The sequence below is a fragment of the Eubalaena glacialis genome, chromosome 8 (genome assembly GCF_028564815.1).
Source record: "Eubalaena glacialis isolate mEubGla1 chromosome 8, mEubGla1.1.hap2.+ XY, whole genome shotgun sequence".
NCBI lineage: Eukaryota > Metazoa > Chordata > Mammalia > Artiodactyla > Balaenidae > Eubalaena > Eubalaena glacialis.
In genome coordinates, this window is record NC_083723.1 from 54,192,435 (window position 1) to 54,480,792 (window position 288,358).

Genomic DNA, 288,358 nt, shown 5'->3' on the forward strand with positions numbered 1-288,358 from the left:
AACATGGCAAAGAATAATGTTCTAGTTCACATCCAGCAAATTACAGTCTGCAGGCCAAATCTAGCCTGCTCCCTGTTTTGGTACAGCCTACAAATTAAGAATGGTTTTTACATTTGTAAATGGTTGAAAAAATCAAAAGAAGAATATATTTCATGACATGTAAAAGTTTGGGAAACTCAAACTTCAGTGTCCATAATTAAATTTTATTGGAATGTAGCCACACCCATTTGTTTATCATTATCTATGGCTTCTTTTGCACTGCAACAGCAAAGTTAAATAGACAGAGACTATATTGCCTGTGTTGAGGAAGAATGTCACCTGCCATATCAGTAAACAAAGGATGTTGCAGCCATCAAGCCCTCAGCCACTGCAGCCACCCCCAACCGTGCACCCTGAGGGGATTCAGGGTAAATAAAAGCAGGATAGTGGTCCTAAATAGTTAAGGTGCATATCAAAGGAAGGATTTCAATGAGCCCAGACTCTTGCATCTTCCCAGGTATAGAAAAATGCTAAATTCACTATCTTGCAGTGTCTGTTTTTCTTCAAATCTTCTTCAAAAGATTAACAGTAATCTTTTGATGTTCTGACTACCTGTTTTGTCTTGTTTTGTTTTGTTTTTGCAAAAACTCCTGTATATCCTGGCTCCTCCCTTACCTCTTCGGAACAGTCCCTCAGAACTAGCTGAGAGGCTGTCTCCCAGGCTTAAGTCCTCAGTATGTCCACTGAATAAAACATAATTCTCAACTTTTAGGTTGCGCATTTTTTTTTCCACTAGATACCTGCAAGCCTAAAATATTTACTATCTGGCCCTTTACAGAAAAAGTTTGATGACCCCTGTTTTAGCTATAGTTCAGTTGTTTACACATGGTCAAAAATAACACCACGGAAGTTTGGCATTAAGATGGAAGGTGACTGTTCCATGTCTTGGCAGCCCAGGCACAAGCTTCAGGCTACCATCCACACCCACAGGACACCACCCATAGGTGGAGTTCAGTGAGATCCTATCAGAAGAGCAAGGGTACACCACAAATGACCAGAACCCTTTAGCAGTAAGTGAAAGTAGAAGGAGAAAAGGAAACAAGGCACAAGTGACCTAAGAGACCATGAGAGGAATCTGTGTTTGCTGTCACCAGCTTTTTTCGCCTCCTTACAATACAGCTGAAGCAACACAACTAGCAACAAAACTCCAACTTTAGCAATTCAACATAGTTATTTACTGTGAGAGGAAATCTAAGTTTACATCAAAAAAAAGCAAGCAACTACGATTTCTAAATATTATAATAAATTATAAATTTATAATAAATAAATACATTTATAAATTATAATTTATAATAAATTATAAACATTCTGCAAGTACAGACATGGTGAAAGAGAGGACAGTGGATTGGAAACAAATGCCTAATGTAACTTTTATGGCCTTACCCTCATTATTTCCATGGTAGTATCTTTGCTTACTCATTTTCCCTCATGTTCTTTTTCCCTGTCTCTTCCTTTTGATTGCCCCAACAAAAGAAAACTGGTAATTGAAACTCATTAAACTTGAGTTTGACCAGCGATGAAGAAACCAGAAAAGTTACCAGTGGGTGCTCTAACTATATCCCTTCATAGCTTCACTGGTCACTGATGATCCACTATTTTATGTATGGAAAACAGAGCCAGAAAGAAAGAACAGGTAGACATAAAATAAGAGAAAGCAAAACAGGAGGGAAATGAGAAAGAAAGGACAAAAACTAAAAAACAAACCCAAGAACCTATTCTGACCTCTTTACATGTGCTAAGAAATCGACATACAAAGGAATTTCAGCTATCAGGAAGACAGGAACATCGTTCTCCACATTCCCTATTTTGGGAACTGCCTCCGATCTACAAGTACAATAGAATGGCTACAAATTAGGACCAAACTCACCAGGGACTTCAAAGCGTATTGGTCACTTAGGTTCCTGACGCGTCCTCTGAGTTGGTACAGAACATCTGAAAAACAAAAAGAGTGGTAAGCTACTGATTGAAATTCCTACAACATTTGCCTTATTTTAAATTAGAGTTTTTGCTTATTTCTAATGACAGACCAAGGTAGGAGGGTGGGAGGAGCAGTCTGCCTGGATGCCTGTAATCAGGAGACACATTCGTAGCAAATTCAAAAACAAAATAAGAGTGAAAAAAAAATCTGCTTTTTATTATCACCTGGCACATAAAATTCTAAATGATTCTAAATAAATGATAAAATATTCCTTCCTACCCAAGCAAACTGTATTCTACTTCTTAGTATACCACTGTTTATTTTACCCAAAACTCTAAAAGGTTTCCACTCTTTTCATAGCCACTGACACTTTAAAGCCAGCCTCACACATACATCCAAAATCGTAAACAAACATAAACACTCCAAAAGCATTGACCAACAACTGAATTTTACTAGAGGTTTTCTGGGGTGGCTGAGAAAGGAGTTACATAATAGATGACACAACAAATCTTTAGAACTCTTTCCCTCCTACCCCTGATCCCTTTTATCTTTCTTTGAAATCCCTCATATTATCCTCCCTTTTCCTATCATCTGAAACTCCTTCCTTTTCCTCCTCAAACTCCAATCCCCCTTCAGTGTCTCTGTTCTTTTCTTATTTAAAGAAATTTATCCAATTTATATATTCACCCATTAGCCCCTCCACAAAACAAATAATAAACATGTTCCTGGGATACTCTTTCCTCCTTAGCCTAAAACAGGACCAGGTAGGAAGAGGTTGTAAATAACTAATACTAATCTAAACCATCTAGTTGATAAAATAACAATGTGGGTGACTACATTTTAAAATATGTATAGGGTAAACTGCAACAGCTGTTTAAATACATTACAGAAAAACACAGAAGTAATAAAGTATGCATGGGAAGTATTTTCTAAGGGCATTTTTTAAATTTATATTACACCTTCTGCTATGAAGATAACATATATTTTACCCAAATTAGTTTGGCATTTGTGGTTTTCAATTTAATAACATCTATAATATCAAGGGAAAATTCCTGATAAATTGAAAGAAGACTTGCATTTTGACATTATATAAGCCATCTAAAGTGCTTGCCACAGAGTGTGTTTTTCTATATTCTCCCTCTTTGTAAAGTTGCTTATAGTGAAATTCTTCAGTAGTGAAGTGGAATAAATGGTCTAAATTGCTTCAGCACAGTTCAGCAAGGTTTCATTACACTTACTGAAGTATACTTTTACCTACAAGTATGTGCCAGTGTTAAGTGATGTACTTGTCATGCACCGCATGGGTGAAAAGTACTTATACTGAAATGCTCCCTTTCTGCTCTCCCAGAGTACAAGAATGGGAAATAAAACTGGGTTCCCTTCCCAAGGGTTAAAATGACCAGAAAACTCTGCTGGATGAAGTTTAGCTTCTCCCTGATAATGCTTCCCTCCCCCCAAACCCCTACCCAGCATCAGGCTAAAAAAAAAGAGAAAAAAAAATAGAATTAAAAAGTCCGTTTTGCCAGCTTTTCATCGTCACTTGGTCTATTTTCAAGATAGAAAACAAAACATCAATTCTAGACTATAGAAGTAGTAGCTGACCGATTTGGAAATGTGTTATCCTTTGTAGTATATGCTAAATAGAATTCTCATAAGGTGCCATATATGCATATCTATGTTATTTTAGAATAGATGCTAAAATTATCAAATCCAAGTGATCTGCCAAAAGATAAATCTAACTCAGAACCCCAGTCTTTTATATATGAAAGGCCTAAAAATATGTTCCTGCTCTGTAGAGTTTTCGTCAACCGACAATCAGAAATACATTATTGGGAGACCTTCAGGATGGCGGAGGAGTAACACGTGGAGATCACCTTCCTCCCCACAAATACATCAGAAATACATCTACATGTGGAACAACTCCTACAGAACACCTACTGAACAGTGGCAGAAGAACTCAGACATCCCAAAACGCAAGAAACTCACCATGTACCTGGGTAGGGCAAAAGAAAAAAGAAAAAGCACAGAAAAATGAATAGGGATGGGACCTGCACCTTGGGGAGGGAGCTGTGAAGGAGGAAAAGTTTCCACACACTAGGAAGCCCCTTCACTGGTGGACATGGGGGGTGGTGGGGAAAAGCTTTGGAGCCACAGAGGAGAGCACAGCAACAGGGGTGCAGAGGGCAAAGCAGAGAGATTCCCGCACAGAGGATCAGTGCCGACCAGCACTCACCAGCCCGAGAGGCTTGTCTGCTCACCCGCCGGGGCGGGCGGGGGCTGGGAGCTGAGGCTCAGGCTTCGGAGGTCGGATCGCAGGGAGAGGACTGGGGTTGGCTGCGTGAACACAGCCTGAAGGGGCTAGTGTGCCACAGCTAGCCGGGAGGGAGTCCAGGAAAAAGTCTGGAACTGCCTAAGAGGCAAGAGACCATTGTTACGGGGTGCACAAGGAGAGGGGAGTCAGAGCACCGCCTAAACAAGCTCCAGAGACAGGCGCGAGCCGTGGCTATCAGCGCGGACCACAGAGACGGGCATGAGATGCTAAGGCTGCAGCTGCAGCCACCAAGAAGCCTGTGTGCAAGCACAAGTCACTATCCACACCTCCCCTCCCGGGAGCCTGTGCAGCCCGCCACCACCAGGGTCCCGTGATCCAGGGACAACTTCCCGGGAGAATACATGGCGCACCTCAGGCTGTTGCAACATCATGCCAGCCTCTGCCGCCTTAGGTTTACCCGGCATTCCGTACCCCTCCCTCCCCCCGGCCTGAGTGAGCCAGAGCCACCTAATCAGCTGCTCCTTTAACCCTGTCCTGTCTGGGGGCAGGGGGGAAGAGACGCCCTCAGGTGACCTACACGCAGAGACAGGGCCAAATCCAAAGCTGAACCCCAGGAGCAGTGCAAACAAAGTAGAGAAAGGGAAAGCTCTCCCAGCAGCCTCAGGAGCAGCAGATTAAATCTTCACAATCAACTTGATGTACCCTGCATATCTGGAATACCTAAATAGACAACGAATCATCCAAAAATTGAGGCGGTGCACTTTGGGAGCAACTGTACACTTGGGGGTTGCTTTCTGCATCTAATTTGTTTCTGGTTTTATGTTTCTCTTAGTTTCGTATTTAGAGTTTATTACCATTGGTAGATTTGTTTATTGATTTGGTTGCTCTCTTCCATTTTTCTTCTTTTAATATACAGATTTTTTTTTTCCTTTTTCTCTATTTGTGAGTGGGTATGCGAATGCTTCTTTGTGTGATTTTGCCTGTATAGCTTCACTTTTACCATTTGTCCTACGGTTCTGTCTGTCTGTTTGGGTTTCTTTTAGTATAGTTTTTAGCGCTTGTTATCATTGGTGAATTTGTTCTTTTTTGGTTTGGTTGCTCTCTTCTTCCTTTCTTTCTTTCTTTTTTTTATTACCTTTTAACTTTTTTAACTTTTTAATAATTTTTTTTTATTTTTTCATTTTAATGACTTTATTTTTTTCTTTCTTTCCTTCTTTTTTTCTCCCTTTTCTTCTGAGCCATCTGGCTGACAGGGTCTTGGTGCTCCGGCAAGGTGTAGGGCCTGTGCCTCTGAACTGGGAGAGCCCAGTTCAGGACATTCGTCCACCAGAGACCTCCCGGCTCCACGTAATATCAAATGCCAAAAGGTCTCCCAGAGATCACCAACTCAACACTAAGATCCAGCTCCACTCAACGACCAACAAGCTACAGTGCTGGACACCCTGTGCCAAACAACTAGCAAGAGAGGAACGCAACCACACCCTTTAGCAGAGAGGCTGCCTAACATCATAATAAGGTCACAGACAGCCCAAAACACAGCACCAGATGCTGTCCTGCCCACCAGAAAGACAAGATCCAGCCTCATCCACCAGAACACAGGCACCAGTCCTCTCCACAAGGAAGCCTACACAACCCATTGAACCAACCTTATCCACTGCGACTAGACACCAAAAACAAAGGAAACTACGAACTTGCAGCCTGCGAAAAGGAGACCCCCAAACACAGTAAGTTAGGCAAAATAAGAAGACAGAGAAACAAACAGCAGACGAAGGAGCAAAGTAAAAATCCACCAGACGAAACAAATGAAGAGGAAATAGGCAATCTACCTGAAAAAGAATTCAGAGTAATGATAGTAAAGATGATCTAAAATCTTGGAAATAGAATGGAGAAAATACAAGAAATGTTTTAAAAGTACCTAGAAGAACTAAAGAGCAAACAAACAATGATGAACAACACAATAAATGATATTACAAATTCTCTAGAAGGAATCAATAGCACAATAACTGTGGCAAAAAAACGGATAAGTGACCTGGAAGATAAAACAGTGGAAATAACTACTGCAGAGCAGAATAAAGAAAAAAGAATGAAAAGAATTGAGGACAGTCTCAGAGACCTCTGGGACAACATTAACCACACGAACATTCGAATTATAGGGGTCCCAGAAGAAGAACAGAGAAAGAAAGGGACTGAGAAAATATCTGAAGAGATTATAGTTGAAAACTTCCCTAATATGGGAAAGGAAATAGTCAATCAAGTCCAGGAAGCGCAGAGAGTCTCATACAGGATAAATGCAAGGAGAAACATGGCAAGACACATATTAATCAAACTATCAAAAATTAAATACAAAGAAAAAATATTAAAAGCAGCAAGGGAAAAACAACAAAAAACATACCAGGGAATCCCCATAAGGTTAACAGCTGATCTTTCAACAGACTTGCAAGCCAGAAGGGAGTGGCAGGACATATTTAAAGTGATAAAAGGGAAAAACCTACAACCAAGATTACTCTAGCCAGCAAGGATCTCATTCAGAGTCATGGAAAAATTAAAATCTTTACAGAAAAGCAAAAGCTAAGAGATTTCAGCACCACCAAACCAGCTTTACAACAAATGCTAAAGGAACTTCTCTAGGTAGGAAACACAAGAGAAGGAAAAGACCTACAATAACAAACCCAAAACAATTAAGAAAATGGTAATAGGAACATACATATCGATAATTACCTTAAATGTAAATGGATTAAATGCTCCAACCAAAAAACATAGACTGGCTGAATGGATACAAAAACAAGCCATGTATATATGCTGTCTACAAGAGACCCACTTCAGACCTAGAGACACATACAGACTGAAAGTAAGGGGATGGAAAAAGATATTCCATGCAAATGGAAATCAAAAGAAAGCTGGAGTAGCAATTCTCATAACAGACTAAATAGACTTTAAAATAAAGACTATTGCAAGAGACAAAGAAGGACACTACATAATGATCAAGGGATTGATCCAAGAAGAAGATATAACAATTGTAAATATTTATGCACCCAACATAGGAGCACCTCAATACATAAGGCAAATACTAACAGCCATAAAAGAGGAAATCGACAGTAACACAATCATAGTAGGGGACTTTAACACCCCACTTTCACCAATGGACAGATCATCCAAAATGAAAATAAATAAGGAAACACAAGCTTTAAATGATACATTAAACAAGATGGACTTAACTGATATTTATAGGACATTCCATCCAAGAACAACAGAATACACTTTCTTCTCAAGTGCTCATGGCACATTCTCCAGGACAGATCATATCTTGGGTCATAAATCAAGCTTTGGTAAATTTAAGAAAACTGAAATCGTATCAAGTATCTTTTCCAACCACAATGCTATGAGACTAGATATCAATTACAGGAAAAAAATCTGTAAAAAATACAAACACATGGAGGCTAAACAATACACTACTAAATAATCAAGAGATCACTGAAGAAATCAAAGAGGAAATCAAAAAATACCTAGAAAGAAATGAAAATGAAAACACGACGACCCAAAACTTATGGGATGCAGCAAAAGCCATTCTAAGAGGGAAATTTATAGCAATACAATCCTACCTCAAGAAACAAGAAATATCTCAAATAAAAAACCTAACCTTACACCTAAAGCAATTAGAGAAAGAAGATCAAAAAACCCCCAAAGTGAGCAGAAGGTAAGAAATCATAAAGATCAAAGCAGAAATAAATGAAAAAGAAATGAAGGAAATGATAGCAAATATCAATAAAACTAAAAGGTGGTTCTTTGAGTAGATAAACGAAATTGATAAACCATTAGCGAGACTCATCAAAAAAAAAAAAAGGGAGAAGGCTCAAGTCAACAGAATTAGACACGAAAAAGGAGAAGTAACAACTGACACTGCAGAAATACAAAGGATCATGAGAGATTACTACAAGCAACTATATGCCAATAAAATGGACAACCTGGAAAAAATGGACAAATTCTTAGGAAAGCACAACCTTCCAAGACTGAACCAGGAAGAAATAGAAAATATAAACAGACCAATCACAAGCACTGGAATTGAAACTGTGATTAAAAATCTTCCAACAAACAAAAGCCCAGGACCAAATGGCTTCACAGGTGAATTCTATCAAATATTTAGAGAAGAGTTAACACCTATCCTTCTCAAACTCTTCCAAAATACAGCAGAGGGAGGAACACTCCAAAACTCATTCTACGAGGCCAACATCACTCTGAAACCAAAACCAGACAAAGATGTCACAAAGAAAGACAACCACAGGCCAATATCACTGATGAACACAGATTCAAAAATCCTCAACAGAGTCCAACAGCACATTAAAAGGAACATACACCATGATCAAGTGGGGTTTATCCCAGGAATGCAAAGATTTTTCAATATATGCAAATCAATCAATGTGATAAACCATATTAACAAAGTGAAGGAGAAAAACCATATGATCATCTCAATAGATGCAGAAATGCTTTTGACAAAATTCAACACCCATTTATGATAAAAACCCTCCAGATAGTAGGCATAGAGGGAACTTACCTCAACATAATAAAGGCCATATATGACAAACCCACAGCCAACATTCTTCTCAATGGTGAAAAAACAAACCATTTCCTCTAAGATCAGGAAGAAGACAAGGTTGTCCACTCTCACCACTATTATTCAACATAGTTTTAGAAGTTTTAGCCAGAATCAGAGAAGAAAAACAAATAAAAGGAATCCAAATCAGAAAACAAGAAGTAAAGCTGTCACTGTTTGCAGATGACATGATACTATACATAGAGAATCCTAAAGATGCTACCAGAAAACTACTAGAGCTAATCAATGAATTTGGTAAAGTAGCAGGATACAAAGTTAATGCACAGAAATCTCTTGCATTCCTATACACTAATGATGAAAAACCTAAAAGAGAAATTAAGAAAACACTCCCATTTACCACTGCAACAAAAAGAATAAAATATCTAGGAATAAACCTACCTAAGGAGACAGAAGACCTGTATGCAGAAAATTATAAGACACTGATGAAAGAAATTAAAGATGATACAATTAGATGGAGACATATACCATGTTCTTGGATTAGAAGAATCAACATTGTGAAAATGACTATACTACCCAAAGCAATCTATAGATTCAATGCAATCCCTACCAAACTACCATTGGCATTTTTCACAGAACTAGAACAAAAAATTTCACAATTTGCATGGAAACACAAAAGACCCCGAATAGTCAAAGCAATCTTGAGAAAGAAAAATGGAGCTGGAGGAATCAGGCTCCCTGACTTCAGAGTATACTACAAAGCTACAGTAATCAACACAGTATGATACTAGCACAAAAACAGAAATATAGATCAATGGAACAGGATAGAAAGCCCAGAGATAAATCCACACACATATGGTCACCTTATCTTTGATAAAGGAGGCAAGACTATACAATGGAGAAAAGACAGCCTCTTCAATAAGTGGTGCTGGGAAAACTGGACAGGTACATGTAAAAGTATGAAATTAGAACACTCCCTAATACCATACACAAAAATAAACTCAAAATGGATTAAAGACCTAAATGTAAGGCCAGACACTATCAAACTCTTAGAGGAAAAAATAGGAAGAACACTCTATGACATAAATCACAGCAAGATCCTTTTTGACCCACCTCCTAGAGAAATGGAAATAAAAACACAAATAAACAAATGGGACCTAATGAAACTTAAAAGCTTTTGCACAGCAAAGGAAACCATAAACAAGATGAAAAGACAACCCTCAGAATGGGAGAAAAGATTTGCAAATGAAGCAACTGACAAAGGATTCATCTCCAAAATTTATAAGCAGCTCATGCAGCTCAATATCAAAAAAAAACAACCCAAACCAAAAATGGGCAGAAGACTTAAATACACATTTCTCCAAAGAAGATATACAGATTGCCAACAAACACATGAAAGGATGCTCAACATCACTAATCATTAGAGAAATGCAAATCAAAACTACAATGAGGTATCACCTCAAACCAGTCAGAATGGCCATCATCAAAAAATCTGCCTACAATAAATGCTGGTGCGAGTGTGGCAAAAAGTCAACCCTCTTGCAGTGTTGGTGGGAATGTAAATTGATACAGCCACTATGGAGAACAGTATGGAAGTTCCTTAAAAAACTAAAGATTGGACTACCATACGACACAGCAATCCCACTACTGGGCATATACCCTGAGAAAACCATAATTCAAAAAGAAAGAGTCATGTCCCACAATGTTCACTGCAGCTCTATTTACAAGAGCCAAGACAAGGAAGCAACCTAAGTGTCCATCCAAAGATGAATGGATAAAGAAAATGTGGCACATATATACAATGGAATATTACTCAGCCATAAAAAGAAACGAAATTGAGTTATTTGTAGTGAGGTAGATGGACCTAGAGCCTGTCATACAGAGTGAAGTAAGTCAGAAAGAGAAAAACAAATACCGTATGCTAACACATATATATGGAATCTAAAGAAAAAAATAATGGTTCTGAAGAACCTAGGGGCAGGACAGGAATAAAGACGCAGACATAGAGAATGGACTTGAGGACATGGGGAGGGGGAAGGGTAAGCTGGGACGAAGTGAGAGAGTGGCATGGACATATATACACTACCAAATGTAAAATAGATTGCTAGTGGGAAGCAGCCACATAGTACAGGGAGATCAGCTCGGTGCTCTGTGACCACCTAGAGGGGTGGAATAGGGAGGGTGGGAGGGAGACGCAAGTGGGAGGAGATATGGGGATATATGTATATGTATAGCTGATTCACTTTGTTATAAAGCAGAAACTAACACACCATTGTAAAGCAATTATACTCTAATAAAGGTGTTAAAAAAAAAAAGAAATACATTATTTTCCACACAATAATATGCATGGAAGATACTACAGACTATCCTTGAGGTTCTAGAATGTTGGTTCTCAAACTATTTGGATAGCACAGTTCAACAGTAAAAAATGTTCAAGCATGAACCTCAAATAGTCAATATTTACTTATTTTTAAATTATATGCATGTACTATATTATCTAAATAATATACATCTAAAACACAAAAATTGAAAAATTTTTGGAATAAGACAATGAAGCACACAATATTTTAAAGTATTTTATTGGTCATTTGTATTTTTATAAAATATGATTCTCACTAAAAACATAATATTAATTGAGTTATTAATATAATAATACACTTCAACTGTTTCACAAATTTTAGTTTAACACCTGATGACAGGATTTTAAAGCCTGCTTATAAGTTATTTCTTTTATTTATTTATTTTTAATTCTTATATTTATTATAGATAACACTGTTAACATTTGATGCACTTCCTTCCGATCTTTTCTCTCTGTAATTTGTTTTTTTTTAACATCTTTATTGGAGTATAATTGCTTTACAATGGTGTGTTAGTTTCTGCTTTATAACAAAGTGAATCAGTTCTACATATACATATGTCCCCATATCTCTTCCCTCTTGCGTCTCACTCCCTCCCACCCTCCCCATCCCACCCCTCTAGGTGGTCAGAAAGCACCCAGCTGATCTCCCTGTGCTATGCGGCTGCTTCCCACTAGCTATCTATTTTACATTTGGTAGTGTATATATGTCCATGCCACTCTCTCACTTTGTCACAGCTTACCCTTCCTCCTCCCCATATCCTCAAGTCCATTCTCTAGTAGGTCTGTGTCTTTATTCCCATCTTACCCCTAGGTTCTTCATGACCATTTTTTTTTTCTTAGATTCCATATACGTGTTAGTATACGGTATTTGTTTTTCTCTTTCTGACTTACTGCACTCTGTATGACAGGCTCTAGGTCCATCTACCTCACTACAAATAACTCAATTTCGTTTCCTTTTATGGCTGAGTAATATTCCATTATATATATGTGCCACATCTTCTTTATCTATTCATCTGTTGATGGATACTTAGGTTGCTTCCATGTCCTGGCTATTGTAAATAGAGCTGCAATGAACATTTGTGGTACATGACTCTTTTTGAATTATGGTTTTCTCAGGGTATATGCCCAGTAGTGAGATTGCTGGGTCGTATGGTAGTTCTATTTTTAATTTTTTAAGGAACCTCCATACTGTTCTCCATAGGGGCTGTATCAATTTACATTCCCATCATAGTGCAAGAGGGTTCCCTTTTCCCCACACCCTCTCCAACATTTATTGTTTCTAGATTTTTTGATGATGGCCATTCTGACCGGTGTGAGATGATATCTCATTGTAGTTTTGATTTGCATTTCTCTAATGATTAATGATGTTGAGCATTCTTTCAAGTGTTTGTTGGCAATCTGTACATCTTCTTTGGAGAAATGTCTATTCAGGTCTTCTGCCCATTTTTAGATTGGGTTGTTTGTTTTTTTGATATTGAGCTGCATGAGCTGCTTATAAATTTTGGAGATGAATCCTTTGTCAGTTGCTTCATTTGCAAATCTTTTCTCCCATTCTGAGGGTTGTCTTTTCATCTTGTTTATGGTTTCCTTTGCTGTGCAAAAGCTTTTAAGTTTCATTAGGTCCCATTTGTTTATTTGTGTTTTTATTTCCATTTCTCTAGGAGGTGGGTCAAAAAGGATCTTGCTGTGATTTATGTCATAGAGTGTTCTTCCTATTTTTTCCTCTAAGAGTTTGATAGTGTCTGACCTTACATTTAGGTCTTTAATCCATTTTGAGTTTATTTTTGTGTATGGTATTAGGGAGTGTTCTAATTTCATACTTTTACATGTACCTGTCCAGTTTTCCCAGCACCATTTATTGAAGAGGTTGTCTTTTCTCCACTGTATATTCTTGTCTCCTTTATCAAAGATAAGGTGACCATATGTGCGTGGGTTTATCTCTGGGCTTTCTATCCTGTTCCATTGATTTATATTTCTGTTTTTGTGCTAGTATCATACTGTGTTGATTACTGTAGCTTTGTAGTATACTCTGAAGTCAGGGAGCCTGATTCCTCCAGCTCCGTTTTTCTTTCTCAAGATTGCTTTGGCTGTTCAGGGTCTTTTGTGTTTCCATACAAATTGTGAAATTTTTTGTTCTAGTTCTGTGAAAAATGCCAGTGGTAGTTTGATAGGGATTGCATTGAATCTATAGATTGCTTTGGGTAGTAGAGTCATTTTCACAGTGTTGATTCTTCCAATCCAAGAACATGGTATATCTCTCCATCTATTTGTATCATCTTTAATTTCTTTCATTAGTGTCTTATAATTTTCTGCATACAGGTCTTTTGTCTCCTTAGGTAGGTTTATAAGCTGTTTTTTTTAATACGTGGTTTTTATAAGTGAAAAAGATTTCTCATAAACATATATACTTCCCAAATGGAACAAGTGCCATCATTTGTTTGCTCTTACTAAATCATGATGCTCGTTTTTCAATGCCACCCAAAAATTTTACGGTTTTTGGTGAAATTCACCTAATACATTTCCAGTTGTTGCAAACTAATCACAAATGTATTCAAACACACAGAAACTAAGTTGGAAGATTTTTAAATGGATTTTTTAAAATTTTCACAGTTCTTACATGCCGAAATAAGCATTTCTTAGGTAACAAACACATCATTTTATGCAATACCATATGACAGTAGAAACATTCCCCACTATTTGTTTTTAAAATACTCCTTTTTGAGGCCTTCCCTGGCAGTCCGGTGGTTAAGGCTCCGCACTTCCACTGCAGGGGGTTCGGGTTCAATCCCTGGTCAGGGAACTAAGATCCCACATGCCTCACAGCATGGCCAAAAAACAAGAACAAAAAAACTCCTTTTTAAAAAAAGAAAGGAATTTTGTCACTAATTATGAAAACTGTCTCTGTTTTGTTGGTACAGAGTAAATGAGTTAAGTGTGTATATGTTAATTTTCTACTAGGTAACAGTCTACTTATAGTTACTTATCACAGAAAGGTTAGCGAACTTGGAACCTTGTATTTTGTAAAAGAAATATGCACTATTCATCTTTAAATTTGACAGCTCCTCCAAATGTTTTATGTCAGAATAACCACTGAACTTCTGTAAGGCATAAGAGACACCCATGGTCACTTCCCATCTCAGTACTAAACATTATGAGGATTCTATTATTTAGGATAGTACACTATAATCCATAAATCTGCTTAGGAGGGACATACAAACGGCAATACTCTGAAAAAAATGAAAGACAACGGCAACTTCTCCCTGCATTAGAAGGTCCCCAGTATTCGAAGAAAAGCTTGCGCTATGAATCACGACTACCTAATATACAGGGTATAGTTAAGCTTAATTTCTTTATAATTTTGTAGACTAGGGAAATATATAAATAAAATTTCTGAAATTTTCTGCATACTTAGAAATAAATAACTTTCTGGAGCAACCCCTGGGTGTTCTTCAGAGTAATGGTTCCAAGCAGTGACTCTGAAAGTACTACCTGCCATTTGAATTATTCCAGGATCTTGTCAAAATAGCAAATCTCTGGGCCTCATCCAAACCTACTAGGTCAGAAACTCTGTGGAAGATGCCAAGTTATATATTAGCATTAGTAACAAGCAGGCTGTTTTAGTTACTTGTTGCTGTATAAACAGTCATCCCAAAACATAGTAGCTTAAAATAATTATTTTTTTCTTACAATTCTGTGGATTAGCAGGACTTGTGATCCACATGGTATCAGAAGATTTCATTTATACAACTGCATTCATCTGGGGACTGTACCAGCCTGAATTATCCTCAGAGGTCTCATGCAGTCTGGTGCTGACCATGGATGGGGCACCCCAGTCCTCCTCCCTGTGGTATCTCTCTTTCCCATGATCCCTCATCATTCAATAGGCTAGCCTGAGCTTCCTGACATGGTAGCTGGTTTCTAAGACCATGGAAGTAGAAATCTCTTAAGGGCTTGCTCCAGAACTTACTTAGACTCTTCTGCTGCATTCTATTGGTCAATGCAAGTCACATGGCCTGCCCAGATTCAGGTGGAAGGGCAACAAGACTCCACCTTTTGATGGAAGGAGCAGTATGCATGTACAGAGATAGGAAGAACGGTTGGTGGCCACCACTGGAGACAAGCTCTTACACAGATGATCTCACAGTTAAAATTTGAGAGCAGCTCTTATAAGGTGATAAATCTAGCCGAGACTGTTAGATTTAACGTAAGAGCAGTTTTCAGCATTCATAATAAGTTGTTACATAACTTTTGCATCAAACTAGCCGTTACTGATAAGAGTAAAAACCCTATATCAAAAAATATATACACACGTAATATAAAATATTCTTCTTTTTCATGACGCTAAATTATATGGTAATAATTAGTTTTTCAACCATTCTTTCCTAAGACATTGGTCTTATCCTTGCAAACAAATAAATTGTAAATAAATAGACTAAAATTGATTAATGAAAGAAAAAACAAACTATTTCAATGCCATTGTTTTACTTTAACCAAACCAGCCATATGTATTGGTAAATTTGTCAGTAGCTGTCCTCAGTGCAAAACCCTACCACTTATGGCCAAATAGAAGCTGAAATTCTACCATGAGAGGGTTAAACTCATTGGTTGTTTTTTCAGAGGGAGGCCATGCTGGCACTGGATAAGAACAGAAAGGAACAGAGATGGTCCTCCAAATCACCAAGGGTTAACCCAGTTTTCAAGTACAGGAGATACTTGGTTTCAAAGATTTCATTCAAAGTTTCCATTAGAGATCTTGAGACCCATGGCTTGTAGAGATGTGTCGTTTTCCTAAATCATGAATTTGAATCACATAATTATATAAAGGAGTGTTAAAGTTTGAGCCTGTATTATCAAAAAGACAAGAAACAACAAGAATTGGAGAGAATGTGGAGAAAAAGGGAACCGTCATACCCTGTTGGTAGAAAGGTAAATTGGTACAACTACGATGGAAAACAGTATGGAGATTCCTCAAAAAATTAAGAATAGAACTACCATACGATCCAGCTATTCCACTTCTGTGTATTTATCCGAAGAATATAAAAACACTAATTAAAAAAGATTTATGCACCCTTATGTTCACTGCAGCATTATTTACAATAGCCAAGATATGGAAACAACCTAAGTGCAGACATGATATATAATACAATGGAATATTACTCAGCCATAAAAAGATGAAATATTGCCATTTGCAATGATATGGACAGACCTTGAGGGTACTATGCTAAGTGAAATAAGTCAGAGAAAGAAAGACAAATACCCATGATTTCACTCATATATGGCATGTTTAAAAATAATAAATGAACAAACAAAACAAAATAAAAACAAACACAAATATACAGAGAACAGATTGGTAGTCATCAAAGGGAAAGAGGGGCTGAGGGAGGGCGAAATAGATAAAGGAGGTCAACTGTAGTGACGGATGGAAACTAGACTTTGGTGGTGAGCATGCTGTAGTACATACAGAAGTTGAACTATAATGTTGTATACATAAAACTTATAAACCAACGTTACCTCAACTTAAAAAAAAAAAGACTGAGCCTGGCTGATTGTCCAGCATCTGCTCTCAATTAGGATTTGTTGCCCTCTACTTGTCATGAATAAATTTTCTAGGAAGAAATTATATGCTTCAGATCAGATGTCAAAAACTAAAGACCCATAGGCCAGATACAACGACATGGATTTAGTTTGGTCTGAACTTTTTTTTTAGAACTAGAATTAGTTGCAACTTTACCTTAAAAAATAAAAACATAGCACTTCAAATTCTTTTTAAAAAAATCATGGGAACTTGCAATACTGGACTCACATTTCCACATGGCAACACAAGACTGGAGCTGATTATAGACCACCCCCTACAGACAGGGCATGTGCATTCCAGCTTGCCGTTGTCCCTACTGCTCCCAATGAACTTACTCTAGAATGCTTCCTTCATTTATATTATCTACCTGACCTTTGGAAGTAATTTAGTTTTTTACCCCCATAGTGGTTTTTTAAAATTCAGGGATTTTAAAGTGACTAGAAGATGTCATTTGTAAAGATTTATAAATATAAAAGATCTACTCTATTTAAGACCAGACTTTTCTGATATACATCCTAGTACATGTTTAATATACAATACATGTAGTACAAATTGAAACTTTTTCTTTGTTCTTGTCACACAAAAAAATAGCTAATTTCACTTATTTAGAGTAATAGACTTTTTAGGAAAAAAATTAAGCTAATAGACCTTTTTTATGTAGTATCATTTTTTTCTAGTTGAAGAGATGAAAGGGGAAAAAAATACCCTGAAATTATGCAAAGGGCAAAAAGATAGAAATGCAACATATGTGGAGTTTTTTCTATAAAACAACCAACCTACTTAGAGGTCATTATCATTATAAAATCTAAAAACATAACCCAGGAATTTGTCCACTTCTGTGATGGTTAATTTAAATATCTGGGTGCCCAAATATTTGGTTAAACATTATTTGGAGGTGTCTGTGAGAGCGTTTTTTGATGAGATTAGCATTTAATTTGGTAGACTGAGTAAAGCAGATTGCCCTTCCCAATCCAATCCATTTAAGTCCTGACCAGAACAAAAGGTGGATTAAGAGAGAATTTGCTCTCTCTGCCTGATTATCTTCAAACTGGGACACTGGAGTTTTCTCCCCCTGCCTTCAGACTCAGACTTGGACTAGAACATACACCACTGGCTCTCCTGGTTCTCAGGCCTTTGGACTCAGACTGGAACTACACCATCCGCTCTTCTGGGCCTCCAGCTTGCTGACTGCAGATCCTGGGGCAGATCCTGGAACTTCTCAGCCGCCATAACTGTGTGAGCCAATTCCTTATAATTTTAGATGTGTGTGTGTATATACATACATATATATACATACAAACATATATGCATATGATCTCCTTTGGTTCTCTCTCTCTGGAAAACCCTAATATAACTTCTTAATATTTAATATCACTCCTACTGGCATTAATATGACTTCTGTGCTTACCAGAATTGTCTTTCTAACATAAAATTAACTTTTTAATCTAAAGGATAGTAATAGCAGAAAAAGCACTCAAATTGGAGTAATCAGAAGACCCGGATTCAAATCTCAGCTCTACTAGTTACTGTCTGCAAGACCTGGCAAATCAATTTACCTCCATAGATCTTCTTTATTAGTGGCAGGGCACAGCTAGGGACTCAATATTTAATGTTCAACTAATTCTTATGTTTTAAGATTTTATAATTTATTATTCTAAATAGAAACTTTCTCCCAGTCTGACTTGTGTGTGAATCTCCAAACCACAGGTTTCACTGACACCTTTGAGGAACTGAATGCAGTTACTGATCTCTTCTGATGTCCTCAAAGAGAGCTCTCTCTGTAAGTTAGTGTTTGTATTAGAAAGAGGCATTGTATTTTAAAGATACAGCACAAAGCACTGGCATTAGCATAGAATAACATTAAACTCTAGTATAACATTTGAAAAGCCTAGTCTGGGTAGAGGTTCCAGTGACTCTTAGCTAGAATAACCAGCTTGATAGGACTGAAGAGTCATTTGGCTACACGTGATTTTTACACATCTGTCAACTAAATCAGAGCTCCAAATGAAAAATCTGGCACCTAGAAACATTATGAGGATTTGTGAGTCCTCCTGGAGAATTCTGGGTCCATAAACCAATGAATAGATTACTATGACACATAGAGTATTTTCATCTGTGACAGACATAATCTTGCTCTGGTATTCTCTGTGTCATGTTGTAGAAAACTATACTCACTGTCCTCAAACCAGCTTTAGAAAATGTTGAAAGATGAGCGACAACATTAAACATGGAAGCCCATTTGTGAAGACCTAAATCCCCAATCTCTTTTAATACCACTAACTTCGATCTTTGAGTTACTCCACTGACTCCAGCCCTAACGTAAGTACTTTACATTTCAAATCATTTCAACAGTTAAGATCTCATTCATCCTTCCGAAAAATCTGTGACATAGTAAGTGTTACTAGGAAGAAAACCAAGACTCACTGATTTTGTGACTTACCTAAAGTCCCACAGATGATAAAGATGCTTCTATCCAAATCCAGGTATTCTTTCACTATGTAATAAAATGTTTTTAATCCATAAAATGAGAATATAGCAACTCAAGTTTTGGATTTCATTTATCCATTCAGAAAATGTTATTTATAAGTTGGATGGACCAAAACATGGGTATATAAAAAGAGGATTTATGTGTCTCTAGAAGACAAAGATTACAAGGGAAATATGTAATGTTCTTTGGAAATTACATTAGTATCACGTGCTGCAGAAGCACCCCTAAATGTGGTAGTACCAGCAAAACATGCACCCGGGCTTTGGGAACACTTCTTAGGGAATTTTTTGAGGTCTCTCTAAAAATTGTCAAGGAATTACTTACAAGATAACAATAACATATACAAGTGCCTGAAATGCTATCACATATTTTCTTATCTATTTTTGGACACAGATCTATATGGATATATTATGTTAGCCTTTTGGAAAGCACGGTGTATAAGTCTAAGGTTTAATGAAAACAGACTTATGTCTCTCCTTTTTATCGATATTTGAATTAACAAGGTGTTTGAAATGTTGTCTACCTTCTACCGTGTCCAAACCCTGGGTCAGTGACCTGCCTTGAAAGCCAAGCTCCCTGGTTCTGTGACCAAAGAGAGAAACCTGTCTCCCTCGATGAGATCAAATTGCCACCAGATACAGCCTCTCTCAAACCCCACACTGCTCAGTAGGTATATCTACCACTCCTGTGTTCTCTTCACAGCATTTTGTAGCTGTGGTTTTGATCATCATAGAGAAATATTAGAGCTGGCAACTACAACAGCCATGACCTAGGAGAAGGTTAGAGCTGGGTGGAGAGAGTTAGCTTCTCAGTGTCTAGAGAACCCTGATTTCATTGTGCAGGGGAGTGCTTAACTGAACGGTGACATCTTTTTAGAAAGTCTCTGGAAGTGTGCTCAGTGCTCCTTGAAGATGGGTGAAAACTCTGTAAAAGTTTGAATATTCTGTAGGAGCAAACTACTAGCATTTTAGAGTAGAAAATTTACATTTGTCAAGAGGAATTTTCTATGGATTTTATATTCTTTCTTGGAAATGCTTCCACAAAGAGATAATGTATGGAAGACCCATTTTTTCAAGTTTAAGTTTTTAAGTTAAATAACAATTGAAAATAAAATCTTCCCATTGGGAATATTGGGATCTTGATTTTAGTCCTTTTGCCAACTTAACAATTATTGATACAGCTTAGCAATGACATACAGCTAATAGCAAAGTGCTTACGGTGTTACCCTCATCTCTGCGTCTCCCTCCCCCTAAAGAGCAAGACAACATGTTTCCCAAGCTAATGGTCCCAACATGGGACTGATTTTTTTTTTACTTTTTATTTTTCAATAATTATAGAACCACAGGAAGTTACAAACATAATATAGCCAGGTTCCATGTACTGTTCACCCATTTTCCCTCAAAGGTAACATCCTACATAACTATGATAAATATCAAAACCAGAAAACTGACACTGGTACAGTAAACAACCTTGTTCAGATTTTACCAGTTTTGACAGGCAGTCTCATGTGTGTGAGATTCTATACCATTGTACCACATGCAGATTTACATAACTACCACACAGTCAAGGTACAGAACTGTTTCATCACCACAAGGATCCCAAGTGGTACCTTTTATAATCACACCCACGTTTCTCCCTCCCAGGCACTGTCCCTAACCCCTAACAACCACTAAATCTATTTTCCATCTCTATAATTTTGTTATTTTGATAATATTATATAAATTAATTAATTCAGTACATAATCTTTCGTTTGCAAATTTTTTCATTCAGCATAATTATCATGAGGCCCACCCAAGTTATGCATGTATTTCAATAGTTGACTTCTTTTTGTTACTGAGTAATTTTCCATGGTATGGCTGCAACACAGTTTTGTTTTGTTTTGTTTAACATCTTTACTGGAGTATAATTGCTTTACACTGTTGTGTTAGTTTCGGTTACATAACAAAGTGAATCAACTATATGTGTATATATATCCCCATACCCCCTCCCTCTTGTGTCCCCCTCCCACCCTCCCTATCCCACCCCTCACAGTTTGTTTAATCAGTCATTCATCCATAGAAAGATATATGGGTCATTTCCAGTTTTTGGCTATTACTGTTGCTAGGAACAGTCACATAGATATTTTAATATGGACACAAGTTTTCTTTTCTCTGGGATAAATGCCCAGGAGTGCCATTTCTGGGTTGCATGGTAAGAGAATGTTTACATTTTTAAGGAACTGCCAAAATATATCCCAGAGTGACTGAACCGCTTTTCATTCCCACTGGCAATGCATGAGTGATTCAGTTTATCTGCATCCTTCCCAGTATTTGGTGTTATCAATTTTTTTTTTATTTTAGCCATTATGATTCCGACTGGATTGTTTGCTTTTTTCTTTTTTACTGTTGAGTTTTGAGAGTTCTTTATGAGATATATGGTTTACAAATGTTTCCTTTCAGTCTGTAGCTTGCCTGTTCATCCTCTTAAAAGGATCATTCATTGAGCAAAAGATTTTGAGGAAGCCCAATTTATTAATTTTTTTCTTATATGAATTGTGCTTTTGCTGCCATGTCTAAGAACACTTCATCTAGTGCTAGGTCCTGAAGATTTTCTCCTATGTTTTCTTCTAAATGCTTACACATATACCATACCCTACGTACTAACACTTTTATCCAAATTCATATCCCATGTACTTAGGGTCTCAGCAGAAACAAATGACACACTTGAACAGATAATTGGAAAAAAGCTTAATAAAGTGATCATTTATGGGTATAGGAGGAGAAAAGAAAAATCGACAAGGGTGAAACACCCAGAAAGTAGCAACAGTGGCACACTGTTACCACCCCTAGTCCTCATGAGGCAAGAGGGAAAGCAGGTACTAGGAGCCAGAAGGAGCAGCTGTAGCTCAGAAAGTCCCCACAGCAGGAGCTGTGGCCTGCCTGTCAACCCAGCAGGGCGGGAGCTAGGAGAATACATACCTTAACTTCACTTTCTTCCCTGCTACCTGCTGTCACTAGAGGCCAAAGAAGCTAGTTCATGTAGTCCATAAAGGGCATGGTATCAAGACAAGCTGGACTTTAGGAAAGGTATCAGAATTCCTACATTTAGATTCTTAAGGTACAAACATAAATAAAAGCAAGCAAGAGGCAGAAAGGAGAAATCAGAAATTCCAATCAATTTGTTAGACCCTTCGGATCACATCAATGCTGCATGTATTCACTGCATTTAAAATAAACTATAAGTGACATAAATGCTTACTCCAAAAGCAAAGCAAGAACTTCAAGCTTCACTGAAGCTATTTACCATCAACTGTTTTTCTTTTCTCCAAAGGCAAGCAACTCTCAGCAAGGTTGAGTAATGGCATTGCTTTCCCCAGCCTACAGGCACTTTCTGGACTGTCAGGCAGTAATTAACTTGGGTGGGGGTGGGGGAATAGGCAGAGGTTGCTAGGAAGGAAAGTGAGCCAGTGGATGGCAGATGGTTGTCATCTAGGCATTTTGTCCATGTGGAGGGGGATCCTTGCCAAGAGACAAGGGGGTGTTAGAAAACAAGCAGCAGGATAGTCCTGAAAACTACAACCAATGGAGGAGGGCGTAAATGTGACCACTGCAGGGTCTCACGGTCATTTGGGGACACAGAGTTCCAGATCTAAGAGCAGCCTACAAGACTCTCTGTCCTGATCAGGAGAGGGGTCTGCAGAACCCTGTGCTGGGCTGGTGACCACTGCACCACCAACACCGCACACCCGCACCCCAGACCCCGCCTTGATCTGAAGGGGGATCTGAGGCTGTTTACTTTATACCTGTTTTAGTTTAGATTGGTCTGGAAAATGGAGAGCTTGAGCATATAAGATCAAATGTGACAGCTGAGAAAAGCAAGAATGGGGCACTGGATAAGAATTTGTTTTATTCATTTATTAAATACTTATTTATCAGGTTCCTACTAAGTGCCATGTACTGTTTCGGGTGCTAGGGATACAGTGTTAAGTAAGTAAGGTCCAGCTTCCATGGAGCTTACTTTCTAGTAGGGAATGCCATCAAAGAAAAAGAAAAAAAGATAACAGAGAAAATTTCCAGAGTGACAAATGCTACGAAGAAAATAAAACAGAGTAACTTGATCGTAACTGGGGGTGAGAGATGGGAGGACTGCCATGCAAAAGACCTTTCTGAGAAGATGATTCCGAGTTGAGATGGGATGAGCTACTGATGGGATGAGTTACTGATGGGATGGAGTGAGTTCCACACGGGAATATCTGGGAGAAATGCAAACAGCTGATGCCAAGTAGCTGCAGCAGGCACAATCTTGCTCCATTTAAGAAATAGAAAGAAGGTGGTCAGGCTGGAGCAGAGTGAGCCGGGAAGAAATCATACAAGATGAAATGAGAAAGGTAGGAGGCTGATACCAGATCTTACCATCAGAAGGGCTGGAAGTGCTCCTAGTTCCATCTCAAACCTCAGCGGCAACACTCAGCCTAGTTGCTGATCAAGTGCAACCCACTGATAATAATGTCCTGTAGCTTCTGACAATTATCACAACCAAGTTGATTAATTTGTAGTCAAGAGCCACCTGAACCAAGACCATCATGCCCTATTACCCTTAAGCTACTCAGTATAAAAAGATAGTGCAGACCATTGAGGATGAGTTGACACAGGTTTGCTACAAGACCGCTCAAGATTTGCCAGGCACTGGTGTCGATCATGTTCCCTCCATGTTCACCCACTGGAGCCTGTCCCATTTCATAATTACAGGGGCTCTACTTCAAAATTTGCCTCCATCCTAACCATCTACCCAGAACCGGGATTCAATATGAATACACTCTGAATGCTGCTCTTAAGAAACTTTACCTTAAGACTTAGCTTTTGCTGGGAACTTCTCCCACTGTGGTTGAAGGGTATGAAACTCACCAGCTGTGGACAGCAGATGTGCTGGCATCATGTTGCCACGTTAATCCCCTCTCAAGGTATTCATTCCAGGGAGACACAGGGACACAGAACTACCCGATGCACTACTTCTAGGGTTCTCTGGTGGTAGTTTTTTCACCAGGCTTCCCGAGGAGAGCACAAAAGCAGACTAGAAAGGAAGAACTATGTCTTCCTTGACTGCCTTCACTGCTTAATGTAGTCACAAGACTATCACAACCATAGAGGTGTTTCTCAAATACCTACTCTTCTAATTGGCTAAAAAATCTCAGAGAGTTCTGGTTCCACATAAAAGGAATTTGGAAGTTACCCCTTGGTGCTAACAACATGTAAAAAGCTGAACTGACTGAAAATTCAACAATTCTTCTTGGATCCATAAGAGAGAGGAGGACACAGGTCAAACTGCCACCCCCAAGATTGGAGACACAGACTGGCAAATGCAGACAGTCATGGCTTCCTGGAGCGGAGACTCACAAGCAGAAACCGCGGTGGGAAGCAGTGCTGGGGGAGGAAAGCCTGAACTGTTAATTGATGAACTGCTGGAGGCTCCGTATGGAAAAGTCTGAGATTTTAAAACTTCAGGGGGTACTCAGTCAGAAGCAGAATTCCTACAACATTGCGACTTACCTTCACGAGCTCCAACAGGTTTCCAAAGTAAATAGCGGAGAAAAGTCCCCTCAGGCTTCTGACAGGAGAAGGGGAAAAGGAACCATTTTTAAATACGTGACAGCACTCTGTTCTTCTTAACAAGGCCTGCACTCAGGGAAAACTAGTTAACCAGCCCCTAAACTGTTGGAGTATTATCAGAGCCTTACTGACCTGGGGGAAGAAAAATACCCAACTCCAGCCCACTCTAGCTATACTGTCCCACTTAAGGGGACAGAAAAAAAAAAAAAAAACTGAGAAACTCTTGTAAAGTTCACAGTACAGAGGCACAAGCTCACTAAAAGACTAAGACCTAAAAAAAAAGACTAAGACCTAATCACAGGATTATAGAATCCTTCCTCTCCCCCAATACCTCATCACCACATTACTAAATACCTATTTATAGCAGTTCCTTTTACCCGATACATATGTCTGGCTATCAAGAAAAAATTACATGGCATACCAGAAGGCAAAAAACACAATTTGAAGAGACAGAGCAAGCACCCTAACCAGATATGGCAGGGATGTCAGACTGGGAATTTAAAACAACTGTGATTAATAAACTAAGGACTAATGGATAAAGAAGACAGCATGCAAGAACAGACAGGCAAAGGAAGCAGAAAAAGGGAAATCTTAAGAAAGACCCTATCTTGCTAGAGATAAAAAAACAAAAAACAAACCAAAAAAACAGTGTAACAGAAGTGAAGAATACCTTTGATGGGTTTATTAGTAGACTGGATATGGCTGAATGGCTGAGGAAGAAATCTCTGACCTAGAGGATATATCAATAGAGTCCTCAAAAACTGAAGCAAAGAGAACAAAAACCGAAAGAAAAAAAGAACAGAATATCCAAGGACTGTGGGACAACTACAAAAGGTGTAACGTATGTGAAATGGGATTATCAGAAGAGAGAAAAAGAACAAAGAAATATTTGAGAATATAACTGAGAATTTCCCCAAATTAATGTCAGATACCATACCACAGCTCCAAGAAGCTCAGAGAACACCAAGCAGGGTAAGTTCCCAAAAAAACTACACCTAGTCATATCATTTTCAAACTACAGAAAATCAAAGATAAAGTCATGAAAGAAGCCAGACTCTTATCAGTAGAGGAACAAAGATAAGAATTACATCCAACTTCTCCTCAGAAACCATGTAAGAAAGAAGAAAGTGGAGTGAAATACTTGAAGTGTTAAGAGAAAAAAATCACCAACCCAGAATTCTGTACCCTGTAAAATTACCTTCAAAAGTGAAAAGACATAAAGACTTTCTCAGACAAACAAAAATTGAAGCAATTTGTTGCCAATAGACCTGCCTTTCAAGAAATGCTAAAAGAAGTTCTTTAGAGAGAAGGAAAAAAATATGTCAAAAACTTGCATCTACATAAAGAAAGGGAGAGCATCAAAGAAAGAACAAGTAAAGGTAAAATTAAAACTCTTATTTTTCTTATTCTTTATTGATCTAACAGATAACAATATGTTCACAAAAACAATACCAACAACATACTTGATTACGTGTGCTTATGTATATATCCACATGCAAAAAATTTAATCTGGACAGACCTTACACCCTTCACAATAATTAACTCAAAATGGATCACAGACCTAAAAATATAAACTCCTATACTACATATAGATATAAAACTATAAAACTCCTAGAAGATAACACAGGAGAAAACTTAGATGGGTGTGGTGATGACTTTTTAGATACAATACCAAAAGCATGATCCATGAAAGAAACAATAAGCTGCCCTCATTAAAATTAAAAACTTCTCCTGTGGAAGTTAATGTCAAGAGAATGAAAAGATAAGTCAGAGACTGGGAGAAAACTTTTGCAAAAAACAACTGATAAAGGACAGTTACCCAAATATATATAGAACTTTTAAAACTCCACAATAAGAAAACAAACAACCCAGTTAAAAAATGGCCAAAGACCTTGGCAAACACCTAACCAAAGAAGACATACAGGTGGCAAATAAGCATATGAAAAAATGTTCCACATGATATGTCATCAGGGAAATACAAATTAAAACAACATTAAGATACTACTACATTCTTATTAAAATGGCCAAAATCCAGAAAACTAACAACACCAAATGTTGGTGAGAATGTGGAGCAACAGGAACTCTCATTCATTGCTGGTGGAAATACAAAATGGTATAGCTACTTTGGAAGATAGTTTGGTACTTGTTTATAAGACTAGACATACTCTTATGATACAATCCAGCAATTGTGCTCCTTGGTATTTACCCAAATAAATTGAAAACTCATGTCCTCACAAAAACCTGCACATGAATGCTTATAACATCTTTGTTCATAATTGCCAAAACTTGGAAGCAACCAAGATATCCTTCAGTAGGTGAATGGATGCATAAACTATGGTACATCCAGATAATGGAATAATATTCAGCACTGAAAAGAAATGCGCTATCAAGCCATGAAAAGTCATGGAGAAATCTTAAATGCATATTACGAAGTGAAAGAAACCAGTCTGAAAAGGCTACATACTGTCTGATTCCAACTATATGACATTCTTGAAAAGGCGAAACTATGGAGACAGTAAAAAGTTCAGTGATTTCCAGGAGTTGGAAGGGAGAGAGAGATGAATAGGTGGAACACAGAGGATTTTTAGGCAGTGAAAATATTCCATATGATACCATAATGATGGATACATATCATTAAAATTTGTCCAAACCCATAGATTGTACAATGCCAACAGTGGATTGTAACATCAACTATGGACTTTGGGTGATTACAATGTGTTAGTGTAAGTTCATCAGTTGTAACAAACATGCCACTTTGGTGGGGGATATTGATAATGAAGGAGGCTATGAATGTGGTGGGCAGGAGGTATACAAGAAGTCTCTGTACCTTCCTCTCAATTTTGCTGTGAACCTTTAAAAAAAGTTCTAAAAAATAAAGTCTTAATTCTTTAAAAAATCTAGGAAAAACAGTAATGTTATATAGACACACATGTCCATTGGTATTATGGTCCCAAATAAAGAAATTTTCTGTGGATTCCTACAGTTGTCAGCTATTAGTGGAATTCCTCCCATCTCTGCCCCAAAGCTCCACTGTTACTGAAGGATTGTGTTTAACAGTTACCTCTTTGCTGCTGTCTCAATGCTTTTGTAGGACAATAAAATATCATAAGTATTTATGAATTGGCTTCCATTAAAGTATTTGGCACTATTCTTTAAGCAAATTCTAAGCAAATTTCTCCCATTGTTTAAAAAAAAAATAGCATTCTCACCTCTACAATCAGCAATTATACATATTTATAATTTTGAATATTTCTGCCAATCTGCTATCTAGATTATAAGCACTAGAAATAGGCTCATGAGAGAAAATTATGTGATTAGTAACGAGTCTAATAATATTTTTTAAAATTCAAAACTACAGTAATCTCTAGCACTGAATATTTGCTACATGTTCATGAAAAAAAAAAAAGACCTATACAATCTAATATAATCAAAATACACTTCAAGATTAAAATCTTCATTTAAATGACCCATGTTGCCTGACCTTCCTTCACGAAAGTTCAAGGCTTTTTGTGGAAAAGCCTTTCTTAGAACGCCCCAAATTGAATAGCCACAATTGAATGGCAATTTTCTACCTTCCACTAGGAGTTATGTTGGCCTGCCTTTTTCAGATGTCATCAGTTTATCTGGCTAAAACTCATGCCTCTCCTGATTGCCCCTTCCTACACCATGAAAATGTCAAATCAAAGCCACTTTTCAAGGAAATGTCCTTCTTGGGAGAGGTTGGCCCGGTCCCTTCCCTCCTGATGTGCAGGACCATCACTTCTCAGGAAGAAAGATAGAAAGGGATATGAGAGGGAAAAAGAAATTCCTTGACCAAGGCCTATAAGTAGACAGGAAAATTTTCTTTTTTCTTAGCAATTCAGAGATCCTGACTGGCATCACCTCCCAGGACTCCAAATGCTTCCTTTCTTGTTATAATCCTCTTAAGTTCTTTTTTTCCATTCCCCCTGTTATTCTGTCAGTGTTTCTCACTCATTCTCTGCTGGGCTTGGTGCCCCTCCTCCACCCTGCAAGCCTCACCCAGGGACAGGGAAAGAGGCCTGGGAGGCTTTCAAGTTTATGACCCATTATAGGTGAATGCTGGGAGATGTTGGCAGGGCTGCGGAACTAATCAGTTTTCTTAACACTAAGGACAGTACGGGTAGGGTTTGTAGATGGCTAAATGTCACTGCTTATTTTAATTGTAAGAAATAAAGAAAATCAGTTTTATGAATCACTGATCGGTGCTTTGAACGACAACAAAAACAAATCCCCAAAATCACCCACCAGAGCAGACCAATTAAGAAACGGGAAAAAAAAAACTCAAAAGAAAATTCTTCGCTTAGTGAACAAAACTAAAGGTAAGGTAAATCAGTGCTACTGCAGAAATTTTAAATGAAACAAAGAGACGTGCTCCATGTTCAGATGAGCCTCATGAAACCTACACCAAGATTCCATATTCAGAGTTAATCACAAAACCACAGAATTTGGATTAAGCTACTGTGAAAGGTAAAATACAAAGAAACAGGATAGAGAAATTTTAATCAGGAACAAAGATTACCATAATAATCCCCAAATGGGCTTACTTTTGAAAGAAGAGACATTTGTAGAGGACAAACATTCTTAAAACAATAGGAGTGGTGTATAAAATTAACCCAAGTAAGATCTAGGCTCCTGTTTCCATGACTAAGGAGAGGTACTTTCTAAAAGCAACACATTTTTCCATGAGGGGCAAAACTAACTTTATCTACTCATCTGTTCAGCTTGGTCCAATTTTTCTAAGATTAGAATGTGAGTTTTTGGAAGCAAGCGTTTCTTCATGCTTCAAGTCTTCTAATATGCAGGGATTACCTAATTAACAAAAACTTAAGTTATTCACTCTCTTAATACTCTCTTATATTCTTGAGCACTCTAAAGGTATGATTATTACTGTAAAGTTCCTCTTCCATTCGTTTTCCTGGAGATTGAGAGAAAATTCCACATAAAGAGTGCAAAATGAAAATCATAGGCAATTATAAGAAGTAATTATTGTTTGACAACAATCACATCATTCAACAATGATAACAGAGTATACTATAAGAAAAAAATGAATTGGTTATTTTAAAAATAAATGGCTTTTTTTTCCTTTTCCCAAGAAGAGGCAAAATGTTTACAGGTTTCTTCTCACTCACTAGAACAGGCACACAGCCACAGGACAAACAAGCTCCTTTTGTTGGGAGATGTCTCTATGGAACTGTTTCTTCTCCAAAGGGTTTCTTCTCCAAAGAACATTCTAAACAATTATGAGAATCTTGGATGAAAAAGCCAGTATCACAGTAAACAAAAGTAAATTTTAAAGAAGATTTTTCTGAAAGAGTAAGACCAAACTGTAAGAAATAAACATAATTTTGGTAAACTAGTGTATTAACAATATAGGAAATTTTATGAGTTCAGTACGAGAAGGTAAAACTGCATAAATATATAGATTATGATAATGAATACAAAGGGTTTAGCTATATTATTCATTTCTGTGACAAAGTCTGTTATATTAATCATCATATTTTAGTCACCTTTGCAGAGCACATGGAACTCTCCAGGATGGACTGGAAAAGTGAACTGGAAAGGCCAAGAACAAAATGTCCGTATACGGAGCTCAACTCTTTGTTAAGCCAATTCATATAATATCCTATAAAGAATAGAACACTTTCACTTGTGTGATAATAATACTATAATAATAACCGTCTTGCATTTGTACAAGGCTTTACACTTTCCAAAGTGCTTTTACATTCATTATAGTTTCTTGATATCCCCAAGTAGTAAGTATTTATCTTTGGCCCCTGAGGAAAATGTATTCTTGATCCAAAAGATTCCTGGGCTATCTGGCTTTGTTCGAGAAAACTCAGGCCAAATCAGTGAGTACTTTACTCCCAAGCATGAGTTTTGTTCTCCACATACCAACGGACTATGAAAGCAGGTTTGAGTTGCTATGAATGAGTGAAAGAAAAAGTTTATTGAAATAACAAATTATTTATCTTGGAGATATAATTCTGCAAGTCAACAAAATAATATATTTGGGGAAACTGCTAGCAATCTACCAAAATCTATTTTCCTTCTATTTCTGGGCATATGACTATGGAGCTAGACATTTCCCAGCATCCCTTGTGGTTAGGTGTAGCCTCACAACGTGAGGAGAATGATAAATGCCACTTGGCCTGAGCCTTAGGACACTGGGCATGTTTCCTCATGTCTTCTTTTCCCTTTCCAGTTGAAGGGAACTGGTTAGGAGGCAATCCCACTTTGATCAAGCAGATGGCAATAACGCCCTAAGGGATGCTTGTGCAAGCTGAAGGAAGGTACTTGGGTCCCTGAATGATCTTATGGAGCCAAGCTGCCCTGAACTGTTCTCCTAGTTATATACAAGAGAGAAAAATAAACCTCTATGTTCTTTAAGCCATTGTATTTAGCATCTGTTTGTTATAACAGCTTGACTTTAGCTAATATATTTCCCTTGAAGACTCAGATTTTTCTCATGATAATGAATGTCATATATTTGTGAGGACATAGGTAATGGATAGAGGATACAGGCCGTAACTGTTAAATGGGGCAAAGTTCACACATCCACACTGGTATCCAATTATGATTAATGCTAACCTATTAAGTTAACCGTCCATGAATCCTTATAAATATTAGTAATATTAATAAATGAATTTTGGTCTTAAGCAATTAAACACACAGTTTATTAAAGGAAACTAGGAAGCAAAGGGAATAAAATGCCATCAGTGTTTCACACACAAAAAGATTTGGACCTTGTCTGAAACTTAACATCTGATAAGTGTTGCCAGAGTTCAATATTCAATCTTGGGATGTTTACAATGAGCTCCTTGTTTATCCAGAAAGTAGCCTGGGAAAATGTAAAGCATACTTTATATCTTACGTCTGACATTCATGTACTTATTGAGGTAATTTTCAGCCTCATTCATTTGTTGCTGGCTCTGCAACCCTGCAAATGACAACCCTGATTTTGTGACATAGCAAGTCTTTGAGACCACTCATCCCCTAGAAATGTTTACATTTACTCGTGAAATGTTTACTTGCTTGTGAAATCTGCTTCTAGTTACTGGGGAAAGGGAAATACTGTGAATTTTTTAAGCAGAGAGGGGTTTTTGCATTAAAAAAATTAATAGAAATTTAAAAGCGAAAGATTCTACCATGTCAGTCTACCTCATAAATAATAACTAATATTTACTGAGTGCTAATTATGTGTGAGGCACTATTCTAAATATTTTACATGTATTAACTCATTTTTCCTCACAACAACCTTGCAAGTAAGTGGCAGAGCTAAGACCCAGCCGAGACAGTCTGGCCCCTCTGAATACAACCCTCCTCTGTCTCATCGGGACTAGAAGACTGAAAAGAACAGTAATTAGTAACATGTTGTTATATGTTACAGAATGTATATTATTAAACTGAATCCTCACAGCTCCATGAGGGAGAAAATATTATGTCTGCTTCACAGATTAGGAAACATTAAAGAATTCCATCACTTGCCCAACATTACAGAACAAGAAATTGGCAGACTAAGGGCATAGGATTTGAACCGAAATTTTCCAATCCTAGCCCATCCTCTTTCATTTCAACAAGTTATCAGAATTTTATTTGTCCAAAATATAAATAAGGTCTGATAATAACTTTGGTTTTGTTGTTTCCTATTGCATTCCCAGCACACAGCACAGTTCCTGGCACATAGTAGGGATTAAATAAATATTGAATGCATAAATGCATGACGTAGGCCTTGAAGGTTGAGTAAATTTTGGCTTACCCTGTCAGGTTTGGAGTCAGGGGCTCAGGGGTCATATTTAAACAAAACCAAACCACCACCACCCTTACAGAAGGGCCTTGGCTGTATGTGTGGAGGCTCTTTGCCTTCTGAGCTTCGGGAAAAAAGGCCTAGGGATATACCCAAAAGAAATGAAAACATATGTCCTCACAAAAACTTGTACTTGAATGTTGAGAGCAGCATTATTCACCTTAGCCAAAAGGTGGGAACAACCCAAATGTCCACCAACTGATGTGTTGACAAACAAAATGTCATATATCCATACAATGGAATATTATTCATTCATAAAGATGAATGAAGTACTGGTACATGCTAGAATATAGATAAACCTTGGAAACATTATGCTAAGTGAAAGAAGCCAGTCACAAAGGCTACATGTCATATGATTCCATTAATATAAAATGTCCAAAACAGGCAAATCTATAGAGACAGAAAGTAGTAACTGTGATGGGCTAGGGGTGAGGAAGAGATGGGAAGTTTGGGAAGTGACAGCTAAAGGGCATGGGTTTTCTTTTGGGGGTAATAAAAATGTTCTAAAATTTACTGTGGTGATGGTTGCACAACCCTATGAATATACTAAAAAACATTGAATTGTACACTTTAAATGGATGAATATTATGGTATGTGAGCTACAGCTCAGTAAAGCTGTTATATACATTTAAAAAAAGAGTTGATTAGGAAAGTCCTGGACAACAGTAGTAGAAACAATCCATTTCTCCCTTCCTTTCTTCCTTCCTTCCATCCTTCCTTCCTTTCTTGCTTGCTTGCTTTTCTACCGTCCTGTAAGAGAGCTCTTTTCTGAAGAAATGTCTGATTTTTTTTCCTTTATTTTACAAACTCTTGTAAATCTGGTTTTCTCTGACCTCTCTCTGACAGCTTCTAGATCCCAGGGAGTTAGTTTCCTTGGTGGAATGATTTTTAATTGCAAGTTCTCTGTTGACTTTCAGTGGGTTCTTTGGTATTTGACAGTGGAGTCTGATGGTTTTGGCACTGACCAATTCTTTCTCCCAGGTATCAACCAAACAAGTCTATGTATATCACAAAAGAATATAGTTCATATTTACATGCAACTTTTTAGGAAAAAACTTACTGCAATCCAGTCCTTTCTGTTTTCTCTGGAGTCATTTAAACAGCTATTTTGAGTATCAATTCACTATAAGAACATTGATCATGTATAGATTATATGTCACCCACTGTGTTATGCTCTAAGATTATAAACATAAGGTCTCTTCCATAAAGATATCTCAATTTAGAAAAGAAAGTAATCATGAACTAACTCTACATGCCATAAGAGAAATTCAGTGCAAGAACCCAGGAGATAGGGCTGGCAGTCTTCAGACAATGAAGGGGCAGGATGGGAGAAGGAAGAAGCAAGGTGAGGAGGGTGTCAACAAGTAGGGCCTTAAGGGATGCTCAGAATTCCACTAAGCAAGAGAGGAAGTGAGGCATTCCAACAAGTGAAGAGCATAGGCCAGGGCTTGGGGTTGTTGGCATGTTCCAATACAAGGCAACATAGGTTACCAATGGTCCAGTGACCTCAACCACCCTCTTCTGTGGGTATTTGCCCTGTCCATATTCTACCCCTCTCAGTCTCCTCCAGGTTGCCAAGGCCTTTCCTTCTACCCCATATCCAACAATTCAAAAAGAGAACTCAATAAGTGCATCCATGCTCTGCTTCATATGCTCCTCATTTTCATGTACCCATAATTCCATTTAAAAGGAATTCCATTTCTGCCATCTGTCTAGCTCCAGAGTAGGGGAATCAGAGGTGGCAAAACTTAACTCCAATACTTTGCCATTCAGATCATAGGCTTTATAAGGGTCCCATAAAAGCTCATTACCAGAGAGATATTTGGCATGGGGCACAAATTGGCATAGAAAGGATGCTGGAAACCTATAAAGGCGAGCTGAGGCAGCTCTAATATCATGCTGGAGCAGTGGTCTAGGATCACAGCCTCTGCTTACACCCCATTGTACTGTTCAGACAGTGATGGCATACACTGACCTCAATTCTGCAGCAGCCATGTTTTCCAAGAACGTTCTTCAACATCATCAGGGCAATGAAATTGAGTTACCTAAGGCTCCGAGGCCTGCATCTTTGATTCTTTAGTAAACTTGTTGATACTAATTCCACTTGCACTCCCCAAAAGATCCTTACCCTCACTTAAGCAAAACCACTTCCCTATTTACTTTGGTAAAGTTGGGGATGCCTAGTTTAGACCCTATATGTGAGCACCTTCTTAGCAGCTACACCACTGGATCAGGTGGTAGATGTTTAACCAATAATTAACCTCATATAGTTTAGATTCTTAAGATGTAACAGTGATTGAATATTAATACAAAACCAATAATTATAAGTATTAATATTAAACGGACAATCTTGGAAGATTCTTTAATTCAATTCATTAATTTTTCTTATACTCTGTAAAAATGAACTTAATTCAAAAATGCAAAATAATTATTTTTCCAGTCATACCCCAATCACATTATTTATCATTCCTTCTATAAAAATCATCATGTATTGAAGTCAAAGATTTACGGAATCTCTTTAAAAAATAAATAATTCATTGAATGCAGGAGCTGAAGTACTGTAAACTTTATGAAAATCACCTGTACCGATCTTTCTTCTTGCTCATACTAGTTGAGATAATTTTAGTCCTTTACCAGTTTTATGGAATCATGCTGCATCAGTGGGGGGATAAAGAGTCAAAAATGGAAGATACAAAAATGCATGTAAGAGGAGAGAAATGATTTATAAGATCATGCTAAATTGGTAGTGAGAGTGATAGATAAATGATATTTATTCAAAGATTAAATAACTAATAAATGGACTATTTTAAATTTAAAAATTAAAAATTGCAGAATAAATTGTGCTCAGTTTTTTGTGTCCTGATTTGTTTTTTAAAGATATTTCAAGTTCAGTGATAAAAGCATGACACAAAATATGTAAGTCAAAGTCAACAGCCATTTAACTGACCACAGAAACTGGCTTCCTGCTGCCTTGCAGACATAAAAGGGTTAAGAGGGACTGTGACGAACTAGTACATTACATTTGAAATGACAATATTGTGGTTAATGTGAAACCACCATGTCCACTGACTTCTATAGGTCACTTTATAAATTCAAAATATTGGTCTCTCAGCAAGAGATAGATGGTATAGTGAAAATAGATCAACACTCCCTCTGTGTCACTGGATGAGGCAGGAAGCTGCGATATTCTCCTCCAAAGGTCTTATGAATTATTTGGCTGGGATTGCAAAATCATAGCCAGGGATCTGGCTGTAATTCAAAATAGCTTTAAGAAGGATTATACAGTGGGACCAGGCTGAATTTTTTGCAAGATTGTTTTTTGATCCTGAGATATGCTCAGTCACTTTAATTTAGTATCTATGTCTTGGAATTTGATTGTTGTGGTTGTTGTCACTTCATTATAAATGAGAAAGGTATTCAGTCATGCTGAATGAGGATATTTATATGTAAATAGAAGATGTTTTGCTTTGGCAATATCACTGTTTCTGGGACTGAAGTGTATATGATTTTCCAAGTGCTACGGTAGCCATTAAAAAAAAAAAAAGGAAGAAAAAAAGAAATCAAGATTTTAAAAGAACCAAAGACACTATGTACATTGAATATTAATTTCATTGCATTTTATGTCTAATATTTAGTGTTCCAAAAAAACCAGAATTAGAAGCAGTCTACCTTACACAAATGATTCCATATGTTCATCCAAACCATTATTTTACAATGATATTTTGAAGAGATATATGTTCATCAAAATATTTCACTGAGCATATCTTGTCCACAAACCCAGTGTTTTATTTGTTTTTTTTTTCCAAAACAACATGATGAACCCTGTCTAATGTTGCAAATTAACTCAAAGCTTGATCTTCTACAACCTAACCAAAAGTGATAGAGGTTAAAAATAATATGAATAAGAATTATTAGACCCAGATAAAAAATTAAATTAGAGTTCATTCCAAAAATTTCAGACCTCAATTTCATCATGTTTGATGTTCACTTAATTCATTTGAGTATTCATTTAGTATTTTCTATGTGCAAGGCAAGATAACGTATGCTGGGAGGGAAATAACGAAGCCTAAGATACTGTCATTGCTCTCAAAGAACTTTCAAACCAATGAGGGAGACATACATACAAAGTTCTAGGAGATGACTAATTTTAGCCTCTTAGTAACCCAGCAAACACCATCTTTGACTCTCGTACTTATATGTGTCATTTAGACCTCAAGTTGATTCCAGATCTACTTTCAAGGGGAACAAGTATTTCAAATTTTGCATCAAATATTCTTTCCTTTAGAGTTGTCTCATGAAGGGACTTCCCTGGTAGTCTAGTGGTTAAGACTCTGTGCGTCCACTGCAGGGGGCATAGGTTCAATCCCTGGTCTGGGAAGTAAGGTCCCGTGTGCTGCAAGGCATGGCCAAAAAAAAAAAGGTCAAAGAGTTGTCCATGAAAAATTCTGTTTTAAAAAATTCTTAAAGCTTAAAACCACAATGAGATATTACCTCATGTCTGTTAGAATGGCCATCATCAAAAAGGCAAGAGATAACAAATGCTGGCATGGATATGCAGAAAAGGAAACCCTTGTGCACTATTGTGGGATTATTAACTTATATATCCACTATGGAAAACAGTATGGAGGTTCCTCAAAAAATTAAAAATAGAACTACCATATGATCCAGCAATTCCACTTCTGGGAATATATCCAAAGGAAATAAAAACACTAACTCAAAAAGATATCTGTGTCCCCATGTTCATAGAAGCATTATTTACAATAACCAAGACATAGAAACAAACTCTGGATTCATCAATGGGTGAATGGATAAAGAAGTTGTGATATTGATATCACTCAGCCATAAAAAACAAGGAAGTTCTACCATTTGCAACAACATAGATGAATCTTGAAGGCATTATGCAAAATGAAATGAGTCAGACAGAGAAAGACAAATACTGTGTGATCTCATTTATATGTGGAACCTATAAAACAAATAAACAAACACCAAACTCATAGGAAAAGAGATTAGATTTATGGGTTACCAAAAGTGGGGGTGGAGGGATGGGGAATTGGAGAAAGGTGGTCAAAAGGTATAAACTTCCACTTAAAAGATAAATAAGTACTAGGGATATAATGTGCAACATGGTGACTGCAGTTAACAAAGGGGTATGATATATGGGAAAGTTGTTAAGAGTAGGTCCTAAGCATTGTCATCACACGGAGAATTTTTTTTTTAATCTATGTGCGATGATGGATGTTAACTAGACCTATTGTGGTAATCATTTCACAATATATGTAAATCAAACCATCATGTTGTACACCTTAAACTTATACAGTGATATACTCAATTATTTCTCAATAAAACTGGAAAAAACACTAAGCAGATATGTAGAAAATTATGCTTGCTGATTAAAGCTTTAAAAAAATTATATAATTAGTAAAAACTAAGTTTAAGAGAAAAAATTCTTAAAGAGATGTAAAATATCTATTATCAAAATATAAGTAAGCAAATGATCATTTTTGTAGCTGAAATTTTAGCATTAAAATGTTGGGATTTTTATGGAATCTATGATTAAGATATACATATGATTCAATAAAAATATTCCACACTATTCTTACTTGCAAAAAAATTACTTTTGTATTTTCAGAGTCACAACAATCCATTACTTTTGTTTATATAATAGAGAAAAAGCAATATTTGTCATACTCTTAATTATTAGGTACTCCATAGTATATAAAATAACATTTAAACACACACTTTTGGGAATGATGTTACTAACCTATTCACAATTTTTGAGGCTCTGTATAAATTTTCGCTTGGTGCTATGATATACTTGTGGATACAAGTTCAAATAAAAATATGAAAGGACTCCTGGGAAATAACCACCAGACAAGTGAAATTCAACGAGTTCCCAATATCCCAATTAATATATCCCCAAGATTTACTTATAAAATCTCACAGTAACTGCAATTTCAGGGACGGAAGGACAATAGGAAAGTCTCCATCTGTAGATCCAGTCTCTGGAAATGAGGCAAATACCAAAGTGAGACATGCTGGAGAAAGGGCACAATCCTCTGATCAACCACAATAGAGGGAAGATACAGAAGAAGTGCTGGCAACCTCTGCCTACTTGTATTCTCTGAAAAAATTCATGCCCAGCAAGGATAGAGCAAACAGTAAAGCCAAACAGTCTGCTTTAGGTACTTAGAATGGTTTATTCTTCACAACTGTATGACATTAATACTACTATATTCTCCTTTCACAGATAAGGAAACTGCACATAGAGAGTTAAGTAATTCACCCAAGATGACCATGAACAAGAGCCAACATTCAAATCACTGTACTCTTAGCCAGTACACTCCACCTTAAATTTTTGGATGATATGTCAGCCATTGTGGTCACACTACACCTATCTGTAACATTCCAATATCAGGAAGTCACAAGGACAATTGACAGACGAGGGCAACACAAACAAGCTAATGCAAGTCATTAGGGGATCATTATGGAAATCCCATATTCCTCCTATTTATAGAGACGTTGAAAATATGGAGTCAGAGGTAGTATAATGTAGTGATGGAGCATAGAATTTGTAGTCATGTTTGTCAAGTGCCTCCATGAGCTGGACCCCAGAAAACTAATCCCAGTCTGCTATTCTCTTGAAAATTGGTATCCAAAGCCAACAAGCCAAGAGCCTTAGCAACTAGAGGCCCATTCATTAAGATTAAGATTGAGATTATAATATCAACCCTCATAGTAGAGGATCCGAGAGAAACTGGGGGGCTTGGGGCGGGGGGGGGCAGGTAGTCAAAAGGGCTATTGCCAGAAAGGAGCGGGAAATGTCATGGGCCTTTCCCTGAGAAAAGTTTTTTTAAAGGGTAATGCCAATGCAATCTGCCTGGGGTCACTTCTCAGAGAGAGGAGGACAAGTTCCAGAGGAGAGGTCCTGTGCTCCCAGAAAGTCTAGGAGGGATTGGCCTAAACCAGGTCTGACTTTCTCTGGATACACCTAGGTGCTAGTATTCTGGGAGCCTTGCTCACATTTGCATTATGTCCTTGACAGCATTGTGCTGCAAATGCATACAGACAGATCTCCCTACTGGACTGCTTGAGGGTAAGAACCATACCTTTTCCACTATGGATGCCCAGCCCCAAGCAGTGTGCCTATCATACAGTGAGCACTCCATAGTTATTGAATGAATAAATGTACAAATAAACCAATCAAAGTAATCAATGGGGAAAAGCCTTACTGACCCTGCAGCAACCAAGGGTAGCCCTACAGCTCTTTAGGATTCAAAAATGTTATCCAATTTGTGGCACAAAGTTATCACTAACTGCATATTCAAGTTTTGAAACATTGCTTTATTAGCTATTCAGCAGCACTTATGATAGTGCTAAAATGATGAAATCAAAATGAATTAAGGCATATAAAGTATTATACTATAACAGAAAAAAGTGCCTTTTTAAAGATATAAACTATATAGCCTATAAAAATTATATACCCTCTTCAAACCTCAGTTTTCTCATCGGTCAAATGGGGATAATAAATTACTCAAAGGTTTAATTGCATTTTATACATATAGCAATTTAAGCTTGACAAATGACAGTCATAGATAATTATAATTAATATTAAATTTACTCCCTCAGAACATCAGAAACTAGTTACCTGTTCTTGCATAACATATAATTAAAACACTTATTAAGAAATTAGTTCAGTTGTACATCATACAATGGTCCATAATTCATGTGCTTATAAAAATAGATGTAGCTAGAGATAAAGAGACAACTATCTAACAGGGCAAGTTAAAAAGCATCTAGTTACCCAGTGGTAGAAGACAATGCATATTAATAGAGCAGTTAGAGAATATTCTGTTTTCGAGGAAGAAAGAAAAATGGAAAGGAAAGGAAGAGTAAAAGCAGTTAGCAGTAAGTAATGCCTGTGATGTTCCAAACACTTAGCTAAGTAATATACTTCCTTTCATTTAATCCTCACAACTGCCCTATGAGATAGATACTCTTACCATCCGATTTTTAGAGAAGACACTGATGCTTAGAGAAGTAAAACTACTAGCCCGAGATCACATAATCAGAAATAGAGCTTGTTCAAACCCAGGAACGTTGACTCCATTGCACTTCACCACTAAGAAATCAAAGAGGTGCAATAAAAACTGCAAGTAAATTATCTCCTTCATTGTTATAGCCTGTTTGTTTTTTTTAATTGTTTGATTAGAACCCTGAGCCCATTGAACTGAGTTTCTGAGGCCTTTAACTTTAGCATTCCCAAAAATAACAACCTGAAAAGAATATTTTGAGTTGGGAAGGCTTAAAAACAAAATCACATATGTACATGTTAACTGCTTTGAAAGTGAAAGATTAGTTTGAGGGTGTTTCTTCAAGCCACATGTTTGATTTTTTTTAAAGGTATTTCTTTAAATTAATTTTAATTTTTCTCTATGTAATACATGTACATGGTGTACAAATCAAATACTATTAAAAAGGCTTCCCTATACCATTCCCATTTCTGTCCACCATCCCCCCAACAAAATGCTACAGCCCAAAGAAACCACTTTTAGTAATTAAGTACATATTTTCAAATTGTAATTATATAAAATTTTTTCATATCACCTATTGATTTTCTAACATGGATGATATGAATGATGATTGAGCTCTCTTATACCACCTCACCTCCCTTCCAAAAAAATACACATTTATCTCCCCCATCCACTCAATATAATTACATCAAAAATTTTATTTAGATCAATAATTGATATTTACTATATTACAACTACATAAATATTGTTTACTATTGAGCCAAGTGGTATATTCTTATTATGTTTCCTCTCTCATTAAGCTTTTTTGTTTTTCCTGTAGGTATTAATTTCATTGATTTCACATTGGTTAGTTTTCTATGTGCTTATGGCTATTTTTTCCCCAAAGGCTATAACATTTGTCAAATGTTCATCAATTTTTCTAAAGGTTTATGCACATCAAATAATCCATTACTTCTGTATTTTTTCTTGAAATCCTCTCTCCCATAGCTTCCTGTTTCAATACGGATTGGTGGCTCTCTCTAAACCTAATTACCCATTTGTCACTCTTTCCTTCACCTATTTTCTTTGGTTGGATTGTTTCCTGGTTTCCATGACTATTTTTTTCTTGGTTTACTTTCTGGTTCTACTTTGCTCTCTCATGTTCTTCCATTATTATTTTGATAGGTTTCTGAAGAGAAGACAAGAAAGAACACATGTTCAATGTGCTATATTTAACTAGAAGTCCCTAAATCTCATTTACTTCAGAAACTATTTACATCGAGGTAGCTTTTGATAATGGAATTAGATTTGTTGTCTTTATTCATTAAAAAGAAACCAACATGATGAGTATAGCTGCAATTTAAAATAATCATCATCACCAGTAGTTAACTGACTAGATTAAGTATATAATTTGATTGTTATGGCTACATGCTATACAGCTGTATAGCTTCCCAGTGGCCTTTAGTTAGCTGAAGGAAGGACAAAAGTATTTCATGCTAGTTTTCAGAGTCTATATGAGGGATTTAAATATATTTGGATAAAGGCAAACTCTAGTCAACTTCATTCTTTTCAGTACAATTTTTCTCCTTCAATACTTAAAGCTTTTGTCGCAATTGATGGCTGTTCCCTCTGCTGAAGAAATATGGCAGAATCAACTTCACCATCATGAAAAGTAGCAAAATCAACCTCATCATGACTAGAAAAGAACTTAGTGCCAAATGCACGCACAAAATAGTTATAATTTTAGATTAGATTTTCAATAAAAATCATTAAGTAGGGATTTAGACAGTAAATAGGAATGTAAAGAGGTAAAAAACTAAACACATCAAGGTAAAGGAATAAATACAGTCCACATTCCTTCTTTGACTCTGGGGTTAGATATATTCCAGAATTTAAAATTTTTCACATTTTAGAAAAGTTAATTTTCTACATACTACATAATAACAGAAACTGATGCAGCAGTCTGTAATCAATATTTCTACATTAAATTGTATAAACAGTGACACAAAGTGGAAACAAAAAACCAAAACAGCCTCACATCCATTCAAGTAAGGTTTTAGTGCCAAACTTACAAACTTTCCACTTTCAAAATGAAATGCAAATAAGCAATTGTAAACTATGATTAAAGGAGAGACAAAATTATGATTACCAGTAGACCACCCAAAAAAACCTCAGAGGATTAACTGGAAAATTATAATAAGAATTTATAAAGGAGTTTATAAGAATTATTATAAAGAATTTATAAGAATTTTTTAAAAAGATAAAGATCAAGAGTACAAGAGTAGGTTTCTACAGATAAAGTTCTGAGAGAGGATTCCTTTCCCTGTAATTATCAATGGAGAAATATTCAACTTACGACTTTTTTCCCTAATACAATAATAACAACATTAGGCTGAGTTTATTGTACATGTGTCAGGGGAGGGGTATGATGAAAGAGAGCTGAAATAACTATTATTTAAATATATCTACAAAGTGCTTCCAGGTACATGGTATTATATAAGGAAAGAACAATGCCTTTTAAGAGTTTAAAATCTAAAACAACACATTAGAACAGATAAAATTAACAGATATATTTAGAACATTACATCTAAAAGGAGCAGAATACACATTCTTTTCAAGTGCACACAGAACATTCTCCAAAATAGATCACACGATAGGCCACAAAACAACTCTCAGTAAATTTAAGAAGACTGAAATCATATCAAGCATCTTTTCTGAACACAACGGTTTGAGACTAGAAATCAACTACAAGAAAAAAACTGCAAAAAACACAACACATGGAGACTAAACAATATGCTTCTAAACAATGAATGGATCACCGAAGAAATCAAAAAAAAAAAACCTGGAGACAAATGAAAATGGGAACACAATAATCCAAAATTTATGGGACAGAGCAAAAGCAGTTCTAAGAGGAAAGTTTATAAGTGATACAAGCTTACCTCTGGAAATAAGAAAAACCTCAAATAAACAACCTAAGCTAATACCTAAGATGATACAAACAAATGGAAAGATACACCATATTCATAGATTAGAAGAACTAATATTGTTCAAATGGCCATACCACCAAAAGTAATCTACAGATTCAATGCAGTCCCTATCAAAATACCAATGGCATTTTTCACAGAACTAGAACAAATTCTAAAATTTGTATGGAAACAAAAAAGACCCTGAATAGCCAAAATAATCTTGAGAAAGAAGAACTTGCTCCCCGATTTCAAACTATAGTACAAAGCTACAGTAATCAAAACTGTATAATACTGGCACAAAAACAGACATAGATTGAGAGAACAGAATAGAGAGCCCAGAAACAAACCCACCCTTCTATGGTCATTTAATCTACAACAAAGGGAGCAAGAATATACAATGGGGAAAAGACAGCCCCTTCAATAAATGGTGCTGGGAAACCTGGACAGCTACACACAAAAGAATCAAACTAAACTACTTTCTCATACCATACAAAAAGAACTCAAAATGGATTAAAGACTTAAATGTAAGACATGAAACCATAAAACTCCTAGAAGAAAACACAGGCAGTATGCTCTTTGACATTAGTCTTAGCAATATTGTTTTTACATCTGTCTCCTCAGGGAAGGAAAACAAATGCAAAAATAAACAAATAGGACTACATCAAACTAAAAAGCTTTGCACAGTGAAGGATACTATCAAGAAAATGAAAAGATGGCCTATTGAATGGTAGACGATCCCTACAAATAATATATTTGATAAGGGGTTGATATCCAAAATATACAAAGAACTCATACAACTCAACATCAAAAAAGAAACGAATTTAAAAAATGGGCAGAGGACCCAAATAGACATTTTTCAAAGAAGACATACAGATAGCCAATACACACATGAAAAGATGCTCAACATCACTAATCATCAGGGAAATGCAAATCAAAACCACAATGAGATATCACACCTGTCAAAATGGCTATCATCAAAAAGATGACAAATAACAAGGGTTGGTGAGATAAGGGAACCCTTGTGCACTGTTGGTGGGATTATAAATTGGTGCAGCTACTATAGAAAAGAGTGTGGAATTTCCTGAAAAAAAATTAAAATAGAACTACCATAGGATCCATAAATTCCACTTCTGGGTATTTTCCCAAAGAAAACAAAAACACTAATACGAAAAGATATGTGCACCCTTATGTTCACTGCAGTATATTTAAAATAGCCAAGATATGGAAGCAACCTAAAGTGTCCATCAATAGGTGAAGGGATGAAGAAGATGTGGTATATTTATACACAATGGAATATTACTCAGCCATAAAAAAGAATGAAATCTTGCCATTTGTGACAATATGAATGGACCTAGAGTGTATCATACTAAGTGAAATAAGACAAAGACAAATACAGTATGATTTCACTTACATGTAGAATCTGAAAAAAACAAATGAACAAACATAAGAAAACAGAAACAGATTCATAGATATAGAGAACAGGTAGTTGCCAGAAGGGAGAGGGATGGGAGATAAGTGAAACAGGTGAAGGAAATTAAGAAGTACAAACTTCCAGTTGAAAACTAAATGAGTTATGGGGATGAACTGTATAGCATGGGGAATATAGTCAATAATATAGTAATAACTTTTTATGGTGATGAACAGTAATTAGACCTATCATGGTGACCATTCTGTAATGTATAGAAATAAAGAACCAACATGTTGTACACCTGCAACTAACATTATTGTAGGCCAGTCACACTTCCGTTTAAAAAAAAAAAAAAAGAGTTTAAAATCTAAGGCAGCAGTTTTAACACAAATGGAGTCATTTAGCGCAGGATATTAAGGTAATTAAATGAGAAAAGTGTCTAAACTACAGGGCTCTGAATCCTGTTTACTTTGGCCCCATTCCGAATTTATGTAACTTACCCTACCTGCTTCTCTCCTGTAGATATTTGGGATTGTCAGCTCTAACTGAAGACCTGCAGGAAAGACCTGGAGAGGAGCTGCCAAACTCCTCAAGTAAGCTCTTGAGCGTACTCCAAACAGTCCACCCTTGAGTCCATGGTTTCCTACCTCAGCTGTAAATTAGAATCATCTGTCAAAACTCTTTGGAGGAGTTTTCAAAATCCCAATCCCCAGGCCACATTCCAGACCAATTAAATCAACCTCTGAGTGTCAGGCCCAGACATCAAGATTTCTGAAACCTTCTCAAGAGAGTATGACAGTACAGCCAAGGTTAAAAACAACTGAGACTCAAGGGAGAACGCAAAGGATGTGATGGCCATGCTTCAAGATTATGCATTCGAGTTCATGGCAATTGAGCAAGGACTATCAGATAGCACCCTCGCAGATGCCTTATTACAATGCTTCCTGGGGATTTGGGTAGAACATAATAGAGTAATTAAGGCAATTTTCTGATTTCTCTGCTGTTGAACATTTAACAGTTTAGAATAGAAACAAAGCTGAAAGAAAAAGAACAGGCAAACCTAAGAGTTACTTGAAGCTGAAGTCCGGATGCAGTCACAGCTAGGTTTAGGTTAAATGACTCCCATCTTGCTAAAATCTACAGTACAGTAGTAATAGCTGCCAGACTAATCTTCCAAATAACAAGAAGTCTTCTCATTTTTTCTCAACAATTAAAAAGAAGTAATAAAGTTCTTTTCTTTTTCTTTTTCTTATTTAGTGTTTTATTTAGTTTTAACTCCAGCTACTCTGCTCAAATCTCTGGGTATGTATTAGTGTGTGTATAAATCTCATATTCTTGGTTATTTATGTCACTAAGTCTCTGGAAGATAAGTAGCTGGGCATGGTATTCTTTGGCAAAATACTCTTAGGTCTAGAAAATAAATTTGAATTTCTAAATGGAAAATATCTTCAGAATTCATGTATTTCTCCCACAATTTGTATTTGGAGTCTTCCTAGGAACTTGGTGTGCTGTTTGCTGGCTCTAAAGTCTGTTTCATTGGAACTGCCCCAAACCCACCTGTAGAGTGATCTGAATTTCTGGGGCAAGAAATTAGAATTACTACTTTTCCATCAAAATTTTTGGGATGATTAAAGACTAATTCAAACACACAACCACACACCAGCCAAGGAAAGAAAGTGCAAATGAACTTTGATTTTGTCTCCACCAATTCCATTCAACTCAAAGTTGCAGAGTTTAGCCAGAACGAGCCCAGTCACCAACCGATAGAAAAATCATTTAATTCTCTATATTCAAGTTCCTCTGAAAATTCCAAGCCATTAATACCAAATCAGTAGAATTTGCTACTTCCAAACACAAAAGACTCTTTGCTTATGTCCACATGTCTTATGTGGGAAGTCAACAGATTAGTCCTTATTTGGAATGAAGCCTAACCTGAAACTTCCAACTGGAGCGTCCTTTCCTCTTCCATTCACTAACTATTCCTGGCTATGCAAATACACGAATGTGCATGGTAGAACATGAATTATGGCTAACAGTTTGACACCATTGTTTTATTAACAAACACAATTCAAAGCAAAATAATTAAATAGGGACACATAGTAAAATAAACATTCCAATGACCTTTTAGACTGAAAAGTTCTGCTCTACAAATAAAGAGGAGAACAATACAATTACAGGATAGTACTTGTACAGAAGTACTGAATATGCGATGAAGCCTTGACCAGCCAGCCAGTCATCTCATCTCTTCCATCACAGAAAAGGTTGAAAAGAACAGGACAGCTGTAGTGTCCTGACTTTGAGACTCACTGGTGAATGGAATAACAGATGTAGAGCAGTGTCCCAAAGTGGGCAGGGCCTCACCCCTGACAAACAAAAGAGAATGACAGTCTCGGAGCCCCATTTACTTCAATGAAAAAAAAAATTTAAGCCAGCTGTCTTTTTTACGTATACAAGATACTGGTACAAGGTAGTATTTACCGATTAAGTCTCAGAACACCATTTTACCCGATAATCCAAGCAAAACACCAACAATTAGTTTTTCCCTAACTCATTATTACCTTTGAATTATATATATATTTATATATATATATATATATATATATATATATATATATATAAATATGCTACAGCTCCATCTATAGCTTTATCACATGTGTCAAATAATAAGGTCAGCTCTAGATCTGTCTTAGGTTTACCCATCAAAAATCTGAAAAATGAAAATTTTAATCTTCAGAATGTTCCACATCTGTTACATGTATCTTCTTATAATCCACCAAAGACCCTTAGGTTTTGTCTTCTTGAAACTCACTACTGACCCAAAGTAATGATTTGTACAACTCATTAAACACATATTCAATTCTCTACCATACGTTGTGCTGGTGACTTCCTGCACTTTTCCTCTCCTACTCAGTGACTGTAAATATCTTGAAATCAGGTATCGATTATTTTTTTTGTTTTGTGAGGTTTTTTTCCCTACAGTAGGTGCTCCGTAAAAAGGGCTATTCAGATACCTTATCTCATTGGAGCCTCAGAGCCATCTTGTGGAGTTGGCAGGGCAAGTAATAGCCCTATTTTAGAAATGACAAAACTGAGGCTCAAGCAGGTTAAGTGATATGTCATCTAACCAAATACAGAGAATCAGTGGGGAAACTGGAAATAGAAACCAGTTTTCCCAATTTATAAGTCAGTATTCATTATACGTATAGCTTCTCCAATGTATGGACAAGTATATCAGTTGTAAAAGTACTTTTATTCTCAATTTCTTTACGTTGACTAGTATTAACAAATTTCCCAGGGACAGAGACAACAACCATTACTAGTTGTCAAAAAACATGTTTTATAATTTAGGTTGTACATTTCTGAAGCTTAAGTTCTGATTAAAATTATTCATAGTGCAGTTCTGTGCTTAATAGGATTAACACAACCATCAGCACTTTTGCTTTGCCTTGACAAATAGCTTCAGAAGATAAAGACTTTATTGAAATATAGTAGAGAGATATGTTTAATAATGTGAACTATTTACATAAGAATAAAAGAAAACATTAAATTACATTTAAATAGTTAAAGTAACAGTGATTCTAACCCAAGGAGGTAATGGTATGTATAAAATTTAAAGTTCCCGCTAATTCTTACATAAAGCTGTATGAACTTCACACCTGAAAAACTGCAAAAATTCATCAACATTTATTTGTAAGGTGGCTTTAAGCTCCAGGAATTTCATGCAGTTAGAAGTTGACTTTCCACAGAAGAGAGAATGACGCTAATGAGTGAATATGAAGTATAAGGCACTAACACTACAGAGGTAAATATGTAATTATATACATTTCCAAAAGTGGGATAAATCACACATTAAGTTATACCATAATTCAAGGACTTGTAAGAGGCAAGAAGATGTACTTGATAGTCTTTGGATAATTACTTTTAATTAACATGCCTATATTATAAAAAATATGAGAATATTTTAAATTAGGAATGTAAAAATATTCAATACAAGAAAAATATGGATCTTTAAAGCTAGGGGAGGGCAACCATTGGAAAGAGGAGTGGGTTTACTTCTTCTGCTTACCCGTAAAGGCCAAGTCTAGACATTCATAATTACACCAATTAATTGGCCATTTTGGCTAAATTATGTAAATTGTCTGCATACACTTCTCAAAGTACATAACTGCCAATGCTATTTTCAGTTTGGTCAAGTCTACACTAGCTAGCAAAATGAAGTGGATAATTAAGACAATTATTCTGATAATTTAGATCAAACATTAATTAAGGTAAAAGCAGATTAAATTTGTGGGGGAGAGGGGCTTGGATTGGAATATAAATGTTCGTCTCGTGTTCCATAGCATGTCAAAAAGGTCTTCTGTTTCTTGAACTGTTTTTGAAATCTGATTTCAAAATACTTAGTATATATTGTTTCTATAATAATTCTTTAATCAGGTTTTTAAATTCCCAAGACACCTAGGTAATACAATAGTATTTTAGATTGTTTATGCCAGCATTGGCTTAAATCTCGTTTCCTAAATTCATAGACAACACTGATAAAATTTATGGACATTCTGAACTCAAAAATAAAGTCAATGGAAAGCTTTTTAAAAATCAACAATAAGAATATATTCTATATAGGCATTATAGGTAGACAAAAGAATGTCCTTTTACCAGAAGTGTGCTGAAGCATTTAAGAGTAAAGTGTAATGATGTTCACAATTTAAATGGGTAGGGACAGAACTATGTGCATGTACATGAATACACAAACAAGAAAACAATTTTATTCTATATCCATATCTACCTATTTAGATACAGTATGTTGACACCTATCTATCTATCTATCTATCTATCTAAAGGGAGAGAGAGAGGGAGAGAGAGAACCTAAGCAATTGTCACAAAATGTTAACAATGTTAACCTAGATGAAAGGAATATGGGTGTTCCCTGAAATGTTTCATTGTACTATTATTTCAACTTTTCTGTAGGTTTGAAATTTTTCAAAATAAAAAGTTTGGGGAAATATACACTTTAAGCTTCACATTAAATAACTAATAAATATTCAGTACCCATCAAACCCCCATGAATATGATACCCTTGAGATCGAAAATTCAGCAGTACCTCATTTCTTAAAACCATACTGTGAAATCTATACTAAAGATTCTTTCCAATAGGCCTTAAGTGAGCACTTTAAAATATTCCCAAGGTTTCCCATGCAGGGTATAGTTAAAGAGCATTCCACTTGAGATCTTTGCCTGAAAGGCCCTATAGAATTGCAAAGTATCATTATTAAGCAAATGTTCCTGGGCCCTTGGGTGGTTCACTTAAAACACATTTCACTGTATTGAATATTCAGTGCCAAAAGCACACTGTTCACTGTTAAGATTTGCAATTTAAACCCAGTTGGGAGAAGTAAAAGGTTCTTGTAATTTGCCTATACTGTATTGCACTGATGTAGTGGCTTTCATTGATAATTAAGTTCCAAAAATATGAGTTAGAGTGTGTGAACAATGGAGGAAAGCTAACCTTTCTATTATAGCCTTAGCTCTTGACTTCTTGTATTTAAGATTACAGATGCTCCATTAAATCGATTTTGTGTTTAATCTCCTCTTTAAAAACAGTGAATGCAAGTCCCCAACTTTCTTCCCTTTGATAGAACCCAAGTATTTGACAATGAAACCTACAAGGCTCAAACCAGATGATTAACACCGCCCACTGGGGATAAGAAAACTTTAGCATGTCTCTTTTTTGGGCGTTTTCCTCAACTAACTCTCACTGGATTAGAATGTCAAAATACATTTCACACTAGATTTTCAAATAAAGTTTTTGGAGGAATCAGATTTGAGAGTGCAGGGGGTGCATTTAAAATGATAAGATTAATTATGTTCCCTTTAAGTACATAGATATGCTTTTAAAAAACAACAGAGAAATTTTCAACAGTAATGTGGCTTTTTAAAAAAGTTTCATTCCAATATCTTTTCTGCTTACCTAGTTCTTGTGCCCTGTTTTAACACTTTTAGGTCCCTCAGTAAAATATAAAACAAAAATATGAAGAATATAGGACGGAAAAAAATAAAAAATTTATAAAGAAAAGCAGACAGGAGATTGTCTTTATACCAAAAGGGAATTACTTGATTCCCTTTTGAATTTGTGCGGGAGCGGCAGGACCCATCTCTCTGGTTCAGGCTTTCAGTGTGGGGAAATGACCAGCTGAACTGTGGCGTTCTCATCTATGCAGCCTCACTTCTCAAGCACCACTGGCGCTAGGATTACACTGCAGCATTCGGTCAGTCTCAAATTTAGAGCTTCTGGCAAGAAAATCCAATTCATACTCGATGTACAGCTTACCTTCAAAAGAGGTAAGACTGCCTTGGCAGTGAGAACACAAGCAGTGCATTTGGGAATCCCTGTGGAAGATCCTCTCCCCACGTTTACAGGAAGAGTGGTGAGGAAGGAATGGTGTAGCAGTGATTCTCAAGTGCGGTACCCGAATCTGCAGCTCAGCATCACGTGGGAACTACTTGGAAATGCAAATTATCCGTCCCCACCCCAGACCTACTTAAGCAGAAGCTCTGGCGATGGGGCCCAGCAATCTGCGTTTAACTAGCCCTTTGGGTGATTCTGATGTATTATCGCTGACAGAGAAACGAGAATATAAATTTTCCAAAGGAGCTTTTACATCCAGTCGGGTCAAAACCTGGAGGGGGAGGCGAGCGGAGCAGGAGGTTCAACTACCGCCCGGGTGGGATGGGTCCCAGGCCCCCTGACCTGTCCGCGACCCCCTCCCGCACCCCTGCGGCCCCAGCGGCGCGGGGTGGGGGGCCACCCTGCCCCGGCCTCACCGCCCACCTCCCTCCGCCCCCAGGCCGCGCCGGCCGCCCAGCAGGAGTCAGGTCGACGGCCAGGGCGCGGCGGGCCCCTCCCGCGGCCGCGCGTGCCGGCCGCAACCCCCTTCCGCCCGGCCTGCCCCTTTGTCCGCCCCGAGGGCGGCACCTTCCCGCCCGCGGGGTGTGCGAACCCTCGGGGGGTGGGAGAGGAGGAGGGACCGGGGAGGGAAGGAGGAGGAGCGGGGCGGGCGGCTGAGTGCCGGGGTAGGGAGCCGCCGCCTGACACCCGACTCCCGTCCCGTCTGGCCCGCGGAAAGAGGCTTCTGTGGCCGGCCCGGGAGTCCCCGCGAAATGACCGCCGCGGGGCGGGATGGTGCCTCCCCCTTGGCGGGAGCCGACGCAGCCTTCCAGGCCGGGGAGCCGCGGCGGCCGGCGGCGTCCGAGCCGGGCCGAGCGCGGAGCCGGCGGCGGCGCTCGGCGGGAGAGCGCGGCTAAGCGGAGGGGAGGGCCGGAGGGTGGGGCGGGGCGGGGCTGGGCCGGGCCGCGGCTGAGCCCTGCGCCCGCGCCTCCGCCTCCCGCTCCGGCTGCCGCCGCAGCCTGAACCCCGCGGGCGGGCGGGGACGCGTGTGCCCCCCGGCGGGCGGCCTGCGCCCGGGGCCAGAAGGTGCGAGGCGGCGCGGGCCTGCGCGCTAGGCCGGCAGTGGCTGGCGCGCGGGTCCCGGGACGGCCGGCAAACGCGGTGGGGGCGGGGGCGAGGGGAGAAAAGAAGGGGGAGCGCAGATTCTGTGACTGCTGGGTGCCGGTCTGTCAGAGATCCCGGCTCCAGGCTCCGGAAGACTGCCGGGAAGCCCGACGACCCCTCGTTTGCAAGGTCTTCCTGACCGCCTCCCAGACAACCGTCGCTCATTTCTTCCCCACTGCGACGTGTGGGGAAAGTTGTCCACTACTCACCTTTTATCCTAGAGTCCCCAAGGACAGGATACTAAGCTGACTTCTTGGGGAGCTTCAGCTCCGGGAAAGCGCTGGGCGGTTGCCACCTTTGCAGGCGGATGTGAGGGGGAGCGTCTCCTCTTCCTTCTAATCCCCCTACCCCACCCCTCGGCTATAGTCTTGGGTTTTTCCTTGCCTGTCTCCCGACCTCTTAGATGGCCACAGCACAGAGAAGGGACCTGAGACCAAAAGTACCCTCTGGAGGACAAAACACCCCGGGGATACGTGCAAGCCGAGAGCGGGAGCACCTCTGCGGTTGCCCGGACAATTAATCGCGGGAACGCAGGGATCTTCGCGGCTTCCTGTGGCTACGGCGGCCTCCGCGAGCCTTGCCCCTGCGCAGAGCGTGGTGGCTGGCGATGCATTACGTGATATCCGCGAGGTTCTCCCCTCCAGCTGAGTTATGAACTTGCACATATCAGGCCTTTTTAAAGTCAACAATTAAAGTTGACTTTAATTTCCTCCCGCAGATTTCTAAACCTACAATTTTCCTACTTATTTCTGACCGTTCTGGAATTTCTGTTCTTAAATCTTAGGTGCCTAAGGGGAAGGAAATTCGAATCACCGAAGCTTACGAGAAAGAACAGTTTTGACTCAGTTGGCCAATCAACAGCAAATCGCCTTATAAAACAAGTTGTGCATATCTGTCTAAGGTTTATTTTGAAACTTTACATATATCAATTACATATATTTTCAGCTAAATCTGCTAAAATCTGTTAAAACACTGAAATTGAGCAAAACACTCTTTTTAATGCCGTAATACCAGTCAGTCAATAAAATCGATAGTGCGGGTGTCTTTCAGCAACAACAAACAATGCTTCTTTTGGTTTGACTTTGGCTTTTATTAGTTTGCTACAAGAGTTCCAATTGATAAGTATGCCAGAATTGCAGAAATCAGTTTTGTCTTCCTTTTGTTCTCTGAAGCTTCTTCTTGAACCAGAGCAGAAAAAGTTTTGAAGTGGATTCCTTAGTTCTTCCAACATTTTTATCCAGAAAGTTTCAAATAAACTGACCTTGGACAGTACTAGTCAAATCGTTTCAATTTGCAGCAACTGTTTTTTCCAGCTTCACGGCGGTGGGGCTGAGGTGAGGCGGGGGTTATGCCTCTGTTAGGATAGGTGTCATCTTGAAAAAATTACTTGAAGTACCACCTACAGAAAAATGAGAACGTTCTGCCGTTAATAGCTGCCCTTTTGAAGGTAATGGCCATTCCATTTCAGGGCTGTAAATGTAGAGTGTAGACTCCAAAGTAGTGGGCTTTGGTCCTTTCCAATGTTTGCTTTCTTCAGTGTTGATCAAAGAGCTATGTGTTTGCCTTATGAGGCCCCTTTGGAAAATGTTTTTAGAGCAATTACAGACATGACAATAATTAGTTCAGCTTATTTATCTCACCTTAAGAAACGTTGCAAAAAATTTTAGAAAGAAACCTTTAAATAAAGACAACGGAGAAGGAAAAAAGGACTATATTGCCTATTGCGGGTTAAGTGCAGACATTTCAAGAGGAAAAAGTTGGAACCTCACTCTCCCACTCTCTAAACCCTGCAGTCCTGGTCTTGTTTTGAATTAAAATGGGGCAGCAGCCTTCCTTGGTGGCCAGCAGGGTCCTTGTTATTTAAGAGGGAGAATCTTCACAGCGACGTTGGGGGAGGGGTGGTGCTAAGTGTTAGGGAGAAACCGAGCTGCAAAATGCAATTCCGTGAGTCGGTTATGTTCCGGTGAGGCGATTGTGGAAAATTGCGTTCTCAGTATCTGAGCAAACTTTATTACTTTTCCAGAATCCACAAGCAAGAATCAGGATTTTATTTCCTCTTGAAAAGTAACCTCTGCTGAGTACAGAAGTCGTTACTTGTCAAGCCTTCAATGAAAACGTGCCCCCTCCTTTAGTCGAGATGGGCGTTTCTGTCTGGATTTGGAAGGGGGACTTCGCGCGGGTAAGGTAGACGCCCTTGAACTCAAGTGTTTAGCGCATCACGTCACGAATTTCCTAGAATTGCTGTAGATATTTTATTTCCAACACCTTCTAGAGTGGGGGCGGTATCTGCTAAGTGGGTCCCCCTCTCTGTAGGCTTGTATCCATCCTTCCCGCTAACCCAGCAGCCCTGAGCTCCTGGAAAGGAGCCTGAGGTGGCTAGCGCCTGTCTGAAGAGGGAGGAGGACTGCATAGACGTGATGCCGTAAGCAGCAGTAACCCGATTTGTAGGCTGCGTTGACGAAATTAATCACTGAGGTTCCTTCCGTTTCCATCTAGAACTCTCCAGTCACAAGCCAAACCGTCTCTGTCTTCTCAGGAGGACACTGGGCATGTGAGGCTGTTCGGGCCAAGACCACTGGGAAGTCCTGCAAAAATTCACTGAAAACAGGCATGAAAGATGCTCACACATGACCTGGGCGATGCGTAGGGATGAGCGGGGTATGGAGGTGTGGCGGCGCTAACCCTAATCCACTAGGGTCTGCGGGGGCGGGACTCACCCCGACGGCTGTGCGGGACCAAGCTACTCCAGGATTCACAAGACACCCTTTGCAGTGACCAATGCAGACGTCCAGTTCGATTACCACGGAAGCTCTCCAGGCCGATTCAACTTGACCCAAACGTGTGCCCCATCTCTTTCACAAGGGAAAGAGGGACCCGTGACTCCCTTCACTTTGGCGGCACTGGAACGGGTAGAGCTGTGAGCAACAGCTTGTGTGTGTGTGTGTGTGTGTGTGTGTGTGTGTGTGTGTGTGTGTGTAGGTGGTGGCGCACATATTCGATTTCCAAACATCTTTTGAATCTGTTTTTTCCTTTGTGATTTACAAACCCAGTAAATTCCAAAGAGCTTGATGGTGTTATCAGACACCTAAATGTACGGTCAGCCTTCCTCCAAAATTGGGTTTTCTGTTTACTCTTTAAAAATCTTTTAGAAATATGTGAACTCACCATATGAATCCCCCTATAGGAATCACTCAGTCAAGAGAAATGAGTTATATATATAAAATGATTGAGGTAGATTTTTAAATAAAAAGTTAAAGTGAGGCACACAAAAAATATTCCAATATACTGTACAACCTCATTCAGGAAAGCAGATATCTTTCACGTCCCCAAAAGCATTCTTTGCCCTAGTGTCCTCAGAGTGACTTCTGATATCCCCACTTCTTAAAAAAAAAAAGTTAGAGAAAGCCTGCACCCAAGTTTTGGGTGGGATTCAATATACTAGGCAAAATATGCTCAACAGATGATAGTAGAGATGAAGCCAGAAAACAACTCCAGCTATTTAAACTGCCAAATGAGACATAAAGCTGCATTGTAAAAATCATCTGGAAAACAGGTTTTCCCATTGAAGTCGCTATGTGTTAATTACTGTGAGCTGGAAGACTGGAGATCGAACGCCTGGAAGCCGACTTTCACCCCGCATACGTAAACGGAAAAAGTGCTGAAGCGCAGCCAGAGGGCTCCTGCTCGGACTCATTGCCATGCATGCCTGGACATTAATATGTGTTCACGGAGGGCTCGTACAGTACGAGGTGTTATTTCCTTATAAAGAAACACCAGGTCTCGCTTTCCATTCTTCTTACAAAATTATTCGCATTATTTATGCTACATTGAGCGATCTAATTTCTTCGTGATAGTCAGCTAATTGCTCTGGCAGGTAATTAGAAGCGGTTTACAACGCAAAGGGCTTTTGCATTGCCCCTCGGATTATTAAGTTGCGCTGTAAATTATACCATATTTGCTGGGGGAAAATTCTTTTGAGCAAGTTCTCTTCCTGCGATCCGAGATGAAATCGGCTCCCCACCCCAGCTCCCCCTCATACACACCCCTCCCTAGCCACCCCCACTGCCACCACACCCCCTGCTTTTCCTGGACTCAGAGTCGAATGATTCTAAAGCACGCGATTTTGTTCGTGTTCACTGGGCCGAAATAACGTGGCCATTATGGCCTGAAATGGGCCAGGTTTGAAGCGAGCTTCCTGCGCGCCTGCAATATCCAGCAGGCATGTGGGAAAAGAACGGCTTAAATGGGGACATCTGTTCAGTGCTGCTCATCTTACTCTTACAGCCAGGTCAGGTTAAGAGAATAACCTGTTCGCCACCTTTTTTTTTTTTTTGTTAATAAGACTATTAGAAAAAAAAAAGCGAGCACACACACAAACAACACTAATTGAGCTGCCGTAGAAGCAAAGAATCAGACACACAAAGGTAGCAGCTGAGTTACAAGAGGAACTGTAAAAAATAACCATTGGGCTATTTCAGTGAAAATCTACAGGGCTGTGAGGGAAAAAAAGAAAGAAAGAAAAGAAAATTGAATCTGTGAGTTCAGAAATGCTCTCTACAAAAATGGTTGTACGTTAAGAGATTTTAAGAACTCAACAAAGACTGGTTTATTTTCAGGTTTTCATTTTAATAAAATTGATCTGAAGGTAAACGTCAATGGAAAAAAATTTTCTTACGCTTTCAAGTACTCTGAGGCCCCAACTTTTTGTTATTGGTGTTTTTTGGTGTGTTATCTCTGAGACAAACCCCAAGTGGGGGCATCCTAGTTTGTCCCCTGATTTTAGAAAAGCGAACTGTATCCCCTTTCACAAATATCACCCATTTGTAAACCTTGTACAATGATGTGAACACATGTGCAGTTAAACCTAGAGACCTGGTGCAGCTCCTAGATTATTTGTAATTAAACACAATTCCCAGAGTAACATTTATCTTCCCGAAACTGCGATTGCAATTGTCACCCGTCTGGTGGAGACGACGGGGTAATCTGGGAGCATTACCTCCTCTAGTAACAGAACAGAATGAAAAGAAATCAATATTGTTGAGGATAAGAATTTAGTAGTTTTTAACTCTGCGTGTTAGCTGTGAGAAAGTGATATATAACACCAAAAGAGAAAACAGCCGAAACAAATCCACTCTAGGAAAAAATCAGGGACAAACTTGTTTGAATGTCTAAGCCTCTCTCTTTCTCCTGCCTTGCACAACAAAAATACACAAACACACACACACCACTCCCAAATGAGCAAACTCTCTTTTCCCTACATGTGTTTCCTTCATTTACGTGATGAAAGAGAAATATGAAGTGCTGTAGAATTAATTATCAATTTCATCTGTGGGCTGTCAGGGAGATGAATACGACGTATGCCATAGAGTACACGTCTGCCTGTAGACCTAGCACACGATCATATTAACATACTATGAGGATATGAACATTATGCATGCATACAACAAATAAGGAATTATGATTTTTCTTCCTTTACTATAGGAAAAAATACCTATTTGGGTAAATATCTTCATATATTTCCTATCTATGAATTTACCAACACATTCATATGATTGATATACTGGAAAACTCTCCCTTGTCTTTCTGAATATAGGCAATTTGAATGCCCTAGCTAAAGGGAATCAAAGGATGTAATATCCTAAGTTAGATGAGTCTCTTTTAATTAAAATGTCCCTAACTTTTGAATGTTTCAAAGCGTGAGAGAAAAAGAATAAATATTAAGCAGTGTGATGGTGGGGGGATCGAGTCAATTATGAAATAATGTGCTTTCTCAAGCAGTCCTATTGATTTAAAAAGAGTCACCAAGGCAAGGCTTTGCATCCAGCCGGAGATCCTATGCAAGTAGATCAGGAGTCACTACTGCTTCGCTGTGGTCAGCAAATGCATCCAATTAAGCAGTACCGGGAAAGTAAGGACTCGGCTGTAAATGTGGCCAGATAGTTTGAAACCGAATAGCCTCACTAACAGGGGCTATTGTTCAGTATGGAAGTTCCCATTTTCCAATCAGGAAAATACAGCCCTCTCTGGGCTCTGGCTGACTGATCCCTTCCCACCTACAGCTCAACAATCTGCCACCAGCGAGGGGATTTTATTACCTCCCTTCCCAGGAAATGTTAGGCAACTTCCTAGTAAAGCTGCCCGAAAGCAGGAATGGACAGCAAAAGGGCACTCCTCAGGAATCCACAGGTCCATGCCTGGCCAGATTTTCTTTTCAGCAGGAAAGAAACTTTGACTAGAGGGCTTCGGGCGAGGAGACACCCCCAACCTGGCCCAGACCGCTCCTCCCCGCAGCCGCCGGCGGCGCTCGGCTCTCTCCCCACCCTTCTTCAGGCTTTATTTAATAGCCAACGAGTCCGCGCACGAGGTCCCCGCACAGTGGCCGGGGATGGGGGGGCTGTCTCCCTATTTGGGGAGAGGCACCCACCAGGGCACCTGGGTCTTCAGCGGGCACTGGCCGGTCAGCTTCCAGAGCTTGCGCGTCCCTGCCAACGCTCAGGAAACCCAGATGCGAAGAGCCCGGTTTAAACGTACCCAGCAGAGACATGCGCCTATATAGTTCATGTGTACTTTTTTTTCCTATTAGGCTTTTTCAGCGCTGTGTATTTACCAGACCACACTTCATACGTTCAAAACCTTATTTGGTGTAGATGTGTGGCCGGACACTTGAAAGCCTGGATAACTTTGATGTTTTCAACTATAAATCCCCACTTGTACTTAATGGTTACAAATGGTTTTATTTACTTGTCGTTCTATCTACACATTTTAATCTGTTTAACCAAACAGCAGAGGCATATTTCATTCCCCACTCCCCGAAAAGGAAAAGCAGGGATCGAGGCCTCTAATTTTTTTTTGGACCTTCCATTTCTTTGGTTGTGAAAGCGTAAGAGCTCCAGATCGCAGCATTGATTAGTCTTCAAACCCGGCTGCAAAAAAGCTCCCCTTCTCCACTCCATCTAAGGAGATGTTGATGTATATTGTAGCTGCAAGGTGTTAGATATACTTGAGCAAGTTGTTCCCAGGATGTAAATTAGGTCCCAAAAGCTGTTGTCCAAATCGAAGAAACAGAGAAATTAATCTGGGAGACTATCCATCATCACCGGTAATAAAGAGAGCGACATGGATGAGACAGATGATATGATTAAGGGGCTGTGGTCGTTTTAATTAACTTTTTGCTGTCCTGTAATGATCAAACTGGTCACCAGACCCGGTCAATAAGCATGTTAATATCAAACAAATAAAACCAGGGATGATTAAAAACCTCCTGGTTTATTAAATTTGAAATTCAAATGAAATTTATGCTGCAGATGCATACAGAATGCTAATAGATTTTAGCTTTATTGAAAGTGGATCTCACAGGTTTGCAAGAAACAGCAGAATATCCATCTACCCCTCTCCCTGCCAGCACTTAAACTTCATATGGGGTGGGGAAACTTTTAATTAATGTTAGAAAGCCTGCACTTCCTGTCTTTCTTCCCCTTCCAAACCTCCATATTATTATGGTATAATACTCAAGAGCAGTGATCAATATCACCAAAGGTAAACTGAACTGGATGTGCCATGAAATGCTTTGCCGGACAGGCTCTATCTACAATGGATTACAGATGTTCCCTCCTGTGGGCGATTCAAAAATAATAGAGTCACGTCTGCAAAGTGGAGAAAGAGATGCTATTAAGACCAGTTTCATTGAAATCAGAAGCAAGATTATTGTTGTTTTAATTTTTGGTCAATTATATAATTCTCTTTGTCTTTCCTTTTAAATTCTGCTGTCTTATGCCTTATGACAAACACTAACCACTTCTTTTGGGGTCGGGGGGTAGGATGAGAAAAGACCTTTGACACTACTACTATAAAATAAACACTTAACTTAAAAATGGGAATAAATGGGATACACATACACATGAAAACATAAATATATTTTTTCATAATGAAGAAAGATGCACGTGCAAACCTTTGTGAAAATCTGCTGCGAGCCAACCTTATGCAAACTGAGAAAACCAGTATGTTCATTAAATCCATACCAACACTGTGACCCATTGTTATAGGCAGAATTACATATGATTCTAAAGTGAATTTATATAAATGAAATCTTAGAAGTAGATACTCAAAATTGTAATCACATGATGCTGAGTTTTTCTAATTCCTAGCATTTTTTAAGGAAACGGTGGTTAATGCCTCTGTTTACTCTCAGAATCAGCATTTAACTTTTCAATAGTCCTGCCTCACTTCCTACCAGAGATAGGAGGATAAAAAGATAAAATAAATAACTATTCATAGGAGACAGTCTTCCCTCAAAGCTTTTTTTCTCCACCTTTGAGGATGATGGTATTGATTAGAATTAAACCCCAAATTTGAACAACTGTATATTAGGTTCTTAAAATGAATATCATTATAGAAGGAGACCAAAGCAATGAAGTTAATTCTCTTTTATTTGTTAAACAGAGTTCCCTCCTTTCCCCCACCCCTTCCTCCTTCTGGGCTGGCCTGTCACGCCTTCTCAACACGCTAAAATCATTCAGAGTGGCTTGCAGGGAGAAGCACGACATTTATGGTAAGCGTCAGCCTTCAGAGAAAGAAAGCAGTTCATTAATTTACTTCACACTTACTTCAAAGTATAAGAGTGTACCTTACCCCCTTAATCAATAGATATATATGATATACAGTCAATATCCCAACACTGTTAAAAAGGGGTCAGAAACACACACTCTCATACCACAAACATCAGCCTCAACTCTGCTCCATGAAACACATGCTACAACCTGACTTTGGAGTTCAGTAAACCCCAGGAGGATTTTTTTTTTTTTTTTTTGACATCTCCAGAAGCTGTGACGTACTTGAGGAAGGTTCAAAAACAATAATAAAATTAACATGTTTCCCCAGTCAAAACAAAACACTTCTCTCAGCTACTATCATTTTAATCAATTCCGACTTAAAATTAGATTTCTGGGAGCATTTGCAACTGCTTAAAAATGTGAATTACTTTTTTTAAACATATGAATATTCAATAGGGCTCCAAGGGCTGTGGACTTTTTGTTACACTGGTATGGTGCTTTCTGTAGTTTATGATGTTCCCTTGTGGTGGCAGTGAAATTGTAATTACATTTCTGAAGGCAACTAATAACACAAATGGCAAGCAAGTTCTAAAACCCACCAAATTTGAACTATTGACATGCATACACACTCAAAGATATCTGGCCCAAACGCCATTAGACACAGACGCCTCCATACATGTGGCCCACGATTTGTCAACAGCTTGTTTCTATTCTCAGATAAATAAAACTCAAAGATTTCAATCAAAATCCTGATTTGTTTTCTCAGAAAGAGGCGGCGGGATTTCCTGCGAAAACTCCTAAATTCCATAAAACGCTCAATTTCTCACCCCCAGAAAAAACAATACTCTCCCACCCCCTTCTCTATCTAATCCTTTTGTATTGAAATTTACTCATCGCCACGGGACAAACACACCCTCTCCCCTAGAGTGAGACTTGCACTTCCAAAGCCGAATCCCACCTCAGAAGAAGAAAAAAAAAAAGCTACCGCAGCAAAGTAACAACTCTTTGACGCAGGCGCACACACGCCCTGACTCTCTGAAAAATACCCCTCAGCCTCCCTAAATTTCTACCCTTCGGCTGTAGAGCCAGGAAAGGAGAGGAAGGTATTAATACGATTTTCTTTTAAAATGTAGTGATAGTATCCATGAAATTAAGAAAAAAAAAAAATCACTCAAGATTTGAGCTCCAGGATACCAGAGGAAGTTGGCAACAGTGATAGCGTTTGTGAATATTTATTTATTCAGCCTCACTCAACTTCGCAGTTTCACTCTTCAAATCGCCATGTCTCTCTTTTACGTATGTGCACTTTACTGCACTGTTCCTGTTCTCCACCCCCAGTTCTGTGGCACAGACACACACAAGCACACACGATTCCCCCCTTCTCTCACACATTCACACAGCCTTCGTCTCTCCCACATTCACACAGCCTTCGTCTCTCCCACATCAAGCGGACACACACTCATCCGCCCTCCCCCCCTTTTCACACAAACACCCATATTCACACTCCTTCCTCTCCCCCCACACCAAACACACTCAGACACCACCTCCCCCGCCCACGCACACTTTACTGCACTGTCCCTCTTCTCTCCTGAGGTTTGTCACTCACAGTTACACTACACTCACACCCTTCTCCTCAACACTTTACTGGTCCGTCCCTCTTACCCCCCTTTGTCACACATGCAGCTAAACTGTCACTCACAACCCCCTCTCCCTCTCTGCACTGTCCCTCCCCTCCCCCCGTCACTGTTACACTGCCATACTCTTGCCCCCAACCTCCCCCCATCCCATCCCTCAGTCTGCACTGTCTTCTTCTCAGCTTGGTCACACTCGTACACAGTTACACTGTTATACACACACACAAAACCGCTTTGCAACACACACGCAGTCACCCGCGCCGCTCCCGCTCCAAACACCAGCCCCCCCACCCCCCCGAGGCGGCTGGCGGCGGCGCCGATGACCTCACGGCGCGCGCGCGGCGCGGCCCGGCGAGGCCGCAGATTGGCTGGCCGCGCCTCCGCGGCACTTCAAAGCCGGAGAGGGAGCTACAATTGTGGTGGAATGGGCGGAACTGATCATTGTATTGCACACCTCTAAAAAAAACACTGCCTCTGATTTATCAATATAAAAAAGATCCTCTGAGAGGAGGAGGGCACTTTTGTGTGATGGCAACTTCACTTCTAGGGGTGAGTCTCAGGATTTTCTCTTGCTGGTTTAATTAGTTTCCTTTTATTGCCGATCGGAGGGGGTTAAAGTCGCCCCGGCCAGGCCACGGGCTATCAGTCTCTATTGAGAGCTTTTTTTCTCCCTTTAAATACAAGTGAGTTTGGTGAAAAGAAAGAGGGGGAGAGGGGGGCAGAGTCACTTTTTTCAGAGCAGGAAAAGGTTCGAAGGGCATTTAGACAAGCCACCTCGCAGCGCCCGGCCTCTCCCCGCCCGGGAGACGTGCGCCCAGCCCATTTTACGTGCGAAGATTTCGGGGGTAAAGAGAGCAAGTTTTTCCTCCTGGGCAAACTGCAGATCTTCCCTCTTCCCCTTAGAAAATTCCGCAGCCCGCCTTGTCTTGCAGGTACGTTGAACCCGGCTCTCCCTCTCTTTCTCTTTTTTACTGTTGTAGACTTTTTTTTTTTTTAAAAGAAAATCAGGAAGAGCGAGCCAGCCCTATAGTTTGACGTCTTTTGGCCTGGGAGAAACAACCCAGGATGGGTTTCTGGGGACCGGAACAGGATTTTCAAAGCTCTTCTGTGGATTACAGGGGTAGCGCTCTTAAAAGCAATCCAATGGTTTTTCCCCAGGCTTCTCCGCAAAGGAATCTTCCTTCCTCCCCAATCTGGACTTTTTGCTTGCTTGTTTGTTTCGAAGTGCCTGGGGCCTTGTGTGCACAAGAGTGTTGTTTTAGCTGAGAATACTTGTCAAACTCTTCTTTAGCATGGCGCTTTGCTCCCGAATCAGACGCCGGCAGCCAAACTTGTCCCCTCCCGTAGAGTAGGAAGCAGCCGGGCGCCGGGGCTGTTGGGGGAGCCAGGTGAGTTGGTGGCGCCGCGCCGCAGCGAGAAATGGGGTGCAGTGGGGCGTTTTGGAGGCTACCGGAGGACTGATGCACATTTCCTTCCTCCCTCCCCCACCGGCCCTTTGCCCACCTCCCCTCCCCCACCCCTTCTCCTCTCCTCCTTCTCTCAGGAAGAACCGAGGTTGGGATCGACTCCTTTGGCCATGCTTGCTGCTACCTGTAATAAGATCGGCAGCCCCAGCCCGTCTCCCTCCTCCCTCTCGGACAGCTCATCTTCCTTCGGCAAAGGCTTCCACCCCTGGAAACGTTCCTCGTCCTCCTCCTCTGGCAGCTGCAACGTAGTGGGCTCCAGTCTCTCGAGCTTCGGCGTGTCGGGCCCCTCCAGGAACGGCGGCTCGTCCTCGGCCGCGGCCGCTGCCGCGGCGGCTGCGGCTGCGGCTGCGGCCCTGGTGACCGACTCGTTCAGCTGCGGCGGCTCGCCGGGCTCTAGCGCCTTCTCCCTAACCTCCAGCAGCGCCGCCGCCGCCGCCGCGGCAGCCGCCGCCGCCGCCTCGAGCTCTCCCTTCGCAAACGACTACTCGGTGTTCCAGGCCCCTGGCGTGTCGGGGGGCGGCGGCGGCGGGGGCGGCGGCGGCGGCGGCTCCTCGGCGCACTCGCAGGACGGCTCCCACCAGCCAGTGTTCATCTCCAAGGTGCACACCTCTGTGGACGGACTGCAGGGCATCTACCCGCGCGTGGGCATGGCGCACCCATACGAGTCGTGGTTCAAGCCCTCGCACCCCGGCCTGGGCGCCGCCGGCGACGTGAGCTCGGCCGGCGCCTCCAGCTGGTGGGACGTGGGCGCGGGCTGGATCGACGTGCAGAACCCGAACGGCGCGGCGGCGCTGCCCGGCTCGCTGCACCCCGCCGCCGGGGGGCTCCAAACCTCGCTGCACTCGCCGCTCGGAGGCTACAACTCGGATTACTCAGGCCTGAGCCACTCAGCCTTCAGCAGCGGCGCCTCTTCACACCTGCTCAGCCCAGCCGGGCAGCACCTCATGGACGGCTTCAAGCCGGTGCTGCCCGGCTCCTACCCGGACTCGGCCCCGTCGCCGCTGGCCGGAGCTGGGGGCTCCATGCTGAGCGCGGGGCCATCTGCGCCGCTGGGGGGCTCCCCGCGCTCTTCCGCCCGCCGCTACTCCGGCCGCGCCACCTGCGACTGCCCCAACTGCCAGGAGGCGGAGCGGCTGGGCCCGGCCGGGGCGAGCCTGCGGCGCAAGGGCCTACACAGCTGCCACATCCCGGGCTGCGGCAAGGTGTACGGGAAGACGTCGCACCTCAAGGCGCACCTGCGCTGGCACACGGGCGAGCGGCCCTTCGTGTGCAACTGGCTCTTCTGCGGCAAGCGCTTCACGCGCTCCGACGAGCTGCAGCGGCACCTGCGGACCCACACCGGCGAGAAGCGCTTCGCCTGTCCGGTCTGCAACAAGCGCTTCATGCGCAGCGACCACCTCAGCAAGCACGTGAAGACGCACAGCGGCGGCGGCGGCGGCGGCTCGGCGGGGTCAGGCAGCGGCGGCAAGAAGGGCAGCGACACCGACAGCGAGCACAGCGCCGCGGGCAGCCCGCCCTGCCACTCCCCGGAGCTGCTGCAGCCCCCCGAGCCCGGGCACCGCAACGGCCTGGAGTGACGCGCACCCCGCCCTTACCCCTCTCGCCTTCCCCCTCCCACCTTGGTCCGCTTGGGCCCTGTGGGTCCTGGCCTCAGTTCCAGCCTCTCTACACTGCACCCTGCTCACTCTCTCTGTCTCTTTCTGTCTGTGTCCCTCTCTCTTTTAACTCCCTCTGTGACAACTTTGTAAGGGGAATGTGGACATGTAAGTAACACGCGTTTGCTCTCCTGGGCCCTGGCTGTCTCTCTCCACCGGGTGACACTGTCGGAGCCCAGTACAGCCCGAGCCAGCGCCTCGCCGGGCCTTTAATTCTGGTCCTCTCCTCCTCGTCCTCCCTCCGCCATCCCCAGCTTTGACGGGCACATCTTTTAGAGGAAAGCGGCCACTGGAGGTAGAGCTGGACCGATCCAGTGCCTGGGAGACCGGGGGCCTCCGCACGGGCGGTAACAACTAGGCTGAGCAAGGTTGAGCGGCGCCGTGGGGAGGGCGAGGCAGTAGGCCCACCCATGGCCGCCCCCCGCCCCCCCGGGCTAGCCGCCGACTTGGTACCAGAACCTTAGTCTCGGGCGTCTAGGCTGCGGAGCGCCCTGCCGCGCCGCTGCCTGTCTTGCGCAGAGCCGTCGGGAACCCAATCTGGCGGCACCGAGACCAGAGTTTCCTAGTTTAGCTCTCCGACGTCAGCTCTGCCTCTTTTTCTTTGTTCCCTGGGGTGGAACCGAAGCAAGTTTCAGCTAAGGGCAGTCTTGGTGAATCGATGCAGCAGCCTTCTTTTATCTTTATAACTTTTTTTTTTTTAACAAACAAACAAAAAACTAAAGAAAAAAAAACAGCCTCCTTCCATTTGGTTTCCCTTCTAGATAGCTTTTCCTCTAGCAGTGAGCAAGTCTTTCTCTCGAAACTTTGCTAATATTGATCCCAAAGTTATTTTGATCGCATTAACTTAACTTATGGCTTGGGGGTGGGGGTGAGGGTAGGTGTCTTTTTCTTATGCAAAAATACCCCTTTCCGGTGAGACCAGATTAACTATCTCCGTGTTTGTCCTTTTCTACCTCGTTTTCACCACTCTCGAGTATAAGCTTTTTTTTTTTTTTTATTGGTAGTCTAGCCGTCAATTTGTATAGTACCCATTTCTGTAAATTTTTGCAATTCGTTGAAGATTCTTAGGGTTAAACTTTTTTTGTGTGTGTGATTCAAACTTATAAAGAAGTGAAGAAGCTGTCGTTTATTTCAGACGAGGCTGTAGTTTAAATGCCAAAAGGGAAAATAGAAAAAAAAATTGTAAGATATATCTGAACCTAATGGTTTGTACAACTGGAGAATCGTTCTAGATTAGGTATCAATTACCTATAACTCCACCAGTGTATGGGTGCGAGGTGCAGTTGTCCAGGAGACGATTTTGTATAGTATTTTTCTTGTACATTACTTCCAGTAAATATTTGAAAATATATTGAAGTAAACTTGATTTTTTTTTTTTTTTTGGTCACAAGAAAATATTAAGAGTTATTCTTGCAGTTCTGATGAGCTGCAGGTTTTTTGAACTCAGTTCTGGAGGTGCAGAGCCACAAACGCACTTTCCGGGCCTAGTTTTGCTCGAGTATGAATTTAGATAGGTATCAAACTGTAACTAAGACAATATTTGATAAATGTGGGATGACACTTAATTTAATGGAGCATGTACTTATTTGCATTTGCTGGCAGTTCAGGCATAGTTAAAGTGAGAGTTCTCCTATATTTCATAATAACTGGGTCTGCCAAAACCCATGTGTTAAATAAATTGTCCAAGTGAATCTCAACTAATTTTGGCCTTTGTGTATTTCCTGAAGGTAATATTGTTAACTGTTAATAAACACTCCTGACACTACATTTAAATGTTTGCAGATTCTGCAAACTAATTGCTCATTGTAATGTTGAAATAATTTGGATATTTCACATTGAAATGAAAAGCCTTTCTCTGGAACATTTTAGACTTGCATTTTAAATGCATGAAATGTAATTGATTTATTTGTAATATTTTAAATGGTATTAATAAACTCAGATAAAAGACTAGGTCAGTTAATTTGTATTTTTTTTCCTTTTTAAACTGGACATTTGCATTTATCTTCAGTTAAATGTCTAATTTAAACAAAATATAATCCTGTTTGTGGTAATATTTAAATAATTGCCTTTAAGATATTACTTAGATGGAATGCTATATTTGGCGAAGCTGTGTTTTCTCTATTTACCAAGATAAAGACTGTAGTGTCTAAGAAATGTAATTAATTATTTACCAGTAGATATAGCTCCAAGCATCAGGATTTACTGACCTCTTAAAATTTGTACAAAGTCACCAAACAATTCAAAGAAATTTCTCTGTTCTGCTTTCTTCTCACTCTCCAGAAGGATTCAGGTTGTTGGCCATTGATTGCATTTGGTATTTAAAACGCCAAGTCTTACACTAGACGATCAATACATCTAAAATAAAAACATGGGTTTGGGGATAACTTTTGTTGTTAGGGGGTGGAGGAGGTCAGGCTAACAAAAGCTGGTTTTTGGCATTCCATGTCTTAGCTAAAGATTATGTAGAGGTAAATATCAGTAGTAGATTCCTGTTGAAATGAGTTATCTGTTCTTTTAAAGTCTCTAAACAGCCACCAAAGAAAAGGAAGGTTAAACCTTAATCTATCTACTAGGCTATTGTTCATAGGTGTCAATGATGCCAATAAAAAAATATTGTCTTGTTATGTCTAAGTGCATTTAAGCAATGGGTGTTCCTTGAGCCATACTTTGAAACATAAAATACTTTAAATGTTGATTGCTGTTTTATCAAACTATTTCACTATTAGATTAATATTATTATTTTGAAACAAACTGAATAAAAAGTTAGAGTGTTCAGATTCTTATAAGTTTAGCTTCTTTCTTTCCGTTTGCATTCCCCCACCCTAAGTTCAGTCTTGGTGTGCATCTTGAACTGAAAATTTTCCAATGAAATTTATATGAAGTCTTTATGATCCATAGAAAAGGAAGTGAAAATAGAATGCTATAAATACTGTAAATTCAGAAGAAAAAAACAATTAGGGATAAAATATTTTAGAATAATGCAGTTTGTGCCCAAGTAGCAGAGTGCCTTAATCCTGTTGCCTATGCTGATGTTTGAGACTTCCAATCCCTATGGTTTTAGGCAAGCAAGTTAGCTCTGATTCTTTGCTATACTATAGCTCTAAATAATGGTTTTAAAAAGTAAAATAGTCTCTTTCGTCACTTTCTTCCTAGGAATCACACACACAACACAATTTAAGTGTTGCTTTTTAATTGAAAGTTGCAGAGCTGAGGGATTCGGAGAAAACAGTTCTGAATGAGTTAAATGTAGTGGCAGGTAAGCAGAAAGCTTGGTACATTTATAATATCAGTTGTATTATACACAGAATCACATTTGATTTACGAAGTGGATGATGACAAGGAGAGAGATTGTCTGGAAGAAGATTTCTTTGGGGTGGATGAACGGGGACAGATTTTTCTGTAGCATAGATGTTCAAACTTTCACTTTCTTCCTTTGGTTCCTCCTCTCTGTTCTACCTTTGGTTTATTTTGTATTGTTGGTTATTGAGCAGTATTTCTAGATTCATTTCCTGCAGGGTGGGCAGGGTTCCCTTTTGGGGATGAACATCTTTTTGGAGGATAGAGGATGAAGTGCAAAATTGTGGTTTCTTCCTGCTTTATCTGTGCTAAAGCACCTCTTAGCAGTGCCTGGCAGGCTCACTCAAATGAAGCCAAAGTCTTGGTCTCACTTTGAACCAAGGGACAAGCTTCCAGTCTTACAGATCAAGGTAGAGTTAAACTAGTTGTTGACCCAGAGGTCAGGCCAGCATATATCAGTCCACCCTCTGGAGACTAGAATAGGGCTGCAGCTCAGTCCTGCTTTTCTGTTAACCTGTCTCATTTCGTCCCCAAACTTGAGTGTTTCTTCCTTATCCTGCTTTTTCCTGTTCTGGTTCAACTTCTTTTTGGATGATGTCTTTTGCTTAGGGACGTGACTGCGATTTGTTAAGGTTGGGCTATCAACAAAAATATTTTAGGCTAAAACTTAATTTAAGCAAATGTGATGAGTTTTCCTCATCCCTCTCCTATAACAACTGATATTAGAAAAAGTTCCTGGATGGGTTTGCCCTCCTTCCACTGTCCTCTTAACTCCAGTCTTGGTATAACTTCTCAACTGGGGTTCCCGTGGGGACAGAATGCTGAAATTAAAAATTAAAGACAAGCACGTGATGAGACTGGACTCCTGGGCGGACAGATCGATAATCCTGCCATCAACATTTTCATCTCCCCGTGGATCTTTTGGTTTGATTATTGAATGGAATGTTACAGAAGACCACTGGAGGAATTTTTTAAACAAATATTTTATTTTAGAGGATTAGCTCAAAGGTCAGATGATCTTTTAGGCTGGTAAGGTAGGAACTTTAGAGAAAAAAAGTGGATTTGATTATTCTCTGGTTGCCTAAAATGGTAGAGATGAATATTATAATGAAAGAAGTTCTACATTTTGCTCAATTTTTCATACAAATAGCCTCAAAGAGGGGTTAATTTGATGCAGGTATTTTGAATAAACTGGGGCTTTTAATTTCCTGCTGCCTTTTGCTGCTTCTGTCCAAACAGGCAGGAATTATTATTTCTCCCTACACCCCTAAGAAAAACTCAGGTATGATCAAGTCTCCTCTCTCTCTCTCTTGAAAATATGGTTTCTATAGTTGTTTGCTCCCCCCCCCCTTTCTTTAAAAAAATGCCCCAGCAGATTAATTCTATCACTGTCTTTAAAGAAAATCGTATTAAGGGATCAACAGGAGTGAAGTGTACTCATTTTTAAGTTAGGACTGTAGTTCTGTGTGGCATCCTTTGAAGACTTTGCTCGATATACAATTGTTGCTGTTGTTTAAAAAGTAAGATTCAGAATTTGCTTTCGCCCTATTTATTCCCTGCTTCCGGATTAAAGGAAAGCCGATAATTCCTCGCTGTCCTGGGCTCCAGCGGCTGAGGTTTAAGGGGATGCGCGTCAGTGGCCATCTCTTTAAGTTCGCTGTATTCCCTCTGCGCAGAAGTGTTGATTTGCTTGGGGGCGGGGGTGGGGTGGTGGAATCTATTTTTTTTCGTCCCTGGGCGCGTGTTTAATTTAATTTTCTGCGGAGTCTCCTGGCGGAAGCAGCCTTATACATTTTACTTTGGTTCCTAATGACAGTCGGGGCTTCTAGAGCGCTAGAGACAGCGAGGAGAGCTGGTGGGGCGTGGGGAGTGACTGAGAACAAGAAATAAAGCGCCCGCTCAAATCTGCCGCTTTTCATGGTGTTCTTTCAAGTCCATCTTATTGGGACTTCTTTTAAGCCCACTCCCTAACTTTACTCCTCGGACAAGCATTTCTTGCTGCGCAGGAGGGAAAGGTGGAGGCGCCCTCTGCATCCCTTGCGGGGTTCGAGACGGAGATCTGGGCTGCCCAAAGTTCCCCTCATTCTCTGTTTCAGTGAGTTCAAGGGTAGGTTTTGAGCCCAGGAGAATTTCCCAGCCTTTCTAAACGCTACCTCCCCTTTCCTCTCCCTTCTCGACGTGCCGGCTGCTCTCAAAATGACCCTCCGAGACCCCCGGGAAGAGTTCGGAGGAGGCGAGGCGCGTCGTCCACCCGAGGGTTGCAGTGAAGGGTGGGGCGGCAGTCGGGTCTACCCGCGAGCCCCGGTCCCCTCCCGCAGTCCCCCTCGCGCTGCTGGCCGAGCCGCCCCGCGCGGTGCCAGCGCACACAAAGGCGTCGCGGCCGCCTCCGCCCGCTGTGCGGACTGCGAGCGCCACCACGTGCCCCGCGCCCGCGCTGCAGCGCGCCCGCCGCAGGCGACACCAGCCCGAGCAGCCCGCGCTTCCCGGAGTCTCTCTGGCTCCACCAAACCCACCGTGGGAATCGCCGCGGTGAGCCTCCCCCGCGCTCACCTCCCAGCTCAAAAGACACTCGGGCCGGATAGGGAGGGGGGGATTCCCTTCCCTTCTTTTTCTCTCCGTATCCCCAAGCATCCTTCCGGGGCCCTTGGCCATCCGAGCGCCTGGATCCTGGGGCCTCTGTCCCACCCTATCCTGGGGTGACAGGCCAAGTGCTGCGTCCTGCCGGTGCCACCGGGCCTGCCGCGGCGTGGACGGGCCGAGGTGGTTCTTCCCGAACTTGTTGGATATTTCTCTCTTGGCTTTAGCAGCGACTGTTCTCTTTTCTTGGCCAAACTACTTTGTACACTCTCACCCGCCTCCTCCCCCTTTCCTCCCCCGTGGCGGTTCAACAAACTGCAGCGTCCTCCGTCGGCAGGAAGTGTTCTTCTTGTCATTTTATTATGGGTTTGCCAGGAACTTGTGCACCTTTTCTCACACTGTTATCTTAAGGGAAGCAAAGTCAAGTCTGATTGGCTGTGATTTTTGATTTCAGGAATCAAAAGAACAGTTTAGCTACTTAAGGGACTAGCTAGGGGAGAATCTTACCGATAGGTAGACATAGACATATAATCACTGTACCTGTTGAACAGAACTCAACTTGTCTTTACCAAGTTGTACCTAAAACCCAACAACCTCTCTTGGGCTTTCTTCCCTTCGCTTCTTGCCCCTCCACCCTTCGGGCAGCTGGGTATTTGGGGAGCGCTAGCCACATTCTCCAGGCCCCGTATTTTGGTGACATCTGAAGGAAGGGGAGGATGGCTCAATCTCTCGGAAAGAGTACCGTACTCCCTTTAAAGATCTTTACTTTGAGAACGTACCTGCCGCTCCCTGGGGGGGCCTGAGGAACAGGCCCCAGGAAACCTCTCCCTGCCCCTGACTCTCTTTGGCGCCTCTAGGACTTGGGCCTTCTGGTCTTGAAAGCTCATCGTGCAGGTTTGGATCTATGGGTTCCACTTTGTACTCTCTAGATATGCCAGGGATTCAGCTTGGCATGTATTTTGGGTTATGCATGCACCATCTATACGCATTTAAGGCACCCTGTGATGTGCTGCAGTATAAGCATCTTCCTCAATACTCAAGAGTCCTCAGAGCTGCACACCTGCGTGTGATATGGCTCCAGCCATTCCCGCTTGTGGTTAAATCCACGGGCTCCACTGACCCCAATCCCAGTAGCAGGGAAGGGAGGGGAATGGCCTATCTGGTCTGCAGTGAGGGCCTTGCGCGCCAAGCCCCTGGAGCCTCCCAGTAGAAGCAGTCTGGCCTCCTGGAGCTGCAGGATATATTTGACACATCCACCTCCGGAGCCTCAATCACCCTCCCCCCTCAAACCAGCCGGTGACGAGACCCCCACCTCCACCCCTCTCTCCAGGGTCCGGAAAGCCGGGAAGCGCTGGAATGTCGCGTTCTCCCACCCTATTGTGCCTAGGTGTTGCAAACCACTGGAGGACAGAGCTTCGGGCTTTGATCTCATGTCCCGGTCATTCTTTAGCACAGAGGGGTGAGTTTAAATTAAATTTCTTTCTCTGCTGATAAGTTCTAATGGGCCCCAGAAGGTGAATAATTATGCAGTAACATTTCATGGGTTGTTGGAGTGGGAATTCCCACTGCGCTGTCACCAGGAACAGCATTTCCCCTGTACCTCAATGCTAAATGAAGCTTCACAAGTAAGCTACAAGCGTCTTTCAAAATCTACGTGTGGATAATCCTTCCCTGCCCTCACCTTTCTTGCCCCTGCAAAGCAGTTTGGTGTCACTTTTTAAATTTAAGTTTTATTCGTGGCTTAAAAATACTTTAAAAATCTCTACTAAAGGATCTTATGTCTGAGGGTAAAAAATTTTTGCTTCGTTGATTAAATATGCATTCCTATCAAGACAAAGTACACATTGATGAAAGCGGAGGCCGCATTTTCCTGGAAAAAGGCAGACAAGCCACCTGGGATTTGCCACCAAATACCTGGACTTAGTCTTGCTATCTCTCTTCACTTATTTTAGTGAATTAGTGCTTTTTTGCTTGCTTCCTGAGAAAAAGGGTCAAGACCTGGAACTGCTGCAATCAGTGTTCTGAACCTACGTGGTTTGCAGTTCAGAAACATACTTTCTGTGGGGGAGGGGGAGGCTAAAAACCATAATGCATTGCTGCTTCATTCAAAATAGCCATCTACCTATTTGAAAATGTGGGCTTCTTTAAGATTTTGGTTTATATTTAGTTTCCCCCTAAGGTAGATAAGAAACAGCATCAATAGTTTGAATATTTAAACGGATCATGACATTTTGACAGACATTTTAAAATCAGACTCTTAGCTTAAATCAAAGAAATCTAAATTTGTAATTTAAAAGCACAGGGGAACTCTTTATAGTTTTCTTCTTTAAAGAAAATCCTTTATACATCAGTGTTTCATTGCTTAGCATTTTCCTTGTTTACTTTTCTTCCCTTTAAATTTCTTCCTTTAAATGAATTGAGCTCCCACAAGTTTTAAGATTTCTAAATCAACACATAGAAACTGGAGCCTGCTTATCAAGTTTTCACTCCTCTCTTGGCAACTAATTTGAAAGGGCCCAAACAATGAGTTGATTTACATTATGCTCATTTCACCCTGTACTCCATGCGAATGTTGGAAAAAAACCTAAATACTTTATCTAGGGTTATCTTTACATCTTTGAGGCGACCGATCCTTCCAGCTTTAAGTTGTTTAGCCACTCCATTTTAAGCACTGAAATAGAAGAAAGAAAGTAGATGTCGTGCCCTCCGCCTCCCCCAGAGTTCAGGTGATTGTCTAGTTCAACTGAAAATAAGGGATTTGTACTGCCCAATTTTGCACCCAATTTAATGTCCCTAATTATTCAGGTACCCTATCATCAGGTTTCCCATCATTTCAGGAAGTTTTGTGCTCATTCTTCAATGCTTGGTTTCTCTCTCACATACCTGTCCCTTATTTTTTTGTTTATTTTTTTGTTTTGTTGTTTTTATAAGCACTTTCCCCTTTCAATTAAACAAACAATGGCCTTTGTAAGGGAGGGGGAACCTAGTAGGTAGAAATGAATTTAAGTTATTTACATTGATTTAGTGAATGAATATTATCAAGTTATACATACTCTAACAGAATTTGACTATAGATATATGAAGTCTCAATTTAAGAGAAAATAATCATTTTTATAACATTAAATTCTATTTCTCCCAAACTTTAAGAAAATAAGGTTCTTGTAGGTGACAATGCAGTAGCCTTTGTACTATGAGGCGAACTAAGTTTTGCTCTTTCTCCCAGTAAATATTTGGTTTAAAACTGTAGTGGTTAAGTAGAGGACTGTACACATACATTTCCTATGCCCTCAATAGTGACATATTTTAGTTTATTATCACAATTGAATGTTGTAATAGTAATGAATAGAAAGCAGTAAAACAGCCTTGTAAATATTTTGGCAACAGAACATTATATATTCTTCAGTTGCATATACTTTGTAGAAAGCATATGATATAATTTATTTAGTATATGGTGTAATGATTAAATGTGAACATACTTTGCTTAGTGACATGTTCATTTGAATGTTTTAATACGTATACCCAGGAAAATCAGAATCAGTGAAGTGTTCCATTCTTAAAATTCACCTGTTGTTTTGCAGAGAAAATTTTAGTTTCAAAAGAGGGGTATAATAGTGATCCCTGTTGTAGAGGAATGGCATTTATGTCTGTGAAGTGGTTTAGAATGACTTATTACTTTATACTCCAAAAGAAGTAGCATTTTTTACTTCATTTTTTTAAAGTAAACTTTTCATTTTGGAATAATTTTAGATTTACAGAAAAGTTGTAAAAATAGTATAGTGAGCTCTAGTAGTTTTCTCTATTATTAACATCTTACATTATGATGGTATATTTGTCAAACCTAGGAAATCAATACTGGTATATAATTTTTTAAAATAAAGAATTAAAGGCAACAAATGTTACACTGCACATCAGTCAGTGGTAGACTGCAGCTTAGGAAGATGCTGACTTCTTTTTGCTCAACTTCTTATAGCCAACTTGCCTATGCAGAGGCTATGTACTACATTAGCAAGTTATGTAGAAAGCTATTCCTCAGGAAGGTTTTTAAAATATAGTGTCTTAGAATAAAAAGTTTTTTATTTCTTTCATAGTTAATTAAAATCTAAGAAAACATATCTAGTTCAGTTTTCATTTTTTATTTTATGTATGGAAGCATCAGATTAAATTTTGAATGGTTGACAGTTTCACTTAAAATTATCAAAAATTTATTCTTAGCAATGTTCTACTTGTAGCCTAGACCTATTTTTTGTTCTACAATTTAAAATGACTTATTTACTCATTATTATTGTACTACAAAATACAAATAATCTAATGATTCTATTTATTTCCTCCATATTTTTCAAGTTAAATTTTAGGATCATTTTTACTAAGGAACTGAGTTTGTCAGAATAGAGAAAGATTTAAAACTTAATGGTTGAGTCTTTTTTTTTTTTTTTTTTTAAGCACAAATAAATGTGTCTCTACACTCCATGGAGCAATACACTTGCATGTGTGTTTGTCTCGTTTAAGTGAGATTATAAGGAGTTTCAGAAAAAAGTAAAGTATTCTTTATTTAAAATGTATTTTCACTCTAAATAGAGTTGTTGGATAAAACACAGGATACACAGTTACATTTGAATTTTAGATAAACAACAAATAATTTTTTTTAGCATGAGTATGCCCCATGCAATATTTGGGATGTAATTATACTAAATGTGATTTGATGATATTTCTTTAAATTCAGATTTAACTGGACGTCCTGATTTTTCTTTTTTTTTCATTTTTTGAATGAAATTCATGTATCTATAAGGACAAATCTAAAAATAAAAGGCAATATACAAACAAAGTAACTCATGCCTGTTCATGAACATGCTAAGGATAGCACGCTGTACTATTTAAAAGGGAAATGCAAGACATAATGAAGTTCAAAGTTACTTGTTACCTGTAGGGTGAAAATATAAAATTGATTTTCCTATCACTCTTTTCTGTTTCTTATTTTTCAGCTTGTTTGGCTTCAATCTGGGCTTTACACTTTTAGAATGCTAGTACTACCCTGCCATACTAAGAAACTACATTTATCTAGCTTTCAAGAAAGTAATATTATACTGATGTGTGCACTCTTCTTTCTCATATTAATGCTATAAAAAAGGAGGTATCTAAAAAATCACCCTAATTTCTATTCATTAGTTTCATGCAGTTAAGACCCTATACTGAAGTTTTGCTCTTGCGTATTCTATTCCCTAGATACTTTACACTACCCCCGGTTTAATTGCTCTTACTTAAACTGCATAAATGTGGATTCCTATATTTCCAGAAGTCATGTAAAAGTTATAGTAGCAGTACTGCATATGAAATTCTGTTGCCAGGTATTCCATCGATTACAACTAAATAACCAGAAGTTAAAGTTCTCTATACCAGGAGAGTTTGTTTTTCCTTCTGTGCAAGTAGTGCTATATAGGACATAAAGGTAATAGCCACTTATTTATTCATGACGTTTTCTTAAGAAGCAATCCATTATCCTAATGTAACAGTTTTCTTTCTTGTGATTCATTTATACTATTAATTTAATTTTTCTAACAATTTCCTACCTTTTGATAATTATTGTTTGTGATTATCCCCAGAAATAATGAGTAAAATTCTGTGTAGCTTAGACACAGTACAGGCTAATAAGAAGTGAGGGGGAGAATGAACCTGGCATCTGAGGTTTATCCATCTTGCTTTCACACAGCTAAGTAAAAACAATATTAACAGGCCTTGTATGCCAATCAGATAAATCATTAGGAACAATACAGGCAGTCTTTTATCCATAAACAGGGAATTTATCAAAAACCCAGGCTTTAAAGGTAGCTGCTTTTACCAGGCAATACACCTCTTACTGTAAGGGTCCAGAAGAAACGGGTAAGTGGGAAGTGTAGGAAAATTTATTTTGGAGGCTGCCTTGATGGTAGCACGCCCTGAAAATTAAATTGTAAACAAGTTTCCACAAACTGCCCTACTTTTTTTCCCCACTTTACTTTGTTTTATAAAACTAATCAGACATTCATTTGGATTAATAAATATTTTTTAAAATGTAATTACCTCTGTGAATTTTAAGGGAGGCCTTCACATACAAATGCAAATTTGTCAACTCATAATACCTCCATCCTCATCCAAAGACTTTCCATTTCAACAGAAGTTTTAAACTTCATTTTTTTGGAGACTATTAGATGCTCACTGAAGATATCCTAGAAAGTACAAGGAATTGTGAAGAAGCAGAGAAAACAGATTACCTTAAAGCCACTTCTGAGATACAACAATTACGTCTTATTATCTTTTTTCCAAGTGACTTTTTTCTTACACGTAGGTACAAGAGTATAACCTACTTTTATTCCATTAATATTAAAATAAATTCCCCCCACTATTAAAAATTATCTGCAAACACAATTTTAAATGGTTATGGACCTCATATATCAAAATTTTACTACTTCCCCAATACTGGGCATATAGCTGTTTCCAAATGATTGAACATCCTTTTGCATGACTTTTTGTTCTAATTTCTGATTATTTCCTTAGGATACTAAAAGAGGAGGGAATTCTTGAGGGATAAGAACATTTTAAAGGCTCTAGATAGGGATGACCAGATTACTGTCCCTTTAGCAGTTTATACTTCAGGAAACAGCAGTTGAAAGAACCAGCCTTAAGTGCCCTGAATTCTTTGTTCACTTAATAAGGAAGAAATGAATCTCATTATTGCTTTAAGTTGTATATTTTAGATTCCTAACCTTTTCTTCCACATCTTTATTTGCTATTTTTATTCCCTCTTTTGTGAATTGTCCTTCCATGGTTATGACCTTTTGAATGAGGGTCCACTTGGTTGCAAAATCAAGCAGATGATCTGGGCCAATGGAGAACATTGCGGGGAAAGAGAGTGCTGGCTCTGGAAGCAGAAACTCCTTTTAAGGCTTTGCACCATACAGTTCCAGTAAACTGAAACCTGCAGATCGGTTTCCATTTGTTAGTACCAGATTAATTACAGTAAGTGGGCAAAATGGAACATAATATGTGCTATCATTTTACAAAGGAATTTTGGGAAACAATCTGTTGTATTTCCCAACTGAGAGTGGACACCACTGTCACATGGTACTAAATATAGATTCACTTGAACATGTTAGCTGTAACTGGTTGAAAAGTTAAAAAAAAAAAAAGATTCAATCAATGAGTCTATAGGATACCCCCCAAAAATGACTTAAGATTTTTATAGTTTACTTTTTTAACTGAATTAGCCAGATGTTTTGGCCTCTGGCTGCATGAAGCCACAGAATTGACCTTTAAAGAGAGTTAATTCATTCATGGCCACCATACATAATGAGTCTGATTTGAATCAGCTGTCTTAGCGGGACGAAAAGATCTGTTTTAAAATGTTGATATTTTATGACCGTTGGAGAAATAACGTCCAAGAGTAAAGTTAGGTCTACTTAATCACTAATTAATTCTAAGTTTTTTAAAAAGTTTTTACATAATTCTACATAATTAAGTTATTCTTTAACAAGCTTGAAGTAATACCTGCGTGACATATTCATTAGCCCTTGAAAGGAATGCTTAAATACAGCCACTAAAGAGGCTCTCACTCTTGAATTGTTGGAAGAGAAGGAAGAAGAGGGTAAGTAGATTGGACATATATCATATCTCTAATATAGCCTCAGCTTGTAGTAGAGTTAACTGTATCTCATAGTGATATTTTAAATGATACATTTGCTGTTGTTCAAAATTTTTTAAAAACAAGTCAACAGCCTACTTTGTGTTCAGTACTTTGGGTTAAAAATAAGCCTTAAGCATGACCATGAATCACAGTCATAATTTGAGAACTTACTTATAATTGTAAAACAGAAGTAAAATATTTCGTGTGTTCTTTCTTTAAGGAAAAAAATGATCATTTGGAAAAAATAAAAATCACCCCATCATTCTGACCTTATGACTCTAAAATTAACTATTTAAAAATTTAATAATATGTAGGCATTATAGCATTATAATTTTAAAACGCTCAAAGTGTGTTAAAATAACTTAAACCTTGGTCTGTGAGTGTCTATGTATTGACTCGGAATTAAGCCCAATCTATTTTGATCTAAAATTGTTACAAGGGGACAGAGGTTAATTTAGTTTGTCCTCCAAATAACGTTACTTGATTATTAAGTAAATTTAAATACTCTATTGTGTATAACAAACTAATAGAGCTCACTGATGTTGCTAAATAGACTTTTGTAAAAGTAACTGCTCTTTCTTCTTTTAACTATATATAGGAAATTCTGAATACACCAAAAAAAACCCCAAAAAAGGTTACAAGAGCCTATGCGTTTTTAAAACTATACTACAGCAAAGAAAATAAGTTAACACTTATTGGACTTCATTAATTATTCTATCCATGCTCAGGTTTACAACTTTTATTTATGAATCCTATATTTAAAGTGGCTGGTTTTGGAGATAGTGTTTTGGTTTTTGTTTTTTAATTCTGGTCTAGAACAATGGTTCTCAATTTTGTTGTTGTTGTTAATAAACCCCTTTGAGAATTTGATGCAGGCTATAGATCTTAATTTAAGAATATGCTAATCTCAAATCAACACCTCTCTGACACCTATAAATAGACTTAAGATTTAGAGCTAGAGGTGTACTGTTGAGTCCTTAGTTTGTATGCTCTACTAAAATGTTACACATTTTAGAAGAATTTTACCTGAGTAAATCAAAGAAAGTGTCTTTTATCTTTGGCTTTGTAATCTACCTTGGTAAAAATGAATGTGGAGAAAGGAGAAAGGTTAACTCTTTTCTGACGAGACTGGAGTTTCTGTGAAGATTCCAATATTCACTTAAGGAGCAACTTGAAATACAACATCAGCGACGAACCACGGGAGTGTTGTCCTTCACATTTCAGAAGTTAAAGATTAAAATTTTGTGATGTTTTGTACTTCTCTTGCTTATTCTGTGTATGCTGGGTTCCGAATGTTTTGTCTAGGTTAATGTCATAGGCCTTCCATCAATATGGAAATAGATGGAATTTTATAGTCCGTCATTAAATATCCCATTTTAAAATAATTTTATTACTGAAGCAGTATTTATTGTACAGTATTTGGAAGGTCGTTCTTATGAACAGGAGACTCAGTATAGTTGAGCAAACCTGAACCACTTTTGATGGCTCCACCTTAGCCAATACATTACCCAATGCATATGTTACTACCTTTTTTTTTTAGTTGCAACATTTGTAAATCTGTCTTAGTTTTTGCATAACATAGCTATCAAGATCTTTTTTATCTTAGGCAAAGAGAGGAATGATGCATCAGCAAGTGGGCTGCAAATGGAACAAAAGAGTTATGATAAACACCCTGAAAATAAGATAGCAGGGGTGATTCAACAGTGAGAGAAACAATCTATGTAGATCTCAGGGTCTAATCTTCCTCTACACTTGTGAGTGTGTGTGTCTGAACGTAGAGAAAATGGAACATTTGTGGGGAAAATGTGCTATTGCCAGAGCAGCTATATTTCTAACCCTTCCAAATTGTAATTGGGCTGTGTACGAGAATTTTTTTCAGAGTGCGGGTGGGCAGAAAAAAAAAATCCAGCTTCACATCAGAATGTTAACCAAAGAGGAACTGTGCACCTTTGTATTTTTGCAGTGTAAGGAGGAGGCACAGTGCAAGTTGTTTTCTATGTAAATAATTCAAAAGTACTACTTTACCATTTCCAGTTCCATCTTAGAGGGCTAATGGGTTAGTTGAGTGTGGGTTATAGAGTCAGATTTTCTGAGCTGAATCCTCATTCTGTCACTTCCTTAGTGTTTGACCTTGGGAAGATTCCTTAATTATTCTGTGCCTCAGTTTCCCCATTTGGTAAAATTTGAATAAAAGAATGAATCTTACTGTCAGTAAGTTAATGCCTATAAGGCTCAATCGTAGTGCCTGATGAGTGCTCAGTGTGAACTTAATTTTATAAGTTCTATATAAAAACTATATATTGGATATAAAAACTAGAACTTATAAATCTAGCTTATTTTATATTATTGATCTTATTATTGCTGCTACTAATCACAGGAACATTTCATTTTATAACAGAAAGCATTCTCTTTGTTACTTTGGAGGTTTTTTTTTTTTTTCCCTTTCTCCATCCTTGGGAGCCCTGTTGACCTTGCTCTTATTTGGTGACCCCCTCTTGCTCCTGCTTTCCTTTGGTGTCCTGTACATACCATCCTGTGAGCCAGGCTTTTCCTTTTTGGCTTATATGTTGCTCTTAGCCTATCTCTCTCAAGGGATTTAGCTCTAGGAAACTGGGGACTAAAGGAATTTATGAAACTAATGTAGGCAAAGGTGTAATTCTGCTTTACCTGGGGCCACGGAAGTAAGAATTTTACATTTAAATTTGTACACCTTTTTTAGGTTTTCTGAGGATTTGATGGTAGAATATTTTTTCCTTCCAATCCTAAGCTGATTGCTTGAGTGTATTTCATTCTTTATTGTTTGAGTATTTTCAAATAGGTTTTTCTTCTTTCTCTAGTTCATTCTTTCTCTTGCTCTCTCTCTTTCTTTTTTGCTTTACAATTGTCCAGAATGTTCTGGTAATTTAACAACTTCGACTCTTTTTCTAGAATCTCTTCTTGACTTTCAACTGGGGAGAAAATATTTTAGCCATGTATTACATTACTGGATTGTAGTAAAGTTGATGATCAAATAAAATACCTCCATTCAATAGCAAATTTTACTTGGCTTATAAAGAATAGCATTCCATCATTTACTACATCTACAAAAACACAGATCAGTTTACAAGACCATTCTTTCCCTCAGTTTAATAATGCAGCAGTGATTGCATTCATTTATAGAATTTCACACCTAATTGTCTAACTTTTGCTTTTCTGAAATCTCAATAAACAGATCCTCAAGCAGTTTAAAAAGTAAAACAGGGCTTCCCTGGTGGCGCAGTGGTTGAGAATCTGCCTGCCAATGCAGGGGACACGGGTTCGAGCCCTGGTCTGGGAAGATCCCACATGCCGCGGAGCAACTGGGCCCGTGAGCCACAACTACTGAGCCTGCGCGTCTGGAGCCTGTGCTCTGCAACAAGAGAGGCCGCGACAGTGAGAGGCCCGCGCACTGCGATGAAGAGTGGCCCCCGCTTGCCGCAACTAGAGAAAGCCCTCGCACAGAAACAAAGACCCAACACAGCCAATAAATAAATAAATAAATAAATAAATTAATTAATTAATTAAAAAAAAAAAAAAAAGTAAAACATTTTAGTAGGATTAAATTGGACCTTGATAATTAAGTATAAATTATTAAGAAAACATGCCTAACAAACACAATTACATTGGTGATGCTTTTCAACATATTTCCATAGACATTATAATCACAGATACTATGCTTTTGTCTAAGAAGTGTGACTCTTTCAAAAATTTTTTAGCTTGGAATTCTCATATTTCTACAATTTTACCTGGGTAAAAAGTGTCCAAATCCACAATACTTATACATGTAAGTAAGCACAAAAGGAAAAACATATCTTGTAACTTGGGCTGAATTCAATCTTGTTTCAGCAGTGTGGTTGTAGAGAATATTTTTAGGGTGTGGCTTGTTAATTTTATTAGACCACGTAACTGCTGCCAAAACTTTACTTTGATTCTCACATTGATATACTCCTGTGAGCAATGACTGTACTCTCAGTTTGGCTAGCCATCTTCCTGAATAACTTGTGGACAGAAGTACTTGGTGCTATGATGGAGACTGTGGGCTCTGGAGTTAGATAACGCTGTGAATCCCAAAGCCCAGGCCTCAACAAATTACTTAATTCCCTTAAGCTTCAGTTTTCTTCTCTTTAAAGAAAGATAATGTTAATATTTGTCATTATAGGGTTGATATACGGACTAAAGAGACAATGTACATAAAGTGCTTATCCCATGCCTTTGTGAAAAATTTCACACAAAAAAATTAGCTCTGATTAGAAGCAGTAGTTTAAAATGGTTTTAGGAAAATTCAAAAGTATACTGAGTCAGAAGTGTGTGAAAGCTCATATATTTACAGTATTAAGGATGCTATTTTTCCTTGCTAATGCATAAAGCATTTTAGTGGAAAGAGAAAAAGGTTAAGAAAGTAGAACTTAGTATAAACTTCTATTTAATAAATCTAGTCTCAGGATAAAAGCGAATACCAGCAACAGCAGAATCCAGTAGCAAAAGTGAAGGGAGAAAGACAAATGCATTCCAAATCTTTGCCTAGCAATGAGGATGGGTAGCATGTTGCAATGGAAATAGCACAGGCCTTGGAGGCAAGATTTGTGAATTTTTGCTCTCTCATCAACATATAACGGTGATGTTCGATTGGATGTTTTCAGGGTTCTTTTTGAGCTTTTATTCAGTGGAAATCTAAGAAAAATTCTTTTCTTTTCAATGGAATAGAAGTTTGAATGCTTTGTAGTAGGCTGGGCCTCCCAAAGATGTCCACATGTCAAAAGGGTCTTTGCAGATGTGATTAAGAATCTTGAGATGGGAAAATTATCCTGGATTCCCTACGTGGCCCCAATGTAATCGCAAGGGTCCTTATAAGAGTAAGAGAGGAAGGACAAAAGCAGAGAGAGATGGAGGTATGATGAAGGAATCAGATATCCTCAGGATGCTTGCTGAGGAACATGGGAAAAGAACAAGGAATAGATTTTTCTCTAGAGCCCTCAGAGACTGATTTTAGACTTTTGTCCTTTAGAACTATAGGATAATAAATGTGTGTTGTTTTAATCCACTAAGTTTGTGGTAATTTGTTATAGCAGCAATAGAAAAGTAATACAGGCTTTATCAGTGTGGTTTTGCTAAAAGGTGGCAAGCTGTGTTACTTGAGGTACTATGTAGACATTTGATGATCCATGCATTTCTTTTTATAATTATGGCTTTTAAATGAGCTTTTTAATTTCTGTTTTATTACTTCCAATTTTCCCAGTTTCTTCCCTTCACGAGTTCTTATGAGTGAACCTTCCAGTCAACCTATGATTCTACTTCAGTAGCCCTCTGGGAATAAGAGCTCAAATTAGAACAATGAATACACAGGTGGACACTAACAGGAAACATTTTCATATAATAGGTCATATGCAAAGCACGCTATACATACGATGAAACTGACACATTGAGTAGGCTAAAAACCAGGTTGTTAGCTATGACCTAAGTTGACTTAACATAAAAACACACCACAGCTTGTTTTAAGGAATGATAAGATATAAGGTAGGTTGGTTGGGTTAGTTATAAAAGAGGTGTGACATAGTGGTTTATTTCTTTTTGTTAATATCTGTGCCTTATCCTTGCTACATTGGTTCAGTTCCACTGGTACCCTCATTGGTGTTTCAATTATTTTAAGACTCAGTGAACAGCCCTCCCTCCCAGGAAGGAAGGGTTGTGCAAAGGACAAGATGTGGGGATGACTGAGAGCTACTATAACATACTAACATTTAAAGGATGACTCTGATGGATCCTGACCTCCCTGGTCCACTGCCTTCACTATATTTAGGACTTTCTAGGCCAGGTATTTAGAGGTTCTCCTGTACCCGCCCCACTGCCCACCTTCCCCTGCCCACACCACCCCCCCCCCCCGCAACCGGTGCTTCATTTTTGTCTCCTGTAACATATCCAAGCCCAAAGGTCAAGTAGAAGCAGAGGGCAAGCGTGCTTGGGCAAGTTTGGATTGAGGTCAGCCTAAATGAGTATTAGGCTATGAATCATGACGGCAGAAGTCAGTGTTTTCCTGAGACCAGGAGGTCCTCAAGACTAGTGAATGCCTAGTAATATAGATAGAAGCCTTGTGGGAAATTAGGCCCACAAGGATCTAAAAGGGATTTGGCAAGGTACACTCAAGTGCCAAATTATTTCAAAATTAAATAAATTAAACCAACTCAATCACTATGATAAAAGACTATAATTAATTAAATTAAAATTAAAGTTAGTTAAAGTAAAATTAAAATTGCGTTGAGTGGAAAGAAAACATTTTTATGGACTTAGGCTAGTCTAGAATAAAAGCTAACCATACAGTGGGTCACCAGTGATGGATAATACCCGTGACAAAGGGATGGCAATATGCGACTGTTGAAGCAAAAACAATTTGCAGCCCACCAGCTCATCTTTTCAGTAAAATATAAGCTTCATTTTTGTATCAATAAAGCGTACCTGCTATGAGAGACGTCCTTCTGAGCTGAGTCACCTAGTATTTATTTAATATCTACAATATCTAAGGCACTATAAGAAGATAATGCTGAACCAGCTAAATGTGCTGATTTGGTGCCCTGAATAATGCAGCATTCATTACTTAACAGCCCTTACTTAAATATCAAGTTGGGAACTATAAACCTAAACATATTTTTTTTTTCTAAACATATTATTATTTAATAATTAATTTATAAGAGCTTTAAGGAGTGATTTAAAATTTAAAACCTAGACTTAAATCTGCTAAAGTACCTTTTCATTTCATTTTTTTTAAGATAAAAATCTCAGTTCCTAACTTAGCTTCTTTTCCAGTTATAGAATACCCCGATTTAAGAAAAAGTATACGGATTAAAAAGTCAGACTTACAAAACTGATAAGGTATGTGTAAATGGTAGTTCATTTTGAAAAAAATCTCTACAAGTATTCCTAAAATCCTGACCTCACTGAAGTAATTCCATAGCTGGCTGGAATAATTTTGGGGATGGGGTGCCTTGGTTCTATTAATACTAGTGTTTTAAATAAAATGATATATTTTAAAACCATTTTAAGAACAGTACAGCAATTTTAAACTTTTAAACTGTGGCAGTCCCTAAAAGCAGCTGGCCTCTACTTATTTTCTGCCTTCATCAGCTGATAACCCCACAGATCCTTGTATACTATCTGGGACCTTAATTCTCAGCATGGTTGCTTGTTCCCGTGAAGGCAGTGACTTTAAGAGAATGCTGCTTGTGGAGCATCCTTCAAAATCTTTTGAAATAAAAATGCAAATAAAAAATTAGACAGGGCTATTAATTAGAAAGGAAAGTGTTTCTCTGACATCTGTAGGTATGACGGTAGGATTGCTATGGATAGGCTCAAGGGGAAAGTAGGCATTGCAGGTATTTGCTAATCTAGGAGGCATTACAGACTTGGAGCCTGGGCTGCTCCTGCTCTGAGGAATTAAGCATATCCATATCATATTGCCCTTTCCCTCCTTCCCACCCTACTCTGGAAAGAAAACACCAAGGGCTCTACATCCACACATAGCAAAGGGGCCACAGGCTTTCAGTGCCAACGCTTTTAAACAATAATCTGGTTCTCGATCCCCCAAGCCTATTTTTATTTTGCATTTTCTAAAAAGTGGCATAAGACACAAATGGTTTTAATTTTTTTCACAAGATTTCAGATTACTGGCAGAGGGTACTTTAGAGAGGCTGGTTGTAAATATCACTGTAAATGGAAGAAAATACAATTAAGAATGGAGATAAATCATTAGATGAAATTACATATTTAAGTAAATGGAAAACATGATTCAGTTTACCAATATTGTTATTTACACAGAATTTTAAAATCATACATATATTACATAAAATAAAGGACATATAAAGTTTAAACAAATTACTTGATTGAATAGTAATAGAGAAAGGCATTTAAAAATTTTCATCCGTAATAAAAGTAGCTCTTATTTTAAGTAAATAAGTGTTCATATACAGGTAAGCTTGTGACTTATTCTGCCAAACCGAAAGCTTGGAATAATGGAATCTTCAGAATGGATCATGTAAGGCATTTCACTTACTGAAGTGGAAGATAACTACCGAATTCTGCCAGAAATTTTACATTGTAATTCTCCCTATCCCCCTGACAAAGGAATATAATGGAATTTTGGGAAACAGTGGATAGTCACTGAAAGAAGCATTGAGAGATATTATGAGAGAACGTCCTATGGTCTGGAGTAAAGGACTACCTCAAAGTACTCTAATTTGCTATAAAATTTGGGAAGTTCCAAATTAAAATCATTCTCCCTGCAATGCCAGAGGCCCAACTACATCTTACTCCCTCTTTGCTAAAATCTTTTAATTTAGTTAACTGGGTGATTTTTCCCTCTGGGAATATATTCCCAATTTTATAGCGGAAGTTGAAAGGAAAATATTCACTTTGCAGCAAATTGCTTTATAAGCAAATGTGCTTTTTCTAAAGTGAGGGATACAGGGATTATCTCACTTAAATGAATTTAGTAATTTTTGTTTCCTTTTAAAAATCTGAAGGGAAGATGGTGTGTAAACAGAACATGTCTGTACTTGAATAGCATGATTCTATTGATACATGCAATAAAGGAGACCAAAGCATGCCAAATAATTACTAAGTAATTCCTAATTCCTACTAATTACTAATTATTCTTTGCATTACACAAAGATCAAAATATGTGTTAACTCCAACAGCTTCACTGCACTGACTGTGCATTTACTAATTTAAAATATATGTCTCGATTTCTCAGGAGCTCTTGATGAGCTCCTTGTTCCTTCATTTTTCCATTGTGCAGAACCACTATCAAATCTGCATTCTGTATTGTGGAGAGTCTGTGAGCTACCACTAGGCACGTCCTCCCCTTACTGGCCTTATCAAGGGCATGCTGAACCACCTGGAAGAGAGAAGGACCTGTGATTGCTACCTTGGGTTAAATGCTAATAAACTTGCACAAGTCAAATTAATTAAGGTAATCTAATAACATTCATTGTGTATTTGCTTATCTCCAAGGGAACTACCCTACTTTGTGAAATACCCTACTCAATAGAAATCTAGAAATAGTAATTATAGACACATTAAGTAAGACTTTTAATTGGAAGAGCTTTCATGACAATGAATAAAAATTAGATGGTTATTTGTGTAAGTAAGTGGTTCCAAAGTCAAAGCCGGAAAGTAGTATTTCCATACCCAAGTGGAATTGTCTAATTTACTTACTTCATTTCTTCTCACAGTTTTATTTTTTTATTTGTTTGTGTTGGTTTTTTTCTTCTTTTTTTTTAGTATTTAGTTGTAAAACTGTCCTGGCTAAAACAGCATCTCAGCTACAATGAGGTTATAATGCTGTATAAGAGAAATGAGGGAATTCCCTGGCGGTCCAGTGGTTAGGACTCTGCGCTTTCACTGCAGGGGGCATGGGTTCAGTCCCTGGTTGGGGAACTAAGATCCTGCATGCCATGAAGCACGACCAAAAACAAAACAACAACAACAAAAAAGAAATGAAAGTGGAGGGTGAAAACCAATATTGGCTGAGTATATAAAATATTCCAATGATGGATATTTCATTTAAATCCTTTCAGTAACTCTGTGAGGATTATTTTCATTTCCCTGATGAGTAAACCAAGATTTGAAAAGTCCAGGTCCCTTGACCTAGGTCATACTGCTAGTAACTGATGAATCCAGGATTACAGCCCAAATATGTCTGGTTCCAAAAGTCCCATTTTTTTCTTTCATAACACACTGGCTCCTTGGAAATAAAGAATGATAATCATCTACAAATAGCAATTGTGTGGTGATTAATCACATGGGATCTTAGGTCAGACACCGTCTATTAAAATTTAGGGAAGTTTCTTAACTTTTCTAAGCCTTAGTGTGCTGATCTGTAAAATGAGCATAAAATAAGCTAATTCATCAAGTTGTTGTGAGGATTGAGATAGTAGTATATAATAAGCACTTGATAAATATGAAAGATTATAATTCATTCAACCAACATTCATTTAACAAATAAGAACATGCTATATGCAAGAACTATTAGGGGACAAGGACATAGTGAAATTAAACATCTGAAGGACCTTGCAGTGTCGGTTTATTGTTACATGTCTGTTTGCCCCCTTGTTTCCTTCTCAAACAGAGCTAATAGTCTATAGAAGGTGGGGTAACTAGCAGGCTCCGATATTGCAGTGTAGATCACTCTTTTATATATGTAGATTGCCTTATTATTTTGTTTGTTATCATTAAAATAATAATAAAACAGGAAAGTAATTTTCATTGGGCTTTTTCCTTGAGTGGAGAAACATTTCAAGAATTGGGTCCCTTTTGATAATGAGACCAATTCAAACGAGAAAACCCTTCTAAAACATGAGATGCCCTGTGTCCCAACTCTCTCCCACCTCCCCACCAGCCTCTAACCTTTTTATAAAGGCCAAAACCTTAATTAACAACTGGTGACCCTCTGACTACAATTCTCTCCAGGCCTTTCTTCCCCAAACTGACCTTGATTTCTTCCACAATACTCCACTCTCATATTTCATATTACATTCTGAGATGAAAGAAGAGGATGTTACCTTTTCACTCTCATTATCAAGGGCTGAAGTGGCCTCATCCAACAATAAAATTTTTGGTTTTCGGAGAAGAGCCCTTGCAATAGCTAGTCTTTGTTTCTGGCCACCACAAAGCTGTGTTCCTTTCAGTCCAACTTGTGTGCTGTATTTCTATTACAGGAACATGCAATTAAGAAAGCAAGGCTTGGTTATTTAAATTAACATGGCAACTGTGGGCGAGAGCCATCTAAATATTTCAAATTTTGCTACTCTCTAAAATTTGTGTCCCAACAAGTACTAAAATCTATTCTTGGGCTTTGTTGCAAATAAATGCTAAACCAGCAGTAAACACTACCATCTCATTTACATATCTAATCTGATCACAAACAGTAGACCTTTGCCATTGTGCTTCTACAAAGGAATTGTTCAAATTAAAGCATAAGAAAAAAAATTATTAGGGAAAAAAAGTTCCCAGTAAGCACAAATCTTTCCCCATTAAGTTAAATTGTCTTCTGTTTTCAGATCAAAATGATTTAAAGTATCATTTTAAAGGAAATCATTGGGTTCCTTAACTTTGACTTTCACCAACACTCTATGGGCACATCTCTCCAGATGCCATGATGCCCTTCTCAGAGGTGCAGGTATCATCCTAGCAGTAAGTTAGGCTGACATCTTGAGACAGTCCATTCACCTTTTCAGGCCATGATAGTGACATTTAGCACTTCACAATGTTTCTACACTCTCCTACATACTAATGACCCCTTTTTCAGTATTACCCTCCATGGAAGGGTAAAGGAAGTTTTTCACTTATCCTGAAGCCATCCTAAATCACAGTGGATCAGCAAGCAGGCTCCCACTTGCTTTCTAGATTGTCCTGTTAACTCTGCTTCCCTCCAAGGTTTCACACTGCTTTCTAGTAGCGCTTGCCAGTTGTCTGAGAAATACATGCCATTGGTACCCAGACAAGGATGTGTGGATGGATGAGCTCCACTGGGAAAGTGACTCCAAGTGTACAGCCTTCTAAAGGTGGATCCTGTAGCAGCATTATAGAGAAGATGCAGCACATGACTGATGTGCTATTTGTCTTAGTGCCCTGGAGAAGCCTGATTCAATTGCTTTCCCTCCATACCTGGCTGCCTTCAGGAGGTGCCTTTCCAGCAGAGTGGGTTTCGAGAGAGCCTATGATATAACTTTATAACAAATGTGTCTGCTTCATCTCAAAGTTCATTTTTCAACTTAAAATGCTCAGTTGCTTACTTTATATCAAACAATGGGTATCGGAATTACTAACGCCCAGTAAAAGCATCTTTTCTGAAGTGAATGCTCTATGAAGAAAACAGACTTTAGCTAGCTCCTCTGCGATTTTATCTGGGACTCCCAGCACGCTGGGTCTCTTCCTCCTAAAATGCATTTTATTAAAATTGGAATCATAGGCCTACAGATAATCAGGTAAAACTCTGGAGTTCATTTCCACACACTGCAAAGTTCCCATCTAATTAGAGAATTCAATCTTAAGCCAAAAATTGAGAGAGGATTGGGTGGGGATGATAATGGGCTTGTAGCTCTTTCTGCCAGTCCAGCTTAAATTGTATGTGGATTCCTCTATTATAGCTGAAGAAGATACAATACTAGCTTAGAAATCACTTTGCATCTCTTGGCCTTCTCTGGCTTGCAGGGAGATGTAAGTCTCAAGAATGAATTGGTTGAAAATACAGTTCAGATGTTTTTGCCCATCATTAGGCAGAACAGATTATAAATGTGACTATACACGTTGTCTCAATAGCAACCATTTTCAGACACTTAAACTGAAGGTTTTTGCTTTTTTGTTTGTTTTTAATGAAGAACTATAGGATTTCATTCTTTCCTGTTTAAACCGAAAATCTAAATTTTCTGGCCAACACTGGGATAGTGAGTGCCCTGAAATCACCTGTTTTATGAGACACTCAAGGGGCAATGGCTGTTCAATGTGAACCTGGGTCTAAATACCAGTTGGATCCTGGAGGGAACATCAGAAAGAGTCTAATCCTAAACCAACTGCATTCTGGAGATTCCCTGCAGGCCCTGGAAAGGAGTTTCAGGGTGGTTCCAGCGGGAGACATGATGTGGCTTGACTGAGAGCTGCCACCGTGTGAAATTGTGGCCACTAGGGGACATCTACACCTGGATCCTCAAGACCAAGTCAGTGTTATGTCAACTCGTCTTCCAGGCTGATATTTCCAAATGCCTGCAGGTCATCTCCATGGCACATACCATAGATGTGTTACCCTTAGCACGCTCTGGGTTGACGCTCTGCTATTCACCCTCCTGCCTTGATCTGCCAGATAGGTCCATAATCCTTTATCTGAAACCCACAGGGCTATATTTGTTTAAGAAGTCTTTTTTTTTTTTTTTAACTTTAGAAGAAAATATACTGTAAATTGTACATACTATATATTATTTATATTTAATATGTGATATATATTATTTAACACCCCCAGAAAGGGCTGGGTAGCAACCAGTAATCAAATATATGAATATTTCTGTAGAAATATTTGACAATTCATTCTAAGTAGGACAAATAAAGATTTCATAAATCCTCACATCATTTTGGCCACCCAACAAATTGACATCAAACACATGGTCTTTGTGTGTGGAGGGGAGAGGAGGGCATGGAGTTTAAGAACTTTTGGAAATTGGAACTGGGGGAAAGAAAATGTGGACCTGAATTTCTCTCATCTAGACTGTTGTAATGTACCAGGACTTGCCCCTTTCATGCAGTCTATGCCATTGCCACAGAGACCACAGAGCCTCTTGAATGAGCAAACAAAAGGCTGAGCTTCAAATGCAATTATTTTCTTTAAAAATTTGATCATGTCATTTCTCTGCCTAAAAATGTCTAGCGGTTTCCTATTTCCAAACTTAGCCTGGTAAATCAGAACCTTTGCATTTAGTCCATGTGCATATTTTGTTTGGCTTCTTCTTCTCAATTCCCCAGTTTATGCTTTATGCTCAGAATTTTAAATTTATCTTCCCCCAAATACCTAAAACCCTTTCACATATATGTGTTTCTTCATGAGCTTATTCTGTCTCCTAAGAATGGTGTTGTCCCCTCTCTGCCTAGTGAAATACTCATTCTTCAAAACCCAGTTCAAAGCAACATCCTCTGTGTGGTTTTCTCTGAGCTCCAGTGACACCATCGAGAACATGAAGGCCAAGATTGAGCATAAAGAAGGCATCCCCCCTGATCAGCAGAGGCTCATCTTTGCAGGCAAACAGCTGGAAGACGGCCGCACTCTTTCTGATTACAGCATCTAGAAAGAGTCGACCCTGCACCTGGTCCTCTGTCTGAGGGGTGGCTGTTAATTACTCAGTCTTGCATTCATAATGCCCAATGATGGCATCACTCTGTACTCTAGCCATTTGCCCCAATTTAAGATTAGAAGTTACCAGTTTTAGTAATAGCTGAACCTGTTCAAAATGTTAATAATGGTTTTGTTGCATGGTTAAAAAAAAAAAAAAAAAAAGGAGACTTTGTCATTCCTTCTTCTGTACTCTCACCATATGCTCTGTGTGTTTTTATTCCAGCAAGCTGCCCAGTGTATTATGTACTTTCTTGCTCACTTTCTACAGACAACCTTAAGCTAAGTCCTGACAATCCACTTTTATGATATCTTTTACACCCTTTTCCTTGTTTTACTTCACTTTATAATTATTAATTCAGGCCTTCATAACTTAACCCTGGAAATAGCTCCTAAGTGATCTCCCAAATTCCCTATCTTCTCTTCACTCCAAATGGTCATTTTCATTGCTGCTAGACTAGTAGTTCCACTGTCCTATTCCAGAATGATATTTTGGCACCAGATTTCTCTATGGTTGTATATATTTTAGGGGTAACAGTGATATGAAGGTAAACTAAAGTTAAAAACACTGAGAAACAAGCTATTCTTTCTTTTGGAAATAACATTATCTTGATTCTCAAAGTTTATTGTAAAAAGCACACTGAATCTCTGCAGTATGTAGTTTTGGGTAAATCTGAGAAATAGTACAATGAAAAGAATGAAAGATAATAAGCAATTTAAGGACAAAAGTCAAATGGTACAAATATAAAATGGATAGCATTTTACCATATATAAATTAAAGAAAAAAACCTATCAGGAGTATGTGGATAATAATCTGACCCTGATTCAATAACGCAGTGAATGCCTTAGTAAAAAAAGGGAAAGATATAGGGTCACAATATTGATAAAAATATGTCACTCCTTCTATTATAGGTAGTAATGAAGAACCTTACTGGAGTTAGGGAAATTGTATTAATGGCCCATTTATAGTTAGAGGCATCAATTAGTGTGGACAGGAGATGGTGAGGGAAGATCTAGTAGTATAAAAGAGAGTATGGTGACCAGAATCCTCCCCCAAAGAACAGGGCACTAGATTAGTTGTTTGATATAATGCTTACTAAACTTTGGCATTTCCTTTTAAAGTGAGCTAGAAAATCACATTATAAAAATTGTTTCCAATCAAAAGTAGGTATCTATATTTTTATTTTATCTATGTGTGTATGTAGGTTTAAACAGGTATTGCAAGAACTTAAGCTGCAATTACAGTGTCTCTATGCAGTACTTCTAGATTTGTATCAATGCTTGCTATGCTAAAGGCTTCTCTACAGTTAGCCAAGATTTTTAACTTTTCTGAGATTTTGTGTCAGCCATCACAGCCGATACAGAGAGGTGACAAAAATGGCAGGCATTTACTTAACACTCTAGTGGGAAAAGGAGGCCCTAAACAAGTCAATAAGCACCAGGGTAATTTTAGACTGTGATGAGTGCCCTGAAGACTATGTGATAGGCTATAAGGGCTGGTGGGGACTCTTTCAAATAAGGTGGCCGAGGAAGGCCTCTGCAAGAGTGACATCTGAAAGATCTTGAAAGTTAAGGAGCTGGCTCTTCAAAGAGCCAGAGGAAGGGAGGCCCCAGCTGAAGAAATAGCAAATGTAAATGTCCTGTGGTAGGGAAGAACTTGGCCAATTGATGAGACAGAAAGAAGCCAGTGTTGCTGGAGGAGAGGGAGCACATGATGAGCAAGGAGCTGGAGAGGCAAGCAGGGCCAGATCATAGAAGGCCTTGCCAGCCACATAAGGAGTTTTGACTTCATTCTTCGTGCAAAGGGATGCCATTAGGAGGTTTTAAGCAGGGAGGGGTATGATTTACTTTATGTTTTTAAAAGATCCTTCCAGTTGCTGTGAGGAAGAATTATAAAGGGGCAAGACTGGAAGCAGGAAAATAGATTAAGAGGCTACTAAGGTTGTCCAGAGGGGGATGATGGTGGTGTAGACATGGCAGAGTATAAATGCATAGAAGGTGTAGAATCAAAATATGAAAATTAATTCAGTGAATATTAATACAGTTTGGTCTTGGAAAAAATAGTCACACAAAAATCTCAAATTTTGCCTTTTATATCTAACTTTACATTAGATGCTAGCAATAACTAAATTGTATAATCCATGGAGCACATAAAAATAACCACTTAGGCCCAATAAAATACTTGGGCTTACTTGACAGCTTTGTAGTTCAAGATTTCAGACATTTTCTTACCTCAGGGAGACTCTCAATAAGAGAGTGGATATTTGCTGCATTTGCTACTTCTTTTATCTCATTCAATGGCACGACACGGCTGTTATCACCATAGGCAATGTTCTCAGCAATGCTACAGTTGAATAGCACAGGCTCTTGAGAAACGATTGCTATTTGGGAACGGAGCCACTGTACGTTCAATTCCTTTGCATCCACACCATCAAAGAGCTGCCAAAAGCAGAACAGAAAATGGTATGTGAAGATCCAACAACTGTATCATGCTACGGTTCACTGTATTCAAACGTATACAAATCATAACAAGAAGGTTAGGAATTCAAGCTGTTTCATAGTATAATGTTACCCAAGGAAGGTTCATAAATCATATGTTGTATAGAAGCAGACAGCATGTAACTGACTAAAGTACCAACTCCTAAACTTACTTGACATTTCTAGGAATGGCTATATATTCTAGAGACCTGCTCAGAGTCTAGAATAATGTCTGGTGCTCTGTACTGAAGTCAGATGAAAAAATACCAACCTCCACTGCAACAGGACCCCACTTTATTAAAGCCTGGTGAGAGAGTAGGTGCAGATTGATACAGTAGTCCACATGTAGAAATAAGTCATTTTGTACAAAGCCATTTTTATTCACATGGACGTATAACAAAATTCAAGTGACATTTGATGAGCATACCTATTATGTGATGGGGACTCTTCAGACACTGGGGAAACAGTAATAAACAAGACAAAGCTCTTACCCTCCTGTAGCTTATATTCTGGTGGAGAGAGGCAGGCAATAAGCACACAAACAACTCAATAACATCAGAAAAAGAAAGTGTCATGAAGACAAGATAATGGGATAGAGGGTGACTAAGGGTGTGGTGAGGATTTGGGAAGGGGGCGAGTGGATGCATTATATTCTATCTAAGGAAGTAGCATTTAGACTGAGACATGAATGATGAGAAGACATTGGCAAAGAAGTTAGAGTAAGAACATTCGAAGCAGGGGAATAGCAAGAACAAAGGTCCACAGTGAGTTTAAAGGACATAAAGAAGCCAGTGAGACTGACACACAGTGCACAACGAGGTAGGAGGGATAGGAGAGGAGTTTGGAGAGAGAGGCAGGGGCCAGATCATGAACGACCTTGATTTGACGGTATGGACTCTGGTTTATTGTAACTGTGGTGGGAACTCATTGGAGAGTTTAAAGGAGGGAGTGTGCTATGCTATGTGCAAATAGGTGAATGTCGCCTGATTTTCATATTCATTGTTAACTCATTGTTTTCTCTTGTAATAAGACAGCCATTTTGGACGGTTCCATTTTGCAAAGAGTCTTTGAGACTCTGTGATGGGGAAAAGACTGTAAATTGCAGCAGAAGAATGACTAACATGACAGTTTTTTACTTTTATGGGCTTATGGTTTTTTGTGGGGGTAGGAGAAGGCAGAACAGGAAATTGTCTTTGTGTGTGTGTAATTTGGTGGTGGTTGTGGGGAAAGAATAATTGAAAATCTGAATACAAGTTAAAGTAAGAAAAGTGCCAGGTGAGAAAAACAGTCCTTGGAGTTCAAAGGAGGGAGAGGTTGCATTTTTTTGAGATCAGGATGCAGAACTTAATGGAGCTGATTCAAAGAAGCTCTAATCATGCCTAAGGTTTTGAGAGTTGGGAGGTGGAGATGGCCAGAGTGAATAGCAGGAAGCCTGAACCAGGGAGGCAGAACAGAGTGACAAAAGAGCCCAGATGTTGATATTACACCCATCTTCCAACACCTGTATTCTAAGAGAATTCCATGGCTTATAAGATCAAAATTTCTGCTCTATAATGGTTGAAGAATCTTTGGAGCTTTGATCTTAGCCTCAAAGTCCTATCCATCATTTCTGTTATTGGTTTGCTTATCCTCTTAGTTAAGGCATAGAGATTTTTTTTTAAACTACTGCACTGTTTGCCCTCCCCAAATCAGCGAGGATGCTTAAGCCCAAGGGAATGTTTAAGAATAGCCCTACTAACCCCCAGATAAGTTGTATTTGAATTCAGTCTTACCACTTGTCCTTTCACTGGGTCATAAAATTTCTGCAGAAGTTGGACAGAAGTGCTTTTCCCACAGCCACTGCTCCCAACAAATGCTACTACAGTCTTCCCTTTCTCAATGCTGAGGGATAAACTGTGAAGGATTAGAACATCTGGGCGGCATGGATAGAAGAAAGAGACTTCTCGGAACTCTATATTCCCTTCACATATGTCCTGTGAAAGAAAGTTGGCAGTGTTTAGAGGATGACTTAGAAAGGCTGTAACAAATTATAGCACATTGGCTGAGTGCTTTCTGAAAATTGTGCATGTTTCCACAACCATTTTAATTTTATTATTTTTAAAATAAATTTGTTTATTTATTTATTTTTGGTTGCATTGGGTCTTTGTTGCTGCGCACGGGCTTTCTCTAGTTGCGGCGAGGGGGGGCTGCTCTTCGTTGCGGTGTGCAGGCTTCTCATTGTGGTGGCTTCTCTTGTTGTGGGCCCTAGAGTGCGCAGGCTTCAGTAGTTGTGGCACATGGACTCAGTAGTTGTGGCTCGCGGGGGTCTAGAGCACAGGCTCAGTAGTTGCTGCGCACGGGTTTAGTTGCTCCGCGGCATCTGGGATCTTCCCGGACCAGGGCTCGAACCCGTGTCTCCTGCATTGGCAGGCGGATTCTTAACCACTGCGCCACCAGGGAAGTCCAACCATTTTAATTTTAAATATCGTATTCCTCTCTGTAGAGTTGCTGACTGCACATTTGTTTCTGTCACTTCTGTTGAGATTTTTATATCTGTAGTTCTTGTCTTCACTACGGGACTTCACCAAGTTCCTAAAATCACTAGTTTCCTTTGGCTTCAGTACCCAGTCACAGTGCGATCTGTAAATTAGCTGTTTGACCAGCTGCTCTAAATAAATACATTAAAATTAGTTTGTGGGCTTCCCTGGTGGCGCAGTGGTTGAGAATCTGCCTGCCAATGCAGGGGACACGGGTTCGAGCCCTGGTCTGGGAAGATCCCACATGCCGCGGAGCAACTGGGCCCGTGAGCCACAGCTACTGAGCCTGCGCGTCTGGAGCCTGTGCTTCGCAACAAGAGAGGCCGCGACAGTGAGAGGCCCGCGCACCGCGATGAAGAGTGGCCCCCGCTCGCCGCAACTAGAGAAAGCCCTCGCACAGAAACGAAGACCCAACACAGCCAAAAGTAAATAAATAAATAAATAAATAAATAAATAAAATTAAAAAAAAAAACCTTCTGTATTATTCAGGAGTTAAAAAAAAATTAGTTTGTGCTTTATAGACATTTATTGCTTAATTCAGCATAGCTGGGGTCCTCATCAACTGTACATATAAATGTTATTTTTGTAGGTTGGACCATGTTTTACAGTTAATATACATTCTATTTTGAATTCAGATTTATCATTGTTAATTGATCATTTTTTGGCAGTGACACTTGCCTAAAAGTTTATCTTTCTCTCTATGCTCCAATCTCTTTAGTGGTTGGTAATTTGTAAACCAATACTTACGTACACCAGGGATGTTTATAAAAGACTTTCCAGAATGATCACTAAATGATGATGAACTTTCCATTTATATATTTGGTTCATAAGATTTTAGGTTCTTTTGAACTTCATGTTTGCCCTCAATCAACTGCATTTTAAGTAGTCAGGTTTAATAGTCATGCTCAGCATATTCCAAGCCCAGTATATAGGTAGGAGGCGGGGGTAGGTGGAGGGGAGGAGTACCAAAAAATGTTTGACAATGAAATTATTCTGTTGTCAAAGGAAAGAAATGTTAACATGTGGTTAAGAGGTCTAGAATTAGAAAAAAATACCTGGAAGGACATATGCCAAAATATTAAGTTTAGTAGTAGCTTATTTTTAGCTTATTCAATGCTTTCTGTTTTGCCCACTACAACACATGAATATTATTTGTGAAAAAAAAAGTTTTTAAAAAAACCTCAGGATACTGCAGAATAATGAGAGTGCAATTATTTCTGTGTATGCTCTGGTGCCTTTTGGAAAGGCATAGAGAGATGTTCTAGATTTCTAGACTTAATACGTTTAAAAATTTATTCCTACTATTTTGAACACTTTGTTATGGAATATTTCAAACATCTATAAAAGTAGAGAGAATAATATGTAACAGACTGCTATATGCCTATCTCCCAGCTTCAATAATTATCAATATTTGCCAATTTTGTTTTACTAGACTTTAACTTTTTTAAAGCATAAGGACTGATATTTAGAAGTGTTCATATATTAAATAAAATAAAGATTAAATAACAATTTTGTAGTCTCTATAAGGAACATTTCCACATTCTATGTCTTGTATACAGTTCTATGAGGACATTTATCAATGAGATGCTCAATCACTCTACTGTAATGTTTAGAAAGAAATGAGTAGTAATATTATTATATATCTAAATCCTAAGATTAAAAAAGTTTCCTACATACTTTACTTTCCAAAAGACAAGTATAAAATCTTATTTTGACAATAATGTATCTTAGAGTATTCTATTTTGAGAATTTCATGATCTTTTTGCTTCTAACAACCAGGATTCCTTTTAATAATTATGAAATTCTAGTGATAATGTACTATTTTAAGCTATCATACATATAAATCTACTGTTAAAATTCTAGAGGGAAATACTTTTAAATGGAAATTTTCTTTTAAGTATATACCTAATAGCTATTCTTTTAAATTTAAAATGTCTAGAAAAATTGAATATATGTTTAATGTATAAGACTACTATTGAGAGGCTAATTTTGAAATTATACAATCTTCCTATTACTTCCCTTTCAATATTCACAGTCTTTTAGAGTTTGTGACTAAATATGTGCATGTGTTTTAATATTTAATAATTTAATAAATATAGTTCCCTTTTTCTCTCTTTTGTTTGCAGATATATTTCCCACAAAAAATGGCATCTGAAGTAGCAGGGCACTATTTACTTTGCATACGTTATCAGAGGAATAAAATGAATAAATCCTAATGCAAATCTTTATCCAAGACTAAAACTTTTGCAGTCTAAGTAAAATCAAATATATAAATCAATCATTTGTTCCAGAATATTCTCATGGATCAGGCAAATAAATAAACTAGAAGCACATATTTTTAAATATAAAATCTGTACATTTTAGTAACAGGTGAAAATTTGATTAAGACAAGACCCCCTTTCTCCCTTTGTAGTCGTAACAATTATTTATACAAGCTTTTAAGTCTTTATAGCACTCTCTTTTGCAGTTATCAGATATGCCTTCATTTAAGTCTCTATTTAGAGAGCATGCATATAGACAATTAATAATAAGTGGAAATTTAAAATCAGAGTTGTGCTTACGGGTTTTTTCCATTCTTGACTATAGCTGTCTATAGTTGGTTTCTTTTCCAATAAAGCAAACAGATGTGCAGCCCCAGATTTGGCTCTCGAATATTCAGGTGCCAAAACAAGTGTTTCTCCAATGGCCATAGCTCCATATGCAATTGCAGTAAAAACTCTATCAAAATATAAAGCACTTGAATCTCAACTAGGTCTGTTTTCAAACAAGAGCTGTAAAAGTGAAGGAAAAATCAGGCACTGGAATATAATCTTTTGGCCCAGACAATACCATTAATGCTGAAGGCCCAACAATGATATCTCTTTTGTAATTTTCTACCACACAGTGATCATCCCTTGCCTTGTACACCAAAATAACCTTTGGAGCTCAGGTAATCTTAAAAATTTCTTTTCCAATTAGAAAGATAGCTCAAAGGCTCTAACTAATGAATATAAAACTTCTTAGCCTCCTTGATATAAGGCTCATTTGCTTGGAGATTTAACAGAGAATTCAACTAACAATAGGAAGAATGAGTCACCAGTAGTGAGATCTGAATTTACACAGTAGATATGGATGTTTTTTTTTTTTTTGCATATAATGTAGTTAGAACAGATAACTGATGTCAGATGATTGGTTATCTGTCTGAAGTGCTACATAATTTAAAGAGAGTAAAGCATGGAGATTGTGCTTTGTTAAGGTCCTCAAAACAATATCTGACTAAAATATACCTTAGCCAGGCTGGAAGAAGAGCTTTGATCTTTGGTCTGCTATAGATTATGATCTCAGTCTTAAAATATGTTAATTATAAAATGGTAAGTATGCAAATGATGTTTGGAAGTACACAGATTGTTCACAGAAATGTGGCGTATCATGTGGCCATGGTTAAATATTTTCCTCTCATTTTCTTTTTCATTTTAGCCATGAAAACATATAACTAGAATGAAAAATAATGCATCTCAGTGGCAGAGCTAAAGGTACAATTCCGTTTCATTGGCAATATTTAAACATTAGGCAGTAAAAAGACATCACAGAACCCAGTTGTTTGTTTGCTGTGCTGGATCACAGCAAGGTAAACACGCTGGTCTCCTCGTGAATTTCTCCAGAGATGGGACCTACTAAGGGGTGGATTTTGATGCAATCTCTTCAGTGACACAGACCTCAGATCTTGAATCTTGTTGTCTTTACAAAGGTCAAACACAGTATAAAATATACAAACAACCAGTTTACTGGGATGTGAGACGCTAAAATTTTGTAGCCACTAGTTCTGTGATGTCAAGGCATTTTTAGTACTAATATTTACTAAAATTATTTAGAGTTCAAAATGCCATTCAAAATACTTAATACTCAGCTATAAATATCAGAAGTGGTTATTGAATTTAGGTTACACATCAGAGGTTTTTTTTTGTTTTGTTCTTTTTAATGCAAGGAAAAAAACACCAGGCTGAATCAGACTCCAGCCTCAGTCTGATCCAAGAGTCAGCAGGTAAGATGGGAAGAGAATTGGATTATGAGTCAGGAGACCTGGATTCTAGTCCCACAGGGATGGAGGCTTCTCAGAACAACTAAGAAAATACCATTTTCCTCTGATTTGAGATGTGCCAAAATATCTACCTGTCCTAAAATTTGCGTCATTGAAAGTCAATTTAATCATTTGGCATACATGTACAGAGGCTAATGTCTTTGTTAGGTCTCCCATAAAATGAAATTTACTGAGAAGGGTAGAAGGGAGAATTTGCTTCTGTGAGAGGTAAATGATCCAAAGGATGCACAATAGAGCAAGAAGAAAAGTTTTAGTAGAGAAGGGAGAGTACCAGCTAAAAGCCCTGATGCTGTCTTTATTGTGTATATGTTGAGGGGAGGCTAAGTGGGATGGGGGTTGACGTTGATGAGGATTACATTGAGGAACCTAACTTTGTGGTGATGGGACTATCTGGGGGTTGAGTCAGGGACATTAATCTCCTTTATACTTTTTCCGCAGGTGGGTTCTGTATAAAGAGGCCAAAGCTGGTCTGCTATAGAATCTGTCCTAACCTAGTCTGGCCCAATTAGCTAGAGTGAACTAAGTTGCATTTCACTTCCACTTAAAAAGCATTTATTGCACAATAACCAGTGCTCTAACTCCATGAGAGAGTTAAACCAGATCCTTCAAATTGGTCCAACCTCCTGGAGGCATCTGAACCAAGAGCTTACTCCAGAGAAATGTTCAGGCCGACTTCCCATGCCCGTGTTGGTCTTGGGAATTTCACCCATTTGGGATATACAAAGAGGAATGATTTGCTATAATGATGAATGTTTTAAAGTCACTAATAACACATTTGTCAAAGTATTAATCTATCATAAATGCTTATATAGCCCCTTCATGCCCAAATAAGATTACAAGAAACATTCCACCGTTCAGAAATGATTTTCATGTTGGAATAATTCTTGAACCATAAATATGTAAAGCAGGAATTCAAAAACCTAAAATTTAACTTCTATAACTTTCTTAATTTAAATTGTCCATGGAAGAAGAAATCTTATCTACAGTTTATCCTTATACGGATTTACACTGAGTTTATACAGCTTTACTGAATTTCTAGCAAAAACCTCCAGGTTGGGGGCTTCCCTGGTGGCGCAGTGGTTGAGAATCTGCTTGCCAATGCAGGGGACACGGGTTCCAGCCCTGGTCTGGGAAGATCCCACATGCCGCGGAGCAACTGGGCCCGTGAGCCACAACTACTGAGCCTGCGCGTCTGGAGCCTGTGCTCCGCAACAAGAGAGGCCTCGACAGTGAGAGGCCTGCACACCGTGATGAAGAGTGGCCCCCACTCGCGGCGACTAGCGAAAGCCCTCGCACAGAAACGAAGACCCAACACAGCCAAAAAAACCTAAATAAATAAATTAATTAATTAAAAAACAAAACAAAACAAAAAAAACCCCTCCAGGTTGGCTGGGGTTGAGGAAAGAGAATACTGAGCAGGAAGAGGTCTGGAGAGGGTTTTCACGTGCTAGGCTTCTTCTTTCCTAGTTTTATGGATTCTTCATGGGTTCATGGGGCCGTTGTCACTGCACCCTCGCTACAATGATCCTTCCAAGCATTTTCAAGCAATGGGGAAATCCCCTTGCCCATCATTGCTGCTGAAATAGAATTAGAATTTTTAAAGGATCTTTTGGCTGGGAACAACGTAAAAAAGCATAGAAATGAACAATCCTAATTTTAATACAATTGATCCAAATAGAAATACCCAGCATAGTTACTGGTTCAGGTCTATTTGTCTCCCCTTAACCCTGCTCCCATATCCAGTTTGTATACCTTTGGTGACTTATTCTAAGAGGAAGTATACTGGGCAGTTCAGAGACTGGACTCTGAAGCCAGATCACTGGGACTACATCCAAACTCCATCATTTATTTGCTAGTTCTGTGACCCTGTGCATGTTCTTTGTGCTTCTGCTTCCTTACTGACAATTGGAGATAACAAGACTATCTACATCTTATGGGGCTGCTGTGAGAATTAAATACATTAGTAATATAAAGTGTTTAGTATAGTGCTCATTAAGTGTTTAAGTTACTGTTATTCCTCTCATAGAACTGAAAGTTAATGGGACACTTTCTGTTGGAAAGTAAGTTCTCACATTTCTAAGGATGTAGATTAGCATAGCAGGTCAAACCACAACTTCTGAAGTCCCCACTCAGTAAGTTTCTTTTTTTTGATTGGAAGATAAGAGTATCTTTCCTCACAGGGGTGGCCATTACAATTATTCCCATCCTCATACTCTTTTCCCCTAACATCCATATAACAGTACAAAGATCCTTTTCTTTTCACCGTAAATCCCTTTCTCAACAGAAGGGAGAGAGAAAATATACAACTTATATTTATTTGGTACTTTGGGTTTTATAGAATGTTTTCGTATACATGATACCATTTGATCACCTAGGAGTAAGGCACACACATCACTTTTTAATAAATAAGGAGACTCTTTACCTCAGAGAAATAAGCAATTTGCCCAGAATCACATAGCTATGAAACTGTAGGACTGGAACTTGAACCTCCTTGTTTACTGTTTTCCCTTACACAGTGCTCCTTCTAGTGGAAAGCTGACCTGAACTGTCTCTCCCTGCATGTTGGGGTTTGTTACCACTTGTTTCCCATTTTAGAATCTTCAGAGGACCCTAGATAGCAAATCCTCCTTGATTTGTCTCCTTTAGATCCCTTCAATGGTTGATCCCTCTATCTGGTCTCCTTATCTTTTCCTCCTAAACTCTGGATAATCTCTGGGGAGGAGCCTGGCAGAAGCTGGGTGGCTGTCATGGCAATGAACACTGAAAGAAGACTTTCCTGTTTTCCTTGTTTTGGCTAACTAAGGTTGTTTTCCTAATTATGTTAACACAGTTCCATGGCTGCCTGGCCTACCAGAGCAAAGATGATGGTGGAGACCTAGCTTGCTTTCTATCCCTTTTTATTCCAAGCTGTTAACCTACTATTAATATTCACTGAAAACCCACCTATTGTTCTTTTGGCCAATAACCACATTAAATATTCAAAGTTCAATATGATTTTCTGTCAAGAACTGCATTTGGATTTTTGGAGGACTAGGCCACAACACATAAGCTGCTTGGCTCTCTGCTTATCAGGCAGTTTTCAAAGCTGTGGCTTTTATAATTACTGTACTGAAGGCTGTCATGCCTTGATTCTTTCTTACCCATCTGCTCTACTTAGCTTCCTGCTAATATGCATAGCAAAGAAGGAAGAAACAGAGAGAGGAAAGTTCTGACGCGGGAGTATGGAGAATAACAGAAACCTCTGCTGGGCACTAATGGTTTCTGGACTATATTGCAAAAGGCAAGTTAGCTAGAAACTAACCTAAAGGCACTAAAATTCAGACAGGAGAAAATAAACTTATGTTGTATTTCTCAAAGTCTGTACATTTATACTGAAGTAAATCCGAAGTGCTGCCAGGGCTAACAGAAGCAGAAGGGGAGATTTTTCCTACACGTATGTGTATGAGAACATAAGTAAGAGATTTTCTGAATGCCTATGCATTGGCTGCAAGGCAGCAGAGGGAAAATGTTATCACCTTTTAAAAAATGCTCATTTCAGAGAAACTTCTACAGCAATAGAGATGGATGGAGACAGTTTCTACCATAAGAAATGTATGTTGTGAGGAATTTTTTTAGAAGAAAAAGCTAAGGTTGATAGTAGCCTTGCTGATAAAGTAACATTATGAGCACACCAATGGATTCTGCTGTTAAAACTCCCTTTGTGCATCTCCTTCTATAAGGCACACTGTCATTTCTGAAAGAGAGACAGCTTATCCATCCTGGTAGCTATAAGTCATGAAAATACATTCACATTTTATAGAGTGAATAAAGCATCTTTATTTTATACAATAAACTAAAATATGACTTCCCCAATTTTTATATAATTCTAGAAAAGTTTCTGGTAATGGCCAAAAGAAAACCCTGAGGTTTCAAGTAGCTATGGAGAGCAGCCTGGAATTCAGTCCCTATGCTCATATTTCTTAAAGAGTGATCTTCAGATTCTGTGCCTCAGAACAGTCTGGGATGTTTGGTAAAACGTAGTTTCCTGGCCCTACACCAGATCTACAGATCTCTGGGTTAGATCTGTAGGGTGAGCTCCAGGTATCTGCATTTTTAACCAGCTCCTCGATTGATCGAGTTGGGAAACCATTGATTTAGAGAATGGCACAAAGTTCTTTTTACGTAAGGAGGGTTCTAGTAGGAGAGAGTTTTCTTTGTAAAATCTTCCATTTAATTAGCTGATTAGATAGAAAGCTGTCTGTGTCCTTAGATTCTGGAAGGCACAGAGTCCTTTAGGCCAGGTGTAGTTTAGTGTGTCTAAAGGGACACTTGTGACATGTTTATGGTAGTTGGGGACCACTTTGGGTCTCTAAGGAAACTGAAGATTTTGCTATTGAAGACAAATCTCATCTATTCATATTTTGCACAGCCCCATACCCATATTTCCCAGAGCCTCTCTTCTTTGTCCATACTATAAAAGTATGGGTATCCTTACTTTGTTTGTAGTCTGGTTGAATGAAATTCAAATCAAAAATGATACTCGTGGTCCAAGCTCAGATAGCTCTTTGTTTCTTCCTTCCCTCAGGGCACTAGGAAATACCAGTGTGATTACTGTTCATTAATCGTTGCTCTCATGTTAATAATCTTACATGTGTTCTGACAGCTAAAATTCTTACGTCTCCAGAAATGACCCTTTTCAATGAATTTAATGAAAAAAGAATTCAGGAAGTATGGTAGTCCAGTAGGAGGAGGAATTTTTGTATGGGGGCCTTTTGATTCTTCTATATTTTAGGGTCATAAACTAATACTAAGCAAGTTACTTGTTCCATTTATGGTAAGAATCAGCCCAGCTCTGGATATTTAAACGTTTGGAAAACTACACAAGAATTTTAAAAAAAACAATAATTTTATAGAAAGATTCTATGAAAGTTTGTCACAGAATTAGTAATAATAATAATTAATAATTAATAATAATAAATGTCAACTAAGCAAAGCCCCTAGCATCTTGAGTCATGAACTTGAATCTGTGCTCTGCCACTTGCTGATTAACTGACTTTGGGCAAGTTAGGTAACTTCCTTGAGTGTTAATTTTCCCCATCTGTAAAATGGGAATCATAGTATTTCACAGGATAGTGGAGAAGATTAAGCAGAAAATGTATTACAAATCCTTAATACTAAGTAAGGACTCAATCAAGTTTGTTGTTATAGTGATTATCATATGAAACAGAATGGTTGGCAGCCTTGAGAGGCCCCATTCAAGAAATGTCCTGCCTGATGTCATTTGCAGGCATGATAGTGATTGCATGATTTTGAAGTTGTATCATTCTTTAACTAAGAAAATTCTTTGCGTAGTTTTAATCTAAACAAATCTCAGTATGGAGAAGTAGACTCCCAGCTACAAACATTCTACTTTTCTATAAATGGCTGTCTTTGACTTACACCCAGTCCTTATGCCAAAGCACTTGGATGTAGAAGGGAAGAAAAAGAGAAGAATCTGTGAAAAACAGCAGTGATGTGGAAAAGTTGAATCTGGGAATACATTTCCAGGAATGACTGGACTGCTTAATTATGCACCAACTCCAAATATCTCCCTTTATTTTTGGTTCAGTCATTTATTCAGTGAATATCTATTGTGTGCCTATGATGTTCCAAGCTCTTGTTTTTGGCTCTAGGGAAACATCAGTGACCAAAACAGGCTAAGCTCTGCTCTGACTGAACTTACAGTCTATGCACTCAATAAATCTGGAGACAAAAAAGATAATTTCACATAGTGGTAAGTGCTATACACAAACTAAACCATGGTAATGGGATAGAGAGTGATGAGGAGAAGGGCTAAGAGGACTACTTTGAGCCATCAGCAAAAGTCCCTCTGAGGAGTGGACTTAGGAGCAGAGGCTTGGATGGTGAGAAAGAGGCAGCCCAGTAAAGAACTGAATGATTATTCCAGACAGAGGAAAAAGCAAGTGCAAAAACACTAAGAAGAGAGTTCCAGGGACAGAAATGCAAGTAGGGGGCTGATGTGCAGATCACAAAAAAAGACAATGGTAGATGAGGTTGGAAAGGAAGGCAGAGGCCCAAATGTGTAGAGCTTTCAGGTCAGAGTAAGGAATTTGGTTCTATTCAAATTTCAATGGGAATTCATTACAGTATTTTAGTAAATTGATGGAATTGGATTTGTGTTTTAAAAGATCAGCCTAGCTACTGTGTGGAGAATGGATTACAGGGAAGCAAGAGAGTGAGCACAGGGACATCAGTGAGCAGGTAGTTAAAGTGGTCCAGTCAAGACAGGCAACGAGGTAAAAAGGAAGGTAACATGGGTAGAGATGGTAAGAAGCATTTTGGAGTTACAGCTGTTAAGACTTGGTGCTGTATGTGGTGGGTGAAGGCAAGAGAAGCAATAAGGTTGACTCTTAGATTTTTGGGCTGAGCAACTGCATAGATAGTGGTGCTGTTTATTAAGATGGAGAAGTCTTGGAAAAGAGACACTTTGGGAAGGAAAAACTTCAAATTCTGTTTTGCACACATTAGGATATGATTAGACACCTAAGTGGAGATGTCCAGTAGGTAGTTGGATAAGCATGTGGTATTTAGGAGTGGGGTCAGAGTTGGAAATACACAGAAGGGAGTCATCAGGATACAGGTAATATTTAAAAAACCATCAGATTGGATGAAATTACCAATTAGAGTGCGTGGATGAAAAGCACTGAGAGCCCTAAAGCCCCCCAACGCGTGGAGGCCCAGCAGAAAATCAGGAAATAGAGGAGGAGGGGCCAATAACAAAGGAGAAAAAGCCTAGAGAAGAAAATGTTTCAGGAAGGAGAGTACAAAATGCTGCTGAGAAGTCAAGTTAAATGAGATGGGAAAACCAGACACCAGGGGCTTCCCTGGTGGTGCAGTGGTTGAGAATCTGCCTGCCAATGCAGGGGACACGGGTTCGAGCCCTGGTCTGGGAAGATCCCACATGCCGCGGAGCAACTAAACCCGTGCGCCACAACTGCTGAGCCTGCGCGTCTGGAGCCTGTGCTCTGCAACAAGAGAGGCCGCGATAGTGAGAGGCCCGCGCACCGCGATGAAGAATGGCCCCCACTTGCCGCAACTAGAGAAAGCCCTCGCACAGAAACGAAGACCCAACACAGCCATAAATAAATAAATAAAATTTAAAAAAAAACCAAAAACCAGACACTGGATGGGTCTATGGGTGGGCAAGATGGAGGTCAGTGGTGACCTTGATAATGAGTCTTTCCAGTGGAATGGTGGGAATCAAGGCTTGACTGGAATGAGTTTAGGAGAGGTTGGAGATGAAAAGGTGTAGATAACAAGAACAGGCAACTCTAGAATTTGTTTGGCTGCAAAGGAGAACAGAGACATTGAAAGTAGGCAGAAGGGGACTTAAGGTCATGGGAGAGATTTCTTTCTTTTTTTTATGACAGGTGATTATAAAGCAAAGAAATAGTAGTGACAGAAACTGATGTAAAGAGATGATTGCAGGAACCTATTGCAGACAAGGACCTTAGTTCTTCCATGGAGATGGCAGGCATGGTGGATCAGTGGTACCCTAGTGAGTTTGGTGATGGGAAAATGAGGTGCTTCTCTCTTGATTGCTTTGTTACACTATCTTCAAGTAAATCCATTAGAAAGTAACTGGGATTATAATTGCTTTTATAAATGAAAATTCTTCTGTGAGAATTGATAAAATCATCAGACATCCTACATTAGTATGAGTATATTTAATTGGCTTGCTCTCAACTAATACCAAGGAACAGTTATATGAAGGAATGGGACACTGGGGATTTAAAGATGGCTGCAGAAAGTTTAGAGCAACGTAAGGAAGACATGTTCTGAGTTTCAAACAATTGGCTTGCAAGCAAACTTTTGGAATACAATCAACTTTTAAGCTTGTGATTGCCTGCATTTCATAAGAACCAAGGAAACAACTTGCTAATTTAGTGCAGGCTGGTGAGCTGAATGAAGTAATTTAGGTGATTCTACATTTGGTTTCTTGTTAATTTATCTCTGTAAACTAGTCTGTGTAATCAGAATGAAGACCAAGGGTAAATGTCATAATTGTGATTTATATGTTCACAAAGACAATACTGCACACTGTTTTAGAGGGTAGGAAAACATGGTAGAACAGGGAGCCTAAAATTCCTGTTGACATTTTAAATACAGATATTCCATTTTATAAGAAAATCTGCTTCATGAAACCTCTAAGTGGCCTCATAGATTCAAAAATATTAGGTTGGTGAACTGTGGATGCTTTCCTTCTGAGTGCCTAGCAAAGAAACTTCCTGAGAACTCAGTTAATGTTTGATAGATAAACAAACAAACAAACAAATAAACACATGAAGAGGAACTGAAAATTATTCCAAGTTATTCTGAAATTATTTGGCTTCAAATGACTTTTGGTCATTTCTTCAAATTGAATATATCCTCAAAGTACAAATATGTGCCACCAATAAGGATATTCAAAAGAATATGTCTGAGTCTTGAGAGGTAAATCCCAAAGAGGAGTTCCCGACATTTTTTGCCAAATGGCAGTATCCTTGAAACAGGTGTAATCTCCCAAGTCATTATTTTGAAGAGGCTGATCCTTGCTTTGATGGGTATGTTTTGGTGGGCTTCTTAAAAAAAAATAACGTTACTTTTGGAGTCAAATATTGTATGGATTTCTCTAGCTCTAAACGTTTAGCAGTGACATTTATGATATAGATTAGTAACAATCTGACATTTTAGGGAGACTTAAGAAGCTCAGAATTAATACCCAAAATAAATTTTTCTAATTTCAGAAGTTGAATTTAGGTGTTTCTATGAAGTAAAGAAATTCATAACTATGTGAACAGAGTTCCAAATAGAAGCACCAACAAATGCTTTGGGAAGAGGCAGCCTCATTGGGATGCCATGATCAATTCTCAATGTGACTTTTCTGAAGAGAAATACTCATTTACATGTGTTTCTCCTGGAGTATTTGCTTAGCAAGGAACTTACCTCACTGATTTACAGTCACACTTGATAAAGCCATCTCCACCTTGGGAGATAATGGATAACAAGAAGGCATATTTTACCCCCACATTCCCACGTCTAGTAAACTGAAGTAGGAAGCAATTCATCTGGGAGTTTAACTCAGAGTATCTGTGTTATATCAGTATTTTACCAGCTTGACTGCACTTATATCAATAGATATTAAATAACAAAAAATTTTTTAATTTCCCCAACATGTCTTTTGCACATATATGATTTAAATGATAATACACTCTAAACTAGACATCTTTCTGGTTAATTTAAGTACATAACCCATTTACAGGGTTTATATACTTGTACAACCTACATGAACATGCCCTCTGGGGTCATTCGTCCTGCTTGAATTAAATAAGTTCCAAATCGAAAACACGCTGCATAGGCAAAATATACAAAGGCATGGCTGAATGCATAACAGATTCCAATGATCTGTGCTTTCTTCAAGGTATTTCTGAAATGCACAAAATTTACTAGATAATGGGGCATGAGGTATAGTAAGATCCTTTAAATAAATGTAGAGTAATGAAAACAGAAGGTAAGACGTATTATCATTTAGGGGGTATACACTTTTTCTAATTATTAAAGAGAAAATGACTTTTTAACTACTGAGAATTATTATAGAGAAAACAATAAATATAATGATTTTCTCTATAGCTATATGCTCTATAGTTCAATGTAACAAAGCTGCCTCTATGTATTTTCAAATGAATGGACAAGGTCTGTGAAAGGATAGCTACTGAAAGAGTTAAAGAGATTTGGTTTAAAAATATTTTCTATCCTAATGTTGCACTAATAGAATAAATAGTGGGAATTAAATGGTGGTACCAACCACAAGCATGAGTGTAAAAGAGTATAAAGCTATCTCTCTGATAAAGTAATACAAAGAGTATCACTAAGTAAATGTGGTAAGGAGGACTAAAAAAATTAAAAGAATTTTAATTTTAATTTTTTTAAAATTTAAATTTAAATTTTGTTTAAAATTAAAAGAATTGATCACATTTGTTGTGCATATATTTGTTTTAAAATGTGAACTCTTTTAGAGATTCAATATAAAGGGCTAAGCAATATTATTTTCTTTCTTAAATATGTTATTTCCTCAATCTTGTTTCATGGAAATAAGAAAAATATGCACACTTTGTTATAGTTCATGGCAATGTGGGAGGACCTAAAACATATGTTCTAAATGTGCTTGCTCTCAACTCCTCTTTCTAGTTTCCTCTTGGTGGAGTCATATAAGGAATTAAGATGTACCATTACTAGGAAAGATTCCAGAGCAAATGAGTTGGCAGGCAAACCACTGGAGTCACCCAGGAGTACTGCCTTTATAGGAACAAACTATAGTTAATACAGTCAGTATGAATCTACAATCACCTGTGCTGAGTCTGAAGCATCTCCTCATACATTTGCTCGAAGGCTTTTTCTCTTGTTAATGACACTGTAGTGCGTATATTCTCCACAGCTTCGGTTGCTATCTTATAAAACAAGATAATAAAATAGAGAAATAAAATTAGTAGTGGTTAAACTTCTGGTTGTGAGTTACAGTCACAACAGGGACATATTAAGTACATTAAGTCAATAAGTTTTTCTGATGAGTTTTCTTAGCTTCTTTCTTTTCCTTCCCCAAAATAAGACAGGAAAATAATATATTAGGATAATAAGCTCAAGGAAAATTCCTTTTGAAAAGATTTAGTCCACTGGTCTAAATTTAGCCCTCTTTAAGTCTTCATTGAGTTTCTATTTAAACTAGTTCCATAAGCAGAGGGATCAAACATTAGTGAGCATTATGTCCGTATGTAATTATGCAAAGGAGCTGTCCTATGAATTATGAGCTGATTCAAGAAGAAGACAGCAGAGAGAATCAAATAAATAATTATTGTATTCTAGCACGGAAATGCAAATAGCAACCAAAGTTCTCAGGAACACTGCTATAAAGTAACATGGAGTGTGGCTTTTGAATTCTGTATAAGATATTGTATAGCCATTTTTCATTTTGATGTCTGTGAACTTAAAAAGATATTTAGTTCAAATGTAATGCTTCTTCATAGTTATATAGTTTTCAAAAAGAAGAGGGATCAAAAATGGAGGAGACTTTTGGCTCAGAATAACTTCTTGGACATGAGAACACATGTTGACTTGAAAGAGAAACTTCCTGCTTTCACATTCTCTTTCCAGGCTGGCAGAGTGGACTGTGGGACAGATGAAGACCTAGGTGGACACCCAAGGTTATTTGAAGGAGAACTTGGGTTACGGGAGAGAACTGGATACGTAGACCATGGTCAGGACACCTGGATTCTGCTCTAAATTCTCATAATTTCAAAATGAACTCAAAGAAATCTCCACCTGTAACATTTTGTAGTACATGAAGAAAATGGATGAGAATGCTGAAATCTTGAGGAAAACAAAAAGAAATGAATGAAAAAGTCTTGTGATCATTTTTCACAATAGAGAAAGGACTGAAAACAGAACCTTAGAAAATAGTCCTTTTTTAAAAACTAATATGGTCATTTTATTTATTTATTTTTTTCTAATATGGTCATTTAAAATCTGAAAAATAAAACATTTGATGATTTTTCCAAATCTACACATGCAACCAAAGAAGGACCAATATGTTTTATTGGTCCATATTCTAAGTTTTGGTGTTTGGTAAAGTGACTGATTGAAAAGCTAGTGGGAAAGGACACATTGCCTATTTGACTGCAGTTATCGATTGTATAGTCTGAGGTTACTTTAATAATACAAAAAGGAAAAAAGTCAAATGGCACATATACAACTAAAGCTCATGACATAAAAATTAAGATGAATAAAATATAATTAATTAGGGCCAGATTAACTTGGAAATTGTGATAATTTGTTCACACGGAGGGCTGAACAACTTTTCTGTGTTTCTGAAGCAAATATATGCTAAGTAGTTCAGTCTGTACTGCTCAAGCAGACATTCCAAGGGTCCTTATCTAGTGCAGGAAAGGTGGAAAAGTCCAAGGGTCATGAAAACCAGATTTCTATGAGTCCTGTGCTTGGTTGGATCCCTATTTATGAATATTCATGCTATTTATAATATGATACAGTCACTGTGATACAGACCATAATGATATTAAAATCATTTTTATATTCAGGCCTTTCACCAATGTGATATAGATCTTTGAAACTATATCATGAGAGGAGTTGGGGCTGGGTGACCAAGAGAAGACTTGGCATTTACATGATGCAGCTTCAAAACATCACGAGAAACAGGTTTTGGACCTCTATCAAGATGAAAGCCAAGAAGAGAAGGATAGAAGGCCACCAAAAAAAAAAAAAAAAAAAAAAAGAACTCCCTACCATCTAAGGGGTAGGCAGCAACCTGGGAAAGTAATGCACTGCACTGCCTACCACTGGAGAAAAGGGTGGATAAAAGATGGATAGACACTCAACAGGGATGTTGTACAAGAGATTTCTACTTTGGGTGAGTGGCTGGATCAAATGACATCTCTTTCAACTTTTAGATATTATGGTACTACATTACTAATGTTTCTCTAAATCGCTACTACAATGATTATTTTTATGAATATGATTGATCCTGAGAAACTTATATATGTCAAAAAATTTTCCAAGTAAATGCATTGTTCATTTTGATCATTTAAAAAATGGTCCTTGTCTCTAAAGCTTTGTTTTAGACACTACCAATATCAGTACCTTGCCTTGAATTTAGTAACTATTATACTTCCTCTTTATTTTGAAAAAAAAAATATCCAGAATTGTTCAAGACATTCAATTATTCAATAATCAGAGAATGTGGAATCACAATGTTAACAAATTCCCCCACGATTTGGTAACAGTAATAATGGCTGACATTACTGAGTGCTTACTGTTTTCCAGATACTATTGCATATACTAATAAGACTAAGTGTTTTCTGTAATAGTCATAAAGATCTGTAAGGGGATACTATTTTATTTCCACTTTACAGAGGAAGAAACTGAAGTCCAGAAAGGTTGCTGTAACTTGCTCAGATCACACATTTGTTAGTGGTAGAATCTGGATTCTAATTCAGCCAATTTGACTCCAGAGCCTATGCTCTAAATTATGCACCCTATTGCTATGACATTATCTACACCCCATCTTACACTGATCTGTATGAATTTCAATACATATACATCACTTTACAGATTCCTAAGAAAGGAAGTTATGTATTGTAAGGATAGGAGCTCTTATTGATTTTCTCTTAAAATGTTATGATGGGAACAACAGTCTTTATTTTACCTTTCCAGCATGCTTAAGTTCTTGCTTATCCTTGTTGGCAAATCCAGTCATTGCTGCCATTTCAATCATTCCTGTCAGAGCAAGTACCGGAGCAATACTCAGAATCAAGAGTGTCATCTCCCATCCATATATGAAGGAAATGATAACTGAAAGTCCCATGTTAGTTGCATTTTGTGTTAAGACAGCAACCCTTGAACCTGTTGCCTATAATCAGACATATTTTGGGAAAAAGTCAGTTAATTTTAAATTTACAAGAATTGCTATTATAGTTTCTTGCAAAATAAGATAAGCTTTCTTTTTTAGGATTTATACATAGATTTTTATTTTGAATTTATACTTAGAGATTAAATAATAGTTATAGTTTTAAAATGTCCACTGCTAAGGAGTCATTATGTTTTATTTGTCTATATTATGTCTGATATTGTCCTTTGACATGTTCCTATTATTTTTGAATATGTTCTTACTTTCTGACACAAAAAGATTTTCCAGGCCCTACACCTGAAATCTGTCATTTCTCCAAGGAGTCCCAGTTCCTGTTAGTGGAGAATGTTATTTAGGAATTACTATATGAAGAAAAAAATTTTTTTAATTAAAAAACAATCAATATATGGTGCTAGTTGTGCTCATTAGCAGTGGAATGTTAGTAGATAGAACTGGGGAGTGTGTGTGTGTGTGTGTGTGTGTGTGTGTGCGTGTAGATGCATGCACTTATTGAAATCTATATTTATTTCTCTATTTATATTTCTTGAAATCCATGAGTTCATACCAATACCTCCAGTTCCAATCCAAAAACACAAGGTTATTTCCAGCTTTCTCCCTTCTAATATTTGTTATCCCCTTCTTAAACAGTGAGAAACCTGGCTCCCATTTTCTTTAACAGAGTTCCGTGATCAATCTCTCTGCTATCATGCAGATCGTGACCAATCTGCTATCATGACCCCTGTCTCTCCCCTGCATGCATACCCTCCTCACTCTTCTCTGGCTTGGCTTTCCCACATGAGGCTGCTGCCTCACATGGATGCCCAACTTACCACATGTGGGCTCCAAAACCATCCCTGCCCCTTCCCCTTACACTGAAAAAGGGCTGGTACTTTTTAGCCACTACACTGTAGTAGTGCTGAATGGAATAATTGAGGATATTCATTGAAGTATATACTTTGGATATGATATCTTGCATTCCCTTTTCTGCACTTTATAACTTGGTTTCACTCAGCAAAGCTCTAAAGAGGTAATATCAAGATAGAAAAGGAGTTGGAAACATCATGGTATGAGGTAACTTAAAAGAAATTTGGAAAAAAATCTTAAATTAAGTAGAAATATCTTCATAACTGTTTTACGAGAACTGCATGTCTTATGAATTAAATTTCAGTGGGACACATGTTAAGTAATAAACTGAAATGTTAAATTCCTTTATGCTGTGATGAAAAAATGAAACACCTATTTACCTAGAAACACAGCTATAACCAACCAAGATATCAATTCACATTTTCAAACATATGTTTTGCTCTGATCATGAAAACACGGCCATTGGAAAAGGTCTAAATAATGTTAAAAATTACATCCTTCCAGACATAAATACACACACACATTCAGATTAGGATTATTGTGTGTATTCAGCTTTGTATCCTGCTTTTATCCCTTTACATTATACAGCAAGCTTTTTCCTGGGTCACTAAATAGTCTTCAAAAAATATTTAGTAGATTGATTCCAATTTTTCACTATTAAAAGCAAAGATGTAATGAACATCTTTGTGCAAAATATTTGTGCTCATCTTTTACTTCCTAATGTTAAATTCCTAGCCTGGAGTTATATGTTAAAGGGTATATACTCTTACATTCTTCATAGATACTGTCAAATTGCTTCTCTAAAAGATGATATCAATATTCACTGAAGTACCCCCCAAATTAGTATCATCATTAAAATAACAATAAAAAGCCCTCTTTCTCCACAGGGCTCTGACTTATTCTTAAAAAACTTTCGTGGTTTTAGTTTCAAGACTACATCTGATAATGATCCACTATTTTCCCATTTTTTCACTGAACTATCAAAGAAAACTCCAAAAAAGTGAAAACAAATAACAATAGCAAACACCAAACAAACCACTAAATACTGAAAACTCAGACAGGTAACACGTTTTAAATGCTTTAGGGCGTTATACACTAACTCTAAGCTATGAGGCTGAAATAAAAACGTCATTTGGTACTAATGCTTACTTACACTCTGCCTCTTGAGAGTTTAAGGATGATGCAGAGATAAAAGATGCTGTATATTATGGACTGAATGGCCCTACACCCCCCACCCAAATTCATATGTTGAGGTCCTAACTCCCAGTTCCTCAGAATGTGACTGTATTTGGAGATAAGGTCTTTAAAGAGGTAATTAGATTAAAATGAGGTTTTGAGGGTGAGCCCTACTCCAATATGACTGGTGTCCTTATAAGAAAAGGAAATTTGGTTGCAGACATGCTTGCATAGAGAAAGCCCATGTGAGTACATAACAAGAAGAAAACTATAAGTCAAGGTGAGAGGACTCAGAATGAAACAAACCATGCCAACACCTTGATCTTGGACTTCTAAGCTCTAGAACCATGAGGAAATAAATTCCTGTTGTTTAAGCCACTCAGTCTGTGGTACTTCATTATGGCAGCCCTTGCAAACCAATATACTGTACTTGCTCCTCTCCTCCCACCCTCACCATGAGTTTCAAAGTTATATAGATCAGATAGCTGGATGAAGAGGCTGTGGAACTTAAGTACTTGTACTGTTGAAGGTCCCACCCCACATCAGATTAACTATGGAATGCTCCTACAGCCACATAAACATATATATTTTTTGCTATAAAATAGTTAGAAGTATTTTTAAAGATTACAATCAAGTTTTGTTAAGAATAAGATAGTCACTTCTTTTAATGTAAAATTTATCTAAATATTACTAAGAAATTACTTGCCATCAATTACTTGATAGCTATGTTTTTAGGCCTTTATACAGTCATTAATTTCCACTTTGTACTTTCTTATTTTGAGGTCAATGACTTTTCCTTTTTCAGATCTCAGTTTTTGGCATGATATCTATATTAACAAAAGTGTAAAACATATCCAGTGAATAGTTATTCTTTTCTGTTTGGGTATTTCCTATTAGGTGGCCATAATATAGTTCCTTTTTTCACCACCCTCCTCTGTTTTTATCCTATTTACTTTAAGATTACAACTCTTTACAGGAAATCAAAAGAAAATGAAGCAAAAAGGTGAGAAACAGGAAACGTAAAGACAGAAAGCATGCTGAGGATTGTAGTTTTTGTGTATAAAATTATGCGGTGTGTTGGAAAATAGATAGAGGTACTTATCAGAGGCACACTAGATGAATATTTGAGAGTCACTTAAAATTAGTCTAAGGAGTATGCACACCAACCTCATGTCTAAAAACATCCAAGTGTAAACTTGCCAAATTTTTGATGGAACGGTCTTGTATTTGAGCTTTTTGTTTGGGACATAAGAACTTTCTATAAAGTGACTTGCACTTGCATAACCTTGCTTATTCAATAAGCTTGAGTTATCCACTCTTGTACTAATCTGCTTCTTGAAAGTAAGATCATATACCTTTCTAAATGGCATTTTAGTTTAAGCTACCAGAAACTTACTGAAATATTCAGTCAATGCAGCCATGGACAGGCCACAAATCCTGCCTTTTGGTGATGGTAGTAGGATAAGAAGGATCTGAATATATCTTTCCTGTTCCAGGAAGAATTAACAGAAAACAATGGACATTTGGCCTTGAACAATACTACAAGAACTAAAAGAAAATTAAAAATTGCCTTAAAGACCTAGAGGAATAGTGTAGCTCTGGAAAGAATTTAGAACTGGAATCAGAGGAAATTTAATTAAGCTTCTTTAGATTCTTTATCAACATGCATGAAGATAGAATTTTCCCTTGGAAATCAAGAGCAGAAAGTCATAATTAAATAGTTCTGCAGATAACAATTATTTATGGAGTATCTACTATGTCCAAATACTATGCTAAATGTGGGTAATACAACTTTGATAAGAAAGTTCCAGAGGAATGGCTGCCATAAGAAAATAAATGGAAAGATACTCAGTAAGCAATTGTAGAAATAAAATTCTATATAACAGGATTTCTGCTTCTGGCTAACATGAAGAGAGGGAATGGATTTGTCCTCCCATCTGAAACAAATAAAAAATAGACAAAATATATGAACCAATAGTTTTCAAGATACTACACCTAAGGCAACCAAGGGTAGAAATGGGAAACAAACGAGGTGAGCCCTATGTTTGCCACAGTTTACCCCTTAAAAGAGCTTCCAGGCTTCAGACTAGGAAGGGTAAACTGAGATAGAGCCCAACAGACTCTGTAAGTGGAGTAGACAAAGCTGAGTCTGGAGAGGCCAAGGAAGCTAGAGTTTGCAGCACAGAACACTGAAGAAGAGAGAGGTATACAAAAAGAGAAATCTGGATATCTGCAGAGGGTCCTCCTTGAGTATTCAACTGAACAATGCATGTGTGAGGGCTAGTCATACCAGTCATACCAAGACCGTATGCTTGGTCACACCAGCCTGACTGAATAACCTCATGATTCACTGGTCATTGGGTAGAGTATATTGAAGGGTCTTGCCTCAGTAGTTGGCTCCAGTCTTGCTTAATAAATCTTAAAATCAAGACCCCCCCCCCAAAGATCAAACTGTTCCCAAGTAACTTAACTGCATCCCAGAAGAAAACAAGAATATTTCTAGAAATACAAAAATATTCAGCACGCCAAAATGTTAAATTCACAATGTGTGGCATCTACTCAAAAATTACCAGGTATGCCAAAAAGCAGAAAAAAGGACCCATAATGAGCATAAAAATCAATCAGTTGAAACTGACCCAGAACTGACACAAATGTTAGATTTAGCAGACAATGACATTAAAAGTTATTATCATTGTATAACATACATTCAAAAAGTTAAGATATAAGGAAAATAAATGAAAACGACCCACATCAAAATTCTACAAATTCAAATGTCAGTATCCATAAAAAAAGTTTTATTGTGACACAGCCATGCCTCTTTGTTTACCTATTGTCTATGGCTGTCTTAGGACTGTAACGATGGAGTTGAGGGGTTGCTAGAGAAACCGTATGTGCCGCTCTCCTCACTTTGTACTGCTGCTCAGTGTGATGAGATTGTATATAATTTGGCAGCATGTTGAGTGCCCTGTGTGTTGCTGTACTGTGATATTTCATCCTAGTTTTAAAAATTACCATTGTATGCCCATCATCTAAAGACAAGAAAGGAAGAGAAAAGTGGACTTTGGATGTCCTGCTTTTAAGGAAGGCACAATGGACTGTGGATCACTTTGTGTTCTAATTAGATGTCACAGTGCTGTGTTTATTATGCCATGAGACTATATAGTCTTAAAAATATACAAAACAGGTCGACATTAGCAGACTAAGCACGCATCACAAAATTCCTAATTCACAGGAAAGTAACATTTATAAAAATTAGAAATGGGAAACAAATGGAATGGAAATAACCCAAAATGGAATAACACATCTTAGCAGAATTTCTTCATAAAACTAAAAAGTGAAAACAAGGCTGAATCTAAAGTAAGTTTCTGAGTGGCTCATTTATTAGCTAAGCAAAGAAAGTCACTCACAGATAGTGAGTTAATTAAATCATGCTTGATTGCAGCAGTGGAAGAAATGTGTTCAGAGAGCATAAACTAATATCAGATGATTAGCGTTTTGATGAGAACAACTGCTCAAAAAGTTGAGAAAAACGACAGCAATATCAATCGTCAATTGAAAACCAAGTTAGGTCATTTTGAGTAGTTTTCCCTGGCTCTTCATGGGTCGACATATGTTACTGATACTGCTCAACTGTTGGTTTTTTTGAGGAGTCGATACTGAGTTTGAAGTGACTTTAAAATTAGCTGCTATGAATAGTCTGTGTGGAACAACTGAAGGTGAGAATATTTTCAAAGAAGTTGAGAGATAAACTAGATGAATATAACCTGAAGTGTAATCTGCTAAAATGTATTACAACTGATGGTGGCAAAAATATTTGTAGAGCAGAAAAAAAAAAAGGCTTAGTTGGACAAATTTACAAAGTTTGTGAAAATGTAGGGTGTTTAAGGCCTATTGTTATTCATTGTATTATTCACTAGCAAGTATTTTGTGGAAAATAAATGAATTTATCACACATTATTGGACCAGTGGCAAAGTTCATTTGCTCCTATAGACCTTACTATCTTTATTTCTTTTTTTGTCAAAAGTGGAAGCTGAATTTCTTGACTTGTCCTCCCAGACAACAGTTTGAGGGCTTAGCAGTGGTAAAGTTTCACTGCAAAGTTTTGAGTTCAGGGCTGAGATTGAAATTCTTTTTTTATAGGAAGGACCACCTTTAACCACTATGGTTTTGGATATTAGCTTTTGCTGTAGATTTGATAATGTCTCAATGAATTCAACCTAAAATTGTAATGCAAAACAGCAATTATATGCCAATCTTATACTGTGGTAAAGTGATTTCAATGACTACTCACATTGTTTGAATTATAAGTAATGTTAAGCTGTTTTATGCACTTTCCATGTCAAAAAGTTAAACCAAAAAGTGAGGTCACCATTGTCCATGTAATGATACCCTAGCTCTACCTAATCAATTCACTGGGCTCTAGGAATTAATAAAGGAAAATTTTATTTCTTGGGGCAATGTAACTGTAGTTCTGATGAGAATTCTTGGAACTAACATTGTGTCTGTCGGTATATCAAGTGTACACTGTGGCATCAATTACACACTTTCATGTGGACAAAAGTGAGGTAAGACTTCTTGCTGATGAAAAGGGGTTGCTAAAATATACAGAAATAGTACTTTGTAATTTTGTGAAATTCAGTCTCCTAAAGAATTTAAAATGGCTTTATACCTTTAATAAAACTACATACTACACAGAAAATAGTCTGTTGACAGATGTACTGGCAGTAAGCCATTACCTTGGGCTGGAATAATACCCGTTAAATTGGTTGTATTCAATCAACTATTTCAGGAATCATTTTGTCCTATAACCTTATTTCACTAACATGTTTTTCTCATGACTCTCAAAGTATCAGAACATCTAAAAATAGCCAGGAGCTTATATTTTTGGTGATTAGTAAGGGTTTCAAAATAAAATTTACTCTTATTAAAGGGCTAGTTTATAAACATTCACCCTAATACATTTGATAAAATAACATGTAACTGAAATTACATGATGAAGAAACTGAGATGGAAATATCTTAAGTTGATATGATAGGATATATGACCCCAAATTATTGTTTCCTGATTCATCTCTAGTGTGGTGTGTCTTTGTGATAAAAGAAATAGTGGACAAATAGGATTAGTAAATAATCTTCCTTCGATAGAAAGAGAATCCATTCAAGTTAGATATGAATCTACCTATATATGGCAAAGCAAGGGTTTATGTGAATTATATGCCAGTAGACACAGTCTTATTCTTGGAATTCTTCTCTGGTTGCTATGCTTTCCAAATTCTGCAACTTTAAATGTGCCATCAGTATTCCAGCCATCTAGTGTTTAGCTACTACTTCTTATTTAATGAAAATGATTTGACTTGCCTAGAAGTTATCATGAGACCAACATTTACTAACTGAAACAGGAAATTTTCAAATGATTCAAATAGTATTAGTCAAAGGCTTACAAGGAATCACACTGACAAATATTCTCATTAATTTTTCTTGATGAGAGACAACATTATGTATTAGAAACAACTAATGGGTATTAGGAGAGTAATGTTGGTCTTTAGTATTAATTTGTTCTTTTCATTGAAGTAAATACTAAAAGAGATGTCTCACATATAAAGTATAGCTTATAGTAAGAATACCTATTTCACTGGATTCTTAAAAGATCTGAATGATGATAGGTAGTAAGAGAAAAACATGCACACAGCAAAGGAAAAAAACCCAAGTTTTGTAGAATGGGGATTCAAAGGGAATTATAGGGATTGATACTTCTGCCAAAAGTAGTAAACCATTGAATTTCTAAACACAGATGTTGTCATTTATCTGATTCTATTGTGCTATGGAAGATTAATGCTATGCTCATTAGTTAACTATTAAGTGAAATTTTATCCATCATTTTCTTCCCACTTATACAAGTAAAATCCAGCTCCTCAGCCTTACTTTAAAATTTAAATACTATCTAGTGAAATTTAGAGTCTTGTTTTCAAAATTATCAAAAAGTGTTTCAGGAAGAGATGAAGATGATGCCCCCTTTCCTCTTGAGCTCTTTCTACATCATAAAATTAGTTTTCCAAACCAATACAGAAGCATGTGAATATTCATAATTGTAACCAACTTGTTTTATTCTCTAGTAATATAAATCTATCCTTGAATGTATATATTGAACAAAGAAGTCTTGCAAAAGTTACAAAAATTAGAATAGTGGCCATGCCCTGTGGAAATAGCTTCCAAAAGAAAATACAATTTTGAAGAGCTGTTTTAGTTGACAATTTGTTGCTCTGGTAGCAATGCTGTAATCAACATTTCAGTACTTCTAAACAACAAAAAAAATACTTTTAAGATATTTCTGTCATTCGGAGGTGCATCATTGACTTTCCTTTTCTCTCACGTGAATGATAAGGAAAAAGGAAAGTCTATAATTCTGCTAGAGTTCTTATTTTAACAGAGATCAAAAACTTTATCTCACTTAAATTAAAAGTGGGAAATCTTGTTTTGCATTCCTTTTCTCAATTATAGTTGAAATCCTGCTTGTAATATAAAGGTTAATTTTATTAAAATAATTGGAAGAAAACTAATAAATTACTCTTCATCTCTTCCACACTACTCTACTCCCCATAAATATTTAAGCGTCACTTTGACGTATATTATGCTGGTCATTCTGTCATTGATTTTGAATATGGTTCATGAACATGAATTTTATTTATACATATTGTGACCAGTCATGATCACACATATCTCTTTAACTTGATCTGTATAACAACTAGCACAGAACCATTTCCAGAGACATATGAATTTAACATGTTACATATTATGCTAAATAAGATTTTATTTTCTGGGGGGAAGGAAAAACTAAACTTCATTCTTTTATTAAAACTTCTAAGTTACGTGTATGTGTTTTCATGTTGTTACTTTTTCTTATCTTACTATTTAATTCTGGGCTCTTTTCTCTAACTCATTCTTGGTATCTTCTTTCGTCCTCTGGTTTTCCTATTTCATGTCCTAAATCTCCTTTATTTTTGGTTAAAAATGTCCAGAACTGAAAGGCTTCTTTATATCTTTCACTGAGAGCTCCCTGTTAGCCCTGAGACTTACCTGGTCTCCTTAATGATGTGGGTCATCTCAGCATAGCTCACATATATGCATAGACACATGTGTGTACACGCATGCATGCATACCATATACATACACCTTTTAAAAATAAAAGCAGGGACTTCCCTGGTGGCACAGTGGTTAAGAATCTGCCTGCCAATTCAGGGGACATGGGTTTGAACCCTGATCCCGGAAAATCCCACATGCTGTGGAGCAACTAAGCCCCTGAGCCACGACTACTGAGCCTGCGCTCTGGAGCCCGCGCCCCACAGCTACTGAAGCCCGCGAGCCTAAAGCCCATGCTCCGCAATAAGAGAAGGCACCGAAATTAGAAGCCCACGCACCCCAACGAAGAGTAGCCCCCGCTCGCCACAACTAGAGAAAGCCCGCGCACAGCAACGAAGACCCAACGCAGCCAAAAATAAATGAATAAATAAATAAAAAATAATAGCAATGTACATACTCCTTGAATTTGTGCTACATCTATGGCTAATATTGTTGTCAAGGCTCCTGTGCTGTTTTCCTTATCATCAAACCAGGAGATATCCTAGAGAAAAAAGGGAATTAACATACGGTCATCAAAAAGATTCTTTTCTGACTTGCGATTTTGCTATATTAACTTAGAAGCCATTTGCCTGCCTCCTTATTCACAGGCCCTTAATTCTTGTAAAAACTATGGATCAAATAACTTGTTTCTTACTTCACAAAGATCTATATTTAGATGCAAACTGAAGAACTTAAGCCCAACAGCTTGGACTCATTACGATGCTGCAATATTGTATAATAATCAATGTTTAAAATGGTCATTTCGAACCAGAAAATAATTTGTAATTTTACTCCACAAGTAATTTGTGGAGAGCAGATTTACTTAAAAAGTAAGGTAATGCACAACACAATTTAGAAATATTTCCAAACCTTTCTGTCTAAACATATAAATGATAAAAAATTTTTAAAAAGTCTGTCTCCTTCTCTTCAGGACCCAGATGGGTGAGATTTTCCCTGACACTTCATATTCCCCCTTAGACCTTATAAGTACTGGGCCTTGTGGGAAGCTAAAGAGGCAGAAAGGCTGTTGTAAAAACCTTGCAGCCAAAAAGCATGCAATTTGAAGGAGACAGGTCAAAAATACAAGCAATAAAATCCTAATGTTATAACCAATTTCATTTTCAACAGCAAATAGAGATAGCACTTCCTAGCACCTCTCAACTTGAGGAATGCTGATTTCCTTTTATTAGTTATTGACTGTTTCCTCCCATGCACTCAAACCACTTATATCTCTTGTGGATTAAACTACATGCAGACTGTCTCTAAAAAATGACTAAGTTTTAGTGAGTGAAGAGCAAAAGAACTGTTGGCTTACTACAACCCAGCCAGGGCCCTGATGCCCAGGTTACACATTTTTGCCAACTAAGGAAACAAAAGCAAGAGAGATAGAAGGCTGTGCATTAATCATGCTGTTGTGTGAGAAGAAAGCCCCCCGTAGAGGAATGCGGCAGCGGCCAGGGGGATTACAACCCTGGCATGACATCACTACTCTTTAAACCCCTGGATCGGGAAGGTGTCCCAAAGAGTTTAGGGTCCTAGACACCCAAAGGGCATCTTACAGAGATCATGATATGCACTACACAGTAGCCACTTTGAGAATACAACCCGAGTCAAGAGCGTAACATATCGTGAACACACATCAGCAATGATAGTAACTACAGCACTCTTGATCTAGAAGACATTACCTGTTTTTTATCGTATACTAAAATATATATATATATTTTTTACATTGCATAATTCTTTCTATATTTCAACATGACGTGGAATACACAAAGAATTTTTAGATACAATATAAAGTAAAAACATAGAAAAAGAATTTATCATTTACTATTACATTCCTGATTCTGTAGTATAGTCATTGCTATAATACGCAAGGCAAAGGATACATATATGACTAGTCTTAGTCTTTCTCTGATGTTCAATCAGCAAGATATCCAAAACTGCTTTTCAACAAGTCAGCAATTATGCACTCTAGGGATTGTTTTCCAGAGTAGGCATTATATGCTAAAACACTTAGCAGAGTTTCTCGAACACAGCTGGTATTGAGTAAAAATTAGCTTGCTTCTTCTCTTCCAGGTGGTAAAATGATTATAAGCTAGGCAAGCAGGTTTTCTGATACTAGTAAATCCATTTTTTTCCTGCCAATAATTCTATTACAAATAAAAAATTACAGTAGCACTATCATAAGTGCGTGGTATGTCTTTTCTCATTTAATCATCACAACTCTATGAGATAGATACTATGACTATCCATATTTTATATATGAGGAAACAGAGGTACTGAGAGATTAAGTAACTTGCCCAAGGCCACATAGCTGGCAAGAACTGAGGCCAGGATTTAAACCTAGGCAACCAGATGCCAGAGTTTTTAATTAACTATCCTGTTCTGCCTCCCATCTAACTGAAACGTTACAGTTGAGTTTCATGACATGCTTTTCCTGCTTCAGGATTTGTTACCTCAAATCCTTTTGGAAGTAGCTTTTTGAGAGTCCTTAGTGATCTCCACTAATGCCATCATCTTATGATTTAGTGACCCTCCACAGAAGCCCTAGCCAATCCAATTTAGAGAGAAATAGGCAAAAATAAACTTCATATCTTTTAAAAAACCTGATAGATCTATAGGTCAATATTTATCATTAAGAAATATAAATTTAGCTTTAAATGCAATAAGCAATGGATTATTTATAACCACTGAAGTCAGCAACAATTAGAACATTCTTTTCAACTGGAAGGATCTCAAGTCATCAAATAAAATAGAGATTTTATACCTACAAAAAGACCACACCTGATTCCATAAATACCTCTACTTCAACTGAGGTTTCAAAATGGTTATAAAAAGCACTGCAAGTCTCAGCATGATTTCTAAGACTTAAAATATCTTATCTTAGGGAAAAAAAACACCGGTAATAGGAGTTAGGGCAAAACTGTACATTAGGAACTTCCCTTACTACAGACAAAAGTGAAATTCGTTAAGACATTTATTGAGAAAGAGCCAAATACATTACTCTTTTCTTTCAATTTAAGAAAGCAAATAAGCAAAACGAGTGCTAAAGAATGAAGAGGGAAAACAAATGGTAAGCTGAAAGGGGCTCAGGTGAATTTATGGGAGAATTTAATAACATCTGCTGAATAGCACAGAGTTTCTGTCTGTTTGTCTTTTTATGTGTTTTGAAGAAGAAGAGTTTATGGCTTCCAGATTGCTGTATTCTTATGGGCAGAAGCTACTTTATCCAAGAATGTTACTGTCCTCCTGTTCACGTGGCTAATGCTAGGCAAAGGAGTAAGGTTCAGTATCAGCCATCAGGATATTGGATTAACAATATCCACCGGTTTAACTGGCTTGTGGCCTTGGGACTCCTCCACCAAAAGCATCCTGTATTCCTCTAGAAAGAAAGTTCAAAGTAATGATTGGAAAAGTTAAAGTTTATACTCTATTATTTAAAACATTCAGACATTCAGGGAACATTTTCAAAAGTTCCTGAAAATTGAAAATAAATGTCCTTGAATGTGTAAAAACATAAATACACAAAGAAAAACAAAAATGAGCAAAAATTGTCAACAAGTGTGAAACATAGTATTAGTTAATTAAAATGCCACCTAATTTCATCAAAGATTTGAGGTAAAGACATAAATTGTTCATAAAAAAAAAAACCCAAAAGTACAAGCTTAATGTGAGCGAGACAAGATGTGCAGTCATTAAATCATTTTATAACCCTTTAAGTAGATTTTTGTTTTTCTGGATTAAGGAGTGTCTGCAGTTGTCTCTGACAGGACCTTTTTGAGAGAAGACATTAGGCACCAACTGCTTCAGAGCATTAAGTTGCTATGGGAAACCTCCCACTCGCTTCATTTTGTATCTTGCTGTCCTCTAAGAGCACACAAAGGCGGAGGAGTTTTGTTACTCAGCAGTCCTTTGAGCACTACTGCTAAAAGTCACAAGATGTAAAAACTGGTTTTGACGACTCGGCTGGAGTGACAGTAACTCTACTTTTGAAAAGAAATGACCCTGGCAGGAAGCTATTTGCCCCTACACGGTGAGCTCTGGTGACAGAAAGTGTGGCAAAGGGCTTCGAATGATTACTGGCTTTCAGGGTAACCCAATATACCTTGGCCTTCTGAAAGAATTTTAGAGGTGCCAGTCTGAGACATTCCTGCCATTTGCCCCCAAGACTCACTTTTCAAGATTACTATTTGATACACCTAGTTTTAGTTATTTCACAGGTGTGAATGATCATCTGTGGCAAGCCGACCTGCCGGCTAGACTGATGTTATCTGAATTCAGAGAATGGCTGCCTTAAGAAGTCAGCAATGAAAAAACTTAAACTGTGCATATGGATGAGAACTATAGAAATTAACTCCTTTTTAAACATGTTCCCCAAGATATTGTAGTTCTTAACACCCCTTTTCAGTTTTAATTTAGCCTCCATTCTGATTCTAGAACAACTACATTATACATTAAAAGAGATTTGTCAAGATAAATGCAAGGAACAGGGAGTGGACTCTAAATCTTGTTTTCTATAAACTGCATTTTTGAACATAACAATTTTGGACTTGCTTCTGTTAGAAAATACATTACAATAATTCTAATACAGTTGCTGCTTGGTACACAAAAAGGATGCTTTTAAATGATCAAAGGAAAGGTTATGTCAAGAAATTGATGTGAAGAAAAACTAAAAGCTAGAATATTTTAAAACACATTTAAAATAAAATAAGAAAAAAACCCAACTAAACACTGACCTGATATATCATGGCTTTAAATGCCAAGTGTCTTAATCTCATGGTTAAAATTTCCCCTGCTCTGCCATAAAATAATCCCTGGAAAAGAAACAAACAAACAAAAATCTACATTTATTCTTCACTGTCTTATCTATTTCTTTGGAACATTTAGTTACTATATTTACTTATTTGTATTTTATTTAGTTATTATATTTAGTTACTATTTTTAACTCAAACAGGATGACATAAAACAGTAATCACGTACATATTTGTTTAATTCATTAAAAGTTTACCTGAATGAAATAACTGACAAAGCAAATAATACCCAAAATTACAAATATCATGGAATAAATTTCTGCATCATGCTTTAATGTGGTTTTATCATTTTCAAACATCTAAAAAGGAATAGAGTTTTTTAATCAGGTGATTGGAGGAGAATATATTATAAAAGAAAGAAAAAACTAAAATGTCTATTCATCAGGATTTTAAAAATGAATTTCAACATAATAATTTCCACACATTTCTGGGGAAAAAATGTACCATTATTCTATCCTTTACATTCATAAATAAAAAAAAAATTCACTACTTCAATAAAAAAAAAAATTCACTCTTAATTCTCTCACTTAAGCTATGTAAATATAGGATCAGACAAATGAGTCCTCTATCTGCTACTAATATCACCACATATTTTCGAAGAAACTATTGAAATTAGTTTTCTGATTGAGTTATTATTTCTAATAACTTCTCATAACTCAGGTTTCTTAATATTCCTCTATTCAGAGTACTACCTGCAATATGAGACCTTTATAAATTTCTCTAGAAATTGTTCCTAAAATTAGTAGTTATACATATACTGGCATCTATGTTGACACAGTGTAGCAACAGTCCAAGAGACTGAAGACTTAAGGTGGCTCTAATAAGATCCGTGAATTCATCAGCTCTCCTGGGTTCCCCAGCACAATCCCAAACTCTCATTATTTCCTCTCTCTGAGCTGGCTGGTAATAAAAAATGGCCATTGTTCAGACCAGTTGAAAGAAAGAGTGGTCGCATTTGTCTCTTTTATTACTTCAGTGCTTTGGAATGCTGATACAGCACTGGAGTCAGAATTAGAAAACAAAGCAATTTCTTTACTGATTGCCCAGTCAACATGGTCCAGCCAAACACTTCACAATAGAGGCTGGCTTATCCCCTGAGAACATTAGTTAACCTTTCTATCATGGATTCCACACTAGGCGTGACCTACTACACGTCCCAATTTTCCCCTTGCTGGGTCAAAGGATACCAGGTCTGTCCTCTCAGGTTACACTTTGTTTAAAATTTTTAAAAATATTAGCAAATAAATTTTACTTACAGTTACAATTTTTGCAAAGATGATGGAAAATACTGGATAAACAGTTCCATTTAGAACAGAAGCCAATGTCCCCAGAAGGCCATTCAGACTTGTTTAATTTAAAAATTTTTAATAGAGAAACTTCAGGAAGACTTATCTATAAATAAAATACCTTGGTTATAACCCCAGTTTGAGAGCATAATGGAACCTAGAGAAGTTAGCCAATCTTGAATAAATCTATAATGAAAATATCAAATATAATAGGTAACAGAGTAGAAAGTAGAATTTTTCTTAGAAAAATTTTACTGCCCATATTACTGATAAAGATCTCAAAACATAAAATAAATTTTACACAAAAGTGACTATCTGTGCAACTTATCACCTTTTGGCATTTCACTCAGTCACTATCATTAAAAAAGTACAAATTAACCCACATGTTCTGAGAGCTAAGACTCACAGAAGAAATGACAGGCATATTTTCCTTTACACCTGTTAAACTGGATTGAATATCATGCTCTAGCATAGGACAAAATCTAGATAGGAACTAAGCAGAGACAAAAGATAAAAGTTTTCCTAGCATTTTAAGCTTGAAAGTTTTCTAGTTTTGTGACTTATTTATGGAAACATTTTTCTAATATCTTGGTTAAAAGCTTGTTTTGGGGTTCCCATTTATAAGTTAAGTGCTGCAATATCTGAACATATTACTTACAGTCACCAAGCCTCAGTTTCCTTATCTTTTTGACGAAGGTATCAGTTCCTATCTTATAGGATTTTTAAAAAAATTATTTTATATTGGAGGATAGTTGATCTACAATGTTGTGTTAGTTTCAGGTGTACAGCAAAGTGATTCAGTTATGCATATACCCATTCTTTTTCAGATTCTTTTCCCATACAGGTTATTACAGAATATTTAGTAGAGTTCCCTGTGCTATACAGTAGGTCCTTGTTGATTATCTATTTTATGCATAGCAGTGAGATCCCAAACTCCTAATTTATCCCTCACCGCCCACCTTTCCCCTTTGGTAACTGTAAGTTTGTTTTGTAAGTTTGTGAGTCTGTTTCTATTTTGTAAATAAGTTCATTTGTATCATTCTTTTAGATTCTACATATAAGTGATATCATATGATATTTGTCTTTCTCTGTCTGATTTACTTCACTTAGTAAAATAATCTCTAGGTCCATCCATGTTGCTGCAAATGGCATTATTTCATTCCTCTTTACGGCTGAGTAGAGGATTGTTTTTATTTTTTTATTTTATTTTATTAAATTTATTTATTTTATTTATTTATTTTTGGCTGCGTTGGGTCTTCGTTGCTGCACGTGGGCTTTCTCTAGTTGCGGCGAGCGGGGCCTACTCTTCGTTGTGGTGCGCAGGCTTCTCATTGCCGTGGCTTCTCTAGTTGCAGAGCAAGGGCTCTAGGTGCATGGGCTTCAGTAACTGTGGCTCGTGGGCTCTAGAGCGCAGGCTAAGCAGTTGTGGCACAAGGGCTTTAGTTGCTCCACAGCATGTGGGATCTTCCCGGACCAGGGTTTGAACCCCTGTCCCCTACATTGGCAGGTGGATTCTTAACCACTGAGCCACCAGGGAAGCCCGAGGATTGTTTTTAGAATTAAGCTTAACTCAGTATTTGCAAACAGTAAGTACCCAATAAATGTTAGCTGTTGCTGATGTTATTATGAAAAGAAGGATAATGTTATGCAAAATCCCAGATCTTATACAGAGAAAGAACACTGCAAGTAGCTCTGGTATCTGCCAGTCTTTCCTGGGATCCATGGAGGGTGCTATGGGGAGGTAGTGGTCACAATAATCAGAGGATAAATAACACAATGGTGAATTCCCCTTACTCTTGTCTGGAATATGTAGGGGATTTATTTCAGAAACTTAAAAAATCTTATGAATAATTTTGTAGTGAGTAATTATTTTGAATAGGAAAGTAGACAGCAAACTACGAGGCATTTCACATGTTAAAACGTCCTCACGGCATTCACTCTTGAAGTAATGGCGTTTATGAACCTAATAACCAGAGAAAGACGTCAGGAAAGACTATAAAATGGTTTATAATTCTTGCTTTAATTTTAGTCTGGCAACTATAATAGAAACTCCATTGTTTGAATAAAAGAACATTTAAAATTCTAAAGCCTTTAAAGTCTATTTTCAGGATGGCTAAACCTGGGGTTACTTAATAATTTGATTACCAATTATCTTTCTTTCTGAAGTTTTCTGAAGATTATCATCATAAAGAGCCTTACTTTTCAGTTAGGTCACTGTCCAACAGAATATACAGAAATTTTAAAAGTTCCATTCCAACTCTTTGTGGAGCACTAAATACAGATTTTCTTTTTTGTTAGATTCTTTATAAAATTACCTCATTTTGTAAGGAAACTAAGGCTTAGCATGTCCTAGGAATAACACCAGTAAATTACAGAGCCAGTAAATGTAGGAGGGCTGTCTTGCTCCTACAGAATAATCTACCCTTTTGCCTCTAAAAATATAAAACAGATGGAAAAAAATGGGTATTACTTAAATAAAGTTATAAGATAGAAAAGAATAAAATGAAATAAGATAAAAACAAAATGAAAATTTTTAGTAAAATCATGAAGGACTCTGTGCTACCTAACTGTGTTACAGGTTATAGCATGTTTTAACAGAATTTGATATAAAAATATATGAAATTAGAGGCATTCTGTAAAGAGATATGAAAAGGTTTAAAAAAGCTAAATAAATCTCTTAAAGATTTTAAAATTTAATTTGTTTTAGAGCTTTATTGCATTATAATTTTCATGCAATAAGCTGCACATATTTAAAATGTACAATTGAAAAGTTTAGACATAACTACACACCCATGAAACCTTCACCACAGTCAACATAGTGAACACATCCATTACCCCTGTAAGTTTTCTCCTGCTTTTGGATTCCGTTTCTTCCATACCTCTCAGCTGCCAGTGCTCTTCCACTAACATCACTGATGTGTTTTCTGTCACTATAGATTGTTTTGCAATTTCTAGAGTTTTCTTTTAATAAATGGAATCACATAGTATGTGCTCTTTTCATCTGGATTCTTTTGCTCAACATAATTACTTTGAGATTTATTCATTCTGTTGCATGAATTCATATTTCATTCATTTTCATTGCTGAGCAGTATTCCATTGTATGGATATACCACAATTTATCTGTTGACATAAGTTTGGGTCATTCCAAGTTTTGGGCTATTACAAATAAAGCTGCTATAAATACCCACATACAAGACTTTGTGTGGACATATGCTTTCATTTCTCTTGGGTAAAAACCTAGAAAAGGAGTGGCTGGATCATAGTCGGTGTATGTTTAACTTTTTAAGAAACTGCTAAATGATTTTCTGAAGTGGGATTACTAATTTTTTATTCCCACCAACAAAATGTGGAGTTCTAGATGCTCCTCATCATCACCAATACTTGGTACAGTCTTTTTAGATTTCACCATTCTAATAGGTGTATCATGACATCTCGGTTATGATTTAATTTGCATTTCTCTAATGCCTAATGATTTTAGGCATCTTTTTGTGTGCTCATTTCCCATATGCACATCTTCTTTGGCAAAATGGCTATTAAAATCTTCTGCCCATTTTTCAACTGGGTTATTGGTATTTTTATTACTGTGCTTTGGGAGTTCTTTGTATATTCTGGACACAGTCCTTTATCACATATGTGACTTACAAATATTTTCTTCCAGTTTATGGCCTATGTTTTCATTTCTAAAAAAGTTTTTCAAGGAATTCCCTGGTGGTCCAGTGGTTAGGAGTGGGGAAGCAAGCATGGAAACAAGTGCTCCTTGCCCAACTGAACAAAGCTATTAGGGTCGTACCCTGGGATTGGAAGACTGGATACCGTACATGCTAGTGCTTATCTGCATCCAGTGAGTGGAGATAAGCATGACTCAAATATATGACTCAAATTGATCTTGAGCATCACTGTTTGTGATCTGTACCACACCTCCTGAGCCAATGTTTTTACCCATGGTTTGCCACATAGGAAAGGATTTTCATGAGATTTCTTGCCCCAACAATTTCCTCTGACATAAATACAGTCTTATTTGAGGGCCTCTTTCTTATAGTGTCACAGTGATGTTAGAGTGAAGTTAGGGAAAGAATTTGGTTTGGTAAACTTAGTGCTATAATAACATTTTATTGTAATTAAGTTCTAAATGTTATAAGGATTGTATCAAAATTCATTGGAGAACATGTTGGTAACTTGTTGATAGTTGAACCATTACCTCTGTATTTTGGATGGATTCCTCAGACTTGTCAGTAAAGTCTGACTTGATGCTATTCATAGAGCACAGAGGAATTGAGCTGATATCTTTTTCAGTAGAATATGCCATTGAGTTCATCTGTTCATCAGCTTTTTTAATATCCTAAATGGAGAATATACATGTTACCACTAGAAGAATGCCTTAAAAATTCAAAGCAACTTTATTAAGCATCCCTCTAAAATTGTACTGCCTCTGTTATTGAAAGTGGTGTATTCCTGAGCAGTTCTTGCTAAAGTTTTCAGACTCGATACAGAGACAGTAAGCCCAACTCATACTAAAATGTTAGTAACAATAGCTTTTATTGTGCCTTTTCCCCCAAAGACCTGTACAATTAACTAGAGAAAACAATGTCTTAATTCAAAACAATTATTCCACTAGCAAGGATGGATCTTAGTAAAAGGAGTTTGTGAGGGAGATGACTCAAATATACCCTCTCTCTGATCCCTTCTTCCCAGCCTTCTCTGGAGCTTACAGATTGATAACATATAGCAATGCAGTTAAATGTGAGGCTGGTCCTGGGCCTGAGATAGATCTCAGGAGACAGTAACATTTTCCAGGCTTGCCACTGCTGCCCATTCCAATCTGACCAAAAAGCAAAATTGGTGGGGCCAGCTCCAAAAGAATGATGAAATTCCGAAGCCATCAAGTTAACCTTCAAGTTGCTTAAATCATAGAATAGGATAAAGTTCTAAACCAGATTGCTCTAAGTCTAGTTTTTGTTTTTCTTGCTACTCCAAGAAATAAGACCAGTTTCAGTGAAATAAAGGAGTTACATATTCTCTGCTCATCTGAATGTGGTGCGAGTAAATTTGTGACTTCCTCATGAAGAGATGGGAGGAGGGGTGAAGACAGAAATGAAGAGGCCAGTTAGGGTGTTGGTGGCCCTGACCGTGGTGGGGAGTAGAGATGGAAAGACTTAGATAATTTTAGGTGCAAGGGAGAGTATGTACACGGAAGGCTTCCCAGGGACACTGTGATTCTTTAACAAGATTAACAACTGTTAATCAGGCATTTCAAACTACCGTGAACTTTAACCAGCTATCCTAATATCTTTAATCAGACATTCCTTTATGCTATCACTTTCTTTTTTTCAGTAAATTTCTCTACTAAGAAAGAAATTTTTTATTTGGCAATTTTTCAGGAGCTATTTACTTTGTGGCAAGTTTAAAATAAAATTTTTACTTCTCATAATAAAATTTTCTAAAGAGGTGCTTTAACAGATCAAAGACAATTCCTTTTCCTGAGAAGGCTGCTAGGCAAAATAACAATGACAAGAAGTTTTAGTATGTATGTATCTCTACCTGTTTTTGTTTCATTTTTGTGTGAAAACTCACTAAAGGAAGCTCACAGACTCACTATGTCTGTAAATAATTATGTACATCCTAGATAAATAACTACAGCATTAAATCTGTACCTGATTACAGCAATAACCATGGTTTGAACTTTCCTTAAAAGTTTGACTGGATAACAAACGCTAATGCTAAGAATGGTAATATAATAAAATTTATTATGCTAACGATAATTCTAGGTACTTTACATAATTGAACTCATTTAATACTCAATGTAATTAATTAATATGTTATTATTATTTTCCTCACTTTAGAGTTTAGAAAACTGAGGCACAGAGAATTTAAACAACTTACCCACAGTCCTAAAACTATTAAGTGGCAGAGTAAGGATTTCAACTTGCTGTGTCTCCAGAGCTTGTGACTGTAACCATTTTCCTATGCTTTTTGGGATTGATTTTCGTAACAGCATTAACTTTGTAATACTTATGAAAATCATGAATTGTCATAAATTGATTCATTTGGACACTATAGGCAATAGTGGCAAATAAATGCATCCAGAGTTTCAGAAATGTGTTACTGTTTATGTAGATACCATGTATGTTATGTTTACTATACATTTCCCAGAATATTAGAGCTGTTCATTGAGTATTAATATTTAAAATTGTATTATTATATCAGAATGAACATTATTTTAGGTAATCAGAGAGTACTAATCCATTTTGAATAAGGTATTTTAAATTTTTATACACTTACACCACAAACACTCCATTTTTGTTTTCCTTATGTTGTGGAACTCTTTCACCTAACACCTAAAAATGGAGTTTTAGTTTAGTTATAATGAAAAATAAAGAAGTGTTGCTTCAAAGAAAGATCTGAGTGTAGTAGTTTTTTAAAATCTCAAAATAGGGTTAATTTGACTACAGTTATTTCCTTCTATTGTTACAATTATTAGTTTGAAAATATTGAACTTAATAACTTCATAAATTGTTAAGTCTACTATGGAATGAAAATCATGCAAATTCAACTGGCAAATAACATGTACATTTTATTTTTAAAGAAAAAATAGCCTAATATAAAATAAAATTGGAATCAAGCAGTTTTTAAATCAAGTAGTTTTTAGATCAATATAAGATTACATTTTCAAACTTTTAATTTTTTTTTATTATCATTGCTTTAGAGGATGTGTTTAAAAATCCTTCATTCTAGAATTGTGGAGAGAGCTGGGGTTTGAAATTCTAAGTTTGACGAGATGGAGACTCATAACTTTCTAAATTTCCTAATTTGTGAAATAATAATGTTGATATCAAAAATATAATCAGAAAGTTGAAGAAGTAAAATAAACCAAAAAAGGTTGATATTAGTTGTCTGCAGAAGACCCCTTGGAAGGAAGGCTGCCTTCCAGACCAGGAGATGAAGGCAGAATGAAGAAGAGAGCTAGAGACTAATCACTATCACTTATGTTAATGTGCCCTAATGAAAGAACCATGTGAAATTCAGTAGGGTAGATCATATGCATGCAGACATGTGGATCCTCAAAAACAGGAGTTTGTCAGCATGCCTCCAGGATTATCATGCCTCCTCTTCATTGCCTAATATGAGCTTTCTGGTCTACCTGTGAGAATTTGGTGTGTACACGGTATGGATATATGTGTGCATCCTTTCATTCAGCAGATAGATTTTGAGTGTGCCAAGCACTGGGGTAGGTGCTTCCAACACAGGAAGTCTCAGCCTTTTCGTAATCTGACCTTCATTATCCAAATTTTCCATCATTCCCCCAACACTCATTACTCATTGAAGGCTGGTCTCCTTTCTGTTTAGTTACAAACCCAGTTCCTTATTACTTCCACATTACCTAGATTTCTCCTCCTTTTCCACCTCCTATGTTTATTTTAAAAAAATTTTTATTTATCTATTTTTGGCTGCATTGGGTCTTCATTGCTGCGCACGGGCTTTCTCTAGTTGTGGTGAGTGGGGGCTACTCTGTTACGGTGCGCGGGCTTCTCATTGTGGTGGCTTCTCTTGTTGTGGAGCATGGGCTCTAGGCGCACAGGCCTCAGTAATTGCAGCATGCGGGCTCAGTAGTTGTGGCACACGGGCTTAGTTGCTCCGCGGCATGTGGGATCTTCCCGGACCAGGGATTGAACCCGTGTCCCCTGCATTGGCAGGCGGATTCTTAACCACTGCGCCACCAGGGAAGTCCCGCTCCTACCTTCTTGACTTCAAGATTTCTTCATGAATACTTCCATGGGTAATATAGTTCCCTATATCCCCAACAATCTTGCTTCTTATTTCTACAACTTGTAACATCTGTATGCATGATTCTGCATTTTGCCTCTGTAGCTAAGTTTTAAGTCTTTAAGTAGGGATTGTGTGTTATATTTCTTTGTGTTCTAACAAAAAGATCACGGAATATAGAGTTAGATTGTTCTGGATCTGCCACATACAAGATTTGAAGCCTATTTGTAGTGTGCCTGGCAAATATTAGGTACTATGTAACAATTAGTTCTTTAACTTTCATCATTATCTAGCACAATGCTGAGGATATTAGACTCACTGAATTTCTTCACTAAGGAACTATAAAAAAACCTTGGTTGCCTTGTGAAACCTAAGATTATAATTCAAGACTTCTATTTTCTAGCATGGCGTGATTTCTGAAAAGTCAAAAAAAAAAAACCAAACCTGCAAACATAACATTATGTCATGTAAACATTACCTGTGACATTGCAAGTGAATAATATAGACCTTGTTTTGCCATTAGTTCAGCATATGTTCCTTTTTCCACCACCATCCCATCTTTTATAGTCATAATCATATCTGCACTTTGAATAGTGGAAAGCCGGTGAGCTACCACAATTGTAGTCTGACCTTTCCTTGCCTATAAAACAATAAGCATAGAAAATAAATATAAATTAGCAGAAATAACAAACTCTGAATATTCAAGAAAACGTCTTATAGTATTATTTAAGTATCAAAGAATCTTACCTCTGGATATAGAAGTTTGAAAACTTTGATTAGGGAGGCCAATAGGAATTAAAATAAAAAGGCAGGAAGTTAGATTCCAAATTGGTGGATTTATAAAACCATAGTATCTTAGAACTAGAAAGGAAACTAAAGACCATTTAATCTGAGGCACCTAACAACTGCCTGGCTATTAGTAACTAAAAATAACTAAGTTTAAGTAACTTAAACTTATTATTTCTTATTTTTTCATCTCTAAAATGGGGGTACAGATTCAAGATAATATGTTTTTAACTTTTTAACAAATATTATATATCAATACATACGGAAAAGTACACATAAGTGTACAGATAATGCACTTTTACAAACCAATTATATCCAGATGCATAGTACTCAGATTACAAAACAGATCATTACCAGCACTCTGAAACCCTCTTCAAGCTCTCTTCTAATCACTGTTACCACTCACCTACACCAACGGTAACCACTCTCCTAACTTCTAACAGCTTAGATTTATTTTGTTTAGTTTTTTTTCTTTTATATAAATGGAATGATACAGTACATACCCTTCTATGTCCAGGCATTTTTGTTTAACATTATGTTTTTGAGATTCATCCATTTTGTTTTATATCATTGGAGATCATTCTTATTGCTGAATAGTATTGCATTGTGTGAAGATACCACAATTTATTTTCCATTCTACTGGTCATTGACATTTGGGTAGTTTCAGGGTTTTCCTATTATGAATAGATTCCTACACATATTTACTTGGTGAACATATGTCCCCAATTCTAGTAGTTGTATACCTAGGAGGGGAATTATTGAGTCATATGCTCAGCTTTTTTAGATTCTGCCAAACAGCTTTTCAAAGTGGTTGCCCCAGTTTATAAATGTTTTCCAACAGTGAAAGAGAGTTACGTTTACTCTATATTCTCACCAACACTTGGTATTTTCTTTGTCTGGCAGGTGAATACTATCATATTGTGGCTTTTATTTGCACTTTCCTGATGACTGATAAAATTGAACAACTTTTCATATGGTTAGTGGCAATTTGGATATTCTCTCCTGTGAACTGTATGTTTTTGTTTGTTTTTCTATTGGAACTAACTTTTTTCTTGTCAATTTTCAGAAGTTGTTTATATATTCTATATATGAGGACTTTGTCAGATACTATGTATGACAATATTAGGGTTATTGTGCAGATTAATATTCTTGGTACCATGCCTCAAACATGGAAAGTTTGCAGTAAATAATAGCTTTCATACTATTAACTGTCTTCAGGCTGCAGACCCTTGACTATTTACTGAGAGCAAGCCCAAAGATAAGTCAAGGTCTTTACCCTTGAGAGAGCTAATAAGGGAGGCAGAAAAATAATTACAACATAAAGTAATAAATCTGTAATTGAAGTTATATAAAAATACCACAGGAGCACAGAAGTGATTAACTGTCTAGTTGAATGAAGATTGTCAAATAGATGATTTTGAGTAGGGTCTTAGTGAAAGAATAGAAGTTTGCCAGGGAGAAAAAATGAGGGGTAATCATGATAGAGGCTACAGCAAATCAGGCAGTTGGGCTTAAAAGGGCATGCATTCAACAGGTGAATGGATAGGTGCACATATACAACGGAATATTACTCAGCCATAAAAAGAATGAAATAATGCTATTTGCAGCAACATGGATGGACCTAAAAATTATCAAGCTACGTGAAATAAGTCAGACAGAGAAAGATAAATATCATATGATATCACTTACATGTGGAATCTAAAAATTGATACAAATGAACTTATTTACAAAACAGAAACAGACTCACAGACATAGAAAACAAACTTATGGTTACCAAAGGGGAAAGGGTGGGGGGAAGGGATAAATTAGGAGTTTGGGGTTAGCAGATACAAACTATTATATATAAAATAGATAAACAACCAGATCCTACTGTATAGCACAGGAAACAATATTCAATATCTTGTAATAAACTATAATGGAAAAGAATCTGAAAAAGAATATATATATATATATACACACATATACATATATCTGAATCACTTTGCTGTACACCAGAAACTAACACAACATTGTAAATCAACTATACTTCAATTAAAAAAAGGGCATGGATTTGTGAAGAATATTGAGGTTCACATGTAGCAGAGTTGTTTGAAGAATGGAAGGTCATGGGGCTAGGAATAGAATTTAGGGCTAGTTAATGTAAAGCAATTCTAAAAAGTGTTTCTTCTGTACGGAAAAGAATTTACGGGAAGTTTCTGAACAGGGGAATGGTGTATATAAATGAAATTTGTTCTTTACAAATTATCCATCACTCTGTATTTACATATGGTTTCAGGACTTTTAAGGTCTTTCTGAACCCTTAGATTCTATTTTTTCCATACAAGCTATTTTATCATGTTTTTGAGATTTAAGAGGTTACAAAATAATCAAGGTAAAAATGTTGATGCTGTGGTAAATAGCCACAGACATAATAGTTTGAACTGTTTTTATTGCTTTTTTTTCTCTTTTCACTTCTTAAGACAACTTAATTTATATATATATATGATTAATTATTAACTACTGATGGCAAAAATAATTATTACTTTTGAAAATATCTTACATTTTAAAGAATGTTAGAGTTTAAAAGGTTCTATAACTAACAGTTCTCTGGTTTTGCTCACACTGTCCCATGAGCTGATTTGGAAAGTATGCTTATTTTCCTCTAAGAGATAGAGAAACTGAGGCTCAGGAAGTCATGTAATGGATGTCAGTCCACATAGCAGGCAGGTGGTAATGCTGAAACGCACACTCAGGTCCTTTGAATGCTTTAAGTCCACAAACCCCGCTGCATCTCTGTGAGATGTCTTCCTGTTAATGTGACTAAAGCCCTTTGCATTGACTGCTTCTTATACCCTGCAAGTTTTCTTTTCCTGTACCTTACACCAGCACTAAGTGTAGGCTTTTCATTCGGCCTACTTTTTTTGTACACTTCTGTAAACAGTTTTACACATGAAGAAAGTAGAACTATTTAAACTCCTTGTGTTGAAATGCAGGTAATGATGAGAATTACTGATCCTTAAGAGTGATCTTACAATACTGAGCATGCATACCAAAGAGCTATTTTCAATTCTATAATATAAACTTCATTTAAATAATATTTATAAACTCTACTCTCTAATAGTTTATACAGTATGATTTTTAAAATGGGTGATTTCTGAATTTTGTAAAATATAAAAAATAAATATATTGGGAAAGGAGAATACCAAGGCAGTGCCTCAAAAAATGAACAGTCAATTGTATAAAATAAAAGACAGAATTTTCCTTTGAACCAAGATGGAGTATCAAGGATAAGATTTATTCTCCCACCTGAAACCAAGAAAACAACTGGAAAAATGGTTTTCAAACACTGAATATTTATTAGGCAATGAAGCACAGTGATCCCTTGAAACACAGAAGGTGAGAACTACAATTGCCCCAGCTTATTTCCTTGAAAGAGTTTTCAGGGTGCAGTGTGTGGAGGAGGAATGCAAGTGGAGTTGGTTGACTTGCTGAGTTAAGGAGGTGGGGTTAAGAGTCTGGGAAGACCAAGACAGCAAGAGTTCACAGAGAAGAGTGCTAGAGAGGAAAAAAATGCAAAGAGAACTTGGGAAATCTTTAGAGGATCCCTCTCAAGTATTCAATGGAGAACTGACTGTAGAAGAATGTGGAAACTACTCAAGGCTAGAGAAGGAGGCACCTGAAAGGATTAGAGGGTATCATACCTGTTCCAATCAGCATGACTGAGAAACTTTATAATTCACAGGGGCATTGGGTAGAGTACTCAAAAGAGTCCTGCCTCCATAGTGGAGAATAATTTGCTTTAGACTAAAAATAGCTCTGGTCTAGCCTAACAAAAATTAAAAGCAAAGAAAAAAATGTCAACTTGTTTCTAAGTAACAGTTGCATCTCTCAGCAAAAGTCAAGAATATTTCTAAGAATATAAAAATAACCAGAACCCTACAAGGTAAAATTCACAATTTTTGACACCCAATAAAAAATGGCCAGGCATGCAAAAAAGCTAGAAAATACAACTATTAACAAGGAGAAAAATCAATTAATCGAGACTGCTCCAGAACTAACACAGATGTAAAATTTAGCAGACAAGGACATTAAAGAAATAAATAGCACTGGAAATGGTAAATACATGGGAAATTATATAATTTTTTCCTTATTATTTAAATCTCTTTAAAAATAATTGATGATTTAAGCAAAAAAAAAGAAAACAACAACAGTGAAAATAATGTAGCATTGGGTTTATAATACATGTATAAGTTTATAACACATGTATATTACTAATAGATAATTAGATAATTATAATAATAATAGCTTGAAGGCCAGAAATGGAGGAATGGAAGTATACTAATATAAGTTTTTTTACTATATGAGAGGCGATGTAATATCATTTGAAGGTAGATGGTGATAAGTTAAAAGGTATATACTATAAACCCTAAACCCATCACTGAAATAACAAAGAGTTATAGCTAATAAACTTACAAAAGAGATGAAAAGGAATCATAAAAAGTACTCAGGTAATCCAAGTGAAGAGAGAACATGAGGAAAACAGGAACAAGAGCAGAAAAATAGCAAAGATGATATATTTAAATTAATTCATATCAATAATCACATTAAATGTAAATGGTCTAAATACTCCAATTAAGTCAAGGATTGTCAGACTGAATACAAAGCCAAGAACCAACTGTATGCCACCTACAAGAAACACATTTTTAAAATAAAGACACAAATAGGTCTACATTAAAAGGATGGAAAAAGACATACCATGATAACTCTAAGTAAAAGAAAGCTGGGGTGGGCTATATGAGTATCAGAAAAAGAAGACTGAGGAGCAAAGGACATAACCAGAGTAGAGAAGTTTACTTCTTAATGATAGAGGGGTCAATTCATCAAGAGGATCTGACAATCCTGAATGCTTATGCCCATCATAACAGAGATCCAAAATACATGACACCAAAACAGATACACCTGCAAGGACAAATCCAATCCACAATAATAGTTGGAGAATTCAATATCCCTCTCTCAATAATTTATAGAACAAGTACACAGAGAATCTATAAGGATAAGGAAGACTTGAATAACACTATTAATCGACTTCACATAATCGATATTCATAGAACACTTCACCCAACAACAGCAAATGCACATTATTTCCAAGTCTACATAGAATATTTACCAAGATAGACCATATTCTGTGTCATAAAGCAAGTCTTAATAAATTTTTAAAAATTCAAGTCATACAAAGTATGTTCTCTGACCACAAAATCGTTAAGTTAGAATTCAATATAGAAACATCTCTGGAAAATCCCAAAATGCTTGGAAACCAAATAACACTTCTCAAGTAAATGACCTCAGATTCAACCTAAGAAAACAAAGAGGGAAGAGCAAGTTAAATTTAAAGTAAGCAGAAGAAAGGAAATAATAAAGATCCAAGCAGAAATAAATTAAATATAAAGAAGGAAAATAAGCCATAGAGACATCAGTATAACAGAGAGTCCGAAGATAGACCCATACATATGTGGACAAACTGATTTTCTACAAAGGTGTAAAGGCAGTTCCGTGCAGAAAAACAGTCTTTTCAACAAATATTGCTGGAACAACTGCAATGTGCAAACAAAATAAAACAAAACAACAACGAAACAAACTTCTAACCATACAAAACACCATGAACAGAAATTAACTCAAAATTTATCATAAACCTAAATGTAAAACTAAAACTTTAATACTTCTAGAATAAAATGTAGGGGAAAATATTTGTGATCTTGTATTTGGCAAAGATTTCTCAAGTAGAACACTAAAAGCTTGATTTATAAAAGAAAAAATGATAAATTGAACTTCTTCAAAATCAAAGACTTCTGTTCTTTGGAAGATCCTCGTAAGAGAATGGAAAGACAAGTCCCAGATGAGAAGAAATATTTTCCAGTCAGTTATCTGATAAAATCCTTATATCCAGAATGTAAAGAATATATAAAGAACTCTCAAAACTCAAAGACAAGAAAACAAATGACCAATCAAAAAATGGTATGAGCATAACATGTGAACAGACACTTTAACAAAGAAGAGATATGGATGGTCAATAAGCACATAAAAATGCTCATCATTAGTCATCAGGATAACTCAGATTAAAAGAAAAATAAGACACCACTACACATTTCTAAAATCAAAATTCCTGGATATATCAAGTATTGACAAGTATGTGGAGTAGCTGGAATTCTCATATATTATGGAACGTAAAAGGAAAATAGTTTGGCACTTAATTAAAAAGTTAAACATACTCCTATCATAAGATTCACCCATTCAAATCCTAGGTATTTACCCAAGAGAAATAAAAGCTCATGTCCACAGAAAGACTTACACGAGAATGTTCAGAGCAGCCTTACCTATAATATTTAAAACCTGCAAACAAACCAAATAACTCAAGTGGGCATCAATACCAATAGCTCAAACTGTGGTATATCCATATAATGGAATACCATTCACCAACAAAAAAGGAAGGAACTACTAATACATTCCACAACATGCATGAGTCTCAAACAATTATGCTTAGTGAAAGAAGCCAGACAGAACAGGATACATACCGTCTGATTCCATTTACATAAAGCTCTAGAAAATACACACTAGTCTATAGTGGCAGTAAACAAATCAGTGGCTGTTAAGAGTCAGGGAAGAAGCGTTGGGAAGGTTGGGATGGAGTGATTACAAAAAGCATGTAAAAAGTTTTGGGTGATTGGTTGACAAACTTGACTGTGGTGATGGCTTCACAGGTATACATATATGCCCAAACTTTTCCAATTGTATACTTTAGTATGTGCAGTTTATTGTAAGTGAATTAAACCTCAAAAAAACTGTTAAGAAAAAGAAAGTCAAACAAAAGAAACATCGGTATACAGCACCCCAGCTGGCCATTCTTGAAGTTCTGTAAGAATCCCCAATGAGACTGAGACATTTTAATGAATGTTATGTAAATATAATGAAAAAGCAGACTGAGGAGCAACTAACTGCATTGTAGGTAGGAAGATTTCTTTTTCTTAACTTCAGCAAGGTCTGATAATGGACATATGTGAGTTTCTATAGATGATATTTAGGTCTAAGTACTGCAATGCTTAGTGCTTCCTTTATTTTTCATATTGCCAAATACATAGACGTTTTATCAAACTGATGAGTGGATAATACTTGGGGAATGAGTTTTTATTCTTTGCTTTTTGTTTTCCTCAGTCTCTTATTTACTTTTATGTGGTAATTCTAAGCCTTGTTTATATATAAGCATTCTTATGAATGGTATGAAAAATTAGTAAAAAATGTAATTAGCTTTTTCATTTTAGTTTCTTTAAATAAAATTTTTATTTTAGAATAATTTTAGACTTATAGAAAATTTGCAAAGGTAGTACAATATCCATGTACCCTGCACATAGTATACTCCAGTGTCAACATCTGAGATTTCTATAGTGCTTTTGTCACAACTAACAAAATAATATAAAACTAATTATTAACTAGACTCCAAACTTTATTCAGATATCCTTAATTTTTATCTATTATCCTTTTTCTGTTCCAGGGTCCTCTCCAGAATATCACATTGCATTTAGTCATCATGTCTCCTTAGGCTCCTCTTGGTTGGGACAATTTTTCAGGTAGCGCTTATTTTTGAGGTACTTGACAGTTTTGAGGAATACCTGTCACATACTTGATAGAAGGTCCCTCAGTTTGGGTTTGTCTGATGTGCCTAGTTGTTAGGGGTAAGACATTCAGCCTATACTGATTCCCCTTCTCTCATTCAAACTTGAAGTTTGAATTCGATTTTTGGTCTTGGAGACCCTAGGACTTAATTACAGTGCCTTAAAAGAGAATGTTAAGAACATTGTTGTTGAGTGGGAATGCATTAGAAGAACTATCACTGCAAAAGTGAGAACACCCAGACACCCAGGTTCCTGGCCCATATGTCTCCCATTGATTCAATTACATTTCCTTGAGGTTACAAATATTATTTCCTAAAAACAAACAGAGCTCAAACCTTATTGATGAAGCTATGTTACCAATTAGCTCAATGGTTTTCACAGAACTATCAAACATTTCTTAAAACAAATTAATGTATATGAAGTTTAATTTAAAAATATAAAAGGGCACATATAACACATCATACTCAAAGGAGAATGTGGGGAGAGAGAATGCTGTAAAATCAAACAATTAGGAGATTGCAACTAGAAAAGGTCGAGAGTGGTGTGCAGCCTCTTGTGACGGAATCAGAATCACAAGGTTTCCTGGTGCAGGTTTGTACTATTCTAGCCCTTCTCGTCTTCAAAGAGGGGCTCACAGGCATTTTTGTACACATATATTCTCATATTTCTTCACTTATTAGGCATTACACATGGTGCAGGTTTACTTATTTTGCGAAAGTTCATACTGTTGTCTGACACCTGAAAACTGACAATAAGTGATGACCATTTCCACATTTGTGCCTTAGTGTGCATTGATGTTCCCCAGATGGGAACGGCCTGAGCTTACCCATTTGTATCATCTTTATGCTGCCAGGCTCCTGGTCTAAATTACAAACATTTGAATAAAGTCTATATTATGTTACAATTTAATTTGTTATATCATGAATTAGTGTCTGAGTATACGAAATAAATTACAGAAATACCTAATACTTTAAAAGGGAAAAACTGCTCCAAAGGCCTATCAAATGAGCCTACAAGTACCATACACACTTAAGGTACTATAAAGTACACTACAAGAATACAACTTCACTACATCATATATGTGACCTAAAACTGATATACTAGCCATAGGGAAAAAAAAATTTCCAAACTAATCATTTCAGACTTAAAACAGAGAAGAGATTTTGGGAGCCAAGGCCTCTTAGAAAACTGATCAAAGAAATTAGAGCATATGCTTTTTCTTTTAGCAAGAATTACTGTAAAGATAAGGAAGGTAATGCAATCCATTCCACTGTTTTTCTCAGATGCCTAGGTGTGATAGATTTTCAATATGTCTTTGTTGCTATTATTTCTTCTAGAAAGTACCAATTTGAAAGGATTTCCTAGCATCTCCTCTCCTCCTTCACAGTTTATACAAAGCTAAAAGCCAAACAATTAGTTACATGACCAGAGAAAGGTCAACAGGAAGATCTCTACCTGACACTGCTGGCATTTTCAGAGTACTTCACAATTCCATGCACAACCATAAATCATCAGGTAATTAGCTTGGATTTTGAAATAGAGCGTGCTTTAAAACATTCCTCCCAGAATTGCTAGGGCAGAGATAAGGGCCTGAGGAGACCAGCTAGCTTCTCACCATTGGTGGCCATGGGCCTTGAATAAGGGTGGGCAACAGGAAAAGAAAGGAGAACAATGCAAAGCTGTGAGCATTTGAGAGGGCCTGCATTTGACTGCTGGGTCAGTTAACAGGGGTAATATACTCTCTGGAGAAGCCTGGAAACACAGAGTTCTAGTGTCTCACAGAAAGCATGAGGTGGGAAACCTATGGGACCACAAGTTCCCACTGACTGCCTCCTGGAAGTTTGCCTCAGGTGGACTTGGGGCCCACTGATAACATTTGCTCCATGATGCAGTCCTATGGTCTTCAAACTCTTTTTTTTTAAGGTGAAAAATCCTTTCATCAAATGAAAGCACATGTGGAAACTTGATATATGTAAATAAACCATACAGATTAATGAGTAACTCCTCTATGTGAATTGTCCATGGCGGGGGTGGGGGAGGTGCAGCCCTACCTGCTCATCTACCTCACCTCCCCACCGTCTTTCATACCTCAAGAGGCTCCTGGAAAACCCTAGTACCCAATACTTCAAAAATACAGTCTGACAAACCTCTCACTACTCTTTAACAAATTTCCACATCTTTTAGCTACCAAATTTTAACTGATCATCTGCTATAAGAAAGTCTCTATGGTAGTTATATGGGAAATACAGGATTTTTGGTGTCTTAACTACAACATTATGGTGTTGAAATCCAATTGGCTTGGCATTCTTCTGGGTCAATATTGGTACCGTAGCTGAACAATATGGAATTACTGTCACATCACTATGGCTGTCCGAGAATGCTTTCTCTTTTGTAAAACGTGGTGACAAAAAGAAAAATTTCAGGCACTTAGAAGCTATATTTAATAAGGGACTCACTTCCTCACCGATCTCTTCCTTTCAACTTGCATGTGAATATCTATGCATGTTTAGGTTAAGACCCTTTAGAAAAGAAAACACATTCAAAATCTAAACTCTTTGCTGAGTTGAAGCCATGTGTACTACCTAATTAGGAACTTGGAATAGTACACTATAGTACAATGTTTTCTTTTTATAGCCTGGAATCTCTTCATTCTCACTTCTAAATAACTTAACAAACAACTGAAGATAATAAAATTATTTATAGTCACTTAATACCATTTTCCTTCACTTAACTTTATTAACAAGCTACTATTTGTGGAGAAATTTACAACAAAAAGTAAATGATGAAGTAAACAGTGAATAAGAAAACACTACAATAATTAGCTCATCTTTCTTCTGGGAGGCAATACTGTCTTACCTAGCTCAGAGTGCTGACCAATAAACAATACAGTAAAGATATCTTATTTGGTAAGAGTTAGGAAAATCAATATTTTATATAGGACTTTTCCTTATTTGTGGGGGAGGACAAAGCTTAGGAATAATTTAAATTCACAGAAATCACTAAGATAAGTATCTATATCATGGGAAAACACCTTGCTGTATATTTTTTAGTTTTTTTCCTATGTTTTTTAAAGACTTTGAAATGTCCTGCTAAGTAATAATGATTTAAATTCATTTGTGGAAGAAAAATTTACTAGCTATATATACAATAGGGTCAAAATAAGCAGGTTAAGGGGACAAAAACAAGTCTATTACAGTCCTACATAGCAGCTTCAATCTGGGGTACAGTTTGAGTTTCTTTTCTAAGAAGGCAGTGTGGTTTTGTATAGAAAATAGTTTTTTTTTTAAATGCTGGTAAAGTATAGATAACATGAAATTTACCATTCTAACCATTAAAACTATTTTTTATTGACATATACCTGACTTACAATATTATATTTAGTTTCAGTTGTACAACATAGTGATTCAATATTTTTATAGATTATACCCCATATAAAGTTATTATAAAATATTGGCTATATTTGCTGTGCTGTCATTCTAACCATTTTTAAGGGTAGGGTCCTCCTGGATCTGAGAGGTCAATTCCTTCTGTGTCACTATCCTTTTATGCTCAGGCTTAGTTCATTCTTCTTTTGTGTGGTAAAATAACATAACATAAAATTTTAAAGCAATTTTAACATTTTTAAGTGTACTTTAGTGGTTTCAAGTATATTTACATTGTTGTGTAACCATTACCACTCTCCATCTCCAGAACTTTTTCTTCATCCTATACTGAAACTCTGTACCCTTTAAACCATAACTCCTGATTCTCCCTTCCCTTAGCCCCTGGTAACCTCTATTCTACTTTCTGTCTATGCATTTTACTATTTTAGGTATCTCATATAAGTGTAATCATACAATATTTGTTTTTTTGTGTCTGTGTTATTTCAGTTAGCATATGTCTTCTAGGGTCATCCATGTTGTAGCATGCGTCAGAACTTCCTTCCGTTTTAAGACTGAGTACTATTCCATTGTATGTACATACCACGTTTTGTTCACCTATTCATCTGTCAATGGACATTTGCGTTGTTTCTACCTTTCAGCTATTGTGAATGATGCTACTGTGAACATTGGTATACACATATTTGTTTGAGTCCCTCCTTTCAATTTTTTTGGTTACATATCCAGAAGTGAAATTGCTGGATCATATAAGTAAGTCTATAAGAGGCTAGTTTAAGAGCGATCTGGTTTCAAATTTAGCTTCAAACCCTAGCAGGTGTATAATCTTGAGGCAATATACCATGGTGGTTATATGAATGAGCTAGAGGGCTGACTGTCTGGGTCCAGGTTCTGACTTCATTGCTTCCTAGCTACTACTCAATCTCCCTGTGCTTCAGTTTGCACATCTGTAAAATGGGAGAATAAATGTACGAATCGCACTGGGTTCTTGTAAGGATTAGTTATTATTGTTCATTTGTTCCTTTATTACACCTAAAATAATGACTTATGAATGGCTTCAGGGGGTCTATGAACCCCTCAATATTATATATAAATCTTTCTGTACAAGTGCACTTTTAGATTTTTCAGAAGAGTTACAGTGGTTTATTTTTCCCTTTCTTAGTCAGATTCTCAATGGGACCGTGATCTATCAAAGGGGGAGAAGCGCTATCCTAAAAGAAGTTAGTGGCCTATAATTTAACACCAAGTCTTATAAATGTGAGCTTGATTAAGCAAGCTTGTAAAATGTCCCATGATGCTTTTGGGACAAGGTATTCTCTGCGTTACCTTTGTTCTCCTGGCTAAATTCCAGCCAAGGAAGTCCCCTTGCAGCAATCCCCTTTCTGTTCCCAACTATTATAGTATTGCTACAAATGGTAAAAAAAAAAAAAAAAAAGGAAAAGAAAAAGAAAAAATCTAAAAAATTCCCAATTCCATATGTAAAGAGAAAGTAAGATATCTGACAAAGACAGACCAAAACATGTGTGAGTGTGTGTGTGTGTATGTGTAATAATTAACCTAACTTCAGCTTTGGATAACCACTTCTTGGGCTTAATATAATAAGGTAGCCCACAGCTTAATGTAATATATCAATTTACTTATTAATTCTCCAAGTAGTATAAACATAATGTAAGGCGCCTCAGAGGAAGACAAACAGAATGCATCACATGAGAAAGAGAAGTGATGATAAAGAAAAGCCTATGAGGGCTGCAACAAAGCAGCTCAGTCTCTTTAAAGAATAAAGCTGTGATGGAAACCCATCTTTCATAATTAGCAAAGGGTCTTTTTAAAGGTTCTCCATTAATGTGGTGTAGCTGAATCTCCCTTAATAATAATTATTCCTTAGATTTGCATACTACTTTTAACATTTCAAAGAGCTTTCACAGGCTTTATCCTAAAATCAGTGTGGGCTTCCTCTGCTTCCCCAGGGGCCTGCAGGTGTTCACTGCCATGACTCCTCATGGTAGGCTAACCTGGAAGCCTGCTGCATTGGCATGCTGGGTCCAAACAAGTACCAGAGTGGAACTCCATAGCCTGCAGTATAGATCTTTATCCACTGATCCTAAGTCCTCCTCTTGAACAAGATTAATGAAGCAAAACTAGATTGCCGCAAGCCTAAACTAAGAAGTCCAGAAAAGAGCACTTCAGGCCTTGGAACTATTCTGTATCACACTCATCCAGATACTATTCAACAAATATTTATTGGCTGTCAAATAGTGGCCAGGCATTGTTCTAACTCTGGGTACGCTGCAGTTAACCAATTAATGCCTTTGACAACAAAGAGTAGATATTCCAGTGGAGGAAGAGAGATAAAATAAACAAATACATACATAGTATGTTAGCTGATGAAAAGTGTTATGGTATGTTTAAGGGGCAGCCAATGTGGGGTAGAGTGGTAGGGTGTCAGGTTCCAGAAGGAGCTTGGTGCCCAACTCCATAGAACCTTGTAGCTACTGTAAGGAATTTGGTCTTTACTTAGAGTAAGAAGTGAGATAAGGAGCCATTGAAGGATTTGAAGCAGAAGCACGACATGATCAAATTTACATTTTAATAATGTCGTCTGGCTGCGGTGTTGAGAACAGATTGAAGTGGGCATGAGAGACAGCTATTGCAATAATCCAAGTGAGAACAAGAGTGATATTTCCCTCATGCCGCTTTTCAATCAAAACCCACCCCCTGCCCCAGTAAACTATTGATCTGATTTTTTTTTAATCACTATAGATTAGTTCTACTGGTTCTAGAGTTTCACATAAAAGGAAGACAGTGAGGTAATGGAGAGGAGGGGCTGGGAGGATATCTGAAGGCTGGCTGTGGAGGGAGGTGGATGCAGCATTCACCAGTAAGAAATAATACATTTTATTGTTCCCTCTTTGTTGGTTAGTGGTTTACACGGTATTTTGAGGTATAAAAAAATCTGTTAACTGCTGTGGGTTAGGCCATGTCATGCCACAGGGTCTGAGAGTTCTTAGACAGATGAGCAGAAACAAGACCTGTTGAATGCCCTACCCTCCTTAGGTGGGGACCTCTTTAAAGACTTGGTTTTGCAACCACCATCTGTGTAGTGGGTGTACAGGACTCTCATGGCACTAGAGTGTTCATTTCCTTGCCTGTATTTTAACTCTCTGCTTTATATACTGAAGCATATGTATTTCATGAGTTTACTGCACTACCTGTCACCTCATTTGCTACCATTTACCCTCACTCCATAAAAGATAAGCAAAGTCTATTTAAAGCAGTTTCACACCCATACATCTCTACAATGTTGATTTAATTACCCCCTTTAAAAACTGGAAAACAATAACAGTAATTGAATTTTAAAAATATATACTTGGAATAATAGTTTACAAACATTTTGTATTCTTCTCTTTTCACTTATGATATAGATTTCATTTCAACCAGTAGGAAAAAAATATTTATTAGTTTATCATGTCACTAAGCAACTGTTTATTTTAAAAGTCTGAACAAGTTTTGATTGCCTGAAGTGATTAACATATTGGATGAAAAGACAATGGGTACAACATTTAACCTCTAAACAACTTCACAGCCTATTACAGTATTTTAAAAAAATCTTATATATGTATATCAATTATATCTCAATAAAACTAGAAAAACTGTGATTTGAGATGCTTAAGTGTAATCATTTTCCAGTACATTCAAGCCCTAAGTAATAACTAAACATCACCATGAATAAACACAATTTGAGTGTATTCTATAAATAGAGCCCTGTCCTAGTTACTAAGTATAAAAAAATGAATAAAGTATGAGACATTCTTTTGAGGGAATCATCGTTTCTTCTTCACCAAAATGAACCAAATTGGCAAAGTGTCCACAATGAACATGGATTTTCATATCACTTGCTTATTTTATGAAAATAAGAAATATCATGAGCAACATGTGGCACTCTCATCATGTGAGATGGAAACAATGGTAAAAACTTATAAAACCTGATCTGCAAGTTGATAATAGTAACTAATAGATTTTTCAATAAGCAGTGGGCACTCTGGCTGCCAGTATCCATTTCTGGTCACACAAAATCAGTGTTTAAAAAGAAAAGCCTGTAATTTTCTTAGAGAGAAAAACACAACCCATTTTCAGACAAGCACAAAGTAAAAAGTTCCATTAAGCCTTCTGAAGAGTTTGAAGGTTATGATTTGAAAGAGTGTTTGGCCACTGAAAAAAGTAGTCTGTGGTTTTTCATATCACCACCACTAACTACCCTCCCTGATGCAGTGCAATGTGGTAAAGGGCCAATTCTGCATTGCGGCCATGAAGCATGTGCAACAGCTTGCAAAGAGCAGGAAGCCAGTGTGAGGGCCCCAGGGCTGTTGAAGGAGGATGGTTCAAGGTCAAGGCAAACCACACTGTATGCTTCTCCACTTGAAGTGAAATTAAGTTAAAATGAGTACTCTGGGGTTGCCCAAAGAGGAAAAAATGGCCAGAGAAGAAAATCCCACGGGTGTATATGGAAGAGACAAAGGGTGGATGCGATTGTAATTGTGATAGTGGTAGGGGTGTGGAATTACTCTGGGGAGGTGGAAAGTGCAGACCTGTTGGAATGGAGGTATATATGGGATGATTGCTTGGATATGAGCCTCATATATATTTTTAACACTAAGTATAGCATCTTCTTCTTTCCTCCAAATCACTGCATCTGTACCTTAAGGAGGGCTCTGAAATTAATAAATAATCCGCTATGGAGCCATACTTTCTTGTATTTAAAAATAATGCTGAACCAGGAATATGAAAATAATAAATGAATCTTCTCACTTACCTTCTCCAGTGCAGCTTGAACCACTGATTCGCTTTCTGTATCTAGGGCAGAAGTAGCCTCATCTAAGATCAGAATCTTCGGGTTTCGAACTAAAGCTCGAGCAATCACGATTCTCTGTTTCTGTCCTCCACTCATTTGAGCTCCTTTTTCCCCTACCAAGGTATTAAATTTCTAATGAAAAATAGGAAAGAGAACAGAAACAGAAGGCAGCATGGTCAGATGATTAGAACAGTAAATGGCAATCACAGTTGTGTTTTAATGCCAGCTTAATCTCTACTTCAGCCTGGCTGGTATTGACTTATGATTTGTTCTTTGTAAAAACAAACCACTATTTTAAAAGAGTGTAGTGAAGAGAAGCCCTAAGAAAAATTTGGCTAGGACTAAAAGACATGAGAACATAGGATAATCAAGGATTTTAAGGAAGATTAATAATAATTTGAACCGATTTTCAAAGTTTTAAAGACATTTTTAGAATGCACTGGTATCTTTAAAACAAACACTGTAGTACAAATACTTAAGTATTATTTGAAATGTTTATTAGTGATTTAATATATTATCCATAATTTCCTTCCTTTATATTCTGAAAAAAAGTATGAAAAGATTACTGCAAAAACAAACTTCTCCCTCAAAACCTTTTTCAATCTTGGGAGACGTTTTAGGCCTTCTTTACTTTTTTGGTATATGTATCTTTAACAAAATAGATATTGTTAGATATCTGAGGTTGGAGGCAATTTCTAGAACTAATGAAGCATAATTAGTAATATTCTATTGGGTTAAGTCCCCAGTCCAAAGTTCATTTCTTCAAGGATTTACATTTAAATACTATTTCTAAACTTTTAATTTCTAGAGTCTGACCTTCACATTAAATATATATATATATATATAAACCTTATTGAGGAATAATTTATTCAAAATAAAATGCACACATTTTAAAAGAACAGTTCTATGAGTTTTGACAAATGAGTGTACCCATGTTATTACCACCTGAAAAAAGATATAGAACATTTCCATCACCCTAGAAAGGTTCCGGATGACGCTTTCCAGTCAAAACCCACACCTTGCCTCAGGATACTACTGATTTGATTTTTATCACTATAAATTAATTTCACTAGTTCTAGAACTGCATATAAATAGAATCATACAGTGTGTATTTTTTAAGGCACTTTTTTAGAGCAGTTTTGAAGGTTCACAGCAAAATTGAGAGGAAGGTACAGAGATTTCCCATAAGCCATCCTGCCCCCAAACATGCATAGCCTCCTCCATTATCAACATCCCTCACCAGAGTGGTGCATTTATTACAAGTGATGAACCTACACTGACACATCATAATCATCCAGAGTGCATAGTTTACATTATGATTCACTCTTGGTGTTGTACATTCTAAGTTAGACAAACATAAAATGACATGTATTCATCATTATAGTATCATACAGTATTTTCACTGTCCTAAAAACCCTCTGTGCTCTCCCTATTCATCCTTCCATCTCCCTTGCCAGCCCCTGGCAACCACTAACCTTTCAACTGTCTCCTCAGTTTTGCCTTTTCAAGAATGTTAATATAGTTGGGATCAAACAGTATGTAGCCTTTTCAGACTGGTTTCTTTCACTTAGTAATATGCATTTAAGGTTTTTCCATATCTTTTCATGGCTTGATATCTCATTCCTTTTTAGTGCTGAATAATATTCCACTGCCTGGATATATCAAAACTTATTTATCTGTTCACATACTGAAGGACATTTTCGTTGCTTCCAAGCTTTGGCAATTATGAATAAAGCTGCTATGAACATCTTTGTGCAGGTTTTTGTGTGGACATAAGTTTTCAACTCCTTTCGGTAAATACCAAGGAGGATGACTGCTGGATAATATGGGAAGAACATGTTTAGTTTTGTAAGAAACTGCCAAACCATCTTCCAAAATGGCTGTGCCCACCAGCAATGAATAAGAGTTCCTTCTGCTCTACACCCTCGCCAGCATTTGGTGTTGTCAGTGTTCTGGATTTTGGCCATTCTAATAGGCGTGTAATACTTTCTCACTGTTGTTTTAATTTGCATTTCCCTGATGATATATGATGTGAAGCATCTTTTTACATGCTTATTTGCCATCTGTATATCTTCTTTGGTGAGGTGTTTTTTAAAGTCTTTGGCCTGTTTTTAAATTGGGTTGCTTATTTGCTTATTGTTGAATTTTAGGAGTTCTTTATATACTTTTTGGATAACAATCCTTTATTAGATGTGTCTTTTGCAAATGTTTTCTCCCAGTCTGTGGCTTATCTTCTCATTCTTTAGACATTGTCTTCTACAGAGCAGAAGTTTTCAATTTTAATGAAGTCCAGCTTATCAATAACCTCCTTCATGGTTTGTGCCTTTGGTGTTGTATCTAAAAAACCATTGCCATACCCAAATCATTCTAGATTTTCTCCTATGTTAAATTCTAGGATTTTTATAGTTTTGCATTTCATATTAAGGTCTATGATCCATTTTGAGTTAATTTTTGTGAAAGCTGTAAGGTCTGTGTCTAGATTAATTTTTTTACTTGTGGATGTCCAGTTGTTCCCACACCATTTGTTTGTTAAAAAGACTATCATTTCTCTATTGTATTGCTATTGCTCCTTTGTCATAGATTAGTTGACTATATTTATATGGGTCTATATCTGGACTCTGTTGAATTGATCTATTTGTATTTCTTTCACCAATACTGTACTGCCTTGATTACTGTAGCTTTATAATAAGTCTTGGGAAGTTGGATAGTGTAGTCTTTTAACTTTGTTCTTCTTCAACATCGTGTTGGCTATTCTTGGTCTTTTACCTCTCCACGTAAACTTTAGAATCAGTTTGTTGATATCCACACAATAACTTGCTGGGATTTCGATTGAGATTGCATAGAATCTATAGATCAAGTTGGAAGAACCGACGTCTTGACAATATTGAGTCTTCCTTTCCATGAATATAGACTATCTCTCCATTTATTTAATTCTTTGATTTTATTTATCAGAGTTTTGTAGTTTTCTTTATATAAATCTTGTACGTATCTTGTTAGATTTATACCTAAGTATTTCATTTCTTGGAGTCCTAATATAAATAGTATTGTGTTTTTAATGTCCAATTCTACTTGTTCACTGTTGTTATATAGAAAAGTGACTTTTGTATATTAATCTTGTATCCTGCAGCCTTGATATAATTGCATTGTGTACTTTTTTGGTCTGTTTTCTTTTATCTAGCATAATATTTTTGAGATTCATCCATGTTGTGTGTATCAGTAATTCACTCCTATTTATTCACAATGTGCATCTATCTTGGGTTGCCAGATTTAGCAAAAACAAAAACACACCAAGAACCATGGAGCTCAGTTAATTTTGATTTTCAGGTAAACAATGGAATACTTTTTTAGTATATTTCATACAGTACTTGGGATATACTCATACTAAAAATTATTGTTTATCTGAGATTCAAATTTTACTGAAAATTCTGTATTTCATCTGGCAACCCTATATAACTCACAATTTGTTTATACATTCAGCTGCTGATGAACATTTGGGTTATTACCAATTTTTGAATATTATGAATAAAGCTGTTATGAACATTCATGTACATGATATTCTTATAGTCATATTTTCATTTCTTTTGGAAAAATATGTAGGAATAGAATGCTGAGTCATAAGTGTTATGTTTAACATTATAGTAAACTGTCAAATTTCTTTCTAAAATGATTGTACAAATTTCACTTTATTCAGAAAGAAAGAGAGATCCAATTGCTTTATATCCTAACGAGAAGTTATAATTGTTATTCCTTTTAATTCTGGCCATTCTATTGAATGTGAACTGGTATTTCTTTGTGGTTTTACTTAGGATTTCCCTGGTGACTAGTAATGTTGAATATTTTTCATGTATATTTTCTCATTTGATTATTTTTTGGTGAAATGTCTGTTCAAGTTTTTGTCCATTTTTTATTTTATTTTATTTTTTGGTCTAATTACCATTTTGCAAAGTTCTTTATATATTCTGGGTGCACATCCTTTGTCAGATCTGTGTACTGAATATTTTCTTTCACTCTGTCTTGCCTTTTTATTTTCTAAATGGTGTCTTTTAAAACGTTTTAATTTCAATAAAGCCCAGTTTATCATTTTTTTAAATAGTAAGTGCTTTTCCCAGAAATTTTTGCCTACCTCAAGGTCACAAAGATTTTTCCTAAGTTTTTATTTCTGAAGTTTTATGGCTTAAGTTTTTACATTTGGTCTAAGATTCATGGCAAATTGTATGTGTATATAGTATGAGGTAAGGGCCACATTTCTTTTTTTTTTTTTCCCATATGGATATCCAATTTTTCCAACACCATTTGTTGAAAAGACTTTCCTTTCTCCCATTGAATTACACTGACCTTGTCAAAAATCAATTGACTAGGTATGTGTGGGTCTATTTCTAGACTCTCTATTGTGTTCCACTGACCTACAAGTCCATTATTATGTCATTACCACTGTCTTAATTGCTGTCTTAAAATTAGCTATTGTAGGTCTTCCAGCTTTGTTGTTCTTTTATCAAAATTGTTTTGGCTATTCTTGGTCCTTTAAATTTCCAAATAAATTTTGTAATCAGCATGTTGATTTCTGCACATGAAAAAAGACTGCTGGGATTTTGATTGAAATAGCATTAAATTTATAGATTGATTTGGGGAGAATCCATACCTTTAAAAATATTCAATCTCTAAATCAACGAATAAGGTACATCCTATTTATTTAGGTATTCTTTATTTTTTTTATTTTTTATTTTTTTAACATCTTTATTGGAGTATAATTGCTTTACAATGGTGTGTTAGTTTCTGCTATATAACAAAGTGAATCAGTTATACATATACATATGTTCCCATATCTCTTCCCTCTTGCGTCTCCCTCCCTCCCACCCTCCCTATCCCACTCCTCTAGGTGGTCACAAAGCACCCAGCTGCTCTCCCTGTGCTATGCGGCTGCTTCCCACTAGCTATCTATTTTACGTTTGGTAGTGTATATGTGTCCATGCCACTCTCTCACTTTGTCACAACTTACCCTTCCCCCTCCCCATATCCTCAAGTCCATTCCTTAGTAGGTCTGTGTCTTTATTCCCGTCTTGCCCCTAGTTTCTTCATGATCTTTTTTTTCTTCTTCTTAGATTCCATATATATGTGTTAGCATACGGTATTTGTTTTTCTCTTTCTGACTTACTTCACTCTGTATGACAGACTCTAACTCCATCCACCTCATTACAAATACCTCCATTTCGTTTCTTTTTATGGCAGAGTAATATTGCATTGTATATATGTGCCACATCTTCTTTATCCATTCATCTGTTGATGGACACTTAGGTTGCTTCCATGTCCTGGCTATTGTAAATAGAGCTGCAATGAACATTTTGGTACATGCCTCTTTTTGAATTATGGTTTTCTCAGGGTATATGCCCAGTAGTGGGATTGCTGGGTCGTATGGTAGTTCTATTTTTAATTTTTTAAGGAACCTCCATACTGTTCTCCATAGGGGCTGTATCAATTTACATTCCCATCAACAGTGCAAGAGGGTTCCCTTTTCTCCACACCCTCTCCAGCATTTATTGTTTGTAGATTTTTTGATGATGGCCATTCTGACCGGTGTGAGATGATATCTCATTGTAGGTTTGATTTGCATTTCTTTAATGATTAATGATGTTGAGCATTCTTTCATGTGTTTGTTGGCAATCTGTATATCTTCTTTGGAGAAATGTCTATTTAGGCCTTCTGCCCATTTTTTGGATTGGGTTGTTTGTTTTTTTGATATTGAGCTGCATGAGCTGCTTGTAGATTTTGGAGATTAATCCTTTGTCAGTTGCTTCATTTGCAAATATTTTCTCCCGTTCTGACGGTTGTCTTTTCATCTTGTTTATGGTTTCCTTGCTGTGCAAAAGCTTTTAAGTTTCATTAGGTCCCATTTGTTTATTTGTGTTTTTATTTCCATTTCTCTAGGAGGTGGGTCAAAAAGGATCTTGCTGTGATTTATGTCACAGAGTGTTCTGCCTATGTTTTCCCCTAAGAGTTTGATAGTGTGTGGCCTTTCATTTAGGTCTTTAATCCATTTTGAGTTTATTTTTGTGTATGGTGTTAGGGAGTGTTCTAATTTCATACATTTACATGTACCTGTCCAGTTTTCCCAGCACCACTTATTGAAGAGGCTGTCTTTTCTCCACTGTATATTCTTGCCTCCTTTATCAAAGATAAGGTGACCATATGTGCATGGATTTATCTCTGGGCTTTCTATCCTGTTCCATTGATCTATATTTCTGTTTTTGTGCCAGTACCATACTGTCTTGATTACTGTAGCTTTGTAGTTTAGTTTGAAGTCAGGGAGCCGGATTCCTCCAGCTCCGTTTTTCTTTCTCAAGATTGCTTTGGCTATTCGGGGTCTTTTGTGTTTCCATACAAATTGTGAAATTTTTTGTTCTAGTTCTGTGAAAAATGCCAGTGGTAGTTTGATAGGGATTGCATTGAATCTGTAGATTGCTTTGGGTAGTAGAGTCATTTTCACAATGTTGATTCTTCCAATCCAAGAACATGGTATATCTCTCCATCTATTTGTATCATCTTTAATTTCTTTCATCAGTGTCTTATAATTTTCTGCATACAGGTCTTTTGTCTCCTTAGGTAGGTTTATTCCTAGATATTTTATTCTTTTTGTTGCAATGGTAAACGGGAGTGTTTTCTTAATTTCACTTTCAGATTTTTCATCATTAGTGTATAGGAATGCTAGAGATTTCTGTGCTTTAATTTTGTATCCTGCTACTTTACTAAATTCATTGATTAGCTCTAGTAGTTTTCTGGTAGCATCTTTAGGATTCTCTATGTATAGTATCATGTCATCTGCAAACAGTGACAGCTTTACTTCTTCTTTTCCGATTTGGATTCCTTTTATTTCTTTTTCTTCTGATTGCTGTGGCTAAAACTTCCAAAACTATGTTGAATAATAGTGGTGAGAGTGGGCAACCTTGTCGTGTTCCTGATCTTAGTGGAAATGGTTTCAGTTTTTTACCATTGAGGACGATGTTGGCTGTGGGTTTGTCATATATGGCCTTTATTATGTTGAGGAAAGTTCCCTCTATGCGTACCTTCTGCAGGGTTTTCATCATACATGATTGTTGAATTTTGTCGAAAGCTTTCTCTGCATCGATTGAGATGATCATATGGTTTTTCTCCTTCAGTTTGTTAATATGGTGTATCACATTGATTGATTTGCGTATATTGAAGAATCCTTGCATTCCTGGGATAAACCCCACTTGATCATGGTGTATGATCCTTTTAATGTGCTGTTGCATTCTGTTTGCTAGTATTTTGTTGAGGATTTTTGCATCTATGTTCATCAGTGATATTGGCCTGTAGTTTTCTTTCTTTGTGACATCTTTGTCTGGTTTTGGTATCAGGGTGATGGTGGCCTCGTAGAATGAGTTTGGCAGTGTTCCTCCCTCTGCTATATTTTGGAAGAGTTTGAGAAGGATAGGGGTTAGCTCTTCTCTAAATATTTGATAGAATTCGCCTGTGAAGCCATCTGGTCCTGGGCTTTTGTTTGTTGGAAGATTTTTAGTCACAGTTTCAATTTCAGTGCTTGTGATTGGTCTGCTCCTATTTTCTATTTCTTCCTGGTTCAGTCTTGGCAGGTTGTGCTTTTCTAAGAATTTGTCCATTTCTTCCAGGTTGTCCATTTTATTGGCATAGAGTTGCTTGTAGTAATCTCTCATGATCCTTTATATTTCTGCAGTGTCAGTTGTTACTTCTCCTTTTTCATTTCTAATTCTACTGATTTGAGTCTTCTCCTTTTTTTTCTTCATGAGTCTGGCTAATGGTTTATCAATTTTGTTTATATTCTCAAAGAACCAGCTTTTAGTTTTATTGATCTTTGCTATCATTTCCTTCATTTCTTTTTCATTTATTGCTGATCTGATCTTTATGATTTCTTTCCTTCTGCTAACTTTGGGTTTTTTTTGTTCTTCTTTCTCTAATTGCTTTAGGTGTAAGGTTAGGTTGTTTATTTGAGATGTTTCTTGTTTCTTGAGGTAGGATCGTAATGCTATAAACTTCCCTCTTAGAACTGCTTTTGCTGCATCCCATAGGTTTTGGGTCATCATGTTTCCATTGTCTTTTGTTTCTAGGTATTTTTTGATTGCCTCTTTGATTTCTTCCGTGATCTCTTGGTTATTAAGTAGTGTATTGTTTAGCCTCCATGTGTCTGTATTTTTTACAGAGTTTTTCCTGTAATTGATATCTAGTCTCATAGTGTTGTGGTCAGAAAAGGTACTTGATACGATTTCAATTTTCCTAAATTTACCAAGGTTTGATTTGTGACCCAAGATATGATCTATCCTGGAGAATGTTCCATGAGCACTTGAGAAGAATGTGTATTCTGTTGTTTTTGGGTGGAATGTCCTATAAATATCAATTAAGTCCATCTTGTTTAATGTATCATTTAAAGCTTGTGTTTCCTTATTTATTTTCATTTTGGATGATCTGTCCATTGGTGAAAGTGGGGTGTTAACGTCCCCTACTATGATTGTGTTACTGTCGATTTCCCCTTTTATGGCTGTTAGTACTTGCCTTATGTATTGAGGTGTTCCTATGCTGGGTGCATAAATATTTACAATTGTTATATCTTCTTCTTGGATTGATCCCTTGATCATTATATAGTGTCCCTCTTTGTCTCTTGTAATAGTCTTTATTTTAAAGTCTATTTTGTCTGATATGAGAATTGCTACTCCAGCTTTCTTTTGATTTCCATTTGCATGGAATATCTTTTTCCATCCCCTTACTTTCAGTCTGCATGTGTCTCTAGGTCTGAAGTGGGTCTCTTGTAGACAGCATATATACATGTCTTGCTTTTGTATCCATTCAGCCAGTCTATGTTTTTTGGTTGGAGCATTGAATCCATTTACATTTTAAGGTAATTATCAATATGTATCTTCCTATTACCATTTTCTTAATTGTTTTGGGTTTGTTATTGTAGGTTTTTTCCTTCTCTTGTGTTTCCTGCCTAGAGAAGTTCCTTTAGCATTTGTTGTAAAGCTGGTTTGGTGGTGCTGAATTCTCTTAGCTTTTGCTTGTCTGTAAAGGTTTTAATTTCTCCATCAAATCTGAATGAGATCCTTGCTGGGTAGAGTAGTCTTGGTTGTAGGTTTTTCTTCTTCATCAGTTTAAATATGTCCTGCCACTCCCTTGTGGCCTGCGGAGTTTCTGCTGAAAGATCAGCTGTTAACCTTATGGGGATTCCCTTGTGTGTTATTTGTTGTTTTTCCCTTGCTGCTTTTAATATTTTTTCTTTGCATTTAATTTTTGATAGTTTGATTAGTATGTGTCTTGGCGTGTTTCTCCTTGGATTTATCCTGTATGGGACTCTCTGTGCTTCCTGGACTTGATTAACTCTTTCCTTTCCCATATTAGGGAAGTTTTCAACTATAATCTCTTCAAATATTTTCTCAGCCCTTTTCTTTTTCTCTTCTTTTTCTGGGACCCCTATAATTCGAATGTTGGTGTGCTTAATGTTGTCCCAGAGGTCTCTGAGACTGTCCTCAGTTCTTTTCATTCTTTTTTCTTTATTCTGCTCTGCAGTAGTTATTTCCACTATTTTATCTTCCAGGTCACTTATCCGTTCTTCTGCCTCAGTTATCCTGCTATTGATCCCTTCTAGAGAATTTTTAATTTCATTTATTGTGCTGTTCATCATTGTTTGTTTGCTCTTTAGTTCTTCTAGGTCCTTGTTAAACGTTTCTTGTATTTTCTCTATTCTATTTCCAAGATCTTAGATCATCTTTACTATCATTACTCTGAATTCTTTTTCAGGTAGACTGCCTATTTCCTCTTCATTTGTTAGGTCTGGTGGGTTTTTGCCTTGCTCCTTCATCTGCAGTGTGTTTTTCTGTCTTCTCATTTTGCTTAACTTACTGTGTTTGGGGTCTCCTTTTCGCAGGCTGCAGGTGCATAGTTCCCGTTGTTTTTGCTGTCTGTCCCCAGTGGCTAAGGTTGGTTCAGTGGGTTGTGTAGGCTTCCTGGTGGAGGGGACTAGTGCCTGTGTTCTGGTGGATGAGGCTGGATCTTGTCTTTCTGGTAGGCAGGTCCACGTCTGGTGGTGTGTTTTGGGGTGTTTGTGGCCTTATTATGATTTTAGGCAGCCTCTCTACTAATGGATGGGGTGTGTTCCTGTCTTGCTAGTTGTTTGGCATAGGGTGTCCTGCACTGTATCTTGCTGGTCGTTGAGTGGAGCTGGGTATTGGCATTGAGATGGAGATCTCTGGGAGATTTTCACCATTTGATATTAGGTGGAGCTGGGAGGTCTCTTGTGGACCAGTGTCCTGAACTTGGCTCTCCCACCTCAGAGGCACAGCCCTGACGCCTGGCTGGAGCACCAAGAGCCTTTCATCCACACGGCTCAGAGTAAAAGGGAGAAAAATAGAAAGAAAGAAGGAAGAAGATAAAATAAAATAAAGTAAAATAAAGTTATTAAAATAAAAAATAATTATTAAGGAAAAAATTTTAAAAAGTAAAAAAAATAACAAACAAAAAACGGACAGGCAGACCTCTAGGACCAATGTTAAAAGCAAAGCTGTACAGACAAACTCACACACAGAAGCATACACTTACACACTCACAAAAAGAGCAAAAGGGAAAAAAAATATATATCTCTGCTCCCAAAGTCCCCCTCCTCAATTTGGGATGATTCGTTGTCTATTCAGGTATTCCACAGATGCAGGTACATCAAGTTGATTGCGGAGATTTAATCTGCTGCTCCTGAGGCTGCTCGGAGAGATTTCCCTTTCTCTTCTTTGTTCGCACAGCTCCCGGGGTTCAGCTTTGGATTTGGACCCGCCTCTGCGTGTAGGTCGCCTGAGGGCGTCTGTTCTTCGGTCAGACAGGACGGGGTTAAAGGAGCAGCTGCTTTGGGGGCTCTGGCTCACTCAGGCTGGGGGGAGGGAGGGGTACTTTGTGCAGGGTGAGCCTGCGGCAGCAGAGGCCGGCGTGACGTTGCAGCAGCCTGAGGCGCGCCGTGCATTCCCCGGGGAAGTTGTCCCTGGATCACGGGACCCTGGCAGTGGCGGGCTGCACAAGCTCCCAGGAAGGGAGGTGTGGAGTGTGACCTGTGCTTGCACACAGGCTTCTTGGTGGCGGCAGCAGCAGCCTTAGTGTCTCATGCCCGTCTCTGGGGTCCGCGCAGATAGCCGCGGCTCGCGCCCGTCTCTGGAGCTCCTTTAAGCGGCGCTCTGAAGCCCCTCCCCTCGCGCACCAGGAAACAAAGAGGCAAGAAAAAGTCTCTTGTCTCTTGGGCAGCTCCAGACGTTTTCCCGGACTCCCTCCCGGCTAGCCGTGGCGCACTAGCCCCCTTCAGGCTGTGTTCACCCCGCCAACCCAAGTCCTCTCCCTGGGATCCGACCAAAGCCCGAGCCTCAGCTCCCAGCCCCCGCCCGTCCTGGTGGGTGAGCAGACAAGCCTCTCGGGCTGGTGAGTGCTGGTCGGCACCGCTCCTCTGTGCGGGAACCTCTCCGCTTTGCCCTCTGCACCCCTGTTGCTGCGCTCTCCTCCGTGGCTACGAAGCTTCCCCCCTCCGCCACCCGCAGTCTCCGCCTACGAAGGGGCTTCCTAGTGTGTGGAAACCTTTCCTCCTTCACAGCTCCCTCCCACTGGTGCAGGTCCCGTCCCTGTTGTTTTGTCTCTGTTTTTTCTTTTGCCCTACCCAGGTATGTGGGGAGTTTCTTGCCTTTTGGGAAGTCTGAGGTCTTCTGCCAGCATTCAGTAGGTGTTCTGTAGGAGCTGTTCCACACGTAGATGTATTTCTGATGTATTTGTGGAGAGGAAGGTGATCTCCGCGTCTTACTCTTCCGCCATCTTGAAGCTCCTCTCTATTTAGGTATTCTCTAATTTCTCTCAGCAGTGTTCTATCTTTTTTACATAGAAGATTTACAGATCTTTCATTATTCTACTTTATATTTTTTGATGCTATTGTGAATGCCACTTTTAATTTTAATTTTATTTGTAGTTGTTGCTACTGTTTAGAGATCTAGTTTATTTTTTTCATAGTTATAGGTCTCACTAAAGTTATCTATCTACTTCTCTTTGAGTGAGTCTTGGTAGTTTGTGTCTTTCAAGGAATAGAACTTCTTATAAGTTAGCAAATTTACAGGCATATCTTTGTTCATAGTATTCCTGTATTAACGTTTTAATGTCTTTGGGATTAATAGTGATGTACCTCTTTGATCCCCGATATTGGTAATTTCTCCTCTCTTCTTTGTTTCTTCATCAGGCTTCCTAGAGTTTTACTGATTTTATTGATCTTTTAAGGAAACGGCTTTTGGTTTTAATGACTGACTGTTTCTAATGTTTTTCTGTTTTTGATTTCACTGATTTCTGCTCTAGTCTTTATTATTTCTCTTCTACTTACTTTGGGTTTGATTTGCTCTTCTTACTCTAGTTTCTCAAGGTGGAAACTTAGTTTACAGATTTTAGATCTTTTTCTTTTCTAAAGTAAGCACATAATGCTGTAAGTTTCTCTTAAAGCAGTGCTTTAACTGTACGTTGACGCTTGAACAATGTAGGTGTTAGGGGCACCAACCCCCGTGCAGTCAAAAACCAAGTATAACTTTACAGTTGGTCCTCTGTGTCCACATCCTTGAATTCAACCAGCTGTGGGTTGTGTAGTACTACAGTATGTGTTTATTGAAAAAAGAATCCATATATAAGTGAACACATACAGTTCAAACTCATGTTGTTCAAGGATCAACTGTATTCCACAAATACTGATATCTTGCATTTTCATTTTTACTTACTTCAAAATAGTTTTTAATTTTCCTCGAAACTTCCTCTTTGAGCCATAGGTTATTTAGAAGTAGGTTCTTTAATTTTCAAATATTTGTGGATTTTCCAGATATATTTCTGTTATCGATTTCTACATTTTAATTCTATTATGGCCCAAGAACATACTTTACATATTTCCTTTGAAATTATAAGTTTTTTCTTCCAGTGGTAAAATCGATAGCTAGTGGGAAGCAGCCGCATAGCACAGGGAGATCAGCTTGGTGCTTTGTGACCACCTAGAGGGGTGGGATAGGGAGGATGGGAGGGAGACGCAAGAGGGAGGAGATATGGGGATATATGTATATGTATAGTTGATTCACTTTGTTATATAGCAGAAACTAACACGCCATTGTAAAGCAATTATACTCCAATAAAGATGTTAAAAAAAAAAAGAATATTGTTTAGCTCAGTGAACAGTCCATGTGCACTTGAGAGAAATGTTTTCTGCTGTTATTGGGTGGAGTGTTCTATAAATATCAGTTAGATCTAGTTGGTTGATAGTATTGTTCAGGTCATCTATATCCTTAGTGGTTTTTTGCCTGCTTGTTCTATCAAGTACTAAAGCCTTCAGCTAAAAATGTGGATTTGTCTCTTTCTCCTTTCAGATGTACCAGTTTTTCTTCTTGCATTTTGAAGTTTTTCCTAAGTGCATAAACATTTAGCTTTTTTTTTTTGTTTGTTTGTTTGTTTGCCTATGGATCATAGTTTCCTGTTTCTTTGCACATCTAGGTATTGTAGAATATATACTGAATTCTGTGCATGATATGTTGAAGAGACTCTGAAATCTGTTTTCTTCTGAAGAAAATTTTGATTTTTATCCTCATAGGCAATTCAAATATTGACTGATCATCTTGAACTAGGTAATCTTGATTTTATGCTTTGTTGGGGTGAATCTATAGAAAGTCTCAAAACTTGGCAGGACCCAACATCCAGGTTCTATCTCCTTTAGGGATCTTGTCATGGCTTGGTTTTAGGATTTGTTAGAGCAGGTCTAGAGTCAGCCTTACTCTAAGGTGTGGTTTTTACCCCTAAGGTGTGACTTTTTTTGGTGTCTCAGCTATATGCCTGGGGTATTAAAAATGGTGCTAATGTGACCTCTCCACTCTGGCTGGGTTGTGTTTTCAACATCTCCACTATACTGTTTGACTTCTAGTATCTCTGCTCTACCCTCGGCTTTGTAGCAGCTGCTCTCTGGTAAGCCACAGGTAATCTTATCCTAAGAGAAGGATTCCCAAGGGTTGCCTACATGGACTTCTGCCCCCTACCTCATGTCCACAGCTCTCTCATTTTGCCTCTCCAGTTGCTTAAGCTGCCCTGAAATTCTATCTCTGCCTTTTAGCTCAGTAGGACTGCCATGTTCTCTCTGGATTCCATTCTACAGAGATATGGTCAGAAATTTGTTCCTAGGAAGCATGCTGAAAATTCATGGACTGTCTTAATGAGTTTCCTTTCTCTCAGAAATCACAGTTTTGTGCTACCTCTTATCCAGTGCTTGGAAACAATTGTCCTATGTCTCATATATTTTGGCCAGTTTTATGGCTGTTTATGGGAAAAGGCTAGCAAGTATCAGTTAATCCTAATATATTAATTCAAAAATATGTGTATATCATAGAAGGAGTAATGGTATTTATTTCTGAGTATAGCTTTCCCTAAATTTTCACCTTTACGAATTAACCACTTCTGTAACATTTATTTATTATTATGCTTATTCTTATTTCCCTGGTTAACCATGGCTGTGGAATTTAGTTTCTATCAAAATAACCCAGCATCTTTAATTTGTTCTTTGGATTATATCTTTAGGATTTACTATTAGATTTATAGCAAGGGACATTTTTGTGTAAATATTGGACTTTTAGTAAAAGCAAGTCATAACTTATAGGGAATGACTTAAGAGGCACCAGAAAACTTTCTAATTCCAGGTGGGAAACTGAAGATCGTTGGTGTTTTGAGGAAAGGAAGTCACTGAAAGTGTCAAAAGGTCAAAGAAAGGAAGTCTGTGTTTTCCCAAACCACACGGCAAAGAATGACCTCCAGCCTTTAATGTTTTCTGTCCTAATTATGACCGTAAATAACGGGGATAGGTGGTAATGAATGGCAAACACAAGTTTTTATGAAATAAACAAAAGAAAGAACAAAATTATTATGACCTATGGAGTGTAGTTTGTAAAATATGTCCATTAAAACAAACTTTTTTTGTTATGGTTGCCTCCTGGGATGTTGGAATTTTATTTGTGTTTTTAATTTCAAATCTCATCCTTTCATATTTCACGAGGTGCTCCCCACAACAATTTCAGAAGATGCCGATGAACAAATACTTTGAGAAATAGAAATATTTTTAGAGCTCTCTATCAATTTTAAATACCCATTAGGATCCTATATGTCCTAATACCCAAAATTATAGTTTACTGTATCTCTTTCCAACTATCATTTCACATGTCTTGTCCAATATTAGCTCCATGTACTTCTAAAGTCAATGGTATTTTTCCTTTGCCTTATCACTGAACCGATCTGAACACTATGTGTGACATTCCCACTCTTAGCCACAAGATGGCGTTGCAAACCAACATTTTTGCAGATACCTGATATCCCTCAGCTTGTACTGATGATTTTCTTTCATATTTCTTCGTTATATTTTAACATATCCCTTATTTTTTTCTTTTCCATTTGCAGTGAGAACCAGTAAGAACTAAACAGGTTAAAAATTGGACCTTTCAAGGATGTATTTCTTCTTTTGGTTGTTACCACGCTCTCTCATTTTCAGATGTGTCACCTAGGACAATGCAAAAATTAATCACACTCCCCCTACTCTGTAGATGTTATTGTTATTTAACTTATTTTGGAATATTTCAGTGCTTTACACTTAAGCTAAGGATATAGGCTACATAGTGTACTTACCATGGGGAACTCCATTATAAAATCATAAGCATTTGCTTCCTTTGCTGCTTTCTCAGTGTCTTCATCAGTCACGCCATCTCGTCCATATCTAATATTGTTATTAATGGTGGTCCCAAACAAAACAGACTCTTGGCTGACCACTCCAAAATGTTCTCGATAATGCTGCACATTTAAAGTTCTGATGTCGTTACCATCCACCATGATCTGTGAATCCAAAGGAATGAATCACGTTGTGATGCCTTTCACTGCACTGGGTTAGAGCCCTTTTTACTGCTCCAGAACATAAGCTGAGAAGCAGGTTATTTCAGGAAACAATGACTGACTATATTTTGATAAAATATTTATAGCATGTATAATGCCAATAGACTTTTTCTGGTAGTTGGGAATTAATAAAACCTAAAAAAAATGACTTAAAATTTGGCCAAACTACCTGAATATCTTTACTCTACGATCCACAAATTAGGTATTATGAGGATATATACTCTAGGAGCCACAAATATTATCATGTAAACACATGTAAAAAACTGCAGTTTTGTTATTTTAAGACTGATGTGACCTTTGCATTTTTTTCCTAGGAAACGTCCTTCCTTCCCTTCAACAGCGCACTCCTTTGCAAAAGGTAAAAGTGCATTCTATTCACTGCTATAAATAATATTAAATGAACATTGTCTTCTCCATAGATAGTGCCATTACCTATTATCCCAACATATTCCAATGACAGAAGCCAAGGTATGATAATTATAACTCTGGTATTTCACACCAACTGGTATTCTGTCTGGGCATGGGTATTCTATGCAACTGCTTTATGTAAGGAATGCTAATCCAGTAATTTATTTATTCAATATTAGCATGGATACATGAGTCTAATATACTCCAAATGAAGACTTAAGAAGTCAAATTTAAGTTTTAGAAGAGTAGATTTTCTTTTAAAAATAACAGTTGAAAAACTGAATAGAAGCATTAAGAATTATGCTTCTGTGACTATCATAGTCTTGTTCTCTATGCTGTTTACAAGGGTGAGAAAGTTAAGTGCAACATATGGATGACAAAAAAATGAGAGAGTATATTTTCTACAGATATTATTCTTTTGGGATGTTTTGAGAAACTGAAATTCTTGATAAGTTCTGCGTACTATAAATTACTATTTTATTTTTCTCTATAGCATTTATTATCTTCTAACATATTACATAATTTACTTATTTTACTTATTGTCTGTCTCTACTTATTAGAATGTAAACTTAATGAGGGAAGAGAGGTTTTTATGCTTTGTTCACCAATGTATTCCCAGCACCTAGAAGAATGTCTGGCACTTTATAGGTGCTCAATAAATATTTGTTGAATGAATGAATATGCAGGAAAGAAAACAATATGGTTTCTCTCCCAGTTCCACTGTTAAAAATTAAAAGTTGACACAGCTGTAAGCTCTCTGTAATAAGTGGAATTTCCAAATCTCGTCGTGTGGACTGCGTGTGATCTTGCTAGGTGCACTTACAAAGCCGTCATCAGGATCATATAACCTCTGCAGAAGTTGGACTGCTGTACTCTTCCCACTGCAGTTGGGGCCAACTAAGGCTACTGTCTCTCCAGACTTAATTCTGAGATTCAGACATTTCAGAATCTATTGGAAAGTATGGGGAAACAATTCCATAAAACTAGGATAAGAATATGATTTACCTATCTTCAGAAATTTAATGTATAATTATCAACAGGAAAAAATTCTTTGGCACTTAAAAACAAATTTAGATCTTATTACGTTTGTTTCATGTATGTGTATAATAACCTACATAATTTTGGAGAAAACGCTAATCATCTCTCTATATAAAGAGGAGATCTAAATTGAGTACTCATAGATTATCAACTAGCCACAGGAAACTTTTTTTCATATTTTCAACCAAAATAATTTATGTGAATTTCATGACTACCAAGTTAGTGAAAGTTATATCTTCTAACTTGCAACAATTGAATGAAATCTTGCCAGATATCCCTGTGAGCTATTTAAGGAAGTTCTTTCTTAGAATATATGTAACATTGTTGCAAAATAGACTCCAAACTAAAACAATTGGCAGACTTCTTAGGGACTCCCACGAATGGGATTTCACCACTAGAAAGCCTCTTTTTCTAGCGGTGGATCTCACAGGGACATTTCAACTTAGGGGGAGTACTTTTACATTTTTCTCAATAACTGGGGGTTGCTACCAGCATTTAGTGTCCCAGGAACCTGCAGTATGAGAGAAACCTCACAAAAAATTACCTTCCCAAAATGAGAACAGTAATCCTGTTGAGAAACTCTCACCTATCTTTGCTTACATTTTCCCCAAACATGGGAATATCCCCTTGGATTCTTTCACTTTGATCTCCTCATTTGTAAAGAAAGAGACTCTGTAAACACACCAAATGTAAAACCTTCAGAGGGCCAAGCAAAGAAAAATTCTCTAAAGGACTTGACAAATCAGGGACCCCCAGTGAGAGTACCTCCTCTCCCACCTGCACTTTTACTCTAGAATTCGCATCTGTTCTTTCTTTGGAAGAATCTGTGTTTTATTTAAAGTGGGTGGACTTTTCGGGGGGTAATTATTTATTTTTCAATTTAACAAAAAAGGCTATGTTTCAAATGTTCATTTAAAAAATACTTGTTTAAAACCCATACAATGTAACGACAAAATCGGTGCTTAAGTCTTCAGGAAGCCAACCCAAATATAGTTGCAAAATGGAATTAAAATGCTCTATTTATGTTAAGAAAAATGATAGAAGACAACACTATTCCAATAATGGTAATTAAGTAACAAAAATTTTAAAAAATAAAGAGCTTTGAAAAAAAGAATTTCAATCAAAGACTTAGAGAAAAATAAGGAAGTAGGAGTAGGTATATATTTTTTTGATGCAAATTATACAGGTGATATTTGGACACTTTAAAAGACATTGAAGGTTGATGGCATCAGTATTTTTACCAATTTCACTTAAAATCATGTCATCCTTTTTCTATAAAGCAGGTGTTTTATTAGGAATTACTCTTTGCAGTCTTTAACAGTAACTACCTTTTTAGGTAAATACACTAATAAGATGAAAGGATGAAGACAATAGAAGAGACACATTTTTACAAGAATTTGTCAAAGGCTGAATGATAGAGGGAGAAGGATGCACTTTATGCTGAGTGTGTGTGTGCCTGTGTAAAAGTGAGAGAGAAAGAAACTGAGGCAAAAATGCTGGTGTAGTAAAAGCCCTAGAAAAAGGGATAATGGAAAGACACAATATGTGCACAATTCCCCCAGGTTTGAAACTTTAGAAAGTTCAAATGAGTGATCTATGCTGAGTGGGAAAATGTCCAGGGACCACCAATAGGTGGCAACATCAATCCAAGACATTTTTGCTGTGCTCCCAAATCCAGAGTGAAGGAATTCCAGGAAGTCAAAAATGCTTTAGTCAGTTCAATATAGAGAAGAGGTTGCAAAATGTAACTAGCTCTTCCAGAGTTACTTGTCCATTACTAAACTATCCTTCCGTCTTTCCTTCCTCTCTCTCTTCCTCCCTCCCTCCCTCCTTCCCTCTCTCTCTCTCTCTCTCTCTCTCTCTCTCTCTCCCCTCAAGTCTCTAAACAAAGTAGCCAAATCTTGGTCAAAGTGATCCTAAACAATCTCATATGAGGAGATCCTAGCCAGTGGAAGGTAGTAGTAGAAAACTGTACATTTCCATAATTAAATTTTACTTACTTTGATAGATGGTCTTGATGGATAACTGAAAGAAACATTTTAAAATTCCACACTTCTTTCTATGCATTCCAATTTATAGCCTGTTGTTGAAAACTTATCTATAGCAGGTTTCTTGGAAAAACAAAGAGGACATTATAAATCTTAGAGAAACTAGGCTGATACTCTCTATATCCTAAAAGTAGTTTAAAGATGGGTTTTCTTTTACAGTGCTCTCCTTTCTGCTTTAGAAGTGCATTGAGTTAGATATGAAGGTTTCAATAAAACACAATCTCCTTGTTGGAGCATTAAAATAATCTGTCTTTCCATAGCCAACTGGGCAACATGGATTTTGCCCATCTTTTTGTTTAAGTGAAATGAAAGCGCCTGTTTTTTGGTTTCCTTCTTGCAGTAATGATAGTTATCGTTCAAGGCAGTTAGGAGTCTTACCTTATCAATAATGTGGAAAATATTAAAGGCGGCTCCTCTGGCTATAGTGAAGGTTTCAAAGCTAGGGGCTGCTGCTCCAATGCAATAACTACTATGGATTACACTAAAAAAAACCTACAGGAACAAAAAATAATATTTATCCTTCACAGTTATATAAGAGGGACAACAGAATGAAGTGTATACTTGGTTGAGACTCAGAGGTATATTAGAGAAATTGGGTAGGAAATAATGGAAGATGCTGCCGAATATAAAGGAAATATTAGTTAATCCAAGTGCAGTTGGCCTTTTCCTAATGTTGAACGACTTCTAATTGTCCCGTAATCTTGTCGTTATTACCTGTTGGGAAGCTGAGCAGAAAAATCTGCTTACTGAGGAGTGCTGAACATACATGAACCTGGGTGGGTAAGGAGGTGAGCTCTACTCCCCTGCATGCTGGTTAACTCCTTAACTTTAAAGAAAAGGATATTATAGATTTCATTGTCTTAGAGATGCTGTACTATTTTTTCCCAAACTTTTCTGAATTCTTATATTAGTGGACACCTGTTCATTTTCAGACAGACACATCTCTGCCAAAAGTCAAATAAGCAAAGAACCCCACAAGCTAAGTGCTATTTTCCCTGTCTTATAGATGAGGAAGCTAAAGCTTAGCAAGTCACACACCTATAGTCACACATAAATTGAGGAGGAAAGATGTGCTAAAAATTCCTCACGCTCAAGTTTCATTTATCAGAAATAAATGAATAGCTTAAAGACTTAAAAATGAAAGTCTCCAGTTCAAAAGATGACTTTAGTTGACAGAAAAGAAATCTACATACAATGGGAAGGCCAAATGAGAACTAAAGTATACAGACGAGATCAATTTAGTTCAGCAAGACAAATGGTTCTTAATCCTGAGCTAATCTGTTTATTATTGAAACTTGGGAGCATAACTAAAAAAATTACAATTTAATGTATAACCATTAAGAGTTTAAAAAACTCTAAATTGTGATGTTGGACAGAGCTGTATATAGTCTGTTTTTAACATTATTATATGCTGAAAGGACAGAGGAAGAGCAGGAGATTCCAATCTACAGAATATTTCCAGAAGAAAACATTTAGCAAGGTGAATGTAGAGCGCTCTCTTATCTCAGCAAGATGGAAAGGAAGCAGTCTCACTAGAGGCTGGTCTTTTTGACTTCTGGATTAAGACAACTCTATCTCCCAGTGGAGAATTCAATTATGATTCTTTTAAAAACATCATGCTTTTAGAAGACACTAAACATGCAGGATGAGTAAATCCTGCCAATGTATAACTATAATTTAAAGCTGTATACAAATCATTTGAAGGAAACAAATATTTGTTTATTAAAAACACTCATCTTCAAACATTCAGTCATTCAAAGAGAAACTTTTAATAAATTCTAGGTAAGAAAAGATTATCTAGGCCAGTTACCTTTGTTCTCAAATAAGACTTACAGCAAGAACAGTTCTGATGGTATAATCAGGTTCTCCACTAAGAATCAAGGAGGTTCCATACCAAAAAGCAAGTCCGTAGGTTCCATTCATAAAGAAGTACACAGCACCAAGAGAGAGTTTCGAAGCTATAGCTTTTTTCATGCCAACATTCTTTGCATCTTTTAGATTCTGTGTATACCTTAAAAAGACAAAACACAATATAATAGCCTTGGGGGAAAATAAAACCAAGCAGATATTATCATAATTAAAGGAACAGACCTTTGAACTTCTTTTTCCTGGGCCCCAAAGGCTATGACTGTTCGGATTGATGACAATACTTCTTCTGCTACAGCCCCAGCTTTGGAATAAGCATTTAATTCCTTACTGGACAATGAGATAACTATCTGTAATAAACAAAGACCACAGTTAACCAAAGAATAACCTGGGATGGACAAATATCATATGATATTGCATATATGTGGAATCTAAAAAAGGGCAACAAATGAACTTATCTACAAAACAGAAATAGAGTTACAGATAAAAAATAAACTTATGGTTACCAAGGGGGAAGGGGAGGGGAGGGATAAATTGGAAGATTGGGAATGACACATACACACTACTATATATAAAATAGATAACTAATGAGGACCTGCTGTATAGCACAGGGAACACTACTCAATACTCTGTAATGGCCTATATGGGAAAAGAAGCTAAAAAAGAGTGGCTATATGTATATGTATAACAGATTCACGTTGCTGTACACCTGAAACTAACACAAAATTGTAAATTATACTCCAGTGAAAAATTAAAGTGTGACTGATTATCAGAAAAAAAAAAAAAAGAATAACCTGGGATAGTAACAAGGCGCAGAGAACTTAATTCAGGTAGAATCTAGAATAACAAAATTTTACTATCGAAAAGGTACTTATCACTTATTCTAACCCCATCAGTTTGCAAATGAGGAAACCAATGGTCACAGACATTGACTTTTTAAAGTCTCACTGCAGTGAACAAGCTTAGCTTAACGTAACCTAGAGTCTAAATCTCTATTTTTCCTTCTAATAGAGCTTCACTGTTTTTTCTCTGTGCTTTTAAAAGCTTAGAAAATGAGTATCTATATTAATACAATTTGGAAAAATTTGATTTGGAGAAGGATATTAGGGACACAGTTCTTCTTACGTGCACCCTGGAAATCAGTGTGCCTGATGTGACTTGATTTGATTTGTTATTATGGAAAAAAACAGGACTTCCAGAGGGTATGAGTCACAGAGTTGTGGCAGGAAGAGGAATATGACTCCTGAAACTAATTCTGCATAATGCAGCCTGCCTAGTAAACACTGTATCGCCACATAGTAAAATGTGAGATTTTAGAGAGAGAGAGAGAGAGAGAGGGAGATAGAGAGAGAGAGGGAGATAGAGAGAGAGAGGAGACTATCATTCTTGGTGATATTAGTCAGGTTTACCAGATTTATCAAAAATTTTAATCAGAATGTGCCTTTTTCTTTATTATACACCCCACTTACTATTCCTTTAATTGGTAAAGGATTTAATTTAGTAATTAGCATAAGAGTTCAATGAAAGGAAGAAAGGAAATTGTCTTCAGAGTTGTGAGTCTGTAACTACGGCTTGCTCATATAACAAATCTATCCATTTTCAAAATACATTCCACATAATTGGAACTAATTTTATGTAAGACATGCACAGGTGTTTGTTAAAGCAGAAGGTAGTATAAACTGAGTAATACTTATTATTTACTGGATTCACTTAATAAAACAGCTATCACTGGAGGGAAAGCTGCACATAGCAAAAAACCTTGTACATAGCCAGTATTCAATATGTATTTGCCCAATTAAATTGAATTAAAGGATGCTAGAAACCATCCAGCCTGGCTTCTTTAGTCATTTAGGTAATTTTGACTTTACTTGCTTCCTACTTGCAATAGCAGACCTTAGTTTCCCCCACTGCTGTTCTTTTAAAACTCATTGTCCACTTCACTTCTTGGGCAGTTAAGGCTCTGATTTTAGTAACATACTGTGGGTAATCTTCCTACTGAGGGGTCCTCATTTCAAATAAGCTGGGGATGAAGATTTTGACAAGGGTTACAAGGTCAACACTAGAAGTCACACTAAATAAAGATCTGTTGTCTATACACCCAAGTCTATTGTGAAGGAATTATTCAAACACAGGATATTTTTATTGCTGAAAATTCTTGTTTGGTTGAATTTGTATGTTGCTAGCAAATAAACTCAGCGAATTTTATGGCTTTGACTTCCATAAAGAGCAACTGGCTTTGAAAAATTTTAAACTCCAAAAAAACTCCAAAACAAAACAAAACTCCATCTCTTAAGAGTACACTGTGCCTCCAGTCTAGGAAATGGGTATACACGTTGGTAGAACTATATTGGCAGAGATATATATATTTTGCCTTGCACAAAGAGCATTGGTTTCAAAACCAGGCTGTAAATAGATTAATATCTTGTAAAGAGATTAAGATTAATACAGTATAACAGTGCTAAAAATATAATTTAAATGTAAATACAAAGTTTGTTTTAAAAAATTGAAACAGATTTACATACTACATAAAAATATACATTAGCAGACATTTTAAATGGTAATTCAGAGCCTTATAAAAATATAAACTTAAAATGGCTGACATAAAATAGTCACATAATAGCTCAGGTGTTTACTGTTTTATGATTTTCTCATTCTGTTCTAGTGAAATGAATTGAAACACATTTATCTGGGAATTTAGACAACACAAGGCTTTCCCAGCATTCAATGTATAAGAGCATAAAGCTTTATCCATGCTATTATTTGAAACTGCATTAGGTTCTAAATGAAGAGGAATGTTTTAAAATGTTAGTAAGGTATTAAAACCAAACCTCATTGTAGCCAAATAACTTGAAGATAGAAAGGTAGTTAATATTCCTTCCTATTTTGGGACACAGAAAAAAAAATAGAAATGCCTTTTTTTTTATACAAACTCAGTAAAATATCTAGTTCACATTCCTGCTTCCAGTTAACACTACATTAGTCATCTTGCCTACCCTAGAAAACATGGCTGCTGAAGCAATTATAAGAGGTGATGTGGACAGAGTCACCAAGGTGAGTTTCCAGCCCTTCACCAAACCAATCGCCAGGCCAACAGAAAAAGTAGACATGTTTTGAAACAACAGAGCAATCTTGTCCCCGATATCATCATTGATTTTGTTGATGTCACTGAAACAAGAAAATAAATGCAGTTAAGTCATTTATACATCATATATGAGAACAAAGTTGATAAACTGCACATCCATCCTCTTACTCAGTCATGCGAGTATTAAGTTCACCGATGTCACAACTGTCAAACCAGCTGATGTCCTGAGACAAAATTGAATGAAAAAACTGTTTTCGAATTCTCGTGGTCTGTCGAGCTGCAGTCATAACCCAAAAGGAAATCTGTATGTAGCCAAAAACCATGGCAGTAACTCCTATTCCAACATAATACAGGATCAACCTGAAAAAAAGATTACTGGAAATTTTAGTGAGACTGAAGCACAACTTTTTTCCCTTGTTACAAAAAAAATGAAATCTGTCATAATATTTGATTAAGAGAATTTGGGCTAAAGCCTATAAGATAACTAAAAATAAACCACCATGAGAAAGACTGAAGTATGCTGATGTAGGAATCTAGGTTACCCTTGTAAGACGTTTAGAGTATGTCTCTCTTATATTATTAGCAAAGATTAGCATTTCAAAACATATTCGCTACTTATAGCTTCTGTCCATATTTTTAATACTTTCATTTGAAAATGTTACATTGATGTAATTATGATAGCTGTATGTAGAAAAGGAGGGTAAAGAAATGATAGTAGTCAAAAGCCTTCTATAAAATTCTTTAAATACATATACTTAAATCCAAAATTCAACTTAAGGAATTTACCTTAAGGAAATATGTACAAAGATTAATCTAAATGATTGTTCATTATAGCATTAATTATAATACATAAAACTGAAAACATTCTAAATAGCTACCAGTAGGAGACCAGATAAGAAATGTAGTCATTTCATACCAAAATCTATGGGATGCAGCAAATGCGATAATAAGGGGTATGAAGGGGAAGTTTATAGCAGGCCTATAAACAAGAAAAATCTCAAATAAACAATCTAGCTTAACACCTAAAGGAACTAGAAAAAGAAAACAAATGAAGCCGAAAGTCAGTAGAAGGAAGGAAATAATAAAAATTAGAGCAGAAATAAATGAAATAGAGACTAAAAAGACAATGGAAAAGATCAATGAAACTAAGAGCTGGTTCTTTGAAAAGATAAACAAAATTGACAGACCTTTAACTAGACTCACTAAGAAAAAAGAGAAGGCTCAGATAAACAAAATCAGAAACAAAAGAGGAGAAATCACGAGATACCACAGAAATACAAAGGATTATAAGAGAATATAATGAACAGCTATTTGCCAACAAATTGGACAACCTAGAAGAAATGGATAAATTCTTAGAATCAGACAACCTTTCAAATAAACAAATGGGACTACACTGAACTAAAAAGTTTTGCACAATAAAGGAAATTATCAACAAAATGAAAAGATGACCTACTGAACGGAGGAAGATATCTGCAAGTCATATATCCAATAAAGGGTTAACGTCCAAAATATATAAAGAATTCATAAAAATCAACAACAAAAAAACAAACAACCTGACTAAAAAATGGGCAGAGGATCTGAGTAGACATTTTTCCAAAGAATGCATACAGATGGCCAAGAGACACATGAAAAGATGTTCAACATCACTAATCATCAGGGAAATGTAAATCAAAACCACAATGAGATATCACCTCACTTCCATCAGAATGGCTATTATACAAAGACAAGAAATAACAAGTGTTGGCGAGGATGTGGAGAAAAGGGAACCCTTGTGCACTGCTGGTGGGAATTTAAATTGGCGAAACCACTATGGAAAACAGTATGGAGATTCCTCAAAAAATTAAGAATAAAACTATCATATGATCCAGCTATTCCAATCTGGGTATTTATCCGAAGAAGTCAAAACCACTAATTTGAAAAGACATACGCACCTCTGCATTCATCACAGCATTATTTACAATAGCCAAGATATGAAAACAATCTAAGTGCCCACCGATGGATGAATGGCTAAAGAAGATGTGATATACACACACACACACACACACACACCCACCCACACACACAGTGGAATACTACTCAGCCATAAAAAAGAAAAAAATCTTTCCATCTGCAGCAACATGGATGGACCTTGAGGATATTATGCTAATGAAATAAGTCAGATGGAGATAGACAAATACTGCATGATTTCACTCATATGTGGAATATTTTTAAAAAGCAAAATAAATGAACAAACAAAGCAAAACAAAAAACTAACACATAGATACCGAGAACAGAGTAGTGATTACCAGAGGGGAAGGGAATGGGAAGAGGGTGAAATGGGTGAAGGGGGTCAACTGTGTGGTGATGAATGGAAACTAAACTTTTGGTGGTGAGTATGCTGTAGTATATACAAAGTTGAATTATAATGTTTCATTATAATTATAATGAAACTTATATAATGTTATAAACCAATGTTACTTCAGTTAAAAAGAAAGAGAAATGTAATCATTTAATAAACCTATACTGGGTGCCCACTAGTATGAAGTTCTAGAAATAAATACAGTCAAGAGCAAGATAAGAAGTCCCTATTCATGAAGAGTTTACATTCCTGTGGGAGGAGACAGACAACACACAAAGAAAAAGAATTTCAGGTTGTTCTATGAGGAAAGTAAACAGGGTGATAGGTCATGGAATAACTGGTGGGTAAAGGTGAGTTGCGAGAGCTAGTGAAGATAAAAAGAGTGATTAAGAACAATTTCTCTGAGGAAATGATATTATGGCTGGGATCCAAAAGGAGAAATGGAGCCAGCCATAAAAAAGCAAGAAGAATAGCATTCCAGGGACAGAGAACAGCAAGTAATAAGGTCATAGGCAGGAAAGAGCTTAGCATGTTCCCAGAAGAAAAGAAGTCCAAAGAGCTATGAAATTATGAGGCTGGAGAATTTGGCATATCATAGGGCTCTTAGCTATGGTGCATTGTACAGGTTTTCTTCCAAGAGAAACAGAAGACCATTTAAGTGTAGAATGTTCTTATCTATTCAACGTTTTAAAATATTACTCTGGGTCCTCTGTGGAGAATGGATGGAGGTTACAACAAAGCAAAACAGACAGTTTAGTTAGGAGGTTATTGCAGTGGTCAAGGTGAGAAGGATGGAGGCTTGGATGTAGATGGTAGAAGCTGATTGCAAAGAAGTAGACAGATTCTAGATATATTTTGGAAATACAACAACAAACAAGAATTGCCAATGTACTGGATGTGAGGAATGCAGGAAGGGAAGAAAGTAAGGATAACTCCTTAGATTTTGTCTTCAGCAACTAAGTGAATGGGGTGCCATTTACAGATGTGGGAGACTGAGATAGGAACAGATTTGCAGGAGATATCAAGTGTTTTGATTTAGACATAAGTCTGACATGCATATTAAACGTCAAAGTGGATATCAAGTAAGAAGTTGAAAATGAGAGTCTGAAGTGCTGGAGAGGGGTATAGGCTGGAGATGGAAATTTGAAAGTCACCAGCTTGTAGGTGGCAATTAAAACAAAGTATTGGCTGAGATCATCCACAGAGACAGAGAATAAAGTATAGATAAAAAAGAGGACAAAGGACTGAGCTCAGGGACTCTCCAAACATGGTAGAGTTTAAGATGAAGGCAAAGAGCCAGTAAAGAAAGCTGAGAAGTGGCCATTGAGGTAGTTGGAAATCCAGGAGAGTAAAGTACCAAGAAAAGCACAGAGGACCATACACTTGAGTCTCATTATTCCCAGATTCTGTGTTGGCAAATGTGCCTGCTCAATGAAATTTATTTGTAATCCAAAAATCAATGTTTGTTGTTTTCATTGTTATTTATGGACATGTGTAGAGTGGCAAAAATTTTGAGTCACCCAACACAGGTACTCCCAGCTCAGGCTGAACAAGGCAACACTCTGCTTTTTTGTTTGTGCCCTCATACTGTAAACAAGTGTCATTTTTGTGATCTAGGTAGTGGCACGTTTTTCTAATTTTTGTGCTTTTTGTTGATGTTTTCACTGTTTAAAACGACTCTCAAGAAGCATGCTGAAGTGCTGTCTAGTGTTCCTAAGTGCAAGGAAGCTGTGATGTGCCCTATGGCACATGAAAATACATGTGTTAGATAAACGTCGTTCAGACATGAGTTATAGTGCTGTTGACCGTGAGTTCAATGATAATCGATTGATGAAAATGTTGTGACTGGAGGTTCACAGAAACCAGGAAGCAATGGTTCCATATTTGCTAATTCAGTGTTCATGATGACTTTAATAGAACATAATTAGTACAATAACGAGAATTGACTGTTTTCTAATAAGAGGGACTGTTCAAGGGCAGCATAGAACACTATAGGTTTAATAGAAATCTTATTGAACTTTTTTTAATGTTGTGGGGAAAATGTTTGCAATATTATAAGAGAAAACTGGGCTAAAAGATCAAATGCAAAGGAGAAAATAAAGACTTGTACACCAAAAACTACAAAATATTGTTGGGAGAAATTAAAGAAGATCTGAATAAATGGATTGGAAGACGCAATGTTGTTAAGATGACAATCTGCCCAAATTAATCTATAGATTCAATTAATCCCTGTCAAAATCCCAGCAGGCTATTTTGCAGAATTTGAAGAGTAATCCCAAAATATATGTAGAAATATATGTGGAAATGAAATGTCTAAAAAGAAGATTGAAGTTGGAGGACTTTCATTTCCTGATTTTTAAAAATTTATTTATTTATTTAAACTCTAAAACTATAGTACTCAAGGCAGTGTGATACCAGCATAAGGACAGACTGTCAATAAATGCAACAAAAATGAGAGAACAGAAGCTAGCGCTTACACTTATGGGCATTTGATTTTTAGCAAAGGTGCCAAGGCAATTCAATGTAGAAAAAATAGTTTTTTCAAGAAACAGTCTTGGGACAAATGAAAAAAAGAAGTGCAAAAAAGAAGTGAGACCCTTACCTCACAACAGTCACAAAAATGAACTCAAAATGGATCATAGACCTAAGTGTCTGAGCTAAAATGTTGAAATTTCTAGAAGAAAATGTAGAAGAGAATCTTCACGATCCTATGCAAAGAATTCTTAAATCCAAAAGGAAAATCCATAAAAGAAAAACCTGATAAACTGTACCTAATCAAAATTTAAAACTTTTCTGTTTCAAAAGGAATCTTTAAGAAAATGAAAAGACTAGCCACACATTAGGAGAAAATATATGCCAATCATATATCTGACAAAGAACTTGTATCTAGAATTTACAAAGAACTTCCAGAATTCAACGTTAAGACGAACAACACAATAAAATAGGCAAAATATTTGAATATGCGCTTCACCATAGAAATATATGAATGCTTAAAAAGTAAATAAATGCTCATTCGGGAAATGCAAATTAAAGTCACAATACGATACCACGTCATACCTACACAATGGCTATAATAAAAAAGACAATAACAAGTGTTGGTGAAGATGTGGAGAAACTGGAACAGTTACACATTGTTGGTGGGAAAGTAAAACGATATATCCACTTTGGAAAACAGTTTGGCAGCTTCTTAAAAAGATAAACATAAACTTACCATATGACCTAGCAATTCTACTCCTAGGTATCTACCCAAGAGAAATAAAAACATATGTCCACACAAAGATTTATATATCAGTGTTCAAAGATTCGTTATTTTTAAATAGCAAAAAAATGGAAACACTCCAGAAGTCCATCATCTGGTGAACAGATAAACAAAACATGATATATCCTTGCAATGGATTACTATTAAGCAATGAAAAGGAATAAACTACTGATACACATCATAACATGGGTGAACTTCAAAATCATTGCACTTAATAAAAGAAGCCAGGTGCAAAACCCTACATGTATGTTTCCAAGCACATGTAGTGTCTAAAATATGCAAATCTTTAAAGATAGCAGATAAGAAGTTGCTTGGGGCTGGGGGTGGAAATGGGGATTGATTGCAAAGGAGGAATCTTATTTTCAGAATAATTGTCTGATAAGTAAGACAAAGGCACAGACAACATTAAAACATTAAAATTACATAAAACCATGAGTCATTGTCTTTGGAAAATAGGTAAAATAAAATTTTTCAGTTCTTGATTATTATAGATGTAGGAGGTATTATCTTATCCCCACCAACATAGTTATATAAAACAAGGTTTCCCAGAAATGTGTTCATCAAAACATTGGCTCAGCAGGATGTTTAGTTTCCATAGTCAAACAGGTTTGGAAAACTTTGATTAAATTGAGCCTTAAGTATGCTTATCTGTCCTAAGTGTATCCAAGGAGGCTGTCATATACAGTGTTTTCTGAACCATTTTGACTATGGAACCCTTCTTCACCATATACCTCAAATATTTCCAAAACAGTACACTGGTTTGAGAAACAATAGCATAACAAATACAACATTATAAATGTTAAGAATGTTTCCTTATAAGTATAGTAATCTCTTAATAACCATATACAGATTACATCGACATATCTTATTCTCCCTTTTATTATGTTTTTAAGATAGATGCCCCTATTTTTAAAAGTTCCAAACTTTTTTGTAAGGAACTCATACTTAATGATCGTAACATCAGAACCCTGCTTTAATATTGTAAGACTAGAATTCAGTAGAAGGCAGTTCCTGGATCCTAATCAGGAATTTTTAAAAGATGGAACATAAATAAACTTTATGTAAAAAGTGCTAAAAAATAGAAACTTTCCCTCAAAGAAAGTTGAGACTGCAGCAAAGCACAACTTGAGGCAGCATTATTCACACTGTGGTCCAGAGCAGCACTGTCCAATAGAATGTTCTGTGATGAAGAAAATGTTCTATATTTGTGCTGTACAATATGGCAGCCAGCCATATGTGACTTGAACACTTGGCAAGTGACTGAGAATGAGAAACTGAATTTTAAATTTTATCTAATTTTAATTAATTGAAGATTAAGTAGTCACATGAGGCTGTGGCTAACTGTGGAAGGTCAAGAATTATGGCCCAGAGGGTGTAACTACAATGTGATGGATGTCTCTTGTCTCTTAGGATGGAGGCTTCATTTTTGGGGGAAAAGATCGCTTAGGTCTGATAAGACTCTGTTAGTTTCAGTGAGACACTACTGAAATCCAGTGAATATACTCAGTAAGTTTGCATTTCTCTAACAAACTCAACACATGTGACAGAGGAAAGCATATTGCTTAATACACAAGCCTAACAAACTCAACACATGTGACAGAGGAAAGCATATTGCTTAATACACAAGCCTACAAAAACAAAATGATAATAAATTATCTATTTCAGAATTTACAATTTTTAGTCTGAATACAACTTTACTATAATAGTCTGAATAATTAGTCTCCAAAATTAGTCTGAAAAAAACTTTGTTCTTTTTATTTTTTTATTTTACTATTTGTTGCACACATCTTCTTGGCTTTTAAAGTTTACAGAAGTGGCATTTTTCTGTAAGTTTTGTAAGAAAAAAATTTTAAAAAGGAAAAACTAGTCATTTAACCTCTAGGTTATGTACCTTCAGTTCTAGGAAACAAAATTTATATAAAAATGCAAATCCCAAAACAACATTTCTATTGATGACAATTTTGTCAAAACTGAAAGCATATGAACTTATATACCTTTCAAGTAGGAGAAAAAATTATAATTACACAATTATAATGTGTAATTATATTTTCTATACCAAATGAAAGACGAGGACATGTTTGCTTTACTCATTTATATGTAATATTAATGATCAGACAAACATTTCAGTTTTCTTCCTTATAAGTATTGAATAAAGCAGCATGCAATGAATACGATATTAACATTTCATTTGGACTTACACAATCATATCTTCATTCACCTTCTCTTGAGACTGAGTACAGTTCCGATAATTTGCTGTAAAAAAGTTTTTTAAATTATAAAGGAAATTAATAAATTTATAATTGGCCATGATGTCTTTTATACATAGCCCTCCAAACCAAATATAGTCCCTTCTCAAGAAAATGGACTTAATGACTACACACTGGTTAATGATCATCTTAGTTTCTATTCTTTAACCTAAAATTTGAAATTACTATCTCTGGTTTCAGGAAGCACACATGCAACATGAAAAATTACAAGGAAATATTAACCATGTAGCTCATATGTGGAAAGAATTCTTTAGGACATCTCTGATTTCAGGTAACAGGTACATAAGTAATAGAATTTTCCTTTCCTGTCAAAATTATGCATTTAGAATTCAGTTTGAGATACCCCAGGGAGTAATTTAGAAAATCCAAGAAAAGCAAGAACACAAATGAAAGTTGTAGAGGTAGGAGTCACAGGAAAAATTTAAAAGAAGCTCATTGAAATTTGTTGGGTATAACAAGGATAGCAACATCATAAAATGGTATTTAAATAATCCTTGGTTTACCAGTTTGCCATGTAAAGTTTTCTATATATATTCTAGCAAAAACTACATCATACATTAATTAGTATACCAAGGTTGTAATTTTACCAACAGCACAGAACAGTGGTTGATATCAACTATCACAATTTTCTTTCTTAAATGGCCATAATAAACATTTGTAATAAATTGCAGACAACATGCTCTTCATATCTTACATAACCACAGTAGCATCACATATGATGATGTCTATGATCTTTATTTATGTGCAAACAATCATTTTTCCTTTATTCCATTTTTGGAATTGTGGTTGGAAGCATTTTAAAGCAGCTTATTACAAATATCAGAACTGACATAGAAGTGTTAAAACTCAGTAGAAAGTTCTAATGAAATTTAACTGAGTTAATAAAGAGAATACATATTGTTTCTAAAAGTGGTTCCTACAGTCACATAAAAATGGCATAATGTCATTTTGGAGATTATATATATATATTTTTAATTTTATTTATTTATTTATTTTTGGTTGTGTTGGGTCTTCGTTTCTGTGCGAGGGCTTTCTCTAGTTGCGGCAAGCGGGGGCCACTCTTCATCGCGGTGCGCGGGCCTCTCACTATCGCGGCCTCTCTTGTTGCGGAGCACAGGCTCCAGACGCGCAGGCTCAGTAGTTGTGGCTCACGGGCCTAGTTGCTCCGCGGCATGTGGGATCTTCCCAAACCAAGGCTTGAACCCGTGTCCCCTGCATTGGCAGGCAGATTCTCAACCACTGCGCCACCAGGGAAGCCGGAGATTATATTAATAGACGTAGAATGTGCAAAAGTTCGGTGCTGGCATAAAAATGGGCCTCTGATCAATATGATAATTATTATTCATATTTTCAATTGTAGGAGCAAAAAAAATCCTCCTCTATTATTCTTTAGAAAACAAATGTTAGAAGGTTGAGGACATATGCCTTAATATCTCCACTTCTCTTTAATAATATGTTATACCAATAATATCCATGTATTTATCTAAATCTTTATCAACCTCTTTATGTGTTCATTACATTTGAAAAAACACACAATGAAACTCGAGAAACATGGAGAAGCCTTAAACAAAAACAAAATTAAAGTTCAGTAATATCAGTCAGGTATGTATTGACTATCCTATCTAAAGCTGACTAAACAATCACTTATAGAGCAGATCTAACCAAAGGAGTACTCCTAAACAGACTGCTTTAGGTTGCTAGGCTTATTCTTTCTCCCTCCTGCCCTCCTTCCCTCCCTCCCTCCTTCCTTTTCTTCACTCACTCATTCAGAGAGAGAGAGAGAGAGAGAGAGAGACATATTTGGCAATCAATAAATATCTGCTCAATGAATTGGCAGTTCCATTTGTTTTACAAAGTGACATCTTTACCTTCTATCATTAAAATATCAAAAAATTAATAACTGTGTAGACAGGATATCCTCACATGGAAGATGGAAGCTATGGATTTATTCACTTAAACAAGACTGGGGCATTTGAAAAATTAGGCTTTGGATGGAAAATAAGAGGGTATGAATTAGTATTTAAAGTCAAATAGGGCACAGATGGTCTCCAGCCTGCCAACTCACCTTACAGATTTTGGACTTGCCAGCTTCCATAATTGTGTGAACCAATTTCTTAAAACAAATCTCTCTCTCTCTCCCTCTCCCTCTCTCTCTACATAAACACACACACAGACACAGACACACACACACACACACACACATTGTATTGGTTCTGTTTCTTTGAAGAATTTTGACAAATACAGATTTTGGTTCTTTGGTCCCTGGCAATACAGAAGAATAAATGACTTAAATATTATATAGATATTGTTTGACAAGAAAATAATCTGTATTATGAGTTTAATGTTTGTTTTATTTAATGCTTTTGAGTCCCTAGCAATATAGAAAAGTAAATATTGTACTCACTTTTGTTGGTTTTGACTAGACATCCACTGATAAGGCTGTCACTCATTTCTCCTAAAATCAGTGACATTACAGGAAGACAGGCCCCATTTACCAGTGATGCTAGTAATCCTAGGATCATGAGTATGATGTCCACTCCATCAGCAAAGCGAAACTGAGGAAAACAAATAAAACATGGTAGCATGATAGCTGTTAAAAACAAACACCAAAAGGCAACCTACAGTTTTTGCCATCAAGTAAATGTTATTTTACAAATTAAGAGGCCAAATAAATGTATAAAATCATGGCTAAGTATTTATATATAAAGTAAAAAAAGCCCCTGATCTTAAGGGTTTACAACGTACTTTGGAGAAACTATTGAAAAATAAGGTAGAAAAATCAGTACAAATTGTAGATCTGTGACACAAGTCAGGTCAGATATGCATATAAATCAGAAACTTCCTTCCATTTGGTTGATTCTGAAATAAATTATGATATTTGAAAAGTCTGTAAGGACAATATCTTGGCTTAATGAAATATCTTGCCTTATGAAAGTTGATCTTCAAATTTTCAGTTCCCTAGGTGTATCAACGTAACAGCAATGACACAACTAAGTGCAGAGAACAGTAACTATCTAGTAAAAATTAGTTCACCAAATGTAATGAATCATATTTTTCATTCTTATTTTAAATTCCTCAATTTTTTTGTATCCAGGACAACATCTATGCTGTAAATAAGGGTCTATGATAATTTTAAGGCTGTTTGGAATGAGAAAGGGATACCTGAAAGTCAAATAGTGAACGCTTTGTATTCTATGCTCTAATGGGTCCCTAGAGCACTATTCCAAAACCAAAACATGAACAAAACTTGAAAAAGTGGATTATTTATCTTACTGAGAGGGGTCAAGATAAAATGTATAAGGTATTGAAATAAAATTAGATTTGAATAGCAGCAAAAGGAACTTAGTACGTATTTTATGAATGGATATTGAGAAAATTTCATGTTTTTCCATTCACTCATGCAATAGCTAATAAATATTTATGGAGTAACTGCCATAGCATTGTACTCAGTACTACAGATGATAAGAAGGTATCTGCTCCTCCACCTTCCCCTAGAATAGTGTGTTATCTCCTTGATAAAGCTTGTCATGTTCTGCTACTTTCCAGGTTTTTAAATTTTTGACTTTTGAAAAAACAGGCACTGCTGCCTATGTATTTCTAATGACAATGACATCCAGGCTGACATAGAGATTAGGTCGATGGAGGTGATGTTTTAGGAACACGTCTGAAAATGTTCCTTGAACATAGTCCCAAAGAATTGTGCTGCCACACTTTTTGATGCATAGGATTTATAAACTATTTACATAATTTTTTTTAATTTAAAAAGGATTTATAACATTTTAAAAATAATAAAAGCAACTCATTTCAATGTATTATCATTGGAAAATACTGAAATGTAAACATACAATAGCAAGAGTCACTCATAATTCCCCACTACTGAGAAATAACCTCTGATAACATTTATGCAGCACACACACACACACTTGTCTGCACATACATACACACATATACACGCTTTTTTTGGGCAAAACTGGATCATTGTATGGATATTGTGTTATTTTTCTTATCTCTTATTGTGGAACTTATGGATTATTTATATATATTGATATTTTTCCTATTGGAAATAATAGCTTAATGAATTCTTTTCTTAAAATTCCCCTTTTCCCCAAATAGATGTAAATTATCAAACAAAAACAATCATTCTATGCACTCCTGACAATTCTCTAAAATTTTCTGATACATAGACATACTTTCTAACTAATTTCACTTACTATCTCTATAGGTCCAACAACTTGCTGTCTTACTTTGGGCAGTTCTTGCAGTTTTCTGGAAAACAAATGTTTACAATGGAAAGATTACCATGTGAATATAATTTGCAAAATTTTCTAATTAAAATTGTGTTGAAGTGTCAAATTTCACTCATTGGTAACAAGTTTATATCAACACTGACATTTTAAAAACAAACTTAATGATAGACAGTACAAAGATTTTTAGTATAATCACTGGGAAAGTTTAAGTCATCACTGGTTGTCTCTACATTATTTAGGTAACAACTGAAGACACACATCTGGAGTAGAATTTTTTTTTTATTGTGATAAAAGACACATAACATAGAACTTACCATCTTAACTATTTTTAAGTGTGTAGCTCAGTGGTATTAAGTACAATCACACCGTTGTGCTACCATCACCATCACCCACCCATAGAACTCTCATCTTGCCAAACTGAAACTCTATAACCATTAAATAACTCCTCTCCCGTAGCCACTGGCAATCACCATTGTACTTTCTGTCTCTAGGAATCTGATTACTATAGGTACTTCATTTTAGTGGAATCATACAGTATTTTGTTTTTTTCTGAAGGGCTTATCTCGCTTAGCATAGTGTCTTCAAGTTTTATCCATGTTGTAGCACATGTCAGAATTTTCCTCCTTTTTAAGGCCAAATACTATTCCATTGTGTATATATATATATATATATCCCACACTTTGTTCATTCATTCACCAGCAATGAACACTTAGGTTTCTTCTACTTTTTGGCTATTGTGAATAACGCTGCTATGAATATGGGTATACAAATATCTCTCTAAGTCCTTGTTTTCAATTCTTTTGTATCCAAGAGTAGAAAAGCTGGATCATGTGGTAATTCTATTTTTAATTTCTTGAGGAATCACCATACTGTTTTCCATAATAGCTGCATCATTTTACATTCCTACCAACCATGCACAAGTGTTCGAATTTCTCTATATCCTCAACAGCATTTCATATTTTCTGTTTTATTTTATTATTACTATTTTTTTAATAGTAGCCTTCCTAATGGGTATGGGGTGGTAGATTAGAATTTTCAAACCCTTTGTAACAAATTACTCAAGAGCAACTGAGAGCTTTAAATGAAAGAAGTTCTATTAAATACACATTAAACAAATGTACTGAGAATTTTGTCCCCCATTGAAAATTTCATTTCTTAGATCACATTTCAAGGAGTTCCAGATGAAGAATGTAAATTTTTGTCCATTGATTTCAGAGAAATCTGTAATCTGTCAATTACACACATACACACACACACACACACACATACATATAAGATTATGAAACTTTAAAAGAAGGGTGGAGGGGATCAGATTAAATTTTCTAAGAAAGACGTCACAGAAGGATGAACTTCCAAGTCTTTTCTTCAGCTTTATAACATATTGTTCTGGCGGCTTTGATAAATGACAAGTCACTTAATTTTATTCCATCTGAAGTTAATAATTTACTTGTATATTGGGCCAGCTTTCTCTGAGATGATTCATAGGTGACAAAAAATATTTCTTCAAGATTATAAAGGCTACAACCCCTTCTCCCTACACAAATGTGGATTTTAAAGCTTAAGACCTAGTAAGTTATCTTGTTTTGATAAATTTTGTTTCAGGAATATTAAATAAATAGTGATCTAGAGGGGTTCGCTACCGTTTTACAGTTTATACATCAAAATGTAACACAATTATTATGGTAAAAGTGGAAATTAAAGATTTTAAATCATTTTCATTTTAAATCTCTAAATTAATGAATTATAGGTGAAGGAAATTTTATAACACACATACGAACACACACATAGACACCTATTTCCTGAAGAAATAATCAGAATCCAATATTTTGTTATGTACGTACCACATGGAATGAAGGATTCATGGAGAATTAAAACATAAATATTCAAGTATTTTCTCTCTATATGCTGGTAAACTATAAGAAATTCAGAAGAATAAATATCTGAAGTAAATACTAAATCAGTAAATCCTGTAGCTATTACACTTCCTAAATTTACTATTAAACCACTTATAACACTGATTATGTTGAAGTCCAGCAAAATGCAAACAGTCCTGCTATTTTTGGAAAGACTATAAACATTTTTGCTACAGCTGAGAAAAGGGTAAGGTATATTTGAAGTTGCAGAACAGTTTTTGTAGAATTTAGGCAAAGCTTACCTATTTCTCTGATAATTTTCTTGCATTTCTTCAACACTTTCAGAATTTGCCATCTTATTTACAATGTAACTCTTCCGAAATAAAATATTAACAAGTATATCATGATGATGTGACTTTTTATCACTTAGTCGATATAAAGCATTCTTTACATCCCTAACAGCTTCTAAAAAAGCATGCTTCTGAGTTTCACCCTGCCTCCACCACCCCCCACTCCAAATGAAGTTTCTGGTTACCTAACTCACCAACTCAGAGTTTTTTATAAATTTATAACTTCTTTGCTTCATTCTGGACTTAGATTTGGAGCTAATAAAATTCTAGAAATGGAATAAAAGGAGGAAAGCCAGACTCCATGAACAATGCATGTTTTCTCAGAACGTTAGATTTTATTCCTACTCTGACCCTGATTTTATTGTTACTGATGAAAATCTTTAAATTAACTATTGCTTAGTTTTCTCTGTAAAGAAACTGATGCAGTAGTTTCTGTTAGCCAGCAGCTTGAAGGACTAGGGTTTTTAGTTCACCAAATATAAGGAAGTTAGAGCTTCTACCATATATGAATTAACAGCTCTTAAAAATTAAATAGTAAAAAACCTCATTTATTATTAAAATTATATTAAGCATAATGTATTATTCCTTTAGATGATACTTTAGGATCTTAGCTTGTCTTAAGTTGCAATTATCAATATAAACTATCATTTCATTGCAAATATGCAGAGATGTTTTTGCCTCAATCTGATTTGTTAGACCATGTAACGTATTACCTATATTAGGATGACTATAACAAATATAAATTTAAACTCTAGAGTGAAATTAGTAATTAATTAAATACTACCTAAGCCTCTGTAAAAACCTGTAAAATACACTTTCAAATAGTATGCTTCTCCATGAAGAAATGATCACAATGAGTCAGAAATGGTTTTAGCACTTGAGAAGGAAGACATGATACAAATACATTGGCATATACTTCCTGTTTTGGACCAATGGTCATAACTTCATACAAGAAATCTTCATAATTGCTGTACTGATGTTATACCATCTCCAGTTATTTAACGTATATGTAAGTAATTAAACTCTATCAATCATTACTCTTTATAGAAATTAACAGTTATATAATAAAACTCATAAATTCATAAAAAGAAACCAAAACAATTTAGGCCTACCTTGGTAAGTGCATGATCTCTTCATTTACACCAAAATTATGTGTAATTTCCCCCCTCAACAAATAACTAACTGCTCTTTCAGAACTGTGTTTTGCTAAGCTTATTTTCTGATCACGCCTTAATATCTGATTACAACACTCGTGAATTTCCAGGTAAAGCACACTGTGTTCTTCTTGTCATACTGTACTGGGGAAGCAAAGTGAGCAAAGAAAATTCACTGAGCCAAATAAACACTCTTTTTATTTTTTTTAAGTTTAAAATTTTTTTTTAGTTCGTTACAATTTAGATTTATTTATTTATTTTTTGTTCTCAGATGATTTTTCTTTTTTTTAATTTTTTAATCTTTTTAAAAAATATCTTTATTGAAGTATAATTGCTTTACAATGTTGTGTTAGTTTCTGTTGTACAACAAAGTGAATAACCTATAAGTATACATATATCCCCATATCCCCTCCCTCTTGAGCCTCCCTCCCATTCTCCCTATCCCACCCTTTTAGGTCGTCACAAAGCATCTAGCTGATCTCTCTGTGCTATGCAGCAGCTTCCCACTAGCCAACCATTTTACATTTGGTAGTGTATATATGTCAATGCTACTCTCTCACTTTGTCCCAGCTTCTCCTTCCCCTTGTCCTCAAGCCCGTTCTCTACATCTGCGTCTTTATTCCTGCCCTGCCACTAGGTTCATCAGTACCATTTTTTTAGATCTTTTTTGACCTACCTCCTAGAGCAACGGAAATAAAATAAAAAATAAACAAATGGGACGTAATGAAACTTAAAAGCTTTTGCACAGCAAAGGAAACCATAAACAAGACAAAAAGACAACCCTCAGAATGGGAGAAAATATTTGCAAATGAAGCAACTGACAAAGGATTAATCTGCAAAATATACAAGCAGCTCACGCAGCTCAATATCAAAAAAACAAACAACCCCATCCAAAAATGGGCAGAAGACCTAAATAGACATTTCTCCAAAGAAGACATACAGATTGCCAACAAACACATGAAAAGATGCTCAACATCACTAATCATTAGAGAAATGCAAATCAAAACCACAATGAGATATCACCTCACACTGGTCAGAATGACCATCATTAAAAAATCTACAAACAATAAATGCTGGAGAAGGTGTGGAGAAAAGGGAACCCTCCTGTATTGTTGGTGGGAATGTAAATTGATATAGTCACCTTGGAGAACAGTATGGAGGTTCCTTAAAAAACTAAAAATAGAACTACCATATGACCCAGCAATCCCACTACTGGGCATATACCCTGAGAAAACCATAATTCAAAAAGATACATGTACCACTATGTTCATTGCAGCACTATTTACAATTGCCAGGACATGGAAGCAACCTAAGTGTCCATCGAGAGATGAATGGATAAAGAAGATGGGTCACATATATACAATGGAATATTACTCAGCCATAAAAAGGAATGAAATTGAGTTATTTGTAATGAGGTGGATGGACCTAGAGTCTGTCATACAGAGTGAAGTAAGTCAGAAAGAGAAAAACAAATACCATGTGCTAATGCACATATATGGAATCTTAAAAAACACTCTTTTTAAAGATGTGTAGTGTCTATATACCCAGTTTTCTATTGTTTAGTCCCATAATATTTTTTAGTTAGCTGAGTTAGTAATTATAATAAGTAAAATAAATCTTTTCAATGTCAATGGCACATTTGCACAGCAAATATTCATTGACTAATCCTATATGAAAAGCATTCATTTAATTATCTCATTGTTGTTACCTGTAAATAATCACCTCCTTCTCTGATTTCCTTCTGAACTTTGCTCAAAGCTGTATTATGTTCATTGAAGCATTCTGACTTGTATTACAATTCATAGTTACCCTATTAGATTATATTTATTTACCTATTCCTTCATGAATTCATTGAAACAAATTTTGAGCTTATATGATGTGGCTGCTAGTTTATAAAAATAAAAAGATATTTTCCCATCTCCTAAGGAACTCACACACGGTTTTTCTCTGTACTACAGCCTCACTACTCAGTGTGGTCCCAAGACCAGCAGAATCAGCAACACCTGGGACCTTGTATAATTTAAATTAAAAAAAAAATTGTGGTAAATCCTGTTCCATTGATTTAAATATCTGTTTTTATGCCAGTACCATAATGTTTTGGTTACTGTAGCTTTGTAGTATAGTCTGAAGTCATGGAGCATGATTCCTCCAGCTCCATTCTTCTTTCTCAAGATTATTTTGGCTATTCAAGGTCTTTTGTGTTTCCATAGAAATTAAAAAAACTTTTTTTATGATACTGTGAAAAATGCCATTGGTAATTTGATAGGGGTTGCATTGCATCTGTAGATTGCTTTCAGTAGTATGGTCATTTTAACAATGTTGGTTCTTCTAATCCAAGAATATGGAATATCTTTCCATCTGTTTGTGTCATCTTTGATTTCTTTCTTCAGCATCTATAGTTTTCAGGTCTTTTGCTTCCTTAGGTAGGTTTATTCCTAGGTTTTTTTTTTTTTTTTTTTTAATGTGGTGGCAAATGGGATTGTCTTCTTAATTTCTTTCTTTTTTTAAATTGAAGTATAGTTGATTTACAATGCTGTGTTAGTTTCAGGTGTACAACAAAGTGACTCAGTTACACATACATATATATTAGACTCTTTTCCCTTGTAGGTTATTACAAAATATTGAGTAGAGTTCCCTGTGCTATACAGTAGGTCCTTGTTGGTTAACTATTTTATATATAGTAGTGTGTGTATGTTAATCCCCAACTCCTAATTTATCCCTTCCCCACCCTTTCCCTTTGGTAACCATAAGTTTGTTTTCTGTCTGTGGGTCTATTTCTGTTTTGTATATAAGTTCATTTGTATCATTTTTTTTAAGATTCCACATATAAATTATATATTTCTCTGTCTGACTTACTTCATTTACTATGATAACCCCTAGGTCCGTCCATGTTGCTGCAAATTGCATTATTTCATTCTTCTTTTATGGCTGAGTAATATTCCAGTGTATAAGATGTGATATACTTAATTTTTCTTTCTGATCTTTTGTTGTTTGTATATAAAAATGCAACAGATTTCTGTGTATTAATTTTGTATCCTGAAACTTTACCAGCTGGTTGATGACTGTAGTATCAATAGTTTTCTGGTAGTATTTTAGGATTTTCTATGTATGGTGTCATATCATCTGCGAACAGGGACAGTTTTACTTCTCCTTTTCCAATTTTTGATTCCTTTTATTTCTTTTTCTTCTCTGATTGCTGTGGCTAGGACTTCCAAACCTATGTTGAATAAAAGTGGCCAGAATGGGCATGCTTATAGAAAGCCCAGAAATAAACTCATACACTTATGGTCAATTAATCTATGACAAAGGAGGCAAGAATATACAATGGAGAAAAGACAGTATGTTCAATAAGTGGTGCTGGGAAAACTGGCAGCTACATGTAAAGGAATGATATTAGAACATTCTCTAACACCACATACAAAAATAAACTCAAAATGGATTGAAGACCTAAATGTTAAAACCAGATACTCTAACACTCCTAGAGGAAAACATAGGCAGAACACTCTTTGACATAAATTGCAGCAATATTTTTTTTGGATCCCTCTCCTAGAGTAATGGAAATAAAAACAAAAATAAACAAATGGGACCTAATTAAATGGAAAAGCTTTTGCACAGCAAAGGAAACCATAAACAAAACAGACAACATGTGGTCTGGGAGAAAATACTTGCAAACAATGCTACTGGCAAGGCATTAATTTCCAAAATATACAAACATACAGTTCATACAGCTTAACATAAAAAAACAAACAAACAACCCAATCAAAAAATGGGCAAGAGACATAAATAGACATTTCTCCAAAGAAGACATACAGATGGCCAATAGGCACACAAAAAGATGCTCAGTATTGCTAATTATTAGAGAAATGCAAATGAACACTACAATGAGGCATCACCTCACACCAGTCAGAATAGCCATCATTAAAAAGTCTACAAATAATAAATGCTGGAGAGGTTGTGGAGAAAAAGAAACCCTCCTTCACTGTTGGTGGGAATATAAATTGGTACAGCCACTATGGAGGACAGTATGGTGGTTTCTTAAAAAACTAAAAATAGAGCTACCATATGATCCAGCAATCCCTTGCCTGGGCATGTATCCAGAGAAAACCATAATTCAAAAAGATACATGCACTCCAATGTTCATTGCAGCACTATTTACAAGAGCCAGGACATGGATGCAACCTAAATGTCCGTCGACAGAGCAATGGATAAAGAAGATGTGGTAGATATATACACTGGAATATTACTCAGCCATAAAAAGCAACGAAATTGGGTCATTTGTAGAGACGTGGATGGACATAGAGACTGTCATTACAGAGTGAAGTAAGTCAGAAAGAGAAAAACAAATATCATATATTAATGCATATATGTGGAATCTTGAAAAATGGTATAGATGATCTTATTTGCAAAGCAGAAGTAGAGATACAGGCGGAGAGAACAAATATATGGATATCAAGGGGGAAAGGGGGGGTGCGAGGAATTGGGAGATTGGGATTGACATATATACACTATTGATACTATGTATAAAATAGGTAACTAATGAGAACCTACTGTATAGCACAGGGAACTGTAGTACTCGATGCTCTGTAGTGACATAAATGGGAAGGAAATCCAAAAAGAGGGGATACATGTATACGTATAGCTGATTCACTTTGCTGCAGTAGAAAGTAACACAACATTGTAAAGCAACTATACTCCAATAAAAATTAAAAAAAAACAAGCTCCAATTGTTTACATATCCTCTAATATTTATACTTTGTCTTACTGCATTTCCTCAAATGCTGTTATCCTTTTCCCTTCACATGTCTACCTAGATTGCAGAGTTGAGAATTATATATAAGAGCTCCAAAATTATATATATCTGATGTGATGGTTTATTTTATGTGTCAGTTTGGCTAGGCAATGGCACCCAGTTTTTTGATTAAACACCAATCTAAAGGATGTTGTGAAGGTATTTTTTTAGTTGTGATTGACATTTAAGTTAGTAGATTTTGAGTATAGCAGATTACCCTTCATAACGTGGGTGGGCATCATCTAATCTGTTAAAGCCCTAAGGAGAAGACTGAGGTCCTCTAAAAAGGAAATAATTTTGCTTCAAGGACTGTCTTCAGACTCAAAATATCAACTTCTTGCTAGAATTTCTAGCCTAGCTTGCCCTGAGGATTTTGGGCTTGCCAGCCACCACATTCATGTGAGCCAGTTTTTAAAAATCAATGCTCCCCATTTCCAATCTCTCTCTCTCTAGACAGACAGATACAGATAGATATAGATATAGACAAAACAAATAGGTTTTTCTGGAGAATCCTGACTATTACACCCAGCAAGACAGGAAGTTATGTGATGAATAGTACATAGAGTGACTATTCCAGCATCTACAAAGAACATTATGACCTAAATGGTTTTACCACACAGATGAGAAGGGCCCTGAGGTTAGTCTTTGGAGGATGGTTAAGATGTCAATAAATGGAGATTTGTGGAGGAGGAACAAGAACATAATTTCAGGAATGCAAAGGTGAATTATTTCACAATAGAGGCATGAGACCGGTCTGGTTAGAATGAACAGTTCATGCCAAAATCAAGAAAGAGATAAGGTAGATAAGATTGTAGAAGGCACTGCCCAATTTTTCAGGCAACTATTATAATTTTCTGAGAATGAGAGTGACAGGGCCATTGATATTTGATACATTTAATCTGATGTCAAGGGTTGACTGTAAGGACTTGGGAAAAGACAAGATTCAGGTAGACCCATTATGGTCTAGTTTGATAGCAGTAAGAAAGTCATATTTGAGAGGTATTTTTAAGGAAAGGTTGACAACATACAGATTCAGAGGACAAGAAAGAAGGAATCAAAAATAAAAGTTCAATGACTAAACTTCAGAAACTGGGAATAAAAGAGTAGGAAAGATGGAAATGGGGAAGTGAGGAGAGGAAGCTTGTTTGGGGGAAAAAGTGACATTCTGTTTAAAAATGAAAGTTTGGGTTTATATTAGAGCGTCCAAGTGAACAAATCTGCCATACAGATGGAAATGTGGCACTGATAATTAGGAAAATTGCCAAGCTAGATATATACTTGTAATAGTCACCTGCAGAGAAGGAATAATTAAAATTTTGAGAATAAACTTGCTTTAATAATCTGACAATGTTATATAAAAGCACAGGTGAAGTGGTGTAGTAGAGATGTCAAGAGTTTTGCTTCTAGGGCAGTGTTGTCCAATAAAAGTTTCTGCAAAAATGGAGATATTCTCTACATTGTCCAAGATGGTACTCACTAGGCATGTGTAGCTATTGAGTACTTGTAATGCGGCTGTCAAGGGAACTGGATTTCTAGTTTAATATAATTTAATTAATTTAAATTAAAAAAGCCACACATGGCTAGTCGCTATCATATTGGAAAGCACATTGCTAGAGTCAAACTACCTAAAGTCAAATTCTGGATTCCCCACACATATAACTTTGGGCAAGCTATTTAATTCTTACTACAGCACTAAGCACAATGTCTACAACTCAATAATACCTCTCTTCCGTTTTGAATTATGTCACTACTTGCTTAATTTTGTCAGTTTAGGACAAACAAGCCATATCAATTACCACAAGATGTCAGTGTAACATCATGATTTAAAAAAAAGAGGTGAAGGCAGAGTTAGATATCAAAATGGTGAAGTAGGAGCTTTCTACCATCTTCCATCCAAAAAACACTGATTTAGACAATCACTCACAGACAAGAGTGCCTTTGGAGATGTCTGGGGGTAGTCTAGCGGAAAAGTTCCAGCACACTGTTGGAGCAAAAATCTGAGATTGAATGGATTGAAGAGGGTAAGAGGAATAGTTTAACTTTCTCAGCTATGCAGGAGGCCGTTAAAGATACCAATTCCTTTCTTGCCCCATCTAGAACACTGAGGTGTGCTGCATGACTAAGGGACAGGGAGTGGCTGGGATAATAGCAGTCAGAGCTCAGAATGGAACATATCAAAGGGATGCAGATCCTACTAGCCATATGGCAGACTCCATCAAGAAGCCAGCTCTTAAGCTGCTTGAGATGCCTTGCCTACAGATCTCCCCAATTGGCCCATGGGTACCCCCAACATTCTGCATGCCTCACCCACACTCTACTACCTCCCAACCCTGTGGCTGGCTCCCTGTGTACACCCCTGAGGATGGTGGAAGCAAAGCTTTGCAAATAGCTAGTGAGCATGTATGCACATGTGTAGAAAGCTGACCCAAGTTTACAGGACTGGGAAAAAGCACACAAAAATGAGAAATGCCCTAGGAAAATAAAGAAAATGAGAAGCTGTCAGAACCTGGTCTGGCTTTGCAGGATCAAGAGAAGGCATACAGTCTTAAGAATTTCCCTCCAAGAGGGAGTAAGAAGTGTGGAGTAGACATACCTACAGAAAAGGTCTAAGAAAACCTCAGAATCCCTAACAGGGCTGATGGAGTATATTTCTCTCCTGAAGTCAGTCAGTAAAGACTAGAAGAGGTGGATGCTTCTTCAAATGCAAAGACAGCAATGTAAGACTTCAAGAAATATAAAAAATCAAGGAAACTGGACACTACCAAAGGAACACAATAATTTTCCAGTAAGTGATCCCAAAGAAATGGAGATCTGAGATTTGCCTGATAAAGAATTCAAGATAACTGATTTAAGGAAGCTCAGTGAGCTACTAGAAAACAGAAAGACAATTCAACAATATCAGGGATACAATACATGAACAAAAGGAGAAGTATAAAAGAAACAAAAATCATAAAAAGAGAACCAAACTAATTCTGGAGATGAAGAATGCAATGAATGGAAAAAAATGAAATAGAAACTGTCAACAGCCTATCAATGAAGCAAAAGGAAGAATCTATGAAGTAGAAGACAGGTCATTTGAAATTACCAGCCAGAGGATAACAAGAAAAAATGAAAATAAAATGATAAATGAATGAATGAAAAAGAGTGAAGAAGGTGAAGAAGGCTTACATGAACTATAGGATACTATCAAGAGAAATAATCTATGTGTTATTAGAGTCATAGAAGGAGAAGAGAGGGAGAAAGGGGTAGAAAGCTTATTTTAAGAAATAATGACTGTGAACTCCCCAAATTTGAGGAGAGATTGGACATTCTAGTTCATGAGGCACATAAGTTTACAAACAATTTCAACTCAAAATGATCTTCTCCGAGACATATTATGATAAAATTGTCTAAAATCAAAGACAAAGAGAGAATTTTAAAAGCAGCAAGACAAAAGAAATTCCTCACATATAAGGGAACCCTCTCATAAGGCTAACAGCAGATTTTTCAGCAGAAACCTTGCAGGCCAGGAGAAAGTGGGATGATATATTCAAAGCACTGAAAGAAGAAAACTGCCAACCAAGAATACCTTGGCAAAGCTGTCATTCATAAATGAAGGAGAGATAAAGACTTTCCCAGACAAACAAAAGCTGAGGGAATTCATCACCTCAAGACCTGCCTATGCTGACAGGAGTTCTTAAAGCTGAAATAAAAGGACATTAATTAGTAACATGTAAATATATAAAAATATAAAAAACACAGGTAAAGTTAAGTATATCGTCAAATTCAGAATAGTGCAACACTGTAATATGGTGGCACTACTTAACTCTAAGTATAAAGGTTAAAGGACAAAAGTATTAGAATAACCATAGCTACAATAATTAGTTAATGGATATGCAATATAATAAAAAGAGTTAAATTATTACATTAAAACATAAAAGGGGGGAAAGAGTAAAAGGGTAGAGTTTCTAGATGTGATCAAAGTTAGGTTGTTATCAGCTTAAAATAACTGGCAAAAGATGTTTTAAATAACCCTCATGGTAACCAGAGAGTAAAAACCTACAGTAGATACACAATAGATAAAGAGAAGGGAATTAAAGCCTACCACTATGATAATCATGAATTCACAAAGAAAGCTAGCAAGAGAGGAAGAGAGAAGCAATGGAACTACAAAATAGCCAGAAAACAATAAGATGGCATTAGTAAGTCCTCACCTATCAATAATTACTAAAATGTAAACAGATTAAATTCTCCAATCAAAAGGCATAAAGTGGCTGACAGAATTAAAAAACCCCCACGACCCAACTATATGCCTACAAGAGATTCACTTCACCTTTAAGGACACACATAGGTGCAAAGTGAAGGGATGGAAAAAGATATTCCATGCAAATGGAAATCAAAAGAGAACAGGGGTAGCCACATTTATATCAGACAAAATGGACTTTAAGTAAAAATTGTAACAAGAGACAAAGAAGGTAATCATTATATAATGATAAAGAGGTCTATTCATCAAGAGGATATAACAATTGTAAATATGTATACACCTAACATTGGAGCACCTAAACATATTAAGCAAATACTAACAGATCTAAAGGGAGAAACAGAGAACAATATAATAATAGTAGGGAACTTCAGTATCTCACTTTCAACAGTGGATAGATAATCCAGACAGAAAATTAATAAGGAGACATTGGACTAGAATTTTACTTTAGACCAAATGAACCTATCAGACATATACAGAACATTCCATCCGACAGCAGCAGAATACACATTCTTCTCAAGCATGCATGGAACATTCTCCAGGATATATCATATGTTAGCTCACAAAACAAGTCTTAGCACATTTAAGAAGATTGAAATACCAAGTATCTTTTTGGACCATAATAGTATGAAACTAGAAATCAATAATGGAAGAAAACTGGAAAATTCACAAATATGTGGAAATTAAGACAACATACCCCTGAACAAACATTGAATCAAAGAAGAAATCAAAAGGGAAATTTAAAAAGTCTTGAAACAAATGAAAATGGAAACACAAGATACCAAAATTTATAGGATGCAGCAAAAGTAGTTCTAAGAGAGAAGATTATAATGATAAATGCCTACATTAAGAAAAAGAAAAGTCTCAAATAAACAACCTAACTGTACACTTCAAGGAACTAGAAAAAGAACAAACTAAGCCTAAAGCTAGTAGAAGGAAGGAAATAAGAAAGATCAGAATGTAAATAAATGACATTGAGACTAGAAAAACAACAGAAAAAAAAGAAACTAAGGGCTGATTTTTTAAAAAGATAAACAAAATTGGGACTTCCCTGGTGGTCCAGTGGTTAAGACTCCGCAGTTCCACTGCAGGGGGCGTGGGTTCGATCCCCGGTCAGGGAAACTAAGATCCCGCATGCCACACAGCATGGCCAAAAAAATAAATAAATAAACAATAAAGATAAACAAAACTAACAAACCATTAGGTAGACTAACTGAGGAAAAGAGAGGAAAGACTCAGATAAATAAAATCAGAAATGAAAGGAGTTATTACAATCAATAACACAAAATACAAAAGATCATAAGTCTACTATGAAAAATTACATACCAACAAACCAGATAACCTAGAACAAATGGATAAATTCCTAGAAAGAGATAAAATCTATCAAGATTCATGTCAACCAATCAAGAATCATGAAGAAGTAGAAGATCTGAACAGACCAATAATAAGTAAGAATATTCAATCAGTAATCAAAAACCTCCCAAGAAAGAAAAGGCCAGGAACACATGGTTTCCCTGTAAATTTTACCAAGCACTTAGAGAAGAATTAATGCCAATCCTTCTCATACTCTTCCAAAATTTGAAGAGTAGGGAACCCACCCAAACTCATTTTACAAAACCAGCATTACCCTGATACTAAAGCCAGTATGGAGGTTGCTCAAAATATTAAATGTAGAACTGCCATAATGATTCAGCAATCCCACTTTTGGGTAGATATACAAAGGAAATAAAAACAGCATATTGAAGAGATATCTGCACCTCATGTTTATTGCAGCATTACTCACAATAGCCAAAATATGGAAACAACCTAAGCGTCCATCAATGGATGAATGGATAAAGAAGATGTGGTATATGTATACAACGGAATATTTTCCTCCATGGAAAAGGAGGAAATCCTGCTATTTTTAACAACATGGATGGACCCATTATGCCAAGTGAGATAAGTCAAAGACAAATACTATGTGATCTTACTTATATAGGCATGCCTCGTTTTACTGCATTTAGCTTTATTGCACTTTGCAGATATTGAGTTTTTTACAAATTGAAGTTTTGTTGCAATCCTGTGTTGAGCAAGTCTATCAGTGCCATTTTTTTCCAAGAGCATTTGCTCACTTCATGTCTCTGTTTCACATTTGGTAATTCTTGTGAAATTTCAAACTTTTTCATTATTATTGTATTTTGTTATGGTGACCTATGATCAGTTATATCTGATCATAGAATTGCAAAAAGATTACAACTTGCTGAAGGCCCAGATGATGGTTAGCATTTTTAGTAATAAAGTATTATTTAATTAAGGTATGTACATGTTTTTAAAGACATAATACCATAGCACGTTTAATAGACTATAGTACAGTGTAAACATAACTTTCATAATTTTGGGGAAACCCAAAAATTTGTGTGACTTGTTTTATTGCAGTGGTCTGGAACCAACCCTGCAATATCTCTGAGGTATGCTGTATGTGAAATCTAAAAAAGCTAATTCATAGAAACAGAGTAGTATGGCTATTTCCAGGGGCTGGGAAGTGGGAGAAATGGGGAGATGGAGATGATAGCCCAAGGGTACAAATTTGTGGTTAGAAGATAAATAAGTTCTGACGATCTAATGCACAGTAGTGTGACAATATTCCACAATCATGTATTATATGCTTTAAAGTTGCTAAGAGATTAGATCTTAAACATTCTCACACAAAATGAAATTATAATTATGTGATGTGCTAGAGGTGTTAGCTAATGCTACAGTGGTAATCATATTGCAATATATAAAGGTATCAAATCAACATGTTGTACACCTTAAACTTACACAATGTTGTATGTCAATTATACCTCAATTAAAAAAAGATAAGAGTTGACAAAGTAAGAAATTTGACTGAATGTTAAAAGAAGAGAAGGTACTTTAGCTAGATAGATTTAGGAAAACTATTCAAAACAATTATTACATTATTTTAAAGCTAGAGTACAATAGAAATAAAATGGTATTATTCTTTTAATCTTTATGGAATTATTGGATACTAACATTCATCCCAATACTAAACAACGTCACCAATATAAGACATATATTTTAACTTTTAAAATATATTTGAGCCATGAGTTCTTTCAGGAAAAAAAGCCCCATTTAAAATTCTTCATAACTTATGAGAAAGAATTAAGAGCAGAATATCAGTTTCCCATCTCAAATATTCCTGAGGGTGAAAAAGCTCCAAAATCATATACAATTTTCAGATCTAACAAGGAATATAAAAACTATGGAGACGAGGAAAAAAAAGTATTGTGGGACTATATCTTTGTCTTTTACTTAGAAAAATATCTACTCAGTAAGACAGATGTGCTCTGTAATAACTGTAGGACCTGTTAGCAGCTGACAGTGTTTGGAAAATTATGGTTCTTCACTGTCGTGTTAGACTTTTAAATTTTCACTGCTATAGTCAATAAAAATTTTTTAGAGTTATTCTTTTATACTGGAAGTTTGATATTTGATATTCAGCAAAATACCAACTTTATGACAACCTCTGGCATTGGTACAAAGTATAAATATTATGTGTGTATATATACAGATATATATTCAAAACACTTCTAATATTATGGGAGCATAACACAGTAGGAACTTCTGTGAGAAAATTCCTTTGTGAGAAAGTTCCTTTTAGTGACACCATGGTCACTTAATGGCCTGCAGTATCAACCAAATTCTCAGTAGGCTTTGCTTACCACATTTCCTCTGAATTCTAACCCTTGTTCCTCTAAAATCCATGGGAATAGATTGGTCAGTTTACTTTGGTTTGAGCCTAAATGAATGCTTTAAAGTGACTCTTTAAAGAAACCCATTAAAAAATCCTCCCACTCTGGAAGTGTTTTGCCAAGACTAACTCAAAGCCACGAAAGATTTAGGGGTGGTTCCAAATTGGAACCTGTAAGAACTGTGTGGGTCTTTAACTCAGCAAAAACTCCATGTTTAACAGAAACTCAGAATATTAAACATCAGAGTATAAGGTAATTTTCCAGATCCTAAAGCATTCGGTATAAAACCATGGAACTCTACGAGGGAATTCTCGAAGTGAAAGTCTTTCTTTTGAGTGAAATGAAAGGATCACAGTGATCCCTGGAGAAGAGACAAGGTCTTGGACAGGGCAGAAATCTGACCCTGCCATGGAGTCATTTTGTGATCTGGGCCTAGCTACATAGTTTCCTCATGTTTACTCTGTTTCTTAATAAAGTAAGTGGTTATAATACTGACTAATAATTTCTCCATTAGCTATCTCTTCACATTAATAAAAAATTTATTGCTTTACTCTTTAAGTTAGCAACAGTAATAACAGTTCCTATACATTAGCAGTACCTGTAGCATGTGTGGGTGGGTGGTTTCTTATATACTAGCTCTATTCTGAGCATTACTCTGCTATACACTGTACAAAATATTTTATGGAGGCGTCAATAAATATTAGATATTATTATTGCTATTATGAAAATTCTCTTATTTAATCATTGCTTTATTATTCTCATTTTTATAAGAAGCTATTGAGGCTTAGAAGACTTAAATAACATTGTCAAGTTAACACAACTATTAAAGTGGCAGAGCCAAATTTGTCTACTCCAAAACCTATGCTCTTAACCACTACTACTCTGCCATTCTACAAATTTGAAATTCACCTTGAGCTCTGAAGTTTCAAGAAGCATTCGGGGGCACACTAATTCCTTGGCTTCAAAAGGCAAAAGAAACTCCTACTCTCTCAACCACTTTGAGGCTCGTTTTTTCCCACTGAGCCTATGATCAAATGATCATGGCAGCAGACTGAGATTAAACCTCATTTTAAAACTGGAACAATAATCTGTACTCTCTACCTCACATGCACATTGTGAGGATATAATTAAATGATGTGTTTGAAAGAGCTCTGGAAACCATACAACAATTTCTTTACAAATGTATAAAACATCAGTCGGTTGTACTGTCTCCACTCCTATCCTTGCTCTTTGCTGGGTACTGGGTTAAATGCATTATATACAAATGCTCCTTTAATCCTCATCACAATTTTGTGAAGTGGCATTATAATTCCATTTAAAAAATGAGGAAGCAGATTCAAAGTGTTTAACTTGGTCTGACTTGGATAGTCAGTAAGTGACTGAGCTGGAAATTTTACCCATTTATGTCTGGATCAGATGAGGTGGTATCAATAACATATCTGTATCTAGGTATCCAGATCTACCTATCTATAAAGTATATATACTATATACATGAACTTAATATTATCAACCCGATGTTTAGAGAGAAGCTGCTACTAGGAGATACTTTAGGACCCAAAAGCTGGCAGCTGACTGCATACATGGCTCAACAATGAGTCTTCCAAAGCAGGCAAAGTAGGCTAGTGGTTTCCCTGTGATTATTATATTGTGATTCTTGGAACACCTGTGTCAGGATACAGACTTCCTGATAAAAATGCAGATTCTTGACCCTCTCTTCAGACTTTTGAATTAGAATCTGTGGAGAGTATGGCCCATGAATAGACATTTTTAACAAGCTCTACAAGTGATTTTATTCAAATTAGAGTTTGAGGTCCATTGCATAAAGTAATGGGCACCTGGCTCTACCCCTGGTTGTTTTTATATACAGAATTTTTTTCAAGTCCCTCTTCTAAATGGAGGAAAAATAACTTCTCTGGGACAATGATGTTTTTATTTCATAATATGAATTATGAAAGGTTACATTAATGTAGCTCTTGTGTGTAAAATCTCCCAGCCAGGCAGCCAGGCATTTATAAATATATTTTGTCCACATTCAGGCCATCAACTCCATTCTCATTTAAACATCAACTAAAAGAAAATGCATAATTTGCCACAAGATTAATTTCCTCCAGGGAAGGAAACACTAGCTAGTCACATGTGAGGGTCACTTGCTTCTTAATAGCTCCTTCCTAAATAAATTACAAGATAAACCACCAGTTCTGAATGAACAATTAGGGAAGTTGTTAGAAGCAATGTCTTTCCCCTTGAGTTTTGTAAAAATTTCTGAAATCACTTCTAATCTACAAAAGGGAAAATTGTTTTTCCTTAGGTGACTCACAGTGTTTTATTCATATCAAAAAGAGATTATAGAGATTATTAGACCACTAATCCAACTCAATAAACTTTGATTATTACTGAGTTTTTCCTAAAGAATATGGAAGTGATTCATTCCAAAATAGTCTCAGTGGGGTTGAATTTTCCTCTCTTGAAGTCTTACTTAAAAAGAAAATGTTTCACAAGGAAACCTCTGAATATTGTAGAAACTATTAGATTAATAATACATTTACTATTAGAAGCTATTTTGCTCAATAGTTAATAGGATTAGGATGTATTTTTAAATGTACCCAGGATTTATTTTAATCAGATATGGTAAGACATATAGACACAGAAATGACTTTCATGAAGGAAGAAGTTCATACTCACAGATCCCTAGAAACATGAAGCATACTTCTCCATCAGTGCCACCCAAGAAAGCACCAGGGTTGGAAAGCAGGCAGAGAAAGCAGAGGAAACCGTGTGCAAGAGCCTTTACTGTAGTTTCTGTGAAAAAGGCAAGGCAAAGCAGGATAAGCAGGCTTAGAATTGGCTAGTGTGAATAATTTCAGTGGACTCTGGGGTGTAGGGGCTTCTCTAGTTGTCTGGCACCTTACCTTCCCTGTGGTGATTAGGGCAGAAGGATAGTGGCTTGCTCAGCATGTGATAGCCTAATAAAGGAGATGGCTAAAGGTATGGGCTCTGGATTTTATATGGCTTGCATATAAAAGGAGTACTCCAGGATGAATTGTCTGCTATCTCTAGGAATTAGCTAACCATAGGAGGGGTAGTCCCTCTAGGGCCAATAAGGCCCCAAGATGTCAAAGCATCAGAAAATAAAGAAAATAAAAAAACATGACTAACACAGAAGTTCTTGTGCTATTGCTATAAAACAAGACAAATTCTTGTATTCATATATTAGATGTACTTGTAGCATATGTGGGTGGGTGGTTTTCTATATACTAACTCTATTCTGAGGTAATGTGTTAATGTACTACTACTTCTCCAGGAGTTATAGGGCACTTTTTAAAGACAATAGCTTTAAGTTCTTCATAGACTGAGTATTATAGTGACATTTTAAATTTAGAGAAAGAAAAAAGTTAAACTTTACAGCAACATTTGGCATCCAGGTCCATCTGTTCTGAAATTCTGTGTATGACCAAAGAAGTAATAATTGGAGCAGCAAAGAATTGAATATCATGAGTTAAGGATGGAGAAGACCTGCTTGAGAAACTTGTAAATCTAAGGAACGGCTACATTGCAACAGCTGCCACTACAGGCATGAAGGTGAGGGGGGGAGCTAAGATTCTATTGGTTTCTTGATGAAAGGGATACTTTCTCACACAGAGCTAATGCTATCTAAAGAATCTCTGAGAAAAGTGGAACTGGGTAAAGAGCTCAGGCATGGAGTATATCAGAATGTAGACAAAAGGGACAGGAGGGGAGAGTCAGAGAAGCTTAGAAGAAAGGCTCTTTGAGCACGGCATTCCTCCATTTTCCAAAGGTCCTCATCTGGTCAGAAAGGTGGTTTTCCTTTTACCTTCCTGGAACACCTACGACAGATTTTATGTTTCTTGGAAGTCTGGCTTCTAGTACCGTAGGAACTTCTGTAGGTGACCGAAAGGCCTCAACATCAAAGGCAACAATGGTATGGCATGAATTGTTTTAGCACTGGTAGTCTGAACAAGGTTACCTACCTGGTTTACTTTGCAAATTTTATGTATTAAAAGTTGAATATTCCTGACTACAGTGTATTAGTTAGGACTCTAGGTTACAAGTGACAGAAATCCAGGGCCAAATAGTTTAAGCAAAAAACAAAGTCTTTGCGTTTGCTGGGACTAGGGACTAGTTTATTTTCTCCAAGTCTCACCCTACCAGTAGATGTGGAAGTCTGGTGGGCCAAAGCACTCGTGTTAGAAACCCCAAGGTGCTCACTGGATTAGGATGATCTTACCTGTAGGTTTTCCTGGGTGCGAACAAAGAGGCAGAATTCTGAAAGGTTTTTTTTTTTTTTTTTTTTTTTTAAGTTATAGGGAATAAAGTTTATTTTGGCAGAGAGTGTTCAACAAAATTAAAGTTGCATACATTAGTAACAAAACTCAACATCCTTAATTTGGTATGTGCGACACATTTTCTTGCTTTCCTGTGTTCTGCTAAATCACCATAACCTAAACTGTTTTATAAAATTGATGTGCTGAAATTTAATTTTACTGTTTTCACCTATGCTCTGATTCCAAACAAAACTTTTCATAAGCTTCTTCTATCTCTGGGTCCATCTCATCTGGAGAAGAAAAATGCTTCCTGGTGGATACTGGGATCATGAAAGTCAATCAGGAAGCCCTAATTTTTCTTTTTAAGCTGCCTAATAAATATTTATTGGCCACCTAGTTTGTGTTGCTTATTGAGGGTGTAGTGCATAATAAACGAAGGAGAGCCTTTGTCTTCAAGTTGCTCCAGGGCTAGTAAAGACTATATTAGATGTTAAAATGGTAAGAATAAATATTCTTCTTGATCTCAGCAAAGGGCCAAAAATGATTATGAGGAAATAACCTCCAACTGGAGGCATGTTCTGAGTGGGGAACAGGATAACATCTCTTGGACAAGTCTGCTGTTCCAATGAAACTTTCTGTCTCTGGGAATGACCTCAATTTCTCCACTGTTAAAACACCCTGTGTCTGTAAGTCTCATAGAGGTCCCTGGATTTTGTAAAGAAAGATACCCTAGCTAGTTTTTTGTTTGCTATCAGATGTTGTTTATTGGCTGATTTAAAAAAAAAAAATCTTAGTTTAAGGAAGCTCATCCATAAGAATCAATGCCATTAAGTCACTATTCTAATTTGGTAACTCAATCAGCACTGCTGGATCCTGTGGGGAGTTTGGGGTGGAAGGTGAAGGAGAGTCATGATCCAAAGACTGGCATGACAGATGTACTCTTTTGTGAGGGATGTGATGGCTAACGGATGTAGCCATAGGACAAGATGTGCCCTTATCATATGATGGGCATCAGTAACACGACTTTTCACAACTACCTTAGGAATGCTTAAAATTAGTTTTAAGTGGCTTTGAGCCATAAAATTGTGAGAGTCACCTCATATCTATGCTTTAGCTTGCTCATCAGCTAAACAAAGGAGTTTCCTGGATGTTACTAAAAACTCTGGGCTCCAAAATTTTATGTTTCTAGGGAGGCTTCAGGGATGCAATGGAATATACATTAGTTTGTAGCCAGAAGATGTGGGTTTGACAGTAATTTCTACCTGTTTGTTACATCACTTTAGGCCAGCGGTTCTGAACTGGGGGTAATTTTGTGCCGCCCCCCCACTTCCTCCTCCAGAGAACATCTGGCAATATCTGCAAACATTTTGTTATAATTGGGGGTGGTAGTTCATCTAGTGGGTAGAATCCATGGTTGCTGCTAAACATCAGGCAATGCATAGGACACAGCCCTGCAACAAAAATTATCCAGACCAATAATACTTAACGTTTGGAAATACTGATGTAGATAAATCACCTCAATCTTGGCTTCTGCATTTTGTTGAATACTGTTTTTGAGGATAGTAAATGAGATAGTTGTGAAAGCACACAGTAAATGACGAAGTGTGGCAACACTTGTGGTCATCAGTCTGAGTCTTGCCTTCACAGTGACAGTGGCAGAAAGGGAAGTCTGGAAGTGGAGCGGAAGCCTCTGGGACACAGCAATGAGGGGAGATCACTGAGATGTTGCCACCCGGCAAATACTGCTTCCTTGACGATTTTGTTACTCTTTGCTCCCCCTCCTTTTGTGGCCTCTTTGATGGAATTTCCTGGAAGGCGTATGTGACACTGACATCTGGGTACTGCTGTGGCTGAGATCCTGTGCTTTGAAGTTAGACAGACTTGAATGTGAATCATGCTTTACCACTTCTGTGTGACTCAACTTTTCTGGCACCCAGATTAATATAGGTATAATATTTCCTACTTCATAAGGCTATCTTGAGGCTTCATGTTAAGTCAGAGCCTGTGATCACAGAATAAATGGGTGCTGTCGTCACTGTTATTTCTGCACTCAGTGCTATATATCCACTTTAAGTGTCTCTCCCCTTTACTTTTCCTCTTTACTTTTCTGTCACCCATCTCTTTCCCCGGCTGAGCAAACTTTCATTACGACTTTCTTATGAACAAATCAATACCTGTTCTTCCCTGGTTAATATTAGTCAACTCAATCTGTATTAGATTGAGATACAAAAAATGAAGTTTCTAACAGAAAGTTATATAAGCAATCAATAAAAATTCCCTGCTCCCTGAAAAAAAAGGGGAAGTTATTGACTGCAGGTTGCAGAATTTTGTTGTTGAAAAGGATCTATAGCTCAGGTTTTCCTGCCTGGTTTTGTCAGAATCTCAGAGGAGCTTTTAAAAATGCAATATCTGGAACTCCATCCCAGTCCTGGTGAATCAGAATCTTTGGCATAAGGCCCAGAAGTATGCATTTTCTAAAAGCTCTCTGGGTTCTGAGATGCACGGGAACATTTAAAAAATAGAGACAGTAGGGTTCCACATGAGACTTACTGTACAGAATCTCTGGAAAAGGATAAAATAACACACAGACACACACATAAAAATATATCCATAGTCTTACTTGATCTTTACCACAATCCTGAGCTTAGGCTGGAGAGGATTGTTACCTGCAATTTTGGGGTTGAGTCTTAGGACTAAGAGACCATAGGTGATCTGTTTACAGTCACAAAAGACAACATATTTCAGCATTTGTTCAAAATATTTGCGGACCTTCCCTACTTTGCCCTTCTCTGGAGCTCTACCCCATGTGAGCAGTATACTTACTGTTCTGTTGACATCAGGCTTGACCCTATAACTTGCTTTGATTGAGGAGTGTGAGTGCAAGAGGCCCATGCCACTTCCAAGCAGAAATCTTGAGGCATTTCATTGGTCAATTTATTTTTTCCTTCTGCCACCAGACTACCATGTCCCTGTCAGTGGCTGCTATTTCAGTCAAGTTCACAGAATGAAAAAGACTTGGAATGCAGTTGCAGTCAACCTGCAGTGGTCATTAATGTGAGCACAAAAGAGACCTTTGTTTAACCTTATGGGATTTTGGGATGATAATCCCCACTCTCTACTCCCTTCTCCTATAACAGAAAAAAGAGTGAGAATTTGAGCCCAGGTCTTCTGTCCATGACTTGCTGTTTCTTTTATAATTCTCAGCAGGAGAACAGAGTTATGTCTGATCTAGGTGGAGAGGGGATTATTTGCTCCCTTTGCTAGGGCGGCAACTGGGGGAAGGTGTGTTTTTGGTATGCTCAGCTGGAATTTAGAATAGAGATCTCAAATTTCTTCCAACCCAGAAATTCTATCGTTCTTTGACACTCCTGAAGAAACATCACTGTCCATTGTTGCTACTTGGGCTAATACAATTTGTGGGGCTATATAGTTGAGGTTTAACTGTGGCATTAATCTGGGATTGACAGGGAAATAAATCACCATATATAACATCCCTTATACGCAAAAAAGTTTTCTAAGTTCCAAATAATAGGCAAAAAGGGTAAACTTTTGAAACAAGTTCTTGCTTTACCTTAGGGTTCGGGTAAAGCTCAAATAATACTTTCTAAAACAAAAAACCCATACATTTAAAAAGGGTGTTATTCACATTTCGCCCACAGGGGGGCCACACAAGTCAGTACTTAATATTTTCTTTTTTTTCCCCAATGTTTCTAATATTTTATTATTATTTTTTACATCTTTATTGGCGTATAATTGCTTTACAATGTTATATTAGTTTCTGCTGTATAACAAAGTGAATCAGCTATACATATACATATACCCCCATATCCCCTCCCTCTTGCATCTGCCTCCCATCCTCCCTATCCCACCCCTCTAGGTGGTCACAAAGCACCGAGCTGATCTCCCTGTGCTATGCGGCTGCTTCCCACTAGCTATCTATTTTACATTTGGTAGTGTATATATGTCCATGCCACTCTCTCACTTCGTCCCAGCTTACCCTTCCTCCTCCCTGTGTCCTCAAGCCCATTCTCTACGTCTGAGTCTTTATTCCTGTCCTACGCCTAGGTTCATCAGAACCATTTTTTTTTAAGATTCCATATAAGTACTTAATATTTTCTTGTGATAAACTTGTTTACATATTTATTCCTAGTGCTTTTTTCTCCCTCCAGAAATCCAGGTTGGCTCACAATTTATAACTTGAGCTAAAGAGGTTGTTTTTCAAGTTCTCTATATAAAGATAATTTCAGTCTGCTTCAGTTCTTCTAAACCCTTCATTACTATTCAAATTTCGATGTCTATGGTAGATTAGAATTTCTATTTTATTTTCAGAGATTTCAAGTAGTTTTCCCAAACTCATTTTTCTACAGCTTAAGCCTCTGAAACCAAGAGAGATGAGGTAATTTTAATCAGAATCAAAATTAGTTACCGATGTTCCTAAATTTAAAAACCAGGATTTTGTTTTTAAAAGATATCAAATTGGAAACACGATGATAATTCTTAGCAAAATGTAAATAATAATAATAGTAGCTATCATTTATTGACTACCTACTTTGGACCAGAACTTTTTGGTACATGATTCTATTTAATCCTCTCCAAAGCAGCTTGGCAAGGTATATGTTGTCTTCATTGTTTGGGATGAGTCCCAGAGATGTTAGTTGTCATAACTACCACATGACTTTAACGGAAAGACCTGGCATTTGATCCCAAGTTCCTCAGAAGCCAAAGTCCACAAGCTTTCCTCTACACCACAGTGCCTCTCCCATTTGGCTTTGAAATGAGTTTCTACTCTGGCTATCATATTTATCATCTCAAGTTTCTTCCTCAATTACATATTTTATTTCCAAAATAAATATTTATGCACATAAACCTCTATCTCAACAGGAAGCACAGAATTAAAAATCGCATAATCACCATGAAAGCTTCAAGTGATCTTCCTACGGGAAAGGGAAGTTGTGGTTTGCAAGGAGCACATGCAGGGACCACTTACCAGCAGTTTGTGGGCCACTGGACCACAGGAGAGTGGGGGAAGCACTGGGAAGGCAGAGATCATAAATTTGCATTTGAAGTCCCTTCATGAGCAAGAGTAATTGACAGGAATCATTTGGGTTCATCACTTAATCTATATCGTTCTCCTTATAAATGCAACTATTAAAAAAGTCAGAAGAATCCATGCAAACTTTCAACCACTAGATGTCACTGTTGCTTACGAAATGGAATTGCCCACTCAGGTGAACTCTAATGTTCATCAAGAGATTAAACACATGTGGCTCCTGACAAGGATCTTGTGTTTTTCTTGGAAGAGACAAGACGCACCTGTGTGAATAGTTACAGAGTAGCAAAGGAGTGTGCATTCTTTCGTGGCTGATTGCAAATAGGAAGGGTAGAGGTAACAGGAGCTGTAAGATCTGAGAGAGAGAAATAAATGTAAACTAGAGTCGCTGTGGAAGTTTCCACAGATGTGTGACTAAGGTGATGTTCTAATGATGAGTAAGAGCTGGCCAAGGTAGGAAGAGAGCAAGCTGATTCCTACGAGGAGTGACATGAGCACAAGCAAGGAGGTGGCAACAAATACTGACTTCTGGTGAAGGGGAAGATTCCTTTGGGGAAGAGTGGGAGTTGGTTGTGGAGGAGACAGATTGTATAGAAACAGAAATAACAAATAACAAAGAGGAGGAATTTATTCTCCTCCCTGAATGTGCCTCCAGAAGTTTTTGAGCAGAAGAATGATGTGACGAACATTTCACTGCAGGAAGATGAACTGTTTGGGCACTGGGGTCAGGTACCAACGAAGGATCACGACTTCTCGAGCTGCGTGATTTGAGTTTTCTTCCCCGTGTAATTACTTTATCCCGGTCCTTTCGCCATTTTTTCATGTTCCCTTCCCGCCAAATCTCGATCTGGAAAGAGCAGAGATAACCCCTCCCCCCCTTCCCCGCGCCCAATATAAAACTGGCACCTGTCTGTCTTCCTATAGAGCAGGGGCATCTGCTTGTCTCGTCCCCAGAGACTTGCCTTCCTCTGCTTGACCATTTTTCACATAATCTGAATTTGTGCTCTGATGTATTCAGCCAGTCAGCTCCCCTTCAGGAAAAAAAAAAAAAATCAAAGCTAGGCTTTCACCTCAGTGAGAGAAACGTCTGCAAGCAAAGGCGCCTCTATGCCACTTGTCCTGAACCAACTGGGCGACAGTTTCAGGGATTTTCTTTTTTGCCCAAACGTCACCTAATAAAGAGCATGAGGGAAAAAAGGAAAAAAAAAAAAAACAACAAAAAACAACTTTCAGACTTTCAGCTCCTTTACTTAGGCGCTCTGAGGAGAGTGCGGAGGGCGGCCAGCGAAGGGAGAAGGCGGCGCTTCTTGAGCCCCATGAGGCAACCGGTCGGTCCTCACCTCCGTCCGGCAGGCAGGCGGGCGGACCTTGCTGGGGTCGAAGCAGACGCGGAGCCGTTGGCCTCTCGGGCTTTCACAAGCCTCTCAGTTTCACGGGCGCCCCCTCCGGCATCCTGTCCTCAGGCAGAGAAGCCACGAAAGGTGTCGCCGAGGACCCGGATGATGGAGAAGCCACAGGGGAAGACGAGCAGCACGTTCCGGAGGCCCACAAACGCTCGCCGCCGTCACCCTGGGAGCCCGGGCTCCTCTCACAGAGGGCGAGTCCTCAACATCCGGGTCCGCCGCCGGCGTCCGCTTTCCCGCCAAAGCGAACGGACGGACACGGCCGTCACAGCCCTGAGGTGGCTGGGTTCCTACTCAGCGGTGTGGACCACCGAAGACCCCGGCAGAGGAGTTCACGGTAAGAAGGCCATGTGCTGTTGTTAAACAAAGCGGACGGCAGCGCTGGTGCCCAAGTGCCAGGCCGTGGCAGAAGACGTGTACGCTCAACGCCAACGCGCGCGCCGCTCCCGCTTGGCTTTCTCTAGTTGAAAATGACGTGATGCCGAACGCAGTGAATTTACAAACCTAGGGGCTTCAAGCTTGTGAGCGGCTTCTCACTGTCCTCAGGACAGAGGCCCTCCAGGCTCCCCTGGTCCCGCGGTTCCAGGCGTCCTGGGTGCTGTGCCTTCTGTCCCGGGGTTCACCGGGCTCCACCGGGCTCCGGCCTGCGAGGCCCCTGCTCATTTTGTTCTGTGTGGAACGCCCTTCCGTCCCTCTCCCCCGCTCACCGCGGCCTCCAGGTTAACTCATACCCATTCTGCAGCTTCAGCCCAACTGCCACTTCCCTCAGGGAAGCCTTCCCCACGCAGGCTTTCTTCGTAGCGTTAGGTGCTTTTCCTTCGTAGCATGTACCTTCTCGATTACGTCCCATATTTGTGTGGCTTTGGTAAACCTCTGTCCCTCGTATTAGAACGTAAATTCCTTGGTAACCGGGTTCCTGTCCGGATTTGCTCACCATTATTTCTCATCTCGTCACTGTGGGAGACCGTGGTGAAGACATTGGTGCTCTACTCTGGGTCTCTTATGATTCCATGGCAGTGGGAGGGGAGGTGGTTAAGAAACTGAAAATTCAGAGCGAAATTCTTCTAGATAAGAGGGCTCTTATCTTTTTAGCTTCATTCCAAGTTGCCTGAGAAAAGCCACTTTACATTTTATTAACAGGGCATGAAATACTGAGCCACTTGTACTCTGAGCCCTGTAGGGCACAGAAACCTCGGCGTCTTACAACTTTAGGATTAAATGGCATGGGGCTGTGATTGTTGTACTCCGTAAGTGAGATGAAGCTAAGAGTGTTCAAACCGTTCTGAAGACATTCCCACGAACAATAAAACCCTTCCTGAAATGACTGCAGACTCATTAGGGATTCCTGGTCAAGACGTACAGATTACTGCCTAGAGAAGTAGAGGCACCCATGGCAGTCTGGGACAAACAGGTTCAAATGGTCTTTTTTTTTTTTTTTTTGGCTGTGTTGGGTCTTTGTTTCTGTGCGAGGGCTTTCTCTAGTTGCGGCAAGCGGGGGCCACTCTTCATCGCGGTGCGCGGGCCTCTCACTATCGCGGCCTCTCTTGTTGCGGGGCACAGGCTCCAGACGCGCAAGCTCAGTAGTTGTGGCTCACGGGCCCAGTTGCTCCGCGGCATGTGGGATCTTCCCAGACCAGGGCTCGAACCTGTGTTCCCTGCATTGGCAGGCAGATTCTCAACCACTGCACCACCAGGGAAGCCCTCAAATGGTCTTTTAATTGAAGAGTCCAATTCAAGCCTTTGGACACAATTTTTAGCTGAGTCCTTGTTGCAGACAGTTCATGAATGTGTTCTTTGGATTTTGTGCAGAGATGACAGGATCTCCCTGTGCCCAACTTATTGTGTGGATAGTGAATGATTTAAATTCTTTTCTTGGCTTAATGCTGTTAACCTCCTCCAAGAAAGATATGAGTCAATCAGTGATCTCATCCAGCTAATAGTGTGATTAGATCAGGAATGACAAAATTGTTATGGGAGAGGGCTATATGCATTGTATATTGTTCTTTCCTGTTTATAGCTATGTCAGATTGTATATTGAAAAAATGATCACAACCATATTTCCACTTCCACATGCTCCTCCAAAACCTTGCCATACACCCTCAAGGGTTGAGGTCTTTGCTCCTCTCTTTGAAACTGGATGGCGTTTTGTGGCTGTCTTGACAAAGAGAAGGTGATAACAGTGACACTGTATGACTACAAGGCTAAGTCAAAAAACGTGATATGGCTTCTACCTGGTTTACTCTCTCTCAGGGTGCTCACCCCTGTAACCCAGCCACCATGTTGTGAAGAAGCTTAAGCCACAGGGACAGGCCAGGGCTAGGCTGATCAGGCCACAGACTCAGCTAAGGTCTCAGCCTATTGCCATTACCAACTCACATATGAGACAGACTTCACTGATTCTAGCTCTAGCCTTTAAGCTCTCCCAGATGAAGCCAGGCAGCGCAGAGATAAGGGGTTCCCGCAAAGCCCTGTCCAAATTGCAGGTTCGTAAGCAAAATAACTGCTGTTATAAGACACTAAGTTTTCAGGTGGCTTGTTACACAACAGTAGGTAACTGGAGAAATAGGCCTAAATAGGGAGCAAATTATTCTATTTAAGCTTGCCTCTGTGCTTTTGTTGATTCTATTTCTTGGGCCTGAAATACCCTTTATTTTCTTCCTCTCTCATTTCTTTCAGTTGCCTAAACTTCCTGCTTAGCCTTCCTGAATCAACTCAGGTCTTAATGTCTTTAGGAAGTCAGCCATAATCCTAGTCAAATGCCCTGCCTATGTGTGTAAACCTCAATAACAGTCCTAGCCACATGGGCTATCAGGGTCCATTTAAGTGTCTGATGTCTACACCTTATTGGTGCATTCATCTTTGTATTATTCATCTTTGTATCATTAATCTTTGTACACTCAGGGACTCACATAGTGCCTGGCTCCACCATCTACTACCTGTGTGAACTTAGCCAAATTAATAAGCATATGCAAGACTCCCTTTCCTTATCTGTGAAAGGAGATAAAAGTTCCAACTCATAATGTTTTGTGAGGTTTAGAGGGTAAAGTCATCTAAGGTGCTGACGCATAGTAAATGCTACATAAATGTAGCTATTACAGTTATGAGAGTAACCTCAAAATAGGAGAAACACCAGCATTCCAGAACACATATCCAACAAATGATATTTTGAGATACATTTGTCAGAGTTCTTGACCCCGCTTTCCTATTCCTCTGTAGGGCAGCTTGGAACCCATTACCTTTTTTCCGTAATATAATTTTCTTTATACACCACCCACAGAGGGAGGACATGTGTAGCTTTGAAAGGGAACATCAATTGGATTGATGAATGGATTTTGAAACGTAGAGCAGAGATGAAATTTTTGGAAGCCAGGTGCTTGAGACAGGTAAGGTGCTTTAAAGTTCAAGTGCTTGGCTTTGGATATCAGAATCCAAAGTCCTGAGGTAATAAGGCATGGAGATTATGCCAAAATCAAAGAATGTATGATGATGTAAGAGTTAATGAGAGAGACCCAAATCCTGCCCTGTATTCCCTCACTCCCACCTCCCAAGCAGAAGGGAATTGGTTCATCATGTCCCAGGGTTCCAAGGTGTAGCCAGGGGAGACTGGAATACTGTTAGAAGCCCCTTGGTTGTCTTGGGGCTGGAGTAGCAGACCAGCCATGGCCTGATGAAGCGCCTGATCTAATAGCTCTGAGGATCTCCTCAGAGTTTTGTGTACCCCAAGGGTGAGAGAAAGGATCCAGTGGAGGTGCAGAAAGAGATCCAATGTAATTGAAAGAACTTGGGGCATAAAAGGAAGACATGGGGAGAGAGACAGAGAGAGGGAGTGTGTGTGTGTGTTTGCATGTGTTTGCTAGAGGCCATTTAACATCAGCACCTGCCAACCCATGAGAAGCACCTATTGAAGAGATTTACAGCTCAGCAGATACCAGACACTGTAATAGTTACTTTTTTCTTGGTATGATTGGTGTAAATTTCCAGGTGTGGGTGAGTAATTTGAATACAATTTATTTAGGCAGAAGCTCATTTTTTCTTCAGTTACTCCCCCTTTAGAACAGAAGGGGTCCTTTAGTCTTCAAGTGAATGGACAGCATGGTAATGTCCAGCCGGTTGCAGCAGCAGCCCTCTGCGAGCTCAGTGGATTTAAGGCAATCTAGTGACCATTTCCTGTTGATGGCCCTTCCAACAGCGTGAATCTCTTCCGTGTGGTTTCCCAACAGTCTTAGCCAGCTGCTCCCCAAGAAACCATTGCACAGGCTTTTGTGGAGGCCAGCAGAAATATCCCTCTCCTGGAGACGTGCTGCTTCGTTAGGACTTGCAGCCCTCAGCAACGTCAACCTTCTTATCACTGTAATCTGGAAAAGCACATGCTGTTCTCAACGATCTTGGCAACAGGCTTTATGAGAAAATTTTGTGGAAGTTGTCTTTTCCAGTTATAGCTAAACCACCAGGGTCAGTTTCTACTTTGCAGTCAAGATCCACTGATGAATATAGTTGCAAAGCCTGCAATATCCAGAAATAAAATGCTCTAAACTCTGAATCTTGTGCAATTCAGAAGAGAAACACTATAGGGGAAGTAGTCTAGGGGAGCAGTTCTAAGAGGGGGTATTTATCAGATTGTCTAGTTTATTGTTCTAGCTCCAACAAGTTACCAGCTCTAAGGTCCAGAAAGGTATTTTACTTCTCTGTTCTTCAGTTTTGTTTTCCAGAAAATAGACAAACACTTTCTTGGTGGGATTTTGGAATTAAATGACAAATGCATACAGAACACAGTGACTGGCATTTTGTGAGTTCTCAATGAATGTTGGCTATTGTTATCATGTTTATTATTATTTCTAGCATTGATGGTGGCAGAAAATGTTGGTTGCCTACCTATAGACACATCCTGCTTCTCTATCTTCCTTTTAATCTGAGGACTGATTTTGTGTATTTATCTGGGAGGTGTGTGCTGATAAATCTTGATTGAAAACTTCTCACTAATAAGTAGTTCCCCTCTGTTTCTGATGGTATTTCCCCACCTGCTTGAAGGTAGCCATGGCCAGATGACTTGCCGTGGCCAAAGAAATAAGAGAGATGATACTTGTCACCTCAATCAGTGACACTCCAGAAAGTCCCAAGAGAGAACAATGGGTACAGAAACCCCTGCCAAAATGTGATAGACATATAGCATGAATGAAAAATAAACTTTTCAACTTCAAACCACTGAAGTAATTGGAATGTGTTTGTCATCTGTTACCATAGCTTTACTTGGCCCATCCCAACTCATATAGACAAGCTAACTGCATAAAACCTATTTCACTCGTAGATAACTATTTCGTATAGCATACTTACATCATTTTAAAAGTTTATTTTATTTTTTTCAAAAATTATTTTTACAATCAACTGTTTTTTGTATAAATTCCCAGAAATTATTAATTCATAGTTGTTTTGTTCATATCATGTCACACTGATTTTAGCTTTTGCATTGTGAGTTTTGTGGCTATTATTTCTAACAAGCTCAATTTGCTTGTGTCAAAATTTGCAGATATAAATTCCGATACGAAGATGTGAGTCTTCTTTAATGTTCTAATCAATAATAAAGTTTTATTAGAAAGGGAGCAGTTCATAGAACAAACTCAGGGACTAGATTGATGGATTCCAAAACTGCCTCTGCCACTGCCAGCTGTGTTACTTGGGATAAGTTTCTTAACTTTCTCTGTTTTACTCCTCGCATCTATTAAAAAACGGGGATAATATTAGCATCTAACTCATAGGATGTTTTTATAATGTCCCGTGATAAGTCTGTGATTAATCCTATGATGAGAGTTAACACATGCATACCTCATTTTATTGCATTTGCTTTATTGCGCTTCGCAGATAATACATTTTTTACAAACAGAAGATTTGTGGCAACTCTGTGTTGATCAAGTTTATCGGCACCATTTTTCCAACAGCATTTGCTCACTTCATGTCTCTCTGTTACTTTTCTAATTCTTGCAATATTTCAAATGTTTTCATTATTATATTTGTTATGGTGATCTGTCATCAGTGATCTTCGATGTTACTATTATAATTATGTCTTGGCATTTTTTAGCATTAAAGTATTTTTAAATTAAGGTATATACATTTTTTAGACATAATGCTGTTGCATACTTAATAGATAACAGTATAGTATAAACATAATTTTTATAATATGTACTGGGAAACCAAAAAATTTGTGTGACTCACTTTATTGCAATATTCACTTTATTGCAGTGGTCTGGAACTGAACTCGCGATATCTCTGAGGTGTGCCTGTAAACTATGTTTTTTTAAAGCTCTCAGAGTAGTGCCTGGAACTATAGAAGCTGTATAAGTATTTTTAAGTGAAAAGATATTGAGGCTTAACTACTGTTAACTTTAATTTTTTATTGTTTATTTGTATAAAGTACAGTTGTTACTTGCTTTGCTCTTGTAGCTATATATTCTATCAATAAGATATGTTTTAGTCAGTTTTTAATCTATAAAACATTTTACCATGAATAGAATATTTATATTGATTATTTCTACTAGTAATATTTATTATAAATTATTTAAAATGTTATATTTATTTTTTATTTTAATTTTATTTTATCTTACTTTTGGCTGCATTGGGTTTTGTTGCTGTGCGTGGGCTTTCTCTGGTTATATTGAGCGGGGGCTACTCTTTGTTGCGGTGCCCGGGCTTCTCATTGCGGTGGCTTCTCGTTGTGGAGCACGGGCTCTAGGCGTGTGGGCTTCAGTAGTTGCGGCATGTGGGCTCAGTAGTTGTGGCACATGGGCTCTAGAGTGCGGGCTCAGTAGTTGCGGCACGTGGGCCCTAGAGCACGCGGGCTTCAGTAGTTGTGGTACGTGGGCTCAGTAGTTGTGGCATGCAGGCTCAGTAGTTGTGGTGCGTGGGCTCTAGAGTGCAGGCTCAGTAGTTGTGGCGCACGGGCTTTGTTGCTCCGCGGCATGTGGGATCTTCCCAGACCAGGGATCGAACCTGTGTCCTCTGTATTGGCAGGCGGATTCTTAACCACTGCACCACCAGGGAAGTCCTCTGCATCCTCTTTTAAATCATAAACTTCTCAAGGTGAGAGGCAGTGTCTGGTTTCAAGAGGTGTCTCCAGCTTTGAAGATCATGTCTGGCCTTAGTAGACCCCAATACTTCCTGAATGAGCAAATGAGCAAAGTATTATTCTCATTAAACACTCAAAAAGCTGAAGTTGAAACTTCCCTGGTGGCGCAGTGGTTAAGAATCCGCCTGCCAATGCAGGGGACACGGGTTCGAGCCCTGGTCCGGGAAGATCCCACATGCTGCGGAGCAACTAAGCCCATGCGCCTCAACTACTGAGCCTGCACTCTAGAGCCCGTGAGCCACAACTACTGAGCCCGCATGCCACAACTACTGAAGCCCACATGCCTAGAGCCTGTGCTCCACAACAAGAGAAACCACCACAATGAGAAGCCCACGCACCGCAACAAAGAGTAGCCCCCACTCACTGCAACTAGAGAAAGCTCGCGTGCAGCAACAAATACCCAAAGCAGCCAAAAACAAAAAAAAAAAAGCTGAAGTTGTATGAAGTATAATAATTTCCCCAAAGTCAAACTGCTAATAGGTGGCATAGTTGATATGACACTCAAAGACTGCTGACTCCCTAAGGATTATTCCAATACTTTACTTGTCAGGGGTAAGAAGATGAGCTGCAGAATAAGTTACTGACATTGTGTAATCACTTATCAGATTTAAGGTCTCAGCAGCTTGGGGCTGACCTAAGGTGGCGTATAACTGTGCAAAGTCCCCTGATACATGTTCTAAAGGGGAAAGGGAAGGGAACCTTGAGGTCAAGAGGGGCGTCTAGAGAGTAAGATAACACATGTGTTAGTGAAATGGAGCAGGACCCTATGGTCCTTGCTGCCCCATGTCCTCAGCCTGCCTTTTGTCTGTGGAAAAACTTTAGCCAAAAATAAGTTTAATCAGAGAAGTGAGAAAATGCAGAAACAAAGGAAAACAGTCAAAGGAGACCAAATAATAATAGTTTAGTCATTAAGCATAGTCAAGGACCTTTAGTTCTTCCTTAAGGGATATAGATAATATTCTGAGCCATATCCTGTGAGCTGTCTTATAGATAATGAAACCCCCACCAGGTGGAAGAAGTTAACTACATGATGACCAGGCTGCAGCCATGACATAAGCTGCCACAGTTCCGAGAAGTGGCCTCAAAGAAATGGAAACAAACGACCCTGGAACTGAAGATTAACTGTACCTAAAACAATCAAGATGATGCTGGTCAGACCACTGATGACCAATTTCAAGATGACTGCAGAGCTGATTGTATTGTTTCTGCATGTAGCCCCCTTCCTCTGTCTATAAAAGCTCTTGCCCCCTGATTGTCGGGGCAGGGGGAGTCGGCCTTTGGACAGATGTCCACTCTCCCCCTGCAACTGGTTGCCGGCATCCAAAGTAAAGCAAACTTTCCTTTCCACCAACCTGGCCTCTTTATTGGCTTTTGAGCGGCGAGCAGCCGGACCCCACTTTCGGTTACATTAGGAAATTGTCATATTCTTGAAAACAATGGCACATCTAGGATGTGTAGAATGTTGACTCAAAATGTGGTTTAATCTCCTTAGAAATTAAAGTATTTAAGAATGTGAGATACAAGTATTTTATTCTTTGATTATTTTAAGAAACATCTCTGACATCAGATTGCAAGCCCGGTTAACTGGTTAACTGGTTGACCCCAGTTAAATATTCCTATTGGCTCACGTCTTCCACCCACACCCGCATCCAATTTCCATAGAAAAGTTCTCTTTAATGGCTTTTGTTCATGACATGTCTGTGTCGTTTCTACAATTTTTTGTGGAGTAATAATCATGTTCCTCCTTGTTTTACAAATGAGAATTTTGAATGTGAAAACAAAAGGTGAACTTTACTGATGCCTTAGTCTTTATCAACTTAATCAACTTGATCAACATAAATGGTTTCTTTATGGTGAGTGGCACAGAAGACCCAAAGTGTCTTGTTTAATAGCTGAAACAACCCTTCAAGTCACTGATTGGTTTTCTTATTTTATTTCCATTTAAATTTCTCTAAGACAGACTTCTTGAAATTTGCCACTTCCCTCAAAATAGAAAACAAGCCAATAGAAGATGTTTCTCAGAAAAGCCAGCCACTAATGTGAGCAAACTCGATTTGAACATATTACTGTAAATTTACTTCAAAGAGTGATCTCATATTTAGCATGGACAACTTCTAAATGGAAAGGTTGAGGGGATGCTGTTCAGACAATAGTCTAACTTTTAGAGGAATTTCAGTCCCTTCCTGTTTTGGAGATACATAAAATATGCAAGTAAGTTGTGCTTTTGTTGACTTTGGTTAAAAGCCTATTTGATGATAAGTATCTTTTCAGTTTCTTGGATGATTCATTTTGAAGTCTGGCATTAAGAAAGCATTGGAAAATATTGAGGAAAGAGAGGCTCACTACTTCTAGCTTTAGGGCATTTGACATTCATCTCTTCCTTTCTCTTTTTAGGTTAATTTCTTAATCTTTAGGTAATCATAAGTTGACAGTGAACATTCACCTCCAAAAAGCAACAGCAGCAGTTGTGAAATATCTCTTTATGTATAAGTATGTTCATAGCATGGGATCAGAATTAATTTGTTTTAGGATTAGACTAAGCTATATATGGTGTGAACTTCTGTGGGAACAAAAATTCTCAAGATTTCTTACTGAGAAACCCATCTCTGACCATTGCCTCAGATTGCCGTCATTGGTGTTCTAAGGAAATTACCATTTCTTATTAACAGATATGGGGATCTGTGATGCCCTGCATACACACACACAGAGAACATTAAATTAAGGTAAATTTAAAGTACTAAGAAAAATAAACTTATAAGCATAGTTGTTAAGATACCTACAGGATAAAATCAAGTGTTCTCCAAGACTTAAAGTCATGTCAAGTTTCTGTTGTTGGTCTAAAATATAGCATTTTTTTGTTACTTAGAAAGGCAAAATATTAAACCATTAGTTCTCATTAGCTCGATAGCAAAATTTGTTAGATTAGCTGGCCAGTGCAAGGGCCCTGACAAAAAAGAACATGGGGCATATGAGTTTACTTAACTTTTTCTCTGTTGGGGCCTCAGAGAAGCTGGAGGAGAAAGAGTATCTGTGACAGTCTAGATTCTGTAGCTCTGCGAGGGGATTAATGGCTGGGATGAGGAGCCTTGAGTGGAAATTCCAAGAGGGGAGCGGTCAATGCTAATCAGCATTGTGACCTTCTTTAACATTGTGCTGAGCTCCAGCCTACAGAGAAGGTACACCTCAAAGGAACAAATGAGACTTGAGTGTATTACTAGGAGTCACTAGAATTGTGACATAGCAACATCCCTGCCATTTTCTCTTTGTTTGTCGGGCAGGTGGAAAAAACATTGTGAAAGAGCAATTTGAACAAAAACAAAAATGGAGGGATGGTGATGGACTGAGAGAAAGAGGGCTTCCCATATAAAAACAGGAGGTGTTTGCAGTAATCAAAGGGGGTACTGAAAATGTGCTAAGCACTTCTATAAGTGTTTTTCTCATGAAATCCTTAAGATAAACCATATGAGATGGATCCTATTTTCACCTCCCTGTTATAGAGGAAACCACTGAGGATTAAAGATACTGAGTAACTTTTCCAGGGTCTTTAGTGTCTTTAAAGACATATAAAGCCAGCATGGCAAATAAAGCTGGTAAGTAGCAGAGCTAGGATTAAAATCTAAGGACGGGCAAGGCAGTTTTAATTAAATATTCAAAGGAGGAACATGATTTAAATGGGAGTTAAAACAAAAAATTGTAGCTCTGGAGGGTAGAAATAGTAGAAATAGGAATGAAAGGAAGTTAGACAAAAAGGTAGATTTCAGTACATCATTAGGAAGGGCTTTCTGAAGTTTGAATTAATTCAGGGAAAAGGAGTCTTTGTGTAACAGTGAGCTTCCTAATACTAGACACATTAAAGTGGAGATTAGATGACCACATGTTAGAGAAGCTGTAGAGGAATTTCAGATATGAGTGGGAATGGTAAACAGGTGAACTTCAAATCCCTGTGATTGAAAATTACCATCCTTGGAGTTCCTTAACGCCAGCATTCATATGTATTTTGGGGCCTAGAAAGTAAGAGTTTAATCTCAGGTAATTCTGATCTTCCTAAGAGACAAAACAAAAAAGGAAAATGTATCCTCAAGTTGATAAACAGGTAGAAAATGAGTTTATCAGTGCAAGTGAACCTTTTCTTTGCTCTCATCTCAGAGGGCAATTGAATGCAAGTGTCTGTATTTGGTTGCTGGCCTCAATCAATGAAAGAAGTATGGCATAGCAGGGACTTTAAAATGATTTTAAATTATAAATATTGTCAGTCTTGCTTGCATTTGTATCTGTGTGTCATTGACCATCACAATTTTTAATTGACATCCAGGGCCCAGTTTCTGACACATGCTTAGGGTTCCTTGGGCGTGAGAGACATAATCTTTAAAAATCATGTATTTATCACATATTTATGTTATCCGAATTGAATCAAATAATAATGATGTCTCATTAGCACTGTCTCTGTATAGCTTTAACAACAAAATGATAAAATGAATGAATAGTTCTCAATTCAGTTGAGATCTTGAGCTCTTTAAAATCCACAGTGGCACAGTAGTCACAGCAGGTGGAGGATTAAAGATGCTTCCTGTCCCATAATTATTTGTGAGCTGGATCTCCTTTTTGAATAAGAAAATACCTCGTCACCCACTCTCTTTGAAAGACTTTTCTTATGTATTTACACTGAAGATGTTGGAGGAATGAGATCTATGTAATCAGTGATAGGCTAACTTTATAAGACAAAGACAAAAAGGAATCATATTTAACACTGCTTGGTTGAACAAAATAAAATAGTGAGCATATGACTTATAGGTTATATATCTTATAGCAATGGACTGTTATCCAGCTAATGGAGAAGTGAAGTAAATGGGATATGATGTAGATAAGGAGACTAAAAACATTATTATTTATTCTAAATTTTTGGCAATTAAATAAAAAATAAAAAATTCCTTACTGATAATGTTCCTAAGGAATAAGGAAGACTTTTACCCACAAAAATCTAATGCATATTTATTGGGAGTGAGGCTTACTAATTTAGTTCAATTAAACAAATTAAAATAAAATTATTCTGCATGAAATCCTCGATTTGACCCTGAAGAAGACACAAAATCGAACATAATATCCAGAACTTCAAGACGTTTACCATCTAGTACAGAATCAATCAAATGAGCCAATAACTCTAATAAAAGGCAGTATATTACACATATTGTAACTGAGGTATAAACAAAGTTCAGTGAGATTCAAAGGAGAGAATGCTCACTTCTGTTTGGGGTTGGGAAAACATACAGCTTCGTGGAAGAAATGACATTTGAAAAATAGATGGGATATTTATAGGTGAAAAGAGGGAGAGAGGGCATACCAGGGAGACAAAGGATTAAAAGCAAGGTGATAGGCAGGTGTGAGTCAGTTCTGAGAAACTGTGCCAGCTAGAGTGGAGCATAGGTATGTAAGGAGGTGAGAAATAGGAAATAATATAGGAGATTCAGGCTGACGCCAAGCGTGGTGAGTTTCCTGTACTAGGCTGACAGGTGTGCATTTATTTTCACAGGTGATGAGGTTGTTAAAATGTGTAGAGTTGAGGGATGGTACGGTCATAGGGCTGCCCAGTGTTGTGTGCAGATTGTCCACTGAAAATCTTAGAGGGTGCCATTCACAAGATAACTCTGTATATTTCTATATTTATTATGACCAGTCATTGTAAATATGTTATGACAGGTTTCCTGACAGATAAGTCAAGTGTGTTGAAGATGGGGTGTCTTTTCTGATTTGTACAAAAGCACCAGATGGGCTAGTGGTAGCCTGGGACAGCTGTGCTGTAGGGAGACATATCTTATAGCAGAATATAGGACCAATTGCTTCAAGGAGAGACTGAGAGCTTTGACAATAGTAGACACAAAAATAGGTACTTAGCTTGGTAAAGACAGGCTGATGTAGCATCTAGATGGAGGAAGGACCCATACATGACCTCAAAGACAGGTGACAGATAGTGGTGGCAAATAGGAAACAGAAAAGTGAGAAAGGAGGTTTATTAAGATAGGGGAAAGGGAAGTAGATGGAGGGCAGAGATGAGAGGCTCCATTTTGAACATTTTGGAGCCAGAGGTGTTAGCTGAACATCCAGTTGGATGTGTCAACTGTTAGGTTGAAAAGTTGAAATGTTGGTCTGGAGGGCAGGGCGGGAGTTGGGCTAGAGTCAGCCACATCAAAATGATTGCTGAGATAACAGGAGAGCCTTTACAGAGAGACAAGCGGAATACAACTGGTGTCAGAAGCAATAATGCTTCTTATCACATTTTGCTCTCTAACCCCAAAAGAATTAGGAATAAATCTTGCAAAAGGAGCCTGTTTTCTTAGTACTGTGGTTGTTGGATAATGTGTTTCCTTTCCAATTCCTGCCAACCATCAAACACAGTCAGCATGTCAGCTCTTATATGTAAACATGTAATTTTTTCATTATAAGATTAGATAGGAGTGTTGGCAGGAGAGGTTTTCTGACCAAAGGTAGAATCACTGATGACTTGGTAATATTTTAATGGAGAAATAGAAGCATAGAAATCAGTTATAAAATGCCATCAACTTCTCACTCAAGAAAGTAAGAAATGGCAAAAAACATATAAATGTACTTTTCTTTGACCTTCTTATGTACTCTATGTGGCTCCATATTTTTATCTCAGTGTTCTTCAACATGATATATGACAAACCCACAGCTAACATCATACTCACCGGTGAAAAGCTGAAAGCATTTCCTCTAAGATCAGGAATAAGAAAAGGATGTCCACTCTCGCCACTTTTATTCAACACAGTTTTGGAAGTCCTAGCCAGAGTAGTCAGAGAAGAAAAAGAAATAAAAGGAATCCAAATTGGAAAAGAAGAAGTAAAACTGTCACTGTTTGCAGATGACATGATACTTACTATGCATAGAAAATCCTAAAGATGCTACCAGAAAACTACTAGAGCTCATCAATGAATTTGGTAAAGTTGCAGGATAAAATTAATACACAGAAATCTGTTGTATTTCTATACACTAACAATGAAAGGTCAGAAAGAGAAATTAAGGAAACAGTCCTATTTACCATCATATCAAAAAGAATAAAATACCTAGGAACAAACCTACCTAAGGAGGCAAAAGACCTGTACTCTGAGAACTATAAGACTCTGATGAAAGAAATCAAAGATGACACAAACAAATGGAAAGATATACTGTATTCTTGGACTGGAAGACTCAATATTGTGAAAATGACTATACTACCCAAAGCAGTTCACAGATTCTATGCAATTCCTATCAAGTTACCAATGACATTTTTCACAGACTAGAATAAAAAAGTTTTAAATTTCTGTGGAAACACTAAAGTCCCCAAATGGCCAAAGCAATCTTGAGAAAGAAAAACGGAGCTGGAGGAATCAGGCTCCCTGACTTCAGACTATTCTACAAAGCTACGGTCATCAAAACAGTATGGTACTGGTACAAAAACAGAAATATAGATCAATGGAACAGGATAGGAAGTCCAGAAATAAACCCACACAGATATGGTCAATTCATCTATGGCAAAGGAGACAAGAATATACAATGGAGAAAAGACAGTATCTTCAATAAGTGGTGCTGGGAAAACTGGATAGCTACATGTAAAAGAATGAAATTAGAACATTCGCTAACACCATACATGAAAATAAAGTAAAAATGGATTAAAGACCTAAATGTTAAGACCAGATACTCTGAAATTCCTAGAGGAAAACATAGAACACTCTTTGACATAAATTGCAGCAATATCTTTTTGGATCCATCCAGAGTAATGGAAATAAAAACAAAAATAAACAAATGGGAACTAATTAAACTTGAAAGCTTTTGAACAGCATAGGAAACTATAAACAAAACAAAAAGACAACCTATAGAATGGGAGAAAATATTTGCAAACTATGTGACTGACAAGGGATTAATCTCCAAAATCTACAAACAGCTCATACAGTTCAATATCAAAAAACAAAAAACAAAAACCAAAACCAAAATACAAAAAAACCAACCCAATCAAAAAATGGGCAGAAGATCTGAAAAGACATTTCTCCAAAGAAGACATACAGATGGCTAATAGACACACATAAAGATGCTCAGTATTGCTAATTATTAGAGAAATACAAATCAAAACTACAATGAGGTATCACCTCACACCAGTCAGAATGGCCATCATTAAAAATTTACAAATAATAAATGCTAGGGAGGGTGTGGAGAAAAAGGAATCCTCCTACACTGTTGATGGAAATATAAATTGGTACAGCTACTATGGAGAACAGTATGGAGGTTCCTTAAAAAACTAAAAATAGAACTACCATATGATCCTGCAGTCCCACTCCTGGACATATATCGAGAGAAAATTTGAAAAGATATAATAGCCAAGACATGAAAGCAACCTAAGTGTCCATCGACAGATGACTAGATAAAGAGGATGTGGTATATATATATATACAATGGAATATCACTCAGCCATAAAAAAGAATGAAATAATGCCATTTGCAGCAACATGGATGGACCTAGAGATTATCATACTAAGTGAAGTAAGTCAGGCAGAGAAAGCCAAATATCATATATCACTTATATGCAGAATCTTAAAAAAAATGATACAAGTGAACTTTCTTACAAAACAGACTCACAGACATAGAAAACAAACATGACTACCAAAGGGGAGGAAGGGAGGGATAAATTACGAGTTTGGGATTAAAATATACACACTAATATATATAAAATAGATAACCAACAAAGACCTACTGTACATCGCAGGGAACTATACTCAATATCTTGTAATAACGTATAATGGAAGAGAATGTAAAAAAAGAATATATAATATATATATATATAATTTCAATAAAAATTAAAAAAATCTGGTACTAAAATTAATTTATGTTTCATCAGGCCAAAAACTTGATGATAAAAGATAGTCCAGAAGTACACTGGGTGGCAGATAAACAATTAGGAGATGAAAATGTTTGCCTTATGTAAGTCTTATGTAGAGAATGAGGGCTTATTTTAATGGCTGTCATGGGCTTGTCTTCTCATGTTTTTAGACTGTCTGGCAGGAATATTTCCTCATATTAGTGCTCTCATATTTACTTTGTTAGGATGATCTCAGAAACCAAGAAGACATCAGTGTTCTGAAAGTTAGGTGGAAGTTGACATTTAAATACAATCTATTCTCAACTCATCCTATCCCCTATTTTATGCTGTATTAATGGACACCAGTGTCCAATCTAATCTGGGAGTTATAAAAAATTGGTTCTTCTGTGTCTTCAAGGAAAGTTAAAAAAAAGGGGAGCAACATATAGGTCATCATCACTATTTCCTTGATGTTATCATTTTAAATACTAACATGACATTGCTTTATTTGTTTCCTGAACTTTTCAGGGAGGTAGAAAAATATTGTGTGCCAGTATCTCTAGGTTGATAGAGGAAAATTTGATATTATATCAATCTATTTGAAATTTAACATTCTGATCACCTCACTTGAATGTTGAATGTTCTGTTATAGATATTCAGTTCTCTAGCTGATATTCCCCTTGAACTAGAATGGCTTTTTTCTTTAATGTAGTAAGCTGTATTTAAGGATGTTATTAGTGTAGTAGAGAGATTAAATGAAATATTTAATAAGCACTCTAACCTACAAATAGAAATATGTAACTTTTAAAATAATGTTTAATGTAGATCAATATTTGTAAGATAAAATCATGGAAAAAAATTTGGACCTTTGTAAACAGTATTTGGGGTGTAAAGTTCATGAATTTGATTGTACATTTAAAAAAACAGTGGTTGGAAACATCAAATCTGTATAAACAAAGATGTTCTAATCGATATGGTGAACTGGTCTCTCAGATTATATTTAAATTTGAACAATCTCATTTTCTCATCCATTTAGAAATTGTTCTAAATTATTATCCTGTATTTTTCTATTTTATAGATTGAAAAATGTGCCAGATCTCATATTATTGAAAAGGGAATATATTTAGTACATAGCTCTTTATAAGTTACACAAAGCTGTGAATTGGGTTGTTTTCCTCAATTCTGTGAATTTACATTAATAGAAACTAAACCAACAAATAAACACACACATTAATATTCACTTAAATATACCATTTAGCCTCTTAAATTAAAAATAGCTCTTGAGCTGTATTTTGTCAAGAATATATGTATTTAGTTAATGCAGCTTACCCAGCTGGTCTTTATAAATATTTACTGATATCAGTGACAACTGAGAAAATTAGTCAGTGTGTGCAAGAATATAATTTTCTTAAGAATTTAAATCAGGTAAAAATTCAGAAGAGAAAATGAATGGCTGTTGAGTGTATTATAGAAATGACTGTAAAATGAACCTGGAAAAGAGAAAATATATCTGGTTTCCAGGGGTCAGAATTAAATTGCCTTTTCATTTAGAATATCAAAAAAATCTTTTGAAATATTTCTACAATTCTTTTAAATTTCATTTAAAAATACTTAGGGACTTCCCAGTCCAGAGTAAGTCTGGAGGCCAGAATATTAAAACCTTTTGAGGAAAAGTTTTGCTTTCAGACTTCCCCAAGGATGTGGTGAAATCTCTTGGGAACAGTCTTGCAGAATTATAGAGATGTTGTTCTTCCAAGCTTTCACTTGGCCCTGACAGCCTGCTTTTTGATGTTTTTTTCCTGCTACTGAGTAAAACGTAGAATAGCTAACCAATCAACTAACCAACCAACCAACCAAACAAACAAACAGAAGCTGCATCTGTAGAAATGTGTAATTTGGGAAATTGCCTATAGTGAATGCCTCAAAAATATGGTTTGAAGCGTAAGTGGCTGGTGATGCTGAGAGCAGAAAAGAATTACATTCTCCTATTTTCCCTGGTTGACAGCATATGACCTGAACTATTCGTCCATAGGTCTTCTGTTTTTCTTTAGGAAAAACCACATGTACAATTAACTAGGAGATTAAACTGTGTGATTGATATGGATTGAATTGTGTTCCCCCTAAATTCCTATGCTGAAGTTGTAACCCCCCATTACCTCAGGATATTACTGTATTTGGAGGTAGGGTTTTTAAAGAGGTAATTATGGTTAAGTGAGGCTATTATGGTGAGCCCTAATCCAATCTGACTGGTGTCCTTATAAAAAGAGATTAGGACATACAGAGAGCAACATCAGGGATGCATGTGCACTGAGAAAAGGCCATCAGCAGGCCAAGGAGAGAGACCTTGGGAGAAACCAAACCTGTTGACATCTTGATCTTGGGCTTTCAGCCTCCAGAATTGTGAGGAAAAACACCAGAATGTGGTATTTTGTTATGGCAATCCTAGCAAACTAATACAGTGATAATAATGAAGTAAGTACTAAATCTTTGAAGAGAAAAAGCATTGAGTCATTTAAATCTATTATAAAGGTACACATCCTGACATCTGAACTACAGGCTCCTGTATATATTGGTACTCATGTAACCATTCTGGTTTCCTATCATGTTATTCTCATTTAACACATATAACTGTTGATACTTGTTTATCTGACCACTTCCTTCATTCCACCTGGACTGCTTACTGTTTATTCCTTTCAACCACCTCCAAGTGCGTGTTGCAGGAAAACATCTGTGAAAAAAGCTGGTCATGAGTTCTCTCTCCACTTTTAAAAAATTGTTGTAAAAAACACATGACATAAAATTCATCATCTTTACCATTTTTAAGTGTAGAGTTCATTAGTGTTAAGTGTGTTCATATTGTTGTGCAATGGATCTGCAGAAATTTTCATATATGGCTTTTCATATATGACCTTAATTATGTTGATATTATTTCCTTCTATTTCTAGTTTGTTGAGTTTTTTTATAATCATGAATAATTGTTGAATTTTGTCAAAGGCTTTTTCTGCATCAACTGAGATCATTTTTTGTCCTTCATTTTGTTCATGTGGTGATTACATTTGATTGATTTTTGTATGCTGAACCATCTTTGCATTGCAAGAATAAATACCACGTTTTTTAATGCACTGTTGAATTTGGTTTGCTAGTATTTTGTTGAGGATTTTTGCATCAGCATTAATCAGAGATAATAGTTTTTAAGGTTTCTTTTTTTGTAGTGTGTTTTCTGGCTTTGGTATCAGGGTAATGCTGACATCATAAAATGAGTTTAGAAGGGTTCCCTCTTCTGTTTTTTGGAAGAGTTTAAGAAGGATTGGTATTAATTCTTCAAATGTTTGGTGGAATTCACCAGTGAATCCTTCTGGTCCTGGGTTTTTCTCTTGTTGAGAGGTTTTTGATTACTTATTCATCCTCCTGACTAGTTATAGGTCTGTTCATATCTTCTATTTCTTCATAATTCAGTCTTGGTACCTTGTATGTTTCTAGAAATTATCTGTTTCTTCTAGATTGTCCAGTTTATTGGTATAATTTTTCATAATAGTCCCTTGTGATCTTTTTTATTTCTGTGGTATTAGTTATAATAATGTCTGCTCTTTTGTTTCTGATTTTAGTTGAGTCTTCTCTCTTTTTTTCTTAGTTAATCTTAAGTGTTTATCATTTTAATTTATATTTAAACAAATCCATTTTTTAATAGTTGTGAGAACATGTTACTTAAACCCTGGAAGTTTTCATTTGTTCATCTGTAAAATGAGTGTATCATTACTGTGCCAGGCTGCTGTCTCCTACTTACATTCAACTCTTTACTGTCACATTCTTGGTGCTGAATAAATAGTAGTTAGTATCATTTGAAATTATTTAAGTAAGAGAGAAATTCCTCTCCCCCTGTAGATCACAAATCCTTTTCTCATTCTTTTTCAAAAGAATCATGAACTCTAAGTTCACACGTATTATTAGTATTCACTGCTTAGGAATTTTAAATCTTGCTGCTGTTTTGTCTCATCATTCTTATGTAATTCTCCTTTTAATTGTATGGCCCTTCTGTGCACATGTTTAACTCCATAAGGATAGATTACTTTCAGAAGCCTTTCATTTTTTGTTTCTTTATACATGACCATGGGTTGATACCTCACCAGTAGAATTTTTTCTTTAAGTGTTTTTCCAACTGTATTTTCTATTAAGTAGAGTAATTTCATGGTCATTCCATATACTATGGGACATTATTTTCATATATAACTCTCCTGTAAATTTAAAGAACTTGAGAAAAGTGAAAGCTTATTCATTCCCTGTGTACCTGTTTTTAGTAGATGTGGTTTCAATTTTTAGGATGAAAGTGAATATAAGCTTTTTTAAAAATTCTTTCTGGATTGCTTTTCATGTGTGTTGGTTGGGAATACTCTTGTTTGATTTACAGCTTGATTAAACATAGCTGAGTTTTAATTTTGATGTAATTAAGCTGTCTGAAAACAATTATAGCCATGCATAATGCATATTAGAATTTTTCTTATTAAATCCCAACCCAAAAGCAGTATTTGGCTTTATAAACAAAGGGAAAATCATTTGATTCCCATGATTGAAAACTATATACAGTGAGTTTTATTGGCAATGTTGTTAATCATTGATTGTCCTATAAATCATGGTGGGTAAAGCATTTATCTTTGGAGGGTAAGGAATGGGAACTGGGTATAGAGTGAGGAAATATAGCATTATTGTACTTTCTTAAAGTTATACAAATATATTGCAAAACTATTAGTGAATTTAACAATTCCTACCTTAAACTTTATTTTCTAGCCCAAAGCTATTCAAGGCTAACATTGCAGGCATATGATTTAGAGTCAGATCAGCTTAGATTTGATTTACAGTTTCAACTTCTGTTGTGTCAACAAATAATCCCCAAATTTCAGAGGCTTACAATAATAAACATTAATTTCTTGTTCATGTTGCATGAGGGCTGTGGGTTGGCTGTTGCTTTGTTGGTATCAGCTGGGCTTCATGTCTCTTCTAATTTCAGGGACATTCTCTTCTTATGGTGAAGAAGGTCAAGGGGGTAGACCACACAAGTACATTGGACCCTCACATCCCATTAACCAAAGCAGGTCACATGACCTAGCCCCAAATCAGTGAGACAGAGAAGTGAACTTGGCCTCTAGGAACGCATGGCAAGGGTGAGGAGGGAATGACATGAATAATAATTCAATCTACCACAAGAACCTGTCTTGGAAACACTGTGGACCCTTTCTGGGTAATCCCATAATAAGCTCAACTTGTCAATTCAGACTAGAAATAAATTATTTCTAAGTCAGAGAATTTTAGAAACAAAAGAATTTTTAAAGTAATGATTCTTTTATTCAAAGTGATATTGTATTTTGAGGCCCCAAAGTAGAAAGATTGAAGTGGGGTGGAGGACCCAATATCCTACTTGCTGACTGCTTCCTCTTCACCGCCTTGCTTCCCCTCACTCTGGTGGCTGGCAAACCCTGAGAGGATTTTACAGAACATAATTTGAAAATCACCAGTGCAGAGTTTCTCAGTGCAGGCTTCACAGATGTTTAGGGATGTTAGCTTGTAAAAACATGTAAAATATTCTGTATAGGTTGAACAAAATTAAACAGAACTACAGGAATTCTCAGAACCTTTACTGTGTTAATGTTCCTTGTGAATTTCCAGGAGGGCTATATAGGTCTCAGTATTGCCCAAACTTTTTGTGAAGCAACTTAGTGCTTTGCAATACATTTAATGAACTGCTACGCTAGACAACTGCTCTTTTATTAAAAAAATTATATGTGAGACAGAGGCTTGAGACGGAACAATTAACTGAGTTTTTCTCATCTAGATAGTAGCAGAGATCAGATTAAAATTCTGGTCTCCCCCCTCCCTTTCCTGGAGTCATGTTGCTGAGTTTGTTCCTATGACCAGGACATACTTTCAAAATGATGTCTTGGCTCGTGGCTCTCGGGGTATTTTAACCTTTGAGAACAATAGGCCTGGTGAGTGCCTCTGTTAGGGTCCAATAAGAAAGAAATTGAAACTGAGTGACCATGAGTAATTGGTTTCACAAAGTGAATGAAGGATTGTATAATCTGATGTGAAGTAACTGTTGGGACAAATCGCAGCATGAGCAAATGCTCAGGGATTTTTTTTTCTCCAGTGAATTTAAGGCTCCATTCATTAAGAAAATCACAGATATTGAAAACTGTAATTTTCCATTGTACGCAAACTCTGCTCCTTTCTTTCCCTTTATCTTTTGTTCACAAGTAAATGACTGTTGTGAATCTGTATAACTTATGTCCTAGGTTATTGTTTGAAAAGTTTTTTAAGTGTAATGATATACTACTTAGGGGCTAAATTTGACCCTAATTCTTTTCAAGAGCTTCATCGCTATTATACATTTAGAGGGAGTAATCATCATCAATTGTATGTATCTAAGAAAAATCCATGAGGATAGAATGAGGAGAACCTTATCCTTATATAATTACCTGTGATTTAGAAATCCAAAATTTCAAGTGGATTAAGGTATCAAAAATATATTAATAAATGGGAAATACCCAAAAGAATTAGGATGAACATTTGGAAGAAGTTGTTTCATGTCTCAAAATATCTGCAAAATACAAAAGTAGAGAAAAGAATAGCAAAATGAGTCTCGAGAAAGAGAAATACTTTTTAATTTAACTTAGATTGTTTCATAACTACTGAGTAAATACAGCTTCAGATTTTCCTCCATTGTTCTTATAGACTAAGCATCCTGTTCCTTTTATTTTTTACTTGATAGATGAAAGATGCAAGTGTAGTGTTTATAGTTTTATGAGCACTTGCCTTAGGCATCAATGATTCAAATTGCAAAAGAGCAAATATAAAACTTTACAGGTGTGTGTAAATGAAGACCATATGTGAAGATAAAGCTATGATTAGAACACAGATTAAAGGATGACATTGATTTTTAAAATCTGCAGTAAAGGTGAAATTTTATTTTAGGTAAATACAATGACCTCTCATTTCATTAGCTTTTATGTACCTCTTGAATATTCTCCCATTATTTGAAATAAGTAACATGCTTGGAGACAGCTTACTAACTGATTCACAATTTTGTAAAAGCTGCTCTAAATTTTCCTTTTAAGATTTTGTTCTAGTGTGTCCCATAAAAGATGTCTGTATTTTCCTGGACTTGATTTTTTTCCCTCTCAAACTAAAAAACCCCAAACAAACCTCTTTTAATTGACATTGACATATTATATACAAACAGAAAAGTTTGTACAAATCATAAGTGTATACTTGGTGAAATTTTCACACATTTAACACACCGTATAATCTGCACCCCAGGAGGACCCCTTCATATTTCCTTCTGTATGCTCACAAACTTTTGTATATAAAAGCAAAATTTGTAGGCCCATTATCCTCCAGTTAGGTCATTCAGAGTTTAGAATTCTTACCCTCCTTTGGGAATTGACAGCATTGTGAATTTGATTGTACATTATACCCAAATAAGTTTGTCTGCTTATTCTGTAAATACTATTTCAAATTACTCTGATATTTTTACCAGAGCTAGGTGCATCCACTAGTGCTCAGAATTCTTCTGTCAACTTGGAAGCCTCTGATATTGAACATAGGTGCCTATTTGAGTCTGCCTGTTTGCCCAGATTTTAGCTGTTATATTCAGATTGCATAAATAGTAACCAAGATTAAATATTGATGTTTTAGAAGTAGATACACCTATATATAAGTCGTATATGGGATTTTCTCTTCCCTCTTTATCTTCTGGGTCTCTCATGAAAGGTTAACTCTTCTCTTACATGAGACGAAAGGTCATTAAGAATCCAGCAGTAGTGTGTTTTATTTCATAGCAAAACCAGTCTTTTGAAGGTTGATTTTAGTTGTTTGCCGTTTGTCATTGGACAATAATCCCTCTATAGTAATGTATCTGTATATCTTATTATATATTACTACTGATACATCTATACTATCACATATATAATATATAATATTAAAGTTTAAATTTATTTAAAATATTAAAAAAGAATTTCTTACGTTTTTCTGTTGCATGTTCTTGGAATATACCTTCCTTAGAAAGATCATTTTTGGTCTCTTAACCCAAAGTAGTTGGCCACCTGGCCCTACTGTGCTTTCTTAGGACAAGCCTTCTGTTCTTTTCCCGTATAGTACTTACTGCAATATGTAAGAAAAGATTTGAATTTGTTACTTAATGTCAGTAATAGTTTACAGAAGAGACCTATTTTGTTCATGGTGTATCTGTAGTGCTGAACACTATGCTCCTCATGTAGTGCAGATTCAGTAAATATTTTTTCATGAGTGAATGCTTGAACAATACGAGTATGTCCTTTAAATAAAGGACATTATAGGTATTGGGCCTTCTCCTTGCATAACGAGAGCCATCTGCCTTGTACTCAGAGCTCAGCCACAACCCTAAGTCCCTTCCTGACCTGAGTTTGAGCTTCAAGTTTCTCTTACTTTCTTCCCTCTGTCTCTGCCCTTGTGTGCCATTCCGAGAACCAGTCTCTGGTCTCTTCTCTCCATTGGATCGTCCCATCTGGTATGTGGAGATGGAGGGTTACAGAAGTGCTGAGCGCCCGGAGCCAATTCTGTGAGCAGCTGTGTCCATTTTTGTAAACCAAGAAGCAAGAAGGTTGAAATGCACTGTCCTAAGTCTGTTTCCTGTCATAATATACTTTCAAAATCCTAATAACTCTAGGGCTGAGCATTTGTTCTACTTTTCATAGCCATGGACTCAGAGACTGGTATTTACCCTTGAGCCCTGGCTAGGTGGCTGAGGTGCTACTCTATGCTGATGGACTTCTCTGGTTTTACTTGTCAGCCTCTCTACCAGAAGTTTGACCACTGCCATCACTGGATTTCCCGTGACTGCTCAGCTTGTATTATGGATGATCTATGAATTGAGGTCAGATTCCCAGATGCGAACTGCTTACAAACTGTGGTGCCATAGTCCCTTGGATGCCATGCCTTGGCTGCCAAATTATCATTCTGCTTGTTTTCACAGCTTGGTCTTTCCCTCCTCTTAAGCAGTTCCAGATTCAAACTATGTCTTCTTTGTCTACCTCTTGGGCAGCAGGGCTGTGCTAGGTGATGTTCAGAGATATAATATTCATGTTATTCATGTATTGTATTCTTCACCCCTGCACCCCATTCATGATCTATCATAATAAGAAAGCACTCCAAACTCATTTACACTAAAGTGGAGTTGATTGATATCAGTAAAAAGATCACCATTTCCAGTAGTACCTGTTTTTTGCCATGGTTCAGTTTTATACTATTAAGATGGAACTCTAATAGTGGAAATACAAGCTTTTGCTTATAAATGGGTACTTGTTTTTCTGGGCAAGTGGCTCTCTTGTTATTTCTGAAATGCACTCTGAGGTGACTGCCTCCATGGCCCAGGCTAAGGTGCTCTGTGGTTATGGCATTTGACCTATATTTTAATTTGAGACACCAAAAAGGGCCTGTGTTTCCAGATCCCAGTTCCAGAGGAAGTGTATTGGCCCAGTATTACCTATTTGCATCTAAAAGCAAATCCTCCAGAAGATGGCAATAAAGATTAAGCACGTGTGAGCTAGCAGAAGCAATGTGCAAGGCATAGAGTCAGGTTTTGCAACCTCAGGCAGGACAGCTTACCTCACTCAACTAATTAAGGAGTAGTTATTTAAAGGAAACACTGTATTTATTTATTATTGTTTTTCACATCTTTATTGGATTATAATTGCTTTACAATGTTGTGTTAGTTTCTGCTGTACAACGAGGTGAATCAGCTACATATATGAATTGCCATATCCCCTCCCTCCCACCCTCCCTATCCCAACCCTCTAGGTCATCACAAAGCATCGAGAAACACTGTATTTAAATTGCTCCATTTGATAATTAAGTTATTAAAAAATAGAATTTTAGGAAATTGCTTAAATAAAATAATTGGGTATATTTGATTTTTTTCTTCCTTAGGGTGATCCTGGAACAGGTCCCCTCTGTTGTTCTGATGACTGTGCCAGGTTTTACAGAAGGCAAATTAATCAGCTTTTGTGAAAAAACACATGCTATCATGTGCTGTTGAGATCAGAGTGAGGGAGGCTTATGGGAGTTGATAAAGTAAACAAGCTCAGGACAAAAATAAATGTACACTATGTAGAGTAAAAACAAAATATTTTGTTTTAGGGGGATGTATTAACATTACTAACATACTTTTTACAATTCTTCAAAGGAAATAATATGGTAGATACTGTCAATTATTTTTTCTAACACCCACTTCCACCCCTTCTCCCTTGGGCACTTCTCTTGAAGCTAAGCATGTGATCTATTTCCAGTTATTTTTGATATTGAGCTGCATGAGCTCTTTGTATATTTCAGAGATTAATCCCTGTTGGTTGCTTTGTTTGCAAATATTTTCTCCCATTCTGAGGGTTGTCTTTTTGTTTTGTTTATGGTTTCCTTTGCTGTGCAAAAGCTTTAAGTTTAATTAGATGCCATTTGTTTATTTTTGTTTTTATTTTCATTACTCTAGGAGGTGGATCAAAAAAGATCTTGCTGTGATTTATGTCAAAGAGTATTCTGCCTATGTTTTCCTCTAAGAGTTTTATAGTGTCCGGCCTTACATTTAGGTCTTTAATCTATTTTGAGTTTATTTTTGCATATGGTGTTAGGGAGTGTTCTAATTTCATGCCTTTAGGTGTAGCTGTCCAGTTTTCCCAACACCACTTATTGAAGAGACTTTCTTTTCTCCATTGTATATCCTTGCCCCCTTTGTCATAGATTAGGTGACCATAGGTGTGTGGGTTTATCTCTGGGCTTTCTATCCTGTTCCGTTGATCTATATCTCTGTTTTTGTGCCAGTACCATACGGTTTTGATGACTGTAGCTTTGTAGTATATTTTGAAGTCAGGGAGCCTGATTCCTCCAGGTCCGTTTTTCATTCTCAAGATTGCTTTGGCTATTTGGGATCTTTGGTGTTTCCATACAAATTGTAAAATTTTTTGTTCTAATTCTATGAAAAGTGCCATTGGTAATTTGATAGGGATTGCATATTTCCAGTTAATGAAACCTGGGGATGGGGCTGGCTAGAGAACATTAACGTGATGATCAGATCTAAGGAAGTCATCTTGTAACCATGAGTTTACAAACATAAGAAAAAGGCTATGAGTCTGAGATGTGACCCTCATAGGGTTGAGTCATTGAGCCCATGTGTGCAACTGCCCACCTTCAGCAACTTGGTGTATGAGTTCAACATGCTGTTACTCAGGAATTCTGGTACTTGCAGCCAAAAGCATGATACTGTATACTATTGAATACTATTATATGCTATGAAAGTTATACACATTATATTAAATTTCACCCTTACCACATGATGAGCTAAGTATTATGTATGAATGAGGTAAAGAGATGTATGAATGAGGTACAGAGGTAAAGAGATTTGCTCTTCTGGGATCTTTCCTGCATTAGAGTTGGAATTCAAAATCAAGTTGTCAGATTCTAGCACATAATGCTGATAAATACTCTGATGGAATTCATACAAACTGTGTCTGTTTTGGAGTCCAGGTGCAGTAGAACATCCTTCATTGGATTTTTCCTCCCTAAATGGTTCCATGACAAAGTTACCCACATTTATGAAATTTATACCTTTGAAAACAGAATGTAAAGATTCTCATCTGCAGAAAAAAGCACACCAAAGAGAATGATGATCTAGATTAGGAATTTGATTTATTTTATGAGTCAGAAAGCACACAGAAATAATTGGTTTGAGTTTACTTAAAATTGCAGGTACATTTTGGAGAAAAGAATTGGTCAGAGCAGCTTAAGAAGCCTGGTAAGCAGAGAACTCATCTTGTTTTATTTAGGTTGTTTGCTCATAAGCCCCTCTAGTTTGTAGTGAAGTCAACTCCTACCCCAGGTGCTTCTTACTGATACAAGTTTGAAAAGCAGAAGGAAGAAGTGGGAATTTGAAATCCGGGGAGATGAATCTAAGAGAATGTGGCACTTTTAGTTTATTCTGCTCAGTAGATGCCCTCAGTTTTTGCTCCAAGTAAATCGCCACCAAATAAATGTTAAAGGCAGCTGCTCCCTTCCTTGGAGATGTAGTAAAGCTTTGAAAAACAGCACAGAAAGTCAAGGCTGTCTCTGACTCTTCTTGGAGTGTTTAATGACTTTCTACTCTGGATAAAAAACAAAAAACCCTTCATCTGTGCCTGGCAGCTGTTACCATGTTTTCATATTCCCTATTCCAAGGAGTTTTGCATTTTTTTCCTAGTTGGCCATTCTTTTTAAAACTTTGACTTCGGGATTAAATATTACAATTTAAAGATGTGAATTAGTTGGATGATTTAGGCAGGGAGGGTGTAGGATGGGCTGTCAGGAGGTGGGATGGCTCCAGGAATATTTTAGTCCAGAGTTGTTGGTAATGGCACCAGCAGACAATACATTTTAAAAGAAGAATTTTTCAAATTAAAACCTAATTATCCTTAAAAATGAAGCTAAGAATGAACTAAACATTAAAATTTATATACAGTGTTTAAATTTCTTCTTCCACATTATTCATGTGAACATGATGCACAAATGAGGTATCACATTTGATTTGGTTTGGACATTTTTTTTCTGTCTCGCTTTATTTAAAATTCCTTATTTCCATAAGATGAACATTATAATTGAATTATCTGCCAAGCCCTTTTAAGTTTTTATCTTTATCTGTAATTTAGCTAAATGTAATTTTGTTAAAAACAAAATATTTTTAATAAAATATATATAATGTAATTGCACAAAATAAATAGAAGACTTCCTTACATAACCACACAGAGGGGATTGAAATGATTATAAATATTGTTTACATAATTCCCAACTAGTAGTTTTTAAAAGCATTCTCTAAATGAAAAAAAGAAAACTAAACAAAAAAACCCAAGTAATTGTTAAAATTGAGTCAGAAATAGATAAGAATGACTTTTCTTATTAAACTAAGAAAAATTGACTGAAATACATAATCTCTTTTTAAAGGGAAAGCATGACATACATTTAAAAATTAATCTTTTAAATTTTCAATTGGTAGAAAAGTTTATATATATATTTATGTATATGTAATTCTGAAGTACAGTAGCAGTTATGGTGAAAATTCCTTGGGTAGATGTAAATACCCACTGAGCATAGGTTCTTTATTTTTTTCTTGGAAATATTTGAGAGCTCATTGTACATAGAGCATATTAAGCTATACATCATACATATTGTACAATACAGTTGTGATGCAGTCAGTAGATACAGACTCAGTCGTTTTTCTTTATTAACATTTGAGAGTCCATTGCAGATATGGAGAAATCAGGTATTGTGGTGGCTGAAATTCTGAAAGTTTAAATAGAAATGAAAGATTTTATTTAGGTGAAGAAGTAAGAGAACTGAGATTTCCACTCATATTTGCTCCTTACAGCCCTATGCCCTCTCTCAGTGCTATTGTACATTAGGTTAAACTTCATTCTAGTATTATTTTTGTTTGACTAGAATGCTCTCACTTTAATAAGAGTGTTTATCAAATGTGGTATTTGTGCATTTACAAAGTTAAATATTGACTGTCTTTTACTGAAAGCTGCTGGAATTTCCTGTTTCACCAGTCTCTGTTCAGAGAAGTGGCCATGATGTCTGTATCTTGTATAGTTGTCCTGGAATCAGCCTTAACATTAGTACTTTTATCTTTTGTGACATCTTGCAAGGTTTCCTGAGCAGTCTGTACAGCCATGCAAAGAATATTGTGTTTTTTTTTTTTTTTAAATAGATTGCTTCTAGCAGTCCCCTTATTGATTGAATTGTTAATCCCATTTCTCCCATATTGGTGATTTCATTGTAAATTGTCATGGTATGAAGGGTAGGTTTTACTTTAAGCCCTAAGAATGCTTCAGCAGAAGGGAGTCTTCTTTTCCCACAAGTACTGTACTCAAACTTTGAGAAAATACTTGTTCTTTAGCCTTTGCTATGCTACTGGAAGATCTTCACACTGTTAAACTTTGAAAAATGACAGTAGGTGAATTAACTTTATGAATCTGTGAGGTCAGAATTCTACAGACTGTAAATGTGTTTGAATTCATTCATTAAGGCTCCAAGAGAAAAACAAGGACCTTTCTACTTTTCTTCCATGATTATCATATAATAAAAGAGCTCATTACATAGTAATTCTGTTATTTGTATATTCTCCTAGTTACCCATTTCTAGTAGGTAGCTAGGCTGTGTTACCATAGTTAAAGAATTTTTTTTTCTGTGTATGCAGAAGACATTCTATTATGTTTGTTCATAGTTATAAATCTATGTTGGTACCTAGTGCCTTTGGGGAAATAAAATGGCTCTTTATAACTTCTGGTGGTCCATTGTATTTTAAAGAAGATAGAATGTCCAATTTATTTGTAAAGTCTGCTTGTTGAATTGATGTGGCTAAATAATTGGTGAAATTTGAATATGGACTGTGGATTAGATAACAGCGTCAATGTTAATTTCCTAAAATTGTTCATTGTACTAGAGCTTTGTAAGAGAATGTCCTTTTCTCAAGAGATACACACTGAAGTATTAAAGGGGTGATGAAGTACAATGTCTAAGATTTTCTCTCAGTTGGTTCTGGAAATTTTTTTACGTGTACATGCACATACAAATAAATAGAGAGTGAGAGAGAGAGAGAGTATGCAAATATGGCCAAAAATTAACAATTGATGAATCTGAGTGAAGGGTACAAGAGTCCTTTGTATAATTCTTGCCACATTTCTGTAAGTTTGAAATTATTTCAGAACAAGAGAGAAAACATGCCTTCAAATTAAGACTTAAGCAAAAGCGAATATATATTTCTGACCACCATGTGTATTTTATTAATCCATGTATTTTATTTTTGCATTTTTAAAACAATGAGAAAGCATATCTATGACTTTTTAGGACATCTGAAAGCAAGGAAGGGCGAGAGACTTCCATTATGGCTGTGGAGACTGATAGTAGTAGCTACAGGAATTGGATTCTCTGAATGCTTCCTTCCTGTCAGACTGAAAACAAGTACCCCTGGAGAGCTGCCTCTTCAACTCTGCACTGGGGGGAAGGTAGGGGTTTTGTTTATTTCTAGTTTCTTCCTTCTAGTAAGAAATCAATTATGTGAATGTGCTAATCAAATTCATTCATACACAATAATAATTCAAAGGAATAAATAAGTGGAACACCTTAAACATGCTATACTCTTTTGAGTACTCAAAAATACTGATTTTTTTTCTAATAAAATATAAAAGTATTGCATTAAATTAGAATTTTGCATGTAATGCTATCAAACACTTTTAGTTGGTTATACATCAATTATTTGAATTCAAAGATAAGATTAACTGTGATTAACTATCTCAGTTTTTCCTAGCCTTTATTGCATGTGATTTTATGCTTTTCAATAAAAATAATTTCTTACATGCTTTGTTGAATATATTTAATTGTTATGCCTTTGCAAGACTTTCAAAAATTAGGAAAAACATCCCCACCAGACTGTAGGTCAGAAAATAAGACTGTTGTGTTGTTAGCTTGTATAAATGAAACCAGGTAAAGTGAGGGTTAGTAATCAGTGTTAGACAAATTGGCTAAAATGACATGCAGAGGACTGAAATAACTTCTACAAAGTAAACTAATCTCTACTTGAGTTTACCCTGTAATCTATGGCTTCAAGCCGTAGAATTCTTTATAAGGCTTACAAGGTCTCTTAATTATAGTGAGTTTATAATTAGATGTTATATAGTCATCCTTGGTCATTCCCTGCATTTGTTTATTCTGAACTGCAATTTAAAGGACCCAGTGTTTTTTCTGATTGAGAGCTCCAGAATCCAAGCTGCTTTCTAATTTGCAATGACAATAGTTTGAGCTTTAATAATATTGTGATTTTACACAATTTACATAATATTGTAATTTAATAATGTGATATTTTGGTTGTTATAATATCTTATACGTTATGTTTTTAGCAATATGGTTCTGAGTGTTTTCCCATTTATAGAATACTTTAAAAAAAGAATCACTTTGAATATTGACTCATTCCTAAAATCAAAGTATGATACACACGTATTACTGGTACTCTCAACTTGTGTTGCAAGAAACCTTGTTAAGTCCTACTTTGTGTGCTAAGAAAAGAGTTGATTCCTCATATCTGTCTGGATGCAGGTCTTCAGGGTTCAATCTTGCCCATATCTCTGTGATTATTTACTTATCCTTGGCCACCCCAAACCTTCTTCTGAATGTTGAAACCTAAAGTTCCTATTCTACGCCTCCTGTGTCCTCTGAGTAGCCATTTTATGTAACTCTGTTTCTCCTCACTCTTCTTATTTCATCCTTCTTTTTAAATGGGGTTTTCATCTTTACCTCTGTAAGCAAAGCCACAACCTACTCTGGATATATTTTCTATTATTGCTCCGTAATGGCAGGTCATGCAGAATTAGGAATTTCATAAACAGATTATATATGAAAAAGAAAAATTAAGAAAAGTTTCCATGGTGCCTTAGGCCAATATCAATGAAGCCATGAATATTTTTTCTTTTATCTGCCTCTTCAGCCTCTTCCTGGCTAATAATCTTTAGCATTCGCATATTTAATATTTTGAGCAATGCTGTAGTCAGAATCAATGCCAAACTGGGACCTTACATAGTGGCCATTTACCTCTTAATGTCAGCTTTTTTTAAGAATTAAAAAAAAGAGACCCATTTTAGTTAAATAATTATTAAACACAAGCAGTGTTAGCTGAGCCAGGTAGCTGTTGCTATTTGTGGTGGACTTTTGTATCTTGTTTAAAATTCAAATTTGTGTGTGTGTGTGTGTGTGTGTGTGTGTGGTTTTACAGTTTAATACATATGTATTATGTAACTTATAAATACCATATATTTCTCTAATTAGGTTCTCTTTCATTTCCTGCTTGCTGAACTATTTAAGGAGACTTGGGCATTGTTCATCTTCACTTCCTTGTAAACACCTCTGCCACCTAGTGGACTGTATGAAATTAGTCAGGTTGGCTCAGTAGGTGTATGATTAAGCACAGATGCTCAAATGTCAGAGTGAACCTAGAGTATAATTGGAGATGGCTGTAAATCCTGGATTTATATGTTAACCTATACTAAGGTAAATTGAGTAGCCAGCCTGTACTAGGTGAAATATATTGTACCCTGAGATCTCCACACAGAGAGAAAAGTGGCCTCTGCACTTTAAGTAGCTGTTTTGGGTAGCTCTACTGAAATGAGCTGTGAAGGAGGTCTCATAAGAAGTATAAGGAAAGACCCTTAGGACGAAGGGTCAAATGCTTGAAGAAGAAGCTCTGACCCTTGGACATTGCCAGTGGGGGATAATGGGACTGTATGGAGAGCTGGGAATATCTGGGAAGCCAGCTGGAAAACTTCTGCTTGGAGAGCCAGGCTTTGGGTCATATTTTTATCACAGATGTAATGAAATAAAACTATGTCATTATTATTACCAACTTAATAAATAACAATCACTAGTTGAAATTATCATCTGATTTACACATTCTGTTTTATCTTTGTAACTACGCACAGGTTGTTCTAAAAGTTGTTGCCTATTCATAATCTGAGATTAATTATCATAAAAGTGCTGGGAATGGAATCCTTGTGATATTCAATGCACTAGTGCTAGCTTCAATTTTGGACATCTTATTTTCAGAAAAATTGGAGAAATTCAGGGATGAATTAAAGAAACCAAACCACTTAGCCTATGAAGAAAATTTAATTGAATTGAGATTATTTTAATCTGGAGATAAAAATTTTAAATTAATTAAGTAATCATCTCCCACTATAGCTATTAGTAATATTGGAAGAGTCTTTATAATTTGGAGGCACATTAGCAGGTGCATTCCCAAGCAGTGTACAACCTCATAGTCTCTTCATAATATGCACACCAAAACCACTCTGGAATTGGAGACTGAAGTTTTGCTTTGGAGTTTAGAATTTAAATTTAGGCCATTGGTTTCCTCTAGAATTTTGTGTATTTATTTTATTTTATTTATTAAATCATTTTTTTATTGGAGTATAGTTGATTTACAATGTTGTGTTAGTTTCTGCTGCACAGCAAGGTGAATCAGTTATACATATACATATGTCCACTCTTTTTTAGATTCTTTTCCCGTATAGCCCATTACAGAGTATTGATAGAGTTCCCTGTGCTATAATCGTAGGTCCTTATTAGTTATCTATTTTATATATAGTAGTATGTATATGTCAAACCAAATCTCCCAATTTATCCCTCCCCCTTCCCCCCCAGTAACCATAAGTTTGTTTTCCACATCCGTGACTCTATTTCTCTTTTGTAAATAAGTTCATTTGTACCATTTTTTTAGATTCCACATATAAGTGATATCATATGATATTTGTCTTTCTCTGTCTGACTTACTTCACTTAGTATGATAATCTCTAGGTCCATCCATGTTGCTGCAAATGGCATTATTTTGTTCTTTTTTATGGCTGAGTAATATTCCATTGTATATGTGTACCACATCATCTTTATCCATTCCTCTGTTGATGGACATTTAGGTTGCTTCCATGTCCTGGCTATTGTAAATAGCGCTGCAATGAACATTGGGGTGCATGTATCTTATAAGATATTGATGCAAGAAATCAAAGGTGACACAAAAAGGTGGAAAGCATGATCTTGGATTGGAAGAATCAGTATTGTCAAAATGATTGTACTACCTAAAGCAACCTACAGATTCAATGCAATCCCTACCAAATTGCCAATAGCATGTTTAACAGAAGTGGAACAAAAAAAAAATACAATTTGTATGGAAACACAAAAGACCCTGAATAGCCAAAGCAATCTTGAGAAAGAAAAATGGAGCTGGAGGAATCAGGCTCCCTGACTTCAGACTATACTACAAAGCTACAGTAATCAAGACAATATGGTACTGGCACAGAAACAGAAATATAGATCAATGAAACAGGATAGAAAGTCCAGAGAAAAACCCATGCACCTCTGGTCACTTAATCCATGACAAAGTAGGCAAGAATGTATGATGGAGAAAAGCCAGTCTCTTCAATAAGTGGTGCTAGGAAAACTGGACAGCTACATGTAAAAGAATGAAATTAGAACACTTCCTAACACCATACACAAAAATAAACTCAAAATGGATTAAAGATCTAAATGTAAGGCTGGATACTATAAAACTCCTAGAGTAATGAAAGTAAAAACAAAAATAAACAAATGGGACCTAATGAAACTTAAAAGCTTTTGCACAGCAAAGGAAACCATAAAGAAGTCGAAAAGACAACCCTCAGAAGGGGAGAAAATATTTGCAAATGAAGCAACTGACAAAGGATTAATCTCCAAAATATACAAACAGCTCATGCATCTCAATATCAAAAAAACAAACAAACCAATCAAAAAATGGGCAGGAGATCTAAATAGACACTTCTCCAAAGAAGACATAACAGATGGCCAAGAGGCACATGAAAAAATGCTCAACATCACTAATTATTAGAGAAATGCATATCAAAACTACAATGGGGTATCACCTCACACCAGTCAGAATGGCCATCATCAAAAAATCTACAAACTAAGTGCTGGAGAGGGTGTGGATAAAAAGGAACTCTCCTGCACCGTTGGTGGGAGTGTAAACTGGTACAGCCACTATGGAGAACAGTATGGAGGTTCCTTAAAAAACTAAGAATAGAGCTACCATATGATCCTGCAATCCCACTTCTGAGCATATATCCAGAGAAGACCATAATTCATGTATTTATTTTAAAGTTGCCTTTCCCAATATAATTTCAGGAAAATTAGGGCTTGCCTAGAATTCTGTTAAAATCTGAGGGAGAGAGAAACCCTTTAATGTGGAAGATGGAACTGGGCAGGAAACAATTGCCTTCTATCTCTTGGGTTTCAGCTTCTGGCCCTTTGATCACTGGGATGACCTCTGTAACATTCTTAGGTTCCCTGGATTCCAACCTTGCTCTGGTTCTCTAGTTCTTAACTTGCTTTTGGCCTTTGTTCAGGTTTCCTCCTTGATTCATAACTTGGCTCTTCTGGTGATTTGTCTTAGTTAGACACACCTGAACATTCTGACAGAGTTTGGAAGCAGAAATGTCAATAGAGAAGTAGTCTACTTATCTTTAAAAAGATAGTTGCCACTATTTATATAGGTTTTATTTTTAATTATTGTATACTTTTTTATCATATAGATAATATATACATTGCTAGAAATCTTAGAAAATACATTTAATTTCAATGCAAATAAACTACTGTAAGTTTATATCACATTGAGAAAAACACTGGTGAATAGAACTAAAAACCATTTTTCTGGTGCATAAGTACCATTTTTTAAACAAGAATAGGATCAGCTTATTGTTTTTTTCTTTCACTTAAGGTCAAATGCCAGTTTCCCCACATCATTATATTTTCCTACAATATAAGTTTTCAATGGCTGCAGAATAATGTACTGGGAATGTATGTCATTCATCAGTTCCTTACTTTGGACAAATATAGATTTTAAATATTTTTTTCTATTTTAATAATATTGAGTGAACATCTTTGGTAGACCCATGGTATTTCTATAAGATACATTCCTAAAATTAAGTATTTTTGAGGTATGCATTCAGAGGTGAACACGTAGGATTAATAATATTTCCAAAGTGTAGCTATTTTCATATTTAAGAGTAAACTTAGGGATTTTGAAGTTTTTGTGAGAAAGACTACTCTGTTTTGACAAACTTTGATTATAATCAGAATGAGCAGAAAACTTACTATATGGTTTCTTTTTCCAGTTTACATGCAAGTCATGGTTCTGATTTTTATTGTTTTATGCCTTCTTCTTTGGTTTGGTCTTTGTTTACTTTTGGATTTTTGCTTGTGGTCCAAAAAATAAAAATTCCTGAGGCAGGATCTTTTCCTTTGCCAAAATCTGGTGTAAAATTGATGATATATGAAACAATACAGCATGTGAAATATCATGTCATTCTTATATGGAAAATGTCCCTAGTTTGTTTCATTTGATCATTTTCCTGTAAAAAGTTTACTAAAAGCTTCTCAAGCATATCTGGAATTGAAACAAAACCAGAAACCTCAGCATGTAGAGTAAATGTATAGACTTGTTCAACTCTCCCATAAAGGTATGTGATAAAATCCAGCTTGTAAAACAAGGTTACAGTTAAAATTATTCCATAGCAAATGTACTGTGCCAGCTCTTGGTGCTAACTCATAAATATTTCCATCCACATACAGTTTCCAAAGCATAGTTTTCCAGTTGCAATTAAACTTCAAGCTGTTGCATATTTTGCAGCTTCAGTAATTTTGCCTGTACACAATTAAAATTTTGAAAATTGTATCTTTAATTTATTATAGTTATAATAAATTCTTCTTACAGAAATGTGCTTTCAAATCCTAGGTATCATGGTACAGTAGGCTATATTCCATATCTCAAGACCTCCACGTTAATGAAGTGGTAGGTATGCTGCATTCTTCTGTAGATAAACTCATAGGGGAGAGTTTCAGACACAGTGGTTGTAGTAACAAACACTAATAAATTCATTAAAACCAAAGATTAATGTGATGACCTCAACCTTAAAAACAGCAAAAGCTCAAACTTTTGGTTCTAAAGAAATGCATACATTTTGACTTCCTAAATTTCCTGTGGCAACTAAGTTTTTATGATTCTAGTCCTCAAACAACTAGACATTGTGTGAAAATGCTCTGCCTATCTTCTTTTGTAGTTGTAATTGGTCTTTATTGTTATTTAATTTATTTTTAACTATCCATAGTATGTTAAAAATTCTTATTTGTTGAGTGCCCACTATGTTCCAGCATTGGTCATAGATGCTTACTTAATTTAATCCTCACAATAACTCTATGAGCAAATTAATGTTATTTCTGTATTACACATAAGAAAATGGAGGGTCAGAGAAACTGAGTAGCATTACCAATGGCACACAGCTTAGAAGCAGCAGAACCAGGGTTCAGACTTAGTTCTGGATGAAATAAGAGAGTAGGTTATTGTCTGAAAGAAATAAGCTACAAAATAAAGTACTAGTGAAGATAATTTGATCTCATTTTTGTTTCCAAATATTTATTTTTTTTCTATAGGAGAACTATAAGTGAAAGATGGCAAAACGAATCCTAAATATATATCAAACCTACACTGAGGCTAATTTTCTTATATTTTTCTGTTGATGCTGGTGAAATCTAAATTTGGAAACAAGAATTACAGCTATAAAGTTAACTGAAAGGTTAAAAAACCTTTCTGACTATGCCAGTAGTCATTTCAAACAAGTATTTCATATTCCTTCAATAATGTTTTAATGACTATACCATTCTATTCTTTCTTAAAGTTTACTGTCATTTGCTTTCCATTAGAAAATCATTTTAAATTAAGAGCCTCTTTAAGATGAAAAGTCCAGAGACTGTGAGAAGTTAATAAATGAGAGAATATTCTTTTGTATTTCACCAACCTGAACCTACATCAAGGATCTACATACATGAAGATTAAAGTATAAACTACCCAACCTTTTACATTTCTTTGCTGTCCTCTTCCATAGCACAGCTGTTACGCAGTGTAGAGAATGTACTCTTTTAGCCTCTTCCAAGGCACTTATGTCTCATGAAGTGTGTCCAGTAATAGAAGGTAACTTAAATCTATTTGAAGACAGAGTGAAAGCTGGTCAGGCTGTGATGACTGAAGCTATCTGCCAGCCATATTCACAAGGAACCAGAAAAGCAGTAAGTCTCTATGACAAAGCTCAGGTGAATTCCTACTGCCTGGAACATAGTACCTTATAAATTGTTTTTTTAAGTTTTGAATTTCTATCATGATTTTTTTTCCAAATAAATGTCATTATTGCCCACAGAAGGCTCAAAATGTCAAAACGAACTGGTGCCAGTGGAAAATTCAACTAGTGACGAGTAGAAGATAAATCATCGAGGAAATGAGTAGTAGCTTTGCTTTAATGCATAGGAGTTTAAGAAGACAGACAGCATTTTAGAGCTGTAGCATTTCTAGCAGACAGTATTTTGCTCTTAGTCATATTGTGGAGGAGAAAGAAAACAAGATTTGGAGTGCGAAGATCTGAGCTTTAAAAGGGGAGAGTGAACGACAGGGTGCAAATGTTTTCTGAGGGCTTTGCTGAGCAGTAGGCACTGGGTTAAGGGCTTTAACATTTTATCTTATTAAATCCTCACAGTACTGGGGCTCAGTGAGTTTAAGAGATTTGTCATAGGTCAGAGCTAGAAAGCTGCAGAAGTAGAACATAACCATCTGTTAATCCAAACCTGGAGCTCATCTTCTTGCCACTCATTATTTAAATATGATTATAATCATATTCAGTTTACCATGGAGAAGGATAAAATCAAATCGTTTTCCTCAAAGTGTCATCTGAACACCACCTGCATCAGAATCATTTGGAAAAAAAAGAATTATTTGGAAATCCTCAGTCCCATTCCAGACCTATAGAGCCAGAATCTTGGAGAAAGGTCTGGGATACGGCAATTATAACAAGTCCCACGGCACACTTTATTATGCACATTAAAATTTGAGAGCTGCTGCTTTAGAAGAGGGTACTGAAGGCTGGAAAAACATAAATTGAAAATGATACTTGCACCATTTCACCTTTTAAAGTTATTCAAAACTGAGTGTAACACACAAGTTCCTGAGAACGGGAAGCTATTTGAAAGTAAATCAACAGCCCCAACTCCATAAAGGAAGCCTGAGGGAACACATGGATATTCACTGGTAGGCACAGCCAGCCAAAAGCAAGAAAAGGAGTCTGTAGCCCAAGATCAACAGAATTCTTGTGTTTTATTCTGGAGTCTAAAAGACTGTCAAGTGTATATTATATTTTTCACACACTTGGGTATAGACATACATATTTGGATTTGATTTTATAACCGACTGACGAGCAAGGAAATGCAAATGAAATCATGGAATGGAGGAAAGATTCTGGACTCTCAAGAGAACTACAGATTAGGGATTGAGTGTTTACTGGGTAGATGACCTAATAAAACTTTTGTAGTCTCCGATTTGATTTCTTTAAAATGAAAAAACAACAACTAATACCTTGTTATGTTGCCATGAGGATTAGAGAGAAAACATGGAAAGTACATGACACAAAGCCTGGTACAAAGAAAACAGTTAATGGTAACATGACATCATCATTATTAGTGACATTCATTAGAGAGTAAATAGAAGTGAAATGTGCTCATAACATGTATGATATTTAAGAGAATAAGCTCTAGTGTGTATGATGGTAAAGCAATGAATAGAGAGATATACCTGACTTTGAGAATTGTCCAGAGGAAACCAATACATTCTATAAATAATTCTATCATCATATGTCTTGAAACATTACTGAGAATTTTAATATAGTAACTTAATATTGTTGAAACTTTTCTTAGATTTTTATTCCATATAATACTTCATATTTCTGATACATGTATATAACAAAAATTCTACCATGTTCCATGGCTACAGTTTGAGCCTCTAGCTTTGTAAGTTTTGTTCTAAATGTCAGAAGACAATTTAGACTCCAGAAATGTTAGTTTGGTAGCTAAAGTTGTATCTATCAGATATATACTGGACATATTTTAGCCAATTACTCTTGTTCTAAAAATAACTTGGAAGTTGTATCTACATAACTTAGAAAAATATTTTAACTTAGTGGTATTCCTAATTATCTGTACTTAAGTATTAGTTCTGTACAACTTTGTCTGTATGTAACATACCATTTTTACCAGGGAAAATACATTTTAAGTTGGTCAATAAAATATCTGTAGCATTTATGCAATCATTGTGTCAACCGATGCCCCATGAAATAAAAATATTGTTTTGTTTTTGCTTGTTGAAGTTCTGATGTTGTTTCCGGGAGGCCTATTAAAATAGGTTTACTTAAACTTTGACTGATTTAGGTGGGGAAAGGAAAATCTTAGGAAAGAATTTTATTTATAAAGCCTTGTTTATTCAGGCTCTTCATATCCGAGTATCTTTTTGATTGGAATAATTGTTGCTGGGAGAGTGATCTCAAAAATCAGGAACTCTCTGACACTTATCCCATGGAAATAGATATGGAGAATTATGTATTTATAAGAATAGCTAAAAAAATGTTTGGCTTTGTTAGCTTTTTTACCTGTAGAACCATTCATGTTTCCTATCAGATAGAAATTTATTCTTACTTGTGTTTTGGGACTGATATTTATAAGCCCAGCAGTGCTTGAGAAACTGCAAAGCTCTAATATACTTATCTGTGAAAAATTTTATTGTGTTATAGGTAGTGTTTATAGCCTTATCATAGTTCATATTTCTTAGAAATGGATAAAATATGTGGAAATATTTTTTAAATTTCTATTATGATTTCTCCTTTGACCAAGGAGTTAGTTTCTAAATATATGGGCTCTAAATTTCTTTTTGTTATTAATTTCTAAATTACATTCTAGTCACAGAATGGGATTTTGTGTGACACATTTTTTTCAACTTTGGGGAGCTGTTTTATGGCATTATACATCATTGATTTTGTAAATGTTCCATATGTGCTTGAGAAAAATGTATACTCTAATATTTGGGTCCATTTGTTCAATATTATTTAGTTAGGTTGTTGAAATTTTCTATAGTAAGCTGATTCTTTATCTGCTTGATTTATCAATAGTTGGAAGAGATACGTTCAAATCTCTCATTATGCTGGTGAAATGGTCTAATTATTCCATTAGTACGTTTTTCTGTATTGTCAGTTTTTATCAATTTGCCATATTATTAACTATTTTTTGCTCTATTATTAATTTTTAAAATAGCTTTCTAGAAATACAATTCATGTATCATACAGTTCACCCACTTAAAGTGTAAAATTCAATGGTTTTTAGTATATTCACAGATATATGTGACCATTATCACTATCAATTTTAGAACATTTTCATCATCTCAAAAAGACACCCCGTACCCTTTGCTATCACCTGCCTAGCCCTCATACCCTTCCTTCCTGTCCTAAGGGCTACTAATTTACTTTCTATTTCTATGGGATTCCCTACTCTGAACTTTCATATGAATGAAATCCTATAGTATGTGGACTTTTATGACTGGCTTCTTTCACTTAGCATAATATTTTCAAGGTTTATCCATGTTGTAGCATGCACTAGTATTCATTCCTTTTTATGGACAAATAATATTCCATTGACTGAATTTACCACATTTTGGTTATCCATTTGTCCACTGATCAACATCTGGGTTGTTCCTAACCTTTTAGCTATTAGGAACAATGCTGCTATAAACACTCATGTACAATTTTGTGTGTGCATATATGTTTGTATTTCTTGAGTATATACCTAGGAGTAGAACTGCTGGGTGATATGATGACTCTGTGTTTAATTGTTTGAGGAAATGCCGGGCTGTTTTCCAAAATGGTTGCATCATTTTACATTCCCACTATCAGTATATGAGGATTCCAATTTTTCCATATCTTCACTGACACTTGTTATTATCTGACTTTTTGATTTTAGCCATCTTAGTGGGTATGAATTGGTATCTCGCTGTAGTTTTGATTTGCATTTTTCTGATGAATAATGATGTTGAGCGTCGTTTGATGTGCCTATTGGCCATTGTCGTATCTTTCCTGGAGAAATGTGTATTTGGATCCTCTGTTGCTTAAATTAGGTTGTCTTTATTGAGTTGTAAGAGTTTTTAAAAATATATTCTAGATATGAGTCCTTTGTCAGATATCTGATTTGCAAAACACATGTTTGTGTGTATATATATGTATATATATATATTTATTTATAATTCTGTGGGGTTTTACTTTCTTTTTTGTGTTCTTTAAAGCACAAACGTTTTTACTTTTGATCAAGTCCAATTTATCTGTTTTTAAGCTCATGTTTTTGAAGTCAAAGCTAAGAATCCATTGCCAAATCCAAGGTCATGAAGACTTATCCCATGCTTTCTTCTAAAAGTTTTATATAGTATTAGCTCTTACATTTATGTGTTTGATCCATCTTGAGTTAATTTTTGTGAATGTGTGAGGTAAGTGTCCAGCTTTACTCTTTTGCATATAGCTATTCAGTTGTCCCAGCACCATTTGATGAAAAGACTATTCTTTCACCATTGAATGCTCTTGGCACCCTTGTCAAAAGTCAGTTGACTGGGGCTTCCCTGGTGGCGCAGTGGTTGAGAATCTGCCTGCTAATGCAGGGGACACGGGTTCGAGCCCTGGTCTGGGAAGATCCCACATGCCACGGAGCAACTAGGCCCGTGAGACACAACTACTGAGCCTGCGCGTCTGGAGCCTGTGCTCTGCAACAAGAGAGGCCGTGATAGTGAGAGGCCCGTGCACGGTGATGAAGAGTGGCCCCCGCTTGCCACAAGTAGAGAAAGCCCTTGCACAGAAATGAAGACCCAACACAGCCAAAAATAAATAAATAAATAAGTAAATTAAAAAAAAAAAAAATGGCTGTTGTTTAAAAAAAAAAAAGTCAGTTGACTATAGATACAATGTTTTCATTTCAGTACTCTCAGTTATATTCCATTGATTTATGTCTATCCTTGTGCCAGTCCTACATTGTCTTGATTACTGTTGCTTTGTAGTTAAATTTTGAAATCAGGAAGTATGAGTTTTTCTACTTTGTTATTCTCTTTCAGAGAATTATTTTGATCATCTTTAATTTCTTTCAACAATATTTTTCACTTTTCAGAGTATTCTTCTTGAGTCAATTTTGTTAGAGGGTGTCTTTCCAGGATTTTTTCCATTTCCTCTGAGTTATCTAATATGTTAGCATTTAATTATTTATAGTATTCTTTTATAATTCTTTTTATTTCTATAATGTCAGCAGTAATGTCCCTTCTTTCACTACTGATTTTAGTAGTTTGAGTATTCTATTTTTTTTCTAGGTCTATATAGCTAAACATTTTCCAACTTTATTGATCTTTTCAAAGAACTAGCTTTTAGTTTCATTAATACTCTCTCTTGTTTTTCTGTTCTCTATTTTATTTGTTTCTGCTCTAATCTTTATTATTTCTTCTGCTTGCTTTAGTTTTAGTTTGCTCTTCTTTTTCAGTGTTTTAAGGAGGAAGACTAAGTTATTGATTTATAATCTTTATTATTTCTTAATTTAGGCATTAAATATCCCTCTAAGTTTTGCTATGCTGTGTTTCCATTTTGTTTTCTTCTCAATATATTTTATTATTTCCCTTCTGATTTCTTCTTTGACCCATTTGTTATTGAGGAGTGAATTGTTTAATCTCCATGTATTTGTGATTTTACCAAATATTTTTTCTGCTATTGAGTTCTAATTTCATTCCATTGTGGTCAAAGAACATACTCTGTATTGTTTTAATCTTTTCAAATTACTGAGGTGTGCTTTATGGCCTAGCATATAGTCTGTCCTGGAGAATGTTCCATGTGTACTTGAGAAGAATGTTTATTCTGTTGTTGTTGTATTGAATATTTTATGAATGTCTGTTAGGCCTAGCTGGTTTAGAGTTTTATTCAAGTCTCCCATTTCCTTGTTGATCTTATGTCCAGCTGTTCTGTCCAGTATCGATAGTGGGTTATTGAAATGTCTGACTCTTATTGTTGAAGTGTCATTTTTGCCTTTCCTTGCTATCAATTTTGCTTTGTGCATTTTGGTGTTCTGTTACTAGGTGCATATATAGACTAATGACTTTGTGTCATGAACCAACACATAACATTAATTCAGTGTTGTTCAAAAGACTTCTAAAGAGAAAAAAATATTAATGGAACTCTATTTCTTTTACTTTAAGATGTCGTCAGTTATAAGATTTACTGGTGAAAAAGGAACATATATTATTTAATGTTCATGTTGATTTTATAACTGGTACAATTTCTTAAAATGAGTCAAAATAATAATAATGTTGTAATTAGTAATTAGAATTAATTGAACTTTTAAGTGGAATGCTCATTCCTCAGCAATGATAAGATATTGGAGAAATTTCTTTGATTGGGTTATATTTGGTTGGGTGGGATTGGGACATGTTTATCAAGAAATAGGCCAGACTCAGTTTGTCTCTGAACCGTCTTAAAACCTCATGTAACCAACAGTGGCAACTGGCTCATTTGCTTATGAATCTTTGGAGTTAATTGAAGTAATGAAGCAATTTGGTCTCTGCTACTTAGAAATTGTTAGCATTCACCTACTCCATTGTGATGAGTCACCCTGGATATATTTCCTAGCTTTGACAATACCTGTTTTTTTTCAGACAAATGTGAATAAATCTCCAAAGGCCAGGTTCTTCTAAAAAATGCAGGCTAAATATTTAAAAATACACAAAATCAATCCAATATTAATTTCACATCTCAAATATATCTTACTTGCCCTGCTACCCTTTACAGTCAAGGCTGTTAGGAAAATATTCCATATAAAACTGTAAAACTATCAATTTATATGAAAAGGGTAACACCTCACTTCACTTGGTACCATTTTGGATAAGTTTTTTTTTTCTTTTCTGTCTGAAGTATGTACAGTTTGGGCTGACTGTTTTTGGCATAAGTAATCACAAAGCTAAAATGGTTGCCAAGGGGTAGGGGCCAAACCTCTCAGAGCCAGTCATATTTTTGACAGATATTTATAGAACTATTCAGCTTACTCAGAAGTAATTGGAGTCAAGTCATACTTACAGAAGGTTCCTTCTTTGTTCTTCATGCTGCCTCTTAACCCGGTTCAGAGGGGCTATTAACTCCACTACAAATAAATGCCAAACATTCTTTGGAAATAAAAAATAAGGCTGAATTGTAAGTTCATGTATGTGCTTTAGCATTTAGTATAGTGTATGCAGTTAAAGAAATATGTAATCAAATAAGCATTTTAAGAAGTGAAAGGTTGTGACAGAAATATTGGTATATTTTTGCTTTGCTCAAAACAACTAAATATTATTAAGGGAAGGGAATTTCAGTTCCTTTGACATTCTAACTCTAGTATATGTATATTCATCTGGTTCATCACTTTATAGCAGGGTTTCTTCATGACTCCCTGTTCAAAACTTAGTCCCAAACTGTATATCACACGGTGCTTGCTAATAATTCTAATAAAGGTTTTATGGTTAGGTAGGTTTGAGAAATTCTGGGTTTGACAGACTTGAATGGTTGTTTTTTATTTTTTTACTTGCAGGATTTCTCAGGGCCTTATGTATATCTCTGTAAAGTGTGAGTCCCTAAGTGTGTGATAGAGAGGGTAGTATTTTCAAAATCCATTTGATCATGAAACCCTTCTAATGAGGAGCATCTACTGAATCTAGAATTCTAAGAGGATCACTCTCAGAAACACCGCTGTGGTCTACAAGAACACATTAAAAAGGTTCCCATTCAGGACTTACTCCTTCTTTCTGCTTTTTGGATAGCAGTAAAACAAATTATCCCTTCTTAAGGGACACAGATTGAAAATTTCCCAGCCACCTGTTCCTCCTCTTTCTCTGTTCATAGTGAACAGTGTTCATAGTGATGTTCTTGGTGAACAGTGTGGTTTACCAAATTGTGCTTTGGTGCATTTTGCCCAAAAGATAAGGTCACCTTGAGAAGCAGCCTCTAAATTTAAAATTGCAAATTGTTGGGGTCCCTAGCATAAGACTATCTAGACCCAAGTATTGCTCTGAAATCAAGTCCCTTAAAGGGGTCCTCCTCAAGAGAAGAAGCTACTGGTACAAAGGCTTTCTAAGAGGGAATTTTGTCTTATATTTTAGAGCCTGCCTTAGAGGACTGTTTCTGCATTGATGCCTGGAAGAGTGTCATCTTAATTGGGAAACTATGGGCCCCACCATAAATCATTTATAATTTTAAGTGACCTTTCATCCAAGTCCCTTGGATAGGATGGCTATCTTCATTCACAATAAATTTCCTTAATCCACTCTAGAGAAAACCAAAGTTGTCCTAGGAGTTGGGAGAGCATCTGTTTGGAAATACTGAGGTGCAGGATTTTAGGTAAACATGGGTGTGTTAGCTTGCTGGGGCTGCCATAACGAAGTAGCACAGACTAGGTGGCTTAAACAATAGAGATTTATTTTCTCAGAGTTCCGAAGGCTGAAAGTCTGAGAGCAGGGTATTGGTGGCGTTGATTTCTTTTGAGTTTTCTCTTCTTAGCTTGTAGACGGTTGTTTTCTCCCTATATCTTCACATGGTCTTTCCTCTGTGCATGTCTGTGTTCTGATCTCTTCTTCTTATAAGAACACCAGTCATATGACATTAAGGCACACCTAATGAGCTCATTTAACTCTAATTAATTAATTTAACTCTGTAAAGACCCTGTCTCTAAATATAGTCACATTCTGAGATACTGAGAGATTAGGACTTCAACATATGGATTTTAGGGAGACATCATTCAGCCCATAACAATGAATAACCCTTGGTCAGCAGTCTTCTGAGTGTATTCCATTAGGTCAAACATATTAGGAACATTTCACAGACAAGCAAAATTTCAGAGCAAAAATATTGCAGAATTTCGTGGCCCATGGATAAAAGCAAAGCCTCACTTTGCTTTTCTGTGAATTTCTCTAGATTTTTGCAAACTTGATGATCTGTAAAAAAGGGAACTGTCATCTTGCTGTATGAAACTTAAAAAATCAGGTCTAAGTATTGTTTGTATACTTATCTTAGTAATTCTATTTCAAGCTCAGAGCATGTATAGGAAATGGTAATATTGGTCTTCACACAGGGATCAATGTAACAGATGCTTGTGACTGCTGAAGCCTGAGGGAGTCCTTTCAGCATACCCACAACTTTTTCCTCAGCAAAACCATGTGTTATACACATTGACTTAACTGTAAATGATTACCTGAAACTGAGGAACTTGAGGGAAATCAGACTCATGAAGTAGAGTAATAGAATTTTAACTTGGAAGGGATCTTAGGTATCACATTTCAGCCATTCACAAACCTATTGCCACATCAGTGAAATTCAGTCGTGGTATTGTTAATTATTTAATGGCTCTCTTTATATTGTCTTACTTTATTAAAAAACCTTTAGATTTTGCCACATCATAATAAAAATATACTTTGAATTAGAATTCAGTGTATGTTGGAAACATCTCTTGACTCCTAAATATATATATGTATATATATATGTGTGTGTGTATATACATAAATAACATTTATATTATTCCACACTTGCTTTCTTCCATCATTTAGCAGTGGGAGGCAGTAGGTTCAGGGAAGAAGCTGAAGAACTTTGAGGTCCTAGGGAATGGTAGAGTCACTAATTAGAAGAAACCTGGGTCTCTGAATGACTGCAAGAGAATGTGACATGAACAAGAAATAAATCTTGTGTTAAGCTTCAGTGATATTGGTACTGTTTGTTATAGCAGTTAGCCTACCGTGACTAATATGGTCAGTTCTGTAAGACTGTAGATATTTCAACCTCCAAGGATCTTTTCTTGCATTTAAATTGTAGAAACTTCTTTTCATTATTTATCCCTAACTAGTTTTTCCTTAGGTTAGTGCTTTTTTATAAAGCCATTATAATTATATTTTCAGTTGTGAACCTACATTGAAGGTAGTATTGAAGTAAGTGTATTACTCAATCTTATCATTCCTTTGCATATTATAATAAATATTCCAGTTAAACATTTTGATTTATTTTTTTCATAAATTTAACATTCAAATGTGAAAAAGACAAGTGTAGTTATATGGAGGGTACAAGCTGCCATTGCCCTTGCCCGTGCTCTGGTTAAAAATCCTAGAATCCTACTTTAGGATGATTTCTCACCACCTCTAGGCACTCAGAGTTAATCCTTAGCACATGAAACGTGAGAATAGGTAAGAATTGTTCATCACCAAGGGTTTAGGCCAATTTGAAATCACTATCACAAGCAAAAAGTAAAATTTAATTATATACATACCTATCTATGGAATACAGAGGATTGATTAGCTTGAAAAACAGGTCCCTTCTATTTTCCTTTAGCAGTATTTTTACATGATTTTTAAATTTTATTTGCTTATTGAGCTTGGAGTTTGACAGGGCTGTTTTGGGTATGTGTGACTGTGTGTGATGGAGTGGTTGTATTTGTTTCCAGGTGCCACTTGCAGATTAATGCCAGATATGGTTGTCCTGGGGATGGGGATGCAATAATAAATATGAACCAATGTAAACAATCTAGATTTTAAAGTAAATACAATGACAGCATGTTAAAGATGAAGTGGAATCAATTTGCTCAATAATATTATTGCCGACAGGGTAGTGGCCCCCTCACTAAGATATAATGTGAATCAAGGGTATGGTCCAAAAAGCACCACAGCCTCTGCTTTCATGGGGCTCATAGACTGTGTATTGAAGTATAAACAACACAGAGTCAGTGGGCGACTTAATCAACACTTGCTTGTGCCAGAATTGCTCCCGTGTATCACAGTCTAGCATGTTCCTTCAACACAGCACTAAAGCATCCCCTCAAGACTGAGGGAGAAGTGCCTCTACTGCTAGTATCCCTGTCTTTCCTTTTCCCTTACCACTTCAAGATGACCTTACCCTGGGGACTTGCTCCTGTTCCCAGAGCTTTATTTCACTCCTTCATTGGGCTGCAGGACCCTAATGACTTACTTAGGAGTTGAAAATCATTTTTACCAGCATGATTATCATGACTGGTCATCTTGATAACTACTAGATTTGCATTAAATAAACCTCAAATGTCAGTTATATATACACAACCTTTAAAAATGCCACTTGGCAGAGGAATCTATCTGATACCTTCTAAAGTTGTGAAAATTAAGTGAAATCAAACAATAAAATCATACTTTTTATACAAAGGAAAATTCAACCTTAAAATATTACTAAAATGCCCTCATAAAAATTCACAAGATAATGACAAAAAGTCCAAGCCTATGAGGAAGTTACAGAGGTAGAGGTTAAGATTGCAATAAGGAGTTAGTTATGTACATTAGATTAATTGCTCAATAATAAGCAAGCAAACCCTGGAAAGAGAATCTTAAATCTAGCAAGTATTTCCATTAGATATAATCATTGTAATATAAACCACCTTAGTTTTATAATTTTCTAGGAATTTAACCTCATAAGTCTTTATTCAATACTATTAGAAGATTCTTAACTTGGCCTAAATACTTTATGCTGTAATTACTATTTCAGTGCTTAGTATTTTCAATCTTCAGTGGAAATAATTACTAATCATATTCTAAAGTGCTCTTCCTAGATTTCCCTGAAAAAGTATATAATTGTAATATCATCAAATTATTACAAATATAACTTGAGAAATGAAAAAGCATAGAGTAAACTAATATTCATCATTAGATATCTATGTATCTACAGAAATTTTTAACAAGTATATATATATTTTGAATTAATTAATTAATTATTTATTTATTTAATTTTTGGCTGTGTTGGGTCTTCCTTGCTGCGCGTGAGCTTTCTCTAGTTGCAGTGCGTGGGGGCTACTCTTTCATTGCAGTGCGCGTGCTTCTTATTGCGATGGCTTCTCTTGTTGCAGAGCATGAACTCTAGGCATGTGGGCTTCAGTAGTTGTGGCACATGGGCTCAGTAGTTGTGGCTTGCGGGCTCTAGAGCGCAGGTTCAGTAGTTGTGGCGCACGGGCTTAGTTGCTCCACAGCATGTGAGATCTTCCCAGACCAGGGCTCGAACCCGTGTCCCCTGCGTTGGCAGATGGATTCTTAACCACTGCGCCACCAGGGAAGTCCCTACAAGTATATATTGAAATAAATCAATTTTGGTCCTGAAATGGATCAAATAATTTTCTTTTTAATACCATACTTTTATATATGCATTAGGCTGCTTCTTTAAGCAATGTGAACAAATCTCAGTCTAAAAGGAATAGAGCTTGGTTGCTATTTGAAGAGTAAAAAATAAACATTCCTATTAGAGATATCATATCTTGACTCTTTCTTCAGAGTTGGCTTTTACCAATTGATAAAAATTACTGCAGTTATATCAAATATTTAGTATTATTCAATACAGTACATGAAATGCAAAACAAAATTAGTCACTTGCTCTCTCTGCTAACTCATTATACCTCGTGAAATTTAAAATTTTATTTTGTCTTTCTTTTTAATTACTGATCAATGCTATGAAGTGGATCAATATGTTAAGGGCTTATAAATTTGATATATAAGCCTTAAGAATCAATAGTGCTATCTTTCATACAAGGGAAAAGAAGTTGAATTTATGACTGCATTGATACTTAGATTGCATCGTTTCACTTCATTTTATTTATTTTTGTTTATTTTTCTTAGCTAGAAGTTACATGTTTATTAAACAGAATACATAAAATGTAAACAACAATAAAAAATAAAAATTATCCATAGCCTCATCACCATCCAGACTCAGCCATTGTTAAGATTATGACATATTCCTGTCTGTAGTTTTCTTTTTCATAAAGTTGTAGTTGTGTGTGTGTGTGTGTGTGTGTGTGTGTGTGTGCGCAATTTAGGATCCTGATATTTAGCTTTATTTTGATATTCATTTTCCCAAATTTTATATCTTTAATGGGTATATACCATCTACTCTTGGCTCTTTCCCTTTCTCTCCTTCTTTACTTCTTCCTTCCTCCCTCCCTTCCTTCCTCTCTCCCTTCCTCTTTCTTTCTCCCTCCCTCTTTCTTTCTTTTTCTTTCTTTCTTTCTTTTTTCTTTCTTTCTTTCTTTCTTTCTTTTCTTTCTCTCTTTCTTTCTCTCTTTCTCTTTCTCTCTTTCTCTTTCTCTCTTTCTTTCTCTCTTCCTCCTTTCTTCCTTCCTCCCTCCCTCCCTCCCTCTTTTGTTCTTTCTTTCTTTCCGTCTTTCTCTTCCTCCCTCTCTCTCTCTCTCTTTCTTTCTTTTATCTTTCTTTCTATTAAAGTAGTTCTGCAACAATCATCTTCATGTATAAATGTTCTAATTTTCATACCTCAGTTGAATTCAAGATCAAAGTATATGAATATTTTCAAGACTCTTGGTTAATATTGTCAATTTTATTTTACAACAAGATTAGACCAAATTAAATTCCCACCATATATATGAGAACAACTATTTCCTCAGGTTATCACTAGTATTGGAAGTTACCTGATTTTTTTTGGTGTTGCTGTTGCTAATTTGAGAAGTTAAAAACAGCTCACTTTAATCTGCCTTCTTCTGATAATTGGTGATATTATCTCTAAATGGCTTTAAAATCATTTAGAGTAGGCTGATCCACATAATGTATTTTTATTGCTGAAGTGTGATGAATTCTAAATCTTTCATTATTATTTTCTCCCTCAAAGACTAATCTATGTTGCACTCACAGGGTTTCTCAGAAGGATGAACATAATTACAAAATTTGGGAATGGCTCAGTTTGGAAACAAAGGATACATGTTAAATTCGTGGCACAAAAGGGTGCAAATTGCTTTGTAGAAGAGAAGATATTAAAGAGAAAAATTTCTCTCCCACAGAGCTTTGTATTTCTGTTCCACTAATCATTTTTAATAGCTTCTGTCCTTGTTCATTTTATTAACAAGATGACTATTTTTTAAAAACATTTTTATTGGAGTATAATTGCTTTACAGTGGTGTGTTAGTTTCTGCTTTGAAACAAAGTGAATCAGCTATACATATACATATATCCCCATATATCCTCCCTCTTACGTCTCTCTTCCACCCCTCTAGGTGGTCACAAAGCACCGAGCTGATCTCCCTGTGCTATGCGGCTGCTTCCCACTAGCTATCTATTTTACATTTGGTAGTGTATATATGTCCATGCCACTCTCTCACTTTGTCCCAGCTTACCCTTCCCCCTCCCCGTGTCCTCAAGTCCATTCTCTAGTAGGTCTGCGTCTTCATTCCCGTCTTGCCCCTAGGCATGACCATTATTATTATTATGTTTTAGATTCCATATATATGTGTTAGCATACGGTATTTGTTTTTCTTTCTGTCTTACTTCACTCTGTATAACAGACTCTAGGTCCATCCACCTCACTACAAATAACTCATTTCGTTTCTTTTTATGGCTGAGTAATATTCCATTGTATATATGTGCCACAGCTTCTTTATCCATTCATCTGTCGATGGACACTTAGGTGGTTTCCATGTCCTGGCTATTGTAAATAGAGCTGCAGTGAACATTGTGGTACATGACTCTTTTTGAATCATGGTTTTCTCAAGGTATATGCCCAGTAGTGGGATTGCTGGGTCCTATGGTAGTTCTATTTTTAGTTTTTTAAGGAACCTCCATACTGATACATACAAATTGATACATAGTGGCTGTATCAGTTTACATTCCCACCAACAGTGCAAGAGGGTTCCCTTTTCTCCACACCCTCTCCAGCATTTATTGTTTGTAGATTTTTTGATGATGGCCATTCTGACCAGTGTGAGGTGATACCTCATTGTAGTTTGGATTTGCATTTCTCTAATGATTAGTGATGTTGAGCATCCTTTCATGTGTTTGTTGGCAATCTGTATATCTTCTTTGGAGAAATGTCTATTTAGGTCTTTTGCCCATTTTTGGATTGGGTTGTTTGTTTTTTTGATATTAGGCTGCATGAGCTGCTTGTAAATTTTGGAGATTAATCCTTTGTCAGTTGCTTCATTTGCAAATATTTTCTCCCATTCTGACAGTTGTCTTTTCGACTTCTTTATGGTTTCCTTTGCTGTGCAAAAGCTTTTAAGTTTCATTAGGTCCCATTTGTTTATTTTTGTTTTTATTTCTATTTCTCCAGGAGGTGGGTCAAAAAGGATCTGTCTGTGATTTATGTCATAGAGTGTTCTGCCTATGTTTTCCTCTCAGAGTTTGATAGTGTCTGGCCTTACATTTATGTCTGTAATCCATTTTGAGTTTATTTTTGTGTATGGTGTTAGGGAGTGTTCTAATTTCATTCTTTTATGTGTAGCTGTCCAGTTTCCCAGCACCACTTATCGAAGAGGCTGTCTTTTCTCCATTGTATATTCTTGCCTCCTTTATCAAAAATAAGGTGACCATATATGCATGGGTTTATCTCTGGGCTTTCTATCCTGTTCCATTGATCTATATTTCTGTTTTTGTGCCAGTACCATACTGTCTTGATTACTGTAGCTTTGTAGTACAGTTTGAAGTCAGAGAGCCTGATTCCTCCAGCTCCATTTTTCTTTCTCAAGATTGCTCTGGCTATTCGAGGTCTTTTGTGTTTCCATACAAATTGTGAAATTTTTTGTTCTAGTTCTGTGAAAAATGCCATTGGTAGTTTAATAGGGATTGCATTGAATCTGTAGATTGCTTTGGGTAGTATAATCATTTTCACAATGTTCATTCTTCCAATCCAAGAACATGGTATATCTCTCCATCTGTTTGTATCATCTTTAATTTATTTCATCAGTGTCTTATAGTTTTCTGCATACAGGTCTTTTATTTCCTTAGGTAGGTGTATTCCTAGGTATTTTATTCTTTTTGTTGTAATGGAAAAAGGGAGTGTTTCCTTAATTTCTCATTCAGATTTTTCATCATTAGTGTATAGGAATGCAAGATATTTCTGTGCATTAATTTTGTATCCTGCTACTTTACCAAATTCATTGATTAGCTCTAGTAGTTTTCTGGTAGCACCTTTATGATTCTCTATGTATAGTATCATGTCATCTGCAAATAGTGAGAGCTTTACTTCTTCTTTTTGGATTTGGATTCCTTTTATTTCTTTTTCTTCTCTGATTGCTGTGGCTAAAACTTCCAAAACTATGTGGAATAATAGTAGTGAGAGTGGACAACCATGTCTTGTTCCTGATCTTAGAGGAGATGGTTTCAGTTTTTCACCATTGAGAACGATGTTGGCTGTGGGTTTGTCATATATGGCCTTTATTATGTTGAGGTAAGTACCCTCTATGCCTACTTTCTGGAGGGTTTTTATCATAAGTGGGTGTTGAATTTTGTCGAAAGCTTTTTCTGCATCTATTGAGATCATCATACTGTTTTTCTCCTTCAATTTGTTAATATGGTTTATCACATTGATTGATTTGCATATACTGAAGAATCCTTGCATTCCTGGGGTAAACCCCACTTGATCATGGTGTATGATCCTTTTAATGTGCTGTTGGATTCTGTTTGCTAGTGTTTTGTTGAGGATTTTTGCATCTATTTTCATTAGTGATATTGGCCTGTAGTTTTCTTTCTTTGTGACATCTTTGTCTGGTTTTGGTATCAGGGTGATCATGTCCTTGTAGAATGAGTTTGGGAGAGTTCCTCCCTCTGCTATATTTTGGAAGAGTTTGAGAAGGATAGGTGTTAGCTCTTCTCTAAATGTGTGATAGAATTCACCTGTGAAGCCATCTGGTCCTGGGCTTTTGTTTGTTAGAAGATTTTTAATCACAGTTTCGATTTCAGTGCTTGTGATTGGTCTGTTTATATATTCTATTTCTTCCTGGTTCAGTGTCGGAAGGTTGTGCTTTTCTAAAAATTTGTCCATTTCTTCCAGGTTGTCCATTTTATTGGCATACAGTTGCTTGTAGTAATCTCTCATGATCCTTTGTATTTCTGCAGTGTCAGTTGTTACCTCTCCTTTTTCATTTCTAATTCTATTGATTTGAGTCTTCTCCCTTTTTTTCTTGATGAGTCTGGCTAATGGTTTATCAATTTTGTGTGTCTTCTCAAAGAACCAGCTTTTATTTTTATTGATCTCTGCTCTTGTTTCCTTCATTTCTTTTTCATTTATTTCTGATCTGATCTTTATGATTTCTTTCCTTCTGCTACCTTTGGAGTTTTTTTGTTCTTCTTTCTCTTATTGCTTTAGGTGTAAGGTTAGATTGTTTATTTGAGATGTTTCTTGTTTCTTGAGGTAGGATTGTATTGCTATAAACTTCCCTCTTAGAACTGCTTTTGCTGCGTCCCATAGGTTTTGGGTTGTGATGTTTTCATTGTCATTTGTTTCTAGGTATTTTTTGATTTCCTCTTTGATTTCTTCTCTAATGATCTCTTGGTTATTTAGTAGTGTATTGTTTAGCCTCCATGTGTTTGTATTTTTTACAGATTTTTTCTTGTAATTGATTTCTAGTCTCATAGCGTTGTGGTCGGAAAAGATACTTGATACGATTTCAATTTTCTTAAATTTAGCAAGGCTTGATTTGTGACCCAAGATATGATCTATCCTGGAGAATGTTCCATGAGCACTTGAGAACAATGTGTATTCTGTTATTTTTGGATGGAATGTCCTATAAATATGAATTAAGTCCATCTTGTTTACTGTAGCATTTAAAGCTTGTGTTTCCTTATTTATTTTCATTTTGGATGATCTGTCCATTGGTGGAAGTAGAGTGTTCAAGTCCCCTACTATGACTGTGTTACTGTCGATTTCCCCTTTGATGGCTGTTAGCCTTTGCCTTATGTATTGGGGTGCTCCTATGTTGGTTGCATAAATATTTACAATTGTTATTATTTTTCTTGGATTGATCCCTTGATCAAGGACACTATGTAGTGTCCTTCTTTGTCTCTTGTAATAGTCTTCATTTTAAAGTCTATTTTGTCTGATATGAGAATTGCTACTTCAGCTTTCTTTTGATTTCCATTTACATGGAATATCTTTTTCCTTCCCCTCACTTTCAGTCTGTATGTGTCCCTAGGTCTGAAGTGAGTCTCTTGTAGACAGCATATATACAGGTCTTGTTTTTGCATCCATTCAGCCAGTCCATGTCTTTTGGTTGGAGCATTTAATCCATTTACATTTAAGGTAATTATTGATATGTATGTTCCTATTACCATTTTCTTCATTGTTTTGGGTTTGTTATTGTAGGTCTTTTCCTTCTCTTGTGTTTCCTGCCTAGAGAAGTTCCTTTAACATTTGTCGTAAAGCTGGTTTGGTGGTGCTGAATTCTCTTAGCTTTTGCTTGTCTGTAAAGGTTTTAATTTCTCTGTCGAATCTGAATGAGATCCTTGGTGGTTAGAGTAATCTTGGTTGTAGGTTTTTCCCTTTCATCACTTTAAATATGTCCTGCCTCTTCCTTCTGGGTTGCAGAATTTCTGCTGAATGATCAGCTGTTAACCTTATGGGGATTCCCTTGTATGGTATTTGTTGTTTTTCCCTTGTTCCTCTTAATATTTTTTGTTTGTATTTAATTTTTGATAGTTTGATTAATATGTGCTTTGGCGAGTTTCTCCTTGGATTTATCCTTTATGGGACTCTTTGTGCTTCCTGGACTAAACTGACTGTTTCCTTTCCCATATTAGGGAAGTTTTCAACTATAATGTCTTCAAATATTTTCTCAGTCCCTTTTCTTTTTCTCTTCTTCTTCTCGGACCCCTATAGTTCGAATGTTGGTGCGTTTAATGTTGTCCCAGAAGTCTCTGAGACTGTCCTCCATTCTTTTCATTCTTTTTTCTTTATTCTGCTCTGTGGTAGTTATTTCCACTATTTTATCTTCCAGATCAGTTATCCGTTCTTCTGCCTCAGTTTTCTGCTATTGATTCCTTCTAGAGAATTTTTAATTTCATTTATTGTGTTGTTCATCATTGTTTGTTTGCTCTTTAGTTTTTCTAGGTCCTTGTTAAACGTTTCTTGTATTTTCTCCATTCTATTTCCAAGATTTTGGATCATCTTTACTATCATTACTCTGAATTCTTTTTCAGGTAGACTGCCTATTACTCTTCATTTGTTTGGTCTGGTGGGTTTTCACCTTGCTCCTTCATCTGCTGTATGTTTCTCTGTCTTCTCATTTTGCTTAACTTACTGTGTTTGGTGTCTCCTTTTTGCAGGCTGCAGGTTCATAATTCCCATTGTTTTTGGTGTCTGCCTGCAGTGGCTAAGTTTAGTTCAGTGGATTGTGTAGGTTTCGTGGTGGAGGGGACTGGTGCCTGTGTTCTGGTAGGTGAAGCTGGATCTTGTCTTTCTGCTGGGCAGGACCGCATCTGGTGGTGTGTTTTGTGGTGCCTATGACATTATTATGATTTTAGGCAGCCTCTCTTCTGATGGGTGGGGTTGTGTTCCTGTCTTGCTAGTTGTTTGGCATGTGGTGTCCAGAACTGTAGCTTGCTGGTCATTGAGTGGAGCTGGGTCTTAGCGTTGAGATGGATATCTCTGGGAGAGCTTTCACCATTTGATATTACATGGAGCCGGGAGGTCTCTGGTGGACCAATGTCCTGAACTCGGCTCTCCCACCTCAGAGGCACAAGCCTGACACCTGGCCGGAGCACCAAGACCCTGTCAGCCACACAGCTCAGAAGAAAAGGGAGAAAAAAAGGAAGAAAGAAAGAAAAAAATAAAATAAAATATAGTCATTAAAATAAAAATTATTACAAATAAAAAAAATCAGAAAGTATTAAAAAAAAAAGAAAAAAAAATGGACAGACAGAACCCTAGGACAAATGGTAAAAGCAAAGCTATACAGACAAAATCACACAAAGAAGCATACACATACACACTCACACAAAGAGAAAAAGGACAAAGTATATATATATATCCATATATAAAAAAAAAAGGAAGAGAGCAACGAAATCAATAAATCTACCAATGATAATAAACTCCAAATACTAAACTAAGATAAACATAAAACCAGAAACAAATTAGATGCAGAAAGGAAACCCCAAGTCTACAATTGCTCCCAACGTCCACCGCCTCAATTTTGGGATGATTCGTTGTCTATTCAGGTATTCTACAGATGCAGGCTACATCAAGTTGATTGTGGAGATTTAATCTGCTGTTCCTGAGGCTGCTGGGAGAAATTTCCCTTTTTCTTCTGTGTTCGCACAGCTCCTGGGGTTCAGCTTTCGATTTGGTCCCGCCACTGTGTGTAGGTTGCCTGAGGGCGTATGTTCTTCCCTCAGAGAGGGCGAGGTTAAAGTAGCAGCTGATTAGGGTGCTCTGGCTCACTCAGGCCGGGGGTGAGGGAGGGGTACGGATGCGGATTGAGCCTATGGCGGCAGAGGCCAGCATGATATTTCAACAGCCTGTGGTGTGCCATGTGTTCTCCTGGGGAAGTTGTCCCTGAATCACGGGACCGTGGCTGTGGCGGGCTGCACAGGCTCCTGGGAGGGGAGGTGTGTATGGTGACCTGTGCTTGCACTCAGGCTTCTTGGTGGCTGCAGCAGCAGCGTTAGCGTTACATGCCCATCTCTGGTGTCCGCGCCGGTAGGTGCGGCTCGTGCCTGTCTCTGGAGCTCGTTTAGGCAGTGCTCTGAATCCCCTCTCCTTGTGCACTCCGAAACAATGGTCTCTTGCCTCTTAGGCAGGTCCAGACTTTTTCCCAGACTCCCTCCCGGCTAGCTGTGATGCACTAGTCCCCTTCAGGCTGTGTTCACACAACCAACCCCAGTCCTCTCCCTGGGATCTGACCTCCGAAGCCCGTAGCTCAGCTCCAAGCCCCCGCCCACCCCAGCCGGTGAGCAGACAAGCCTCTCAGGCTGGTGAGTGCTGGTCGGCACTGATCCTCTGTGTGGGAATCTCTCCGCTTTGCTCTCTGCACCCCTGTTGCTGCACTCTCCTCCGTGGCTCCGAAGCTTCCCCCACGCCCAGCCACCGTCTCCGCCAGTGAAGGTGCTTCCTAGTGTGTGGAAACTTTTCCTCCTTCACAGCTCCCTCCCAGAGGTGCAGGTCCTGTCCCTATTCTTTTGTCTGTTTTTTCTTTTTTCTTTTGCCCTACCCAGGTACGTGGGGAGTTTCTTGCCTTTTGGGAAGTCTGAAGTCTTCTGCCAGCGTTTAGTAGGTGTTCTGTAGGAGTTGTTCCACATGTAGGTGTATTTCTGATGTATTTGTGGGGAGGAAGGTGATCTCCACGTCTTTCTCCTCCACCATCTTGAAGGTCCTCCCAGAAGATGAGTGTTTTCAGAAACTATACATAGTATAAATTATTTGGAATTTTTGATTAATCATAATCCCAAAACACAGCAAGTAAAATATGCTTGTTCCTGGGATAAATGTTTAATTTGCCTTCTTGACAATAGTTGCTATTTTGTGGCAGTGATTGGCTGTCAGTAGAAAATATACTTTATTTATGTGAAGCCTTTTGGCTATTTTAAAGATTCATTTTTCATATGAAAATTTAAAGTCAGATTTCTCTTACAGTTTAGAAGCAACTATGGCCTGAAAAGAGTCCATTTGTTATTTCAGTTGTGTATAGGATAGTATTAATCAGGATGTGGCACAGTTCAGTGAGTTGTTTTTATGACTTTAAGTTTTAAGAAAGTTTGAACTTGAACAGTTAGATGCATACTGTAATTTCCAGAATTAAAATGCTTCATCTATAGTGTACTTACTTTTAATTAATCTCTTTTGAGACAGTTATAGCTTACACTAGAAAATCTCCTATAAACTGATGTCTGTTCATTCAGATATTCCCTGAACTGTATTTGGGGTTTTTATCAACCAGGTAAGGTTAAGTCAGTCTATGATATTGTGATTAGTTGTTAATCCACATTAGTCAACACTGATCAGAACTCTAAGGATGATTAAAGAGGCCGATCAGCTTAAATGACACTTGCCTCAACCAGTCTTTAGATCTTTTCTTACTTGGCCAGATTTCCTCCATTAGAGTCTCTTCTTTGGGTAGAACACAATGCAGAGATGACCTGTATCTAACATCCTGTAGAATAAATTCATTGGTTACTTGGGAATGGAGGAGCATACTGAGAAATCTTCTGCCCTCTTCCTTGTATCATTGCCTAGATTGTCAAAGCATCTCTTGGGAGGACTCTCTCTCTTTTAAAACAGTTATAGAGTGTCTCACGTAATAGATAAAGCATTTCCCACTATATTATGTGATTTCAAGGAAAAATTACAATATTTTTGTAGATTTTTTGTTTGCTGTGGGAGAGGGTATTGAGATTACCTTTTATTTAGCATTGGTTTAGTATTAGCGTAAATGACATAGAGCAGGGACTTTGGAAATCTGTCTTTGCCATTTACTAGTTGTTCTATCCTTGGACGAAACACTTATTCTCTTTAGACCTTTTATTATCTCCTTTGTAAAATGAAAAACGTAGCACTTCACCTGTTTGACAGGATTTTTGCAGTCAAATAATATGCTGTGAATAAAAGTGCTCCTTATTTTCTTTCTAAGGGGAAATCTGTTGTATTTATATTGAAATAATTTTATTACAGTTCAAATTAGAAAAATACTGTTTCTTCAACGTTTTAGTTCTGTTTTATCACTGATATTTTAAACCTGGCATTTTTGAAAGGGGTTGCAAATAGCTGTTTTCTACTTTGTAGATTACTCTTTATAAAAGAAATAGTTGTTCATTGTGGAAAATAGAGTTAAGCAAAAATTTTATTAAAAATCACTCATAGCCCCACTATTCAGAAATAACAATAACCCAAGATTATAATAAGGTGGTATTTGGGGTTGGGGTATATGAAACTGATATTTTCCATGGTGCTGACATGTAAACGTTGTGGAAGGTTTTCTGAGTTTTTTAATGTGACTTTTCAGATCTCTATTTCTGAAGACAGTAGAAAATGTTGGCAAAATTTTAATTTAGACATTTCCAATCCTATATTTTTGGTCCTTGTATTCAGTATGATTAGTCTGTCCTTGTGGGAATGTGCCATAGCTGCCTATGTTTTATAAAGGAAAAATTTAGTTTATCACTATAACTACATCCAGCTCTGCAGCTGGCTCATTGCCAACTCTTTACCACTTAACTGAGGTTGAATTAGACTAATTGTTTCCTGCACTGAATAGTGAGACTTTCAGCTCCTTATAATAATGATTCATGTGTTACAGCTGCAGTCCGTACTTGTTAATAACATCTGACTTTTCATTGAACCACAGAGCTTCCTGTTGTCTCAGCTAATCTTTTGACAAAATGTCAACTTCTCGGTTTTCTAGGTGACTATTTGAAAGTAACAAAATTCATAGATCTGAAGAAATCATTATTCAAAATAGATTGGATTGTGAGAAAATTAACCATTTTTAGTGTTTACTAAGATTCACATTTAGGAAATATTATATACTTTCCCTGGGAAAATACCTTTTTTTATGTTTTCAGAGAAATTATTCATGTTTAAAATGACTTTTTGTGCAGAATAAAAACTTCATTATGTTCTATTCCAGACTTTTTGCCCTAAATAAGCCAAAGTTGAGTTTTATGATTTTAGGAGTATTTATGGGTATAATTTCATCTTCCATTTACCCAATTTGCTCTATGTTATATCAGCACATAATGAGAGAAAATGGTTCAAACCAAGAAGTAAGGAACCTAAAACATATATTCTTATTAATCTCTCTGGGATATTTTAAAATATTAAAAATTAAAATAATAAACATACATTACCAAAACATTATACATTAATTAAAATTATGGAATTCTGGGGCTTCCCTGGTGGCGCAGTGGTTAGGAATCCACCTGCCAATGCAGGGGACATGGGTTTGAGCCCTGGTCTGGGAAGATCCCACATGCTGCATAGCAACTAAACCTGTGCGCCACAACTACTGAGCCTGCGCTCTAGAGCCCGCGAGCCACAACTACTGAGTCCACATGCCACAACTACTGAAGCCTGCACGCCTAGAGCCCACGCTCTGCAACAAGAGAAGCCACCGCAATGAGAAGCCTGTGCACCACAACGAAGAGTAGCCCCCACTCGCAGCAACTAGAGAAAACCCGTGAGCAACAACGAAGACCCAACACAGCCAAAAAAAATAATAATAAATAAATAAAATAAATAAATTAAAAAAAAATTATGGACTGCAAAGTAACAGCAGCAAACGAGAATTTAAATGTTTCTCTGGCAAACACATATCAGAATAGACTCAAATTTTATAATAAAAAGAAAGTTGGTTGAATATAAATAAGGAAATGATTGAAGCATTGTATTAGCTTTAAAGAAATATAACGTGTGTTTGTGTAAATATTTTCAAGGATCACATTCATAATTTTTAACAAATGATTTTGACTCAAAAGCGTATTTCCCTTGGTTCTAGTGGTTTCGGATATGGTTCCTACATGTGATCTTCTTTAACACAGCAGATAAATCAGTCTTTTTCAACATTCACGGTTGAGTTGGGAGAGTATAACTTCTTCAGTCTGTGCTTTGACTTCTTTATTCACCTGGTAAAATCATAGTAAGCCTTTGTGGTGGATCCTCTGGATTGTTTTTTTAAACATGGATTCCACCTTCTTACTCCTGTGACTTCCAGTACTGCAGTGTCTAGAGGTTAAAAAATAAATAAAACAAAACAAATAAAAACAAACAAACCAAAACAAACCAAACCTTATCCTTATTGATAAGGTTCCAGTTGTCATTTGGGTTCTTCCAATCTGGTACACTCATGGGAGACTTGAATTTGGGACTAATAGGGATAGAGACCATAATTCTGCTATTCAGATGATGTCAGAGTCAAGCATGGGTTTAAGTAACCAGTTTCTTGGTCAGGAACTTTTTCTAGTGGCACATGCAACATCCTCAACAGCAGAAGTGGAACGATTCTTGGGCTGGGAACTTTCTTAGACATTATACCTGGGGCTTCTTCTGATTCTCCAGATTATCCTACAATTTTTAAGCCACAGAGTAGCTGGTAATATGTCTCCTTCTGTATAACAGGTTTCTGTGGTCTGTAATGGAGCCTGAAACAATTAAGAACCTTCCTAGATTTTAAGCTATTCAAGGGAATTTTGATTTTCCATTTCTGTTGATGAAATGAATAGATGTTCCATAACAATTTCATTTGTCATTTGACCCATGATGTAAGTGAACATTACTAGCACATAAGGCTCTGCTTTCTGAATAAGTTTTTGGCGACAGAAATATTGAGGAAATGAGGGGAAATGTTTTTTTTTTCTTCTAACGTTCTTTTTATAGGAAATGATAATTTTATTCAGTGATGCAATCAAATATATACATGTACACATGTGATCCATATGATTTCAAGTCTCCCTGATAAAGAAGAAAGATCCATAATGGGGATGCCTGGGAGTGAGGAAAAGGTATAGGGTGATCTTGATAGCGTGAGAGAAGAGGCAGGTGATAATGCATAAAATAGAGATGAACAAAGCAGAAATGGAGAGACACCAAAGATAAAAGCTGCTTCCTTCCCATTTGACTCTGGGCCAGCATTAATGCCTGTTACAATGGTGATGGATCACAAAGTCTCTCGTGAACAGTAAAAAAGATGAAGCGAGGAAGAGAAGAGTGAGGAAAAGAAAGGGAGTGTGAGAGACGGAATATGAAGCTGTATGGATCTGTTTACACCAGCTAATAGTTAAGACAGAAGCAGGGGCTTCCCTGGTGGCACAGTGGTTAAGAATCTGCCTGCCAATGCAGGGGACACGGGTTCGATCCCTGGTCCGGGAAGATCCCGCATGCTGCGGAGCAACTAAGCCCGGGCACCACAACTACTGAGCCTGTGCTCTAGAGCCCGCGAGCCACAACTACTGAGCCTGCGTGCCACAACTACTGAAGCCCACGTGCCTAGAGCCTGTGCTCCGCAACAAGAGAGGCCACCACAATTAGAAGCCCATGCACCGCAACGAAGAGTAGCCCCCGCTTGCCGCAACTAAAGCCCACACGCAGCAACGAAGAACCAACGCAACCAAAAATAAATAAATAAATAAATTTATTAAAAAAAAAAAAAGCAAATTATCCTTCAAAAAAATAGAACCTTCTACCTCTGACATTCTCTGTCAATGGCCTCAAAATAATTTGGAGGCAGGAAAATGAGAGATTCAAAACTAAAAAATTCCCACATTCTTTTATGTAGAACTCAGTTACTTGTCCCTTTACCCACAGTGGCAGGGGAGATTGGAAAATGTACCTTGGGAGCTGTGTGCCCACAAGGAAAAAGAAAGGTGATTTAGTCAATACACAGCTGTCTCTACAACACAGGATGCAAATAACATATGGCTAAAAAATGACTTATACCAAGCCTACCCTCTGAGAGCAAAGATGAACAATTTTAATAAAATTAAAAGAACAGTTAAAACTGAAGTTTATAAAAGATTATGAATTTATCTGTGGTCAATTTGATATAAAATAAATGCACTGGTTTTCCTAGAAGCTTACTTAATTTCAGCTTTAGTTGCATTTACTTTTCCAAGTGGAATATTATGTGTTGTTGACACAGCAAATAATGTAGACCCATGGCTTATAATGTGTTATTTTCCTTAGCTGTTTTAGATTAAATGTTCAAATATCATAGCCATCTAGGTAATCTCAAAAAAAGAATGTTGATGGAAGAAAAATAATTTAACAAAATATAATTTGATTTAAATTTGGTTATAATTAAAGTTTCAAAACATAATACTAGAGAACTGGGGAAAGATATTAAGCATTTTACTGAATGTTTAAGGGAATGGTGGGATATTTACTTAAAGTGCCACCTCAGACGCTTTCCAGTTGCTTAACCTTGAGTAAGTTACTTAGTATTCTAAGACTCAGTTTCTGTATCTTTGAAGTAGGGAGGGGGTTGAGAATTTGGATTAATTCTTAATGCCCTTTGTAACTAAAGGTTTAAAAGGTATTGATATTTCAGAATGAAGGAAGACTTTAAATGTCTTGTGTGCAGAAGAGTGTAGCAAAACCTCTCTTTCATTAGGTAGGACTAAACCAAAAACATTTCAGATACATTGGTATCTGCAGAATTTCCTTTCTGGGAAAGGAAATAGAGTTACTGGAAGCATAATGAGATAATTAATATTCTATATCTGTAAAGCACTTAGCATAGTGCCTGATACAAAAAGGGAGCTCAATAAATTAATTAACTTTAGCCATTAGAAAATCATTTCAGAACACTTCACGGGCCTCAAATTCAAAAAGTTGTTTCTTATTATTCTATCACCTAAAAAAATCCCTCTAGGTCACTTGCCATTTGGACTACAACTTTACATATCCCAAGGAGTTAGGTTGCTAGGAAAGGCAGAGGAAATTTTCATATTTAACTACCTCTCCCTCTCTCTCCCTATTGTTTACTCTTTTCTCCTTTCTTGCTTTCCCTCCTTCTGTCCTGTAAATCCATGGTTATGAATTAAACCTAGGTAGTCTGCTTTCAGAGCCCAGGTTCCAACCTACTCTTCTATGCTGATTCTTTTGAGTGCCTTCCACAGTGCCTTGCACATAGACACTCTGTAAAAGTTGGTTGGTACTAAAGTACAATTTTTGGCTTTTTTCTTTTGCCTGTTTAAAAAAGTTTTTTTTTAATTCAAAATTGTTCAGTTATCTTTATTAATGTTATAAACATTTTTATTGCATATGTGCTTGCTAATGCAGCATTTATTTATTTATTCAACCAACATTTTATTTCTTTGGGTTACTCAGAAGAGTTATCAGTGAACCCTCCCTTTTTCTTACCCACGAATCCCATCAATGACTAAATCTTGCTTTTTCTCTTTCCAACAGCTCTCAGGTCTGTCCTGTTTCTCCTTCTCCATCGCCAGTACCCTAGTTAAAGCTGCCAGTATCAAGTCCTTGGACTCCTGCAGTAGCCTCCTAACGTATCTCCTCACATAACTCTTAATAATCCCAATACAATCCATTTTTCTTACAGCAAAATGATCAGTTGAAAAATGCAAGTGGATTTTGGCTGTTCTGTTGAATTATCAGTCACTATTCAAGCAGGAAACGGACATCAGTTTAAATGGTGCAAGTGTAGAGATTATAATAAAAGATCCACTTTACACAGTGGTCACAGTTAGGAGGACCAATAAGAGATACTAAGGAACATAAAGATAGACCTAAGTAGAAGTTGTTTACCATCCCTCAGATCGAAGGATCAAGGGGAAGGAGATATATTACCAAAGCTCACTGAGAGCTAGCCTAACGAGGAGGCTCCACACAGCAAGAACTGTAATTGTGGAGAGACAGGATACCACCAGTGATACTGCGGTGAGACAGGGAGGAAGTACCTTGATTTTCATTTCTTCTCCAGTCTCAACTCTCCTGTCATTGTCTCCTGTGGGCCAAATCTAATGGAGGGCAAGGAACCTGAGTAATTTAGTCTGCAGGGGTCAACCTGAAGAAAAACAGAGTTGGGCAGATAATGTGAAGACTAACCAGTACACCATAAGACCAAATCCTTGATCTGACATGCAGAATTCTGCAAGATCTGATCCTTTTCAGCCTCATCAGACTCATCCTCGGCCACTTTCCTCGTGTTTCACTGAGCTTCAGCCATATTTGGATCTTTCATTTTCTTGAGTATACTGTGCTTGTTCCCACCTCATTGCCTTTACACATGCTGTTCCCTCTGTCTGATGAGCTCTCATACAACATTTCACTTCATTAAATCTTAATCATCTTCCAGAGCTCAGCTCAAAAGACACATCCTCAAGGAAATCTTTTTTTTTTTTTTTTACCATCTTTATTGGAGTAAAATTGCTTCACAATGGTGTGTTAGTTTCTGCTTTATAACAAAGTGAATCGGGCTCCTTAGTTGAGGCTTGCTGGCTCCTTAGTTGTGGCATGCATGTGGGATCTAGTTCCCTGACCAGAGATCGAACCTGGGCCCCTGGCATTGGGAGCACGGAGTCCTAACTACCGTGCCACCAGGGAAGTCCCCTCAAGGAAATCTTACCTAATTCTCCAGACTAGGTCAGATCTCTGCAAAATATGTCTAACTGCATCCTGCTCTTCTACTTTGTAGTTCCTATCATTCTAATTAGATATCTACTTATTTATTAATTAAGAGAATGTTTGTAGTCCTAGATATCAACATAGAGATTTTGTTTTACGTGTTCGCCATTGATTTTCCAATGCCTTGTTCAGCTTTCTGCACATAGTAGGCACTGAATAAACATGATTGACTGAATGAATGAACAAATGAATTTTTCACGGTTTATCCAAAAATGCAAAAATTTTATGTATGCCTGTTTAACTTAATATCAAAACCACAAATGAAATATCATGGGGGAAGAATAATCTTGAACTGGTTTTCTTCTGTTGTACCTATTACTGTAGTGTTCTATTTATTTAGGAGACTAAAAAAAAAAAACAAAGAGGTGACTTGTATTTAATATCTTACTTCTTTCCTGCCTATTAAGATAGACTGAATGACTTTTTGTAAAGCCAAAGTGTAGCAGAGTGCTTGGGAGGTTACTAGATTTTATTACTGTACCTTTCCCAATTCCTCAGTATTGTGCACCTCCTCCCCTTAGTGTTTGGTAGAAGATCTTTAGGGGGAAAAAAGTCATTTTCATTCATCCCTTACCTCCCTCACCTGCTCCAGATTATTTGTACCTACAAAATAGATGAAGAAACGGAGGATTTCCTGGGATAGAGGTACATTGAAAACATGTTGTTTTTCAACACAACACATCATGCAAGAATTTTAATATCTCATTTGGTGTGCAGATGTTAAACATGGCTATTATTTGTTCTGCTGAATCTATTGTAGATAATAATTTTCTCTATTTGATAGCCATTTAAAGCCATTTAAAATAATTCTCTCAGTGTCACCACAAAGTGAATCCATTAATCTCCCTACATTACACAAAAAATAGCCAAAGAATGAAGTGGATCATATCTCTTGAATACTGGGGTTCCTCAGACTTATTTTCTTGGACCTTTTGCTTCATCTGCTCCCATGATACATGCACACACACACGTGACTTCTAAGTCTTTATTCCAGCCCCAAGTCTTCTCCTCTTTGGCTCCAGGTTCACATTTCCAAGTGCCTTTTTCCCTTTCTCCCAATACCACACTTCTTAAACTTCTTGTATTTTTCAATCTCAGTTAGTGGATCACCACCTACACAGTTTCCAAAACCTAGTTTCTTGGACTCATCCTTAAATTCTGTCTCTCTATATCTAACCAGCCACCAGGTCTTTTCAATTCTAACACCAAAATGTTCCATTAATTTAGCTTCATCATTTTCTCCCCATTGCTGTTTCATTGGGTCCGTTTCCCAATATCCTAATAAGTTTCCGTGATCTTGTTCCTTTTACGCTCTTCATCATGATCTGTCTTCTGGCAGAGATAGCTACCTACAAAAACAAGATTTATATCACTTTTTGCTCAAAAAAGATTTATTGCACCTTAAGCTTCTCTTTGCTTACTCCATAGTAAGATTGACATAAAAAGTTATTTGAAGTATGAACCATGTGAATCCTCTCTACCAGTCTATCTATCCTAACTTACTGTCTGCCATTTTCTATCTCACCCAAGGGTTGTATATCAACATCTTATTGACATTAGTTACCATGTGCTTTCTGTGACCTTGTTTAATGACGGAAGAACTCAGAAGTCCTTTGAAAACTTGCATTTCTATGCTTATCTGCAAGGCAGCTTGATGGCTAATTTTTGGCATATTCCAGACCCCATCTTATCCCATCCACCATTTGGTCTTTCAAGAATTGGTGTTAATGTGAATTATGCTGAAAATACTTATACTTGGTTTCCTTCATTTATAAGACAATTTGTTTACTCATTTATGCAATTATTCTTGTTTTTGTATCCATTCAGCTAGTCTATGTCTTCTGGTTGGAGCATTTAATCCATTTACATTTAAGGTAATTATTGATATGTATGTTCCTATTACCATTTTCTTAATTGTTTTGTGTTTGTTATTTTAGGTCTTTTCCTTCTCTTGTGTTTCCCGCCTAGAGAAGTTCCTTTAGCATGTGTTGTAAAGCTGGTTTGGTGGTGCTGAATTCTCTTAGCTTTTACTTGTCTGTAAAGGTTTTAATTTCTCTGTCGAATCTGAATGAGATCCTTGGTGGTTAGAGTAATCTTGGTTGTAGGTTTTTCCCTTTCATCACTTTAAATATGTCCTGCCACTTTCTTCTGGGTTGCAGAGTTTCTGCTGAATGATCAGCTGTTAACCTTATGGGGATTCCCTTGTATGGTATTTGTTGGTTTTCCCTTGTTGCTTTTAATATTTTTTCTTTGTATTTAATTTTTGATAGTTTGATTAA

General features: G+C 37.0%; 2 protein-coding genes across 2 annotated transcripts; one reads left to right on the forward strand and one right to left on the reverse strand.

The window, feature by feature from the left end:
- The first annotated feature begins 63,247 nt into the window (after positions 1 to 63,247).
- SP8 (Sp8 transcription factor) lies at positions 63,248 to 65,762 on the forward strand. The gene is made up of 2 exons (XM_061197702.1): positions 63,248 to 63,268; positions 64,263 to 65,762. The coding sequence occupies exons 1-2, from the start codon at positions 63,248 to 63,250 to the stop codon at positions 65,760 to 65,762; spliced, it is 1,521 nt and encodes a 506-aa protein (XP_061053685.1).
- A 22,310-nt stretch (positions 65,763 to 88,072) lies between these two features.
- ABCB5 (ATP binding cassette subfamily B member 5) lies at positions 88,073 to 194,120 on the reverse strand. The gene is given in 28 exon segments (XM_061197705.1): positions 88,073 to 88,270; positions 89,937 to 90,083; positions 95,483 to 95,689; positions 97,501 to 97,701; positions 100,806 to 100,962; positions 111,627 to 111,767; positions 112,688 to 112,788; positions 115,554 to 115,757; positions 125,329 to 125,412; positions 129,647 to 129,724; positions 129,919 to 130,020; positions 130,978 to 131,053; positions 131,055 to 131,113; positions 135,206 to 135,346; positions 139,247 to 139,408; positions 155,385 to 155,555; positions 171,099 to 171,302; positions 172,591 to 172,716; positions 174,806 to 174,916; positions 175,232 to 175,345; positions 176,687 to 176,864; positions 176,945 to 177,069; positions 179,713 to 179,884; positions 179,970 to 180,161; positions 187,597 to 187,651; positions 190,070 to 190,220; positions 191,877 to 191,931; positions 194,068 to 194,120. Coding segments are annotated over 28 exon segments (3,765 nt in total).
- Between the last annotated feature and the right edge of the window lie 94,238 nt (positions 194,121 to 288,358).

Bases quoted from the DNA above. Each gene is read 5' to 3' on its own strand.
- SP8 (XM_061197702.1), top strand. From the start codon at position 63,248: ATGGCAACTTCACTTCTAGGG. The intron at 63,269-64,262 runs GTGAGTCTCAGG...TCCTTCTCTCAG, and splicing joins TGGCAACTTCACTTCTAGGG to GAAGAACCGAGGTTGGGATC.